At 45.9% G+C, this 288,358-nt stretch overlaps 2 protein-coding genes across 2 annotated transcripts; one reads left to right on the top strand and one right to left on the bottom strand.

The window, feature by feature from the left end:
* The first annotated feature begins 98,780 nt into the window (after positions 1–98,780).
* Positions 98,781–251,623, top strand: BMP6 (bone morphogenetic protein 6). The gene is made up of 7 exons (XM_055321841.1): positions 98,781–99,590; positions 221,839–222,031; positions 235,554–235,702; positions 236,393–236,590; positions 248,133–248,209; positions 249,008–249,118; positions 249,213–251,623. Exons 1-7 carry the CDS (start codon positions 98,903–98,905, stop codon positions 249,360–249,362), a joined length of 1,566 nt encoding a protein of 521 aa, XP_055177816.1. The 5' UTR covers positions 98,781–98,902; the 3' UTR covers positions 249,363–251,623.
* Positions 251,624–251,903: 280 nt separating this feature from the next.
* Positions 251,904–276,759, bottom strand: TXNDC5 (thioredoxin domain containing 5). Its single transcript, XM_055321842.1, has 10 exons — positions 276,450–276,759; positions 272,368–272,517; positions 267,286–267,391; positions 263,348–263,444; positions 260,978–261,093; positions 258,742–258,828; positions 258,105–258,245; positions 255,168–255,250; positions 253,411–253,540; positions 251,904–252,126 (listed from the first exon to the last, which is right to left on the bottom strand). Exons 1-10 carry the CDS (start codon positions 276,731–276,733, stop codon positions 252,004–252,006), a joined length of 1,317 nt encoding a protein of 438 aa, XP_055177817.1. The 5' UTR covers positions 276,734–276,759; the 3' UTR covers positions 251,904–252,003.
* Between the last annotated feature and the right edge of the window lie 11,599 nt (positions 276,760–288,358).

Here is a 288,358-nt window from a genome sequence, read left to right as displayed (position 1 = left end):
AAGCACGATTCTCGGTCACCACCATGATGGTGGAATTGGATGATCGGCCTTACGCAGTACGCTGAGCATCCCCATCACGCGTATCATGCGTGCACCACACCTTTCTCTTCCGAAATTCTCTCGGTGTCTCCAGGAAGTCTAGCTTCTACCCTCTGTTGTATGAAAAAGCCGAAAATCTGAGATGAAAAAGACATGTGTCTGGTGGGGAGAGAAGCCCCAAAGCCCAGTGCAGTCTGCTGTCACTGCCAGAGATGACCCACTCCCACCGCCGCTCCTAGGAGTGGCTTCCTTTGGTCTTCAGGTCCTCCTCTCAGCTTCAACCAGGTCTGTGAGCCTGAGAGCTTTGTCTCCCTTGAGTCAAGGATGCTTGCTGGTTCCGGGTGAAGGTCACTCATGGAGCTAGAGGGTCTCCTGAAAGATCTTCATCTCTGCCAGGCAAAATGTGAGCTGACGAGTAATCCTTTTCATCCCTCGGTGCCAAAATTTCTAGTAATTTTGTGTTCATTTCATCACGTTTTAACCACAAGAATTATTATTAATGTGTCACAAACATTACTCTGTTGGCAGGATAATTTTGTAGCATTGATTTATGTTTTCCTTCCTGTGTATTTTTCTTTCTCTTCTCCCATTCAAGTAGCTAACAAGTTCCTTGGGTGGAAAGTAGGAGCTATTTCCAAGACTTTTTTTCCCCCTGATTTTTATTTATAAGCCTTTTTTGGACACTGTGTCCTGCCCTTTGAGGTGGCAACCCCTCAAGGAGAAATGGGTTGTGGATCCCTAGCCTTGTCAAATATTCCTGTGCCTTGGGGTGCCTGAGTGGTTCAATCAGCTGAGCATCTGATTTTGGCTCAGGTCATGATCTCAGGGTGGTGGGATCAAGTGCTCAGTGGGGAGGCAGCCTGTCCCTCTCCCTCTGTTCCTCCCCCTCAGGTGCACACACATTCTCTCTCTCTAATAAATATATAAATCTTCAAGAAATATTCCTGTGCCCCAAGAATCTCACGGGCATATCTGCGGTGCTTGACATTTAGAGCTACTTAGACCTACAGAGGCCTCCTGTCATCAATCCTCCAAGATAGACAGAAATATCTTAATGTCTCTCTAGCATGGCCAAGTGACCTGAGGACTGGTCAGTCGGTGTCCCAGAGCTGATGACTGACACTGCAGGACCCATCCCTTGACCTTGGTCTAGGTAAGTCCTTGGTACCTTTTCCCTGGAGATAGGGAAAGAGCCCTAAGAGTGATTGAGGTTGAGTTTTCCACCAGCTCGGGGAATGTGGGCACCACCTCAAAACTAATTTGATCTAGAAAAAAAAGATTAATGGATTTTTCCTGGCGTATTTGAACCTGAGGTCCGAGAATGGTCATACCGGTCTCACATTACGCTAACTTGAAGTCAAAGTACAACCAGCTCTTGATTTTGTGGCCCATGGAAAAGAGGTGCACACAGAAATGGAACCCACTGTTAATTCCAAACTGCTTTTCCTCATTTAAAGCCTTATATTGTTGATTTTTCACTAAACGACAGCAAGATTATTTTTCCTCCGCTCTCCCTTTCCTCTCGTTGTCAATTAAAAATCACACACAGCCACTTTGAAAAAGGGTTTGGCAGTTTCTTATAAAATTAAACATACACTTACCACATGATCTGGCAATCCCACTCCTAGGTATTTATCCCAAAGAAATGAAAACATATGTCTACACAAAGGGCTGTACATGAATGTTCACAGCAACTTTATTCATGATACACAAAAACTGGAAAGGATCCGAATGTCCAGCTGGTAAGTGGAACCCAAATTTGGTGTCTCCATATAATGAAACACTACTCAGCAAATTGAATGAATGAATGATTGACACATGCAACCATATGGAGGAAGCTCAAAAGCGAAAGCAGCTAAACATGGAAGAGTGCACGCCACATGATTCCACCTATACGGAATTCTCTACAAAACAAAACTACGGGGAAAGAAGCAGAGTGGTTGGGTGGGTGGGGTGGGGGTGGGGTTGTTGAGGAGAGGGGATTGACTGCAAAGGGGCACGAGGGAGCTTTGGGGAGTGCTGGAAATGTTCCAGACCCTGACTGTGGTGACTGGTACCATGATTATGCACATTTGTCACGACCTATCAAATTGTAACTTTAAAAATTGGTGAATTTCATTATATGTCAGAAAAAGCTCCAAAAAGCTGACAAAGGGGGCTTCCTTCTAAGGAAGGAGTAGAGATGAAAGTAATGAATGAAGGTGGTGATTGCTGGATACCTGAGAGACCTGTGTAAAGGACCCCCGGCTTGCTCATGCCAGTTTTTTTTTTTTTTTAATGCTTTGGCATTACTCACTGTCTCCACCCACCCAGACTCCAACGCTCCAGGTCACAAGAGGAACCTCTACCTTCTCCAACACCCCTTCTTTCACTTTGAGAAGCCATTCTGCCTTGGTTCAACGCTACTAACTGGTATCTGGCTCCCAGTAAAACAGGAGCCAACCTGAGCCCTTCCCCTCATATCTTCCTCTGTAGTAGGCAGAGAGGGGCAAGCTCAGCCTTCCCCTCTTTCCTAGCTTTTGCTCCACCATTTTATTGCTGACTGCGGGCAATATTTATCCCACGTGTATTTGGGTTCTCCAGAGAAACAGACCAACAAGGATCTCTGTATTGTCTATCTCTCTGTCTATCCATCCATCCATCTATCATCTGTCCGTGTATCTAACTACCTCTCTAGAGAGAAACAGAGAGAGAATGAGAGACTCTTATTTGATGGAGTTGGCTCCTGTAATTGTTGGGACTAGCAAGTCTGGAATTTACAGGGCAGGCCAGCAGGCTGGAATTTAGGTGAAGAGCTGATACAATCTTGAGTCCAAAGGCTGGAAACTCAGGCGGAATTTCTATGTGGTGGTCTAGAAGTAGAGTCCCTTCTTCTCTGAGGGTTCGGAGTCTTTGCTGTTAAGGCCTTCAACTGATTGGATGAGGCCCACCCACATTATGGAAAGCGATCTACTTTACCCAAAGTCTAATTTAAATATTAATTACTTTGGGCCACCTGGGTGGCTCAATTGGTTAAGTATCTGACTCTTGGTTTTGGCTCAGGTCATGATCTCAGGGTCATGAGATCAAGCCCTGGGTAGGTTGTGTGCTGGGCATGGGGACTGCTGGGAATTCTCTCTCTCTCTCTCTCTCTGTCTGTCCATCAACCCCTCTACTCTCCCTCTCTCTTAAAAAAAAACCTTTTTTTTAATTCTTAAAAAAAAGTAAATGTTAATCGCATCTAAAAAATACTTTTATAGTAACATCTCAACTGGTGTTTGATCAAATAATTGGTTACCTTAGCTTAGCCAAATTGACACATAAAATTAACCATCACACATTTTCATTAGCCTCTTGCCTCCCATTTATAGCCATTTAGAGTCTGGGTTTGCACTTCTGCTCTGCCATTGGCTAGCTGTGTTACCTTGGGATAGTGACTTGTCTTTCTGGGCCTCCATTTCTCCAGTAGAAATCCAGGGCAATAATAGGATTGTTATACAGGAATTAAATGAATGAATATGAGAGTCAATATGTTCAAAGAGCCTATAGAAGAGTACCCAGCACTGTAAACTACTTACTACGTGCCAGACACTAGTCTATATTTTACATATATTAACTAATTTATGAAAAAAATTCTATTCATCTTAAAATTACATTCATGAGTCGAGAAACTTCCCAGTCATGGCCAATGAATGACTTGAATCAAAGATCAGGGAGGCGAACCATATGTTTGAAGTAAATTGGACAGAATAAAGAAAGATTTCAAACACAAGTGTTAAAAAATAAAAAGCCCCAGAACCTTCCCCTACTCACTTCCTTAGTGACATTTAATCAAGGCCTAGCATTTAAGATAACTCTCAAAAGCTTTTTGCTCGATGATATTCTTGTTTTGCTGTTTTTTTAAAAAACATTTTTTAAAGATTTTATTTATTCATGACACAAACACACACACACACACACACACACACACACACACACACGCACGCAGAGGCAGAGGGAGAAGCAGGCTCCATGCAGGGAGCCTGATGTGGGACTTGATCCCAGGTCTCCAGGATCACGTCCTGGGCTGAAGGCGGCGCTAAACTGCTGAGCCACCCGGGCTGCCCTTGTTTTGCTGCTTTATTTAATCACTAGTATGGCAAAAGCCTTAGATTTTTCTATTTTTGGTAGTATATAAAAAGCATTTCTCATACATTGTGTTTGAAACAGTCCACTTGTGGTCTCGTGGGGGCCTCCATCACCAAAGATCGCATTTCTATGGGAAAATGTATTCTGAGATCCAAGCAAATGACTTACAAATGAACTTTTAGTAAATTCCCATCTCTAATTTGCTGTCTACTTTAAAAACAGACAGCGTAACTAAGTGGGTAAGGACGAGAGCTTTGAAGCTTTCAGACAGCTGTGAGGGTGACTCCCAGCCTGGCCACCTGCAGCCATGTCACCCCGGGCAAATTGCTTAAACCCCAGAAGATTCAGTTCCTCAACTTGTTGTGAAGATTAATGAATTTTTCTAGCACACAAGAGTGCTCAGTAAGGGAAATTATTCTGTTTTGGATAATCTCATGATATTCACAACATTTCAATTATTTGGTACCAAGTATCCTAATACCTCGCTTTTCAAATGAGAAAAGTGAACAGAGACATTTTAGCTCCTCTTATAAACACTCCATGCATATGCATCTATCCGCATTTCTCCAAAGAGTATTTCTTCCCACTCAGGAACCTCCTGTAATGAATGCCCTGCTGTCCTGTGTCAGCAAGCACCAACTGAGATTGATGATTTCTGCATTGCCAAATCCAAAGGGCAGTTTGCATTTTTAAATTTTTTTAAAAAGAGAGAGCATGTGAGCCGGGGTGGGTGGGGAGGGGGAGAGGTAGAGGGAGAGGGAGAGAATCTCAAGCAGACTCAATGCCCAGCATGGAGCCCGACAGGGGACTTGATCCCACAACCCTGAGATCATGACCTGAGCCGAAATCAAGAGTTGGATGCTTAAGCAACTGAGCCACCCAGGCGTCCCTGCATCTTAAAATTACTGGGCCTTTGTGCTATGTTTAACTATCAAACCCCTGTTATGGGCTAAATTTGCCCCCCACCCTTGATTCTTGTGTTGACATACTAACCCCTAGCACATCAGAATGTGACTCTTTATCTGGAGGAAGGACTTTGAGAAGGTGATTAAGTTAAAATGAGACCATTAGGGTGCTCCCTAATCCAACACGATGGGTGTCTTTCTAAGGAAGGCTACGAGGACACGACACGTGTGGAAGAAAGACAGTGTGAGGACGTAGGGCAAAGACTGCCATCCACAAGTCTGGGAGACGGGTCTTATAGGAAACCGACCCTGACAACACCTTGATCTTGAACTTCCAGCCTCCAGAACTTCGAGAAAACAAATTTCTATTGTTTGAGGGCCCTGTCTGTGGCACTTGGCTACGGCAGGCCCCGCGGACTTACAGAGCCTCATTTTGGAAACTTGCTACTACTCCTGCCTGGGTTCTCACAGCTCCAACTGTTTTTCCAACTGTTCTTTCTGGATAAACTTCTTGTCCTTTGCCCATTCTTAAATATTGGTGATTCTCAGGGTAAACAACCTTTCTCCTTTTATATGCTCTGCCCAGCAGATGTCACCCACTCTTGTGTTTCAACTACTGACGGTAACCAATCCGATGATTCCAGCCTAGTTGCTCTCTTGCTAGCACCATGTTTAGGTGTAAAACTGCACACCTTCCCCAAATGCTGTCCACATCCTTCAGACTCCACAGTGTGGAACCAAGGTCATCACCTTCCCCACAAACTGGCTGTGCTTCCTGCATCTTCCCTCGTGTTCGGCTCATGTCACCATCTACGTCCTCATACTGTCTTCCATACGTGTAGTGTCCTCGTAGCCTTCCTTAGAAAGACACCCATTGTGTTGGATTAGGGAACACCCTAATGGTCTCATTTTAACTTAATCACCTTCTCAAAGTCCTTCCTCCAGATAAAGAGTCACATTCTGATGTGCTAGGGGTTAGTATGTCAACACGAGAATCAAGGGTGGGGGGCAAATTTAGCCCATAACAGGGGTTTGATAGTTAAACATAGCACAAAGGCCCAGTAATTTTAAGATGCAGGGACGCCTGGGTGGCTCAGTTGCTTAAGCGTCCAACTCTTGATTTCGGCTCAGGTCATGATCTCAGGGTTGTGGGATCAAGTCCCCTGTCGGGCTCCATGCTGGGGGTTGAGTCTGCTTGAGATTCTCTCCCTGTTCACCCAGTGGCTAGAGAGCAGAGAAGCAGTCTGGATTCTTCCCTCTTCTTGACGGATGTAGAGGATCTCCTAAATACGTGTTTGCACCACCCTGCTCAAGTCCAGGCCGTGGGCCTCTACGGCTCAGACTGCTGCAAGCTCCTTCTGGTTGCTCTTTGCGCTGTGGCATCATTCTCAAATCAGTCCTGGCTGTGGCTACCTGGGAAACGGCCTGGACACCCCTTCACCCCCCACCCATGCTCTGCCTGGGGTTGGACCACACATCCTTTAGCAGTTTGATCGGGTTATCACCTCCTCCAGGAACTTACAGATCTACCTAGGAAGGTTGGACAGGGAGGGACCCACTGAAGATACTATTTAAGACGAGGCTGGAAGGACCAGGAGGCACCAGTGTAGTCCTGAACAACCACTGTTAAAAAAAAAAAAATTCAAAATCGACTTAAGCTCTTGCCATTTTCCCAAAGGCGGTCTTTAAAGATTGTTGGCTTTATGTGAAGCCATCTACTGCCACCTTATGGAAAAAAGTTGAAAAGAAAGCCCCATGCAAAAAGTTCTGCTAACTTCTAGAAGCTTGATCCTCGCTCCTGTGACATGGATGAATTATTGGGTGCTCTAAGAACACCACCTGTTCTCGTGCACTGGACCCCGTCCTCTCTCCTCCAGAGACGGTGTTCCTAGTATCTCCCTCTGTCGTGCATCGTCAATTTTCCTCTTTCTGTTGACATCTCCCCTCGGGACTCAAAGCTCCTGCTACTCATCATCTTAAACCAACACAAATACCTGCCCTTCACCGCCCTCTCCTCTCCAGTGACCACCCCATTTCTCTGCTCTCCTTTAGGGCAGATCTCTTCAAGACTTTCCTAAATGTGCTGCCTCACTTTATCTTTCCCCTTCCTCCTCTTGTCTTGTCCTCTCTTCAGTCTACTCCCGGGGGTTTCTGCCTCGATCACTACCTACCAGCTGAATCAAGGCCAAACATGACTTCCACGTTGCCATATCCAGTGATGGAGTCTCGCTCCTCATCTTGACCTAACTGTAGGTGATGTCATTGCTGAGTCCCTTCTTGAAACCCTTTCCTCATCCCCCCCCCCCCCAGACTCCACTTTCCCCTGGCTCTCCCTCCCAGGTCCCAGGCCGTTCCTTCTCAGCACCCATGGCTGGTTCCCCTTTTATCGCCAAGACTTAAATACTGGAATGCCCACCGCTCAACCTTCTGGCCTCTTCCCTGCATACGTCAGTGCTCCCCAGGCCCTCCCACCCGGTCCCTCTACTCTCAGTAGCACTCAGACACTGACTGCTCCAAACTACTCCCGCCTTTTCCCCTGAATTTCAGACTGGACATTGTCACCGCATGCCCAGTGCATGTCCTCAGATCGAGCATATTTCAGATTGACCTCTTGATTTCTTCCAAACCTCCATCCTGCCAGCCTTTTGCCAGTTTCCCTCCTCTCAGCAAATTGCTTCCATCCCTCACTCTTTCTCTGATGCCCACACCTGACCCCTTGGGAAATCCCATTGACTGGATCAAGCATTCTACTGTTTTCCTTTATCACCACTATCAGCAGCCTCGTTGGAGCCCATGTCACCCTCAGATGGTTAGATCTTACTAGATCTCCCTGCGTTTGCCTTATCCTTCTCACGGCCTGTCTCTCCACCGGGAGCCAGGGACCAGCATGGTCCTTTTCACCTGGAAGTAAGGCCATGTCACTCCTCTGCTCAAAATCACCCAATGGCTCCCCATGTCACACAGAGCAAAATACAAGGTTCTCACTGAGATCTTCAAGGCCCTCCCTGGTCTGTGCCCACTCCCAAGCTTCGGGTCTCACGTCCTATCAGTGTCTCCCTGTACTCACCCTGCCCTAGCCTCCTCCCATCCATTGCCTTCCCCTTTCCTTCTGCCCGGAAAGCTTGGTTCTTACATCTGCAGTCCTCTGCTGAAAAGTTCACATAGTAGGCATACAGTACCTGTTTGTTGGGTGAATGGATGAGCGTCACGGTCCTAGGTGATCCAGTTTTCAAAGAAGGAATGTATGTATTCTCTAATCCATCTACTTCTGCTAAAATGAAGCAACAGCAGCCCTATCTTCGACCAATTGTTTGTTCACTTAAAAATCTCTTTAAGACTTTATTTAGAGCACTTTTCGGTTCACAGCCAGATACCCAAGGATACAGCAATTTCCCATATACCTTCTGCTCCACTAGATGCACGTTTTCCCCCATTTCGACATTTCCCACTGGAGTAGAACATTGTTTACTATTGATGAACCTGCACTGACACATCGTCATCCCCCAAAGCCCATAACTTACGTTACGGTTCACTCCTGGTGTTGCACACTCTAGGGATTTGGGCAAATGTATAATGAACTGTATCCATCATTATGGTATTATACAGAGTATTTGCACCGCCCTAAAAATCCTCTGCGCCCTCCCTGTTCATCCCTCCCCCACAACCCCTGACAACCATAACCCTTAACCATCTCCATAGTTTTGAATTCCCTAGAATGTCATATAGTTGAAAGCGTACAGTATGTAGCATTTTCAGATTGGCTTCTTTCACTTAGTAAAAGTGAAAGCCTTATTATGCCTTTAAGGTTCTTTGATGTATTTTTATGGCTTGATGTCTCGTTTCTTTTTAGCACTAAATAATATTCCATTGTCTGGATATACCAGTTTATTTATCCATTCACCTTCTGAAGGACATCTTGGTTGCTTCCAAGATTTGGCAACTATAAATAAAGCTGCTAATAACATCTGTGCGTAGGTTTTTGTGTAGACATACGTTTTTAACTCCTTTGGGTAAATATCAAGGAGCACAGTTGCCAGATCATATGGTAAAACTATGTTTAGCTTTGTAAGAAACCACCAATCTGTCTTCCAAAGTGGCTGTACCATTTTGCATTCCCACCAGGAATGAACGAGAGTTCCTATGGGTTCACATCCTCACCAGCATTTGGTATTGTCGGTGTTCTGGATTTTGCCCTTTCTAATGGGGCATGTAGTGGTATCTCATTGTTGCTTTAATTTGCATTTCCCTGATGACCTATGCTGTGGATCACCTTTTCATACCCTTGTTTGCTATCGCTATATCTTCTTTGGTGACCTGTCTGTTTATTGTTGAGTTTTCATCTTTGACCCCCCCCCCTTTTTTTCATGGAGAGAAGCTGCCATTGCTAGTTGTTTTTCTGTTGAGATGCAGACAGCAAGTCAGATTTTCTCTGTTCCAGCAAGGGTTAAGTGAACTCTTTCGTTTGTGGAAATAAGCAGCAAGTCTTGTCCTGTGGGGCTGGGGCAGGGCCCTTTAGATGGCTCGATTGAGGCTACCCACCCCTCTGGTCACCAAAGCGTAGAAGGAAAAGAAACTCCCTGTGGGGAAAGAAATGGAAACTCCAATCTTTTCCCTTTTGAGGCTGAAAGCTATTTGGATCCCTACAGATTGAGAGGGTTTCAGGCTGAGACAGTTCTACTGAGAGAAGGGACCTCCGGGTCCTTCCTTAGGCCACTGGCCACGAGGGAAGGGAAGTCTGGGAGGGGGAGTCTGGCCTGGTGACCTGGGCTCAAAAGGATGGCTTGGTTGTAATGAGGGAAAGACTGTTCTGAAGTAGTGTTGGGTGGGAGCACCTATCTGCCCAATGCGGGGTGCATGCCTGTAGGAGGGGGGTCCTTGGGAGCCCGAGCTGGTTTGGGTGTGTAGCTTCTTGTGCGGAAATACCCTTGGAAAGTGGGATTTTGCTGCCTTGAAGAAATGCTATGTCTTGAAACCCACAGTAGCACCAATGATTTCTTTGAATCAGACAAGATGAGTACTTAATTGTAGCTCTTGTGATCCTCACTGCCTGGCCGGGCAGCTAAATCTGGAGCAGCTGAGTTCTGGGGGTGGTGTGGTTTCCTTCAGACCCAAGGGCATTTGTCTCAGTTTTGCTTCATGCGACCAGAGGACACTGGCTTTGGAGCACTGATAAGCACGTGGAGGGTGGGGGGCGTTTGGACAATGCTAAGACGTTGGCCAGAAGCCACAAGTTGGAGACGTGGAACTTCCTGCTAATCTTGCACGTTGCAGCCTGAGCCGAATTCAATTTGAAAAATAAAAGGGATACTGCCTTCCTTGTGATCTCAGCCGGTGGGGTGGCTCCGTCTGGTTATGTAAGAGTCTGGTGTCCTCTACAGTAACACGCAGGGCACAGCGTTCCTGCTTCTGTCTGTCCCCAGGCCCCCTGCCAGCCTACATCATTCTGCTGGCCTTCCATCACCCCAGGTGAAACCCGGCCTGGACTACCCCGCGTCTTTCTCCCCGTTCCTACCCTGTGCCCTGGAGGACACCACGAGGCCCAGCCCGGTGCTGCTAGAGGTGTATGGACCCCCATCCCTACTACACTCCATCCTTTTAACTTCTCTCTTCGTGGGTTGCTTGCTTTCCTCAAAACGACAGCTTGACCACTTCCCCCTTCACTCTGCAAATGGAAACCAACTGACAGAAACTTCTTTCACTTCCCCCGACCAAAGCTATTCCCTTAGCAACGTCTGGAATGATAATAGCTGAGCGAGCTTACAATGACCCAGCCTTGCCCTAAATGCTTCACCGGCCGACTCACTTCATCTACCATTTGGCCTTTTCCACTTTAACCAACAAACAGCAGGCACAGAGAGATTAAGTGACTGGACTGGACTAGTCATGGGCAGAACTGGGATACGATCTCGGGCAGACTGAATTCAGAGGGCCCAGCACCTGTTACGGTGCCTAGAACAGGTAAGCACAAGGGTGCTGCATAAAGATGTGCTCAATGAGTATGGGCTGATGAATAAATGAATCTGTGAAAACAAAGAGGTTCAACTCCGGTTCTAGACTGGAATGCCAATCTCAGTATCGAATACCAATATCAGTATGAAAAGTCAGTATCAGACACACGGAGAAGATAGCAATGATTTTTGGGAGGTGGAGCTGGTGACACACAGTAAATTTGTATTTTTTCTTTTTCTTTTTTTTAAAGATTTTATTTATTTATTCATGATACAGAGAGAGAGAGAGAGATAGAGAGAGAGAGAGGCAGAGACACAGTAGGAGGGAGAAGCAGGCTCCATGCTGGGAGCCCGATTTGGGACTCAATCCCGGGACTCCAGGATCGTGCTCTGGGCCAAAGGCAGGTGCTAAACCACTGAGCCACCCAGGGATCCCCTATTTTTTATTTTTCAAATGCAAAAATAACAATATCCCTAACTGAAGATTGCAGGAAAGAATCACAAAAGTATTAAGAAGAGAAAACAAAGCCTACTTGGAGCATCAGTGATATTTGTTCTCTTCTGAAATTCCGGTATTTTTGGAAAAAATAGTACACTAGGCTTCTGTCACTTATATAACTTTGTGTGAATGAATTTGAGATCCTTTTTGAAACCAATTGGGATAAATGCGTAAGGTTAAGGGTGCCGACTGCTCATCTTTCTCTTTTCTTTAATCAACAGAGAACAGATGCAAGGAGCCCCAGTAGGGATTGAGGTATTGATTTTATTCCTGACAACAGTGCAAGTGCCCATGGACCCTTGAAGTGCCTGGCCCTGCAATGCCAGATTACAGAATGTACCTGGACCTTCTGAATCCTCCAAACCAGACCTGTATGAGTGGACAGGAAGGCCTGGCCTGATTTACAGTATCTGTCAAGGTTCTCCAGACCAACAGAGTCAATCGGATGTGTACATATTTATATAGAGAGATTTCTTATAAGGAGTTGGCTCATTCTATTATGGAAGCTGGCAAGTCCAAGATCTGTAGGGTGGGCTGGCAGCCTGGAGACCTAGGGAAGAGCCAATGCTGCAATTCAAGTCTAAAGGCCATCTGCTGACAGAGTTCCTTCTGCTTGGGATGGTCAGTCTTTTTGTTCTAGTCAGGCTTTCCACTGATTAGATGAGGCCCACCTGTATTATGGCGGATAATCTGTTTTACTCATGGTCTCCTAATTTAAATGTTAATCTCATCCAATAGCACCCTCACAAACATTCAGAATGATGTTTGACCAAATATCTGGGGATGGTGGCCCAGCCAAGTTGGCACAGAATCATACTCACCTAGGCTCAGGTATCAAAACTGGGGAATGATCCCCTTTCTCTGGCCAGAGGTCTAGGTGGCAGAGAAGACCCATGACATGTTGGCTGGAGGTAGAGAGCTCATTCTCTTTGTTTTTTTTTTTTTTTTAAAGTTTTTATTTATTTATTCATGAGAGACACAGACAGAGGAGAAGCAGGCTCCATGCAGGGAGCCTGATGTGGGACTCAATCCCGGGACTCGAGGATCATGCCCTGGGCCAAAGCAGGTACCAAACCACTGAGCCACCTGGGGATCCCCTGAGCTCATTCTCTTTGAACTTTGACATCATCAAAGGCTCAGACACAGTTGCTGAACACAGTGTACTTGGGAACTTGGTCTAACATGAGGCTGTCTCTGGCCCAGGAGGGTGAGACACTGAACTGTAGAATGCTGGCGCTGGAACAGGGCAGGAGTTTGTCTTCTCCCCAGGTTGACCCTCATCTGCTTATTTTTCGGGTGAGAGAATGAGGCCCATACGTTAATTATGTAATGCACTTCCCAACTCTCCTCTTGTCCCGATGAGGATTTTTCTTTCTCACGGGAATTGAGTTTGATTTGTCCCTAATGTTTTTGGAAATAACCTTTCAGGGTTTTCATAGGAATGATTAGGAGGAAGTAGGCTGGCGGTGTTGGTCTATGTGGGTGAGTGTGAGGGGGATGTAGGGTGGGGTTGGGGGTAGGTTGTTAAGTGGGTACTGTTCTGTCAATAGAAGAAGAAATACACACCACAGGTGAGGCAGTACGGCTGTCAGATGTGCTGCCGTGGTTGTTTGTCTGTGTCTGTCTGCCTGGCCACAGCATGCTCAGTTACCTGGTTAAATAAGATTTCTGGGTATGACTGTGAGGATGTTTCTGGAAGCGATCAGCACTGGAATCAGGGGCCTGAGAAAAGGAGACCACCCGCCCCATCCAGTGTGTGACCACCCCAAGAGAACAAAAAGGTGGAGAAAAGGAGGATTCAATCTGCTTGAGTATTTGAGTTAGGACATCCATCTTCCTCTTCCCTTGGCCTGGGGCTTATCCCACTGGCCTTCCTCGTTCTATAGCTTGCAGACAGTAGTAAAATGTAGGGCTTCACAGCCTTCATAATCACAGGAGCTGATTCCTTAAATATGTGTGTGTCTATCTACGTCTCTTTCCATGTACGTATGTATCTCTCTATCCATGTGTGTATGCATGTATCTATCTATTGTGTATCTGTCTATGTAATAATCTGTATTTATTCTATAAACATCTATATTTATTTCTCCATACAACCCTGACTGCTACAGTGCCTTATTTGTTGTGCCTAGAATAATGCTCAGTATACATCCCCAGGATCGGGTCGCTTAAATGGAACGGCAGGCTCCAGGAGTCCTTGTTATTCCAGTGCTCATTATCTGACTTTCTGAAGTTATAGAGTTACACGAAAAAGCAAAAATAGACACATCGTGAAAATATTAAGTAATGGATTGGCCACATGTAAAAATCTTCCTCGGCTCAAACATCTGTCCCGGGGACCAAATATCTCTGATTGGAGTCTGGTGCTGTAAACACTCCGCGATATTGTGCCAAAGCAAGAGGGCTGCGCAGTGACGGTGCAAACCTGGCAAGAGGTAGGGCTTTTCAGGCAGCTGATGAAAATGATGGTGGATCCCTGCTCAGATCCATCAGCAGAGGAGGCTCTGGCAGCAGGAGACCAGTTAAGGAATGAAGAAGAGAACGTTTATAAGCAAATCAGGATAGATTCTTCGAAGGGGGATGATTTAAACAGCCACGGATTGAGAGGATCCCTTGAGAGAACTGATGTTGTCTGCAGATATTTTTGTAAAATCTTATTTCTTCTGATGGAAGCCTGTAATTGCTATATTACACAATTGCAGATTTAAATCAGAAAAATGATCCCCCTCTGTAAAAGCCTGAGTTCTTTCTCATTCATTTTGAAAAGTACTTTATGGTTCAAATTATAATGGAAATGTTGTTAGATATTAAATAAGAAACACTTATTTAATTTTATTGTTCCAGATAATATTTCAACCCAGACTTTTTTTCCCCCCATTGTTTCCATGATCCTTGGATAATGAGGACTGTTTTCCATATGCCGGGGTGGGAAAAGCCTCCCTAAGCGAGGCACAAAATGACAAAGGAAAAGACTCATAACTGACCACTAAAAATTTGATAATTTTGCATGGCAGTCTGATAAAAAGCACCCAACTCACTGGGTGCAAATCTGGGTAGCATTTATAATTGCTAAAGGTCAGTAACTATGACATATAGAAGCACATTCAAATCGTGAAGAAAAAGAAAAGTAACTCAGTGGCAAAATTGGTAAAATTTGTGGCTGGTGAATTCACAGAAGAAAAAGGGGGAACAAGGGTGGAAGAGTGGTTCACAAGCCTGTGACAAGGCACTGACACTTAATCTGAGGAATGCAAAATAGAACTTCAAAACACCATTTCAACCCACAGACTGCCAGAGACTGGAGATAACAACGTCCAGTACCAGTTCAGATACAAGTAAATGCACACTCGAGCACACATTTTCTCTCTCTCGGAGATACGGCTCAGCACGGCGTAGCCAAGTGAAAATGTGTGTGTCTTTGAACACAGCAATTCCACGTCCAGGGAAAGAAACCTGCCCCACGGAAGTGTTCACACATGCTCACACAGAACCGCCTGCAAGTAGTTTGCTGAAGGATTGTCGTAGAAAAATTGGAAATATTGCCATTACTGCGAATAACAGCTAATCCTTACAGAAAGCCTTCTCTGGGTCGGAACTTGCCTAAGCACTTTACATAAATGAACTCACTCAATCCCCCGTGACAACCCTGTAAGTGCTTTTATTAGCCTCACTGCGCAGAGAAGGACACGAAACGGGGAAGAAGCGGTTTATTCCTGGCCTCGAGCTCGCGGGATGCAGAATTGCTGTGTGATGTGACCCCGGGCGGTCTGGCAAGGAGCCTGTGCTCCGCATCGCTTGCTGTACCGCCTGCATCCAGTATAGGAGAGCTTAAATAAATCGTAGAAAATCCTTACAAGCCATACCAAGATGTGTGTGTGTGTGTGTGTGTGTGTGTGTGTGTGTGTGTGTGTAAATGCACGGATGCGGGCAAACTGGAAGAAACACGCAGACTGTTATTAGCAGTTGCATCCACGAAGGGACATGTGGCTGGGGGTGGGGATGAGGGGTGCTCGTAAAAGGAGACTTTTCATTTCTAATCTATAAATCTTTGAATTGTGGCTTTTCGAGGATAGTATATTTATTACATGCATAACTTTAAAATGTCAAAGCCAAACACTAAGGGGCTGCAGGTACTTCTGACCTGGCCTATGAATAGTTTGAGATTTAGGCTGGTGATTGTTGGTAAGTTGTACCAGGGGGTAAATAGCAGCTCGTGGGCAGAGGGACCTTAGTGGTTGAGGGAAGAGGCCCAGGGAGCAGGAGCCAGGGGCTGGCGGCTCTCCCCCACAAGCAGTGCTCCTTCTCTGGGCTCCCCCCAGCCCAGGGCATGGGGATCAGCGGGCAAAGAGGGATTTCTCACCTGTTACCATTTATGAGAGGCCCGCCTATTCCTGATTGTAATAACTCCCCCAGTCAGCCATGCCATGGCGCTCATTCTCGTGACTGCAGGATTTATGAGTTGAATAAGGATATATTGGGGGCGGGAGAGACATGGGCGGTATATTGACACTAGTACCCTCAACATGGCAGTGACATGCTTTATTATATTAATGATGTCATTTTGAATCAGCAAACCCAGAGTCTCTAACAATCCCACTTAAAAAAAAAGCAAACAAACAAACAAAAAAAAAACAATCCCACTTGCCCTCCTCAACTGTAGAATTCGAAAACTAAAAATACTCACTTTTCCAGACTTCCCTGCAGCTGGAGGGTGACCTTGCGACCCAGTCCTGTTGCGTGAGATGTTCGTGGGTATCACTGACTGCACTTCCAGTAAAGCTTCCTAAAGGCACAGTCTAGACTAGAATGACCCATCAGACTTTTGCTCTCCCCCTTTTTTCCCCCTGACCAGACCACAGATGTCTAGAAATGTAGCTGCTATCCCGTAACTATGAAGATGGAAGTCCCGTGCTGTTAATATCCGAGGGTCACCATAACAAAATACCACAGACTGGCCTAAGACAACAGAAACTTATCCTCTCCCAGTTCTGGGGGTTAGAAGTTCAAAATAATTGAGGTGTTAGCAGGGCCGTGCTCCCTCTGAAGTCTCTAGGGGAGGATCCTTCCTCGCCTCTTTTTGTCTTCCGGTGTTGCTGGTGATCCTTGTAGAAGCATCACTCCAGTGTCTGCCTTTGTTGTCACATGGCCTTCTCCCTGGGTCGCTCTCTCTTCTTTTCTTAGAAGGCAACCAGTTGTATTGGATTTAGGGCCCACCCTACCTACTCCAGTGTGACCTCATCGTAACACTATTACATCTACAAAGACCCTGTTTCCAAATAAGATCACATTCACAGGTACCAGGGGTCAAGACATGGATACATTTTTGGGGGAGAGGGGCCATAAAACACACTTAAGATAGTCAATAGGAAGATTGAAGCCCTGACAGCTCTGTGGGACTACCACCATTGGACAGCCTGCCCGTGCCTTCTTGTGTGAGTCAAACACGTTCCTTATTTATTTAAGCCACGTTTAGGTTTTATTTTTGCTCTAGCTGAACACATTCCTAATTGCAATACCCATTCACCTACATAACCACCTAGTCAGTCAATTTGGGGGAGGAACCCACAGTATTCCAGACAGGGAGCAAGGCAATGTCTTACTCAGAGTTGAGCCTGACACAGAGAGATACTCATTATTTATTTGTTAAGAACATGCTCGGGCCCTACGACCCAGCAATTGCACTGTTAGGGATTTACCCCAAAGATTCAGATGCAATGAAACGCCGGGACACCTGCACCCCGATGTTTCTAGCAGCAATGTCCACAATAGCCAAACTGTGGAAGGAGCCTCGGTGTCCATCGAAAGATGAATGGATAAAGAAGATGTGGTTTATGTATACAATGGAATATTACTCAGCCATTAGAAATGACAAATACCCACCATTTGCTTCAACGTGGATGGAACTGGAGGGTATTATGCTGAGTGAAGTAAGTCAATCGGAGAAGGACAAACAGTGTATGTTCTCACTCATTTGGGGAATATGAATAATAGTGAAGGGGAATATAAGGGAAGGGAGAAGAAATGTGTGGGAAATATCAGAAAGGGACACAGAACATAAAGACTTCTAACTCTGGGAAAAGAACTAGGGGTGGTGGAGGGGGAGGAGGGCGGGGGGTGGGGGTGAATGGGTGACGGGCACTGAGGGGGACACTTGACGGGATGAGCACTGGGTGTTATTCTGTATGTTGGTAAATTGAACACCAATAAAAATTAATTTATTAAAAAAAAAGAACACGCTCGGAAGACAAATTCCTTGCTTTCATGGAACTTGGAGTTTAGAGGTTATACAAAAAGATAGACAACTAAAATGTAGGAATAGACAATGTGTGGGGCTTGTACTTAACTCTGACTTGGGGCTTCAGGGAGGCTTCGTGATGATTAAGGGTGGGGGGAGTATGCACAGAAGCTGAAGAGATGCATCTAAAAAACTAAGAAAAAGTTTACTGACCCATGGAGGGTAGGAAAAGGGGGAGGGATGAGGAATGGGAAGAGAAAGAGAGAGAGAGAGATTGTGTGTGCGTGTGTGTGCATGCGTGTGAAGAGCAAGCTGGAGAGAGGGCTAGAGTCACAAGCATGAATACTTGGGATCATTTGTAAATATTTGAACCTGTGTCTACTTACATGGTGACTGTGGGGGAAGGACTACTCTGTATACTTTTGCATTTGGGGAGCAGAGGGTCTGTTGGTGAGATGTTTTCACTCTTCAAGTGCCTGGCTGATGTGACAAAATGTACAGTGCAGAGAAAAAGCCCCTTTCGATGCAAGCATCCCTCTTTTGTATTGCTTGAGCCTGCTCTCGTAAACTCTTGATCCTTGGGTCAATAGTCTGAAGCTCAAGTTTTCTATTTTATGTAACATGTGTTAACACTTAGGGATGTTTCCAGTAGGCCTTGCTTTCGCACATCATCCTTATGCAGCTGTGTTTTCTGGATGAGACCCGTGGAGAGCTGGTTTATGCCAAGTGCTCACTTCTGACACTCACATTCTTGCCTCCCATCTTGCTTGCCAAGGGAACAGGCATGGACAGCTTTCACTTGCGTGGACTTCTTTCCCCATATCGCTAAAATGAACCCTCTAAAACATTCATTAAAAAAACAAAATAAGATGAATGATACCTTGCACACAGAAAACGCTAAAAACGGGTTGAATAAGTGTATACAAATTACAATAATCTATAGTCCCATATCCTGGAAAAAAAAATCACTGTTATCATTTTGAGAGGTAATCAGAAGGAGGTTGATTTTTTTGTTTAAGATTTTATTTTTGAGTAATCTGCACTCCCAACATGGGCCTCAAACTCACAACCCTGAGATCGAGAGTAACAGGCTCCACTGACAGAGCCAGCTAGGCACCCCAGAAGTAAGTAGGTTGATTCTTGTGTTCCTTGGTCCCTAGTGGTAGGCTGGTAGTGACTCTGCCCTTAATGAACCCTCAGGCAGGATTCATGTTTCTTCTATCTTGACTGGTACTAACCTAGAGATCTAGCACTGGCATGTTCTAAATTGGGCAGATATTTAAAGCTGACCATTTATCTGGAAATTTCTCTTGTGGGTTCATCAACTAGGATTTCTCATCTTCTTTCTCTTGACACGGATGAATAGATCTCTGTAACTTCTGGTTCTCTGTGAGCCCTTCACAAGTCCTTAGGCATCTGGAGGTACCTTTCTGGATTCCTTCTATTAGGGGTCCCATAGCTCAGTCTACACAGGAGGTGAAGGGTGATTCCTTTAAATATGGGTTTCCTGGCACTTCGCCCAGAGGAACTAGCATTGGTGATACCTAGGACAGTCTCTGGAAGAACTCAGAGCCCCAGGACCATGGAGTTTGTCTGACCACAGGGTGAATGAAAGTCATTGCTCAACAAATTTTTCCCTTCTGGGTCCCATTGTGTCCCTGTGGAGCCTGGTCCCTACACTGCCTTCCCTGGTGGGTGGAGAGGAAGGTGGAGAGGGTTACTGTTTCCTGAAAAGGAGGGAAGTGATATTCAGGTTTGCCCTTAGGAAGGCTGAGAAAGGAAGAGGCCCTTCCTTTTCCACTGAACTTCATCTTGTAAAACTGAGTCTCAGAAACAGCCAAGATTTCACCTGGCTATGACACAAAAAATCTGGGAGGAGCTGGTGACTCACACAGTCTCCATTTTTAAGTTTTCTGGATATACCGGGGTTCCCTAACTGGGCCAGAGTTGAGGGTTAGGCAACACTGCCCCCTAGAGGGTCTCTGGTGCTCTTGATCACGTCCTCTCACCCACACAATCTTGGGTATCATCTTAAGGATCACAATGTATTCCATTACCTGTAGACACTCAACTACCTCCCTTGATTTGTGGTGACTCAGAGGTTCAAAGGAAATAAGTTGAGTCTTAGCCACAGGTGAGCTTCAAGCATATACTGACCTGTTCAAGGGACATGGGCCAGGACCCGGACAAGAGAGTTAAACGAAGGCCCACAACTATATGTTCACATATTTCACAGTTATACATTAACCTAATAAACTATCAAATACAATATATTCTTCTTCAACTTTGACAAATGTACTTTCCTGATAACCTGGATGGCTAAGATCAGATTCAGAATTCTTACGACTTTTTGGATTTCCACTTCTAAACATCACAGTGTGGGAGAGCCAGTGTGGGCTGTGTGCCGCCCATCTTCTGTTTGCACATGCGGCTCCATCTGTCACTGCAAGAAGATTCAAATGCACATATGCAGACACCCTAGACCCTATTTCCAGGCTTCTGTCCACAGTATCCCTCAAACAGTTGTCCCTCATCCACCTCCCAGGTCTAGGTTGCATGTACTAGAGGCACAGACAGGTAAGAAGGTATGCATGGGGCCACTTGGGCAGAGATTCTGGGATCCAGGGTACTTGGAGCATGGAAGACCATGGTCTCTGAGTGCACACGATCCCTTGGTCCCATTGACTCCTCATTATCCGAGGTGGAACATGTTTAGAAAGCTGAAGCGGAGCCCTCTAAAACATGGGGCTCAGGATGAAGATCTCTTTACTTGAGTCTAATGGCCCTTATTGACTGGGGAGCCTCTAAAGGAAGCCATATTTCTAGGAAGGACATGTTGGCTGCCAAGGAAAAAAATAACCAGCAATGGATGAGAAAGAAAGCAGGAAGAGTTGACAGGATGAATAGCACAGCTCAGTTGACCAAGGCACAGATGGTTCCAGGTATAGGATGAGGCTATTCTCAACCCATCCTCAACCTAGAGGCTCCCCTTTCAGCAGCCCTCACCCCAACTTCTAGTGCCCATGCATGCTAGGAAAAGGAGGGCTTCCATATAAAGAAAACAACCAACTCCAACTTAGGAACTCAACAATTCTGATGTGGGAAGTCTCTTTGCAAGAGTTGGTCTCAATCAGGAAGCATTTCCCATAGGTCAGAGGAGGAGATTCCCAGAGGATGAATGTGTGGAAGACTTGTGGATAGTGGGAGGTGAAGGGGTTTCAAACTCAGTGATAGGGTGGGAGAGGCAACATGAAGGAGGCAGAGAAGAGTCCAAAGGGCAGAAGGATGGAAAGGGCTATTGACCCAGGAACAGAGGGTCTGGAGAGCTGCAGGTGACAGTCTTATTATAAATAAGCTCCCTTGGGACAGATAGAAGGAAAGCCTAAGAAAAAATCTGGTTACATGTATCATTTCCATGGGGACTTTAGAGACTATTGGAAAAGGTGATCCTGGGAAAAGACAGGCTTTCCTGTGGTTCGAGGCAATGAGTATCAAGTAGATGAAGAGTCAGAGTGTCTAGATATGGAGTCAATAGAACATGATTAATTTGAATGCATAAGTCAGTAAGGCCTGGGGTTACTTGGTTCCAGATGCTTTTTTTGGGAAAATGGAAATTAAAAAAAATTAACTTATGTTTCATATAGAGGAGTCTGAGTGCATTATACACTAGTAGTATGTTCTCAATTATAGTTTAGGAAATAATGAGGCGCGCGCGCGCACACACACACACACACACACACACACACACAAAACACACTCCAACATCCAGGAGGTAGGGACACCCATCTTCAGCAGAAGGCAATTGAAATGGGCTGTGCCATCTCACGCTCAGCTATAATCTTTTTCCAGTTAATTCTCAGGAAGACAGATGTTTCCAATTTAGCCCTGAAAAGTACACAGTAATAAAATAATCTTCAAATTAGCATGTTGGTAGGGCCTAGTGTTTACAATCCATTCTGAATAAAAAGCTTTGCCTTTGCCTGTTTGCATTTCCATGAGGAAGATGGGGTTGCCAAGCAAGCATTATCTTGTTATCTTTTGAACTTTTATGTTCAGATTCTGATTTAGACATAACATTCTTTCTTTGAAACGCTCTGCAGAAGCTGACCAAATATTTACATATATTTTCAAACATGCAGTTCATCCTCCTCCTCTTCCTCCTCCTCCTTCTTTTTTTGGTGTGGCGAAAAAATCTGCTTTTCCGAAGATATCTCATTAAACCTTGTTTGAATATTTGTGAGGCTTTTTAGAAGACACTGGAGACCTGTTCTACTTAGTTAAGCCTCTATGGGGATGGAAGATTCCAGGAGAACCTTATGATCTGTTTAACTCAGAAAGGGTTCAGATGAGCAGCGGAGAGTGATGGAAACAGCACTAGGATAAGAGGCTGGCTCATCATGTAGGGTGTTCCAGTGAGGTACGAAGAACATGACTTCTAAAGTATGGGCTCCGGCTGAGGCCAACCACCCCAGATCCTAAGGAAGAAGATCTCAGTTCGATCCATTAATGTTGCCCTTGAGCTAGGATTCTCTGGTACCTCAGTTCTCATTCAGGTTGCTTGCGGGCAGAGGGAGGGTATTACAATGGCTGCCATTCCCTTGGGGTTTGTCCTATTGAGAGTTAGAGTCTGCTCCCCCTTCTTTTGATTCTGGGCTGGCCTATGTCTGCTGCAACAACCGAGTGTGATAGGAGCAATGCCATAGCAGGTTCCAAACTTAGGCTGAGGGGGGCTTGCAGCGTCCACTCTGGTGTCTTGGAGTTCTGAGCCACCAGATAACAAGTCCAACTCTTCTATTGGAAGGACCACATGGAAAGATCCTGGGACTCCATGGAGAAGGAGGGGGATCCCTCTGAGCCCAGTATTCCAGACATTTCTATCAAGACACCAAGCATGTAAGCGAAGTCTTCTTAGACCCTCTAGACCCAGAGTGAACAGCATCTAGTGACCCCAGGCAACAGCACAGGAGCAGGAGAATTGTCCAACTGAATCCTGCCCAGGTTCCTGACACAAAATTGTGAGTGATACTTGCGGTTTTAAGTCTTTACATTTTGGGCAGTTTGTTTGTATGGTAGCAAAAAACTCGGGCGAGCATAGTGGCCACCCAGGAAGTAAAGGAGTTCTGCAGACATCATCCTGGTGCACCTTGATGGAGCCCATTCCTGGGGGTTGCACTGTAAGAAAACAAACTCAGAAAGAGGGATTCTTTTATACATTTCCCCCTCTCTACAGAAGAGAGTCACAGGTACACCTCAGAGACCCAGATTTGACTTGGGCCCGAGTTCACATGTCTACCCAAGACTCTGTGCTCTTTGCTACATCTCAGCCCTCCTGTAAATAGACTTCCCATGGACAGTCTCTACAGTCCATCACACGGTGTAAGCCTGAATCTTTCTGATCATGGAGCTTGGGGTCAAGCCAGAGTCTGCCGTCAACACAGTATCTTACTTGTACCCTAGGTCAGCGTTTCTGATCTGTCAGAAATGTCCTTGGATCAAATGACTCCTTCCCCTTTACCGTGTTGACAAAAGAGTGATGGTTGAGGTTGGTCTTCCATCAAATGTAAACGGAATCTATATAGCAATGATCTTTAACTGGACATTTTCACCATGCAAATTCTGATAGCAAGAGGGAAAGAAAAGAACTCCGTGGAATGCAGCTTTGCAGATAAGAGTAAAAAATATCTCAACAAGTTACAAAATTTACCAGCTGTTCAAGCCTCAGTATATATCACACAGACAATGAAATAAACAGAATCAATGTTATTTACTCAGTGTGAATAATTCCTGGCTCTAGCACCATGGACATGTAATTAAACTTGAGCTGCCTTTAGCTGTGTCATGCTTGTCAGGTGGTCCTCTGAATGTAATGGCTTATTAGGAAACTGTGTGAAAAAATCTGAAGGACTGGCATCACTTCTGAGGCAGGATCTCTCAATAAGGGAAATGGTGTTAAACTGATCAACATAATGAACTATATTTTAGGATTTTAATAACACCTTTTCCATTAGGAAAGGTAGCGTGTTAGGAAATGTAGCGTGAAACTAAATTTTCTCTCAATCAATTTTTTTGAAGTTCCTTTTTTCGAGACTTTTTCCTGTAAGGAATGGCGACATTTTGATTTCAAGGATTTCTGGAAGCAAGGCAAAAAACTCAACTGGTTTAATTTCCCTAGAAAAGATTTCAAATCACATTTGTTACGCTCCTTCATTCAGTAGGAATGTCCTGGATGTAATGAATTGATATTTTGGTTTCTGCTAGGATTGTGTGTGTGTTCTAGGAGACTCCTGAGTTCTTGGTAAAGATTGGTTATTTTCTGTTTTAATGTCTATGACATTAGAAGAAAATGAATATTAGCATATTCTGAATCATCTAAATGACTACACTGTAGCCAAGTACTACCACATACTTTTGGTGCCTCTGTGTGCTTGAATTTAATTCATAAATTCGTTTTAAATTTGTAGTTGCATGAGAACTATACCTCTCACTTTAGTCCTAGCTTTATGTGTGCATATGTATCACTTTATTAAGCTCATTTCTTGGTGCCAGGCACTGATCTCAAAAGTTTACGTGTATTATTACCTTTGCTTCCTACAACAACTCAATGAAGGAGATAGTAGTATTATCCTCATCTTAAATATGAGGGTATTGAGGCATAGAGAAATAAAGCATAAGGAAACAGAAGACTCAATTCAAAAGTTTTTAAATAGTGATAGAGATTGGTCAATTCACACAATCGACAAGTCCAGAGGTAGAGTGAGCCTCAGATATACTTTGGCCAGGGATCTGGCTCAGTTTCTCTGTGATTACTTTGGCTCAACTCCTATTATGTGTCAGCTTCATTTTCTGGTTGGCTTCTGTGAGGATCACAAGATGGCTGGCTTCGTCTGCCAGGACCACATGTTTCCTCATTCATACCTAGGGAGAAAGTCACTTCCATACCTCTTAATGGCTGTGATTGTTTTGCTTCAAACTAGTTTCTGTAGCGTAGAGAATATTCTGGCACTGATTGGTTTAGGCTTGAGATAATCCCTGTGCCAGTGGGGGTGAGATGATCCTGATTGGCTCCATAGGCCCATGGAAGTCTACCCATGGAGTAGACCCAAGGAGACTGAATCCCACAAAATTGCATGGCTGCCACACAATGAGGGCCTGCTGAAATGGAGTTGAGGGTAGAAGTAATCACATTTTTCAACTAGTTAGTAAGTTACCCAAGGTCATGTGATTAATAAGTGGTAGCTAGGATCCAGTCCAGCAGACCGACTCCAGAGTCAGCCCTCTTAACCCCTAAATACATAGCTAATTATCTTTATAATAAAAATTACTTGAGTAAACATAAAGTCCATTCCCTATTCATTTTTTTAAAAGATTTTATTTATTTATTTTTGATAGATGGAGTGCAAGAGAGAGCATGAGCTGGGGGAGATGCAGATGTAGAGGGAGAAGCAGACTCCCATGAGCAGGAGGCCTGATGTGGGGCTCAATCCCAGGACCCCAGGATCATGACCTGAGTGGAAGGCAAGACACTCAACTGGCTGAGCCACCCAGGTGCTCCCCCTATTCAATTTAAGATAGATTATGTGAGACAATATTATTTAAGAGGAAAGAGAAAAGGTAAGTAATTCTGTATTAGTTATCTCTTGCTCTGTAACAAATTAGCCCCAAATGTCATGGTTTATCTTTTGGGATTTCTGTGGGTCGGGAATTGGCTGGGTGGTTCTGGCTCAAGTCTCTCATGGGGTTTCAGTCAGACAGTGGCTGGAGCTGGGATAGTTGTGGTTAGTTGGACATCTCTCTTCATTTAGTCTCAGATACTCTCCTTGTGGTCTCCCCCCCCCCCATGGGCTAGTTTGGGCTTCCCCCCAGAGTGGTAGCTTCAGAGCAGATAGATTATTGACATGGTAACTCAGGTCTCCAGAAGCAAGCGTCCCAAGAGAATCAGGGGGAAAGCTTTATCACCTTTTTCAACCTAGTCTCTAAAGTCATACATCCTATTCACCAGAGTTATGAACCTCCTCAAATTTATGGGCTGGGAACATAGACTCCACATCTCTGTGGGAGGATTATCAAAGTCAATTGCAAATAAATGGTGTGGGATATGAGATACCATTGCAGCCATCTTTGGAAAATACAGTCTGCCACAATTTCTAAACTTCTGTTACTGATGTGCTCTTGAGATCTTTAAAACAGTACTAATGGGGGCAGCCCCGGTAGCTCAGTGGTTTAGCGTCACCTTCGGCCCGGAGGCTGATCCTGGAGACCTGGGATCGAGTCCCGCATTGAGCTCCCTGCATGGAGCCTGCTTGTCCCTCTGCCTGTGTCTCTGCCTCTCTCTTTCTCTCTCTGTGTCTCTCATGAATAAATAAAAAAAATATTAAAAAAAATAGGACTAAAAAAAAAAATAGGACTAATGCCTAATTGAGTAGCATATGCAATTGCTCATGGACACCCATGGCTGTTGCTTTGCTTTCAAATTTCTTTTTTTTTTTTTTGCTTTCAAATTTCAACTAACCCCCTCAAAACGTGGTTTCAGGAGAGGGGCCCCTGGGTGGCCCAGCTGGTTGAGCATCTGACTCTTGATTTTGGCTCACATCTTGATCTCATGGTCATGAGAGCAAGGCCCACATTGGGCTCCACACTGAGCATGGAGCCTAAGATCCCCCCGCCACTCCCTCCATGCATGCTTTCTCTCTTTCTCTCTAAAAAACAAAACATAATCATGGTTTCAGAAGACAGTAGTAATTCCTTCCCAGTACAGTTGCATCACGCAGGGGTTTACTTCTGCGTACCATCGTGTCAACTGCAGGAACTTTGTTTCTCACGTGTGTGCGTTAGAAAAGGATAAAATCAGGAGGTTGGGAATAGAAGGGGATATACAGTGAGTGGAAGATCAGGAAGAGAGTTTTTTCCACTCAAACTTGGGAGAAAGGAAGGAAGATGAGAAAAATCTAATCTGGGACTTGGAACAGTTTCTCCTGTCTGTAGGAGGGAGGGAGCTGAAACATTAATCAGAGCTGCTGACAGCTCCTGATTTGCCTCGAAAGGATGCTGGGCAAGTCAAGCTCTGTAACTCTGGGCAGTGGGAAGGGGCTGAAGAAGAAATAGCTACGTGCACAGGGCTACACCCAGCCTCTCAAACACACACGTTGCTCTGTGTCTCTAGAATCACAGCAAGAAGGAAACATTTCATGTCAGAACATCGGTTACCAAAAAAATGCAAAAAAAATTTACATGCTCATTATCTGAGATAAAGAAAAAAAAGCATTTCACTAAAACCAGGAAAAGGAAAATTATGAAAGTCTTCTAGCTATTAGAACACGGTGAATAGAGCTTAATCTTAGAAAACCATTACCGCAGATTTATATACATCTTATTGGGAAATCGAAAATGGAACTACCAGATGATCCAGTAATTACACTTCTGGGTATTTCTCCCAAAGAACTGAAATCAGGATCCGGAAGAGCTGTTTTGATTCCCATGGTTATCGCAGCATTAGTCACAATAGCCAAGAGGTGGCTCCAACGTAAACGTCCATGGACATATGAATGGATGAAGAAAACATAGTCTGCGCATACAATGGAATATTATTCAGCCTTGAAGAAGAAGGAAATTCTGACACAGGCCACAACACGGATGACCCTTGGGGACATTATGGTAGGCGAAATAAGCCGGTTACCAAAGGACAAATACTGTATGATTTCTCTTACATGAAGTGCCTGGAGTCATCGAATTCATAGAGACAGAAAGTGGAATGGTGGTTTTTAGGGGCTACGGGGAGAGAGAAATGGGGAGTTGCTGTTCAATAAGTATATAGACTTTTGGGATCCCTGGGTGGCGCAGCGGTTTGGCGCCTGCCTTTGGCCCAGGGCGCGTTCCTGGAGACCCGGGATCGAATCCCATATCGGGCGCCCGGTGCATGGAGCCTGCTTCTCCTTCTGCCTATGTCTCTGCCTCTCTCTCTCTCTCTCTATCATAAATAAATAAATAAAAATTAAAAAAAAAATAAGTATATAGACTTTCAAATTTGCAAGATGAAAAGGTTCTAGAGATCCGCTATACATCATTTTGCTCATAGTCAGCAACACTGAAGAATTTGCTAAGAGGGGAGATCTTAGGTTACGTGTTTTTTGCCACAATAAAAAAAAAGTCATTGGCAATTTAATTACTCCCCGTGTTGTCTTTATGCTTGATTTTTGTGCGTGTCAAGTGGTATTATAATGGCATTCACTTGTTCCCTTGCAAAGTCTCCCTTCCACTTTATTTTTGCCTTAACGTTTCTCCAAATTAAGCCATACCCTGGGGCTCCCAGCAAACCACTCTCCTGGTTAGGGGCGGCCGCCCCACGGATACTAGCTTCTTAGGGTAACTGTATGTGGTTATAATTTTCCTAAATTAAGATTTAGCTAATAGTGCATCTGAGTCTATAATGTGAGCAATTTTCTGAAAGTATTTTTTACCGGAGAAAACATGCAACTAAGTGGGAACTCTTTTAATTAATTACTTTCACGGTTGGTTACCCCTTCATTGCTTGTGTTTACAACCAATTTTCCGAAGCAATTTTTGCACTTCAAAATGAGCACATGAGGTCAGGGGAATGATTCAAAAGCATAAGCTTGCAAGAGCGGACTATCCATACCATTTTGATTATTTCAGGGCATACAAAAAGATGTTTGACTAAAGTGGCTTACTTATTTTTTAGAACTTGGGCTTTTTTTTGTTTTCTTCAAATCTACCTTTTGATTCTCCACAAGAGACTAAAAGTATACTTTTGATCTTAGGTCGTATTCTGACAGTTTCCAAATAGACCAGTGGCCAGGGACTTTCTGAATCTTTTTTTTTTTAAGACTTATTTATTTATTCATTTGAGACACAGAGGAAGAGAGAGAGGCAGAGACAGAGGCAGAGGGAGAAGCAGGCTCCATGCAGGGAGCCCGATGCGGGGCTCAATCCTGAGACTCCAGGATCATGCCCTGGGCCAAAGGAAGATGCTCAACCACTGACCCACCCAGGCATCCCAGGACTTTCTGAATCTAAGGTGACTCTAATTTCATAGTTTTGTTTCCTTCTTGTGAAAATGGATCTTATCTATAGCCATGTTTCATATTTAAAAAATATCTAATTGCTCAAGTAATTCTTTAGGTCAAGAATTGCTATTAGTGGGGTGCCTGGGTGGCTCAGTCAGTTAAGCATCCGACTCTTGATTTCGGCTCAGGTTATGGCCTCAGGGTTGTGAGATCGAGCCCCATGTCAGGCTCTGAGCTGGGCATAGAGTCTGCTTGGGAGTCTCTCTCTCCCTCTCCTTCTGCTCCTCCCCCCATCTAAAAAAAGAAAAAAATAATCATTATTAATAAGAAGCCACTGTGGGTGGCTAGGATGAGTTTCAGGGTTCTATAAAATCTTCATAGTTTGCTACCCCCAGACCCTCAGGAACAATTCATTCCTATCTCTTCTCTTTTTCAAACAAAGAAAAGGGGGCGAGTAGTCTGGTGCCTTATCTGACTGTGACGAAACACTGGAGCACCACGCTGGGAACCAGGAAGCCTGGGAGGTTGCAGTATCTGTGGCCTTGGCCTCATATTAGTTTGCCAATAACTAAGTAGCCTCGACTGGTTGGCTTAAACAACAGAAACTTATTTCTCCCAGTTCCAGAGGCTGGAAGTCCAAGATCAAAGTGCCAGCCGATTTGGCTCCTGGTGAGAATTCTCTTCCTGGCTTGGAGAAAGCTGTTTCCCTGGTGTGTCCTCACGTGGTAGAGGTGCGTGGACGTGGTGTGTGGGAGGGTTCTCTTCCTTTTTTATTTTTTTATTTTTTTTTCAATTTATTTATTTATGATAGTCACAGAGAGAGAGAGAGAGAGAGAGGCAGAGACACAGGCAGAGGGAGAAGCAGGCTCCATGCACCGGGAGCCCGACGTGGGATTCAATCCCAGGTCTCCAGGATCACACCCTGGGCCAAAGGCAGGCGCCAAACCACTGCACCACCCAGGGATCCCGGGAGGGTTCTCTTCTTACAAGGGCACTAATTCCGTTATGAAGGCCCACTCTCATGACCTCATTCTAACCTTAATTATTTCCCAAAGGCCCCATCTCCAAAGACCTTCTCCTTAACACTGGGGGCTAGGCCTTCAACATATAAATCTGGGGGGCAACCCATTTCATATCAACCTGCCTTAATTACCTTTCTTCTGGAATAGGCTAGGAGCTCTGATTTTCTGGGACATATTCAGGAAGAGAAGTCTTCTTAGTATCTTGGTTTTAATATCTGAAAAGTGATTCTTACCAGCAACTGCTCCAAAATGTCAGTGTGTTTAGATCACAACTACATATTATGGGACACCAAATCTACTCGGAGGCCTAAGATGTAAAAGTTACTCCAAAATATATTTTAAATGATTGTTACCACTTTTTTTTTTTTGAGAAATTATTGCTATGTGTCTATTCTTAGTACCATTCAAAATGCCTTTTCACTTGTGGGGCCCTCTGGGTGTAGTAACATGAGAGTTGGTCTAGGTGGCTTCAAGCTTGGGTTCCAGCTCTCGCTCTAGGGCTTGCAAATCTAAGCTGTGATTTCTCCGATCTTTAAAACGTTTCTTCGGGATCCCTGGGTGGCGCAGTGGTTTGGCGCCTGCCTTTGGCCCAGGGCGCGATCCTGGAGACCCGGGATCGAATCCCACGTCGGGCTCCCGGTGCATGGAGCCTGCTTCTCCCTCTGCCTGTGTCTCTGCCCCCCTCTCTCTCTCTCTGTATGACTATTGTAAATAAATAAATAAAAATTAAAAAAAAATAAATAAAACGTTTCTTCTCTCTGTATTATTTGGGAAAGAGGCATGAATGTCTGCCAGCAGCTCGCAAGTTGTTGATGTGACTTCTCAGAGCTCTGTGTCCGCTTTTTTAACCGTAGACTCCACCTACTTCACCGTGGGTCTCAGTCTGGAATCTGCTGACTGCAGCGTGCACCGGGTCCACATGTGGTATAAAGGACACTAGTTGAACAGAAGCTTTCTTTTCAAGTGATAATTATCCAATACCAAGCAGCTTAGAGAAAGGGGGGAATGTATTGACTCAGATAAGTAAATGGTAGAAAGAACAGGGCTCTCTCTTTCACTGCTTTCTTTTTCACATGCCAACATTTTCCTGAAGTATTGTTTTCCTTAGGGTTAGACTCATGGGTCCTGATAGCCCTGGGCACGCATCTTCCCAGCGTTTCCCTCTGGGAGGAAAGGGCTTCTTCTGGCAAAGCTGGGGTAGGGTTCTGATTGGCCTGGCTTGCATCCTGGGCCAGCTGGAAGAGCCAAGCTGGGCCTGAGAGCTTCAGTTGGGCTCTTGTGGCATGGGGTGGCATCCTGAAGCACACAGGTGGACCACGTGTTAAGCGTAAAGCAATTTCCTCAAAGAAAGAAACTGCCAAGGCAAGATCCCCATGGGAATTGTAAGCTGGGCAGCCACCTCATTTCGCAGACTGTTTCTACTACAGTGAGACGGGCTTCACACCCCTCTTGGTAGCTCTGTGGAGCTTCTCTTTAGAGCCTTCCACATGTAGCTATATGGATGGATCCGATTTTGTTGAGGGACAGGGGAAAACAAAAAGGAATGACAACCTACAGCAGGAAGAATTGCAAACGATATGCTGGCATTGTCTGGGAGCTAAGGACAAGCATGCAGATTGGTCAGCCTCTCACAGGGGACTCTGTCCTGATACACCCAGTTTCTGTATGTGGGTCCCCAACCCCTCCACCATGTATATCTTCCTTTTAGCTTCACCTTGGTTCTCCCCCTTCCATTAGGGGAATTAGGGAAACCCTATGGAGGGCACTGCTATGCCCAGGATACACCTTTTTCTACTTAGCAGTACTTTCTCAGAGTGTTAGGTAGTCAGTCCAGAAATAGCATCCCGGGGACTCTGGGACAAGGATGGGCTGTGTTGGTCTCGGCCACTTCAAGTCCCCCTGAACAACTCTGGCAGGATAGGGGTTCGGTGGGCTTTGGTGCCAGTGCTTCAGAGTATCCTATGTTGGACTCTGCTCGGACACTGTCCTGGTGGACTTCCCAAGGTTGTTCTTTATGCTCTGCTCCCCAGTATGAGTTGGGGAAGTGCATATTTATTTTCCTGATTGCCTAGCAGAAAGAAGAGATTCCTCATGGTTCTGTATTGCAAAGCCTACTTGCATACTGTTCTGTTCACTTTGGATTTCAAGTGGTTTCTCAGGAGGTCTGTTGGGGATAGGGAACAGGCACATTACTCAGCCATATTCCATGGCGGCTTCCCTGGCTCCTAAAAAGACCTTGCCAATACACTGAATTTTCTGCTTAGAAAGGCTGGATTAACTTCTTAGATAAGGATCATGCTTCTTAATCTCTGTCTGGGGAAAAAGGTTGTTTTTTTTCTCTCCATTATGCAAGTGATTTTACCTTTGATATCCCCAGCAGGCTTGAAAATTTCTTTGAAGTTTATGGTTTCTCATAAAATTAATGTAAATTTTGCATTCTGCTCCATTATATATGTTTATAAGTACTGTTTTAAATTACTTCTTATTAAGCTAAATATATTTTCTGAAAAGATGTGTCATATTCATCTTGTTACCCTGTTATTCTCGAGCTTTGAGTAATTCTTGGCAATCACTTGAGAAGCCTGGTAATATGTCATTACAGCCTTACTACTCCCTCCCCTCCAATCTCTAATCTTCTGAAGCAACTTGGAGTAGCCCAGGGCTTTATAAAACTGTATCTTTGGGGCACATAACCTCACCCACATCTTAGAGGGTGATGAAGGGGAACAAATTTTCCAGACAAGCTCAGGACAGCCTTTGGCATATACAACACCCATACTTTCTTTCAATAACTTTCTAACTTGGGACTTAAACTTCATGTACTCACTGGCAGTTATGAATCATTGATTCAGATAGTTCTCTGCTGAATGTAGCACCACCAACTCCTGGTCAACTCCTGGAGATCCTGGACTGGGTGTGTGTGTGTGTGTGTGTGAGTCAGGACATCCACACTCCTCTGGATCTGGTGGATGCATTTTGCTGCCCAGTATCCATTCACTTGTCTCTGATAACCACACCCCAATATCACTCTGGGGAACCACCCCTAATCCACTTTCCTTCCATCTACTTTTGGTTGTTTTGGCTCCTTCGAGATGCAGAACATATGACTCAGGTCCGGCCAATCAGCATGTCTCAGTTCCCTGGCTGGGGACCCAAAATGACTCAATCAGAGTGAATAAAATGAAATCCTATTGGGCTTAAAGCCTGGAAGATATACAATCTAGATTTCAGTAGACGTCTTATGATCAGGAAGAGAGAGACTGTCTGAGAATAAAGCCAAAACACAGAATAGATCATAGCCAGTAGACCATGTGAGAAGACAAACTGGGTCCTGGCAACATCGTTTGGCATTTACACAAAGCTATGCTTGAAGCCAATACTGCCCCTGAACTTTTTCAGTTATCTTAGTTAATAAATTACATTTTGGCTTAATCCTATAAGGTTGGATTTTCATGTGTGTGTATCTTTTGGAAATGAATGAATTCTAACTATATGTTCCATGTACGTGGGATCTTGCCTGCCTAATTTACCACTGTATCCATAGAACTGGGAACAATGGTTGACACATAATAGGCACTCAAGAAATATTTGTTGAATAAATGAATGATCAATGAATTAGAACCAGGAGTAAGAGTTAGCACGTAGTAGATTCTGGAATAGGGAACTGGCTGGGTTAGCATTGGGTGGAAGTCAGAGGAACTCCCTACCCTAGGTTGTGAAGTTGACAATACTAATTAAGCAGTATTAAAACTGCTGGTCAAATTTTCACCTGCTGTGTGTTGGCACTCACACCAGGGACTACTAAAGGTAACACCAGGAGACTTGGTAGGAAGAATTCCAGGTGTTAGAGTATGCTGGTTACTTTATGTGGTTTCAATGAGGGCTTACAATAAAAATACAAGCTTCAGCCAAGTACAATTTGTGATTGCTTGATTTTGAAGACACTCTTCAGCCTCAATTCATGTCAAGAAATGAGTTGATAGAGTATAGCTTTTAAGCAAGGCATTACCTCTTAAGATGCTCTCAGATATGACTACAGAGGATAATGGACAAGGAGATCTTCCAAGAGAGAGAAACCATGAGCCATGGGAGAAAACAGTTGAGGGAGAACTTCCCAGGATTGTCCAGATTGGCTAACCAAGAATCAAGGTCCAATGCCAGGAAGTAAGCCTTCTTATTCTCATCCAGGGGAACATGATATTTGCTTTGGATTAGTGAACACTGAGTAATTTCCAATTCTTGCTTTTCCCAAATGGTTTTATGGCAATTATCTTGTTCTTGTCCTACTATTGTATACTGAGCGTCAGGGGCTGCTAAAATGATCATTTAGGGGCTCCTGGTTGGCTCAGTTGGTTATAGGAGCACCTAGATGCTCAGTTGGTTAAGTGTTTGCTTTTGGCTCAGGTCATGATCTCAGGGTCCTGGGGTCCTCAGGGTTTCCCTCTCCCTCTGCCCCTCTCCCCAGTCATGTTTTTTTTCTCTCTCTCTCAAATATATAAAACAAAATCTCTTAAAAATAAAATGATCATTTAGCTATAAGATTATGAGCCATAATATTTTGCCTTGACTGACAAGATTGCATATCTTCCAGAGATCCTAGGTTTGGTGCTGGATTAGAATTGGGTTATCTCCTTTTGGAGAAGTGGTGAATGTATTTTAAGTAAATGCAGCAACTTTGCAAGATATGGGAGGAAGCATGCATTCGTGTGTGTGTGTGTGTGTGTGTGTGTGTGTTCTGAGAAGCAGAAGAGTGGACTGTAATGAACTTTAGTTCTTGAACTTTAGTTGCATTTTGCCACCCAGCAACCATTTACCTTTATTCTGACAACCATATGTGGTTTCCCTCTGGTAGATCACCCCTTACCCATTCTATTCATTACATATCCACATGTAGATTTAGATCATCCAATTCCCTACCTGCATCTGCATTCCCTACCCAGACAAAGTCAAATAAACAGGATGAGCCTACTGGAATTTCTGGGAAAGATATTCTTGCTGTTTCTAGTGGCAATTGAAGATTAAAGAAGAGAAGACATGGAAATTCTATCATCACCTTATGACCACAGAGGGAGATCTTATTTGAGGATAAAGCCAACATATGGAGGAGAATAGAACCATGCCAAAAGATAGCAATGCTGGATCTTTTTCTCTTTTTTTAAGATTTTATTTACTTATTGTTGAGAGACACAGAGAGAGGCAGAGACAGGAGAAGCAGGCTCCATGCAAGGAGCCCAATAGGGCACTCAATCCTGGGACTCCAGGATCACACCCTGAGCCAAAGGCAGATGCTCAACCACTGAGCCACCCAGGTGTCCCAGCAGTGCTGGGTCTTGATGTTAGGTTTGAAATCCCCACATTGCAGTCTGTGCCTGAAGTCAATTCTGTCCTTAGATTTTCAGGTCAATGAGTCAATACATTCTCATTTATCAAAATATATGTCCTGTTGGATTTCCTGCCATTTTCAATTGGAGAGGTTTTGATTGATCCACCAGACAAATATCCCCACCCTTGGAGATGCCTTGAAGGTGATGCTTTGAAAGGAGAACCTGAGACAAGGACTTGCTCAGGTGTACATAGTTTACTTGGGAGGTGATTCCAGGCGTAGAAATGGGAAAGTAGGGAGAGGGAGACAGGAAGGGCCAACACACTGGAGATTTTCTGAGGACTGTGTGGAATGCACCTCAAAAGTGTCCCACCTGGAGACAGGGGGTCTGTGGCATTTATACACTGGCCCCTGTCCCAGTTATTTGAGGGATGATCCCAGGAGTCTTAATTCAGTGTGTATATGGATTGCAAATTGCTGAAGCTCAGCAGAGTTCCATAGTTTTAGTCAAGTCTCAAAGTCAGCAAAGCAGAGTGACCCTGAAAAAGGCTCCTGATGTGGGATGCCAGCGGTATGCATAGAACTGTCCATCACAGATGCCCTGAAACCAGATGGGCCAGAGGACTGTGGTATTGGTGTGCCAAAAGCCATCAGCTACAAGATCTATTTCCCATTTTTCTTTCCAAGTTTCTCTCTTAATAGACCTCTTTAAATCAATTATGGGAATTGAAGAACCTACTCACACCTACCTTGGGCCCAGCCTATTCCAATATAATTCTCCCACATAATCAAATTGATGTCTTCAATACCATGGTGGTGGAACAACCCTTCATAAGAGGACTCTGGAACAAGTTACTTCTGCCCCTACATCTGCTTCTCAAAGAATCTGGTTTGACCAAGATAAATATACCGGTGGGATATAAGACATTTCTAAAAATCAAAAACATTTAAGCAGTGAAGACCCAAACTTGGTGGATCTAGAACTCAAGAAACATGGAATCTGACTATTGTCTTATGAGGAAGCTGACATAAACCAGGACAGCTAAAGCTCATAGTTGATGAAGTGAATCCAAACCTTGACATACTTGAATTCCAAATCTAACCTGTGCTAATATGGGCTGGAAACCGGGTCAAGAGGTTATTACATTACAATGTGGGGAGACATCCTGAAGACTCTTGCCTTAGGCTTCTTTTTCCCCTGGAAAAATATCATGTAGCAGAGGGCTCTTCCTCAGGGCCTATGGATAACTGTGTAGGCCTATGTGTAGGAATTAATCAGGAAATTTAAAAATTATGTTGGGAGCTAACTGGGCTGACAGCTGGCTTGCCAACCAGATATATCTGTTCTTGTTTTGTCCTTCAGATAAGTCTGAAAGGGGAATGGGATGATGGGATCATTACTTCAGCTGGTGTAGGCCTCTGAACAGCAATTTCTTTATCCCTTCTAAAGAAAGAGGGGGCAGAGGCCTCTTCAACCCAAGAGATCCGTCACCACCCCTCTCCAGTTTTAAGCATTTAACCGCACCATTTCAATTCCTGAAAATACTCTTCTGTATCTCCCAAAGGATCCGACTTTCAGGAAGGACGTGTTCTGCCAAATAACCAGTTGGATAGGAGAGCCGAGACCTCAGTGTTGCATTTTGGCTATGACCCTACTCTGTGAAATATTGATCATGGTCTGCAGAAATTTTTGGAAATCTTGTATATAGGATGGTGCCCTTTGTTGTAAAAGCTATGACATTTTTACCCAGGCCAATAGAAGTCCCAGAGAGTTAGCTTCATTCCTGATTCCTGAACTCTGTTGGCAACATCCACCTGGATTTCATGCTACTTCCTGGACCAATAAGAATATTTAGTAATGTCAGATACTTCCAAAGATGGCCTATATTATGCCCTGTGCTGGTTCTCCTTCCATTCCAGCTATAGCCACATATAAACAGATACAAGATTCTTCCTTGCAGACAATCCCAGCCATCTTATTATGGCCTACAGTTCATATCCTGATTCTGGAAAGTATTATCCAAATTCCCCCATGTCCTTGAATATATCCTGGAAGAATATTTCAGTATCTATATTTATAGTAGACACAGAATCAGACAGAGATTCTCTGTAACACAGAATCTTGTAGGTCAACCAAGAAGACGTGAAGCAAATGCTTGAGGGCCCCCAAGAAGCTATTCAAAGCACAGGCTCCAGATGCAGGAGAGATCATTCTAACAGGAGATGCTGCTGGCTTTCCTATGGACAAACCTCCACAACCTGTCTTTACTGAAAACCGGAAGATGGTTTCCAAGGATGACTTGCATTGTGGAGGCAATCAGCCCCACAGCATCCTACATAATCCATTTTCTCCTATTTCCTGTAGTCCCCACCCCTTCACTGTTTATCCTTTTGTTCAGCTCTGTGGAATCAGAATGCGGAATGGTGGTAGGGCTGGGGGGGGTTGGGACTCGGGTTCTATTGGCAAGATGACAGAGGTATATAGTAGGGATCGATAAATATTTGATTAATACATGAAGATATGTTTGTTTACATGTTTTTGGCAGATATTTATAATATTCCTAGACATCTAGTACTTTAATCAAAATGAACCTCACTTCATTATATTTGGAGCACTGCCTTAAAACTCAGAATTTATCTGGGTTTCTAGAGTATATTTTCCACCTAAAGGCTACCCTGAGTATGTTACTCATCATTTGTGCCTGAGCCAGGAGAAAACAATGTAGGATTCCATTAGAGGCATGTCTCTCAAGCACTAAATCTCAAAACTTCCACTTTGGGTTTGTATCTTCTTGAGAGCAATTCTATTTGATTTTATAGGTGCCCATTTTTGTTTTTTAGGTACAAGAAATACAAACCTAGAGGATCAAGCACATCTGCCTCATAAGCAGAACAATTTAGTAACTATCAGCATGTAAGAGAATTTAGACTGGCTTCTTCATTTCAGAAATCTCTTTCACGTCAGTAGTCATTGTATTCAATCATTTAATTCATCTGATAATTTCCCTGGCTGTCTCCATTACATTTGCCTAGTATTGGACTTGCTTCTGGTTTAATTTTCTTTTTGTTGGCATAGTTCTGCTGAAGCTGATTTCTAGATTGTCCTATCACCATCCTCACATTCAGACTATGGGCTGAGTGGAAGGTGGAGTTAATTCACTGTTACATTCCCTAAATATCTCTAAACTGTGGCTTCAGCTAATGACAGATACAGATGAGTATGTCCCCTACTAATGGGTGGTCCTGTACTTGGTGGAGAGACTTATTATTGTCTCCTTTTTCCAGATACGTTTGGCTGTTCCGTTCAATAATGTAATGTGTAGATGATCAGAGACCTGCCTACAATAGAGGAGCCAAATAAGCAGTATGGGTCTTAATTTATAACTTGGTAATTAAATAACTTAATTATTAAGCTCAGAGGAGGTACTACTGGTATTTAGGCAAGAAAGTTCTTTGGTGTGAGGGATTATCCTACTCATTGTTGGACGTATAGCCTTTCTGGGTTCTTCCCAGTTAAAGTGATGACCCAAACTGTTCCTTCACCTCTCAAATCCCTCACCTGGTTGAGGAGCACTAAAGGAATGAGGACTTGCTTTCTAGAGAGTGTCTGGGAGTTACATGGCGAATCTCTACTTCCTTTTATGAGGAATCCTAAAGGATAGGCAACAGATAAATAATGCCCTCATTCTCCACTAGAAGTAGCTCATCCTGCATGATATGACTTAGACTTTAGATTGGCCAAGCTCTTGATTCAAGTCCAGATGTTACAGAAAATTCTCCAAAGAGATGGTAGTTGCCCACTCTCATTTCAAGGCTTGACTTTGGCTCTAGAGTTTATCCTAAGCTATTATGCTTCTGGAGACTGAAAATAGATTCAGGGCATGGGACACTATTTTCCATAATTTACTCTCTGTCCCTCTTCAGGCATTCTGGAATAAGACTGCTGTTGACCAGATGGGCTGTGTTATATGGAGGGGAAAAGATCCTGTCTTTGTTAGGGTAAAAAATGTCCAAAACTAATGAAAACTTAAGGAACCCAATGCTTATTATATGTGATTATCACAGTGAAGCATTGTTTTAGAATGTTGTTGACACAGGTCTTGGGACTGTGTGTTCATAAACATAGTGCTCTCATGGGTGGAAGAAAATTCCAATCTAGGTTATTTTTAGAGAAAATTGTAGTTCTTTGTTTCTCCTAAAATAGAAAGGATCATATTTTCAATGCCTTTGTGACTGTATCATGTTAATGAAGATAGGAAAAATACGCGATCCTAACTGGTTAGATACAGGACCCATACGAGAGGCAGGTGGCAAGCACACTCATGTTCCTTCCCAAAATATTTAACACTTATTTGTTGATTATGTATTATGTCTAACCCACTGCTAAGTGTGGAAGGAATACAAAAAATTATGCTATATAAGATACACAATTCTTTCTTTCCCACCAGGAGTTCCAATGAGCCACATATACATAAGGGACAGTAAAGAATCAAAGGCAGTTTGGGATATGTGCCACCAAGGCAGTCACTGTGGCATTGTTCAGAAAACCTTCTGTTGGCCATATCACAGTAGCTTTATCTCCCAAGCCACATGATCATACCTCCCACATTCATATTGTCTACATTTGGATTTCAACTCTGCATCTGTAGGAGTCTTTCCAACCTACACGTCTAATGAGATTTAATGTTTTGGGATAAAAGCTTCTGCAATAGAGTGATTTTTTTTTTCCAAATAAATGCCAACTTGAGCTTTCTGAGCACCTCTGGAAATATGTCATTCTCAACAGTCAAATTTTTTAGATAGCTATGGATCCAGTCCTCTGAGGGGATGGGGTGGACACTCTGTCCACTTTGTTATCTTGAAAATGATTGACCATTTCTGATTCAGGCTACCTAATTTCAATCCCATTTCAAATCAGCAAGCACTTATTGAATGGCAGTTCTCCGTAACAGAGCTATGGGGGATACAAGAACTACTTAGTGAGGCTCTATCCTTCCAGGATCATAGATTAGTGATGTCAGGATCATCTGGCAAGCTTCAAAAATACTCAGACCTGCTTAATATGACTCTCTGAGAATAGGGCCCAGACATCATTTTAATTTATTCAGTTAATTAATTTTTTACTGTATGATGTCAATTATATTTGGAATCTAAAAACACTGAATTCTTAGAACTGAGAGAACAAATTGGCAGTTGCCAGAGGTAGGGTATATGGGCAGGGAAAATGTGAAGGTGGCTAAAATGTACAAACGTCCTTATAGGATAAGTAAGTTCTGGGGATGTAATTTACAACATGGTGAATATAATTAATACTGTATTGTATATTTGAAAGCTGCTAAAAGAATAGATCTTCAAAATTCTTTTTTTAAAATTTTATTTATGATAGTCATACAGAGAGAGAGAGAGAGAGAGAGAGGCAGAGACACAGGCAGAAGGAGAAGCAGGCTCCATGCACCGAGAGCCCGACGTGGGATTCGATCCCGGGTCTCCAAGATCACGCCCTGGGCCAAAGGCAGGTGCCAAACCACTGCGCCACCCAGGGATCCCCCCCCCCTTTTTTTTGATCTTCAAAATTCTTATGACAAGAAAAAAAAAAACTATAGCTATGTGCAGTGATGGGTGTTAGTCAAACTTATTTTGGCAATCATTTTGTAATTTATACATTTATCAAATCATTATGTCATGTATCTAATGATGGTATACAATATTATGTATCAATGATATCTAAAATTTTTTTTTATTTTTCATCATTATTTTGTTAACAAGCAACTTTTTAGATGATTCTAATCGACATATGGGGTATAGATCTAGATAACCAGACCCAAACCACAACAACAGTTTGATAAATACTGTAATAGAGGTATAAATAAAATTTAAGGAATGGCTGGAAAAGGAGATTAATTTCAAATGGGAATACTGAAGATCTCTTCTTGGAGAATCCAAGTGTGGAGTGGGGCCAGATGGCTGAAATTTTGGAGTTCATATGTCTGCCCTTCATCATTTGTTTCTAGTTCTCTCTCCTATTAATCAGCTATTAACTGTCCCCCTTAGAGCTGGGGGAGTGTGTCTATTGCAGCCCATTTCTAATGTAAACTTGCTAAGCATCTGGGGCTAGGAAATTTAATTTCCAAGTTTGTTGGAATTGAATGTAAATTAAGAGTAAATAGGTTCCATTTCCCACTAAAGGAACTAGGACTCCTTAAAGATATGGCTGACTCCAGATCAGGAAATGTGGTCAATCTAGGCTATCTTCTTATGCCAGCAAGCAAGGAAGCAAGCAAGGAAGCTATTAAGACTAATGGGGTTTTGGGGATCCCTGGGTGGCTCAGCTGTTTAGCACTTGCCTTCGGCCCAGGGTGTGATCCTGGAGACCCAGGATCGAGTCCCATGTTGGGCTCCCTTCATGGAGTCTGCTTCTCCCTCTGCCTCTCTCTCTCTCTGCCTCTGTGTGTGTGTGTGTGTGTGTGTCTCATGAATAAATAAATGAAGTCTTAAAAAAAAAAAGACTAATGGGGTTCTGGCACAAGAACACAGATCAACTTGAGCCTCCCCTGGGCCAAAGAGGGGGCTATTTGAGTATCCATAAGGATAATAACTGCCATAGGTTGAAATAAGTTAAGTATATGAATATCCAAGGGCTCGTAATGATGCTAAAACACAAAAACAATAAAAGCAAAAGACTCCTCCCCCCAAACCCCCCTCCAAAAAAATCCTCCAAATCCTATTGGCAAATTGGAATTACCAGGCACTATGAAAATTCAAAAGTAACATCAAATGTTTGTCTTCCCTTTCTTACATTTACCCCTTCAGGGTAAACAAATAGTTGTTATGGGAAGTTGTGCTTTTTTCTTTTTTTTAAAGCAGATTTCCAGCTAATCCATGAGGAAGAAATGAGAAAAAAAACACATTTTGAAACCCATAATGAGTCCAGGTAATGGCCATCAATGGATTGATATATATATCTGCCTACCTACCGTCTATCTATCATGTATTTTAGTTGTCTGTTGATGCATAACAAACCACCATCATGTGGGTCCACTGGGGGTCACTACCGAGGCTACATTCTTTGGGGGGCTCAGATAGGGCTGTGGTGTCTAAGATGGCCCCACTCACATTGTAGACCTTGGTGCTGTCACCAGGAAACCTTGGTTCTCTTCAGAAGACCTCTCATCATTCAGTCTATCCTGAACTTCTTCACATAGCAGTCAGCTTCCATGAGGGTGGACGGGGAGGTCAAAGCTGACTGGTCTCTTAAGGACTAAACCCTGCCACCTTCTGTTGGTTGAAGCAAATCACTGAGTTGGTTCAGATTCAGAGGAAGGGGAAATGAACTCCAGCTCTGATGGGAGGGATGGGCATCTCAGAATCCACTTATCAGTATCTGTGCCCTAGCCACAATAGTTCATATCCCTTCCACATGCAAAATACATTTAACTCTCCCTCAAGTGTCTCCACCATTTTGGCATCTGTTGAAAGTCCAGGGTCTTGTTAGCCAAATCAGGCCCTCAGGTGTAGCTCCTGTTGATCTGAGACCAAGGGAGACAAGTTATCCCCCCCTCCACACATGAGGCCATACGATAGGGAGGCTGCAATAGGGCACAGCTGGTCAAAAGAGGGAAGAATGGGAAACACATGGCAGTTACGTTTCCATAGCAATTCTGAATCCAAGCACACCTCACCATTTCCCACAATTCTGGGGCCAGACAGAAAAGGAGTTGCTGCTGTTGGTTTTTGGAAAGAACAATATCACAGATTTTAAAATCTTTAGGTGAAAAGTTTATGGAGAACTTCACACTACAGAGATGGGACTGACACTGTGTAAACCTCATAACCAGTCTCAGCAGACCTCAAAGTAGGACAAGCAGAATGATGAGCCTCATGCTGTGGCGGGATAGGACGTGCATGGCATCACCCTGCAACTCTTCTTGTCCCAACATTGATCCTGGTGACTAATTTACAGGAAACACAAGAGCTAGAGGAGCAAGTTAAGCGACACTAAGAAGTAATTGGGCAAATTCAAAATACTCAACATTCTACAGTATAAATGACTTTGTCTCTCTAGCAAATCAACGGTAAGAAAAACAGGGAGGGGCTGTTAAAGAGTAAAAGAGAAAAGGCATCTTGATGAAGTCCCAATAATTCATTTTTGCTTTTGGTTCTCCTGTCTTTGTAGTTGCGTCTAGCAACAAGTTGCTATGGCTGAGGTCAAAGAGGTTGCTGTCAAAGGATAAGCACAGTGATTTGATGGGGCATATGCACCCCAGTGTTTATTATTTTTTTAATTTTTAAAATTAAAAAAAAGATTTTATTTTTTCAGATAGAGTGAAAGTCAGAGTGAGAGAGACAGAGAACAGGTGACAGGGAGGGGCAGAGGGAGAAGCACACTCCCCGCTGTGCATGAGCCCATGTGAGGCTCAATCCAAGACCCTGAGATCATGACCTGAGCTGAAGGCAGACACTTAACTGATTGAGCCACCCAGGTGCCTCCACCCCAGTGTTTATAGTAGGAATGTTCACAGTAGCCAAAATATGGAAAGAGCCCAGATATCCATTGACAGATAAATGAATAAAGAAGATATGATAGGGATCCCTGGGTGGTGCAGCGGTTTGGCGCCTGCCTTTGGCCCAGGGCGTGATCCTGGAGACCCGGGATCGAATCCCACATCAGGCTCCCAGTGCATGGAGCCTGCTTCTCCCTCTGCCTGTGTCTCTGCCTCTCTCTCTCTCTCTCTCTCTCTCTCTCTGTGACTATCATAAATAAATAAAAAAATTAAAAAAAAGAAGATATGATATACATAAACACACACACACAGGAGTGTGCATGCACACACAAATGGAATATTACTCAGCCACCAAAAAGAATGAAATTTTACCATCTGCAACAACGTCGATTGAACTAGAGGATATTATGCTAAGCAAAATAAATCAGAGAAAGCCAAATATCATATGATTTCACTCATATGTGGAATTCAAGAAATGAAACAGATGAACATAGGGGAAGGGAAGGAAAAATTAAATAAGATGAAAATTGAGAGGAAGGCAAACCATAAGAGACTCTTTAACTCAAGGAAACAAACTGAGGGTTGCTGAAGGGGAGGTGGGAGGAGGGGGTTACTGGGTGATGGGCATTAAGGAGGGCACTTAATGTATTGTGCACTGGGTGTTGTATGCAGCTGATGAATCACCAAATTCTACTTCTCAAACTAATAAAAAAAGAGAAAAGAGAGATAGAAGACATAGCAATCAAATGCAACGTGTGGACCTTATTTGAATCCTGATTCAAACAAAAGGTCCTGTCAGCTGGTGCTGTAAATCAAACTATTTATGGGTAAAATACCATAATGTCTGGGATTTGCTTTAAAAAATGCCAAACAAAAGAAATTGGGTAGTTTGGAGGTGGGGTGTGGTGGGGTGGGGCAAATAAAATAAATGGGTAAAATGTTGGTAATTGTTGAAGGTAGGAAGTGGGTAAATGCAGGTTCTTTCCACCTTTGTGCATGTTTGAACATTAGCATAATAAAAGTTAAAGAGAGCATCCTTTCTGAATGAAGGGATTTTCCTGAGTAAATAAATGAAGGGCCAGCACATGGGGCAGCATCCTTGGTTGTTCCAGGAGTGACTCAGGGTGGGACTTTGGCTGCTTTCCTAGTTCTCCCCTGGGTGAGGTGGGTGGGGACCATGGTTGAAGCTGGAAGGCACAGGCTCTGAGTTTGCCTGATAACAAGGATCCACTCCTTACTCCTGGCACTTTTTATCAAGAAGGAAACAATCCATTGGTTATATTAGACAAACTAGTCAATCAATCAATCATCATTTATGGGGCTCCCTTACTTTAAAAAAGTTAATATTTATTACTGCAAAGTAACACCTGCTACTTTATTCAAAATTTTAAATTCTAGGTAGTTAACAGACAGTGCAATATTGGTTTCAGGAGTAGTATTTAGTGATTCATCACAAGTGCCCTCCGTAATGCCCATTCCCCCATGCAGCCCATCCCCCACCACTTTCAAACATATTACACACAGTTGTAAGAAGTCAAGTAGTTTGACACAATTTACAATAAAAAAGGGCAAGTTGCTCTTTGCTTAACTCTTTCCCCGCTTGGATTTTCTCTTGCCAGAGCTGCAACTTCTAGCTCTTGTAATTCTTTCTCATGATTATTTATTTCCATAGGTCAGAATCTGTTTACCCTCTTTCTCTCTTATTTTCCAATTTTAGATGTAAACCTATGGCCTCCCACTGGAGAAAGTGAGGATTTAGCTCTTACATCACCCTCCACGCATACAAATTTACCTCTCCTCCTATTTTCCCAATCGCTTTTTTGGTTGAATCAATATTCAGTGTTTGTGCTGTGAGAACCAGGTAAATAGTGGTCACAGCACAGCCAAGTGGTGAGCTCAGAGTCTATTTTCTTTCTTGTGAAATGTTTTGGTCTTTCAGATGTTAATAACGGCCTCATGTGGTCATCTCATTTGCTTCAACCTTTCATCTCATGGGCTCCAAACCTTTCCTGAGGCTGTGGAAGTCCAGTATGTTCTAAGCATACTCAGACACCCTCAGGTGTTTGATTCCTTTGCGTTCTTCTTTCCCCGCTGAAGTCCCTCCTGAATATCTCTATATTCCAGTTCCAGAATGAACAGACCACTTCACAGATGTGCCCCGGAGCTTCCTTTTACCTCCTTGCTTTGCTAAATCCCTGGTTTCTTGGATCCCAGGCCTTTTTCCTGGTTTGCTCCCATATTTTGGCAGAGCACTTACCCATGGTTTCTTGAGAGAGGGGAGTGTCCTGGGGAGTAATGAATCTTTTTTTTTTAATGTTTATATATTTATTCATGATAGACATAGAGAGAGAGAGGCAGAGGGAGAAGCAGGCTCCATGCCAGGAGCCCAACGCGGGACTCGATCCTGGGACTCTAGGATCGCGACCTGGGCCAAAGGCAGGCAGGCACTAAACCGCTGAGCCACCCAGGGATCCCGGGAGTAATGAATCTTAATCTTACTCTTACGTGTAAGAGAACACGAAGAGCTGGGTGTGTCTTCTCACAGGCTAGGTTCCCTGTGACGTAGGTTCTGAGAAGGTTAAGGAGCTGAAGGCTCACTAGAGATGCTCTTGGGCATCAGTACATTGGAAGAGAAGGAGCCAGGATTGGGCCAAGGGAGTAGCTGAGCTGCTGTGCAGTCTCAGTGGGGCCCCAACAGCACTACAGTTGTTCTGGAACTGAGTGAAGTCTGTAGCGTTGTCCCAAGTTGGGATGACGGTGCGTGGCCTTCATATGCCCACAACAATTAGATATCAGATTCCAGCCCCTCTAGGAAGTGGCTGTGGTCTTGAGTGAGGACCTCTCTTCAGCCAAGAAGAGCTCCACAGGGAGCTGGGAGGAGGTCTGGGCAGCACATCACAGCACCCACCACACTCCATGCCTGAGCTACTTGAATCCATTATCTTATGTCAGGTCTGAGAGCAGTTTCTCTGGGATTCCAATGGGCCTCTTTTCCAGGGAAGCTCAGAAGATGGAAATTAGTGGGATAACTTGCAGCTCTTACTATTGAAGCTGGTCTCACTACCAGGAGAGCTCTGACCCCACCGGCCAACAAACGGGTGGAAGAGATTACTAAACACCAATAACACATTCTGAGCCTGGGGAAATGACTCCTGGGCGGGTCTGTAGAACCAGCAGACCTACAGTGAGCTGGGCCATGGCCAGGACTGCTGGTCCCCATATCCGTCCCACTGTCACAGGGGATGGGTCATGATACCACCTGGGGTCATTGGGTAGAAATATCAACCTGGACCCTGTAACTGCTACTCTTGAAATGTTTGAGTGTTTCCTTTCTCAAGTGACCAGTCACCTGTATTAATGACTATAGGTTTTTCTAAAAAAGAGCTAAGAGACTCATTACTGTACACACTTACTGCGGTATATCAGGCTCTTCTTCCTGGGGCTCGGCTTCTCCTTTAATAAATGGGTTCTGGGTCTATAAATTGCCATAGGTCTAGAAACAGAGAAGGTAAAATGACTACCGGGGCCACCATTCTCAGCCTCTAGCTCATCCATCCTTGATTTTATAACTGTACAGATCCAATCATATCCCTCCTGCCTGCCCATCTATTCTGTTTTTTGGAGCCCTATATTCTGTTAACTATTTCCCGAGCTTCCCATGGGGCAGGCCCTCTGGCTGCCCCTCTGATCTGGGCACTCATGTGATAATTGCCTCCATTTGGCTCCTGATGGAGATTGCCATCACCTGGCCTTCGATTTTTGAGGGGATTTGGTGAGCCCCGTTCTGTGGCGGAGCCATCACTGAACCTCTGAGGGATGCTGGAGCTCTCACCTGTGCCTTCCTTAGTGCTTTAGGGAGCAGGGTATCCTCTAGGCTTTCTCTGTCACACTGTCCATTCCAGTGTGCCTGCTTCTCGTTCACCATTTGCTGTGACAGTTCAGGCATTTCTACTTCACTTGGTGTGGGTCATTGCTTTTTCCATACTTTAAGGGCTGTTTGCACCATCTCCTGGGGCCTTGACAGGGTATTAAACCTTGCATCCCAGGAGGGTGCTCCCAAAGCAACAAACCCTTATAAACCCTTTCTTACCCAATCTTCTATCCTGGCTCCTTTGATGAAGCACCAGCATAACCAGTGCTACATGTGTCCTCCCAGCTCCTGGTAGGAAACAAAGGCCAGTGCTGCAGATCCTCCTACTTTTACCACGTAGCTGGACCAGCATATCCCAGCTGTGCGATGACGTACCTAACCCTGGTTATCGGCCTCATGGTAAGGTGGGGAGGTGGGGGGCAAGGCAGATTCTGAGTGGGGGGGAAAGTATGTGATTTTGTGGGAACAGGCCTTGGTTGTCCTGAAACAAGGGAGGAGTGCTAGCCCTTCATAGGGAGGAGTGGGCCACTTCTGTGGGCTCAGAAGGTTTAGGGAAATCTGGGAATTCAAAATTTTTGCTTGCATTCACTCAGATGTCCTCATCCCATGTGTTAAGAGTCCTGTTGTTTCTCAAAAAAGGACCAGGTCTTGGTAAAGACGATTAGGACTTAAATCTACTCTTAAGATTTAAAATCTTGAGTCTGTCCTCTGCCTTCTCTGCCCTCTTACTGCAAGACATTAGGATCTCTGTATGCTACCCAGAGGACCCTCTGGCTTCCACACTTAGCTTCCCCCTCACCCTTTTAACAGCAGCATCTACATTTTCTTAAAAGATTTTATTTATTTATTTATTTATTTATTTATTTATTTATTTATTTATTTATTTATGAGAGAGGCAGAGAGAGAAGCAGGCTCCCTGCAGGGAGCCCTATGTGGTATTGGATCCCGGGACCCCAAGATCACACCCTGAGCTAAAGGCAGATACTCAACCACTGAGTCACCCAGGTATCCCTAACATTTAAATTTTTAACGTATAAAATGTACATGTTTAAAGTATATCCACAGGGTTGTATTACTGTCATGACAATCTAATTTTAGAATATTTTCATTACCCCCTCTAAAAGAAATCTCAAATCCACTAGCAGTCACTCCCCATTTACCCTTCCCCTGCTCCTGACAGCCTCTAACTACTTTCCACTCTGTAGATGTGCCTTTTCTGGACGTTTTGTGTAAATGGAATCGTATAGTATGTGGCCCTTTGGGACTGGCTTCTTTAACTTAGCACAATGTTCTCAGGGTTCATCCATGTTGGGGCGTGGGTCAATACTTCATTTCCCTTTCCTGTCAAATTCCATTGCATAAATTTGCCACCTTTCGTTTATCCCTTCATCAGTGGAGGGAAACCCCACTATTTTAAGAAGGCCGAGGATGGGGGAGTAGGGGTGGGTCTTTATTTTTAATTCCATATGCTTTTGTAGATTGTAGAATTTTCACAGAAAGCAAGTATTCCTTCTGTTAGAAGAAATCAGAGAGTGAAGTCGGGGGTGATGATGACGTCAAATATCAGCCATTACACAAAGACCATCATTGGAGACGCATTTAGAAGTGGCCTAGAGCTGCTGTTGGGGACGTTTGTGTGCAGTGGGAGGGTGAGGCCAGGTGATTGAGGATGAAGTGCGGCTTGGGGAGAGAGGAAGTAGAGACTCAGAGGAGGAGTGAGGAAAATAGGAATATATTAGGAATTGTGGTTGTAAAAGCTTCTCAAATGCTACCCCCTTTCGTCATTTTAAAAATCCCGAAGAAAGACTTTTCTCAATTTGCTTACTTTGAGGAAATTCTGAAAATATACAAAGTTTGCCAGCAATTCTGGAATATTTTGATGTTGCAAATGCTAGTCACTACTTGCATTCATGGGCTAGGGCTGCCGCTCTTTCTGGAACAAAATACCAGACTGGGGAGCCTAAGCAACAGAAACTTACTTCCTGGTTCTAGAGGCTGGAAGTCAGAGATCAAGGTGTCAGCAGGGCTGGTTCCTTCGGAAGCTTCTCTCCTTGGCTTGTGCACTCTATCCATCTTCTCCCTGTGTCCTCACGTGGTCTTCCCTCTGTTTGTGTCTGGGTCCTGATCTCTTTTTATAAGGACACTTGTCAAATTAGGCTCCCATCCTAATGACCTTGTTTTAACTTAATTACCTCTTGAGAGGTCTTACCTCCAAATACAGTCCTCTTCTAAAATACTGGGGGTTAGAACTTCAACATATAAATTTTTGGAGCAGGGGGACACAATTTAGGCCACAACCCTGGTGGTCATTTCAGGATGCAGAGCCAGGTGGTTCCCTACAACCAACATGGCCTGCCTGCCCTGCAAGAGCAGTCAAGGCAGCCACCACTGCCCACCTAGCTCCCCTCCCTCCTCCCTCCTCAGTCCCTTACGTCATCTCCCACAGTGACACACACATTACACTCCTGAATCCTAAATGTGAATTGACTGCTCCTCATTTATCCTGGGTGTACCCAACTTATTTGAATCATCTTAGGGCCACTCCTATTCCTTTCCTTGCTCATTGGTCACTTGAGCTTAAAGAGGTTAAGCAAACTGTGAGTTCAAAGCCACAATATATATACTGATGTTTGGGGTTTGGGACGTAGACAGGGAACCTCCCTAAAGTATCACAATCTTCCTGGTCCTTCGGGGGGAACCGAGGCATGCCCAGGGAAAGAAAATGTGGCCCAGAGGAAACCATCCCCAGAGAGAAGTGTGCTCCTAGAGAGATATCCTGTTTACTCTGAGTCATTTCTGAGACTGTGGCAGCTCATGTTTTTTGGTAATTTGCTAATGACATGGTATCTATTAAATATGTATATAGAAAGGTAAAAATAGGTTGAGCATTTTCTAAATAGCTCTGGCTCAAAGCAAAGCGGTGAAGGAGCCGCTAGTTCTTTTTAAGGCAAAATAAAGCTGCTCTTCATCACCCCAACCACCCTTGTACTGCATCCCAGGACAAACAAGAAATGCCCCAACCAAAGAAAATGAGAATGCTGTTCTTGACTGGATTGCTTCAGAAATACGCCTGGACCCGAGGGTTCCAACTTTTCCGGGATTCATTCTTACAGAGTCTAACCCTTGTGGTTTTTTGGTAGGAGGTAATTTCTGTGCTGGTTATGATTTGAAGGAGCTGGCCCACAGCTCAACCTTGCTTAAATTGGAACAAGATGTCACCAGTGATCTTGCTCCCATAGTAGGCACTTGAAAATAGATTCTTGTAGGACTGACGGCTTCCAGGCCATTCTGCGGGACTCCTGTTAGTTTCCATGACTAGAAATGACACCACCATCCTGTCACTGCTTTTCAAGTCCCTTGTACCATGTAGGAAGTGTGAGTGTTGTGGGTGGTTTTTCTTTTTTTTTTTTTTTTTTCAAGCAATGAAGGCAATGGCAAAGAATTTTTCATAAAAACAAGTGACAAATTTCACTCAAGTTACTGACACATAAAAGGAAAAAATTAGTTTTTGCTTTGAAGCTAACCAGAAACAAATGGCTCTGTTTCTCCAAAGGAAAAGTTGGAGTTTAGTTATGATACATCCCCTCCCAGAAATCTAGGAAATTATACATACTGTACCCTCTGTTTATAAGAATATGAATAACATGATTGTGTGCACAGGGTCAATCGCAGTTCAGATGAGAATTTACTGCTGTTAACCAGCAACTGCATAAAGGGAGAAAGAGCTGCTGTTAACTCCTTATTCACATGGTCCAAGTGCCTTCCTTGGAAGAAACAGAAAGCTCCTCGAAGCTGGGAACTACGTCTTTGGTGTCCTTAGGTATCTCCGCACATGCAGGGCAGACGCTGTGGTGGACACGCAGTGGGGTTCACTGAAGGCATGAATTCCATCCAACCAAAGAGACAAGCAGAGTTTGACTTTTGCATTGAGAAATGGGAGTGGTTTTATTTTAGCTGCACTGTTGAGGGCCTTGAGGGCTGAGCCATTGAGAGCTACGGGACCCTTGAACTCACTCTCAGGAGGGGCTTTGCACACCTGCCAAATCAGGTCGTGCTCTTAGCAGCTGCCACAGTATCGCCAGGAGGACAAGTGCTGTGTGCGGCCTTGGTGTTAAGTGTGTCCCATGCCTCCGTCCCGCTTACCCTCCCAACCACCCAACAACAGTGGGCACTGTCTCCAGTTTGGAGATGAAAGAGGGTGAGCAGCCCGCGACCCCGTAGTGGGTGGCATGACTGGGACCCACACCGAGGCCTGTCTGAGTGCCAAGGCCGCCTATCCTGGCTCCCCTCCATGATTTTTGAAAAGGGATCATGTTTTGTTCCTGAAGCCCAGTAGTCTGTAGGACTGTATGGCCCCAGGGGAGGAGCTTGGGACTAGAGCTTAACCAGTGGTGGGGTATTTGGGATGGCAGGTACAGCCCAGCCTATGAGGCACTCCCTCACTCCGCTGGAAGGCCCTCTTGAACACAGGAATACCCAGGCAGGCTTCAAGCAGCAGAACCACCAGGGACACCAGCCTTAGGAAGAGCCATGGGAGCCAGAAGATGCTAAAGGAGAGGGGATGCCCTACCAACCCAGATGTGGAGGACCAGGGAGTGGGATGGGGAGGGGAAATGGTGGTGATTTGGGCCTCAGCCCTGCCACCAAGCCTCCAGGCCTCTGAGGGAGGATGGTGGAGCCCCTACAGGATTGTTCATAAGCACCTTAGTCCTTTTCCCCACCAGCTGATGGCGCCACTTCCCTCTTCTAGTGTGGGGCCCTCTGAGTCACAGTGCCATCCCAGCCACCTGCAGTCCCCAAACTGGGGCAGGGGAGGAAATGCAGGGCAGCAGGATGAGTGTGTGTAGTTTGGAGTCAGACGAATCCAGCGGTGGTTTGGGGCAGCTGTGGGCAGCTCCCTTAGTGGCCCTGAGTCCCCCATGGGGCTCATAGTACCCACCTTCCATGACCCTGGGGAGAACAGAAATAGGAGTCTGAGCACATGAAGTTCTGCCTGGCACCCTAGAAATGGCCCATGGCTGTTTTCTTTCTACATTCAACCAACCTCAGCCCCCCTACCGAGGGAGATTATTCCGCACTGTCACGCACTTGAGTCAGCTCGAGGTGGGGTACAAATACATTTGGGTTTGAACACGGAGAGAAGGGGAACTTTTCCTGCCTTTCTTTTCCCTGCATTTTCTAAATCAGTCAGAAAAGTGGTCATAATACACCGAGAAGCTCTGATGAGCATAATCTGGAAGCTGGAGGTAACTCCCCAAGGAAGGTGTTGCCTTCCCTGAGTCTTATTTTTATTTTTATTTTTAATTTTTTAAATTTTTATTTATTTATGATAGTCACACACAGAGAGAGAGAGAGGCAGAGACACAGGCAGAGGGAGAAGCAGGCTCCATGCACCGGGAGCCTGACGTGGGATTCGATCCCGGGTCTCCAGGATCGCGCCCCGGGCCAAAGGCAGGCGCCAAACTGCTGCGCCACCCAGGGATCCCTTCCCTGAGTCTTAAAAGAAGAGCCAGTTAGGCAGTGTGGTGAGCTTGTGCTTGTCAACTTGACTAGGATGAAATGACCTTGCCCAGAATTCCCTTCCCTGTATGGATCCGGGTTAGGATTACTCACTAGAGAAATGTGCATGAGGTCTAGGAGGTAAAGGACAAGCAGCAGCCATATTTATGCCCAGAATGTCAACGTAGCACCAGACGTCATGGTTGCTCACACTTGTGGTTACAGATCTGTTGACCTGCCCAGTTGAGGTGAGGCAAGCAACCAGGCCTGCACCTCCATCCTCTCCCACCGGACTTCCTCCATCAACTTCTCTGACTCCTAGGCCATGTGTGTGTTTAGCTCTGTGATGAGGGATGCCAGCTTCCCCCATAGCATCACTGAAGCTTGAGGCAAGAGAGGCCAGCACGAGCTCCATTCATGCTTCTGGGCTCCCAGTTTATCCATGTGGGTTCTGGTTTGTCCCTGACTCTCCCCATTTCACATTCATCTTTCCTTCCCAGACTCAAACACAGTCCTGCTCACTTCAGGCTCAGCACCAGATGCAGACACAAGAGCTGCGCATAAGCCGTTTGACCAGCACCCACAGTTGTGTAGGGTCAATTCCCTGCAATAAACCCCTTGTTCTAGATCATTCCAGTGGTAACACCTCTTTGGTCAACCTTGGTGGGTAGACCAGTTACAGATGGCTGGGGGAGAAAAAATGGTCCAGGCAGGAGGAACAGAATGAGCAGATTCACAAAATGTTGGAGTCTATACAGGGAACCACAGGTAGCTCGGTGTTTCCGGAAGCCACACGAGAAGCAGGGAGAGGAAGATGGGACCAGAAAGGGTGGAAATGCCTGGGCGGTGCAGGGAATCAAATGCCACGCTAGACATTTGGGCCAAATGAGAAACAGCTGAATGAAGGAAGCTTCTAAATGTGTGGGAAAGCCGCGAACAGTTTATGTGATCTGTTATGCTATTTGTTGTTCTCTGAATAATGTTCCACATGACAAGTCTTCTTTAGAATATACTATTTGCTTTAAAAAATGGTGTTTTCCGCTGTCAGATGACAAGAATTGGATAACATTCTACTGGGATAAGATGGGCTATGCTGTCTAATAAATAAACCACAGATTTCAGCGGCTGACTACCACCAAGGGTTTTTCTCGCTCCTGTCACGCTGGTAGGATGGCTTTCTTCGGTGGCTCTTTATCAAGCAGTGTCTGGGGATTTCAGGATCCTTTTATCTCAAGACCCTGCAATCTTCAAAGTGTGGTCTGTAAGATTGGCAGGAGAGGAGAGCTTGTGGACAATGCTGCCGGCGGGGCAGGGTGGGTCACTGGGGGCCAAGAAAGTGCTTGCCTAACTTCCCAGAGCAGCACCTAGTCTTGCCTCTGCAACTACTGGAAAATGTGGGTGGGTAGGAGAGAAATAAAATGGGATCTGGTAAATGCTTAAGACTATATTTCTTACCCTTCTCTGTTCGGGAGCTTTTATTTACAGCTCAATGGTAGCGACAGCATAACCATGTTAGCACAGAGTTGGGCTTCTTTTTCCATGACATGAGTTAGAGTTGCTATTCTTGTTTCCATGCTTTTTATATATTCAAAGACAAAAAAAAATTAACTGCAATTTTTCACATCACAATTGAAGGCTGTTATTCTAACACTTAAAATGACTCCTCTACTTTTATCTAGATGAGCTGGCCTTTGCCTAATAAATAACCTTTATATGGAAAGAGTTTTAGTAGGAAGTGTCTCTCTCCAGAACATATTTCCTTTGTTTCCTGTGATAAACCCCTGGGTACCAGGGATGGTTTGGGTCAGAGAATATCAGCTAACAAAAAGATAGAGTGATCGCTGGTCATGATTATGAAAATGCACAGAGGAGAGAAGTGACCGGCAGCCAGGAGCACATCTATCTTTCCATTTCTGTTCGTCTTGTATCCACGGTCATCCCTAATTTGTGGGAAGCTGGCACAGGTGGGATAACAGGTTTGAATATATTTCCGCACAGACACAGTCTTACAAATAAATGGTGATTAGGCGTACCTGCAAGAGGACCACCAGTCTCGCGCTTTTCTGGCATATGATGGATTAAGTAGGTGAAGTTGAACCATTTATTACATCAGTTGTTGCAATTGCTATATTATAAGTGCCAGATAAAGGACTTAAACTTTTGAAAAAGGGCCTATTCTTTCCGATTTTCAAGGGGTCCCAATTATAAAATTTTCGTGTCATTATGTCTTTAAGGGGGAGGTGATAAAGTGCTTTGAAAACTATAAGATGTTGCATAAAATAGCATAATGTTTTAATTTCTCATAGAGAATGTCAGATTGAGCACATGGCAGCATGATGGTTAATTTTATGTGTCAACTTGGCTGGGTCATGGTGCCCAGATAATTGGTCAGACACCAGTGCAGATGTCACTGTGAAGGTATCTTTAGATCAAAGTAACATGTAAATCAGTAGACTTTGAGTAAAGCAGATTGTCCTCCAAATTGTGGGTGGGCCACATCTAATCACTTGAAGGCACTAAGAGGAAAAGACTGTGGCCCCCTGAGGAAGAAGAAATCCTGCCTCCAGACTCACAGCTGCCACATCCGTTCTTCCTTCGGTCTCTAGTCTGTTGACCTGCCTTACAAATATCAGATTTGCCAGCGCTCACCATTATATGACCCAATCCTTCAAATTTCTCCCTCTCTCTGGTTCTCTGCGTGTGCATGTGTGTATGTGTTTGTATACATATCCTACTGGTTCTGTTTCTCTGGAGGATACTAACTAATAGAGATATTATTTGAACAAAGGAAATAGACAATATTTACTAATTTGCATCTGAAATATTTGGAATTATACACCTATAAAATATGCTTTGAGATATACTGACCCAATTGATTAAGGAATCTACTGTTTCTTTTCTCTTTCTCTCTTTCTTTTAGAGAGAGAGAGCAGGGAGACAGGGAGAGAGAGAATTCTAAGCAGGCTCCATGCCCAGGGCAGAGCCTGATTCAGGACTCGATGCCGGGCTCAATTTCACAGCCCTGAGACCATGACCTGAGCCAAAATCAAGAGTTGGATGCTTAACCAGCTCAGTCACTGAGGCACCCCAGGAATCTGCTGTTTCTTATGGACTTATCTTTAGCCATCTTCAGGATTCTCCTATATTCTAGAAACCCGTTATGATGTGTCCCACTTCCGCGTGCTGTGCTTGAAGGCAGAGAAGCCAAAACACTCTTAGGTAAGAGAACCCATAATCCAGTGATGAACCCCAAACTGTTCATTCTTAAATCTATGGAGAGGATTGTGCATACTTCTTGTAAACTCTTATTTCTACTCTGATAAGGAATTAACTTCGCGTTAGGTACACCTTCAATACATTCCCAGAAACAAAGGACATTGGCACTAACTGCTATTCAATAGCATTTAGGACTCAAGCCAATGGAAGAAATGAAAACTTACAATATGCCTGACTTAGACTCCTGTGACTTAGCTCTCTGCACCCAGGCTTGGATGGAGTTCTGACCCTGTGTGATGTGCCGGGTTTGCAAGACGGTTGGATATTTGAACAAGAAGGGCCACACAAAGAACCCAGTGTCAGCTTTAGGAGGGTGATTTGTACGCATGAGGTATTATTACCTCCTCCTACATGATGCAGGAAGAAGGAACCACATCCCATAAGGAAGCCATGCAGTGTCATAGCCGCTGCCTATGCCGTGGTCCTCGGGGCACATCACAGAGCACTCGTGTCTGCTGAAGGAATTAAAATGAAACAACACGAGAAGCCGTGGAGAATCACATAGAAGAGAGGACAATTTACAGATGTCTAATCTAGGCTACATTTTAAGAAGCGTCCCATTCTTTTCCACATTACGTAAGAAGATGGTGAGTTTGGAAAGATTACAAAGGAAGGAGAGAATTAAAAAGAAAAAGAGAGAAAACAAGGGAAGGGCCAGGTTAGGAGTGAAGATCATTTAAAATTGTTCTTTTGTGCTCCCTTTTCCTTTCCCTCTTCTGGAAGTCGGGGAGGTAGTGTGTATCTCCTAGAGTAAAATGACCCATCGTAAACCTCATAATGTCAAAAATCTGAGTCTTATTTATCATCCACATTAAAGACAAAAGCCACGCAGCTGTAGCTAGGAGTGATCTGAGAGGAGCCAAAAATGAAAGCAGACAGCAATACAGGCGTGGATTTAAAACTATGGCTTTTATTACAGAAGGCACAGATGAGAGCAGATGGGGGAGCAGAGAGAACTTTCACGCGTACGGAGGAGGATGGTTGGGTGAAGAGAAGCACCAAGGTAGAGAATGAGGAGCTGTTTGGTTCCACGTAACCTTCCCATGTGGGCTCTTGGTGGAATGACAGTCGTCTTTCCGCCTTTCTCAAGACAGTAACAACAGCAGGGCGGTGGGCCCCTGCCCTGAACATTTAGCACGGTGCCTGGGCCCCAGCAGGGTTCCCCATATGGCCGAAAAATCAGACAATTTCCTCAGGAGATACTCTCAAATTAACCTATCGTGTTTGGCCTTACTATGCTAAGGGATCCTCAATTAAGTCCTGGCAACTTGCTCTCCATCTTGGACTTCTGTTTCTGAGCGCATGTCCTTGGGCAAGTCAATCATCTCCTCGGGCCTCTGCTTCCTCATCGGGATGGTCTTTAGATTCTCTCTGGCATCAAAATTCTGATTCTGTGAAACTAGCTCCAGGTACCCAAAGCTCAGACCCCATACATCTTATTTTACAACTCAATCCAGTTCAATCACAAATATCCAAACGATATTTATAAGTACCTAGAATGCGCAAGACACCGCATTCGCTGCTTGAGGTATGTGAATTTGTGAGTGTGATAGGCCTGCTCTCGACGTCAAGGAGCAGATCCTCAGGAAGGGTGGAAAGCATGACAGGAGGTAACTGCCAGAAAGTTCCAGAAGCCCTCAGGGGAAGTATTGTCTCCTTCCTACCCGGATAGTGACATTTTAGAACTAAGGAAGGGGTGGTGTGCTGAAAGAAGGAGAGGAACATGGAGGGCTCACCGGGTAGGGAGTTCATTTTTCTCTAAAGATGGAGGAGAGCTTCATGAGGGGAGAAACTGAGTGTGTTCAAGAAAGAGCAAGTGTTCCTCTTGAGCAGGATTACGGTGTATGTCCAGAGGGATGGGGGAAGGAAGGAGGAGGGCTCCATGTGCCCAGACACTGAACCCAACTGGCTCTGAATATTTCTGTGGAAGGACAAGAGAGGATAGAGAGGATGTACGTGACAGAGAAGTCAGCAGAGGGGAGAGGTGGAGGGACAAAGGTGTCCAGGAAGACCGTGGCAATGGCCAGTGGTTGGACAGCTTCCTCACGCTACACCTGGGCAGTTCATAGAACACGCTGTAACATGGCATGTGGTAAACGAATGTGGTTGTGAGAAGTCTCTGGTACTGAGACTCTGTGCTTCTGAGGCTGCTTGCTTGTTTTTCAAGTGTCCCCTGGAAGAAGCTTTCAAAGCCTGCCCTAGCTCATGGGCGGGGGGGGGGGGTGGTTAGCTTCTCCTCTTGGCTGGTCTGTTGCCTTTCTTTTCTCTTTTTTTTTCTCCTTCTTTCTTTTTTTTTTTTGGCTGTTCAGCAGTGGTTTGGTACATATCTGGGTGAAATGGCTCCAAAGGGAGTGACTGTAGATGATCCTTCCACCCCCACTTTCACCCCCCAATCCCATAAGGACATATACCACTTCATGAGACAGGGTTGGAAATGGGAGAATCATGAGTCCCAGCCAGCTTTAATTGTTGACTTTATTGCCTTTTTTTTTTTGATTAACGTAGAGAGCAAAACAAATGAGTAAAATATATATTCTTAGCTATTCATAATAATAATGATAATAATAATAATAATAAGTGACCATTGCTATTATACCAGGAAGATAATGCAATAAGACTTTCCACCTCTTGTTTCCATTGCTTACTTTTAACCCACTCGCTCATTTCTGTTTGTTTGTTTGATTTGTTTGTTTGTTTAAGCAACTCCTGGCGTTTTTTAAGCCTCCTTGAAGTGGCAGTCTCAGAAACTTCACACAACAGGTAATGATTCTGGATCCAAGGGCATTGCGTCTCCCAGGGTATTTACCTAGGAATGGCTGGGTGAGGAAGCCGAGCGGAGCCTGGGAGGCTGAAATCCTCCCATCACCCCGTGTGCATCCCTCCCTCCCAACTGGTCAGCTTAACTGACCCCTCCTTTCTATTTTTGTTTTAGGCAGTTGAGCCTCTCAGTGGGCTTTCCTCATTCTGCTGCTTTCTTTGTCAAGATTTTTGTCTATCTTTGTCAATTTTCTGGCACAGTTTTTGTGTATATGAGTGAGTTTCTATCAAACGGTTTCTACCAGAAACTTTCTTTTTTTTTTTTTTGTACCTTTTTTCCTATTGTGTTTTCATTTACACAATCTTGCCCTTTTGCAGGTGAAACAATGGATCATTCATATTTCAGTTTTAGATGTTTGGTTGTGTTGACACACATGGAATAACAGATGTTTCATGCAAATGGGGCTCTCAGAGTTAATTCAGCTTTGTTTGCAACCACTCATTTTGTGAAATTTGGATTTTTTTCAGCTCCTACTCTTTCCCACTTTTCCCTTTTACTTATTTGGAAATATATTTGTCACATAGTTGAATCCTATGTTATCCCTTTGTGGTGCCTCTAAAGCCACCTTTCTAAATTTTCAGCATGTTCGACTGTGATGCCTCTATGGTGGTCAGAAAAGTCCAGCTTGTGATAGTTACTTTTAAACAGCTGTTCTAGAAATGATGCACCCAAAGTTTTTGGTAAGGTTCGAGCATTGCTTTATCTGGTGGGCAACACACACACCCCACAATACAAACCTTATAGTTGACAAAGAAAAAATTATGGTGCCCAAGGGAAAAAAAAAACAACAAAAAACAAAGATAAAAGGCAGGGCAAAAACCTCCTCAAAGTTGGGCATTTGTTTAAAGTTGCTAAATTACACATTTTGAACCCGAAAAATGTTTGTGAAAAGTGCTCTGAAATTATTAGACCACAATACTTCTTTTGAGTCTGAAAACCATTTAGAGGTTCTGTGACGTGGAGCTCGGCTGGCCAGGGAGGCAGTGCCATCGAGAGCACTGTGACAGGCTGGGAGACCAGAGAGTGGCTGAGCACTGAAGGTCTGTCGCTGCATGTTTCAAGACTGGCTGTGGTGGAAGCAAGGGCATGACAGAGTTAACAACATGGGAGCTTTCATCGGAGAAAGGAGATGTTGGCCATCTAATGCTTCAGGGGAATCCCAAGGCTCTGTGTATGCCTGGGTAGTGAAGGAAGTAGGGGTGAAGTTCCTGGAGCTGAGGTGCTCAGGGATCAGTGAGGTGGGCAAGCTACCAAGTGGTCTTCACGGATGCTAATGTCCCTCAGAAGCTCGCAACTCAGGGGAGCCAGAGCTGTGAGCCAGAGCAGGATATGCCTCTTCTTATCACTCTCTGTAACTAAATGTCAATCCATCATTCAGGCAACACTCATTTAAAAAATAAACGTGCCTTGAGTACCAATCATATGGCAGCCACTGCTACTGGAGTTCCAGAAGTACCTTGGGCATGGTTCTTTGCTTGGGGAGCTGACTGCCTGACTGGGGAGGGGGACACATGGAGTAGTTATCTTAAGCAGAGCTTGAAGACTCACAGGACTTTGGGGGGCAGGCTGGCCATGTAAATGGTGGCGTCAGCAGGTGTAGTAAGTAGAGAATATGTGGCAACTGCAGTGAACCAAGGCGCTCATAGCTTCCCTAAGGGAAGCAGCCACTACTCCCTGTTAGCAAATCTTCTAATTTTCTTTTTAAAGTCAGAAATGCAGACATATGGGGGTGTAATTTCCCAACTTTAAGATTTGAGCAGGTGATTAAAAAAGTTAAAAGCACAGTATGGGCCAATGATTTGTGAACTCTGAGTTAAATAACTGGAGCTGCAGGCAATCTTGGGTTCTGACTCTGTTTCTGGCTCTAATCCACTGGTTATCTTAAACAAATCACGTGACTTCTCTGGACCCCAGTGATCTCATCTATAAAATGGAGCAGTAAGCTGCAGAGTTTTTCCTAGTTCTATGAGTCTATGATTTCAATGTCTATATAGACCTCTAATTAATTTTTGTCTGCAAGGAAGGTGGGAAACACAAGGACCATATCTTTTATGTTCTTCCTCTGAAATGTGTAGTGTCAACAGGAGGCTGCCACCCTGGGGGGAATTCATTATGGTGCCCAATGCTGGCTTCCCAATGCTGTTCTAAGAAGAGGCCAGGTTTGGAAGCTACCGTGATGAACTTTGTATCTCTTGCTCTCTCCCATGCTATAGTCAACAAGGGTGGCAGGATGGTGTAATGGAATTGTCCAAATGGGCACATGCTGGAATCTCAGACTTGTTTCTTAATGATCTCTGTGATTGGGAAAATCATTTCCCCTCTGTCCCAGATGTCACCAGCTGTAGAGGTGGAAAAAAAGAATGTCCTCCCATAAACATTGTATGCTTCTCTCTGTCAGAAGAGAAACACATCATCTCTTGTATGTGTGTCTATTTGTTTTTCTGTTTTGCCTTGAATGCTACAAAGCTTACCAGAATGCAAAATACCTGGGTCAAGTTAGCTTAATTGGCCAAAGTATTGCTTTGACTAAATCAGAAGTTAATTAATTATTTTTTTAAAAAAAATTATCTTCAAAATTGCCATTAAAGGCATTATTCAAAAGTTGCTCAGTGTTTCTTATGTGGGAAGATAAAGGGACATCTTTTGTGAAGTAGGCTGCAAGCGGTACTCTCAATGGCCAATTGACTTCCCACTGAGCTTGCGCTTTGCTGAGTGAGGTATGGTGGAAGGGCATGAGCGGAATTGCTGCAACCAATACAGAGGATTTTTAGAGGAGTGGGTGAGAGGATGGGGAATAGCAGGAGAGAACGGAAAGAAAACTTAGCGGAAGGGGAAGTGGAGAGGAGGCCTTGGGATGGACAAGAACGGAGATCATGGCTAATACAAGTTGGAGGTTATGTCTTTTGTGTGACATAGTCTTTTTTTTTTTTTTTTCATCTTGCAAAACCCTTGAGAAAATCTTGCTAATGATTTTTGCTGCTTTTTTGATGTGATGAGTGATGGGCCAGCCTCAGGTGTGCAGGGTGAACAGAGACCACACAAATGGCCCAGCCACCCATGGGTTACACTGATACAAGGTTCTCCATGATATTTTCTTGCCAAATGTTATTGCCAGGAAACAGTAGGTCTTGCCAAATAAAACTGTATGCTTCCTTCTGCCTAATGAGAACTATATATGATTCATCAGATGCTTTATTTGTTTAGCTTTGGCTAAACAAGGTTAGAACAAGATTTAGTGCTCCATTGTATAAGATCACTGGTTCCTAGTGCATTGCTTTTTCTCTCTGTTATATAATTTCTGATCTCTCTTTCCTATATTTATTTTAATTGTAGATCTTATATATTTTAAAGACATCTCAAATTACTGTGTTTTAAGACACTCCAAATCATTTGTGGGGGCCAAGGAGGGTCTAAACAGCACATCCAATGTAATGTTGTACAATGACAGAAATGTTCTATATCTGTGCTGAACACCGGTGATCGCCATTAGCCACATGTGGCTCTGGAGCATTTGAAATGTGGCTAGTGCAACTGAGGAACTGAATTTCTCATTTTATGTAATTTTAATTAACTTAAGTCGAAGTGTAAGTAGCCACTTGTGGTGAGTAGCTGCCATATTGGATAGTGCAGGCCTAACCATTTATAAATAAATGCTTCTGAACATCTGAAAAGGGGCCTTTCTCAAGTGTAAATGTTGTTTTCTTACAGGATTTATTAGCTTGGAAAAATCTTTTTGTAAAATAAGGAAAGATTATTGCATTGCATTTGTATAGTATGAAATGATAAGGCAGCTTAAACTCCATTTATTTATAAAAATAACAAAATTAACCAAGTGTTTTCTATTTCTTAGAGCTTTGATAGTTCCACTATCAATTTATTTTTTATTTTTATTTTACTTTTTAAAGATTTTATTTATTTATGAGACACACACACACACACACACACAGAGGCAGAGACACAGGCAGAGGGAGAAGCAGGCTACCTGTGGGTACCCCGATTGCAGGACTTGATCCCAGGACCCCGAGATCACAACCTGAGCCAAAGGCAGATGGTTAACCACTGAGCCACCCAGGTGCCCCCCACTATCAATTTATATTCCAATTTTTATTAAATGAGTGTGATTTCCTAATCATCAAAACTAACTGATAATTCTTATTTTAATAGGATGTTTGTGAGAGACAACTTAAAATAATAAATTTTATTTCCATTTCTTGACCTGGGTGGTGTTCACCCAGGGATTCCCTTTATGAGTGTTTAAATGTCCTTACATATTTTATGCACTTTTCTATATCAATGTTAATTTTCACAATAAAATACAAAAAAAATAGTCTCTTTCATGTTTAAAGGCATAATGTGATGAAACTGTACAAATATCGATTTCATAGACTACTTAAGGAAAAATCATGGAGAATCTAGAAGTAGACCCAACAACAAATGGGAATTTATTATATAAGAAAAGTAGCATTTTAAGTCAGTGGAGAGGAACTATGAATTGCTTAACAAATGGTGATGGGACAGTTCTCATGTATTGAGGATAAACTATGCATTTGAGTTTGCATTTACTATTGCCGTTGGAATTCACATTTTTCCCAGTGGGGTTTTTATAATGAGTAGTGTTGCATCTACTGTTTAGCTACTCAAGATCAAATTGTGTCATTTAAATTTGCATTTATATCCCAAATATTTAAGAACAGACCTCCATACCACATTTCCCCAAGAGGTCCCTGTTACATTCAGTTTTAAATATAGCTGAAGAACATAAAAAATCTTAAAAGGTTATAAAGCCAGAATGTGGTAGCAAATGAAAGTGACTAAAAAACAAAACAAAACAAAAAAACCTCGACATTTAAAAAATTATTTTGGGAAAGAAGTTCATTAACCTCAAGAAAATTTTCCCTACCTTTTACCTGCAGATTGCAATTTCTTTTCTTAATTTTAATCTCAGTAGGTTGAGAACTTTCCCTTAGTTGTTCCCCTCAAGATTCATTCTAGGTAGATCAGTGTTTACACAGAAGAAAATGAAACAAACAAACAAACAAAAGAATAGAAAACATCGGTGAGAAGGGTTTTTTGTTAGAAGTCCTGAGTGAAAAAGGGCTTTCTAATTATAACACCAACATCAGGAACCATAGAGAAAAGTAGTCATACATTTGACTATAATGGCAATCAACAGTTTGATTTCCATAAGACACAAAGAGCTTGTTTGTTTATTTGTTTACTTATTTATGAAAGAGAACGAGAGAAAAAGAGAAGGAGAGAGAGCATGCACATGCATGTGGCTGCTCAAGGCAAGGAAGGGTAGAGGAAGAGAGAGAATCAGGCAGACTCCCCACTGAGTGTGGAGCCTGATGAGGGCTCTATCTCAGGACTCTGAGATCATGACCTGAGATTATGACCCGAGATACAACCTGAGCCAAAATCAAGAGTCAACGGCTTAACCAACTGAGCCACCCAGGTGCCCCACAAAGAGCTCCTTCAAGTTTCTTTTAAAAATACAAATAGAAAAGGAGCAAAGTATCTAAACAGGCAATTCACATAGTAAGGGACCAATGAATGGTCCAAATGGCCAATGAATGTAAGGTATTCAACATCAGTTATTAAAGAGATTGAGATTGAAAAGAAAGTTCATAATTTTAAAGGAAGTGGAATCCTTTTGATCAGCCTACAGAACTATATTAATGTATATATTTCTTCCTTAATTTTAAACCTACTTTTTGTGTACCGTTAGCAGAATCTTGGACAAATGTTCTCTACGAACGTGACCTCTTCACCAGTTAGAATGGCTTTTTAAGAAAGAGACAATATTAAGTGCTTACAAGGATGCAGGGCAATTGGAATTCTCAGCCATTGCTGAGGGGAATGAAATGTACAGCCACTCTGGAAAAAAACGTTGGCAGTTTTGTTTTGTCTTTTTATAAAGTTAAACATATACCAAACGTATAATCCAGCAACCCCACTCCTAGGTTTTTACCCAAGAGGACTGGAAACTTTTGTTCACAAAAAAACTTGTACATGAATGCCAAAAGCTGGAATCAATGCAAATGTCTTGCAACTGGTGGATGGATAAACAAATCATGGCACATCCAAAACAGGGATACTCTTCAGGATGGAATAAAAGGGAACAAATTACTGGTTCGTGTAACAACATGGATGAATCTCAAATGCTTGTGCAAAGTGAAAGAAGCCAGACTCAAAAGACTACATTTTGTATGATTCTAATTATATGACATTCTGGAAAATGCAAAATTATAGGAACAGATCAGTGGTTGCTAAGGGTGAATGTGGGGGAGGGGTCAGCTGCAAAGGGGCAGCCCAAGAAAATCTTTGGGGTTGAAAGCGCTGTTCTGGAACTTCATAACGGTGGCCTGATTGCATTCATTTGTTCAACTCCTAGAAGACACCAAAAAACAGTGAATTTGACTGTATGTTAATTTAAAAGGTGGATAAAAAGCTAATGGGTTTCTAAGTTAAATGTTGGATTGAGAACAAAATGACATCTATTTTTTTTTTTACTTAGATTTGGTTATCTATGCTCTTCTTGGGGGGAAGTAAACTTCTATATTGATGTATAACATATATATATATATATATAAGTGTACAGATTATAAATGTGCAGCTTGATTATAAATATCACAAATATCATGCACCAAACTAACCATCATGTGGATCAAGAGATAGAACTTCACCAGAGACCCCTCCTGTCTATCCTTCCTCCTTTTATTTTTTTAGAGGTTTTATTTCTTTATTCATGAGAGACAGAGAGAGAGGCAGAGACACAGGCAGAGTGAGAAGCTCCCCGTGGGGAGCCCAATGCAGGACTCAAACACAGGACCCTGGGGTCACGACTTGAGCCAAAGGCAGACAATCAACCACTGAGCCACCCAGGTGCCCCTCTCTCCTTCCTCCTTTCCAGAAGGAGCCAATATTCTGCTTTCTAACACCACAGACTAGTTTTACCCATTTTTGGATTTCATGTAAATAAAATTATATTAAATGTATGCACTCTTACTAGGCTTAGTTATATTTCAAACTAGTTTTCTATATAACTAAGTAGAGATATGCCAAGTAACACCGATGAGACTGGACTGGGTAATCACTATGATTTCTTCTAGTTCTCAAATTTGGAGTCTGTGAGTCGAGAAAATTATGAAATATTTTTTGTTTGAAATACGTTTTTGGCCAACCAAACCAACCATCATTTTTTTTTTAAAGCTAATCTAAAGGCATTTGGAAAATGCATACCATACTGTTTCTTTACAATCTCCAGAATTGTATTTTTCTCCAGTATTATATTTCTAGCATGGATAGACATCAGTCTTAAAATTGGCCTGATATACTGATCCTGTCATGTGATACATCCTTGGTACTTCACCAAATGATGATCTATGAACATTTCCTGCTTTGTTCTTTTGAGATCATGCTTGACTTCTGCGCAGCTTATTTAAAGCTGTGGGGAGAAGAGACTTCTTGAAAACATGGTACTGAAGTCTGCTCTAAACTTGAATATTTGGAAACTTCCAGTGAAAATAAATCCATATGGCAAGTCTAGTCCCAGCTTGATTCCTGTATGATTGGGTCCAATATCCTCTATGAATGGGGTGTGTATATATATATGTGTGTGTGCGTGCGCACGCACAATCTTGTAGGTGCCCTTTGTGGTGTAAGGCAATTACGCTGGTCTTTGTTTTTGTTATTCTTTCCAGTGAGAGAACCTGGAGTATCAGTTCTGAGTTTCTGGGTTGGGACAGGTTTTATTTTCTTAACAGTAACCAAGCCACCAGAGGGAAAAACAAAACAATCTCTGACAATTAAAAAATGTCTTAAAAATAATATCAATAACAAATACTAACTTTTAAGGGGCCAATGTATTCTCTAACTAACTCAAAGCCTAAGTTAAATATTACACTTAGATCCTTTTTCACAAAGCCTGATGGACCAGCTCTTCTTTCCATTGTTGGAGTCAACCACAACCACACAGCTCAAGTGAAGGGTGTCCCCTGGCTGGGTGTGACCAGCGGGGCCACCAAAACCATAGATTCCTTGATCATTATAACTCACAAATGCTCCAAGGACTGGCTTTTGTGAACAGTGCTCAGCCAGGCGACTCTTCAATTGCGTTCCCTCCTTTCCCCTCTCCACCTTACTGCGCTAGAATTCTAACCCTGGGTCTCTTGCCTGACAGAGTTTTAATGCAGATAAAATGTTTTGTTGTTGTTGTTGTTAGTTTCTGAGTTCGAGAACATGGCATAGTACAGATACTTAATGATAAACTACCCCATAGGACTCAATAAAAGTTGGAGCTGATGGTCTATAATTAAGATTAGTGAATGTTGGTGTTGGAAGCCTACTTTTCATTCAGCATATACACTACTGGGCAGGTTCACAGCTTCCTGAAGGTCCCATGGCTAGTTAGTGGCAGAGGAAGGCTAGTACCTGGGAAGTCTTCAAGTACCTTTTCCTGTCTTACTCTTTTTTTCTCCCAGAATCCACTGAGGTGGGTTAGGATTACTGCTACAGAGATGTGTACATTGGGGTAGTGTCTTGGAACTTTTGTTAAGACATTTAAAGGAATTTTTTGGACCACATAACTGGATAGTCTGGAGGAGGATGGACTTTAGAAATGGTTTCATCTCACAGCTCAATGATGTCTTCCAAGATGAGACATTTTCCCCCATTTTTTCTTTTTTCCCATGTAGTTTTCCATGGTGTCATCTCTTTATGGTTATAAGACAGTTGCCACCAGCTCCCTGGTGTGCATGCCTCTTCATCAGGATCCAAGCCGTGAGCAAGGGGGTCATTCTGGAAGACCCCAAGAGATCTTCTCGTCAGACTGTTCCTCACATCTCGTTGGCTTCAGTGGCTGATGGGTCATTTGTAACCTGCAGCTGTGGTTGGGTGATCAGGTTACGCCGACTAACTTAACCTCAAGTCATAGGTATTGTTTTGAAATCACACTCCTCTGAAACAGGCGTAGGACACTGGTGGAAATGTGGACAATAAATTGAGGTGGGTGCCAAAAAGGGTAAATGTGGACAAGGGGCAGCCCCAGTGCTTACTAAGGGGGTAAATATCAGAAGTCACAGGGACACAGATGTGTTTCATGGAACCCGAGGGCGGGGAAGAGTGTGGTTGGGGGAAGGGTCAGGAGTCAAGAACCTGAGAGCCATCAGACACCAAGAAGTCACTTCTTCCTTTCTCTCCTTCCTTCTCTCCTCCGCTCCCTACCTGTTCCACCTTTCTCTCTCTTTGGCTTTATTTCATCATGGGAAGGTTTTTTTTTTTAAGATTTTATTTATTTATTTGAGAAAGAGAGAACAAGTGGTGAGGAGGGGCAGAGGGATAGAGAGAGAGAAGGAGAAGCAGACTCCCCAGTGAGCAGGGAGCCCAACCCAGGGCTCGATCCCAGGACCCCGAAATCCTGACCCGAGCTGAAGGCAGAAGCTTCACCGACTGAGCCCCCCAGGAGCCCCTCATCACGGGAGCCTTACTGTTTACCTGCAGGCCATCGGATCCTGCACCTCAGTGTGGGAGACAGCCACCTCTCATCTCCTGAAAATTTGTGGCCCTCCACCTCCAGTCACATAAACACATGGACTGAGTAGCGGGCTCTGATTTCCAGTTCCTCCCTCCTGGCCGGACATTCTGGGCAAGCTCAAGCCATCTACCTGCCCTGATGGCAGGACATATGGGGCCAGATGAGGCTGCCAGGGCCCACCTGCACTAGGTGGGACAAGATGGGGCGACCCAGCGGGGCCGGTGGCCCTTTAGAGAAGCCAGGCCGGGAGGGCACCCGGGAAGGCCATGGGCAGAGGGATTTTAGGCCCGGGGTGATGCTTGTCCTCCGAGGGGCTCCTGGGCCCAGGCAGGGTGGGTGGGCCAGTGCCTGCACAAGGGAGGCTTCCTTTGCCAGATGCACCAGCTCTCCCTGGGGGAAGCACTCAGATCTGGGGTACAGGGAGGGATGATGGGGGCCCGGGGGGGGGACACCCAGATGACCTGGGTGAGAAAGAATAAATAATTTCAGAAACTGGAGGAAATCCTACTTTGCAACCATAAAACCAAGATGAGGTCTCTGCTGAACTGCAGGCCAACTGTTCTGGCGTTTGGACTAAGACCTGGACACGTGGAGGGCAAGGGGCCGCCGCGACCTCCTCCAGACCCAACCGTCCACACTGCTGATCCCGGTGGGAGCCTGGTCCTGGGGGGGGGGGGGCATTCCCAGGCTTCTCAGGCTTAGGTGCCCAGCTCTGTTTACCGTGGGCAGCCGCACCCTTCCTCCGGGAGGGTGAGTCACCGGCTGGGTGGCAGTGCCTGCAGTCGCATCAGAGTCCCATGTGCCCCTTTGGGGGGCTTAACGTTGTCCCTTGCAGGAGGGGGTCGCTTTGACCTTCCTGTGGAGGATAAAGCTATCAGCAGGGGCTTTTTTGTTTTTTGTTTTTTTTTCTTCTGTTTTACTGTTTTACAACTTCCTCCTAAGCCTAGAACAATAGCCTTATAAACGGGCAGGAAACCTCATGGGTCTGTGCATTGCAGGGAAGGGGAAGAGGGCAGCCCGTGGTGCCTGGAGGTTACCCCGACGGTGCGGCCCGGGCCGCTCAGCCAGAGCAGCCAGAGGGCCTGAGGCCTTCACCCGGGCCCGAGCTCCCCAGAGGAGCGAGTGATTCCAGGGGACCTCAGGCTGCCAGGGGGCCCGTGGGGGCAAGCGGCTCGGGTTGGCCAACGTCTGGGGGCTAGGAACACAAAGGAGCTGCAAGGTAGAGCTCTAAGGAAGGAATGCTAAAGGCCGAGGGGGCGGACAGCAGAGGAGGAGATAGACAGATAGACGGGAGCCCTGGATCGGGACAGATCACGCTGCCAACCTTCTTCTTCTTCTTCTTCTTCTTCTTCTTCTTCTTCTTCTTCTTCTTCTTCTTCTTCTTCTTCTTCTTTTTTAGAGATTTTATTCATTTATTCATGAGAGCCACAGACAGAGAGAGAGGCAGAGACACAGGCAGAGGGAGGAGCAGGCTCCATGCAGGGAGCCCGACATGGGACTCGATCCTGGGTCCCCAGGATCAGGCCCTGGGCCAAAGGCAGGCGCTAAACCTCCAAGCCACCCGGGCTGCCCTGCCTCCTTTACCCTCAGCCGTGAACTGATTGCTTTGGATACTTGTGATCCATGACACGAGTTGGGCAGTGATTTTTTTTCCATAGCACCTTGGACTTTACAAAGCTCTTTTGCCACACTCACCGCATCCTTTCAGCCCGAAGCTGCATTCGGAGGTAGGCATTGTCCCCATCTGGTGAGTGAACAAAGTGAGGCTCAGAAGTGTCCTGCCAGCAGGCACTGGAGCCGGGACACAGACTCAGGTTCTCCATCGCCTTACACCGCCTGTCTTGGTGTCCTCTCTCCCTCCACACAGGCAAGAGGGTCTTCGTTGTCCCCCTGCCTTCTCACCATGGCCCGGTAACACGGAGAGCTTTGCTCCTCTTACGTGGATGAAGAGGTTCAAGAGAACTGACAATAATACTTGACAGGTGCTGACAGCTCTGTGCTAAGTTCCCCATGCTATTATCCTCCTTGACATTTACCCCAATTCCAAGAGCCTTCATTTTATTTTATTTTATTTTTTAAAAAGATTTTATGTATTTATTCATGAGAGACACAGGCAGAGGGAGAAGCAGGCTCCCTGCAGGGAAGCCTGATACAGGACTCGATCCCAGAACCCCGGGATCACAACCTGAGCTGAAGGCAGATGCTCAACCACTGAGTCACCCAGGTGTCCCCAGGATTCTTCATTTTAAGGCTGGAGAAACCGAGGCGTGGGGAGGCCAGCTGGGAGGCGCTGCAGGCCGAGCTCCCCCGCGGGCAGGCCCACTCTGACCCTGCCTCCCAGCCGTCTGCCGAGGGTGTTGACACAGGGTCATCGCTGAGCCTCAGATGCAGGCCTCCCGGCCCTCCGAGCCCAGTGAGTACAGCTGCGTGATCGTCACCACGCCCAAACCTCGGTCAACGTACTCACTTACTCATTTCACAAACATTTAGGAAGTCCCTATGAAGTGCCAGGCACGTTCTTCCTAAGTTTCCTCCTTATGAAGAAAACTTGCACAAAATACGCTTCTGTGCTCCCAGAGCTCACAGACCAATGGGGATGAGGGACAGTGATTTTCACAGTACGACCAGGGCTGTGAGAGTGTGGACACAGGACCACCTGCGCACCCGAGCTCGAGAAGCCTTAATGTGTATAAAGGTCATTCTTGCCCAGCCAGTGGGCACAGTGGGCTCCGTGCTGGGAGCCCACAATACTTACCAATTTGTGAAAATGTCTGAATATTTTTTTTAACCATACTACCAATTTTATTTTTTGTTGTTTATTTATTTTTTATTGGTATTCAATATTTTTTTAAGTCAAAAGAAAAAAAAATAACTTTCACGTTGAAGATTTCGCCTTAATCTATATATAATATCTGTCTTTACACCCGTGAAGTATATAGACATGTAATATAGAATATAAATAATGATTGTATATAATATACATTATATAGAGAATGGAGAAGGGACCAGAAAAGCAGAAATCCCTGGGGCCCACGGGAGTGATAATGAGTCCCTGCTTAGACCAATCTGTTGTAAGGCGAAGCCCTTGCCGGGTCTTCCACTGGGTTCTGCTATAAGCTTTGTGACATGTGACATGTGACACGTGCTCCTTCAGTCCAACTTCCAGGTCTACTGAGAACATCCTACTCATTACCCATCCAGGGCCTGCTCAGGTTTGTGTGGTTAGCTAACTTCCTCAGCTGCACTGGGGCCACTCTGCAGGGACCGGCTGACTGGTGTCAGGGGCCTGGGGAGGGAGGCCTTGCTTATACATTATCATCCTATCCTCCTCGTTCTGGAAAATATGCCTAAAAATCGTAAAAAACCACTTTTCCCTTGTAAGAACTTTGCTTACAGTTTGTTCTCTTGATGCAGGATGTCTTAAGGGTGTGAACCTGGGTAGGCCTTCACTAGTCAGAAGTAGGCATGAGAGAGAGGAAGGCTCTGGAAGCTGACTTCCAAGGTGTAGGATGTGCAGTGGGGTGCTTGTGGGAGTCCGTGAGGAAGCCTGCTTGGGAAGGTAGACTTCAGAGGTAAACCACAGCAGGATTGCTCTTTAATTTTATAAAGTCTGAGGCTCTCTTTCACTCCAAGAAAACCAGAATGTAAAAATACCTTCTGGAAGGATGGCACCAGCTAATGCTCTAGCATCCTGATAAGCAGTCTCAGTGGGGCTCTTGAGAGTCACCCGTTACCTTACACAAGTGTTCTGTTTGGAGATACCCAGGGACTGAGGCTCCTTGGATTCACTGGCTTAGTGAGGGCATTGGACCTGTCTTGCCAGAGCTCCTCCCCGTGTTTTGGAAACAGGTAAGTTGGGTTGGCCAAAACCGACATGACTAATGGCAAAGGTTACCAGGATTGGGTCAAATCATGGTCTTCTATGACCTTGAAGAGAAGAATCATTGTCTGTCCTCGCTAGGAAACTCGTGTGTGTGCCAAGTTTATCCTTAATACGTGTTGCTAGGGGTATTCCTAACAATAATTAATAATTAAGACAATAATTCATTTTTGGATCTCCCAGAGTTTTGTTTTTTCTTTTGCTCAATCATTAGTTGTATGACAAGAAATCTGAAATCTGACAAAGTCGCCCACTACTTACTCATTACTACACCTTAATGGCTTCCTGCTCTTCTGGGGAGAAAGACTAAATGTTTATTTAGTGGCTACTAGTCCGTGCACAGTCTCCGAGCCTCCCAGCTCACCAGCCTCCTCCCTGACCCCCAAGTCCTTCTCGGGCTCTGCTGTGCCCTCGGGCTACCCAGACCTGCCTCTAGTTCTCCTGATGCAGGGGATTTGCACCAGGAAGCAACAGTTCACCTGGATTGCTCTTCCTTCCCTCTTTACTCAAAGTGGACTTTGTCTTACCCCTTCACTCTCTGCTCAGCTACTACTTACTTAATTTAAAGAGAGAGAGAGAGAGAGTGCAAACGAGGTGAGGGGCAGAGGGAGAAGGAGAGAGAGAATCTTAGGCAGACTCCCCACTGAGCAGAGACTGACATGGGGCTCGATCTCATGACCCCCAGATCATGACCTGAGCTGAAATCCAGAGTCGGCTGCCTACCCAGGTGCCCCATTACTTGGAGATGGCTTTCTTGACCTCCCTGATGAGCTTCAACCCTCCCAGCATCATGCTCTACCAAATGTGATGTTTTTCTGAGGAGTCCTTATTACCATAGCTTTGCCAAACTTATTTGGTGAGTCACGTCAGTCTTTCCTACTAGATTCCCTGCCACAGGGCTGATGCTGCTCACCTTCGTGTCTCGATGCCTGAAGTACAATAGGTATTTAATGCATCTATGTTGAATAAATGACAAAAATGAATAAAAAAGAGATCAGGGCAAAACAAACCCTTGGTGAGAGATTACAAAACCAAGTATTACTTAAATACACAAATCATTTTTTTTTAATTTTTTAATTTTTATTTATTTATGATAGTCACACACACACAGAGAGAGAGGCAGAGACATAGGCAGAGGGAGAAGCAGGCTCCATGCACCGGAAGCCCGATGTGGGATTCGATCCCGGGTCTCCAGGACCGCGCCCCGGGCCAAAGGCAGGCACCAAACCGCTGCGCCACCCAGGGATCCCCACAAATCATTTTTTTAAAGGAGAATAGGCTTAGTACTACGATACTTACATTATTCTTACAACACATAGGTTTTGTTTTGGTGTTTGGGGTTGTTTTTTTTTTTTTTTTTGAAAATCCCATAACTAAACCCCACATACAAAATGATAGATGGCTATTATGTATTTTTTCCTTCTCTGTATTTTTCTTAATGGAAGCAAATGGAACTTTCCAAATATCACTGTATGATTGGAAAAAGTGAAGCAGTCTGTAGTGCCATGTTGGGGGGAGTAAGCAAAGGAAGAGGAAAAGCTTCTGAACAGGGCTTATGTTTTCTAATCAAAGTCAGATGTAGAGCTGATTTCATGTTGCTTGAGTAACAAGCTTCATTTTCTCCATTAGTGGTCTGGTCCAGCATAGGATGTTCAGAGGAAGTGCCCTGAAGATAAGCGTGTTCTTTTAATGCTGTGTATTTTATCCTCTGAGCAGTCGGCTCACTCTGGCTCTCAGCAGAGAGCCAGACCCAAGACAACTTTGAATAAGAACCTGCTTGAGAAAGATTTCCCTTACAAGCTAAATGTTACATTTCCACTCAACAGAAAGGTACTGCTGTGTGGCCATAAAAAGCTGGCCCAAACCCCGTAACCTTTGCAGCTAGCCATGTTATTTTTGGTTCGTGCCAACATGGATCACAGCTGTGACTCAACAGAGCCACTGAAGCAAGAATTCAAAGAGTTTAAGGAACAGCAAACTGAAAAATGACTTTTTTTTTCTTATGGTGTCATTATGCAACATTTCTAGTAGTTTACCTTTTCAAATTTACCAACTCCGTACAGATGAGCTCAGTTGTTATTTGGCAAGTGAAATCCTGAGTTGCGTCAGCACGCTTCCCCAAATCCCACTGCAGGCTGGGGATGATGAAGCTTTCCTTTCTGGGGTGTTTGTTTTACGTAAGCAGTGACTTACTTTTCAGAGGTAAAAGAAAAAAAAAACTGTGTTGATGTATTTCTGCCTCAAATAAACCAAAAATAGGATTGGGGTTTGATTTAAATGTTTGTGATTCCCTATTTGAAGAGGACAGAAAGCCCCTATCAACGGGTTCTGGCTTGGGTTTTTCCTCAATCTTTATGAACTAAATGGAGCCATGAGCTCATGGCTAACCAGCTGGAAAGCAGGCATGAACTTCAGTAGACAATGTATTAGTCTATTTATCATACGCCCTCTCCAGTTTGGGCTCCATTTTATTAGTTACTCCTTAAATTTGAAGAATATCCCATTTCCCCCTCTTTGAGGGCACATAGGAAGGAGGACGCAGAAGCAGCAATGGAACGTGTCTCTTATCTACTAACTGCAATTTTTTAGCTGTGGGCTTAGGCTTAAGAATTGTAAGGACTGAAGGAAGTCCTGAAGTGTTATTTTTGTTGTTATCTGCTAGATTAGCTCATTAATCTAAATTCATAGAGCCAAGGAAAAAGAGCACCTCTGATCACTGTTCTCTTCGGGAAAAATGGATCCAGGTTCTGTGTGGTACGGCTAGGTTCGTTGCTTAGGCTTGCTGCTTAGAAAATGCTGTTTGCAGCAAATGCTGCCACTGAGGCCAGATGTGGGTTTTCCTTTGGGTAGTTAAATGGAAGCTTAAAATGTGGAAACACAATTTTGGAGCTTTCCTTCCAATAGCAGGGGTGTTTGTCTGAAAGAAATTACATTTCTGTGCTACTCTTTGGATGTGGGAGGGAGCCACCTCTTTAAGCAAGTAGATAAACCCATCAGGCACTGTCTCCAGGGCCCTTCTGGGTGCTTCTCTACTGAGTGAATGTCTCATCTTGGATTGGTCCAGGGCCAGCTCAGTACATGGCAACAGGTAGTCCTCTTTAACCTGATGGAGCTCCTGCTTCTTCTGGTGCTGCTCTCTTGTTTGTAGCAAATTCTTCCCTATACTTGAAGATTCGACTGGTTTAGGAAGTAGTACTTATTTCTAACAAAGACTGATAGGATTTGGCTCTAGGAGAGACTGCCCAAATCATGTAGGCTTACCATCTTCTTTTTTTTTTTTTAATTTTTTTATTTATTTATGATAGTCACAGAGAGAGAGAGAGAGGCAGAGACACAGGCAGAGGGAGAAGCAGGCTCCATGCACCGGGAGCCCGATGTGGGATTTGTTCCCGGGTCTCCAGGATCGCGCCCTGGGCCAAAGGCAAGCGCCAAACCGCTGCGCCACCGAGGGATCCCCGGCTTACCATCTTCTTAATAGAATATAGAAAGTAGCTCAGAGAGGTTGAGAAACTTGCCTGAGGTGACACAGCTAATATGTGGCAAAATTGGGGATTTGCAGCCCTAGTTCTGTGTCCTCAAGCAGCCACACCACCTGCTGTAGAGAAAAAAATCTGTCCAAAGAACTGACTGCTTCAAAGAATTTGGATTTATAAATCTTACGACAAAATAAATTACTTGTATCACAAATGTCATGAGCAAAAACACTGATTGTTGAGTAAACATTGAGACTGCTAATATCAATGGAAATTGGGACTATTTAAAGAAAAATAGTGTTGCCTGTGTCCTTATGTATATAATTATTTTAAAATTATTTTTCAGTTGAATTCAGTTTGGCAAAGCAATCAACCTTGAAAGATGTGTTAGTAAACTAAAGTTTTATTTATGACCTTCTATAAACAAGCGAGCCCTGAAACGTTATCGCTAGGAATGAGGATTCATTTGTTCCCGGCAGACATTAGGAGGCTGACAAATATTTATTGAATGATCGGATAAGAACTACCATGTTGTGGACGTTAGCATTTGACTATAAACAGATTAACGAAGTACATAGAACACAATGTTGAACACAACAAACCAGACACAAATCAGCATACTGTCTGATTCCATTTATATGAAATATAAAAACAGGCAAAATTACTTAGACTGTTGGAAGTCAGGATGGTGATTCTCCTCGGGAAGAGTAGTTGCTGGAAGGGGGTCCGAGAGGCTGGTCATGTTTCTTTGATCTTGGTGCTGGTTATATGCATGTGAGCAGTTGGAAAACATTCACCAAATAGTGTGTTACAACGTGAGCACTTTTCCACATGTACCTTTTCTGATTGCAATGTATGTAGAGAGGAATGTACCTTCGATAAAAAGTTTAAAAATATGTGTAGCATCTCATCTTAGAAATAGAGCAGGTTAGTAAATGCTTAGTGCTTGGGAGAAATCCCCAAAGCATGAGTTAAACAACCAAACAGAAGTTGGGGTGAGGGTTTTACTTTCCATAATGCTGTAAAATTTCCAGCTTTTACACTGTCACAGAGTAAATAAAACCTTGACTTTGCTTTCAGAATTTAGGCAGCTGCCTCCATGCACTTTTGACAGTTTTATCACATACTGGGTAGTTACAAAGCATGTTTTAGACATCAGGATGATGTCCAAACTTGCAGATACTTGTAATGCTTGCAGATATTGGTAGGGCTTATATATCCATGGTCTTGTAAAACTGAAGAAATTTGCAGCAAGCATAAACCACTCTGCCTGTTTACTGAATTATTTTGCCAGCTTTATGAGAAAGCACTTTTAACATGATTGACTCAATGCTGAGTCAATGATCTTTCTAAATCATTAAATCAGTTTTTGAAACATCCCATTTCAATGAATACCACTTTAAGAAAGAATGTGTTAGACATATTAATGTATATCAAATGGAATTTTAATTTTTATTTATTCACTTAAAAATATTTTATTTATTTATTCATGAGAGACACACAGAGAGAGGCAGAGACACAGGCAGAGGGAGAAGCAGGCTCCCTGATGGGAACCTGATGTAGGACTCGATCCCAGGACCCTGGGATCATGACCTGAGTCAAAGGCAGATGCTCAACCACTGAGCCACCCGGGTGCCCTGCAAATGGAATGTTTAAAAGAAACAGTTGATCCCCCTCAAAGTTGACATGAGAGTAGAAATCATAGTTCTGAGCTTCCAAATGTCCCCCTTTGGTTGGAGCTGGAATGTCTTGTGTGTCACTGAAAGGAGAGGATGCCAGGGATCATGGGTGAAAGATGCACATAACCCTCTCATGGGAAACTTTCTTGGGGTTGTCAGTGGCTGTACTAAAAAAAAAAACACACTTGTTTAGGGTTTTCACCCACTCTTTTCCAAGAAAGGCTGATGTATATTTATGTAGCCATCATTTAGAATTAAAGAAGTATACAATTTTAAGACTCCTGCAAGGACACAGCCCTCCCTCTTTCCCCAATATACTGTGCTTTGAGCTAGATGGCCTTTCAGCTTGGCCATAACAGAGGAATCCTTTTGCTTAAGACATTTGCTCCTTCAACTTTTTATGGCCCAGGTCCTTTCATATGTCAACATACATTCCTTGTAGGTGACTTCCCATTCCAACATGTCGGTCTCAGTAAATTAATCCAATTGATGCATCCCAAAATACAGCTTTTTAAAGAATACAGGCTTTCTCTATGTGTCTCTCATGAATAAATAAAATATTTTAAAAAGGTAGAGGCTTTCCACGATTTCTCCTCAACAGCAGGTGCAGGGTATATTTCTAGGTGAATCAAAAAATAGGTGTGAACTAGAGCCAGGTGACAGGTCTATATTTTTGCAATACTTAAACAACCAATTGGCCTATTTCTTTGTAAGGAAAACGAATAAGGAAATAAGCCTCCTCAACAGAATTAAATCTGACGGCAGGGTCATGTTAATAACTATGTTTATTTAGCACATTGCAGTTTACAAAGCACTTTTCCTATTTTTTTTTCTTTATTCAATCCTCACGATAATTCTATTAATTCTAGTTAGGTATGATTGTTACCCCTATTTTACAAAGAGAAAGCTGCGACTCAGGGTAGAGCCAGAGCCGTCTCCCTGTGTCCCCAGATGGGTTACAACCTTTCCACAACACCATACCATCTTGTGACCAGAGAGGAGAGGAATTGTTTTCTAATTTTTTTTTGCAGATGATATAATTAGGATACTGAGAATATAATGCTCAAATTGTACAAAGTTATTTCAACATAGTGATTTATTTTATTCAATAGATATTCGTTGAGCACCTCTTGGGAGCCACAACAATGCTGGCTCCTGGGAGGAAAATAAACACAGACCCTGACTTCTTGGAGGTGACAGGGTTGTCGGCAAGATGTGCGTTAAGCACAAATAGATAAAGAGCAAAAACTATGATAAATATTACAAAGAAAATCTAAAGAGGGCTGCAAGAACTAATTATAGACTGAGAAGGTGTCTTTCAGGAAGTGGCATTTAAGCATTAAAGTAGGTTTCACCTAGGTGAGGAGTCAGGGTGAGGGAAAAAGAGTATTCTAGACAGAGGGTACAAAATGAGCCAAGACCCTGAGGCAGGAGATATAGCCACCTTCTCAGAAATGGAAGGAATCTAGGGTGACAGGAGGGCAGTGAGCATTGGAGAGAGGGGCATGATTTTGAGGCTGTAGAGCTTGGCAGGATTTATTGAGGCCTTTGGAAGATTTGAGTGGGGTTATGGTTTACATTTAAGACCGTCATGGCTGTAGGAGAAGGGACTGGAGAAAGGGAAAAGACAAAGCCAAGAGAGGAGGGTTTCATAAAAGCCAAGCGCGGAAAGTATTTCAGGAATAAGCTAGAGACCAAGTTAATGGCTTTGAGACATTTCCAAAGATGCTCCTGCATTTGACAATGTGGAGGCAGGTAGTGACCGACCCCGCATCGTGGGGGTGGAAGCCAGATTGGGGTGGTTGAAGTGGAGGCAGCATAAGCAGACCCCACTTTAGAGGAACTTAGCCATCTAGGGAAGGGGAAAGATGGGGAGGGCCCCAGAGGGGGTGCATGTTGGGTGGGGATTGAAGGTAAGGTCTTGAACATGGAACATACTAAAGCATTTGGTCACAATAACCAAAGTCATCCACCACAGAAGGGTGAGATTGCTGGTGAGGATGGAGTACGGATGAGGGAGAGGATGTCAGACACATGCTGGCGGCTAATCAAAGGAGCAACGTGTTTGAGAAATGACAAGAGGATGTGACCAAGCGCACGGGGTGCATTCTGCTCTATTTTAAACCGCCCCTGGGATCAGAGGAGAGTCCCCTCCTTCATTGTGACAATGAAGGAAGAAGTAGAAAATGAGTTTAAAGAGTTGACGTGGGAAGGCGACCGCATTTTTTCCCAATAGGTTCGCCTCTATAAGGTGTGAAACAAGGTCATAGGGAAGAGCAGAAGGGGAGCTGGATCCACAGCAGGTTGAGGAGGTATGACCCTGACATTGCACAGAGATGGAGGGAAGGCTCCACAGGCAACGTCTGGGGGAAACCACGGAGCATGAACCCGATGACCAGTCTCCACATGGGGTATTTTTCTTGAGCAGCATTTGGGGATCATCTAGATTTGGAAGAATGGTGGAAGAGTTATTGGTTGATTCAGATGACTGCTAATTTAGTTAGGCATGCTTTCAAAGACGCTCATGGTTTCTATCAAAATGCTAGATGTGAATATTTCTCTGCAAGTGAAGTGGATCCACAGGTCTTCAGAGACACTGTTACAGTGTTCCTGGTTTCTATATTCCTTTTGTTGGGAGGAAAAGTAGAGATTTAAGCAAATAATTGAAGCTTGCTTGTTTATTTATTTATTTATTATTTATTTATTTATTTTCACCTATTTCGTCCATCTCCCCTACCCGCCTCCCCTCTGGTAACCGTCAGTTTGTTCTCTAGAGTTAAGAGTCTGGGTTTTTTGTTTGTTTGTTTGTTTCTCTTTTTCCTTTTGTGCATTTGCTTTGTTTCTTAGATTCCACATATGACTGAAATCATATGGTATTTGTCTTTCTCTATCTGACTTATTTCCCTTAGCATTATACTCTCTAGTTCCATCCATGTCATTGCAAATGGCAAGGTCTTATTTTATTTTTTTTTTGGCTGAGTAATATTCTTGATGGACACCTGGGCTGCTTCCATAATTTGGCTAATGTAAAGAATTGAAAGTTAGATGTTGGAAATCTCTGGCTACCAAATTCTACTGAAGTATGACAGACTTCATGATAGTGGTAAGTAAGCTTTAGCAAGTCCCAGGCTAACATAAATACGCATCTCTAAAATTCCTGGTCATCTCAGCATGTGGAAGGGTAGGAAGCCCTCAACATCAGCTTCCTACCCCTTCTCTGAATTAAAGTGGAACCCCCCAGCACGCCCTCTTGCCCACACATACCATCCTCTCTTGACCTGGAGTCCCCTCCAGCTTTTATGGTCTCTTTCTCTTCTTTCCTTCCCAGTAGCCTTCTCCTTCTGCCCTCTCTACTTCACCTTCCATTAACTCTCCAGCGCCTTCTAGATATGATATTCTGGTGTTACATCCAGTGGAAACTCTTCAAATGCCTTCTTACCTGACCTCTCCTATGGGAGTTTCTGTGGCACTATTCTCTCTCTCAGTTCCCACCTACCTCAGGGGTAAATTCTTAGTGGTGTGTGTGTGTGTGTGTGTGTGTGTGTGTGTGTGGTTTCCTCCTCTTCTTCCCACTCCTAAAATGTCAGTGGTCCCTAGAACTCTATCCCAAGTTCTCTTATCACTCTATATTTACCCCACTCCCACTCATGGCTCCAACATCCAAATCAACATCTCCAGCCAGGCTGACGCTGGGAGATGTTCCTGGGTGTCCAACCAGACAGCTTCATGTGAATGTCCCATAAAGATCTCAAACCTATTATGTCCAAAGCAGAGCTTCCTGTCTTCTTCTGCTGAGCTCTCTGTCTTTGCAAATATCATCCACCAGCTTCCTCAATTCAGAACCCAATGGACCATTGTAAATTTCCCTTCCTCCCTCTTGCCCTGCACCTAATTACTCACAAAGACCTGTCTGGTCTATCCTAAATGCCTTTCACCTCCACTCATGTAGCACATCACAGCCACTAATGCTCTAGAGCAAGCCCTTCTCCACTCTCACTTGAGACAGATTGTCCTCTTTCTAGATGCAGCCCCATAATCTCCCTGACACACTGCCACAGAGCCCCCTTCCTAAGCCCCCAATGCAAATTGGGTCTTGTCAACTCTTTTACAAAAAATTTTTCAGTAGACTCTGTATCACTTTGAATACATATTTTTTACTCTTTGGAAAGGCGGATAGGTCTTGTCACATTTGGCTTTCTTTTTGTGTCTTCAGCCTCATCTTTTGACTCAGGTCCTTGCAAATCAAGCATATGGATCTACTTATCTGTAACCGTGGTCTTTTGATGCTATTGAAAGGCCTCTTGGCTTTGGCATATGCTATTCTCTTTCCCCGGAATATCCTCCAATGATTGTCTGCCACACAAAGTGAGACATTTACTATTTTCCTGGCTCAGGAGCTGGGGTTCCAAAGTAGAGGTTAGAGAAGCAGTGAGTGCCAGCAACTGCCCACATTTAGAGCCAGACACTCCGTCATGGATTATTAAAGAGGCTACAGAAGCTTCCCTACAATCCTCAGCCATGATTCCTATCCTGCCCCCATATTCCTAAGTAGGGCAGAGAGGGGGAATCTATGTAGTCAGGAGTCATTGGCCTTGTGGGGGGAATGCCTGCCTTTTCTATTTTCTCTCCATGGAGCCACGGGGCTGTTTCCCACAAAGTCGAGTGTGTGCAGGGAGCATCCAGAGAGTCACTTGCAGAGGTAAATGAATTGCAAGAAGAGGAGGCTGGTGTCTCACTCCTTGGCTTCATGGTTCCAAAGTGGAAACCTGTTGTTCTATTCTGATGCCTTCCATAGAACCAGAGGGGAACATGATAAAGGGATCTGTGGGAGAACTTGACATGTGTCCCCTGGCGTTTAGGAGCATATATGTCTATAGAAACAATGTCTCCTCTGCCTGACATTTCTAAGGTGAGAGGCCTTCTAACCCTTGCCAGCAGGGTGAGTAAGGCCCATGATTTAACCTGCTTTGTATGAAGAACATGGATGTTGGGGAACCTCAGTGTAGTTCCTTTGGCCTTCAGGGAATGTGGGAAAGGGCTTTAGTGGCTTCCATGGCTCAACATAAGGGAGTCCAGAACTTAGATGAGAGGCTGGAAGGAGGACTCTCCAGGAAGCCTCTGGACCAGCAGGGGATGTCCAGCTTGGGGAAGTGATTGAGGGTGTAGACCACTGTCAGGGACAAAGAGACACATGGTGCTCCTCTCTGAAGGGAACCTCAGTCTTGGAGAAGATAGGGGTGAACCTGACACCAACCCTCAAACCACATACACTGGGTATATATTATAAGCCACCATATTAGCAGAGGGTACCAGCATCAGATGAGACAAAATGGACCAAAGATGCTCCCCATCACCACCACCAGGAAGACATCAGTTGCTCAGGATAACCTCTGCTCTCTTGTTTGTGTCTCCAAGTCCTCATCCCCAGAAGAGATAGACTCAGAGAGAGGGGAAAGATAGGTTGCAGAATTAGATCACATCCTTATGTCCAATTCAAGGTGCTGGCATGGGAGGAGGTTGGGAGAAAAGAATAGTTCTGAATTGCACACACACACACACACACACACACACACAGGTTTAGTAGTCAAGAAAATATATTTGGAAATAAAAATAATTCCAGTGCTCGAGCACTCTTATAGGTCAGCCTATCCCAGGTTTTCTTAGGCACTGAATACATTTAAATGATAAAATTGATACGATGCTAACAGGAGCACATGAGATATTTTGCCAACTTGGACTAAAGTAGTGAACAAGTACTGTCTCACTGATAAATTAATCCTTCCAAAAATCCTTCCAAATGCATTCATATCAGCTAAAACATTAGAAATATTAAGGAAAAAAACCAAGTATCAAAGACATGGAGTGCTAAACAAGATACCTAATACATATCAATGGTCATCAAATCAAATCAAGACATACATGAGGCAATAATAAATTTAAGAACATCAGCAGACAGAAGAAAGCCACGCAGTCACACACAAAGGTTCTCAGCATGTACTGCTTATTATTTATTTTTTGGGGGGGACACACCATTTTTAAAGGCAGGTTTTATCAAGAATGAAGAAACACAACTCTATAATGTACTCAGACATTTTACTTTTTAAAAAAAATTTTTTTAATTTATTTATGATAGTCACACACACAGAGAGAGAGAGAGAGAGGCAGAGACACAGGCAGAGGGAGAAGCAGGCTCCATGCACCAGGAGCCCGACGTGGGATTCGATCCCGGGTCTCCAGGATCGTGCCCTGGGCCAAAGGCAGGCGCCAAACCGCTGCGCCACCCAGGGATCCCAGACATTTTTCTTATAGTTGTTCTTATAGTTTAAATGAATTCTAGAGAAAATAGAAAGTAGCATATCCTTTTGGTTTTGTTTTGGCAGAATTATAAAGAATATGCTAAGGAGCCATAGTATTCTGTGGGATACCCTTGGTGACACGTTATTATAACGGTTTAGAGCACTGGTTATCCAACCTGTAAACCACACAGATGGTTTTGGGGTACTCCTTCAAAATCTTAGACATTTTAATTAAGGGATTGGCATGATAAATCATATGGGCTTTTAAACTGAAAGTGAGTGGCGAGTTATGATTTGTCCCCCAGCTACATGAAGGAATGGGCAATGAGGATTGCAAGAGCAAAACTGAATGCATAGATTGGAAAAAAATATAAAATATTTTATATTTTGACCCCATGGAATTGGGATTTCTTTTTTATCCAAGATTTTATTTTTAAGTACTCTTTATTCCCAAACTGGGTTTGGACTCATAATCCTTAGATCAAGAATCGCACACTCTACTGTTTGAGCCAGGTAGGCAACCTCCTAAGTTGAGACGAGTTTTTCTTTCTTTCTTTCTTTCTTTCTTTCTTTCTTTCTTTCTTTCTTTCTTTCTTTCTTTCTTCTTCTTCTTTCTTTCCTCTCTTCCTCTTCCTTCCTTCTTTCTTTTCTTTCTTTCCTCTTTTCCTCTTCCTCCTCCTTCTTTGATTTCTATTTTATTTTTTAGAAAGAGAGCAAGAGCAAGGGAGTGACAGAGGGAGAGGAGAGACAATCCCAAACAATCTCCATACATAGCATGGAGCCCGAGGTGGGGCTTGATCTCATGACCCTAAGATCATGACCTAAGCCAAAGTCAGGAGTCAGATGCCTAACCAACTGGGCCACCCAGGTGCCCCCTTGAGTTGAGACTTCTTAATAACTGGGTTATTTAATGCTGTCAGTCCTTACCATAATTCTCTAGTGAACTAAATTTCTCATTTTTCAAGATTCCTGTTCCTTATTTTCTTCTCTGTATTAGTTTTTTTTAATTGCTATATAACAAATCACCCCAAAATCTAGCACCTTAAAACAACAACCCTTTGTCATCTCACAGTTTCTGTGGGTTGGGAATTTGGGTGTAGCCTACCTGGGAGTCTCAGACATGAGGGTCTCTTATGCATTTGTGGGCTAACTGCCAACCCAGGCTGCAGTCTCATCTGAAGGATCAAGTGAAGGAGGAGCCCTTCCAAGCTCGGTCATGGAGTTGTTTGCAGGATTCAGATCCTCATGGGCTTATTGGACTGAGCGCCACAGTTCCATGCCCTCTGTTCCTTGACAGGTGGGCCTCCCCACGGGACAGCTCACAATATGGCGGTTGACTTCCTTCAGAAAGAGTGAGTGAGAGAGAGTATCCAAGAGGGAACCAATTCATGTCATAACCTAATCTTAGAAGGAATGTTCTGAGATTCCATCCCACAAGGAACACAAGGAATGTTCACTTTCCATCCCATCACTGCCATTTTTTATTTATTAAAGGTTAGTAAGTCCAGGAGAACCTGGGTGGCTCAGTTGGTCAAGCGTCTGCCTTTGGTTGAGGTCATGATCCCAGGGTCTTGGGACCAAGCCCCACATTGGGCTCCCTGCTCAGTGGGGAGCCTGCTTCTCCCTTTCCCTCTGCCCCTTCCCACCCTTGCTTGTGCTCTCTCTCTCAAATAAATGAATAAAATCTTAAGAAAAAAAAGGCTAGCAAGTCTAGTTCACACTCAAGGGGAGGAGATTACACAAGTTCATGACAAGCAGGAGGTTAGGCTTATTGGGAGCCATATTAGTGGCTTCCTACTAAATTCTCTTACCTCACACCACAAGGTCTCTACTCTCTGCCTTTGATAACTTCCACTCTGACATGATGACTTGACCTCTGAAACTTTAAGAAAATTGACAATAAGCCATCTTTTATCTTCTTGCAACCAAGTCTCACCCTTTCATTTTTGGTCATTTTATCCATCTTTCCTCTTGTCATCACTGACAAACTATCCTTCTTCTTGCCCAACTCCCTTGTCACAAATTTTTAAAAAAATGACCCTAGTCTTCTTGTCCTCCTCAAGCTATCATCTTACTGCTCTACTTCCCTTTACAAAAAACTTTTTGAATAAGTTGCCTTTACATGGTCCCTCTACACCTCAATTCCCATTCACTCCCTGACCCTAATCCACCATGTTTCTGTCCCATTAATTCACTGAAATTATTTTCATCAAAGCCACCAGTGATTTCCATATTGCTACATACAAGGAGCTCTTCCTTATTTTTTATTGCATTCAACATGTTTAACCATTCCTTCCTCCTCCTTTCTGGATTTCCATGACACTACATTCCATCGTGACATATTTTTTTTGAATCATTCTGGTTCCTTTTTGATCTCTTTTGTTGGTTTCTCTTATACCCGCACCCTGAATGATAGTGTTTCCCAGGGCTCGGTTCTGTGTCTTACTTCTCTCCCTCTTTCCATAAGTGATCTCACCCACTCCTGGGGTTTTAAATATTACTTATGTGTAGATGAACCTGAAATGAATTTGTGCAGCCAATGCTTCCTCTGAACTTTGGAATGGTTTCTCTAACTGCTTACTTGGTAATTCCACTTGGAAATCTCAAGGGGCCTCAAACGTAATGTCTATAACAGATCTTCTGTTTTCCAACTTCTGTCTCCTTAACTTATTTCTCTCCTGAGTTCCCCACCTCAATAAATGGAGCCACTAGCCATTCTGTTTGCTTGAGTGTAAATCCTTAATTATTCTTTTTCTTCAGTCCCTCATTCCAATCTATCACCAAGTCCTATACTTTGTCTACTTCCAAATATATGACCACTCCAGCTGTTTCTCCTCGACTACTATCTTTACCCTAATCTAAGACACCATCTTGTCACCTAGTTTACTATAGTCGTCCCCTACTGGCTTTTCTGCTTTGCAAAGCAGCCAACTAAATAGTTTAGAAATACTATCTCAGACTGTGTTTCTCTTAGATAAAACTCTCTGGTGTTGTCCCCTTATCCTTTGTAAAGTCTAAATTTCTCAAAATTTTTTATGATATGTCTTTTGTTTGTCTTTTCAACCTCAGATTATTGCATTCACCCTGCACTTACTATTTGTCAGCTGCATTGGCTCTCATCAATTCTTTTTTTTTAAGATATTATTTATTTGAGACAGAGAGGGGAAGGGGGAGAGAGAGAGAGAGAGAGAGAGAACAAGGGTGGGGAGAGGCAGAGGGAGAAGGAGAAGCAGACTAGTAGACTCCCCGCTGAGCAGGAGCCCAATGTAGAGCTCAGTCCCAGGACACGGAGATTATGACCTGAGCCCAAGGCAGCCGTTTAACCCACTGAGCCACCCAGGTACCCCTCTCATTTCTTAAGCACACTGAGTTCTCAGTTTCCAGGTCTTTGCACATGCTGTTCCTTCAGCTTGTAATACCCTCCTTCACTCCCCCACAGTGGGCTCATACATTTGTCAAAACTAGTAATTACAGATTTAGCCATTTCTTTATTTATTACCTATTTTGTAAGCCCCATATGGACAAAGCCCATATTTGCTTTGTTCACACTCACATACCCACCACTAAACACTTTGTAAATACTTAGTAAGTATGTGTACACATGAATAATCTCCCCCTTGTGCTCCAAGTCTGAACTGAAAAACTATCTTCTTAATAACTTTCCCAGGTCATGGAACCTTCCTGCATTCCTTCAGGCTAACCCAGGAACTCCTCTGCTATATTATTTATAAACATTACATATCTCCACTGGTAGCTGTTGCCATGACATGTTGACAATTCCTTGCATGTCCATCTCCATGAGAGACCATAAGCTCCTCAGGGGCAGGAACTTTTTCTTTTCATTATGAAAACCCAACACCCTCTTTACAGTGCCTGGTGTATACCCAGCAGTCTGCTTTTCCCTCTCCCTCTGACCCACCCCCCTGCTCGAACACTCTCTCCCTCTCTCTCAAATAAATAAAAATCTGAAAAAAAGTAAAAAATAAAAAATCAGCTTTAGTGAGGGTGAAATTGATGCACAATATGCTGCACATATTTGATATACACAATTCAGTGGGTTTGGACCTATGTGTACACTCATGGAACTATCACTACAATCAAGGTACTAGACATATCTATTCCCTCCAAAAAGTTCCTTATGTTCCCCCCCCCACCTTTTTTTTTTGTAAAAATAGTTAATAGGAGATCTACCTTCAGCAGATTTTTAAGTGCACAATAGAATATATTTACCCATAGGCATATTGTATAGCACGTCTCTAGAACTTACTCATCTTGCATAACTAGAACACAACAGTCTTAAAGAAAATGTTTGAGTTGTTCTGCTAAAAAACAAGAGAAAATGACGTAGAGCAAAGCTTATTATGGCAAAATGCTTTATATGGCACACACACTTCTGTAAACTTGGTAAGTGATAATAACACAATTTTCTTAATTTAGTAAGTAGCATTTTTATTTCCCTTCAGCTCACTTCTAATGACAGGGATGGATCCCATTCTTTCCTTGGCAAAGTGCTTGGATGACAGGAGCCCCATCCCACTGATGTCATCTGGAAGAGCTTCCTTTTACTGATTCTGGGGAGTCTGAATTTGAAACAGGTGGATGTATGCATTTGAAAGAATCTATTCCAGATGCCAGAAGATTCAGTTCTGTTGAGAGACGTGAAGGAAAGTTGTGAGAACAAGTGTCCTATTCACATGCTAGGAAAATAAATGTTTTACTAATCCTTAAATAACATTTTACTCTGAGGTGTATTGGCAAATTTTAGTTTTATTTCTGTATGAAAGTCTCATTTTTATGGGTGTGATTTAAGTAGTAGAGGTGACTGCTAAAATTAGTTTCTGTTATCCCATGCTAATGTCTGTGTAGGAAGAGAATAATATACATACTCTTGAAGCCCTAACATTTTAGTTGTATTTCGTGAATATTTTAACACTTATTATCATTGGCTACAATTTAGTTTAAGGGTTATAAATGCACATACTTTTTCTATGTTACGGGGTCTTCTCAGGGTAGAGAAAGTATGTACCAGGAAGGGGTCCTATGTGTTTTCCTTCCTGAAGGCCAAGTCTTTAACCATTAAAATTCTATCATTAAACTCATGTTTAGGGGCAGCCCAGGTGGCTCAGCAGTTTAGCGCCGCCTTCAGCTCAGGGATGATCCTGGGGACCTGGGATCGAGTCCCATGTCAGGCTCCCTGCATGGAGCCTGCTTCTCCCTCTGCCTGTCTCTGTGTGTGTGTGTGTGTGTGTCTCATGAATAAATAAATAAAATCTTAAAAAAAAAACCTCATGCTTATTTAGCACTTTACTATGTGCCAGGTACTGTGCTAAGTGCTGAGATACAACAGAGCTTACTTTCTATGTGAAAGTGAGGTGTAGTGGATTCTCACTATCAGACTAGATATTTGGAAACTGACATAAGTTAGCTGCCTGCCACCTGTTCTGTCCACCATCCCGGGTCACTCAATGAATTCACTAACCTCCAAAGGAAATTTGGGGAAATAATATCAGAATAAAATCCAAACAGCAGTTTCTACTTATTTCTAGAATATACCACAGGAGCCATCCTAGAGGAGATCTGGCTTATCTCCAGGTAAGAGGAAAAACGAACATATATTCACCAACAGAGAGAAGGAGTGAACACATTACACAGTCGTTGGAGGAAGAGGTCCTGGAACCAACATTGTGTGGGTAATCAATATGTGGGTGTTTAAGAGTTGACTTCAAGATATCCTCTTCATATATATATTTTTTAAGATTTTATTTATTTATTCATGAGAGGCACATACAGAGAAGGGCAGAGACACAGGCAGAGGGAGAAGCAGGCTCCTCACAGGGAGCCTGATGCGGGACTTGATCCCAGGACCTGGGGTCATGTCCTGACCGAAGGCAGATGCTCAACCACTGAGCCACCCAGGTGTCCTGATAAGGACTTTAAATAACCCGCCTCCATCAGCACCCATGCTACAAAAGCCAATCCGAATAAACAGTGTGTACCCATGAACAGTTTCAAGACAAGTCCCCTAATAGCTTTGCAGCAAGATTCCCTATGTAGCATATAACAGCTCAACCTCTGAATATAAAATTTCTTCTAAGATAAGAAGTTTGGCCACTAACACTAATATTATAAGGACTCCTAAAAATATTGTATCCTGGGTGGAATCCTGAAGCACAAAAAAGGATATTAGGTAAAAGCTAATGGAATCTGAATAAAATACAGAGCTTAGTTAATCGTAATATATCAATATTGGTTCATTAGTTGTGACAAATGCACCATGATAATGTAAGATGTTAACCGGAAGTACTGGGTGTGGAATTTATAGGAACTCCCTGTACCAACTTGGCAACTGTTCTGTAAATTTTAAATTACCACTTTAAGAAAGACTATGTTAGACATATTAATGTATATCAAATGGAATTTTAATTTTTATTTATTTATTTAAAAAATATTTTATTTATTTATTCATGAGAGACACACACACACAGAGAGGCAGAGACACAGGCAGAGGGAGAAGCAGGCTCCCTGCAGGGAGCCTGATGTAGGACTTGATCCCAGGACCCTGGGATCACGACCTGAGCCAAAGGCAGAAGCTCAACCATTGAGCCACCCGGGAGCCCCATCCTCCTCATCTTGAAGGCCTCCCCTTCGCCACCAGGAGACACCTGATAGTCTGGTCTGGGGAAGGCTCTTCCGTCCGTTCAGGCAGTACTGGCAAGGAGAGTACAGCTCCAGATAGACCATGCAGATAAAAATAACATCACAAACCTAACAATTAAATTGCCATTGAAACCATGGGGCTACAAAAGTAGTCCAGGACCTACATGCTGAACCTAAACAGGGCAACTGTCTGATAAAATAAAAGATTTAAATGGGACCCAAGACTCCTAATGTAATAGAACAAATGTCCAGGATACAATTATTTTTAAATTTTTATTTAAATTCAATTAGCTAACGTATCATCATTAGTTTCAGATGTAGAATTTAGTGACTCATTAGTTGCATATAACACCCAGTGCTCATTCCATCAGGGGCCCCCTTAATGCCCATCACCTGGTTACCCATCCCCCTATCCACCTCCCCTCCAGTAACCCTCAGTGTGTTTCCTAGAGTTAAAAGTCTTTCATGGTTTGTCTCCCTCTCTGACTTCTTCCCATTCAGTTTTTTTTTTTTAATCACCCGTCTTACGAAGAAGAAAATCCTGACTTTAATGAGAAAGGACAATCAGCTGACCCCTCCATCAAGATCAATCAGATGTTGGATTATCCCACATTATCCAAATCATCAAGGACTTAAAAGCAGCTGTCATAAAAAATGCTCAACAATCAATTACAAGTTCTCTGGAAACAAATGAAAAAGTAGAAAGCCTTAGAAAAGAAACAGAAGTTATTAAAAAAAAAAGAACCAAGTGGAAGTTTTAGAACTGAAAGAATATACTTACAGATATAAAACGCTCACTGGATTGGAATAAAGACATACCTTTCTTTCTGGAGCAAAGGACGTGGCCAAGCCTTAATTATTGCATCGTAAGATTAAAACTACAGGAATAATTTTTAAAATAAACCTTTTATTTTAGTATAATTTAAAATTTACTGAACAGTTGCCAAGTTGGTACAGGGAGTTCCTATAAATTCCACACCCAGTACTTCCGGTTAACATCTTACATTATCAAGGTGCATTTGTCACAACTAATGAACCAATATTGATATATTACGATTAACTAAGCTCTGTATTTTATTCATATTCCATTAGCTTTTATCTAATATCATTTTTTGTGCTCCAGGATTCCACCCAGGATACAATATTTTTAGGAGACCTTATAATATTAGTGTTAGTGGCCAAACTTCTTATCTTAGAAGAAATTTTATATTCAGAGGTTGAGCTGTTATATTGCTACATAAGGAATCTTGCTGCAAAGCTATTAGGGGACTTGTCTTGAAACTGTTCGTGGGTACACACTGTTTATTCGGATTGGCTTTTGTAGCATGGGTGCTGATGGAGGCGGGTTATTTAAAGTCCTTATCAGGACACCTGGGGGGCTCAGCGGTTGGGCGTCTGCCTTCAGCCCAGGGGTCGAGTCCCACATCAGCTCCTTCCATGGAGCCTGCTTCTCCCTCTGCCTGTGTCTCTGCCTCTCTCTGTGTCTCTCATGAATAAGTAATTTAAAAAAAAAATGAAGTCCTTATCAATCCGTGTATTAACCCACAGTCACCAGAACATGAATGCTTTTCTCCTCCACCCACAGCAACTTCCCACTGCTACCCCAGGCCAGGTGGAATGGGGGGAGCCACGCTTTGCTGGCCCAATGCAGGGGAAGAAGTTGTTGACATGACTTGTTTTTACATGCAGTTAGCCTATCCTCTTGGCATTGGCGTCTGCCTTCAAAATACGTCCAGAATCCAACCACTCTTCTCTTCCCACTGCTTCTACCTGAGGCCCCCTACAAGCTACTGTTATCTCCCACCTGAACATTATGAGAATTTCTTCACTGCTCCCACTGATTCTTCCCTGGTCACTCCATAGTATATTCTCTGAGAGGCTCTGTTAAATTTTAAGTCAGCGCATGTCACGCTGCACAAAACTGTTCAATGACCCTCCCTTCTTGTGCTTGTCCTTGATGGTAACCCTTGTTTTTTAGTCCAACTTTTATCATGATGTAACAAAATACAGAAAAGTGTACAAATCATATGTATGCCACTCAGTGAACTGTTAAAATTGACCACTCCCTTGTAACCACTATCCGGGTAAAGAAATAGGCCAACTCTTGGGAACCCCCCCTTTGGTTTCATTCAATTATTATTCCTACTCTTTCTCCTCAAGGGTAATGAGTAACCTACTTCTAGATTAGTCAGGATAGTCTGTATCTGAATTCTATATAAATAGAGTTACACTGTATATTTTTTGGTGTATGGCATCTTCTCAACATTATGTCTGTGAGATTTGTCCACCTTATGCTTCTTAAAATCTGAAGACTTTACAAGGATACGCAGGACCCTGTGCCACGTTGGCCTCCAATTCCAACCCTCCTTGGCATTCTAAGTTCCTATAATTATTCCCTCTCATTTCCTCTGCCCTAGCCTTACTGGCTCCTTTCTCTTCCTCAGATTCACCTTGTGCTGCCCCTGCCTCAGGGCCTTTGCCCTCACTGTTTTCACTGCTGGGGAAGCTCTTTCTCCAGATATGATCCTGTCTGGTTCTCTTTACTGTGACACACCTTTACTCTAGTGTTGTCGTCTCAGTGAAGACTTGTCAGGAGACCACCCACATGCTCCCTACTCCCTCTCCCTGGCTGGTTCTTTTCCACAGCGCTTTCCAACATACTATATACACATTTGTTTCCTCTTGTTGGGAAACAAAAACACCACAAACACAGTGGTTTAAAACAATCAAATGTATCATCCCATAGTTGTGTAGGTTGGAAGTCTATTAGGTACCCGCATCTATCACTTTAAAGTCTATTAGGCTTTCTCTGCCCTGGGTCCCACCAGGCTAAAATCAAGGTGTTAGCTGTTTGGGGCTCTTGTGCCAGAGTCTCTGGATGAGAATCCACTTGCAGGCTTGTTCAGGTTGTTGACAGAATTCAGAGGTGAGATTGAAGTCACTCTTTTCTAGCCATCTGTTGGTCAAGGCTTGCGCTCTGCTTCTGGAGGACACCTACACTCCCCTTCGCCCTCAAAGCCAGCACAGGCAGGTTGAGTCCCTCTCAGGCTACCACATCTCTTCTGCCTTTCTTTTCTACTTTTAAGGATCCTTGTGATTACATTGGGCCCACTCAGATAATCCAGGAGAGTCTTCCCAATGTAACATCACCTGTTTTCCCATCTTAATTCCATCTGCAAAGTCCCCTTTGCACCAGAAGGTCACATATTCACAGGTGTAACACTATAGGCAGGAATCATGGGGACAACATCCTGCCTCCCATATTTTCTTAGTTGTCCCATTGATTGTTCATGTCCGCCCTTCTAGAATCTGTGAGGGCAGGGATCTTTGTCTGCCTGACACACACTAGGCATTCAAATATTTGTTGAATGAATGCAGTCTGGGAGATTAGTGTAAACAGCTGCCTTTCCCAATGGCACACATCTTTTTAGACTTTCTCTTCTTCTTTTAGAGATGGTCCTGACTTTTATTTTGATCTGATTTTACCCCATCAGTGTGGTTTTCCCCGGCCCCCACACATCATTGCTTACAGCACGGTTAGTTAAGGGAATTGGCAGCACGGTAATGTCATATTTTCACGGAGACTCCTAGTTGCCACAAGAGACACACTGAGGACATGGGGTACAGAGGGGACCACAGAACGGAGGGAAGCTCAGAGGCCAGCACAGGCTGTGGAGCCTCAGGCACTCCCCCGTGGAGCCAAGTGTCCAATGATTTCTTGGAACAGAACTCTTCGGGGATAGTAGAACTAGTCATGGAAATGTCTTAAGCATTGTTTTGCTCAGTAAAAAAAAGTTTAAGACTTAGTCTGCACATGTACATTATCCAATGAAACATTTAAAAACCATTTAATCATTTGGATGTTTTTAAAGACCTGTTGCTTAATATTATGTAGACAGCCTAAATCCTAGGACGATAAAGATCTGAGCTTGGCCAAAAAGTTTGAAGCACACACAAGTAACAGATTTGCCATTTGGGTTACAGTGTGGAAAAAAAAAATCTCTGGAAACAGATTTATGTATTAGTTTTTCACTTTGCCACCAGATGTCCTTCATGAGTAGGAAAATATGATGGCTCGAATGATATTTTGAAGTGTGAATGCCCAGCATTTTTGAATAGTTGACAGAGAAAGGAAAGTGTGAGTGGATGTAACTGCTAGCACAGACTTTTGGATGAGACATGTATTTTGAAGGCTGCTTTACAGGTGTAGCTTTCAAAAGCAGTATTTAACTCTCAAAGTTTCATCTCTCACCCTCTGCAAACATTTACTCACCATATTTCCTTTCCACTCAACTCCAAATTGATGTTTTTAAAATCAGAGCATATAAGAAATAATCACATCTTTACACGAACATGAGAGATGAAAATTTAGTATTTTAAGTGGAATTTCCCAAGGATTCAAGGTAATGGAACCTCAGGCTCCTTGACACAAGAGCAACATAAGATATGACACTTAACTTCATTCTAGAAGGAGCCTCCGTGCAACTGCAAGACCATTCAAAGAGGACGATGCGTGATTTAGGATAAAATCAAATTGGCAATTGCGGTTTGTTGCTAATGATATAACTCAAAGGGAAGTGTAGAGTGTGAGATATTTAAATTAATAAACAGCGTCTTTTAAAAATAGAAATCATTTGGCCGTGTGTATTTTAAATGCGTAACAGAAATCCTCCTAAAAGAACGGCTGTCCTAAGGAGTTTGTTGTGTGAATTACCCGGTGCATCAATAACACCCAGGTATGGGATTCTCACCCTCTCTGCAGCATCACTGAAGTCAGGGGATAAACCTGTGTTTTATGGTGAGGGTTCCTCATTCCTTCATTAGATGGGCGGGAGTGGGACAGGCAACCTATTTCCAGAAAACTAAAGGCCATCTGCATGAGATGTCAGCCAAGCAACCAGATGTTTGATGTGGATTGGCTCCCACATCCGGCTTCTTGACCGAATTCCTCCTCTTTCCACCCAGATGTTTTGGAGACACATACAGAGAACTTAATGAAGGTTGTTCTGGCACCGAGGAAGGGGAGGTAATCTTTTAGTGTCCTGCAGGGGGCGAAGTTACCTCTGATTTTTCTCTATTCAGTTCACACATTTCCAGCAGACTCCCAACCACACTAGCTCCTTCTCCCTTGACTCCATCCTTCCGGAATCACATCTGGACTTTTTCCAGCTCTTTAACCTGAGACTTCTCAGGGGGAGCTGGGGAGGGATCAGAGAAGCGGGACTGGGTGAGGTGATGGGTTAGAGATCCAGCGGTCTTGGAAAATTTCGAGGTTATGAAAATGTTAGAGCTGCATCTCTTTATCCCCCCTCTGCCCCACTATCCACTCCAAGGGTGTTTTCTAGTGTTTTCCTGCAAACACGTGCACCTGTTGGGAATGGTGGGGACATGAAGAGAGCACACCCTCTTCTGTGGCCTTCAGCTGAATGTCACTGCCCTCAGGGTCATTGTCATGTTTCATTTCACATATTTTCCCTCTGGCTCTTACAAGACTTGTGTGCTCCTGTGTTCATCATCTGGGGGCACCTCCTTTTCCAGAACTATTCAACAGGAACTGAGAGGTCGTCTTGATGGGGATGGGAGGCTCATGGCAGACTCAATTCAGGATTCTTGCTCAGATGTTTGATACATTCAGTGCCATTTCAACCCGGGTCACAAGGTCCATCTACTTCTAACCAAATATTTAGGATAAAGGGAAGATTGTATGTGTGTACACCTATATAGTGCTCTCCACAAGATCATATGTGCATATACAATTATATGTGCACATATAATAGATGGGTCACAACCTATCTTTGTGTTTTAAATGGCACAGCCCTCCCTAGGTGCCCTTGTCTATGCTCAGGGGTTTTACAGCTTTCCAGTACTTTCCCCACTGCCTCATAGGTTGGAACTGCTTTTTACTCTGCTTGTGTCTCACTAGATGTCTTAAGACGAAGGTGTGACTATGTTTGAGAAAGGAGAAGGGTCTTGGCAGGAAGCCTACATACACTTGCTGAGATTTCAGATCTTTTGATCAGAGCTCTTGGCTGCTGTGATTTTATGCACTGCAATGATTTTATGCCCAAACAAGTCCCAAAGAGGAGAAAGAAGTGATGGAAGCTTTTAAATTCTAAGGATCCTGGCATCCCAGACCAAGTAGTGATATATTTTCTTTTCACATGAAAAGAATCCCTGCTGAAGATCAGCCTTCAGTGTTGTTGAAGTTGTGTTGCCTGAGGTCAATGGCTATGGACCTTTGTAGAACTAAAGACTTCACTCTTAGAATTAAATTTGAATTAAGAAATTAAATTTGTAGAATTAAAGACTAAACGATCACTGCGTCTGGGCCCAGAGGGGAGAAAGAGCAGTTCAGTGGGTGGGGGAAGGTGAACACCCTTGCCCATGAAAAAATAGATTCTTTGAAATCAGAGGCGCTTATCGGATGTCAATCAGCAGAAACCCCATGATCTTTGGAGTCCATGAATCCCACAGCTTATGTCTATTTGGACCGGCTCAGAAATGCCTTGGACTGTGTGAACTAAGCCTATCAGCGAAGTTTTCCTTTTCTGATTCATGTACTTTTCGCCAAGTAAAAGATCCTAGTGTTCTAAGTGAATTTGTTTCTAGATCTATAGATCTCATAGTGTGAGAGCAAGAGGATTTGCATCCTGAATGGCAGATGGTGGTGCTGATGCTTGGGCCCTCTCCATGACTGGGAAGTATACCTGAAGAAGTCATGCAAGCGCAACATGTGTCCTCTCCGCTTGATCTTGCCTAGTGCTGCCGGCAACGCTCAGCACCTGTGTCTATCACCCTGAATGGGAACACGCCAAGCCCCTACCTGCGCTGGAATTATCTATAATAATTCACGAAAGGCTCTATTGTATCTCGATGCATTAAAATGAAAAGTTAACAGAAAAACTGGAGAAGCCCTGAAACATTACCAAAAGCAGAGGGTGGCTTTTCTGTTATATTTGCCTAATTACACCCCCCCCCCCTTCCTTTAAGATCCTAGCCTAAGAAGCCAAGGCAGGGCCAAAATCAAGAGATCCATCAGGGTATCCGGCCCCCAAGCTCCCAGGACCCTGGCTCTGGCTTCCACTTTGGCCCCCCCCCCCTCCGAGGGTGTGTCCCAGCTTCCCGCTGACTTCCCTTCAGCAGTCACGTGTCCGCTGAACACCCATAAAAAGACACTAAGTGATAGGAACTCTTGCTGTTGTTCCTCTGTTCATACAGGTGGCAGTGACTTGGCAGCTGATTTTGCTTTCATGTACCGAGAGCATCCAGTGAGGCCTCTTAGGCGATGGCAAACGACGGCGGGTTTACCTTAGGGCGCGGACCCCGTCGACCTACTTTGGGCGCCTCCGGGAGAATTCCCGGGACTCGCAACCTACGCGCGGCCCGGGCGACGCCTCCCCGGAGAGGGAGGGTGAAAGAAGGGGGCGGGCCTATTCAAATGCGGGCGAGGCGCGCCCCGCCATTGGCTGCCGGCCTGTCCGTCACCGCGGGGGGCGGGGCCTCCCGGGGCTGGAGTGCGGTACCTGAGCGAGACGCGCACCAGAGAGCCCACGTTGGCCGCTGCGGGGAGCGCGGCGCCGGGAGGCGGGAGGCTGCGAGGTCGCGCGCGGGGGCGGCGGGCGCTGCTCGCTCCCGGCCGGTCGGCGCGCGGCGTTCGCGGGGCAGCCCCGGGAGCCCTGCGCCGAGAGCCGCGCCGCCTCCGCCCGCGGGGCCGAGCGGCGCTGCCCGAGAGTCGAGGGGCGCGGAGTCTGCGAGCGGGGAAGTTGAGCGCGGCGGAGGAGGCTGGCCCCTCGGGGCGCCGCGGCGGACGGGCGGGGGCCCCCGGCGGCGGAGCGGGCCCCGCAGAGGCGCGCGCGGGGATGCTGCCGGCCGCCCGCCCCGGCTGCTGAGCCGCCCGGAGGGCGCGGGACGGCGCACGTGCGCGGGCCGCGAGGCCCGACGGTGACCGCGCCGTGACCCGCCCGCGGGCGGGAGCGAGGGCGCCGGCTGCAGCGCGGCCCGGCTCGGACGCACCTGGCCCGGACCTTGCGCCGCCGAGGGGCCCGCGCCCGCGCCCAAGCCCGCGCCCGCGCCCAAGCCCGCGCGTGGGGCTGCCCCTCGCCGAGCGGCTCCGCGGGCGAGCGCCCCCGCCGCCTCCCCTGCAGCCCGGGCACTCGGGGGCGCCCCCGGGACGATGAGAGATCAGGACTGAGGGCCAGGAAGGGGAAGCGAGCCCGCCGAGAGGTGGCGGGGGCTGCTCACGCCGAGGGCCACAGCGGCCGCGCTCCGGCCGCGCTCCGCCGCTGCGCGCCCCGCGGGGCCAGCCCGGCCGGGCGGGGATGCTGGGGCCGCGGGCGCCGTGGCTGTGCTGCTGGTGGTGGGGGCTGCTGTGCAGCTGCTGCGGGCCCCCGCCTCTGCCCGCCGCCGCCGCCGCCGGGGGGGCGCTGCTGGGGGACGGCGGGAGCCGGGGCCACGCGGAGCCCACGCCGCCGCCGCCGCCGTCCTCCTCCTCCTCCTCCACCTCCTCCTCCTCCACCACCTCCTCCTCCTCCACCACCTCCTCCTCCTCCGGCTTCCTCTACCGGCGGCTCAAGACGCACGAGAAGCGCGAGATGCAGAAGGAGATCCTGTCGGTGCTGGGGCTCCCGCACCGGCCCCGGCCCCTGCACGGCCTCCCGCCGCCGCAGCCCGCGGCGTTCCCGCAGCAGCAGCCTCGCGGGGAGCCCCCCCCGGGGCGGCTGAAGTCCGCGCCCCTCTTCATGCTGGATCTGTACAACGCCCTGGCCGCCGCCGACGACGAGGGCTGGGAGGCGGACGAGCAGAGGCGGCCGCGCGGGCCCCGCGGAGGGGCCGGCTCGTCCCCGCCCCGGCGGCCGCCCCCCGGCGCGGCGCCCCCGGGCGGCAGCAGGAGCCTCGTGGCCGCGGGACCCGGCGGCGGCGGCGGCGGCGGCGCGTCCGCACTGACCAGCGCGCAGGACAGCGCCTTCCTCAACGACGCGGACATGGTCATGAGCTTCGTGAACCTGGGTAAGGATCCGGGGTAGCGGGGCCCGGGCCCGTCGGGTGGAGGGGCGCCCCCCCCCCCCAGGTGCGCGGGGATGCGAGGGCGGGCGGGCTGCGCTCCCGACACCTGCGCGGCGGCGGCTGCACGTGCGCTGCGCGGGGCTGCGGGGCGCGGGGGGCGCGGGCTCTCGGGCTGCGGCGTTGCTGCAAGCCCGGGCCCGGGACCAGGTTAGCTGGGCTGGAGCACGGAAGGCCCGCCCGGGTGTAGCCCGCTGGGAAGCCCAAGGCTCTCAACACCCGCCCCCCCTTCTCCTTCCTTTCGCACCCTCAAAGCTCCGAGTGCAAGTTTCCCCACCGGGACCTTGTAGGGCATCTGGTAGCCGCAGCCGAGCACTTTGGGAACTTGGCGTGAGCGCGTTCAGTGGTATCGGCGGATCCGGGGTGGGGAGGGAGGGGGAGGGAGGGGTTGCAGGAGAAGGTGCGGGCAGGCCCCGGGAAGGCGCGCCGGCCGGGGTTCGCGCGGGTTTGGGAGCGGATCCCACCCAGGCCCTTAGCTCACGTGCCGTTGGCCGGCGCCCCTAAAGCCTCAACTTTTTTCTGATCGCTGCTCCCCGAGCCGCACGGGCAGAGAAAGGGTGCGGGTTAGGGGCCGGGGCTGGGCGCTGAGCTGGTCTGAACCGGTTGCCAGGCAACAGAATGGAAATTCAAGGGCGGCTAAATCGGGCTCCGCCACAAATGTTCTGTGGCAAACCCGGACGGAGTCACATAGCCTTTTTTTTTTTTTTTTTTTTTTTTCCCCTCGAGTTTTCTCATCTAAGTGAGAGCAAGGAAAACTTTTTTTTTTTCTTTTTTTTTCTCCTCCTCCTCCAGGATCAGTGCGTCTGATCTGTGCTACTCCTCATTCATAAAGTGACTCAGCGTAGATCAGGGATGTAGGGGATGCGTTCTGGGCAGGGAGATGTGGGGGCGCAGTGGTCACCTCCGGGGGGGGGGCGGTGGTGTCCGCGCACTTCCCCTCCCGTGTGAGACGCGTGGCCCTGCCCAGGCCCCAGAGTGGGTTACCAGCCACTTGCCAGAGCCATGTCAAAGACGTCTGTCCTTTGACATTATTTACTTGAACCATCACTGTGTCTATGAGATGGTTCTCAGCTCTGCTGGGCTTTGGGGGAAGAAAGGAATGGGGGCCCAAGGGGGAGGTCCCGTTGGCACCCAACCGGTGCAGAAATCCTCCTGGGAAATTCATGAAACAGAATCTCACAGGGAGTGGAGGCTCAAGGCCTGCCAATCTGGCTACTTGCAGTGCCAGGAGTACTGATTGGGTAGGATTTTTCACAATTTATTGGAATCAAATCCAAGGCTGAGGCACCTCCAGGAAGCCTTCTAAGGACTGACTGCAGTCAGTAAAGTTTGCAGGGAGGGACGGTGTGGAGGGCCAGCGCTCTTCTTATTCTGCTTCCTTCCAGGCTTCTTCGGCTCAGTGAATTCCACCTCTTGCCATCCCCCTCCCTGGTGTCCTGACAGCGTTGGGGGAGGATGTTTTATTACCTCTCGGGGTAGTCCCAACCTGGGCAAAGTGGAAGAATGGTACTTCTGGCTCTTTGATGGAGACTCATTTACAGTCTCCGGAGAACAGTTCCTGAGCTTATTAGACCAGAGCGCTAACCTTAGCTGTCCTTTAGCATTACCTGGGGCACCTAAGGGATGCTGGGGCTGCTCCCAGAGCAACTAAGTCAGAGTCTTTGGGGGTGGGCTCTGGTAATTTTTTTTTTTTTTTAAAGAAACTTTGGTATTTCTAATGTGCCATCATGGACACAGGAGATCCTGATGTCTGATGGAGATTAAGGTTATACGAGTCAAATATTAAAAGCAGTGCTTCCTTATGTTAGTGCTGCACATTAGAATCACCTGGGGGGTCTTAAAAGTCAACATGCTCAGGGGGTGCCTCATATCGATTAAACCAGTGTCTGGGGTGGAAGCCGGGTATCCCGTAGTTTTAAAGATTCCTCATGTGAATCCAGTATTGGGGAACCACTGCCAAGGTGCTATTTGCAATTGTTAGGGTTGGCTTGAGGCAAAGTTTGTAAAGGATGGTGACATTTACTGTGTTTAAAGTCCTCTAAATTCTCCTCGTTCCTTGCTTGTCTGACCTTTCCTGGTCTACAGGTACACATTGGTTCTGAGTCACACTGCTTGGAGCTGGTTTTCAACTAAGCCTGCGAAGGTGATGGCTTAACTTATATTTCTCATAAGGGAAACTTCAAGGTTCCAAAAAAACAACATGGAGAAACTCCAAGAGAATTCCACAGAAGTGTCATTTCAGGCCTGGGACTGGCTAATGTGGTACTGGCAGAGATTCCTGGGTAGGAAACTCTGCCCCAAGCTCCTCCTGTCATAGCAGTGGGCTTTCCGTCTACAAGTTGTCACTATCTGTAGGTCCAGCCGTGGAGTCCACATGGGCGGGGGTGGAATGAGGATGGGGGGGAGACCTTTTCCAGGTAAGTAGAATCCAAGTCACAAGCCATGCCACCTGCCGGTCCAGCAGTTCTGTTTAATCTTAATCCATTTAGCTGTAGGAAAGAGGATTTCAGAATGAGAGGCTAAAATGTGATAAAATCTGATTCTCATAACTCTGAGCATGAGGACAGTTCATTTGAAGAAAGTAATTGCTTAGCAATATGGATTCTTTGAATCAGGATGTTGGGAGAATTCTGCAGATTTCCATGTCCGGGGCATGGTAGCTGCTGCATCACAAGACTCATTTAAGAACCTACAGAAAGTTACAGGTTTTAAAGTACTTTTACCCTGAGTGAGTCAGGTAAATAAACTGAAAGTATGAGAAAGTGACACATAGTTGTAAACATCTTTTTTCCCTGAGAAGAGAGAACAATTTACTCATGAAACACATTTAAAACATCCTGAGCCTTCTCAGCCAGAGTGGCCATCAGGAAGTATGAATCAACAATTAAGTCGCTCCCACAGATCCCAAATGCTGGTCCCTCGACCAGGTCACTGTTGTTGAAGTTGACTGTCTTAAATGCCCTGGGTGAATAGGCTGGAGGTGTGTAACCTCGGTAGCACCAACTGGCTGGTGTGCAGGGTGCCTGGACGGGTGGGTGCATTCATTCAGGGCCACAGATGCCATTTTCTGCTTGTTTTCCAATGCTAAAAATGTCTTGGCAGTCCCATAAGCAGGCCTGCCAGTTTGGTGACCTTGGAGAAGTATCCTGAAATATCCTTTAGGACTTAAAATTCACCTTCTTAGAAAAGCCTTCTCTAACCCCTCTATAGAAAACCGTGCTGTCTTCACCCCCCCCCCCCCACCTACTTCTTTTCAGTCACAGAACTCTGCTTATTCTCTTTGCTCGGGCTAATCACGAGTATTTTTTTTTTTTTTTTTCGCCTTTTAAAATTTGCTTACTCGTCACTCCTCTGGGTGGCAGCCTCAAAAGGCAGTCAGGCTTTATCCACCATTGAAACCTAAGTCTTACTATCATGCGGAGCACATAGAAGATGCTTAATAAAGACTGAATTAATGAAAAGAAAGACCTATCCTTCATTTAAAATTCCTATTTCAGTAATCTGGAGGGTCTGATTATTTGGAAATCATATACCTGGTTTCTGTTAAGTCAAAGACATTTGAAGTAAAGGCATTTATTTAGGACGTGGAAGTTAATGGCATCTGGTGTGTATCTTAATGCTTTATTAATACACCTTTTTTTTTGGTTAGTTACCCATATGTGTATTTCTGATGTGCATCACATTTAAGAGTGGTGCAGAGGTTTCCTTAAATCTCTGCATTTCAGACTTCATTTATTTTGAATTAATGAGGTGTTGATCTCTAGATGCTAGGGTAAAAATGAAATAAAAAACTCAAATTATGCTCAGAAAAGGGAATCAGTATGTATTAGTACAAGTAACAAGAAACTTATTGTACTAAAAATACTGGCAATCTTCTGAACAAAATTACCCTTGGGAAACATAAATTAGAAGAAAAATGGAATACTCCCTACTTGTATTTGTAACCAGATACACTGTACTGTCTTTTTCTCATAAACATAGGATCAGTGGTACTATTTTTCATGGAGGCTGCCTGTACTTATGAAGATTTTTGTTAGCAGAAAATAAATCCCTGCCTGCAAGCTACTCACAGCGAATGTAATTTGGAGAATTTGGTTGCCAGAGTGTGGTTCAAAGGAGCAGGAGATGTCCTAAAGAAATTTCAAATAGTGGTATTTCAACAACAACAAAAAAAAGTTGTACAAAGTGTTCTTAAACTCAGATCAAAGGGCAAGCAGATATCATTGTTTCGACCTCAGATGGTGTTTCCTCTGGTTGTCCTTCTAAGAATGGGTATAAGTCCTTTTTTAAATGTGCTGAATCATGCTTAGTTCCTCTCCTGAAGAGCCCACCTCTGATTAGCTTGGAGGAAGGATTCCTACTGATAGAAAAATCCGTGTGTCGGGGGAGGGGAGCAGGAATGACATTCAACACTTTATTCAGAAAGTGCCCTCACAGTTTTCAGAGTTGAGTGACTTTATATGTTGGATTTCAAAGTAATATTTTACTTAAACACGAGGGTGGGTGGGTGCATGTGGGTGTCAACGGTGGTTGGTTAGCAGACTCCCGAAGATGACAGCCCTGACATCCTGCCTCACCGTCAGTTGCAAGAGCTGAATTAGAAAAGGAACACAAAGGGGCACCTGGGTGGCTCAGTGTTTGAGCATCTGCCTTTGGCTCAGGTCTTGATGCCAGGGGTCCTGGGATCCTGTCCCCCATGGGGCTCCCCCCTGTGGGGAGCCCACTTCTCCCTCTGCCAGTGTCTCTGCCTCTGTCTCTGAACAAATAAAATCTTAAAAACAAAACAAAAACAAAAACGAAGAGGGCAACATTTCTTGGATGATTCACCAGCGTTCTTTGATTTTTTTTTTTTTCCCCACAAGTCTGTCCTTCACTCTCTGCCCTCCCTTCCTGTATTTGAAAATTAGTGCATGGAATGCTTATTTTTTTCTTAATATAAAGCCAGGACAGCTTTCTCTTAATTTTTCTATACTGAGCCTCATCCTGCTTTTTCTATCTTTCCTCTTGCATGAGTTTTAGTCACCTCATATTCTTTGGCCCTTCCAAAGAATAGGGAAGGAAAGCAGGCAATAGGGATTTTCATCAGACGATTGTGTTCCTGGCTAGAAGCTTCCATAAATACCTAAGTGAAAGGAGTAGAAATCAGTATAGAAACTCTGAGAGATGAACAATTGACAGAGTCCTCCTGGATGTAAACAGCTGTCACACATTAACCTTTCTGTGCCCACCCTCATGGCGGTGGCCATGGCCAAGCCCAACGAAGCAGCAGGCAACGGCCCTGTCCCCCAGGGCCTGGTGTGGGGCGCAGCTGCCCACTTCTCTTGTATTCTTCACAGAAAGCTGACGCCTTTTTCTCTGTTTTCATCGTGACAGCTTGCTGCTTTTATTCAAGCCCCTTCTCTCCTCTAATAACACCCCCACTGCCTCTAACCCCCTGGCCGTGCTGTCTTTCAACCCTTGCCCTCTGGAAACTGGGAAGCTGGAGATTGGCTCCAGTCTTACCTGGAATATAGGAAAGTGGTGACAGTTAAATCAAGGAGAAGGAAAACCATTCTTTTTAATGCAAGCAGGACTCACTCAAGGAGCAGGGCCATCACCCTTCTGAAGTTTTTGAGAGCGTCAGAAATTCTCAGAACTTAGACTTGTAGCTGCTCATCTTCCGCTTGGAAGCATTAGAAAATAATTGTAGTTCACTGAAGTTGATGGGATTTTTTTGTTCTCTATCATTTTTTTTTTCCACTGTAAATATAGTATTTCAGTCCCCTATGTATAAAATTAGATTCTGGAGCTGGCTGGGGACATGGCTCCCTTCCATAACATTGTTTTATCTGGGGAAACATGCCCAAGCAACAGACCCCTCCCCCCATTTTATTTTTTATTTATTTTTTAAAAAATCTTCATGAGAGACACAGAAAGGCAGAGACCTACAGAGGGAGAAGCAGGCTTCCTGCAGGGAGCCTAATGTGGGACTCTATCCCAGGACCCCGGGATCATGACCAAACCAAAGGCTTGATGAGTGTCTACTCATCCACTGAGCCACCCAGGTGCCCAAGCAACAGACCTCCTTTTTTTTTTTTTTTTTAAGGATTTTATTTATTTATCCATGAGAGACAGGCAGAGGCAGAGACATAGGCAGAGGGAGAAGCAGGCTCCATGCAGGGAGCCCGATGTGGAACTCTGTCCTGGGACTCCAGGATCACACCCTGGGCTGAAGGCAGGCGCTCAACTGCTGAGCCACTCAGGCGTCCCCAGACCCCCCATTTTAAAGCAAGGTTTTCACTATCCTAAATAGGAAGTTTGCGATTTTTGGTAAATCTATTACCCATAGATCATAGGATTTAGAGCTTTAAAGGCTTTTGCATATCATCTAATCACTTCTCTGCAGTTAAATTTGTTTGATTTAGTCAGGACCCTTTCTTCTTCACTGCTGTTATATCTTAAGGCTGAGGGACAACCACAGAGATCCTAATACATCAGAGGAATAGGGCCATAGAGCCACTGGTCAGGCAGGAGTGGATAATTAAGGAGAAATTACAAAAGCATGCAAGAGCACTGCCCTGGGCCAGAGGTGGGGAAGCTCAGATCTGGAATTTTGTGGGTTTTCTCTTCGTGTGTAGCATTCTCTCCTAGAACTCAGCTTTTGGAAAAGAAAAAGCAGGGCATGTCTATAAATATCCCCTTGTTTGGCATGCCGAAGCACCGAGGACCCCAAAGAATTGTTCTCTGCTCTGAAAGTGAGTCGAAAACCAGGTTGCTATGAGTGGCATTGTTCAGCTGATATCTCCAGGCACTGATTCTCTTCCTGCCCTTCCCGAGTCCATTCTTAAAACGATTGGGTTTATAATAGCAGTGGTATCTAAATGACATCAGGTAATTCCTTGATGGGTCCCCACGGTCTTGTTATCTCTAGCCCAGTCCCAGATGACTGGATAGAAGACTCCCCTTTAGACATTTTTGCAGAATGAGGTTCTGGTTCCGAGCGGGGCTGCCTTCCTGACTTTCAGGTTCACGGGCACACGCCCTTGATTACTGATCCTGCTGGATAGGCTGGGCCTCAGACGTCCTTGCTTCGTTTTGCTGATTTTTTTTTTTTTTTTTTTTTTTTTTTTTGGCTCAGATTGTTTTCTCATCAACCGAGAGCTCGGTGGGGGTGGGTGGGTGGGGTGGGGTGAGTGCGAGGCTCTGCCGCAGGCAGAAAACAGTGTCTCCCGAGCCGGGAGCCGGGCCCTGAGCCCTCTACACACTGAACTTTGATATCCGCCTCCATCCTTATTATGACTCTCCTGCCACTTACCCTTTTCACCTTGTCCCGAATGTGACTTCCAGCCTCAGACATCTGTGTGTGTTGATTGTTGTTCCTGTGTTTACAGTCTTGTTGGCTTCCTGTCCATGAACACAGGCTGGCAAAAAAAATTCTGATTCGTACATCAGCAGAGCGTGAGCTAATAACCCTGTGGTTGGTGTGAGCGAGTTTAGGTGCTGATTAGGTTGGGAGATTTGGTGTAATTGGCCTTGCTTCAATCTCTGACACCAGTTCTTTCCTCTCCCCTCGTTCACATCTATGAATTATGTTGAAATACTCTAAAGACAGAGCTTTGTAAACTACAAAATCGGGTGCTAGTAGTTTTACTTTGTTTTTTTTTTTTTTTTTCCCCAGGTTTTATTTGAACACTCCCATGTCAGAGTAAGTTAACGGAGAAGCTGTGCATTTGAAAACATAAATATGGACTTTATATTTTTTAGAGCAGTTTGAGGTCTATAGCATGATTGAGTGGAAGGTCCGGAGATTTCCCATGTACTCCTCGCCCCTATAACCATTGCCTGGGTTGCTGTCAACATTATACTTGAGGAACCGACCTTGATCATCATTAGCACCCCAATTTCATTGATCCACCTTAGGGTTCACTTTTGATTTCAAACATTCCCTGGGTTCGGACTGATGGAGGACCTATATCTCTCATTATGGTATCACCCAGAGTCGTTTCACTGCCTTTAAGCTCCTCCGTGGAGAAGCTGTACATGTAACCAGAAAAACAAACCAACGGGAATATGAAAATTCAAAATCGGCAGTTTTGTGGGGGGGAAAAAAACAAAATGCCTTTGTTGAATAATGTTTTGTTTCTGTGGTCTTACCACATTGGTGTATAAATAAGGATTTCGATGGACTCCGTAGACCTTATTTTGTGCTTCTGTGTGTGTTGACCCCAAATCCATTAGAAATCCCTCCTCCCACCTTTTTTTTTTTTAAAGTCTGGGAGTTTAAAAATCTTTTTTCCTCCACATACTTTCATTGAGGTGTCTGTCACCATAGTACCTAGACAATCCCTTAGGCAGAGATATGAGCGATTAAATTTCTCCCTGGCTTGTGCCCTGTTTGATCCATGCTCTGCAGGATTTGGGGGAGTCAAGCCTGAAGAATGGACAAGAATTATAGGAATTCTGTGCTTGTAAATTATTGAAATTTGGGGGGTGGGTTCGGGGAGAGATGAAATATTTTTCCTTCCTTTCTGAAACCATATTAGAACTTAGAATGCCTTTGGATTGAGAAACTCACAAAAATATGTTTTACTGGCCCTAAAGGCAGGATCAGGGGACCTTAAAAGATTTCCTCAGGAGAGACTGTTTTGATTAGATTAACACTAAATTAATGGAGACCCCATAAATCCAGATGTCTTTGTAACTGATATATAGATTAAGCTTATTTTCTTTGACCTGTTTTCTGTGAGATAGGGCAACACAGATAAATGGTAAATAAGAAAATAACATAACTCTAAAAGGTTGCTGTTGAACAAACAGCAATTTGAGATGTTTTGGGAACTTGTGGGTATTTTGTTTTAAATATATATAAGCATTGTACAGGTGAGACACTTCGTGAGTTCTCAATTCTCATGCAACCCTCCATTTTATACCAAATTCTAGCTCAATCCCCCTGCCTCCCCACTCCCTCCCCCACTCACAATGAAACCTCTCAAAAAGGGGGGAGATCTTGGGGCCATGGCGGTATCAACGCGCTTGAGAAGTTTAGCTTGGGTCCGTAACGTCTGACTTAGGATGTGCTGTGGTTTAAGTACAGCCCTCTGGTAGGATAGAAGCTTGACGGAGCCCTAAGTGAAAGGACACCACAGGGCAGGACTAAGAATAGCGAGGAGGACCTAAGTGCCTCAGCCAAAGACCTTTGGAGAGTTGCACTTCTCCCAGGGGGCCACGGAATAGGCCTTTGCATTTTTATGGGGATCTGTGTTCAGTGGAATCCCTTAACACCAGCTTTGGGAACTGCTCCCACAAATCCCGGCACCTTGGTTATTTCATTTGCTTAGTTGAGGGCATTTGACGCCTATTGTTAGGCACGCACATTTGTTATCCTCATTACAAGATGTGGAATCCAACATGGCTTCAGGGATGTAGGTAGGTCCCCAGTGGAGGATAGCTTCCTTCTTTCTTCTGCTTTTCCCTTTTCTTCCTATTAGTAAATTTAGCAACTCCGTTGCATTAATTTCCTCTTTCCTCTCTGTTCTTTCCTCATAGTGTTGATGCCTTTGGTTGGTCATTGACCTAACACAGCAGATTCATATGCGTGCCCATGAGTCTGGTGATGTTATACAAGCAAAATGACCCATCAGCCCCTAGAACGGTTAAGTTGCTGGTTTTCTTAATGGTGCTGAAAAGTACTTATGGCCAGTTCAATGTAGACTTGGGGAAAGAGTACGTGATTAAGATTTAGGATGCTTGAATTTATGCTCTAGTCTCTGTGCTGTCCCTTTTTATCCTATCTTGTTCAAGCCACTTAGGGAATTTCTTGGTCTTCTTCCTTGTAAAATAGTTTTCCTCGTTTGTAAAATGGGAGAGCGTTGGCTAGACCAGCATTTTCCAAATAGTGTTTTGTGGAACACTACTTTTCCAAAATGTCCTGCAGAAGATGATCATGGAGAAATCTCATTTATATCTCTTTCCCCTCTGAGAGTTACAAGTCTTCCGGTGCATTAAAGCTCTGACCAGCCCAGCAGTGAAGAAGTCTGCCTATTTGCTTTAATAGGGTTTTCTCTGAATTCACTTTTGCTCTGTAAGTGCTTTCTGTGTCAGACTCAGGCCTCTACGCCCCCAGATCCACTCCTGAACTTTCCCCCTGGTCATCTTTGTGGAGTGGGGGTGGGGGACCCCAGGCTAGCTGCTCCTTGCTCTTCTGGGACTCCAGCTGTTTCTGGAAGGGGCTGCCTTATTCCACCTCCTGCAGGCGCCCCCCCCCCCCCAGGGGGCACTCTCTTTCCTGAGGGTGGATGTGGCCTCCTGCTTCTGCCAAGCCACGGGTTTGTGTCTCGCCATAACCTGTTTGGCTGCTTGACTCTGTCACAGCTTTCCACACCACCTGCTCCCCACATTAAATCCCCTCCGTTGTAAACACTTGCAGGGATTTTGCTTTCCCTGGTTGGATTCTTGGTGGCCGTGACCTCTTAACTCAGTGGAACACAGAGAAGCTCCAAGGAGAGAGTGTCAGAACTCAACACTGGGAATCTGCCCTGTTGCGTTTCTCTGAATGATGCTTTTATTTTTTAAATCCGCTTTCTTGATAGACTAAGCTGCTTATTTCAAGCGTACGCCTTGGTGAGTGTTGACACAGACACGTACCTGTGAAACCACCACCACAGTCAAGATAATGAACGTATCCTGAGCTATTCTTTTCAACACTTGCCTATGCCGGGGAATGAAATAATCCTGACTCACGGGAACTTCAGTGAAAATCCCCGTTTTTCATGGATGACGTTGCTCTTCCATGCTCTTGTGCATTCATCTCACAAGCTTTGAACATCCTGAAGAAAGGAATTTGCTGAAGATGTTTGTGAATGGTTATCTTGGAACAGAGAACTGTGGGGGTCAAGCCTTCCTGGGGTCAAGCTTGCTCTCTGCAGCTGTGATTGGCTTTTATCCTATAGCTCACCTCCCATATTTATTTTAGGAAATAATAGCAAAAATAGGCAAATAATCTTTTCTAATTTCAAGATCAAGCATACAGGGGTACTTTTGGGTTGTTAGCGATCCTGTTGACATCTTGTTTCTAAATACTCAAGTTTAAAAGATTTGATCCTTCTGGAAAACATCACAAAGATGCTTTCCTGTGTTTCTGTTTTAAATTCTGGCAATTTAGGTAGGGCACAAGTCCAAGAAATTTATGAAAGTAGACTCCAATTTACCCCTAACTTTTCTCCTTATGCTCATCCTTCTCCAAATGTTCTGTAAGTTTAAGTGGAAACTACATTTTTTTTTTTTTGCAAGAAAACATAAGTATTGTATTTCTTTATGGTCTTTGCCTGGAAGAATGACTGATGTCACTTATTATCCTATTATCTCAACAAGGCAAAAACGGAGACTTTTATAGCTGCAAACTCATACTGAATATTAATAGATAGTAAGATAGGGGAGAATTTGGAGACAGTTACTTGGAGTTGTATTAATGTTCCTAATAGCTCAGGTCTCATAATGGAATAGCTTCATGAAGTTACCTGGCCATGTCCTAATTCTGGACCAAGGGAAGCTGCTTTTGCCTTTCTACCCACTTTCTCCTTTCCCCTTGACTTCTGTCCCCATCACTCTGCTGTCCCAGGTCGTTGTCTTGCTTTCCACAAGACTTTGTCACTTTGAGACCTTTTTACCACCCCCTCCTCTGAAAGGACTGTAAGCTAGCTGTAAGGCAAAAAAAAATTTCTCCTTAGCTTCTGTAATGCTACTTGCTCCCTCTTGGTTCTTTGTCTGTCCTATAGACTCCTGCTGTATTTTGGGACATTTCCTGAAAAGCAGCAAAAGATTGAGAAGGGTTGGCATGTGGCATTAGACCTACCCATGGGGCTGAGATAGCCATGGGGTCGGGGGTTGGGGGAGCACACCCAGGTACGGGACTCAGAAGATGAGATGTGGCCACAGGGCATGATGTCAGGCAGGTGCCAGGCTTTCAGTGCCCCGTCACAGAGGTGGTATGGCCTGGTGGTCGAGTGTGGGCCAGGGGGATGGGGAGTCCAGCAGTTGGGGTAGTCAGAGGGCCAGAGTGAGCCAGGGGAGGTCTGTCCGTGCTGAGCACCTGTGGATGTGTTCCTTTCTCTTTCTCTGCCCTTTGTATTCAGAGTGTGGTCCAGGCGTGATGTGGCTCCAGAACCCTTTGGCACTGTGCTTTTCAAGCTATCTTTGCACAAGAACCAGTTTTTTTGGTTTTATTTATTTATTATTTATTTATTATTTTTATTTTTTAATGTTTTTATTTATGGTAGTCACAGAGAGAGAGAGAGAGAGGCAGAGACACAAGCAGAGGGAGAAGCAGGCTCCATGCACCGGGAGCCCGATGTGGGACTCGATCCCGGGTCTACAGGATCACGCCCTGGGCCAAAGGCAGGCGCCAAACCGCTGCGCCACCCAGGGATCCCTGGTTTTATTTTTAATTTCTGTGGACCTATGCTTTTGTTAAGATCCACCAAAAATGAGTTATTAGAAAAGTGAAATGGAAAAAAAAACCCCAAATCCATATAAAATCAACCCTCAATCTTGCATTATTGGATTCCATTGTTATGAAATTACCGAATTACTGTCAAACTGAACGGCCTCCACTTTTGTACTTGTTGTGGGCTGGTGACAATTGGTGGGTCAGCACAGATCTCGAGTATTTATAAGGATCAGATTCTTGGACCTGGCAGGCTCTGGGGCATTTGGTGTGGGAATCTACCAGAGTCTGGGAACCAGGGAGCTGGGCACCAGGATGAGGCCTCAATCTCTGCCCTCCTCCCACATCCAGCCAATGGCTAGGCTTGCTGTTTCTGCTTCTGAGATCTTTCCCTTCCACCGGTTTTCTCCATTTTTCCCCCACGTTCCCTGCATGAGGTCTCAGTGATGTTGGCCTAGACTTCTGTGTGCTCTCTCCTCCCTGGCTAACCCACTCATGTATCTCTGCTGGCTCATCTTTCTGCCCTCCCAGCCCTCCCTTCCCTGGATCCTCATGGTGTCCTGAATAAAGCCCCAATGGCCCTCTGAGTCCCACCCCTTTGAGCTTTCCCTCCTGCACCCATCTTTGTGTGTGTTCTCCTTCTGTTAACCAGTCTCCCCGTGATTGCCTCCTCTTGGCCTTCATTTCTCCCGAGTTTTAACGATGGTATTGCACAACTGCCCATTTCCACATTCTCCATTCTACCCTTCAGCCCCGGGTTCGAATCCATCTCATCCTGGTAGCCTTTCTGACAGGGGCTCACCCACATGCCATGACCCTTTGGAAGAATGTTCAGAGCCTTCCTTAGTGTGCAGAATGCCACAGAGCAGCTTGGTAACTTCAGATGTGCCTTTGCACATGAGCTCTGTGTGGCTCACAGGAAGGGTGTGGGAACCTTGAATTGCAGGATTGGCCCGGATTTGGGCAGATCACCTTCAGCCACAACTTCTCAGATTCATTATTGTGTAATATTTTATTCATCTTGACACCTCCCACCCCCAAGTACCTAACCTGGTACCTTGACCTTTTTGATCCTGAATAAGCGCTCACAAAGGTCTGTTTGTCCAAAAATAAAACTGGGTGTATGCGTGTCTTCTTTGTCTCTTCACCAATAACTTCAAACATTTGAGTGAGAGAATTATAGACTGTGAAACACCTTGCAGATAAGAGAAATGCTCTTTAACTTCTTTCTGTTTGCAACAGCAGTTCTAAAAAAGGGACCTTGCCTTCTCCCTTTAGGCTTTATGTTCTGTGACTTTCCAGATGGTTTAGGGGAAACAAAAAAGCCCTCAGGAAGAAGAAATATTATTTTCCCTCTGTCTGATGTCATTATAACTTTAATAAGTATTAATAGGAGTCAGAAAGAATTGCTGCTGAGTCTGAATTTAAATTTCCTGGTTGTGCCGTGCAGAAAGCTTGCATGCGAGGAGGCATGACGCCTGCAGGTGCCGACACAAAATACTTATCTTGTCAGCCTCTACTTCAGGCTCGATGGCTTGGCTTACATCGCGAAGGTGTTAGACACTCTGTTTACGTAAGGGCTGAGGGGGTGACATAATGTCTATTGAAGCAAACTCACTTAGCTCCCCACTAGGCAACAGGGAGCATTTAAAACCCAAAGACAGATCAAAGCCATGGGCAGGGTTGAGATACCCCTACCCAGGAGCAGAGAGGTCTGGCCAGGGGGAGGGTGGTCTCTTGGTTGGTTGCCCGAACAGACGTGCGTTATTGCCTCACTGTATTTCCAGAACGTTGGTGAAACAAATTAGAATTCATCTCTGAGCGGCCGATCCAGGGAGACTGCCTAAGTAGGCACAAGCATGTCCAAATAGGTCGGAAAAAATGTCAAATTGTAGTAAGCACATGCAAGATGTGATGTTTCTCTTTTTTTATGGACTGTTATAAAAGTTGTTTAAAATTAAACAGCTCTTCAGTACTTAAATTATGTGTGATGAGACAGGTAGGTCCTGGAACAGAAAACACCCCCCCCTTCTCCCACTTAAACTTTGCTCTCTCTACCAGAGTATGCAAGACATAACCACTTTCATTTCCATGATAGATAGTAGCCTTAGGATGAGAGGAGTTGTCCGAGGGACAGAGACACAGCTGACACTTGTCCGAGGGAGAGAGACAGAGCTGATACCGGCCATCAAAGGAGCAGATCCAGTTCTCCACGTTTTGTCCGATGAACTGTAAGAGTCTGGCCAAGAGGGATATGAGATGACTTCAGATTCCTATTTGTCAGTGATGACCTTGCATATTTTATAATTTTAAGATATGTATAAATGTAGAGGGAGGTATTATTATATAGTATATATTCCCTTTACCGGACTCCCACCCAATTCGGCAGGGTTTTTTTTTCCCCCTCAACTTTATTGAAGTATTAGTGACAAATAGAGATTGTATATATTGAAGGTGTGCATGATGATGATTTGACACAAGTGATTGTGAAACGATCACCACAATCAAGCTAATGAAAGTATCCATCATGTTTTATAGTGGTCATTTTCTCTGTGTGTATGTGGTAAGAACACCTGAGATCTACCCTTCCAGCACATTTCAGGTATACAGCACAGTATTAACTGTATAGTCACCATGCTATCCGTTAGATCTCTAGAATTCAACACGTGTAACAAAGTTCATACCCTGTGACCAAGGTCGTCCTATTTCCATGTACGCCTGCCCCAGCCCCTGCAACCACCACTCTACTCTTGGCTTGAGTTTGTTTCATTAGATTCCATATATAAGTGGTATCATGTAGTGTTTGTCTCTCTGTGTCTGACTTATTTCACTTAGCGTAATGTCCACCAGGTTCATCTATGGTGTATCAGGGTTTCCTTTTTTAAGACCGAATAATACTCTACTGCATGTATCACAATCCTTTTACCATTCATCTGTCCATGGATACTTAGATTGTTTCCATATCTTGACTGTTTTTTTTTTTTTTGGCTGTGTTTAGGAATAAGTAATAGTGTATAATGTTGCATTGTTCAGGATTTCTAAAGTTAAGGTATCTTGGCTGTTGTAATCTCTGTCCTCTCACTTTTTTTTTCCCACTTGGCCAGCCCTTGTTAGAGTCACAATTTATCTTGTGTCTGTGGTCCATCGTCTAACTTCTGTTGTCTCAGTGTGGGATGATAGTAGACACTCTTTCCTAAAGCAAATGGGTCATCGCTTAGACTTTTTTTCACCAGGGTTTTCAGGACAGTAGAGATGCCTGCTCTTTCTCATGCACTTGATCTGTCTCATTGGGTGTTACATTTTCATGGCACTTCTGGTGCTCGGGGCCTGGCTCATAGGAACCTGAACTCAGAGTCGAAACTTCTCCTGAAGTACCACCTTGCATCACTAAAACCACAGAGACAACCGGGGTAGCCCTGTTAACGCTACAAAAATAAAATATGTCACTAGAACATTTCGCTGGAATGAGAGATTTATTTCCATGATTCTCTAAGGTCAACTACAGTACATACTTTTTCCTACTGGGCAGCAAACATGTTTTACCAAACTCTTACCTAAGTGCTTTTCATTTACAGTTCCACAATGAATTCTTGGCTTCCTCCATGTTGATTTCCGCAAATATTTTGATTTACTTCTACACCTTTCTTGAGGAAGCAAATTCCAAGTTGCAGTTCATCTTTTAATTTTTGCCAACATTTTATTGTGAAAAACTCCCAACAAACAGAAAAGTGGAAAGATTTTACAGTGACCACATACCACCGCCCCCCCCCAAAGAACGCAAAAGGAAAAAGAAATCTGTTTATTAAAAAGTTCCCATATAGCACATGAAGACAAAAGTATATAGGTTCTATTGTCACATCCTTTTAAATTCTGGAAGATACAGTGACAGTGTGCCTTGGATGGAATGGGATCTGAGGCACTGGGTGACATACCCTGACAAAAAAGTTCCTTAAGCCCAGGGAGTGTCATCAGTGTAGAAATGACAGATTTAATTTGGTTGTCCCATATGTGTACGGAGCTCCCTCAGGGCACCAGGCTAAGCATAGACTCTAGTAGGGAGGGAGAGATGCACTTGCTGCCTCCAGAGAAGGAGGCAGATGTATGGGCACCCAACCCTGACCCCAAACAGAATATGGTGGTGTCTGTGATAAAGCTAACAGGATATTATGGGAGCACCAAGGAGAAGGTGATTAATTTATGGGGAGACATGACATTCAGGCTGAGTGTAGAAAGAAGAGTTGGCTTTCTGCTGGTGGATGTGGGAGGCACAGGCATTCCTGCCTGATGAAACCATGAGGGGAATGGCAGTAGGGCGTTGGGTATAGTGAGGTCTGAGGTGCTGGAGCTGAGGCAAGTGGACCTGGAGGTGATATGGACTCGGTGGGTGAGGAGGTCGAAAAGGTAGGCTTAGGCCTTCAATATTCCTTAGGGGGAGGAATATTGAAACAATTCTGAGGAGTTTGGAGTTGATTTTGTAGGCAGTGAGTTGCTACTTAAAACTTTTCAGGAAGGCTGTGGAATGGCTGATGTGTGCTTAGGAGGATATTTCTGGTAGCAGTGTGGAAGAGGCTGGAGATGGGGAGGCCAGCCAGGACATTTTTGCAGTTGTCTGGGTAAGCACGCCCGGCCCCTATAATGTGTATCTGCGGCATCGAGGGGCTTTTTGAAATTTTAAAAGTATTTTGAATTTTTTTTCTTTCCTTCAGTTAAGTTTAGAATGTTTAATAAAGAAGGGAAATTAGGTGACAAATTCACGAATAGCACCTAAGAGATTATAACTCGTGGAAAAAGTGCTACTTCCAGTAACTAAAATCTGAAATGCGGTGATTTAAATAGACATTTAAATAGACTTAACCTGGTCTTCCTGGAACTCCTTCCCTCATTTCTCCTTACAATTAAAAGCAGCGGTTTGAGCTTAGAATCGTGGTCAAGCTGCAGAGAATGTTTCCATTTTTGAAACTAATTGGCTCAAGAGGAGACTTGAGAGTAGTGAACTAAAGCCTTGTTCACAGGCCGCTCAGCCCAAGGACTGACCAGATTGAAATTCAGCTGGACTTCCCACCTGGTTTGTCTCCATTCTGCTGGCCAGCCCACACCTGTGACAGGTCACGTGAAAAAGAGGTGTCCTCTTCTGGGGCTGGGAATTAGCTGGTGTCAATTCAAGCAGGTGACACGCTCTTCTCCTTTCAGATGCTTCCCTAACTCATCATATAAGGACCTGCTCCTAAGCATTTTTTTTTTCCCTAAGCATTTTTATTCACAGTGCACAGTTCACAAAACCCAGGACAACTGTGTGGTTGGGAGATGGGTTAGACATGTGACCATGGTCAGTGCTGGTATTGGAGTGCTTGGAGCCTGGCCTCCATGGCATATGCCCCCTGGTGTTAGCCTAGGGTTCTGTTGTCACCTTCCTTGGCAGAAGGGAATGAATGAAGATTCCTCAACAGCCATCTTCAAACGAGGAAGATGGTCCTGGAGGATTAGCCACAGGGGCCCTTAAAGACAACAGAAGAGGCAGAGAGACGTAGTGGAAGAGGAGGCAGGTCCAGGTGCGGGAGGGACTCGTCCCACTGTTGCTGGCTTGGAAGATGGAGGAAGGAGCCTCAGGCCAAGGGCTGTGGTGGCCTGGGCCCTCAGCCGACAGCCAGCAAGGAAATGGGGACACCAGTTCTACGACCGCGAGGAACTAAATTCTGCCAAACTTGCATGAGCAAAGAAACAGACTCTCCCCTACAGCTTCCAGAAAGGAAAGCACTTCTGCTGACACCTTGCTTTGAACCTGGTGAGACCCATGTTGGACTTCTGACCTACGGAACTGTGGTGGTTTTAAGCTGCTAAGTTTGTGGTAATTTGTTAGGGCAGCAATAAAAAAGGAGTATGATGTTATTTACATAGAGGGCTTTGATAGCATTCTTGTTCCCTTGGAAATCCCTCCAGTTGGTGATTGGATGGTAGCCTTCTGGAGGGGTTATACCAATAGTTGCCGGAGGCCTGCGTTTGTATTTGGTCTTCATCCCTTAGTGGGTGGCATTAGGTCAGTGTGGTATTGTCACCTGTAAAAACAGCACATAATAATTGCATTTAGTTCTTGGGGTGGTTGTGAGGCTTCGTTGAGACGCTACACATAACAAGCTTAGCACAGTGCTTGGTACATTTTACGTACGTATGTGCAAAGCTACCAGCTGTTGGACTTGTTTGTAGTAAGGGGCCAATACAAAGAATTTTTACGTTCTTTGCGTGTCATGCAACTTAACACATCCTCTTATGTTAAGGATAGGAAACCATTAAAAAAAAAAAAAACAACTGGGAAACTTCAGGCAGTAAATATTCTTCTGGAAGAACTTAGACATTATGTACTCTCTGGAACTTGAAGTAATGCTTGAGAGAAATTTAAAAAGCTAAAGCACTATACCAGCGTAAGGTAAAATAAAGCAAGGCATTTGGGAGCTGTACCGATTATGGGAACCAGAGATACTCGATGGGTCAGCTTGTGCCTACGGTCAGCTTCTGAGTGGGTGGAGATGTTTGCCACTATTAAGCTTACCCAGGCTGAATGATTAAGTTCCCCTGTCAATGTCCAAATAATCACGTGCCGAGGAACATTCCAATTCCATAGGCCTATCATTTTGAAATTCCACAGTCCCATAATTTCCATAGTCTTACAGTTTTCTTGCACCCATTGATGGTCCCAGTCCCTAGAAATGCAAGTGTGCTACTGTGTTAGGGTGATGTCCTAATGCTGGTATCTGGAGGATGCGCCTACTGATGTAAAGATTTCCATTTTTTCATTTAGCCAAATCAGGTATCCTAGTAAAAGAGGAAAAATCTCTAGTACCACCACTTTGAATTCCCACATCGATGCCACTGGTTCTCTGTTCTTCAGTGTAACAAGAGCTTATAACTTTCCTGTAGATACCCATGACCTACTGTGTATTTCACCTACCAAAGGCAACCACGGATGAGCCACTGCACCTCCCCGGGCAGTAGTGGTCATAGGTGTTTCATGTTATTGATATGCTTTTCTTTTTTTTTTAATTTTTATTTATTTATGATAGTCACACACACACAGAGAGAGAGAGAGGCAGAGACATAGGCAGAGGGAGAAGCAGGCTCCATGCACCGGGAGCCCCACGTGGGATTCGATCCCGGGTCTCCAGGATCGCGCCCTGGGCCAAAGGCAGGCGCTAAACCGCTGCGCCACCCAGGGATCCCCTGATATGCTTTTCGAATCTATGCTTGAGTCAGACTGCGAATATCAGGGAAATTCAGGGGCTTCCCCTTCGCCCCCTCACCGCGACTTGTGTTTTATGAATGCTGAAGTATTATAAATGATCGTGTTTTCATATTCTTTGGTCACTAGGAAACTCAGAACTACTTCTCTTTATCGTATGGTATTTATTTTCCTCTATTAACCTTGTTGTCTTGCCCTTTCCACCTTTTATTCCTATTTCCATATCCGCGTAATGTTCCGTAAAATTGTACCTCTGCAAATTGTCTCAGGTCTGATTTTAGAATTAAGGAGAAACAAATTACTGCTCAAGATCAATAATAAATTGTCAAAGAAACCGTTGCCTGTTGTCATGGGAGCCAGTAGGTCCCATACCTATTCTATGGCCGTGCCTTTGGGACTCTTCTCTAAAGAAATGGCCTACACGTTGTGATGTCACCATGAGTGTAGGGCTGGAGTCTTCTGCCAAGGGGTTATGTGTCACACACAGTGCTCAGGGTGGATGGGACAATGTGACATTGACTGGTCGATTAGCTTTGAAGGTAGGTTTGACTTGACATTCGCCTTTCAGTGTGGCCAGTGGATAGTGGGCATCAGGATCATTTGAGGAAATTATTTAACATGCACAGTCCTGGGCTTCCCTCCTAGAAGTCTTGATTTATTATGTCTGGGACCAAGGGATCTGCCTGTGAAGAGGCACCCTAAATCTTTTTTGACAAAATGGCTCATGGACCAGACTCTGGGTAGCAGTACCTTACAGGGTGGGGGTCAGTAGGTTTTAAAGAGATAAGGGGCGGTGGACCTCAGATGACAGAACTAGTGGAAGGAAAGGCATAGCTCGTGGTAATGGGCATGGGTGGGTGACACAGGGAGGCCAAAGTGTGGATTCTATGCATGCTGAGGACATTTTTCCTACTGTCAGTGCCACCTATACATCTATTCACACTGGAGTCCCTATCGTGTGCTGGCTGCTTTGCCAAGCACCAAGAATACTAAAATATAGAGGCCACGTTCTTCTAGCTGCAGGTTGTTGAGCAGGGAGAGGCTGATGTGCAGATGCCCAGGACTTCTGGAGCGTAGCTGGCATTACAACAGAAACCTATTCGGAGTGTATCAGTTAGGGAATGATAAGAGAGCGGGATGAGGAAGCAGAGGGATCCTGAAACAAAGTTGTGCAGATATTGGTCTTTAAAGTTTCTAAAATTGTACAGTGCAGTGATTTAGTTGGAGATTCCCCCACAATGACTTTTGCAGTAGCATTTTAATTTTTATGGGGTGGTTTGCTTGTGTTCTATCTGCCTTTTTGCTGCTTAACTAAGTGAACTGTATAGAGGGACCTCAGTGTATCTTGAGATTTTTCCAGGTGGTTCTGGAATTTGAAATTAAAAAAAAAAAAACTCTTTAATTTTTAAAATTCTCTATTTATATATTATTTGTTATTTACTTTTTATTTGTCCTCTCTCTATTTATTTTAGAGAGAGAAAGAGAGCACACATGCCAAGAGCATGAGCTGGAGAAGGTGCAGGGAAAGGGAGAGAATCTGAAGCAGATTTCCCACTGAGCAGGAATCCTGACACAGGGCTTGATTCACAACCATGAGGTCATGACCTGAGCTGAAACCAAGAGTCTGGCACTTAACTGACCCGAGCCACCCAGGCACCCTCAATTTTTTTAAAGTGGGGTCCACACTGCGCCACGTGGAGCTCAAAGTGAGGCTTGAACTCACCACCCTGAGATCAAGACTGAGCTGAGATCAAGAGTTGGACACTTAACCGACTGACCCACCCAGGCGCCCCTATCCTCTATTCTTCAAAAACAAAGTGAACATTCTTTATTGGAAAGAGAAAATAAATAGCTTTTTAATAACCTGGCTGCTATTTATTTCCTTTTAAGTCTGGTTTCCGTGGTCATCAAACACATTGATGTTGAATGTCAGATAACCTCCTCACTCAACTCCTCCCCTGGTTCTGCAGTGTTCTTTCCACCTTGCAGGTCTTCTCGAACTGTGCCAAGTATGATGGTGGATGGATCCATCTCAGGATGCTACTTAATTTGCTCTTAACTTAGAGCCAGAGCTAAAATGCTCAACCTGCTTGTCCTTGCCTACAACCCAAAGCCTTGAATATTGTTGGATTGCTCTGAACTCAGCCACATTAAGCTCCATCCCTTGATGTAGCTTAAAGGCAGACTTGACCAAGTGGTATTGCCTCCCGCTGATATTTAGGTGAAAGCCAACACCATAAAAATGAACGTTTTGCTGAGAGTGCTCGCTCGCTCTACTACCTGCAAACCCAGCCAATCACGCTGCCAAACTGGTCAAAGAATTGGCTTGAGAATTGCAAAGTGTGTTCCTCTGGCAGAGGAACGGAGCCCAGATCTACCTCATGGGGCTCCCTAACTAAAATGTAGTAGACAAGTCAAACTCGTTAATTTGGAAACTTAAAAAAACCCTCCTAATTTGCTTTATTACGAAAGCAATTTGGTTAAGAAATGAAAAACAATGATGAATCTTTGACTCTTCCAGCCTTACCTTCTTTCTCCATTAGCCCACACACCTGGATTTCTAGGAAACAATGCTCACTGTTGTTCTAAGAGATCCTAACAGTGCAGCAGATATTTCAAAGTATATAATTTTGTTGACATATACATTCTCTGCCCAAGAGTAAGATTGCGGAAAGATTTGGCAATCTGGATTACACAAAGACATCATTAAATTATATTTACAAATCTCTCTGGAGCAATCACAGCATGTTAAGAGGTATAATAGCCACAGAATTAGACATGGCTTCTGTCCAGTAGTCACTTCTGTGGGCCTATTACAGACAAACTGGCCACCAGAAGATACCCAGGGCTCTCCTTTTCAAGATGTATGTTTTCTTTAGATTCTCTTAGGTATAATGTAAGATGTTTTTCTTTGTGAGACAAGTGAGACTATTTTTCAAGAAGTCTAATGTGGACTTCTGTGCAATGATAGCATAAAATGATGCGGAATCTCAGAAGTGATTAAGAAACCATTTGAATCATGCAGGTATCCCCTTTTTTGAGATGACGAGTATCATCAAGGAGTAGCTTGAATGCTTCCGGTTACAGGAAACTCACTACTTTACAAAGACACTTGATTTAAATTTTGTGCCGTAAGAGTTGATAGCTGTCTGCTCGGTGTAATAGTTCTACATCCTTAAAAATTCTTTTTTTAAATTTTTATTTATTTATGATAGTCACACACAGAGAGAGAGAGAGGCAGAGACATAGGCAGAGGGAGAAGCAGACTCCATGCACTGGGAGCCCGACGTGGGATTCGATCCCGGGTCTCCAGGATTGCGCCCTGGGCCAAAGGCAGGCTCCAAACCCCTGTGCCACCCAGGGATCCCCTTAAAAATTCTTGATCCTTGCTAATTTTTGTAGATCAGGGGTTGGAATAATCCAGATAGCAAGTGTTTTTGGTTTTGCAGGCATGGTCTTTGTCACCCCTGCTCCACTCTGCTGCAATAGTAATCCAGCAAGTGAGAGTGGCTGTATTCCAATTAAACTGTATTTACCACACGAGGTGCGTGGCTCATGGGCCATTGTTTTCTGGCTTCTGTTCTAGAGCTATGTTAGAATCTAGGTGAATTACTACTACGGATGTGAATTACTTAAACTTTAAGGTCCAGGCTGGTTTCCACCTGTTCTGCTCGATGAATTATTGGAATGTCCATCTAAAGTCCTTATGTCCAAGAAATGAATGTGTAAGTAGAATTACGTTCTAAGTGTGCATGGTATTATGAGGGACTTTAAGATAGTTTTCTCTTTTTCTAAAAGAGGTGATTTTAATGCTACATAATTTTTCATGTCGGGAGGCAGTAACTTCAAGAAAGTGCTTTGAGCATTTGATCACTGAGCTTTTCCAGTTGAGGGTTGGTAATGTGGAGATGAGGAAGATGCAGGTGGAAAAAAAATCTCTGCCCCCAAAGTGCAGAATGTTTTTATGGCTCTGAATACAACCGTCCTTCAAGAGCTTTGGATTATAGTTTAGGTGGATTCACAGGATAGCTATGTGAAGCCTTGCTCCCATGGCTTTCCCCCTTTCCTCTTGCTCTTTGGGTTTTCTTCTTTACTGATTAGCATTCTTTGTAGGGCCCTGGTAGTGCCAGAGTATTGTCTGCTGGGCATAATAAACACCTACAGCCCAGAGGATCAAGAAACAGGGTTGGCCAGGAGTCAGAGTCTATCACACTGCAAAAGCAGCAGACACTATGAAGCACAGAACTTGCTTCATTTTTAAGATCTTGCATTATATATGGTAAGAGCATTGCTGTTGTTAAAAAAAAAATACTGGTCTGAGTCCAAAGTAATTAAATGAAAGATTTCAGAACATTTCAAGTAATGGTTATTAAAACCAGTCTTGACCTCAATCATGCACCTGCTACTTAGCTGATCAAACAGTCACTGGCAAGCCCTGTCTCATCCATATTAAGTGATTTTGCCCTAATCACCCACTGACCTTTTCTTGGCATTTTTTTTTCCAAAGAGGAAGAGTACACAACCAAAGGCGAAAATTCAGATTTATTAGGAGAAATAGTTCGTGATTAAAACGAGCTGATGTATTTTGGGGGAGATGGTTCTTGTCGCCTGTTACTGAAATTGTGGTTTGCCTCACTAAGGAGCTTGTTAGAAATGCATCATCTCCAGCCCAACCCTGTATCTTTTGATTCAGAATCTCCTTTCTCATAAGACCCCTCGGTGATTTGGAGGCCCATTAAAGTTTGAGAGCCACTGATTTTGTTTACAGCCACCTTTGTAGAGGCGACACAGCAAGGTTATCTTTGTTTCAGAAAGGTCCCTATTTGTTTTTAGGGAGATAAGGTGGAGGAAAGAAGTCATACTTCCCATGGCACTGAGACTTTGCCCAGAAATCTACAAAATGCGATTATTCTGAGTGCCAAAGTTACAAGTACTCTCATCACTCTGGTATGTGGACCTTTCTTCTTTTCTAAATAAGCATTAAATGGTATAGATTTCCCTCTGACCACCGGCTTTTGTTATGTTGTGTTTTCATTTGCATGCATTTCAAAATATTTTTTAAAATTTCCCATGTGAATTCTTCTTTGACTTGTTGATTACTTACAAGTACGCTGTTTGATTTTGAAATATTTGGGGATTTACTGATTTCCAGTTTAATTCCACTGTAATCAGAGAACGCTCTGTATGATTTCAGTAATTTTGAATTTGAATATTGTCTGGAGACCATAATATGGTCTGTCTTGGTGAATGTTTCCTGCGCATTTAAGAAGAATAGACAGCCTGCTCTTGTTGGGTGGAGCAGTCAGTAAATGGCAATTAGGTCAAGTTGGTTGATGGTGTCGTTCAGGCCTCCTGTACCTTTACCAACTTTCTGATTATTTGCTCTGCTGATTACTGGATGTTGAACTCTAGAGCAATAATTATGGATTTATCCACTTCTCTCTTCAGTTCTGTAATTTTTTTTGTATTATTTGAGAATATACATTTAGGATTGTTATGCGTCTTAATTAACTGGACTCCTTAGCATTTTTGAAATGTTCTTTTTTTTACCCTGGTCATATTCCTTGTTGTGAGGCCATCTTGTACCTGAAATTTAAAAGGCCAGTCCAGGGATGCCTGGGTGGCTCAACAGTTGAGCGTTTGCCTTCAGCTCAGGGGGTCCTGGGGTTGGGTCCCGCTTCAGGCTCCCTGCAGGGAGCCTGCTCTTCTCCCTCTGTCTGTGTCTCTGCCTCTCTCTCTCTGTGTCCCTCATGAATAAATAAATAAAATCTTTAAAAAATGGCCAGCCCAGCTTTCTTTTGATTAATATATGCATGGCATAACTTTCCAAACTTTAAACAGTTCTGTGTCTTTAGTATTTATATATGAATTGGGTTTCTTGTAAATAGCATAGAATTAGATCTTGTGTGTGTGTGTGTTTTAATGATCTGATAATCTCTGCCTTTTAACTGGCATGTTTAGACCATTTGCATTTAATATGACTTATGGACTTGCTTGAGTTTAAATCTACCATCCTGCTATTTGTTTTCTAATTTGTCCTATCTGTTCTTTGTTCTTTTCCTCCCTATTTCTTTGCTGCCTTTGGATTGTGTATATTTTATGATTTTATTTTATCTCCATTACTGGTTTATACATTTATTATTTTTTTCAGTAATTCCTGTAGGATTTGCAGTGTACAAATTACACTGATCACATTCTATTTTTAAGTAATGTTTTACCATTTCATGTGTAGTGTAAGAACTTTATAAAGTATACAATTTCTCCTTCTGTCCTTTGTACTATTGTTGTCATTCATATTACATCGATATATGTTCTAAATTGTTTAATATCCTATTTTTAAATTTTAAGCAGGTAATTATTTTATTTTATTTTATTTTTTTAAAGATTTATTTATTTATTTATTTATTCATGAATGATAGACATAGAGAGAGTGAGAGGCAGAGACAGAGAGAGGCAGAGACACAGGCAGAGGGAGAAGCAGGCCCCATGCTGGGAGCCCAACACAGGACTTGATCCTGGGACTCCAGGATCGTGCCCTGGGCCAAAGGCAGGTGCCAAACCACTGAGCAACCCAGGGATCCCCTATTTTATTTTTTAAAGATCTTATTTATTCATGAGAGACACACAGAGAGAGGCAGAGACATAGGCAGAGGGAGAAGCAGACTCCTCACAGGGAGCCTGATGCAGAACTCAATACCAGGACTCTGGGATCATGACCTGAGCCAAAGGCAGACGCTCAACCAGTGACCCACCCAGGCATCTGAGTTAATTTGTTTTAAAGAAATTTTAAAAGAAGTTTTGTATTTATCTACATAGTCTTTCTCATGCTCTTTATTTGTGTAGGTCTAAATTTCTATTGGAATTATTTTCCTTTCTGTTTGAACTTTTTTTTAACAGTTTGTGTAATATAGGTGTACTGGTAATAAATTTTCTCAGCTTCTATTTGTCAGAAAAAGTATCTCCATTTTTTTCAAAAAATTTCACTTTCAAAATCTAATTCTATTTGACAGCATTTTTTCCCCTACACTTTAGAGTTAGTCTGTTGACTTCTACCCTGAATGGCTTGATGAGAAGTCTATCATTTTAATCTTTGTTCCTCTGTATATAATGTCTTCTTTTATCTGGCAGGTTTTTATGGTTTTCACCTTATCACTGTTTTTTAGCAATTATATTGTCATGTGTTTTGATGTTTTGGCAAAAATGGCAGAAATGCTAGACTGCTCTGTTATGTTACAGTTCACTGAACCCTGTCCATTTATTTTCAGTCTTTTATTCTCCCAGGCTATGTCATGTGGCATAATTTCCATTGCTATGTCTTCAACTTGACTAATATTTTCTTCTTCAGTGTCTAAACTGCTGTTACTCTTATCCAGTGTATTTTTCATTTGATTTCTAGAAATTTCATTTGAATATTTTGTATCTTCTATTTATTTCCTCATATTGATATTTTTCTTTGTACCCTTGAGCATGTTTTTTAAGATAACAGTGTTTAAGGTCCTTGCCTACTGACTCTATTATCTCTTTCATTTTTGAGTCTGTTTCTATTGATTAATTTTTTTTCTTTTGGTTAGGAGTTATACTTTTCTGTGTATGCCTGCTAATTTTTGATTTGGTTCTGTGTGCTAGATTTTGTTATATTCTTTAAAGGAAAGTTAGATCTAATTCTGGTGTGCAGTTAAGTACCTTGTGGATCTGTTTGAGGATCCTTTTGAGGTTTGCTTTTAAGCTTTGTTATGGTGGATCTAGATCAGCCTCTATTTTGGGAATAGCGTATCCCACTAATAAGGCACATTTTTTTTTTTTTGAGGTTTCTACCCAATTTCCCATAAGAGGTCTCTACACAAAATTTCCCCAGCCATGTGTGGGCTCTTGTAATTTTTTTTTCTTTTGCCTGTTGCTTTTCCACATTTCTTTTCCTGCCTTGGAAGTCTTACTAATATGTGAGCAGTTTGGAACTGCTAAAGGCTAAGAAGGACCCCTTTGAAAATCTTTGGAGCAGTCTCTCTATATAGCTCTCTTTTCTGGTATTCAGCCCTGCAAATTTAGCTACCTTGGCTTCCCCAAACTCCAGTCTCTGTCTGCAGAACTCAGTGAGATTATTGGGTTCTATTTGGTCCCTCATTCCTGAACTCTCTCTCCTGGTTGTGATCTGGGGCAGTTGTGGGCTCACATCATTTGTTTCATAACTGTCAGTTTTCTGATTGTTTTATGGTGAGAAGGCAATTCTATAGCAGTTAATCCTTCATGGGTAGAAGGGGAAAGTCCTATAATATTAATTTCCTAGAGTGTAGTGATTTCCTAGAGCTTTCATCACAAAGTACCACTCTCTCTGAAGGTAACAGGAAAGAATCTGTTTCATGCCTTTTTCTTAGCTTCTGGCAGTTCTTGGCATTCCTTGGCTTGTAAAGCATCACCCAGTCTCTGCCTCTGTCATCATGTGGCCTTTTGTTTTGTGTCTCTTCACATCTTCTTACAGGGATGTTAGTTATATTGGATTAACAGCCAACCCAACTCCAGTCTGACCTTGTCTTAACTAATTATAACTGCAAGGATCCTATTTCCAAGTAAGATCACATTCTGCTGTTCTGGGAAGGACATGAATTTTGGGGGAAAACTATCCAACCCAATACATTTGGCAACTGTGAGTCCCCAGAGACCCTTTGATCCCTCGAAGTTATTAAATAGCTCAGGGGAAAAGGAACTCACATCAGGTATTACTCTTGATAAGGAAATTCTTTATGCTGAAACAAGACCAGTTTCAACGTTACCACTTGCTTCATTTCCAGACTTCTCCTTTATCTGGGAGCCACCTACCCAGCAATCTGCTGGTGTTCTTTTATACACAGTGCACCCAAAGCACCATCTCCATAGCTGTTTCCACTGCACTCATTCCCTTAAAGGCTCGCTGCACTGTGAAGCAGGGAGGAAATCTCATCTAGCATTTCTCTCCATTCTTTTCACAACCTTGGTCATAACTGCTGGTCACTACTCCCTATTCTGCTAAAATGGCCATTCTCTGAAGGCTCACATATTTTAGAATCCTGCCTGCAATTATCTTTGCAAGTTTCCTTTGCGGCGTATTTTCCTTGGAAGTGGCTCCTTTTCCAGATCAGAGTTCTGCAGCTGAGAAACAGAATCCTGGCAAATGACTGTCTGGTTAGAGAAGAATGCTCGTGCATGGAGAAGACACCAACCAAATACATAACATTTTTTTTCACAAACATTTCACATAATGCCTTACAGAGTTACATAGGGCTCAGCTTCTTTTTTCGAAAGATGATAATCTGTGCAGGTTCCAGCATCTTTGTGAATTCAAATCAAGAACACGAAGGCAGGTAGAGTGGCTCCCACACTTACATGAGTACTGTCCCTCCTGTCATGCAGAGAGCTGAATAAGGGTACAGTGATTTTCACTGAAGGCTAGAAATTATTGGCAGAATCAGGAATAGATTTAGGGAATCTTGGCTGTACACTCACCACCAGGCATTTTTGTAAAGGCCAAGAAATTCAACTGAGTTTCTATGAGGTCCTTGCAGGACCTTGCTAGATCTGCAATTTGGAAGATGGCCATACCGACAACTAGGGTTTGCAACCAAACCTATTTAAAACAAGATCAACAAGACCCCTGTCTTCCCTCCTCTGCCTTGTGGTCTTTGTATGTTAATTTTGACTTCTTTTGAATAGCTGTGGTGGTAGTGGCTAAAAGGTGAGGCTTTAGGATACTTTAGAGGGATTGGTCACAGGAGGCCAGTTGCCAAACCTGACATATTAGAAAAATGTAGCCTTCGAGTCAGGCTGTGACTAGCAGTTTTGTTATCCAGTCTCGTCTTTGTCCTAACCACAAACTCCCCCGTCACCCTTTCTGCACCCACCTCCCACGTGCTCATGTGCGCGGCAGGAGGTAGAGCCCGTAGAGCCTGCATTCCCTTTTGTTTGCTCACCTTGTCCACAGGTGCATCGGTGGTTTGAGGAGAGGCCACGCGGCAGTGGTGGAGTAGAGGTGTCTCATGTCAGACCAACACGAGTCATCTGTTTACTTATCAGTGCTTCCCACTAGACCAAGAGCTTTTAAGAGCAGAAACTGTCCTTCCTGTGTCTCTTTAAGCACATAGCCTGGCACATAATAGCAGTCGAACTCTCTTCCAAATGGTTACTCTCCTTCTCCCTGCTGGCTTTGGGACTCATTCAGTGACTCCAGAGGCATCCCCTGAAGTAGCATGTCTTGAGTCCCTCATGACCATGTAAGTATCCTCAACACTAGCAGGACCTTCAATCCTACCAGGAACCTGTGTCCCTAGGAGGGTCATACATTGTCACATTATTCCAGTATCTAGAATAATTCCACAAGATGAGTTTTGCCAGATGGTTCCTTGAGCCGCCGGAAGTAGAGGAGATCTGTCTGAGGATGAAGGGAAGACATGCAGGCTGTGTGCTGTAGACAGTTCATATTCAGCCACTGCTCAGCATACTGAAATCCGGAACACTTGGCTTCTAGTTTTGTTTCTGCCACTAACTAGCTGGTGACCTTGGACTTGACCTTCCTCAGTCCCAATTGCCTCGTCAATAAAACACATGCTCCTCAAGGTTCTTCTCACTATGAACTCTTGGCTCAAATTTGCTTTGGAATTTAAATGAAAGACACATTAGATGGGAGGAAACAAATCAGATTTTAACTCTTTGAAGTAAAAGAACAAAGAAGTCCATTATAGATACCTGATTCTTGTTTTTAAGAAACCAGAATTTCAAAATTTTTATGCTGGCATGATTAAACTGAGCCTAGTGAAAGTGGCACAGAAAAATGCAGAATTATAATTTATTTGGCCCTTTTCCTGAGGATCTTTGTCAGCCTGCATAAAAGGAATCTGAGTCAAGGGAGGAGCACCGTTTTCCTACCTTGACTTTAGTGCTGGGCAGCCTTGGGCAAGTCCCTTGACTCTCCTGGGTCATAGTGTTTTCACACATGGAAATAGGATGCCCAGTGAATAAAATTTACAAACCAGAGTAAAAGTCTGGAATGGATCAAAAAGTTTCCTGTGAAATGAGCATTATCTTAACAGTGCCTCCCAAATGTGTTTTCTTTGCCTAGTGCTGTAATTAGTGGGTAGAAAATGTCCGGTAAATTTTGTAAAATTTGTATTTACATGTATATTCTTTCTCCTCAGATCAGTAATGCCAACAGATCTGAACGGCAACGGTACATTTTGTTTGCGTGGTCAATTTGACCTTTGCCATTGAACGCTAAGGTTACGATGTAAAACAATGTCCTCTTCAAGATTCAAACAGAAATTTCTCCTCTTATTTAAGGCCTTTCTCTGTAACATTTCTCAAGGACCATCTTTGGATTACTTATACACACAGCTGTTTTATGAGACTACGTTGGAGCTTATGACTCAGATTACTGTTACCAAAATGTTTGTGAAATCACTCCTTAAGTCATATATTTGCATCATGTACAACCTGTCTGACAATCAAAACATTATGCCCTTCAGCACTTGGCCGGTCATTATAGTAAGTTTTCCAGTAGAGTGTTCCAACCTAATATAATTGGGCAGTAGACAGAAGGAGCACATTATATTATTTTAACATAGAATTCCCAGTGCATTTCCCTCTTTGTAAGATTAAGAAGGACATATGATATTCTGTAGCAGCCTCAGTGTGATCAATTAATAGCATAGAAAATTCCAGTACAGCTGAGGGAATCACCAAGCCCAGCCACGGTTGCTGCTTAATGCAGTCAACGGGTGGAGGGATGGATGGGGCCAGGGCGCAGATATAGCCAGTGAAGTGCTGGGCCCCAGGCATGGCCTCTCTCCGTCTTAGGCCCCTACTGTCTCTGGTTCTCCTTTGTTTGCTCTTGGACCACCTTCAAGGCCAGTGTCAAATTGTACTCCTTTCATTAAGTCTTTATGGGGCTCTTCTGAGTGGGCTCAAACTCCATTTCCTTGAAGTCTTTTTTTTTTTTTTAAGATATTATTCACTTATTTGACAGAGGGAGAGACGAGCACAGAAGCAGGGGGAGAGGCAGAGGGAGAAGCAGACTCCCCGCTGAGCAGGGAGCCCAATGCAGAGCTCCATCCCAGGACCCCGGGATCATGACCTGAGTTGAAGGCAGACGCTTAACCGACTGAGCCACCCAGACGCCCCTCCTTGCAGTCTTCATAGCATTTTCTAATTGCTCTGCTGTCATTCGTTCTTTACTGCCGCTGCTTGTCTGTAACCTCCTTGAGAGGAAGAGCAGTGTCTCCCTCACCTTGGATTTGTTACAGGAAAGAGGATGTCCTTCATTAGGATGTGAGCAGCCATGTCTTTTTTTTTTTTTAAAGATTTTATTTATTTATTCATGAGAGACACAGAGAGAGAGGCAGAGACACACAGAGAGAGGCAGAGACACAGGCAGAGGGAGAAGCAGGCTCCGTGCAGGGAGCCCGACGTGGAACTCGATCCAGGGACTCCAGGATCAGGCCCTGGGCCAAAGGCGGCGCTAAACTGCTGAGCCACCTGGGCTGCCCTGAATAGCCATGTCTTAATGAAATGTTTTTCAAAGGACATGTCTGGGCCTAGCCAGTGACTTCCTGGGTTGAAAGTTTTATTCAAAGTCCCAGGTTTGTTTTAATAATGAGTTGTCTCTCCCAGTGTTACTGGGCATCTCTTGCTAAGGTGCCGTGTGTGGGATTCAAACCATTATGCAACAGTCCTTACCCCTCAGAGTTTACAACATGTCAGGGAAGATAAGATAAATATACAATATAAGTCAGGACTTAACTATGTTCTAAATGCTAGCTGAGTGAAGCAGTCAGTAGAGACCGTAGAAATGGCCATTTAAGTGGTGGTGTACTGAGTGTTCTTTCTAGCTCTGAGCATTATAGCGTCTGTGACCATTCTGATGCAATCAAAACATAGAGCTCAGTGTGCCTGCCTTAGTGTGTGTCCATCTGTTATAAATGTTTCTCCAGTGTCCATGACGTCCTAGCAAAACATTGACTGTACGTCCTTATTCCCACGGTTTCCCCTTGGGGGGTACGCTGTGAGATGACAGAGGGACTCTTGGTAGTTGGCGTGACGGTGAAGCTGCCTGGTGACCCAGTTGCTCAGCTTTTGTGCAGTCATGGCATCCTGGGAGCCTTTGAATGACTGAGATTCACCCACAGCCCATAAAATGTGACCAAGTGCGACAGGCCCTGCTTCCTGCCTGACCCCACAAAATCCCGTGTGTGTTTGCACCCCGCGCTCTGCTTTGCAAATATTCTGAAAGCGTCGGATAAATAGGTTGGCTTTCAGAAACCCGTGTTTTGAAGTACAAAGCGTGTATCTCAGAAGCAAATTTAGAACTTGGAAAAAGTTCGCCGATATTTTCAGCTTCCACTCTCTGCAGCCAACCCCAGGGGGAGGAATAATATAAAAGAATCTCAAAGAAATGAAAGCACAAGATACCCCTTTACTTTGAAACAAGAGGACCATAAGTATTCATTTAGAAAAGTAATGATAAAAGTTCCATATTTTTTACAGACAATAATGGTTCTCTTCTAGATGATTTTATTTCTAAAAAGTTGCAGAAGGGGAAGGGCACTCTTAGGGGAATAAAAAAAGAAACGTCTTAAAAAAAAAAACAAAAAAAACCCTAACCAAAACCAAAAAGTTTTCTGAACAGAAGTTTCAGGAAAACATCCACATTTTTTTCTGTGTTCCAGACTAACCCTCTTGCTTTTAAAACAGCCTGCAAAATGAAGGCTAATGGGTTTTCACGCGAAAAGCCATTTGCTACGGGGGACACTTTGCCAGATAAGAAAGTGTGGTTTGTAGTCTGTGACTAGCAAGTTGGCTCACTCCTGCACAACCTCTGATGGACTCAGAGGAGTATTTACCAGGCCCTTGTGTCTGAACAGTGGGGACTGTGTCCCTCCATTGTAAGGAAATGGCAGGTTCAGATGGACGTGCAGGTGTGGCCTCCTGGCCCTGCTTAAAGGAAAAATCTGTCTGTCCTAGAGAATGTAGGGCAAATAATACCAGGCTCCCCCGCACGGTGACTTTCTCTCTGCCCACCCTCTTGGCTCTCACCGATGGCAAATCACAACTGGACGACAAGGCTGGCTATACTGTGTAGTCTGCAGGGGGAGATGCCAAAAGAAAGACTGTTGGGTCAAGCGTGTGTGTCCTGTGCTCAGTCCTCGTCCTGTAAACAAACACAGCTGTTGAGTGAAGGATCTGTCCTCAGAAATGGTGAAAAAAAGAGAAAGGAAAAAAAAAAAACAACAACAACCCCGTGCTGCCCTGCCAGAGAGTCCACGGCAGGCGAGAGACACTGTGCCCTGGGTCCTTGGCGGGGCCGCGATGGGTGGCGGGGGTGCCGCGTGTTCCAGGGTAAGCTGGGTGTGAGGAGGGACAGTGTTGTGTTTTCAACGGAGGCCAGTAAAGCGTTTAGAATGGTTAGTGTGGGAAGGCTTTGGGGGAAAAGGGAATTCTGAAATTTCATCTGCTTTTCTCAGATTTAACCTCTGTTTAGTAGACAAGCCCCCGGCTGTCCTCCTCTGGAGGCCATGGGAGGGAAGTTTTATCTTTCTCCACTTATTCTTGTTTTAGAATAATCTGCGACTCTGAGAGAAAGATGTTAGAAATTCATGGGCCCGGCAGCCTGCATTTATAAGTTATTCCCACCAAGAATAAGTCTTGCACCATGGTGCTGTTTCTTTACTGCCAAAATGTGGGCTCATGGTACGCTCTCCAGAAGGTGAGAGCATGCGGTTGTGATGTGTGTCGACTGTGTGCTCTGATGACCCTTTGCAGAGGTCAGATGGCTGCACGGGGGTGAACTTAGGTGTCTGGTCACTGCACATGGTCCTACTAGAGCCACAGGGAAGAGTGAAGCCAGGGAGGGATTCATTTTGTGCGTTGGAGCTCTTGTCACTTCGGCCCTGGACAGCTCGAGAAGCTCTACTGAGGCCTCCACTTATTTAATAGACGCGTATTCAGTACTCAACTGTGTGCAGGTAATTGGTTGACTTCAAGACCGAGTCTTCTCTCAGTATCTCGAGGGCTGGTGAGAAGTTTGAATTTTGTCTCCTTCCCCATCGGTCTTCCCCTCCTCTTCCAACCTGCAGTATCGTTTTCAATGAGTCACTGCCCTCAACTCTTGGGTTTCCTCTTCTCAAAAAAATTTTTTCTTTAAATATTTTATTATTTATTTGAGAGAAAGAGTGAGAGAGCGAGAGGGAGAAGCAGGCTCCCCACTGAGCAGGGAGCCCAATGCGGGGCTTGATCCCAGGACCCCGGGATCACAGCCTGAGCCAAAGACAGATGCTTAACCGACCGAGCCCCCCAGGTGCCCCATCAGTTCTTGGTTTTAAAGAGGGGTCGTAGGCTGAACTTGGAAAATGTTTGACGTGAATAACCTGAGTCCCCTCCAGTGTGCAAATCCAGTCTTATTCCTTAATGGTTCCCTGGAATTGTTAAGACTGATCCCTTGACGTTTCATGACTGGTTCGTGGAGGCCAGCATGGCGCCCACACCGCCTGGTGAGTGGGGCCAAAGGGGAAAGGCTGTGCTTTGGAGCTATGGCGACGCTCTCATCCCGGGCTCCACCTTCATAATAGTTTGGTTGAACACACAGACACAATACATGCCCTGTTTCACTCTCACGCATGTGTAGCTCATTCCCTTTCATTATAAATCTGTCCTCTTAACAAATAGTGACTGATAAAATGTTCCCGAATGGGCCAGTCCTGAGACCTGAAAGCCTCAGATTTCCCCATGACTGTTTTCTGCACCCCCACCCCCCCGCCACCCCCAACGACTGGTTCAGTTAGTTGGTTGGCACAGAGATTCCCTGGGGATTGGGGCTTTATTTCTCAGAAAAGGCCATGCTAGTTCACCACAGTGGGGAACCACCATTATATTCAGCCATATTTACTGCTTTATCTCTTCTCAGGATTGTAGGAAGGACAGGGCACGATTGCATCAACTCTCACCATTACAGTTTAAGAGGGGAAAAGAAAAATCCCTCTCCGCCAAAAACAGCCACCTTGGCTGGTCGATCCTTGCTTGGTTCCGTTGGGTAAATTCTATCCCATGATCCCACCGAATGGTAACAATTATGTATGTATAAGCCTGTCAGAAGCACACGTTAACCGAGGTACATGCCTCACCTCATGAGCATCAGCACCTCCCAAGGTGACAGGTCCCGATTCCTGTTCTCTCATTAAGTTACTGACCCTCGTTCCACATACACTGGCAGGTGGCAAGGGTGCTTCGTGTGGCTGCTGTAACAAAGTTCTGCAGGCTTGTTCTCTTAGAGTTCTGTAGTAGACCAGAGGTTTGATCTGGGTCTCCCTGGATTTCCAGGCAGGGTTTCTCCAGGAGGCTCTCGGGGAAAATACATTTCCTTGCCATTTCCAGCTTCTAGAAGCCTCCTTCATTCCTTGGCTCACGGTCCCTTCCTCCATGTTACACTACATCCAGCAGGGTAGGTTCTATGTCACATCTCCCACCTCTCTTTCCCTTATAAGGGCACTTGAGGTTACTGTGGATCCATTTGGATAATCCAAGATTATCTCCTCATCTCAAAACTCTTAGCTTAATCACACACTTGAAATCCCTTTGGCCATATAAACGTAACACATTCCTTGGTCCCAGACCTTAGGAAGTGAGCACTGGGGGTGGGGCGGGCACTATTCTGTCTGCTGCAGTAAGTGTGATGCCTTTATGATGACTTACATTTTTTTTTCAAGTGGGAGATTCTATTTGCGTGTAGTATGTGCTTCTGGATGTTTTTTCAAGCAGAAGGAAGGAGGATCCTATGGAGAGTTTTGAGGAGTACATCCCATTTGCAGGTTTTGAGTGGTTTTTCAATCTACTTTAATGACCTGAATAAAGTAGATTATCAGAAATCATTAATCAGAAGACATGTAATGACAGATTATTTCCTTGTACCTAGATGTAGGCTTGCTGTTTTTAGAATAATGTACACAAGTAAAAACCAGTATGTATTTTGATGTTACATCATTTATGTAGGAGACTTTGCAGGGTGACGTGTGTAAAGATATTTTAGATATCATCCCTATCCTATTAGTGAGCCTGCTGCTTCATTTTGAGGACTTCTTAAAGTCAAATAAGAGCAAAAATGAATCCGATACCTTCAGACAATTAGAGATGCCCCAGTAAAGAACAAACCAAAAAGGTACGAAACTAGCATAGTATGGTGGACTGTTGGTGAGCAATGGGGGAATTAGGGGTGCCAATCCCTTTGTGCAGCCAAAAATCCACATACAACTTTTGACTCCTCCAAAACTTAACTACAATCAACTGGTTTAATTGGAAACTTTACCAATCACATAAACAGTTGATAAATGCCCATTTTTTATGCTGTATGTATTATATACTATATTCTTACAATAAAGTAAGAGAAAAGACAATGTTCAGAAAATCCTAAGGAAGAGAAAATACATTTATGGTACTGTATTTTTTGATAGAAATCCATGTGGAAGTGGACCCATACAATTCAAACCAGTGTTGTTCAAGGGTCAACTATTTTTGGAAGATGTTTTTATGCTTACTATGCTTGTTAGAGAAGATAACAGTAACTTTTGGGCCTCTCTTGAAACAGAGCATTTATTTGTAAACTGCTTGTTCATCAGGCTGCCCGGGGGCTTTGTAAAGTGTAGAGGTCTGAGTCCCACCCTGGAGATTCAGCTTCAGCAGGTGCAGGATGGGAATGGGTACTCAGAAAACTCAGTTCTCAGCTGTTTTTCTCCCAGATATAAAGCTAATTACAAAATAATATTTTTTACCTGTTAGGTGAGAATGTAACAGTTAGTGTAGGGCAAATGTTTTGTACCTGACAGTCATAGTTATTTTAATTTCCTGATCTAATTCCAACATCCCAGCTCTATCTGAGTCATCCTAATACTTGCTCTCTTTAAACTGTTTTTTGTTTTGACTTTTTAGTATGCCTTGTAACTTTTTGTTGAAAAAAAATTGAGGTGCTGGATAAAAGGAACTTCAGTAAACAAATCTTCAGTAATGTGATAAGGTGTTGGAGCAGAGACACCATATCCACATTCTATGGTCCTATGACCAGGTTTCAGTCTTTTTCTTTTGTTGTTGTTGATTTAAATCCAAGTAGTTTAAATTCAATTAATTAATATATAATATATGATTAGTTTCAGAGGTAGAGGTCAGTGATTCATCAGCATTATATAACACCCAGTGCTCACTACATCAAGTGCCCTCCTTAAATCCCATCACCCAGTTACCCCATGCCACCATCCCCTCTCCTCCAGCAAGCCTCAGTTTGTTTCCTATGATTTAGAGTTTCTTATGGTTTGTCTCCCTCTCTGATTTTGTCATTTTACTTTTTCCTCTCTTCCCCTCTGATCCTCTGTTTTGTCTTAAATTCCAGTCTTTTTTTTTTTTTTTAATTCCACAGTCTTTATTGTCCCTGGGCCCTGGGCCCTGAACTTCACCAGTGCTTCTCAGTTTTTTCTCTGCTTAGGTAGGATATGATGGCCAGAGGGGCTGGAGTCAGTATTTCCTCCTCCCCCAGGTTAGTTGGGCTCTCCTGTTAAAATTTCTCATGAGTGCAGGTCTTTAGAAGAGAGTGCTCCAGGGATGCCTGGGTGGCTCAGTTGGTTGAGCATCAGACTCTTGGTTTCAGCTCAGGTTATGATCCCAGGGTCATGAAATTGAGCCCTGAATCAGGTTCCATGCTCAGTGGGGAGTCTGCTTAGATTACCTCTCCCACTCCTCTGCCTCTGTCCCTCCTGCTTGTGCAATCTCTCTCTCTCAAATCTTAAAAAAAAAAAAAAAAAGGCGAGAGCTCTAGTGTATTTTAAAATGAGTACTTTCCCTTCCTCCTGTTGGAAGCAGAGGGGATCTTCACTGTGAGAACCTGGTCAGGTTCAGAAAGAAGCTAAAACTCAAAAAAGTATGGGGTTCCCCTGGACCAGTGAATTCTCAGACTTGTCCACATGGAGCCTCCAGCAATGGCTCAGCTACAGTTCAGGTTTTCCTCCCTGGGTCCTGGCTCCCCTGGAGGTTTCTGCTCTGGTAAACTGCGATTCTCTATATATGCCTGTCCATGTCTCCAGTTTCTGGAGCAGTGGCTCATCCTGTGACCTCACCTCTCGAATGGACCTGTGAAGAGCAGTTAATTTTCAGTTTGCTCAACTTTTTACCTGTTAGGATGGCCTGGTGACTTCCAAGATCCTTACCTGCCAAACTGGAAACAGAAGTGAGAATTATTCATTTCACTTGCATTCAGTGCCCTGCCTTCATCATAGCTTGGGTTCTTCACATCTGCTTCCCTAGGCTGTCTTCTGCTCTGTCCACCTGCTCTGAACCTAGGTTTTTGAGCCTCTAAGAGGCCTTACTTGGGTGTCCTTGTCACAAGTGCTCACCATTCCCATTTTTTCCTCCCATTCTTGCTGATTGTCATGGCTCCTCTGGAAAGGTGTCACCCCAACCCCTCTGGCATCACCTTGTCACATCTCTCCTTCCTGCTCAAGGGCCTGACAGTTTCTTCTTTCTTTCTCTTTTTAATAAAAAATTATTTAAATTCAATTAGCCAACATAAAGTACATACTTAGTTTCAGATATAGTGTGTAATTTATCAATTGTGTATGCACGCAGTGCTCATCACATCACATGCCCTCCTTAATGCTCTCACCCAGTTACCCCATCTCCCCACCCACCTTCCTTTCAGTGACCCTCAGTTTGTTTCCTAGAGTCTCTCATGGTCTTTCTCCCTCTCTGATGACTTCTCATTCAGTTTTCCCTCCCTTCCCCTATAATCTTCTGTGCTGTTTCTTATATTCCACATATGAGTGAAATCTTATGATAATCATCTTTCTCTGATTGACTTATTTCACTCAGCATAATACCCTCCATTTCCACCCACAGTGATGTAAATGGTATTTGTCCTTTCTGATGGCTAAGTAATATTCCAGTATGTGTGTGTGTGTGTGTGTGTGTGTGTGTGTGTGTGTGTGTATGCAGTTTCCTTTTTCATGGTTCCACAACCCCTGCCTCAGGCTTGGCTACTTTTTTCCATCTCAACATTTTGCAGTGCAAAAGAATATTTCTCCCTTGAACTCCTGGTACACTTCATTTGTTCCTCTCGTGTTGAACTCACCACAGCTTGTTATGCTTTGTCACGTGTTACAGTTATCTGTGTCCTTTTCTGCACATTGTACACTGTGCACATCAAGGGGGCCTGAGATTGGGTCTCCTTCATCCCTGTTACTCCCCCAGCACCTGCATGGCAGGCAGTCAGTAAATCTGATATAAATTTTATTGTACTGGCTAGATAAAACAGTTCTACAGGGATACACATGTCCTCCCCAAACCAAACATCCTCAGTAAGTGAGTAATGAGTTAGTACAGTAATGCAGATTGAAAAAAAATAAAAACCGAAGGCAAACAGAATACTCACATGTCCCAGATCATTTCTGATTTAGAAGAGAGAGTGGTTAAAAGTAAGAGAACAGAGCTCACTGTTGGAAAGGCAAAGTGGAATTATGCTGACCAACTCTTCATAGCCTACATTTGTCAAAAAGCTGAGCACGCTGAAGATTGCTTGAGCCATTGGTTCTTGACTATGTCGTACGTTAGAACCACTTGGAGAGCTTAAAAAAACTTGATACCCAGGTCATACATCCTAATGTAGTCTTGGTGTCTGGGGGGTCAGGCTCCTTTAGAGATTCTCCTAGCAGGTTCCAATGTGCAGCAGAGTGGGAGAGCCATGGGCTCTTGCATGAAGTGTGTTGTGTTGGGGTCAAGTTCAGCACACAGGGGTATGATCTTCACATCCCTACTGCCCTGACCTCTGCAGGGTTTTTGTTTTTCTACATTTTCTGATCTTTGAATTTTTAAAAAAGATTTTATTTATTTATTCATGAGAGAGACACACAAAGAGGCAGAGATACAGTTAGAGGGAGAAGCAGGATCCCTGCAAGGAACCCGATGTGAGACTCGATCCTGGATCCTGGGATCACACCCTGAGCCGAAGGCAGACGCTCAATCACTGAGTCACTCAGGTGTTTCCATGGCCTTTGAATTTTAAAACCTTATCTGATAGGGTCACAGAGATCAAACATGTGAAAATACCTATGGTAGTTGCCATAAGAGTTTTGGAATGTCAGGAAAAAAGCAAATTTGTTAAAGTATAATTTTGAAACTGTAACTTACAAGTATTTAAATCAAAGAAGAAAAACAATGCAAGGTGGTTGATTTTTCTAGGATTTTTGAGGTAGCCCACCATCCCATTTGCAAATAAAGAATTTTGTATTTTTCTTTCCAATATTGATAATTGTCTTTTCCTTGTCTTTCAGTGTCTGGGACTTCTGAGAGATCCTAAACATGTTTTATTACAAAATATATAAAAATAGCAACCATGGGCTCCTTCAAAGTAGGGATTTATGCAGATTTTCTACTGCTGAATCCTTCTTGCATCCCGGAATAATCCTTTATAATATAATTATTCTAATAAACTACTATTTTAGGATCTTTGGATATAGTCGAATGAGATTGCTATGTATTTCCACTTTTTCTCTGTTGTTGCCCAGTTTTGGTATCTGGATTTTATAGCCACTCATAGTGTGAACCTAAAGAATGAAGTTGGAAACCTTCTGCCTTTTTTTAAAAAAACGCATGGAACAGTTGAAATAATACAGTATAAAACATTTAAAATGAGAAAAGAAGCCACATCCTGTTTTTAAGTGGTTGAACATACTTTCAAGTGAATTGATATCTAAGCGCATGTTCAGTGATGTGTGTCTAGCTTACATCATTGTTAAATGCTAGGTCCTGGTGATTTGGTTCAAATAGTAGTGAAGAGAAATGATCCCTTAAGGGAAGACAGAAAACCACATGTAACAATTGGTTCTCTTCTCTCTGGGCCCATGGCCCACTAAGCATTGGGTATCTGCAGAACTGGGTTGTTTTTTGTTTTTGTTTTTTTTCCCACATTTTGTCTATCATCTGAGTCCTGGACATAGACTGGGATTGGCACAAAACCTCAGAGAGACTGGATTTATGGATATAAATAGGTATACTTAGAGTCATTCTTCACTCCCCTGTTGATTCTCCACACCCTTTCTGGAAAGTTGCACCTTGTTTTCTGAACCTTCTTGATTATGTACGTCACCCAGGGTGCTTGTAAACATGCAGATTCCTGGGCCCCATCCCCGATTTACTGACTCGGAAATCCTAGGGAGGGGACCCAGGCGATCTGTCCCCTAACCAGTTGTCCCAGGTGATCTCTATTGTTAGGAAAGCTTGATAAACAACTTGTGTGGAAATAGATTAAAATTCATCAGACCAGTGGTTCTCAGGCTTGACTGCACATTAGAATCAAGTGGGGGGGGGGAAGAATCAAGTGGGGGGCTTTAAAGATTCTGATGCCCAGGCCTCTCTCACCAGGCGACTGCATCTCTGGAGATGGGGCCTGGGCAGCAGTATTTCTTAAATGTTCAGTGTCAGCACCGGGAGTCCTTGACCTTCAGCATTCTTGAGAACTGAGTGGAATTCTGGGAGATCATTGTTGATTCCTTGTCTATTTGGAAAATCAAGATGATATACCTGAGTGGATTCTGTGTCTTTGCATAACAGGAAGGAGATGGAGATCCCCTTTCTGCTCCAGTTCTTTTTCTTCTTTCTTGTTCTCCTCCTCCTCCTCCTCCTTCTCCTTCTTCTTCTCCTATTTCTTTCTTTTCAGTGTAATTCTTTTTGAAAACCATCCTGGTCAACCAGGTTAAAGCTCTGCAGAAAAACAGATGTGTCCCCGACACACAGCAAATGTTTGATAAATGGTATAATCCAGATGTCGGCAGGACTCATCCCACTCCTTGTGCTCCGGACCTGACTGCACCCAGTCCCCACTCGGCCATTTTCAAACCTGCTGCTTCCTCGGTGTCGGTGTGGTTCTGTCGGCAGCAGCCCCTGGGTGTTAGCTTCTGTGCCTAGAAGCATCCTGTACTCAGTTGACCCATCTGTGAAATCATCCCTCCCTCCTAAGTACGATATGCATGTGGCATGGTTATGTAAGGTGTCTACTATCATTATCCCCATTTTTCAGATGAGGAAGCTGAGGCAGAGAGCTTACATGACTTATTCCAAGATTGTGCAGTAGGTAGGTGGTGGAGCGAGACATTGAGCCCAGGCATCCTAGCCCCAGAGACTGTCTGTGTTTTGATGCTTTTTTATGGTCCTGCATTGCCTCGCAGTAGATTTTATGGAAGCCTTTGGGCAGGGGGGTGAGGGGAGGGGGGGTGTCGCAGGGAATGATGGCACAGCAGGTCATATGGTGGAAATCTGAAACTGTGTGTCAGTCAGTGCTTCCTTAGAAGTCTGTTCAGCTGTCACTAAAAGGGGCTTGTCATTTGGTCTGCATCGCTTGCGTTGCCAGCCTTATTAACCCCCACTCCGATCTTCCCACTTCAGGATCTCCCTGGGAACTCCATAGTCATCTTCCTCTATTTGCTAGAGCACTTCCACTTTCCACTTGCCCGAGCAAACGCATCCAGGTCCTAAGCCAACAGAGAGGCCTCCGGTTAACAGACACTAAAGGTGTGTTCCCATGTGTCCTTTCTCTTGCTGCAGAATCACACCCATCAGGGATTCTTTTCCTTGGTCAAGATCGAGCCTGTCCCATCGTTGTAGAGGCTCACAGCCCATTCTGCCAAGAACGAACTTAGGACCAGCTTATAATCACTGGCAGGGCCAGACAAATGTAGCCAGAGAGCAGAGCGTTGTTTCCCTGTCAGTGGGAGCCGGAGCAAGCCAAACTTCAAACATGCTGCCAGTTTATTGATTTGCAGTGAGACCAAGTGTCAGCAGGACTAAGCACTGTGTCCTCGAGAACATGTTCTCCAGCTCTCTCCTGCAGGGCTGATGCCACAAGCGTCAACTTAGAACCAGGAGATGGTTAGGCAAAAACCAGGAAATGGTTAGGAACGCGAATGCAAGAGTTAACTAGACTTCTAAAACTGGGATTCTTCTCCAAATTCCCGGGGGCAGGGCTCCCCTAACTTTGGGCTGTGAGTGCTTGGGTAGAACCTGTGTGTCTTAATCTCTGGATGCCCTCATTTTCTAAGATCCAGTGACCAACAGGTGACAGGCACCCCCTCTGCCCACTGCTGATTAGCACATTCTTACATTCTTTCTTTAGGTATTTTATAGAACATTTGATCTGATTACCCTCATGCCTTGCAAGCCTGGGAACCAATCTTTCTCTTTCTGGTGCCTTAATTGGATTCATTATGGGTTCTTTTTTAAAAATTCCATTTTCCAAGGGCAGTTTTCTCTTTTTCTCAGATGCCTGGAGGGGATTCCTGGCTGGGGCCCCTATATGCTGTTCACAGTTAGGAAAATGACAGAAGAAAGATACTTAGAAGAACCTAGATTCTGTGTTTATAGACTTTCCCCTAACTAATGCCTGATACTCTTTCAGTGGTTTCTGCTTGCACACACTCTCAAGGGGGTACACATATAAACCTCCCTCTGTCCTTCATCTCCATTTATGCACATGTATACAATCCAATAGGCCCCGTTTTACTGTTGCTTATGGCATTTTTGGTGAAGCCAGATGACTTCCCGTATTCCAAAGGGAATTAGAGAAGGAACGATGGAGCAGAGAACATCAGCTATCAATCGTGTTCATTCATTACAGAGCATTTTCCTGGTGAATGTGGTTGGGCAGGGTCCTAGGGAAGAACAGGAAAGCAGAGATCACTGTGGCGAGTATCCTACAGACCAGATCGGGAACAGAGAAAGGACGGGTAAGCCGGACTTTGTTACAGGCCTGCATGATGCATGAACACAGGCTCACGGTGAGTATGCAGATTATACACGTGTGTTTAGGAGGTGCACCGTAAATCTGTTCCATGAATACATACGTGCATCTGTAGACGTTCAGAAGAGCATCCTAAAGCCAAAGGTTTAAAAAGGAAGAGGGATGGATGAAGAGAAATGTGAACAAAGGGTTAAACTAAGCATATGCAGGTGACTTTTTCTGAAGCAGCCGAGGAGATCATGTGGAATGTCCAATGTTCACCATCCTACCTTGGTCTTCACGTTTGGCCTAGAGTTAGTGGGACAGATTCTCCCCCCTTCCCTTTCATTCTCCTGGGAGAAACCCTTTTCTTGAGCCCACTTGGAATTCTAGGGTAAATGACCTCTTAAATCCGCTTGTAGTGGTTTCTTGGGAATGTATGAAAGGGCCAGGTGCCATGAGTGCCTTTAACCGTACCCCCTGTGTATTTCCAGAGGGGCCTACATCATCCCAGCCTTGCCTGGCCCCAGGGAGGGCTAGTTTTGAGCCAAGCCGATGTGTGGACATGAATTTGTGGTGGAACCTGGATTTTGCCCAAAGGGTCTCACACATGGTGCACAGTCCACACCCCAAGGTTTGGGTGGCTCTCTCTCGGGTCTATGGCCGGGATGAGTCTCAGTGTGCCGGCTTCCATTCAAGTAGGTGAGTGAGACTGGGGATAGCCTCGACTCATCTGATTTATGAAATATGTGAATCTTTTGCAGACTCCAGTGTTTTATTACATCTGGTTATGACTCACTGTGGTTGAAAAACCACCAGGCTCAAAAGGGGCCCGGGAAGGGGCTGCAGACTGGGATGCTGCTTGGCAGCAGACAAGCAGAGGAGGAAGTCCAGAGAGGTGGGCAGTTGATGGCAGGTGTGCACGTGTGGGCAGGAAAGGTGAGGAGAAAGCGATGGGCATGAGCACAGTGCGGTCCGGGAAAGAGGGATAATTCAAGTACTTCACAGACCTGGTTCACCAGGCGCCTTTGGACATCTTGTCTCTAGTACTGCTTGTCGGGCTCTTCTGGTCAGAAAGTGGCTAAGGTGGAGGCAGATGGCTGTTCCAGGATTTGGATCCCCAGCTGGCTCCAGTGAGGTTACTGTGTGCCCATTGGGGTTTTGTTTGTTCAGTCACCTGGTAGTGCACAGCCCCAGGATATATGTCTCATAACTTGAAGTTTATACCTTTAGGTCCCCTTCACCCTCTCTCTACCCTCCACCCCTTCCTGCCTCTGGCAACCACCAGTTTGTTCTCTGCATCTGTGAACTCAATTTTGGCTTTTAGCTTCCACATGTAAATGAGATCATACAGTATTTGTCTTTTTTCTGATCATGTCACTTAGCACGATGCCTTCCGGGTCCATCCATGTTGTCGCAAAAGGCAGGATTGCCTTCTTTTTGTGGCCAAGTAATATTCCACTGTGTGTCTGTGCATATATATAATTTTCTTTATCCATTCATTCATTGATAGGTTGTTTCCATCCATTCATTCGTTGATAGGCACTTAGGTTCTTTCCATGTCTTGACCATCGTAAGTAATGTGCAATGAATGTGGGGGTGCGATTATTTTTTTGAGTTACTGTTTTTGTTTCCTGCGAATTAACACTCAGAAGTGGGATTGCTGGATCCTCTGGTAGCTCTGCTTTTAACTTGGTTTGGAATCTCCACACTGGTTCCCACAGTGGCTGCCCCAATTTACGTTCCCATGAACAGTGCACGAGCGTTCCCTTTCCTCCACCTCCTCGCCAACACTCGGTGTTTCTTGTCTTTTTGGATACTAGTCATTTTAACAGGTGTCAGGTGGTTTGGTGGTTTTGCGTTTCCCTGGAGGTGAGTGATGGAGGTGTGAGTGATGGAGGTGAGTGATGGAGGTGAGTGATGCTGAGCACCTTACCATGCATTTTGTTGGCCAACTTGTCTTCTTTGGAATTTGTCATTGGGGCATATTGTTTTTGCGGCGGTTTGGCTAACCCGGAAGAAGGCTCATGCTTGAGCTTGGGGTCTTCTAGAAAGAGACCATTCAGAGTGAAGATTCAACTCACCTCCACCTGCCGTCAGCCTGCTGGGGCATTTGCTCCATGGAAGGGGGGCTTTCTCTGGTCGGTGGATGTGGGATGTACCGCTCCACCCTCCTCCTGGTGTGCCTTGCTGTGCTGCCGAGCCTGGGAGACCCCGTGCAGCCAGTTGTTCTACACGCGACTTCATTCCCCATGTCAGATGTGCTGTGGGGGAACTGAAGCTGGAACCAGCTTGAGGGAGGAGGGGCAGGTGCCTGAGGCACCCATTTGCTGGCTAGTGCGTGTCTTGCATGCCTGGTGTGTTCCTGGAGCAGCTTCCTGTTTGCCTGGGGGTGGCTGAGTGGGGTAGAGTCTTGGGGCCAGCCTGGAGCACTGGCTTTCTGACTGTGCTGCTGACAGCTCCCCTGGCAGCCCCGTTCTGGGGTGTCGTTCCAGGCCCCCTTCTCAGAGGCCCAGCCCCAGGGCCTGTGTCTCTGGCTCTCCCACAACTTTCAAAGCACCTGCTTGCCTGACTTAAGATCCTTTCTGTTTCAAGTTGCTCAGTTGGTTTGTGTTACATGCGACTGCACCCTGACCGTGTGGACGGGTCACTGCACCGTGGGACGCAGATGCTTTGCCTGCTTGGATTGCAGAGCAAGCAGGGTCTCGCGCTCACGTGCCGATTCCCACCTTCCCTCCTCTTCCTCCTCCCCCTCCTCCCTTCTCCTTGCCATCTTTTGTTCTTTTTTTTATTTTTTAACTTTTTTACTTTGAAATAAGCTTAGACTTTCACAAAAGTGTGAAGTCATGTCTGTTCAATGATGTGAACTAATTGGATGAAAGAATTTGTAGCATTATGCATGTTTTGCAACAGTAAAACCTGAAGCTTGGGCAGCCTGGGTGGCTCAGTGGTTTAGCGCCGCCTTCAACCCAGGGCGTGATCCTGGAGTCCTGGGATCGAGTCCCACGTTGGGCTCCCTGCAAGGAGCCTGCTTCTCCCTCTGCCTGTGTCTCTGCCTCTCTCTCTCTCTCTCTCTCTCTCTCTCATGAATAAATAAATAAAATCTTAAAAAAAAAAAACCTGAAGCCTGTATCTTTCTTTCCCATCTCTCCAACCAAAAGAAAAACACTTCCAAAGTATCAGGAAAAGAAATAAAATCCATCTAAGGAACTTGGGTTTGGCATCTTGCTTAGTTTTATGCATAATGTGTGTGATGAGCACATAGAAGCAGCAAGGACAGCCCCCTTGGTTATGTTCCTGCTACTCTGCCTCCCCAAGACCCCATTAAGTGACACCGTTCTTAGTAACAACATATGTTTGTGATAATTTTATATGCAGCCATGGATGAGCTAGGTGCTGCTGTTACCATTTAGCAATAGTGGCTCTGATGTCCTGATGGAGATGAGTAATTGCAACAGGACATGAAAAACCCTTCACCTTGTGTGTTGTGGTTGGGTGGATTGCACATGGGTTCTGCTGCTGTTCTGTTCTGGATCCTCCAACAACTCGAAAGAATGTAAGCAGATGTTTCCAAGAATTTCTTAAAACAATTTCAAAACATTTGTGTTAAAAGCTTTAGCGACAGGTTTAAGGCTTGAGCAAGGCCCAAGCAGGGTGGTGTTGTAGGAAACATACTGGACTGGGAACCAGAAGAGTTGGATTTAAGTTCTGGCTCTGAAATCTGAAACGTTCAGTGAGTTATTTAACAACTCCTGGCCTTGGTTTTCTCGTTTGTAGAACGATAGGGATTGAATGGATAATTCTGGAGTCCTGGCTTCCAGTGCTTCAATCTGTAATTTATTACTGGCCCTTGTGGCTGCCACCCTAATGGTGTCAGTTGCCTGGTTGATTTTGTGGACAGCTGAGGGGCAGATCCATTGCCCATGATAGGTGGGATATGCCCCTGTACCCACTGAGTTCAGATTGTTCTGATGCCCCCATTCCCGACTCTGGTGAGAAGAGGAGTCCTCACTGGGAGGTGTTTAAATTGGCCTGAATCCACTGTGTTGGCCTCACAGGATACTGCACAGCGTGCCTTTCTGTGTTCCCCAGATCCCAGGAGGCCATTAATCCTTATTGTCATGAACCCGAGTCAGAGCTACATTCATACTGTGGAGGAAATCTCCAGTATTTCAAGTGCTCTTTGCACTTTTACTCATTCATTCACATATTCTACAGGTATTTAGTAGGTTCTTAAAGATAAATAAATAAATATATATATCTGTTGCTAATGTCTCCTCCCATTTGCTACTTGGCCAATATTTTAAATTTTTACTTATTTTTAAAACTCTGGTATACTTTACAGCGTTGTATTAGTTTCAGAGGAACAATGTAGTGGTTTAACAATTCTGTACATCTGTGCTCATCAAGGTAAATGTCCTCTTAATCCCCTTCACGTACTTCACCCATCTCTCCACCCACCTCCCCTCTGGTAACCACCACTTTGTTCCCTAGAGTTGAGTCTGGTTTTTTGTTTTTGTTTTTTGGTCTCTTTTTTCCTTTGTTCATTTTGCTGCTTAAATTCCACATATGAGTGAAATCATATGTGCTTTTTATGTGCTTAGGGACTATGCTGAGGACAAAGCCCCATCAAGACAGAGGATAAATACCACCTCCGACCAACAGATATATCCTAATGGGCTGTATGGGTCAAGGATAAATTATTCTGAATCCTATAGGTGAGTTTAGATTCAGTTGAAAACTAAGAGCAGCTGGAGAGAATTGAAGTCAGGAGGAGTAAGTAAAGCATTGTTGCTGCTTTAGTACCAAAGAGAGATGCCAGGGATAATTCCCTGCCAAGTTCATACCAGTTTTCTTAGAGTTGAGCCATGTACTTCCTTTTTATGGCCACCTAGGTGAATCACAACAGAGTTACCTGGTGGCTGCATTACCAGGATGGCAGGTAGGGAGAGAGATGCTGATATACGGGGCCTGAATAGTTATTCCAATTTGCTGTTTTTAAAGATGTGTGCTGAAGAGCTATTGTACTAACAGACATATTTTCTTTTTTTTTTTAAGATTTATTTATTTTAGAGTGAGCAAGTAGCAGGGAGGGGCAGAGGGACAGTGAAAATCTCAAGCAAGCTCCATGCCCAGCATGGAGCCCAATGCAGGGCTCGATCTCATGACCCTGAGATCCTGACCTGAGCCAAAACCAAGAGTCAGATGCTCAACTGACTGCACCACCCAGGTACTTCTATATTTTCTTTTTTAGAAAGGGATTCCAAACAGTCTAAAGGACTTATTTACTACAAACTTAGTCTTTTCACATTAAACTGTATTATGAAATTCTAAAACATGTAATATTTTTCTTTAAAAAAAAATTTAAGTCCTCCCCCCCACCCTTCCTACCCCTGCCTCCCTGGCCTCCCCAGGGACACTGGCTCTAGGACTATAAAAACTAGAAGAAGGAAAGAGCCAAGTGTGTCCAATTACTCTTAGAATTTGGGTGGGGGAAAGAGGCAGTGAGAAACATTGAATGTGTAATTCCAATTATAATATTTTGGAATGGTGGAGATTTAGAGTTTGTATTAGTCAAGGTTGTCCAGGGGTGTGTATGTGTGTGTGTGTGTGTGTGTATAGAAAGGGATTTATTATAAGGAGTTGGCTCATGCAGTTATGGAGGCTGGCAAGTCCAACATTTGTGGAGCCAAAGTCCCAATTTAAATCCAAAGGCTGGAAGCTGCTGTAGAACCAGGAAGAGCCAGTATTGATCAGGCAGGAAGAGTTCATGTTCCATTTTTAAAAAAGATTTTATTAGAGAGAGGGAGAGAGAGAGCGCATGAGAGTGAGCAAGCAGAAGAGGGAAGCAGATTCCCCACTGAGCAAGGAGCCAGGCATGGGGATGGCTCAGGGTCGATCTCAGGACCCCAGATTCATAACCTGAGTCAAGGGCAGATGCTTAATAGACTGAGCCGCACAGGTACCCCTGATGTTCTGTTTTGATGGCATCAGGCAGGAACATTCTCCCTTAATCCAGGGAGGAAGGGTCAGCCTTTTTTCTACTCAGCCTTCAGCTGGTTAGGTGAGGTCCATCCATGTTAGGGAGGGCAATCTGCTTTACTCAGTCTACCAATTTAAATGTAAACCCCATCCCAAAATTCTCTTGCAGAAACACCTGGGATGATGTTGACCAGCTATCTGGGCACCCCATGGCCCAATTAAGTAGACACATCAAATTAACCATCATGGAGCACAGATAGTCCAAAGAGATAGTGACTGACCTAAGGTCCCACAGCTGGCTAGTGTCAGGAACTGGAAAAGTACCCACCTGTTCCACTCCAGGGTTCTTTCTACCTACTTCTTCTACAGTAGGAGAACATATCCTGGAGGTTTCCTAAGATATAAGGGATCAAAACAGCATGTTTTCCCCAGACCCTCAGTGATAAAGACCTTAAGACATTATTTCTTTATCAGAATAAACATGGATATATTGTGGAGCATATTGGAAATTCATGCAAATGTTTAAGATAAGCAATGAAGTGTTAAACTGTGGGCTTAGCTAAGCTAGAGATATCTACATTATTAAACTTGTCTCTCCACTGCTTTAAGCATGAAATCAGTAGGAAATTTTGATAATAGTGGGTCTGCTACAGCAGCTTTCATGACCAAATTTGTATTCTAGACAGATCTGGAGCATCCACAGTCACCACCAAGAGCCTGTGATATTTTTCGAATTTCTTACATTCTCAAAAAATTGTGCAAGTTTTGTTTTCTGTCCATAATATATCTAGTTTGTTTTTAACATAAAATTATATTTTAAATTATATCCTGATGAGTGAAATTGACTCCCCAAGAAGATGAGCCCTTTAGCCTATGAAACTACTCACTTGTTGCTAGAGAGCCAAGGGACCTGGGGCTTGTATCCCCAATTGGAGGAATGAGTCAAGGTCAGCTCTCAGATTCTATCACCTTCCCCCTTTGCCTGCCAATCAAGATGACTTTCACTGCTTGGGATTCCAGGTCAGATTAGCATTTTTTTTTTAATTTTGGGAGCTAAGTTTGCTAATGTTCTTCATCAATTTCAGTGACTTAGTTCGGTACTGATAATCTCTCTTCCACGATTCTAAAACTAAGCATTTGGGGTAGCAAAGAAGGTATCATTCTCCATTAACTCTTAAGAAATTATATATATATATATATATATATATATATATATATATATATATTTGTAACTTAGTCTCCACTCTTTTCCATCACTTTAGGATGAACTAGCACTTGAAACTTTCTATATTTTTCTTTAGTTCTAAAAATATTAAAGCATTAATCAGTGCCCCTAATTTTTTATGTAACCAGAACAGGAATAATTTTGAGGAGTGGGTTTCCCAACTTGATTAAACAAATTTCAGAGCTGAATTTAGCCATTGAGATAGTTGCCTAAGTTATACGTGAAGGCATTGACAACTTCTCACACTGCTCCACTTTTTTTTTTTCACTTTGGCCCAAGAGCCTTAACTATCTGGAACTCGACAGAACATCTAAATGAGACTTTTATAGAAACTTTGATATAATAAAAGAGAAATTCATAGATAAAGTAACGTAAAGCTTAGTTTTCTGCTTTGTTTGTATAATCTGCTTTCATGATCCAGGAAAAATGATGGTTCCAAGGAGCCTCTTCTTTTTAGTCAGCCCTGCCCAGTCCCAAACTTTTAGGAGGAAGAACCTCAGTATCAAACATTTAGTCATGGGCAGCCCAGGTGGCTCAGTGGTTTAGTGCTGCCTTCAGCCCAGGGCATGATCCTGAAGACCTGGGCTTGAGTCCCACCTCGGGCTACCTGCATGGAGCCTGCTTCTCCCTCTGCCTGTGTCTCTGCACCTCTCTCTCTCTCTCTGTCTCTCATGAATAAATAAATAAACTCTTAAAAAATAAGTTAAAAATAAAAATTAAATAAAACAATTAGGTTAGCAAGCATCATCAACAACAAAAAACATTTAGTCACTAGGGTTGTTTACTAGGATTAGTCTGTTCCCCAAAATTTGTTCTTATTTTTCATTCCTCAACTTTCCTATTGGTTTGTTGTCAGAATAAAAGAGTGGAAGTACAATATAGTTACTGTGGTTTACATTGTCATTTTTATTGATACGGGAAGCCTCAGGACTACATCCTAGTTTATGGTGGTAGGAGTGAAGAGGAAGGAGAAGATAAGACCTATGGTAAGGTGATAACTGAGTCCTCAGGGTTTTAATCTGGTCACAACTTGATATGTAGTCTCAGAGTTCTTCTAAAAGACCCGACACACCCATGTTACCACAGTAGGGGGTGGTCATAACCAGAAACTGTTTATGCTATGGAGCTAGGAATGGCTCCTTAGCTTTCTAAATGACAGACTCATCTGAGGGTTCCAGCAGGGATGTGGAGCCTTCCCTATGCCCCTGATCAAGGAAAGTATCTTATACCTGAGAAGGCTGTCCTCTGGATGGGCAGGCACCTTTTGGGTCAGGGTACCTGGTAATATGAAGGAGGACAGGGGTGCTGGCTGAGTTGGCCAGATCAGCCCTGAGTGCTGGCAGGTGGCCCCTGGGTGCACTTCAACTTCAGACCATTAACACCCTACATGTGCATTGCGCAGGGACACACATCCATGTGTGGATACTTCAAATAGGCAGCCATCAAGTTGGGAGAGAGTAGACTGGACACATTTTTACACATTGTGGTTTTGAAAAAGTTATACAAGTAATGCATGAATCCTTGCTTTATAAGAGCGTGTTCTCCAAAGCATGTTAAAGCTCCCCTCGAGTAACTCTGTCAACTGGAATGCCCTCTCTCTTTCTCCAGTGCATGTACTAGAAAATGGAAGATACAGAGTCAATCACGCTCTCCTGAGGCCAGTTGCACAAATAGGAATTGCCTTGTTTCTTAGAAGACTTATGGCATTTGCAGGTTTGGGAAGGGTTAGGCAGGAGAGAGAAGCCGGGAAGAGAGGGAGGAACTTCAGGCCAATATTAAAACAAACACAGAAACCTAATGAAGACTGTATCTTTCTGGAATCATTTAAAAAAAAAAAAAAACGGGAGAAAAAGCTGAAAGTAAAGCATAAAACCCTAGTAAACACATGAGAACTACCAAATTAGTACTGTGTGCAAACATACCTTTATATTTAGAGCTGGAGCCACGCGGGGAGTGACCCTTCTCGGAGGTTGCTTGCTTGCACAGCAGTGACTTCCAGCCTACCAGCCCTCCTCCGGGCCCCCGCCTGAGACACGGCTGTATACATTAGTGTTTTCTTTGGCCCACAGAACGTTAGTGATAGCATTGCTTTCTGTTTTTCCTCCCCAAAATGAGCACTAATAACTTTTATATAAGGAACATTACCTGTTAGTTCAGAAGTCTGGTTACATGCTTCTATTCAGAGGAGCATCTCCTCGGAGCAAGCAACTGTGCCATTTGGAAATTATTTTAAATAACGGTTTACTATCGGCAGGCCTTGAGAGCACAAGGGAGAGGTGTTACAGCAGTGACAGCTTTGAGGTAGCCTCATCTCAAGGTGGTGGGGTTACATAGGACAAATGCACACTATAGGGAAATGTAACACAAACATTATTAACAGCCAGCATATATGGAGTACGACACACCAAATGTTGCACACTGTTATTTAAATATTCCATCTGGCTTGATTTCCACAACAACCCTTGACATAGTTGATGTCATCCCCATTTTAGAGATAAGGAGACTGAGGCTCTCAAGAAGCTCAGCACCTGGCTTGGGGTTGCGTTGCCAGCAACAGCCGAGTTCAATCAGCAGTCAGGTGCATCTGACTCCAAACCCCATCCCTTGGCCACTAGAAAGTTTCTGCCTCCCTTGAAGTGAGCAGAATAGAGCTGCTTCCTAGACTCCATTTCTGGGACTGTGCTTTGGTAAGTTTCTGAAAATGAGTGATGGGGAAAACAAAAGAAGTAGAGAAACTGGAACTGCTGTTTATAGTCTTAGGTTTTTCAAGCTAGGAAAGAGTTTGAGATGGTTTAAAATTTAATGCCCCCCCCACCCCACCCCACCATTTAACTGGAGTCTGGTTCTCTGAAGCAACTTCCCAGATTCACAGAGACAGGAGCAGAGCTTGTTTTTGAGTCTGGGATGCCAGACTCTCCCGCCTTATGCCACTCGGCCTCAATCCTGTCCCCTCCAGGAGGGCACTCTCTTATTTCTGGTAACTCCAGCGTGGGGTTGGTCTTCAGTCATCCTGCCTCCTGACTCATCTTGTTTCTCCAACAAGATGAGAAACGTTCCGAGGGCAGGTACCATCTGTTTTGTTTTCCCCCAAGCTCGTAGGCCAGTGCCTCAAACCTGTAGGCATTCAAATATTTCTGATTTTCACGTACACGTTAGGAATGCCATACAGCTCTGCTTCTTGCAGAATGGTAATTCCTGACTTGGGGCTGCTGGGTGGATTATTTTGGCAAGTTCTGGATCCTGTGGATCCTATAAAGCCAGGCCAAAGGACTCAAGTGCTTGCCCTAGGACCCTGGTTACAGCCCTGCAAGGTGTTCTCCCAAGTAAGCTGACCCTGTGCTCCAGGGTGGTGGCCACATTGCCAAGTTACCACAATGCCCTCTGCGGGGGTGGGGTGCTCAGGTTATGCCTCCACGCCTCACCTGGGGGGATTTAATCTCTAACAGGCTTTTAATTTGCAAACCGTGTACTTATAACAGTGAAAACAAGCGTTACTACTCTTGCATAGATAGTTCTGTGTCCTCCACAGGGCTCCCAGCTGCAGTATTTCCCTTCAACCGGGTGTGTTCTCCGGAGGCCATTGTCCCCATTTTAGAGATGGGGACACCAAAGTGGGAAAGGACACGTAAATAGCAAAGACATGCCATCTGAGGTCAAGAAGGGATTGATGAGAAAACAGCCTTTTCTGGTAGCTCCTTGGCGCTCGCTGTGTCTTTTTGTGGTGTCTGGTGAGAGTGTTTGGGTGCGTATGGTCTTTCCGCCCTGAAACCACAGGCTGCCTTTGGGAAACCAATTTGCTGCTCTGGTTCACCTCATTCTACCTTACTTCATAGGCTGTGTGTGGCTGAGTGTGTGTTTGAATTAAGTAGAATCTAGATAGTGCACACACCCAGTAATTTATTTCTGTGCCACTTCTACTTAACTGTAGTACTAATTTGTCATGACTTTTCTGGGGGAATCAAGATGTTCTCATCCTTGAGTGTCTGTGACCGATTTAACTTCACGTGTCCTGGTGTGTGTTGCCGGGACCAGACTGCTCGCCTACCACAATCGCGTTTTTAATTCCTTTTAAAAAGTAAGACCCTTCAAACTCAATCGTTTCCCTTAATCCTTGAATTAATCTAAATCCTTCTTTTATATCCCAAACCGCTTCTACTTAGTAAGTGATCAATGGATATTTGTTAAATTTGAGACTATGTTTGTTAACCTGTACCTCTTAGGAACTTTCTAATCCAAACGGTATAATGCACTATGTGACTCTCTTTATTTGCCCTAACATGATCATTAAAGCTGCTTCCACTGCTGCTTCTGGCCCCTTCTCCTTGAATGCCTTGCATTCAGTTGTCAAGAGACTGTTTGCATTCTATTTAATCCTCACCAAAGTCCTGTATTAGTTACTCTTATTCCTACTTTACAGATGAGAAAACCAGGGCACAGAAAGATTAATGTGCTGAAGTTCACATAGCCAGTGAGTGCACAAACCTGCGTTCCTTCATACCTGTCATATTGCTATCTCTGCCAACTTCAAGGCATGCCTTTGGTGATGTGGACCAAGACTCTGGGACTTAGCCCATTTTTACTGTATTTGTATGGATTCAGGCTCAACAAACATACACACAAGTGGAAAGAGATGACCATTAGCATTTGGTAGGCCTGCCTCTGAATCAGACTTCTGTCACGTGCTGAATTAGCACATTATTTCAATGAGTCTCATTCATTCATTCGTTTGTCCATCAAACAGTAGTGTATCAAGCTCTAGGAACTGTGTGTGGGCATGCAATTAAATAAAAAAAGACATAAATAGGGCAACCCCGGTGGCACAGCGGTTTAGCGCCGCCTGCAGCCCAGGGCGTGATCCTGGAGACCCTGGATCGATTCCCCCGTGAGGCTCTCTGTATGATGCCTGCTTCTCCCTCTGCCTGTGTCTCTGCCTCTCTCTCTGTCTCTATAAATAAATAAAATCTTTAAAAAAAGACATAAATATCAACTAACTAATTTTAGTACTGAGTATAATGGTAAGCTGTGGTTAAGTTCTCAGAAGGAGTAAAAGCTATTAGGCAAGACGATGAGTTCTGGGATGTTATCATGGAATAAATAGTGCTTGGCCAAAGGCTGTGTCAGCAGGGGGTGTGGGTCTTTGGAAGAACTGAAAGGTGGGGTGGTAAGTGCAAGGTCTTACAGGCTGCAACTGGGACTTTAACCTTTATCCTAAGAGCAATGGAAAGGTTTTGGTTGGGGGCTGACTTGGTCAACTATGCATTTGAGGAAAGATCACTGTGGTTTGGTGCAGAGAAGAGACAGAATGGAGGGGTTGGAGTGGATGGGAAGCCCACTGAGGAAGCAGTTTTAGTAGCTGGGTTGAGAAATAGTGGCTTGAATGGCAGAGGAGATGGAGAGAAGTGGGGGTAAACTTTGAGAGACTTTGAGAGTAAACAGACAGGACCTAGCGATAGATAAGGCATGAAGGATTGAGCAGGAGGGAGGCATGGAGGGTGATGCACAGGTTTCTAGCTTGCAGACGTGGATGGAGGGAATGTCACTCATGGAGATAGGGAGATTTGGAACACTACGTTAGTGGTGGATAGATTATATCTGGGTCATGATCATCATGTTGAGTTTTGAGAGATCTTTGAGTCACCCAGGAGAAATTGTTAAGTACTCATTGGTTTTTAGAGATCTGAAGTCTGAAGGGGAGACATTAGGTGGAGATAGAACTTGTGCCCTGAGAGATGCAAGGTAACTGAAGCAATGGGCATAGATGCACTCGCCCAGGGAAAAGGTACAGAGTGAGAGAGAAGAGGGCCCAGGATAGAACGTGCAAAAGAAGCTGTGTAGGAGCAGCCAGGGAGGTAGGAGAGAAACCCAGGAGCATTGAGAAGAGGGAGTATTGAGGAGGAGGGATTGATGAACAGTTTCAAATGCTGCTGTGAGAAATCTGTATGAGAACTTAAAATTGTCCATTGAACTTTGCAACATGGAAGTTACTGACTACTGAGATTCACTTGTTGCAGAGATCAAGGCAAAAGTCAATTTGGGATGGACAAGGCTAAGAATAAGAGGTTAGGAAATGTTCACCTAGAGTTGAGACAACATTCATGTACTCTGGCTTGTGAAGGGGAGGAGAGAGAATAGGTATGCACTGGAGAGGATGGGAGTGTGTGTAGCTATGCTGGGGAGAGATTTGATCTGTTTTAATTGTCCCTGGGAAGGAGCTGGTTGAGAGGGAGTGGTTGACACTCCAAGAGAGAGAACAGATGATTGGGCATCGGAATTGAAAATATCTTTCTCATAAGATTATTGTGAAAATTAAATGAGATAACACATGAAGTTCTCAAAACAGTTGATGTTCCCATCCTTTATGCTGTTGTATATTTTTATTGGATTCTTTTTAAGGCTCCATCTTTCTGGTCCGGTCCAATTTCATTTGATTTCTCTTTGCTGTTTATTTCTTTTACATGGAGAAATGGTTCCTTTGAATTTTCATTCTTTTCGAAAATTCAGTATTTTTTATTATTTGGTAAGTGGATATGAACATTCCTTAGCAGTTTGGGTCACTTTTTATACTTAAAAATTAAAGGTGCCATCGTTTCTAGCCGTAACATTCTGTATTGCACGTAGAAAACTAGAGTGTTCTTTCCTTCTTCAGTTTGCTTTTGTGACTATTGACATTTTTGCATTTCATCGTTAAATGTGTGACTCATCCTCTTGCACCTCCCCCTGCTTAGTATCTAAATTCATCTTATTTTTAAAGAAATGTGAAAGTTAGTAATCTTTGGTGACAGTTTCTTTTCAATCAGTTGGCTGTCTTCAAGTATAACTCGCTGGGTCTATATCTGTCTGAGGCTATGTTCAAATCATGTGATAATAAAGTGTTCAGGGTGTTATCACAGGTGTTACAAAATAAAGCTTTTCTGTGTCAGGATAAATTTTTTTTTACATTCATGCCTCAATGCAAATATTTTTCCCATGGTTTCTGTTTCTTTTTTTTTATTATTAACACATTTGGCAAAATTCACTTTTTCTTACCAAATCCTTTGAACTTTAGATGATAGTATTTGACACAAGCATGGGGAAGATCAAACATAAAAGAGAAGGAAGTGTAGGAAGTTGATCTTGGAAGAAGTGTAAGAAATCCTCTTACTTCTTTCTCAGTAGGGATGCTAACCCTGAGCTTATAGAAGCAGCTGAGGGAAGGAGGGACCAGTTGTCTCCACAGAGATGGGCTGCCTCCTATCCTGAGTTGCCAGTTCCACAGTCCTTTTTCTCCTTCCCAGAGCTCTGGAGTGTACTGAGGAAGTGAAAGGAGGGTTTGTGTTTCTTATAGTCTGACTTTTCAGTCCTGGAAGGGGAAGTCTCTAGAACCATCTGCCACCTGCTTAGCAAGGGATAGCTAATACTTTACTGGTGAAGCAAGAAGAGTAGTCATGGAGACTAGAAAGTTGAGATGAATTCCAGAGAGAAGAGATTTCCTCCGTAGACACCTGTTTTAGGCGGTTAGAGGAAGACTGGAGGTTTAAGAGTGTGATGGTATACCAGATAGCCTTCCATGACGGTCCGCTTCCAGTATTTACAAAAACAGTGCTTGTCTCCTGCCACCAGTGCTGGATTTACTGAGTTTGGCACTCTTCAAATACTTGATGTCTAAAAAAATGCAAGGAATTATTGCTGTGATTAAAAAATATATAGCTTAAAGGATGGTTCATTTACTTGTTTCTCTTCATTTCTTTTCCTGCGTCACAACTTTGACTCCCTGTTACTAGTTTCCCTAGTAAATGAGAAAAGGGTCCGTTCCTGTTTGAAATTCAGAATTGTCAAACACTTAGTAAAATTGGCATTTCCTATGATCTTACGTCAAGATTGCCTTTTGAGCGATGATGAGCCTGGAAGGGCCTCCCTAGCTGATACAGGAGAAGGAGCATCTTTTGTTTTCAGTGCAGTTCATCTTAAACTATTAAAGGAATAAACGGTGGCATGCAACATGACGATCGTCTTAAACTCTTGCTGTGTCTGCTGCTGGACGAAGCATGAAGAGCAGCCTAGTATTTTGTTGTGTCTCGCAGACTTCTTTTGCCTGAAAAAAAAAATCTGTTTATGGAGGGGGAGGACGTGGCTGAAAAAACACTTGTACATAAAACAGCTGTTAAGCGAATCTCCACACACTGAGATCAAGAGAACGTGAAGAAATATGTCCTTCCAAGGGCCCTTTTGCCAACTTGGAGCCTCCTTCAGAAAATAAATACAGCCACGCTACAAGTTTCTGGTAACTTAGTTACTGAAAAATAAATTGAGCTACTTAGACCCTTGAACCTTGATTTAAAAAAAAAAAAAAATCTCTGAATTCTATTGCAGTGATGCAAATAAAGCCAAAGAAGCTGTGCAGAAAGTTTGTTTGCTCTTTTGTTAACTAACGTACCCCAAAGAATCCTGAAGGCTCATGAAGCAGAAGTGCTGGCTTCCCAGTAGAGGGAGAGCAGGTCCATGTGTGTTGGGTTTTTTAAACTCCATCCGCGATGAAACAGTGCTGCCCCCATAGCTAAGTTTTCTCTGAGTTGTTCCTTCTGTGTGGCCTGATGCAGCAAAAGACAGCTATGCTCAGTGGCTGCCAGGAAAAGTGGACTTTGCCCCATCATAGCACATCTGGGTACACCTTTTTTTTCCTTCCTGCCAGGTGCCCTTCAAAGGATTGGTTGCCTTGGGTGTATGCTGTGCCCTTGGGGTGGTGTTTCTGAAAGATGAGGTCCCTTTAAAAGCTCATGCTCATACTTAGAGAATTCTGGTCGTGTGCTACAGATGTTTTACAGTTTATTTCCAAACAGCTGCTTCTCCCTCCTTTAGTCTGTTTTTCTTTTTCTTTCTTTCTTTCTATTTTTTTTTTTTTTTAATAAAATCCCTCCGGAAACCTTTCAGCTCACATCCTTGGCAATGCTTCCCTAGTAAAGCCCCTCACGTTCCGTGCCATGCCATTCTCCTGCCCAGCACCTGTTACCATAGGCAGGTCATTGATTTAGCAGGTTGCTGGTCCATGTGTTAGAAGGGATTTTGTGAGTGTGTACCAAAACTGTAGATTCAATCAGTCTCAGACAGACGGCCCCCAGTGACGAGCCTGCCGTACCTCGCATTTCACGAGACAACCCAGAAAGCAGAGAGGAAAGCAGTGATTTGTAGTTTATAACCCTCACTCAGAGCATTAGGTAGAAACCCCATGCAGGTGACCCAGGTCGGGGGCAAAGGGAAGATTTCCTTGAGGGTCCACCAATCGGACATCCGTCCCGCATGGAACCTCACCAGCTGCCAGCTGTTAATCATCCCTGACCTTTCCAAGTAGGAAGAACAGGCATAATTAAGATCTACAAATAATCCCCAAATCTTGATAATGGTTTTCACATCCTGCTCCCAGGAGCCTTTTCCCCAGAGCTACCATATGGAGCTGAATTGACTCAATTGCGTTCAGTTTCCATTCCACTGCTACCCCGATAAAGATATTAGGGAGAAGCAAAAGTCCAGTGGAAGAGGGGCAGCATCGGAAAGGGAACTGGAATAAGGAGTTCGGGAAATCAGTCTTTGAATAGCTAAGTGTAGATCAGTGCTTAGTAGAAGGAAAATGTGTTTATTTGTCCTCTTGCCAGTCGTACATATGCAAATGCACCATCTGTGTTGAGAAATGTGCATGGATTTCTCTGGAAGAGCCTAAGTGAGTCAGTGTCTGAAATGGAGTTACACCTCTAAAACAGTTATCAAGTATTTAGGGATGAGGTGCTACAAAGCCAAGAGAGTGAAAACAATCCATAAAGGCGTGTTTGGCCAGCTCTCAAAAATCTTAGACACTTGCAACACAGTCCTTGGCTCAGATGCTGGATTTTTCCCATTCATGCACTTTTTTGACAGATGAATTGTTGCAGGCTGCAAAAAAGCTCTAAGAGGAATCCGATAGACTCCTTACTCAGAGCAGGGATCTATTTGCTTGCATCCCTGTTAGCAAACCAAGGGGCCGTGTGCTTTGTGTGGTGTGCCACTTGGCGACTTTTTCTCAGCCAAGGCTGCTCTGTCTAAAAGGGTCAAGGCCACTTTCGACTCCAGCATATTTGTGTGTTAGGTTGGAATGAAGACTCTCGATTTAGTTAATATTAGAACTTCTCTGGAATTCATATTTCCTAACTCCTATGGAATGTTTATCACTTTGATTATGGAAATAACCAGATTTCTTACCCAGAATCATTTGATCTTGGCATTCCCCTTCTAGGGCTCTCCTTTCTTTTTACTGATTGGTGGGTTCACATTTACATTTGGCACGATTTAACCACCTTCTGGAATCCTGAATATGGTAGACTGACTTTTTTTTTTTTTTAACCAAAAGTCATTTTGGTGCAATTGTATGAGGCTGGGGTGCCTGTTCCAAGTATAGCTTCACACCACATGCAATAACTGTGACCTATTAGAAATTGTAGAGAGTGATGATCAACGTTTAGTTAGAGGAGTGGCTCAGTCCCTCATGTGTGGGTGGTCCTTGTACACGTCTGGAGTGTATTTCTTGAATCAGCAGAATAAGATGGAGTCCTTGGAAGTGTTTGAATTTATTAGACCTCTCACTATGCCTGGCCAGAGGCTTAGCCACCATCAGTGGAGGGCACTCGACAAAGAAGGGTCATTGTTTGCATCCAATATGGAAAGAACTCCCCAGTTCACACATTTGCCTTTCCAGCTCGCCTGTATGTAAATTATGAGTAAGAAGAAACACAAGTGTGTACTACTATGTATACTGGCATAAAATGGGGAAATGATTAGTCACGTGCTCTAAATACCGTCTGCCATATATATGCTAAGCAGCTGCAGACCCCTTCACACATTTTTTGGGCCAACAGTTAAAAGATTTTTTATGAATTTGAATAGCTTTAAAGTGACAGTGTTCTACGACTCATACCATTGTGTATATGCTTTAGATATATTTTCATCAAAATGTTTAACTTACGGGGGCACCTGAGGGGCTCAGTCTGTTAGGTATGCAACTCGTGACTTCAGCTCAGGTCTTGATCTTAAGGTTGTGAGTTCAAGCCCACACCCAGCGTGGAGCCTACTTAAAAACAATGTTGAAGTCACGAATTTTCGTATTTGGAATACATCTAGCATTATAAAAACAAATGGTGGCAGGACCGATCCTTGTAATTAAGCTAATTGAGCAAATCAGAAGTGGTCACTTTGGTTTTCTTTTCTTTCTTTTTTTTTTTTCACTTTGGTTTTCAATGTAAAAAAACATGTTAAGAAGTCTTCAAACAACCATCTAACTTCTGGATTTGTCACCTGGAAGAAATAAAACACACTCCCTCCCCCCTTATTATATCTCTGTTTATTATAAAGAAAAGTTTTCTGTGCTTTACTCCTCAGGGCTCTCCCTTGGGAATGCATTCTCAAATTACTCCTTTTATTTGGCACCCCCAGAGGCTTTTAAACTCCTGTCAGTGTGCTTTTGAGATTCAGGAGGTGAGGGACGCCTGGGTGGCCCAGCGGTTGATCATCTGCCTTTGGCCCAGGGCGTGATCCCGGGGTCCTGGGATCGAGTCTCACATTGGGCTCCTTGCAGGGAGCCTGCTTCTCCCTCTGCCTATGTCTCTGCCTCTCTCTGTGTCTCTCATGAATAAATAAACAAAATCTTAAAAAAACAAAAAGAAGAAGAAGATGCAGGAGGTGAGAGTAGGAAGGAAAGGTAGGAAAGGAGAAACCAGCACAATCCCAGGCTTATCAGTCTTAGGAAAGAACTCGTATCGAAAAAGGTTCTGGAAATGTAATCTACTTTTAGAAATCCTCCATGCTGCTACCTCCCCCAGAAAAATCTTTGTCCTTCCCCAGGGGTTTATGGACCCCATTTGGGAGATTACTGACTTAGAGCACATGACTCTTAGCGGGCATATATGTAGAGAGAAAGGTCAAGGGAAAGCATCTCCGAAGACACTGTGAAAAATTAACCGAACAGTAGACAGAAATTTAAAAATAGGTAGAAGAATGCAAAGAAGAATGAGACCCACGAGTCTCATGTAGTTCACATGGATCCTCGAACTGCAAAAGTGTAGATAAAGTTAGAGACGGAGACAGACAGGCAGACAGGCTGGCAAACGCTGCACGAGTCTCACGGAGAGCGGGCAACGTGCTCCTAAGTGGCCAGTTCCAGAATGTCTTGACAACTTCCTTTCTGGAAGGACTCTGGGCCGGTAATCACTCCCCAGCTTGGAGGATTTCTTCAGAGACTCTCCTTGGCTGGCCTTAAAAAAAAAAAAAAAAAAAAAAAATTACCCTTCTATTTAAGATTCAGAAGATGCTAGAAGCGGCCTGATGAGCACGGCCAGGCCACAGCGCGCCTCACTGGACCTGGAGGCCACGGCACTTCGCACCCTGGTGGCCCAGGAGCGGGGGCCGCTGGGCTGGCGGGGGTCCCTGCCAGCTCAGGCTTTGTCAGGTTCCCTCTCTCGGTTCTGAGCAATACCCTGTGTTCCAGAAACCTCTTGTGTTTTACCGATCGCCACAGCCAGGTTTCTGAACCTGTGCCACTTGTTTTGATGCTGGCTCGAGATCCCGCACACACAGCTGTTCTTACTGGGCTCTGTGTGTGTGTGTGTGTGTGTGTGTGTGTTTATTCAAGTTTGTTTTCAAGTATTTCCCTCACATGGTCCCCTTCCTCCTGCCCCGTCCACTTTGGAATTTTTCTAGCATCTGGCAGAGAAGATAAGGCAACGGGGCTGGTCGAGTTTGTCGCTGTCCCTCGTGGTCCTGCGGCCTTGGCACTGAAAACGACACAGGACAGAACCCAAACCACCAGGTTCCTTTCTCAGGGCCCGGCCAGTGTCCCTGCACCGGGCCCTGTTGTGTGTCCGAGCGTCCAAACGCTGCTTCCCCAAGGTTTCCCCACCTCCACCCTTCTGGCTTTGCTGCAGGAACGTCTTTGCCTCCCCTGCTCTTGGCCACACGGGAAGGCTGTAACTCCTGCCACCCCCACGTCCACTTATCTTACTTCTCCCACACAGGTTCATGTCCCCCATCCTGCAGCTCCTTCCTGTGAGCATTGTTTAAAAAAATATTTTATTTATTCACGAGAGACACACACACACACAGAGGCAGAGACACAGGCAGAGGGAGAAGCAGGCTCCACGCAGGGAGCCCGACGTGGGACTCGATCCCAGGACCCCAGGATCACAGCCTGAGCTGAAGGCAGACGCCAACCACTGGGCCACCAGGTGCCCCCCAGCAGGCATTTCATCATGCTCCTGTGGCCCCGTCTCCCACGGGAGCCCTTCATGGCCTCCCCTCCTCAGGCACATGCCTCCTTGTTCCTCCCCTGTCTGGACAGAATTCCTGAGAGTGGTTGTCTGCATTCTTCCTGCCGTCCCTCCCCCAGCTGGCTGCCCCCCCAGCCCGTCAGCAGGCAGAGGGGGGCATGGTCACCTACGGGAGAAGATGGCAAAGCTTTCTCTTCTGTTAAAATGCTGAGATTTGTACCATAGCCGGGCACACTCCTGAAGTGTTTCCGGGCGACGCATGACCTGCCCCTGGTGGCTTCCCTCATTCCCGGCCCTTCGAGGAGCCTGCTCCGTCTCTTCCCCTCTGGGGAGCGTCATCATCTTCGGACTTCTGTGCGGCCCCACTCTTGGTTTTCCCTCTGCTCTCTCTGACTCCTGCTTTGCCCTGTCATCTTTACAAACCACTGGAATGTTGGGAGATTTGGGGGCCCTGCCCTTGGCCCTCATCCCTTCTCGCTCTCTGTGGCAAGCCATCTTCTCTCAGGGCTTCGATTTGTCATTGAGCTGATGTCTGTGAATCTGTCTAATCCTTCCCTCCTCCCCCGCCCCTGCCAGACCCTTCAAAACTGCCCTCTGAACACTGGAGCTGGCAAGTCCCAGGGGCCCCTCACATGCAGCATGTAGGAAATGCATTTCTCATGGCCCCAATCCTGCCACTCTTTCTGTGTTCCCTGTCCAGCAAACGGCAGCCACATGCGCAGCTTCCTAAGCCAGCAGCAAAGGTGTCTCTTAGATTCCTCTTCCCTGCCTCCTGCCACCCCCCACCTACCCACTTCAACTGCCAGATAATAATCAGTTCTGCCTCCTTAATATATTTCACATCTGGGGACGCCTGGGTGGCTCAGTGGTTGAGCATCTGCCTTCGGCTCCACCTGGGGTCCTGGGATCGAGTCCCACATCGGGCTCCCCACAGGGGGCCTGCTTCTCCCTCTGCCTACGTCTCTGCCTGTCTCTGTGTGTCTCTCATAAATAAATACAATCTTTAAAATATATATATTTGACATCTGTCTACTTGTTTTTATCCTTCTCCACACTTTATCTCTTACTTAAGTGTCATTATCTTGGAAGACTTTCTCATCCTCACAAAAACAGGTAGGATTTTTGCATGGGTCAGAGAAGCAGAACCAGTAGGATGATGGATGGATTGATAGATGGATGAACGAACAGACGGATGGATGGATGGATGGACAGATGCGTGGGTGGATGGATGATGGACGGACAGGTACGTGAATGGATGGATGATGGACGGATGAATGGATCGATGGATGGATTGGTGGATGGGTGTATAGGAATTTATTTTAAGGAATTGTGTCATGCAGTTGTGAGTGTTGACAATCCCAAACTGTAGAGCAAGCTGGCAGGCTGCAAACTCGGGCAGGGATGGATGTTGCAGTCTTGAAGCAGAATTTCTTTTTTTTTTTTATTTTTATTTATTATAGTCACACACAGAGAGAGAGAGAGAGAGAGAGAGAGAGAGAGAGGCAGAGACACAGGCAGAGGGAGAAGCAGGCTCCAGGCACCAGGAGCCCGACGTGGGATTCGATCCCGGGTCTCCAGGATCGCGCCCTGGGCCAAAGGCAGGTGCCAAACCGCTGCGCCACCCAGGGATCCCCAGAATTTCTTCTTACCCGGGGAAATGTCTGTTTTTCCTCTGAAGGCCTTCAGCTGATAAAGCCCTACTCATGTTTTCAAGGCAAATCTCCTTTACGTAAACTTAACTGATTGTAGATTAGCCACATCTACAAAACACCTTTACTGCAACACCTAGACTTGTGTTTGGTTAATAACTGGATGCTATTAACTAGCTGAGTTGACACATAAAACTAACCATTATAGTTCTCCTGGGTGGATGTTCCCATAGAACACATCTTCTAACCTATATTTCACTACATTGAAATGGGCTGTGTACTCATCTGTGTCTCCACTGGACTGTGGGTAGAGATTGTGTGTTGTCTACTTAATGCCTGCATGAAATAGGAATGCACAGACAGGCATACAGTCATACACACACACACTTATACATATGTAGGAGCAAGGTGAATGTATGAATATTTTCTTAGTTGTGTTTTCATGGATCATCTGTAGGAAGCAAACAATGGTCCCAATGATGTAGGACTAGTGACAAATAACTTTTTTTTTTTTTTAAGAAAGAGACTGCACATGTGGAGGGAGGGGCAGAGGGAAAGGGAGAGTGAGAATCTTAAGCAGGATCCATGCCCAGTGCAGAGCTCACCACCCTGATATCATCACCTGAGCTGAAATCAAGAGTCAGATGCTTAACTGAGCCACTCAGGTGCCCCGATAAATGATATTTGATGGCAGTGGACAGTTGTCAGGTCATGGACAACATTTCATTCAGTATGCTGTACTACCAACATTTCAGCGTTTACCATAGCCTGGGCCTGGGTCCAGTGGTAACAGATAAACTACAAGAGAAAGAAAAACATGGGTCACCTTGTAGCTAAATATTTCATACTTAAGGGACTAGTAGCAACAACTACTAGTTATCTGTACCATATGAAGTACTCGAAAATGGTCACATGATATTTCATTATGTATCGATTATACGTTTCTAGGTCACTCATTTTGGAGTTCAAGAATTATATCTTTAGTTTTCTGTAAATGAGTTTGCCTCTCATCCTCACATGTGCCTGATGGCAGAAACTTAATACAGTGCCAGGAACACTTAGTTAATTCAAAGTTTTCTCAGTGAAATGTTAGTAGTGGGGTTGCATCTCATTTGTGGGGATTCACATAACTTCAAAGAGGTAAGGGAGGGCATCTGTCATCAGTTTCCATCTTTCCAGGAATATCCGCTGGGATGTAGGTATCCTCATCTTGTCCCCTGGCGCTGTCCTCTGTCTACCTTGGTGACTGCTGATGGGTCTGTGATTGTACCTGAATCCTAGCCAGCCAGCCCAGGCCAGCATCTGCTGCTCTCACACTGCAAAGCCTTCTCAGAGCTGCCACCTACATCTCTGCTAATTCCATTCTCAAGCACGTGTGTGTGAGGGGATATCATTCTCCCATTCCCTCTGGGATCTCTAGGGAATTCTCTGTGACTCTTCCATCCAGCTATGCAGCCACTTCTAGTCTGCTCTTTCTGTCCCCTGATGCTCTATATCTCCTAGGGCTTCAGATGGAAACAAAAGTCTGGATCCCCAGACCCGTCTGGAAGTTCTGTTATTCTCATCCCTGAGCTCTGCCTATGGGTAAGCCCTGTCCTCAGAGACCCACATTAGTGCCTATCCTTTTGGTATACCTTCTTATTCCTTGCTTTCCTATGCCCTGGAAATTTCCTTTCAGGTGTCTGGGAAAGAATGGAGGGAGATACACCTGGTTTAGCATGTGTTCTGTCCAAACCTATTTATGGAAGGATCTTGACTTTCGAAACAGAAAAGACAAAAGTTGGATTGCTTTCTGCCACACTTACAGCAACCCCAGGAGATAGCACTCTCACCCCCAGATTAAAGATGAGGAAGTGCAGAGAGTTTGAGGAGCTATGACTTGCCCACATTCTTAAGTGGTAGGGCAGGGGTTCGGACCCAGGTTGGTCTTGCTTCATGCACCGTGCTGTTTGTAAGGAGATAGACCAAGGAGGAATCATTTTCCAAGAGATACCGGACACAGTGTGAAAAGAACTGTGAGAGTCAGCTATCTCCATATTCCTAGGGGAAAGTTTCTAGATTTCAGAATCCCAGTACTGTGTAGGAAACAGACATTTAAACAATTATGTTTCCTGAGTTTTTATTAAACTGCAAAATAACAGAACTGCTGCCTAGTTAACGAAAAAATAAGCACACTTTGTTAGATAGTAGGGTGCTTGCTTTTGTGGTCACAGGGGGAATGAAGCATAGTCTCCGTGTCTAGAACCTTTCACAGGGGAAGAAAAACACCGAGGCAGGATATTTCCATTTACACACAATCTGGGATTTTGAAAGAAACTTGCACAAGGGGCACAGCAGCCCCAGAGAAGCACCCTGGCTCAGTGTGAAGGGGCTGGTTCCCCAAGGATGGAGTCAAGTCCCAAGGAAAGAAGAGTCAAGTCCCAGGAAGATGATCTTGGAGGGTGTGATTGGGCCAGAGGGTGGGTAGTGGTCCCAGGCTGAGAAAAGGGAAGCAGTTTATGGAGTTGTAAACAGCTCTGTTAGTTCAGGGATTTTCAGCACAGAGCATTATGGTTGGACAGGGAAGCAAGGTCCTGGTCACAGGGCCTGGTTTGTCATGAAGCTACTTAGACTCAACTATGTAAGTGATGACAAGCCATTGAAGGGGATTAATCAGGAGTGATGTGATCAGAGTTGTGTTTTTAGGTGCACTGCTGAGTGGCTGGCTGTGAGGAGGGTAGATGGGACAGAACTTGAAGATGAGGAGCTATCATATTGTCCAGCAGAGAGATGAAGGCCTGGGCTGAGGCAGTGACAGTGCAGATGGGAAGCAGGAGCCAAAGGGCACTGGGGACGTCCAATTGGTGGGACTTAGCACTGATTGGAAAGGGGAAAGGATGGTGGGGAGTGAGGTGTTAGAGATGACTCCCAGACACCTATCTTAGGTGCATGGCTGGAGGGTGGTACCTCTAAATGAGTTAGAGGATGAGGGATATGTTATGGTTCTCCAGAGAAACAGAACCAGTAGGAGATACAGATATTTGTATATCATAAAATATATTTACATATATACATTTATATATAAAATACATATTTATACATGTGTATATATAACATAAATTTATAATATATGCTTATATATTTTAATATATTTAAGTTTATAACATATATTCATATATAATATACACGAATGTATAAATTGCTAGTTTTATATCTTTATAAGATATATCCTGGGTTTATCTATTTATATAAATTTGTATATTATGTATTTATATATTAAAACAATCAATCATAACTATACTAAATGTATATTATAGGCTTACATTATATAGATGGAAAAGGAGATTTATTATGAGGAATTGGCTCATGCAATTATGGAGATGAAAAAAAATCCCAAGCTGGAGACCCTAGAAAGCTGGTGGAGTAATTCAGACAGAGTCTAAAGGCCTGAGAGCCAATGATATAATGCCAGTCTGAGGTCAGGAGAAGATGAGATGTCCAGCTCAAGCAATGAGAGAGAAAAAAAGGGGTGAATTCCTCTACCTTCCACCTTTCGTTCTACTCAGACCCCGACAGACTGGATGAGCACCATCCCCACCCCCCACCCCCCACCACCACTGTGGAGGGGATCTGCTTTCCTCCTTCTGTCCATTCAAACAAATGTCCCCTTTGGAAACGCCCTCCCAGACCCGATGTTTGCTCTGGGCACCGGTGGCCAACTTGATCCATAAAATCATGAGGAATTACAACAGTAGGTTTGGGGGAAAGATTGAGTTCAGTTTGAAATATGTTGAGTTTGAGATACTCTCGGAAAATACCAAGTAGGCAGTTGGAATCCAGTCTGTAATTTGTAATAAAGGTCAAAAGTAGAGGTTTGGATTTTGCGGTCTACATCATGGAGTGAAAGTTGTTGACACTGTAAAATGGATGTGACTGCCCCGGGAGAGTCCGTAGGGTGAAGGTAAAATAGCTCTGGGGGTAGACTAAGATCGAAGTGGAAGAGGATCCTGGGAAGGAGTCTGAACAAAATCAGAAATGCACTGGATCTGAAAAGCAAGAGGCAGCAAGCATTCAAGAAGGGTCACGTCATCTCCGGCAGAGAGATCTTGAAAGAAAAAGAAGAGTGCCATCTTTGTTGCCACTGGGGAGCTCATTGGTGAGTAGAGGGAGAAATGCTTTGGCAGACATGGAGGATGAAGCCCAACTTAGCCTTCGTGGTCATGAGAGTCTTGGTTCTGTTGCAGGAAAGTCCTTTCAGGGTTGGTGGAAAAAATGTTATTTTCACCCCATTCTCCACATTGTTGCATTAAGGCATTTTAATAGTATTTCTCCCTTGTGTGTAGGAGTATTCACTCTGGACTTTGTCTTGATGCCAGAATATCTTAGCTAATTTTTCCCAAATTCTTGTCAGTTATATTATGCACATTCTGTTTAGAGAAGAAAAATTGTATGTGTTGAATGTTTTAACTTTCATGGGGCCTAGAATTCATGGTGAAGTAGTTTTCTATTTTACCAGAAAATACAATACTTACAAAATAATGTTTCCTCATTTATTACTTAACTCCTAGTATAATCAATACATACTGGAATTTTATTTTTTTAATTTATTTATTTATTTATGATAGTCACACACACACAGAGAGAGAGAGGCAGAGACACAGGCAGAGGGAGAAGCAGGCTCCATGCACCGGGAGCCTGACGTGGGATTCGATCCCGGGTCTCCAGGATCGCGCCCTGGGCCAAAGGCAGGCGCTAAACCGCTGCGCCACCCAGGGATCCCCATACTGGAATTTTAGTTTCATTTCATTTAATATTTTCTCTGTAAGCAAGTTAGTAGCAGACTTCTTTTTGATAAGAGAAGGCTGCTGGATTCACAATTAAATCTTTAGATTTTTGTAAATTACTGAAATAATTCCCTGAAATAATCTTGTTATTCTCAATTCACAGCTGTCCACATCTTTCTGGATGATTGCTTCTGTTTTCCAGATATCAGCCCAGTCTTGGGCTCCCAAAAGAAAAATCCAAGTAGATTCATTATTGGGTTGGGTTGCGGCTTATTTTTATTTTTCATCAATTTAAGTCCTAAAACCCTGGACCTGTAAAGTATCTTCCCTAAAGAATACTTTATGAAGTCCTCCATATTCATAATAAGCTTCAATGCAGACTCACAAATCCAATAATGAGGTTTGGTAAAGCAATAGGAAACTTTGCAGTAAGTACAACAAATATACATCATCATACTCTTTGTGGAGATGACACACTGGAAATTTCAGGTGGTGCTTATTTTTAAATGTATGCTCTATTTAATGTGTCCTTAAGTTCACAGACTCCAAAATAAATCCTCCAGCACAAGCAGCACCCCCTCTTTCATCCACTACACAAAACATGGGCTGTCACCAATCCCAAGCAGTGAAGTGTGTAGTTGCCTCAACTTTCTCTTGGCATATAAAGCTACGGAACTAATATTCTAAGAGGTGATGTATTTTAATTCTAATAAGCACCTAAGAATTCATTGAGTGAAAAGCTAAGGATAGCAATCAACCTTGGCAAATTGATGCTTATAAATTATTTCAATGTGAAATTGTGTTTTAGATGAGAAACAAGAGTGGGTGTTGAGAGGGAGTAATAAACCATCAAACTTCAAATGGCGACATGTCATCACACCACTGTTCTTATTGGACATCATTCACAAGTGTACCTTTGATTTATTTTTCTCACTGGGTCTGTAAATCTCTCTTGGAGTACAAGTTGCATGAGTAGTAAGTTCCATGTGCCAGGAGATTGCTTGGTTCATCTCTTAGACTTCAACTTTATTAATAACAGCAACAAAAAAGTGGATTGACGCAAGCTTTAGAGAACCCCCAAAGTGAAAAAATTATTTTAGACTTTATTTTTTTGATTTATGTGTATTTTTTTACTAAGTGAACTCCTCTGCGATCATTTGTTCCATCATGATGCTTTGAGAAATGTAGAAACTAGCAATTGAAAAGGTCAGACATGTTGGTCGGTCCATCCTCTCCTGGGATAGAGTGACTTCTGCTTGCCGTTATGTTGTGGACCCAGTGCTTCTCTAATATTATTTCCCTTAAGTCAAATTTGCCTCTAGAAACGGTCTACCAGTTTAATCTTGGTTTCTTTATTAGTTGACTTGTTTGGTTGAGCGAAGTACTAAGGAGAATGTCTTAGATTAAATATAAAACTCATATTTCACACATGCATGTAAGTGTACCAGGTGCATTCATCTCTGTAGAGTCCATTAACCTAACATTTTAAGACTGTAAGCTACACTCTTAGGCCAAATCAGTCAATTCCTTGTCATGGGTCATGGGGTAGAACTGAGCAAGACCATGGGAGCTGGGCCCAGCAGGAATCACAGAGATTTCCTTGGTCTGTTAGGGTGGTTATGACAGAAAGCCATAGACTGGGTGGCTTATAAACAACAGACATTTATTTTTCACCATTCTGGAGGCTGGGAAGTCCAAGGTCAAGGCTCCAGCAGATTTGGTGTCTGGTGAGAGTTCACTTCCTAACCAGGCTTAGCCAGCCATCCTCTCGCTGTGTCCTCACCTGGTGAGGGGGTTAGGGAGCTCTCGGGGGTCTTTCATAAGTGTAGTGCTTCCATTCAAGAGGGTTCTTCCTTCCTGACCCTAAGCATCTCCCAAAGGCCCACCTCCTAATGCTATCACATTGGGTGGGGATTCAGGATTTCAACATAGGAATTTTGAGGACACATTCAGTCTCTAGCAGAGATGATCTGGGTCATTTTCTTCACATTACAGATGGAGACCCGAGGCCCAAGGATGTCAAGTTCATGTTCACAATCACACGGTCTCTCAGAGCTGCTACCGGATGACCACTTCCCATCTAGTTCTCCTCTGGTATAGGGTACACAGATATCTCAGCAAATATCCCATATTATTGTTGGAAGCAAGCAAAAATACACCTGTTTCATGTGTTCCTGTGTTCCCAACAGTCCGTCTTCCTGTTCCCAAAGACAGTGACATTTTGCCATTCCCATACATCCGTGGGAGTAAGGACTCCCACATTCCTTCCATAGTCCAGCACTGAAGACTGCTGTGTGCCACACACTGGGCCAAGGATGGGAGTTCAAGGGCAAATCAGACACCTGTCAATATGAAGTATTTCTAAATAGTCCTTAATCCCCACACCACACATAGCTTGAGGAAGATGATCTCTAAAGTAATTCCCTTAGATTCAGACTTTACGAGAACTGGCCTCAGCTCGGGAACCAGAGAAACCCCTGCTAGGATTAGAGGTGGCTTCATTTCACAGATTCTCTGACTACATGCCAGAGTGATACAGGGAAACCAGGACCGTGGTCACCATGGGCCCTCTGGCAGGCCTAGGGAGATTGGATCATCTCATTACATCATGTTTAATTATTACCTCTTGACCTCACTCACTCACTTTCTCTCACCACATCATGTACTGATTTTAATTGGTCAGTAGCCGAAGAGTAACAAGCTTACTCGAACTTTCCAACATAGAGCATGAAAACTTCGGCTACTGCGAATTCCAGGGTTTTGGATGGGAAGAATCTGGCAAGGACTCCAAAGGAGGCAGAGAGGAGAGAACAGCTTATTCAACAGAATAACCTCATTTTCAGGCCAGAGTGCCAAGCTAATTTGTTAAAATTACTGTACTCGCTTCTCAATTATCCATTTCAAGGATTATTTACATTGTGGATTTTCAATGATCACCGAGTCTCAGCCAATCAAAGCAGGGGGTCAGGGATCCGTAATTGTGTGTAAGATAGAATTTAGAAAACTGCCAGTAACTTGGATTAATTCAGGGAAGGCCTGATGAAATTATTGAAGAAATTAAAGATTTCTTTTTTTTCCCAAGAAAGGCTATTTAATTCTAGCTGAATATCATTGTACAAGTTACTTAACTCTTCTGGGCCTTGGATTTTACCCATAAATAAGGAGAACGAACAAATGAATGAACAAACGAAAAAATCCCCTGACCATCCCATCATTGATTCACCAAAATGAATATTCAGGTGTCTTCCAGTGTCAGTGCCTTATAAGCATAGGACTGGTACTTAAAAAAACCTGCAGGAACTGGTAGAGTCAGTCAAGCATCCCAGCCAGTTAGCTTACTTTAGTAAATTGTCATTTATAGTTGACAGCAGCACCCGCTAAACCTACTGAATTAGAGTGTTTGTGAAAAACAATAAGGTCCCTAGGGAGGACCTAAAAGGATGTAATATTAGAATCTTTAAAACTTGAAAGGTGCTTGATTTTAGTCCACAGCCTCATTTAACAGTTGGGTTTCATCTTCATCCCTTCATATGTGTTATTTCCATTTACTTACTTAAAGGGACCATTGTTGATTTGTCAGTTCATATGGTGATGGGTCAGGTGCCATCTAGAAAGCAGACAACCCAGGGGTGCCTGGGTGGCTCAGTCAGTTTAAGCGGCTGCCTTTGGCTCAGGTCGTGATCCGGGGTCCTGGGATTGAGCCCCATGTCAGGCTCTCTGCTCAGAGGGGAGTCTGCTTCTCCCTCTGCCCCTCCCACCTGCTCCTGCTCTGTCTCATAAATAAATAAAATCTGAAAGAAAGCAGACCTTGCAAATTAATGAAGTCTTGACTTGATGAGATTCTAGTACATGATGGTTTTTGAGTTTTTCTATTGCTTATATTATCTTTATGTATGTTATAAACAATGAAGGGGTGTGTTTGTGTGTGTGTGTGTTTTATTTAAGAATAGCCACCTTGCCACATGGTTTCCTCACTCCTCACATGACCACCTCCAAAACATCACACTGATTGCTGTTCTTTATCTTCAATAAAGACATAAAAGGGGATAATCCTTCTCTTTCCTACTTCAGAGTAAGTAGTAGAGACAAAGGAGGTAATAAATATGAACATTCTTTGAACTCTTGAGTAAGATTTTATTATTATTTTTTTTTAATTTTTATTTATTTATGATAGTCATATATATATAGAGAGAGAGGCAGAGACACAGGCAGAGGGAGAAGCAGGCTCCATGCACCGGGAGCCCGACGTGGGATTCGATCCCGGGTCTCCAGGATCGCGCCCTGGGCCAAAGGCAGGCGCCAAACCGCTGCGCCACCCAGAGATCCCTTGAGTAAGATTTTAAATACACATTTAAAAAATTACCTCATTAAATCCAAGTAATGCCAGAGGAAGACTTTGTTAGGTAATCAATATCCATAAAATACTGCATTCAGTCTCCTTTCCACCCCCCATACTGGTCTCTGCTTCCATAGCCCAAATGTGTCACAAACTGTGTTAATACTTATATCCTGAAGAAACTCTTCTCTGCTTCCCTCCTTTGCCCTACAGTTCTGGGAAGCTAGGTCTTAAACCATATCTGGATGGAGGGATCTCTTGCATCTGTTCTTACTAAGCTTAGGGACTCCGTGGCAGCTCTCCCTATTGAGCAAAGACGTTTTTCTTTCCTTTTGGGGCTTGAGGGTGAGTTTACGTAGATACGTTATTTAGTTATTCTGAAGTTCCTTTTATTCCATTTTATCCCCACGTTCAGGAGCATAGTGGCAGTATTTATTGGAGCAGCTTTATTTTACAAACTAACTGATGAAATCGATTCAATAGAACTTCATTGGTCTAAAAAATTCAGCCCATATTTTCTAGTGCCCATGATTCTTTACCTGCACTGATTTTTTTTTTTTAATCTAAACTGGACAGAGTTGTGGCCATAAAATGAAGCACATCAAAAGTGGGCCACGAATCCCTGACCTTGAGTCCAGTCACTTGAGCTGGGGCATTGCTAGCCATGTCTGTTTCAGTTTCAGGGCAAAGGGTCAGCTTGCCTCGGGTTGGGGGAAGCTTACATAATAATCTTTTCAGAAATTGAGATTGTTCTCCCTTGGCCACTTAATTTGGAAGAAGAAATGTGTCTCTGTTTGGGGGATGTAGCAATGAAGGCTAAGATGATGAAGCAAAATATTTCTACATTGATGACCCCCCCCCATGCAAATGAATAGCGTTCCTTCATTCTGGTAGCTTGGCATTAACTTTTTCGCAGCGCACTTACCAACCCAAACTGTGCCCTTTGAGAAGCTTTCTTGCAGAATGTTCGAGCTGCTTTGTTTATTGCTTTCTTGAAGACCAGTCCTCTTATTTTTGGCATTGCCTGATACGACTGGACTTAAAGCCAGCTCTTCATCGTTGGGCAGTGACGCACCGAGAAACTCGAGTGAGAAGCACCTGCAGGGCCTGACGCTCGGGCTGGGCCCTGCCAGACTGAATCTGAATACGTTCTTAAGAGCAAACCCAGGTGAACAGGAAATCATTTCCTTCTGGTCAACAGTGAGCTCTGAGATCCACAGTGATCAAATGCTGGGGCCCAGGACAATTGGATGTTGCCAAGTCATGCTTCGCCCACAGGCTTGGCATCCCCCGTGATCTCAGGTGGTTTCTTGAAATAGTTCAGGGCCTGGAAAGGTCTATCCAGATAATAGAGTAGTGTCAGAGGAAATATTTTCCCTCTGCGTTTCCCTCTCAGCTTGGGAGATGTGTGCCAAACTGGGGTGGGTGGGAAGCTCAGATGGTTGACAGGATGCCACGTGAATACAGATCCCTTCTATATCTCCATGAGGTTTATGGAACTTAGACATGAGGTTGCCTCTCGTGCCTTCGTGGGGCCTGGAGCCACGAGACATAATGATGTGGTTCTGGTTGGCAGAAGCAGCAGCCACCCTGACATCTAGCGAGGTGGAGTGCAGATGGTTCTGCAGTAGAATTCACGAATAAGGTCAGCTTGATCTAGGTCAGGGAGGCGTGTGTACAGCCCAGAAATCTGTAGAAAGCCCTTTCTATCAGGGAGATAGGGAGTACCTTTAACTCTATCTAGAGGTCCAGGGGTGGATTCCTAATTTGCTTCCTGAACACAAGAGAACCTGCTAACAGACCATTGAGAAGACCTTGGGAGGAATGCTCAAGAGATCTTCAGCTTGAAGAAGAGCCGTATGTCAGACGGTTAATTTACCACCTAATTCAGCTCATCTCTTACTAATATCCATTCTTGGAGGGGGGGGAGTCTATTGTTTATAGATATTTTAGATTTCAAAGAAAGTTGTCATTAAGCCCAATGGGAAGAATGTCTTATTGGAAGATTTCATTCACCTCATCAGTAAGTATTAGATGAGTGCCTCTTTGTTCTTGGTACTAGCTCTACGTGGTGAATTAAACAGATATGTCCCTGTCCTCTTGGAATTTGTTGATTCGTATGATGGAGCATCATTCAGAGACTAAGGACAGCTTTCACAGCTCATCTTTCTTGAACCCTTGTTTTTAGAGGTTTGTAATATTTATTAGTAAGGGGCTTTTCCAATTGTTGTCAGAATTAATGGCAAAGGTACAGTCTTCAGCAGAGCCTGGGTTTGTGGCATGGCTGAGTTAGAAGAGGACCATTCAGTAAGCTTGAGTTAGACCTCAGAGAGAGAGGGAAGGACAGGGAGTCCCTTGACCAGCAGAGAAACTGCATCCATTGATGTGTGCTTCTTCCGAACAGGTTGCTAAAAAGAAGGGGAGTTGGCAGTGCCCTTGCATGCCCTGAGAGCCCTCCTTTGGACTGTCATCTGACCATGCAGCATCTTCATGGTTTCTTTATTCCAGGGAGATAGTCTTAGGCAATGCCTTCTTTCCAGTGGTGAGACTAGATAGACCTGGGCCCATCTGGCACTCTGGCTTAGAGTGTGTATGTGCTAGGGGATGAGCGTGGTAGATATTTGTGTATCCACTCCATGAGTGCTCACTGAGCACTTGCTCCATGCCAGACATGGCTAGTGCTGGGATAGCAGACGATAAGGGAGACCTGGTCCCTGGAATGATGAACCTTTCATTCTAAGGAGGGAAGCTAACTGAACAAATGAATATGATAAAGAAACCACCTCAAAGTGTGATTGGGTGCTAGGAAAGAAGCACACAAAAAGATGAATAGGAAAATAACAGGCGTTGGGTGGGGTTGGCCAGGGAAGTTCCCCCCATTTGAGAAGGTGAGTAGGAAACCGAAGGATGTGAAGGACCTACTCGGTGTGGACCCAAGGAAGAGCCTCCCAGGCAAAGGGAGCAGCAGGCACAAATGCCCCCCAGGCAGGCAACCCTGGCTGATTCAAGTGTGTCTGGATCCGTGGTTGAGGGGGAGAGGTAGGTGGAACTGCAGAGAGACGCGGTGGCCAGATCATTCAGGGCTTTGGATTTCTTGAAAAAGAGTTTGGATGTGTCTTAACTAGAATCCATTGAAGTGTTTGAATACAGTTGTGATGTAATCCTAGATACTGCTACCAGATTAACGGTCTCTGTGGGTTACTACACTACACAAAAATCACCCAGGACGCCCCACCAACTTCCAAGTGGCATTCAGTGTCCTTCGGCTTGTCCTGTCTTTCATTTCTTGCCTGCAGGCAAACTAACTTCCAGCTTAATACCAACCTCTGCATCCTGTGCTCTTCCCACCTCAAGCCTTGGTCCGAACCATTATCTCCGTGTCCAGAAAACTCCCCACCTTCAAGGACCAGCTCACACGGCTTCCCCATCACAATGCCCTCTTTCATAGTCTTCTCAGCCCAGATGTGCTCTCCCTCCTCCACGAGCCTTTTGTAATTCATGAGTACCGCTATTATTTCAGGAATTTCAAGGTGCGTGTTTTTTTCCACACTCAACTTCTGAAGTTAGGTTGTGCCAAACAGTTGATGCCAACAAAGCTTAGCTGGAAGTGCTTTTTAACTTCAAGGTTGTGTAAATGAAGTCTGCGTTTTACACAGTGGCACCTTAGATCAGAATAAACATGGTAACCAGTCTGCCATATGCTATTGTCATCTGTAGGATTGCATTTTCCCTTTCTGGGATAAGGGCTCTGAGTTCAGGGACCACATGGTAACTGCCCCTTTTTATATCCCAAGGGAGGCACACTTTCTGACATGCAAAGCTGGTGCTCCACAATGAGAAATGATGAGAGAAAAGTGTGCAGGAACCAAAAGGAATTTACTCCAGCTAGATCTGAGGGACTGAATTGGAGCATTATAAGAGATGGAATTGTCTAGAATGGGGTGGGTGACCCATTAGTAGAGAACCCAAATGCCAGGCCAAAGAATTCTCATCTCCTCTTGAGGAATCTCAGACAAGTTAGATGCAAAGTCACTGTTGTCAACCAAGTGCTGTGTCCCCACAAAATTCTTATGTTGAAACCCTAATGTGGTGATATAAGGATGGGGGTCTTTGGGAGGTAACTAGGATTAAGATGAGGTCATCTGGGTGGAGCCCTCAAAGAATGAAATTAACGCTCTTCCAGAAGTCCCAAGAGTGTTTGCTTCTTCCTTCCACATGTGACCTAGGATGCGGGCTCTCACCAAATCTGCTGGCATCTTGACCTTGGACTTCCCAGTCTCCAGAACTGGGAGAAATAAATGTCTATTGTCCATAAGCCCCCCAGATGATGGTATTTTTATTAAAGCAGCCTGAACTAAGACAGCTGCGGAGATAGGATGTTAAAGCAGAGGTTTAAGTAAGAAGTAAAAAACTCAAGAGGGTTATTATTAACCTCCTCTCTTCTGGTTTTAACCCTCACTTCTGATCATTCTTTTTTTTTTTTTTTTTCATGATTCTCCCTACTTAAAACATCGTAGATATATTTTTTTTTAATTTGCCTCCCTTTGCCACCAGCCATCTTGCCATGTAAACTGGATTTCCAACATTTCCTTTTCTTCTTTTGCCTTTGCTTTTTTTTCTTCATTATTCAGTAGAGGCCCTAGTCTTGTGTGTAGTGAACGTCAAGGCAGAGTTTTCAGGCAGTTCTATGACTGTCAGGACCAATTATCCAAGTCCTTTATTTAAATTACTAATTTCACAGTCAACCTGAACTTCAGTGGGAATAAACATTTTAGAACCCAGAGATGCGTGAAAAATTCTGGAAGTCTTTTCTTCCCCTGTCATTGGAAAATTCAGTCATTCAGCAAACATCTGGTGTTTTCTGAACTCTGGTTGCTATGCTGGGTTCAGAAAATAGACAAATGAAGATATGCTTCCTTCCTTCAAGCAGCTTCTATTCTAAACACAAGGAGAGTTGGTTAATAGGTCATTTATTCAATATCAGGGAGGGAAAGGCTATGCTCAGGACTGTTAGTAAACATGTCCTGACAACCTCTGTCCTGTTGGGTTTAAATTAGGTTATTTCCCCCACCAGACTGGGTGATTTTTTTATTTTTTTCAGACTGGGTGATTTAAAAATATTTTCCATCTTTTTCTATGGCCACATTTTAGTGTTTAAAAAACAGCCATTGCCCACAGATAGTGTCCCCTCTTCTTCACGAATTTGATGCTTGTAAACTCCCAGGTCACACTGAAGTGATGCAGTGTTTCATAGAAATCAAGTTATTATTCAAAATGTGACCTATTTACGTAGTACTGATGCTGATCTGCTGTAAACCTTCTTTGCCAGTTTCCATTTTTCTTTTTTTAAAAGATTTATTTATTTATTTATTTATTTATTTATTTATTTATTTATTTATTTATGATAGACATAGAGAGAATGAGAGAGAGAGAGGCAGAGACACAGGAGAAGGGAGAAGCAGGCTCCATGCCGGGAGCTCGACGTGGGACTCGATCCTGGGACTCCAGGATCGCGCCCTGGGCCAAAGGCAGGTGCTACACCACCGAGCCACCCAGAGATCCCCAACCCAGTTTCCATTTCTAATCCCTGGCCTAGAGATCCAGTAGACAAAGAGCCATGCAGAGGAATTCACGTAGGTCTTCCCCACGTAAAACAGCTTTGTTGGCCGTGCCGTCTGTCACCCTTCCAGCAGAGCCAGAATAATCCTGAGCTGGTTGTCAGTACATCAGTGTTATCTTTTGGATTACAGAGCTACAACTGACATACAGGTATGTCATATTCAACACCTACAAGATGGTTATCTTGGCTGCAGTCATCTTAAAAAGTTAGAATGAAATTTGTGTCTTTTTAATGTGAAACACTGAGATGCTACTATTCTTTGTGGTTCTCTGCTAGGGTCATTTAAACAATCAAGCCTGTCCTGCTGTCTTCTTTTAATGCTTTAGGATAGATGGAATTTTAATTGTATAGCTGCATCAGATACTCTGGAAGGAAACCAGATCCATCTATTAGAGTTTTGTAGAGGTGTCAAGTAACAGGAATGAATGTGAACCAGTGGGCACATATTTCATCGTGACGGGGAAAACCGTGTCGATATTTGGATCAAGAGCTCGTCAGTTTTAGAGGAGAGCTCGTAGGACCATGTAAGGCAAAATAAAACCCCACAAAGAGCATTTTGAGGGTCACTAGAGATCATAAAATATTCTAGCACAGAAGTCAAAAGGCCATTAAAATCCTAACTGTTCCACAATGTGAAAAATGTCCCAGTGAGGCTTCCCACACTAAGCGAGGTCACCATGGAAGGCACATTTGAGTCTGTTTATCTCCAGTTGGAATGACACATGACTGCAGTCACATTTAGTCTCATTACTGCTGAAGTGTGAAGTGTCCACTTGGAAAGAATGCATGCAGTCTTCCACACATAAGGATTGCCGCATTCTGAGATGTGGGGTCAGCAATGTGGTTGGATGCTTTTTTAGGAGATTAACATCGAACACATTTCTAAAAGCCTGCTCAACACATCAAGTTAACCACTTGGTGCCAGCCTTCAGAGGCCCAGGGAACATGAGACAAGTGCTGCTCTCTGGATTTCCAGGACCCTGAAGACTTTTTCCTCTCCTCCTCACTTGGAGGGGGCTGATGGGGGGGAGCAGGATCTTCAAATGGAATTGGATATATATGTTGTTATCCAACCCAGCTTGGTGAAACCGGTTTCTATTATAGTGGTCACTTCTTAGCATAAATAGCGTGTAAGTTACAATTTCTATGACCCATTTCTAGGACTACTAACTATTTAATTTCCTCTTGTGCAAACATCTTTATAATCCTTCACATTCTCATTGTGAAAATGTTTGCAGCTTTTCTCATGTGTAAATCGTAACTTCTTTCCTTCTCCTCTCCAGATTTTTGACTCACAACTGTATGGCTTTTGTGGTTTGTGTAAATGAATTTCTTGGCTCTTGTTTATTTTCTCTGATTCTAAGGAACACATACTTCTGGTCCTGACAAGTAAGGAAGAAAGAGATTTAAATAAAGGGAGCATATCAAAGTAGTCTAGAGAACTTTTAGTACGGCCTTTCCTTAGGTACCTTGTTCTTTGGGTTGGACATCTCTAAAGACTTTACATCCTAACAAAATTAATATTTTCCATTTAGGAGTCTATCTTCTTAAACTGTGATTGGATTACTCAATTTTTAGAAGAGAAATGTGGCTTAGAATAAAAGCTTCATGCTTTATCAAGAGACTGATTAATCTCGGAAAGTTAGGTGGGTAGGAAAGGAAAAACTTCACCTATCGCAGGACGGGAATGGATGGGTTAATGCCCTCGTCTTCAGTTTAAATCCGACCTTTGAATTAAGGGTCAGCCCTAGTCTTAATAACTTCCTGACAAGAGGGTTCCACGATCCCTCTGTTATCCATGGCAAAGCTCAACAACTCTCTGAACAGCCAATCCCGACATATTTTGCTTCTGTGTGTCAGTTGGCCATTTACCCTTATAAGCAGGGAATAGTGGGTCACCCTAGGTAATGCTCTCCTTATGATTGTAGTTGAGGGAGTTACAGTGTCCTGCAAGAATCTTGCATCTCCTGTCTCATCTCCACCTTTTGGACACACACGTAGCAGTGGCTTTCTAACTGTGAGCCACAGATCAGCTGCATTAGCAGCTTCTGCGAACTTGTTAGACATGCATATTTTGGGCACCTGGCCCTCCCCTCAGATCTACTAAATCAGAAATTCCAGGGATGGGCTCAGCAATGGGCGTTTTAATTGACCTTCAAGATAGTTCTGATGCATGCAAGGTTTGAGAACCCTGGCTATATAAAAGGTTGGGGGAAAGCAGTCATAAAGGAGAGAGGACAACTCAAACCGCCCTGGGAAGAGCAGACCCTCTGCATTTTCCATCGCACTTCTGGAAGCCAACCACAGGATGCAGCCATACTCTATCTTATTCCTCTGAACAATCCCAGTTCTTTTATGTGTTCCTAACCTAAAGTCTTGAAATGTTAAAGTAGAAAAAAATAAATATTCATATAAAGTCAAATCATACTTTTGGTTGGGAGATGACAAACTGCTACAAAATCTGAACATGTACTGATGGATGGAGAAGCTTTTCTCAAATAGACCTTTAACCATGTGCATTTCATTGACCAAAAACTGATCAGTGCCTCTTGGAGTGGGGGGAGCGCATTGCAATCCTACCAAAACCTGGGATGTCTGTGCTGCAGCTTACTTTTATTTTTTTAAGATTTTATTTATTCATGAGAGAGGCACAGAGAGAGGCAGAGACACAGACAGAGGGCGAAGCAGGTTCCCTATGGGGAGCCTGATGTGGGACTTGATCCCAGGACCCCGGGGTCACTCCCTGAGCCGAAGGCAGATGCTCAACCACTGAACCACCCGGGTGTCCCTGCAGCTCACTTTTTAAGACTACAAGTTCCAAATTGTTGGTTTTATTTATTTTTTAAGATATTTTATTTATTTATTTATTTGAGAGAGAGCACAGGTGAGCATGAACAGGAGGGAGTGGGAGAAGCAGGCTCCCCACTGAGCAAGGAGCCAGACACAGGGCTCGATTCCAGGACCCTGATCATGACCTAGCCTGAACACAGATACGTAACCGACTGAGCCACCCAAGTGCCCCTGAATTACCAGTTTTAAGTTTTGCATTTGTTCTTAGGATATGGTAGGTCTAAAGAAGATTCAGATGGTCCCTGAAACAGTTCCCTCTTCCTTTCCAAAAGACACCAAACATGTCAGATTTTATTTACCTTGAGAAGAGCAAGCCAGGCAAATGTGCAACTACTGTGATCAGGAGTGCTAATGGCATCCACTTGCCATTAGCACTCCTTGGGCCTTGAGACTCCTGAGAACTTGTGGTCATAAAGAAAATCTAGAGTGAGTTCTTTAAAAATTTTTTTTAAATTTAAGTTGGTTCACATATAGTGTAATATTAGTTTCAGAGGTAGAGTTTAGTGATTCATCAGTTGCCTATAACACCGGGGACTGGGCAGCCCGGGTGGCTCAGTGGTTTAGCGCCACCTTCAGCCCAGGGCCTGATCCTGGAGTCCTGGGATCGAGCCCCACGTCGGACTCCCTGCATGGAGCCTGCTTCTCCCTCTGTGTCTCTGCTTCTCTCTCTCTCTCTCTCTCTCTCTGTGTCTCTCATGAATAAATAAATAAAATCTTAAAAAAAAAAACCAACCCAGTGCTCATTACATCAAGTGCCCTCTTAAATTCCCATCACCTAATTATCCCATAGAACTAGTTCTTAAAATAAAAGGCTTTGGCAGGGGTCCTGTTTCTTCTAATGGGTGTACAGTATAGAAATATATTCTCTTTAGAATGTCTGTGTTGATAAAGATTTAAAAAACTACAGCTTGAACATTCATCCTTAAATCCTGTAAAATTTGGCTTGAGTTTATTTAAATGGAACTCTCTGGTAGCTTTTTGCAACCTGTAATAAACTCATTGGAATGAGTGGGAAATAGATATCATATGTTTCCTGAACCTTTCCTGGGTCAGTGGCCAGGAAAGAGCTGTTGTGCAAGGGGTTAATGGTGTCCAAACCTTATTTATGTTTGTGTGATTAGGGATGTGCAAGATGTGCCTCTTGCACTCAATCCAGGTTTGTGGAAGATTAGCTGTTCTAAACAGAAATGGAAGAACAGCCCAGAAGAATTGGAAAAAGAATGCGTAGCATGAGCAACAGGGTTTTGTTGTTTTTTTTTTTTTTTTCCTGTGTGTGGCTGTGTAGAGGCGGAAAGGGGATGAAATGCGGTTTAAAAATTAAATGCAGACTAACTGCTCTCCTCTGAGAAATGCCAGAAAACATTTAATCCAGGAGATACTCCTGACCATTGACCACATTCCACCCACCACCATTCAGTGGAAATCTTCAGACTCTGTGAGATAGGCTGACATGGTTATTATTGCAAATGCTATTTGTTGTTTTTTAGGGCTTATAGCCCAGTGGGTGAACAGTGTGTGATTGTGTTTGCATTTATACTACACTCAGCTTGAGAAAAAGACTGTATGCAAACTGGCCTAATTGGGTTTGAATGCTCAGGAAGTTTCTAGGGCATAAAACATTATCAAAGACAGCAAAATTAAAGGAAACTGAATCTGCACATGAAAATATGTTGCATTCTCCAAAATCTCTTACACTGTGAGATCACTTTTATTTATATATTTTTTGGCTACTTATTATGTACAAAGCTGGATACTGTTTGCCCAACGTTTTAAAGCCACTTAAGGGATCCCTGGGTGGCGCAGCAGTTTAGCGCCTGCCTTTGGCCCAGGGCGCGATCCTGGAGACCCGGGATCGTATCCCACGTCAGGCTCCCAGTTCATGGAGCCTGCTTCTCCCTCTGCCTATGTCTCTGCCTCTCTCTCTCTCTCTCACTGTGTGCCTATCATAAATAAATAAAATAAAAATAAAAAAATAAATAAATAAAGCCACTTAAAAATGTATGTATATAAATATGTTTACCCTTCCTGCTCTACAAATTCCCAAAGTTGAGTCTAACTTTCCTGGTTAATCGTTTGTATTGATAGAAAAAAAACCCAAAAATTCACATTTATTTGGTTCACTGAAGAATACAGATTAAACATTTGCTCTGTGCCAAGTTGTTCATCGTATCCATAAAGAGCAAGATGGATCCATTCAAGTTGTGTGACTCTCAAAATTTAAGGAAGCAGCTACATATAGCATCATGGACTCTTAAAGCTCCAAGGGATATTCGAGAACATCCAGTTCATTATCCTAAATTTACAGATGAACACACTGAGCTTAGGCCGAGCGGCTGTCCCAAGACTACAGAGGCAGCCGGTGGAGCAGCTAGCCGAGCACAGGGGCCGTGTTGCTTCCCTCAGGGTAGATGCTCTATAATCCCCAAACTCCTATGGAGGTTCTGACTTGGCCTCAGCCCCTGAGCCAGATTCAGTGACTAAAAAAAAATCAGAAGTCTTTGTTCTTGAGCTCACACACAGCCTTTATTTGCCTTGGATCTCTCTTCCTCAAATGTTACAAAGTAGAAGCTCACAAAGTGGGAAAATTAACCCGACGATCTGTTAAGATTATTTTCTGAAGGATTATACTTAGTAGTTGCATTTGGTATTATACCAGGAGTGTTTAGAAGGCGCTAAAATGCATTCGTTCTTGAGAGGAGGGAACTCTCAAAGTCTATGGGAGATGCTTCTCTGCTACCTAAAGCAGCTCTGAATCTCGGGGGCAGGGGGTTCGAGATGAGCTGTGCTTCCCCTGAGTTCCCATGAGGACGGCAGCAGTATGGAGCCGGGCTTGGGCCTGGAATTCTCACCCAGCCACAGTCATACTTTGAAACCTGGCATCCGATGGAGACCCCCTGAGGCCACTTTTCCCTGGATTGAAAAATGCCACATCGAGGGCCCAAAAAAGTATGTGGTTTCCTCGGTACCGCTCACACTTTGGGACTAGAGCCCTATTTAGTAAATTCTGAAGCTCATGCTAGATGCTGTCAAAGGTCTGTTCTTGAGAAGGCACCCGCCTGTCCCTGTGTCACAGGCTCTTGACTTGTTCTCAGGCCTCAGTTACTATAGTGATTCCTGAGTGAACAGATACACCCCCCCACCCTGCTGGACCCTGTCCCCAGAACCCCAGGACTCCCCCTCCTAGGTGCTCAGCATCCCTGGCACTTCTGTGGCATGTGTGGGGCAGTCTCAAGGGCCCAGTTCCAGGAGCAAGAGTCAAACAGGCGTGGGGGTCTTGGGGGGCAAAAATTTAGGGCATCTAGTGGGTTATGGAGTGGGAAACGCTTGCTTGAGGGATGAAATGATGGGAGGAGGAAATCAGTGGTGGAAGAGGAAACATTTAGGAAGCAGGTCTGGTTTGCAGGTATAAGGGTTGGCCTGGTAACTAGTCGCCATAGGGATGGACCCCCTGTTAGGACCGGTGTATATCCCCTAGAGGAAAGCTCTTCCAGCTGGCAGTTTCTGACCCGCTCTGACTGAAAAGGCTTGATTAAGGAGACTTTATTTATAAAGCACTCTGTATTCCGAAATAGGGTCTAAGTTCAAGGTAGTATTCTTTTCTGCTCTTGCATGTGATTGTAGCAGGAGGAGTTTTGCACATGTAATACAGGGTATAATTTGACTTGATTGATTCCAGGCCTCCTCATTGTTACCCTAACATCTGTCCACACCTTCCTGCACATGGGTTCCCTACGCCCTTGGTTAAGCCCATCCCTGTTAAACTCTGGCAGTGGTGAGAACTCACTACAGGTAACTTCTGTAGTGAAAGCACCTAATTTTCTCTTAGGGCAGTCAAAGCTCTGGCGATGACAATCCTTAATGTTTTTGTTTTCCGAGTTGGGCTCCTTAAACTCAATGGGGGAAAAATATGTATGATGACTGCTCTGCAGATGGTCCTGAGAGAACAGGGTAGTGCCTCTGCTCAGAGCTCTGTGTCGACATAGGCAGGTGTTCAAGTGGAGAAAACAGGGTGGGGGTTGCAAGCCAGGACTGACATTCCAAATTCAACATTGATTTAGTTGTGTTGGGTTAGGGTTGAGCTAGGTCAGGGCTTGGCACACTCTATATACTTTGATAGAACTGTGTTATAATTGGATTGAGGAAATGGAAGGATTTTAGGGAAAGGAAATAACTCCTGCTTGTTCTCAGGACTGATAGTGAATCCATTCCAGATAAGAAGTATCTATTTTAAACTTTCAGTCTTAGGGGAAAAAAAAAAAAAAAACTCCTTTTATTTGCTTAAAGAACACTATCCATTCCAGTTCTGACGAACACTGGCCTGAGCCTCAGGTATGTTTTGAAATTCAGTTACTCTTTAGGTGACATATCTCCAAAATTAAACCATTAGAGCCTGGAAGGAAATAAAAGTGACTATATTACTTTTATTTTATTTTATTTTTTTAGGGATGGGGAGGGAGAGGGAGTGAGAATCTTAAGCCATGCTCAGCATGGAGCCTGACGCAAGGCTCTTGATCTCAGGGTCGTGAGATCTCACAACCCTGAGATCATGACCTGAGCTGAAATCAAGTCAGATGCTTAACTGACTGAGCCACCCAGGCGCCCTTCTACTGTTCCCTTTCTTCCCCCCACCCTCAGGGGTGGCTGGCATCTGAGCCAGCCCAAGGTGACTATTTAACTTGTCTCTAGATGGAGAAATGCCTTCTAGCTGTAAAGTAGTATGAGATTGTATAATGTATTTGTACATATATACATATTCCCTATAAATATGTCAGCGAATATATGCCTGTACGTTAGACTAGATAAGCTTTTAAAATCCCACTTATGTCCAAATATAAACAAATACATTCATGATATGAACCCTTTGGTATATTTGTTGTACATTCGATAGACAACAAACGGGACGAAAGCTATTCTTGTGTAACAAACCCATACAGATCATGAAGAAAAATACTAAAATTGATTTTTAAATATGCAAAAGGCACAAAAAGAGATTGAGAAAGAGCTGTGACTATCCCTGGTGTATTTCCAAGCACTCTTTCACAATATGGTGTGCTGTCCCACTTCTAAGGACCCACAGGAGGACCCCCACACACACCTCCCACTAGCAGAAAAGCTGCTCAGGTATTTTTCTGAGCAGCGTCTCTCCATGATTTGGGTCCCTGGCCATGGCTCCTTGTTTTCAGTAATTGCCGGGAAGGTCAAACACCATCCTTAGCATGGGTAAAAGATCCTAATGGCGCATAGTTTGCACACATCTGGCTTTCTTTTCTCCTTCCCTGTTATTTAACTTATTAAGTTTTAACTTGATGTGGAGTTTTATTTTGTAAACCACCTCAAATACTTTAAAAAATGATACAGGTTTAAGTAAATCATGACATAAAATGTCTTTTAACACATGTATTCTATAGCATCTCTATTCTCTCTGTGGAATTCCCATGTTCTGTACATCTGGGTTGTAAAAAGTCCTGTGTGTAAATAGTTAGCTGGGTGATGACCCCCCCACACCCTACTGCTGTTGCTGCCCCACACTCCCACTCCGGTCCACCCAGGGGTTCAGGAGTGGAAACCCAGCTGTTCTTGTTTAGTGGCACCACCTGGTGGCCAGTTTCTGGGGAGAAATCCAGCTATTTGGATTCTTCCTCACAGGTAACAACAGGTGTTAGCTTCTAGGTGCCGGGACCAGCCCAGCTAATTAAGTCATCCCACCAACTTTCTGAGCTGTGTATAGTTATCTCCATTTAAAGATGGGGAAGCATAGAGATTGAGTAACTTGACCAAACAAATTATGAAAAGATCTAAGGTTTGAATCCAAGCCAGTCAGTGTATCCGTTTTCTTCTGCCATTTAACAAATTATCACAGGCTTAAAGGCTCAAGACAACATCCATTTGTTAGTTCACTGTCCTGTAGGTCAGAAGTCTGGGAGTCATGGCTGGGTACTCTGCTTAGGGTCTCTCAAGGCTGACGATACGATACTGGCCCAACTGGCCTCTGATCCGAAAGCTCCAGAGAAAAATCTACCTCGAAGTTTATACCAGGTTTTGAAAGAATTCAGTTCCTTGTGGTTGTAGGACTGAGGTCCCCATTTTCTTGCTAGTTGCCAGGCAGGACTGCCCTTAGATTCTAGAACCATTCCCCATTCCTCAACACGAGGATCCCTCCATCTTCAGAGCCAGTGGCGGCACATCATGCCTGGAATCTCTCCGATTCCCACCTCTGCCACCAGCTGGAGAAAGCTCTGCCTTTAGAGGGCTCCCGGAATTACCTTAGGCCCTTAAAGATCATCTCCCCCTTGGTTAACTCCATGTTAACTGATCAGTTACCTTCATTCCATCTGCAGAATCCCTTTTGTCATGAGAATCAGGACATGATCTCTCATCACATTACAGTCCTGGGGATTAGGGCAGGAAGTTCCAGGAATCCATTTTAGGAAACTGCCTGCCACAGCCAAGTGCCAAAAACGCTTTTAACTTTTCTTGATCCTTAAGATGGTATTTATTGTAGTCTCCACTTCCGTCTTTCTGTTGTGCACTAGCTTCTGCTGTTCTTCAGTTTCATTGCGGGATTTTTTGTTCTGTGTAAAGTACTTGCTCAATCCTTTCACGCCATCTCCTGAATTGTTTACTAACGACCACAGGGAGTCTCTCTCTCCACCTTTGTCTTTCTTGCTTTGTCTCTGTCTCTTTGTTCAGGCGGCTGGGTGGAGAAATGAAGTGGTCTGGGAGACCCTTGTCCCTAAGGCAAGTATATGGCTTCATCTCTTACTGCCTTAGATTTCTCAGCTGGCAGTAACCAGTGTGCCTCTGTTAACCTGTTTGAGGTATCAAATGAACTCATTTAAGTGTTTTTTTTTTTAAATATTCAAATTAATGTCACTTATGGGATGCCAGGCTCCAAGGCACCTACTGTGAGATCCTTCTTCCCTTTCTTTCCCTTCCCTTGTCTCATGGTAAGCATGAGACCTCCTAGGATATAATCAAGGGATCAGCCTCCCCAAGCAATTAGAGCCTTTACTCAGGGTGCTTCCTGGAAGCCACACATTTCAGACCTCCACCGAGAGCTGGAGAACCAAAACACTGATGAACTGACAAGCATGGAAGTAATTTTGGACGTGTGGCAACTACCTCTATGCATGCAGAATAGCAGCGTGGTTTAACACCACCAACTTCACCATAGAAATCTCTGGCCTGCATCCTGGCTCTCGATGCTGATAAGCTTTAGGAATTAGGGCGAATTTCTCATCAGGAGTTGCAGAAAACAGATTAGATGTCTGTAGAGAGCCTGTCACTGCCTGGTACATAATAAGGGTTCAGTAAATAGGAGCTACTGTTATTTTGCTAAGAATCAGTGGTGGCAATAAAAATGCCATAGTCTTGGTTGAAGTTACATTATTATTACTATTTTTTTTTAATCCACGCAAGACACAGAGAAAGAGGCAGAGACACAGGCAGAGGGAGAAGCAGGCTCCCTGTAGGGAGCCCAAAGCGGGACTCGACCCCAGGACCCCCTGAGCCGAGGGCAAACGCTCAGTCACTGAGCCATCTAGGAGCCCCTGAAATTACATTATTAATGAAACATTTTATTTATTTTTATTTTATTTTATTTTTTTATTTTTTTGAAACATTTTAAAGGTTAAAATGACTATAGACCATATCATTGAATGATAAGTTAATATTAAATTTTTTAAATGCAGAATAGACACTATAATAAGGTCTTTGCAGAATGGAAGAAAATGGCTTAGTTCATTCCACTTATAATAGTAAGCATTTAACAGCAAAGATGTGCTTTGTATTAACATTTTCCTTTGTCTCCAGGAGCTGGACTTCCTAATAACAGCCCATTTATCCAAAAATAGGACCAGAGGAAATAGAACATAGCATAGAAATAGTAGTTCTGGCTGGAAACCAAATGGTTGGCAGGGAAATTTTACTAATCGCTTGTGTATTGATATGGCCTAAGCCATGCTTGCTGGCAAAATGGTCACAGTCTGACTTCGTGACATTTCTGGGTGGGGTTGTGCTTTTATGTTAGGACATTTCCGACAGGCCCTGAGGAAGTCCTGCCCTCTGGGGTTGCACAGCCATCCATTAGTAAGATGGAAAACTGCCTAGAGAGACTTGTGTGTATGTTTTCCTGACAAATCTATTAGAGAAGGAAGAATGGGAAGAGAGGAAGTAGAGGAGGTGGGGACAGACCAACCTTGGCGTTGACATTTGCTTAAAACCCGGTTCTTTGTTCTTTTTACCTTTGATCCTCTGGACAAGCCACAGAATGATGCTCTCCCCGTTTTAAAGGTAAGCAAGCAGCTCAGAGGTCAAAGAGCTATTAAAGGTCACAGGAATTGATGAGTGAGAGAGCTGAATTAAACATAGATCTGTCTGACCACAAAACCTACGCATTTTCCACTGTTCCAGCTTTAGATTCTGGCCCAACGTGAAATTCATAACGAAGAAGGTGCCAAAATATTTCACCATGGTAATTCTGGAGGGGAGGATGAAATTGAAAACGTATATGAGGCAATCCCTTCCATTAGAATGTCTCTCAAAGTCTTATCCATAATTACATGTCCTGTCCTTGCTGACCTTTATTTTAGACGGACTAAGGAAACTGTGAGGACCAGTGCAACCCGGATGCAGTGCATTAGCGCATCGGGGTGTACAGTTTGTTTTGATTGTGGTGGGTTTTGGTTTTACTTTTTTCTGTTAATGTCAGGTTTCCCTAGAGGGGTTCTATATTAGGTAAAAAAAAAAAAAAAGAAAAAAGAAAAGAAAAGAAAACCCACTATGGCATTAGGGAAAAATACTACAGAATGCTATAGAAGCAAGGAATTATTGCTGGCCTGTGCCTGATTCCAGTTATTAGCTGATTGGTCTTTCTGTTATGGTGATTACTTCAGTTACTATGATCAGATCCTTCAGCTCACCAGGCCTGTTTCTGGAGCTGTACTTAGAGAAGACGGACACACACTCGAAAACAAAGGCAAGTCAAAATGTAGGCTCCCTCCCAAGCCTACCACCATTTTGACTTGACGAAACCAACTTTTAGGCAGATCCTTGGCCAACCAAGTATTCCGTCAAGTTTTAAAATAATATCTAAAAAAAATATAAATAAAAAAAATAAAAATAATATCTTGGGACACCTGGATGACTCAGTGGTTGAGCATCTGCCTTTGGCTCAGGTCATGATCCTGGGGTCCTGGGATCGAGTCCTGCATCAGGCTCCCTGCATGGAGCCTGCTTCTCCCTCTGCCTATGTCTCTGCCTCTCTCTGTGTGTCTCTCATGAATAAATAAATACAATCTTTAAGAAAATTCTTTTTCATTTATCAAGTTCCCTTCAGCTGAATATTAGCTGAGTCTAATGTGGATTATTAGATGATCCCAAACACTTCCTGTAGTGATAGAAATGTAGGGTTGGAATGAATGGGCTTTGGGAATCATCTTGCACCACCTCACCTAGCAAAGTCAGGAAACGGAGGTCCTGAATGCCAGGCCATTTGCCCGGTGTTGCTCAGCCAGCTGGTCCCATCTGTCTCGGGTAATCGCTTTATGGATCCAACAGGTGAATAAATTTAGATCATGTCTCCATGCCCACTCACTGTTTTTTTAGCACATTTGTAATTGGACTGTTTCCTCGAAAAAATGTTTTAAAAGGCATAAAATAGACTAAATCCATGGCTTAGACTGTTTTGTTCTGCTAATTTTTCTCAGAATTTACAAAATACCAAGAATCACAGTAGATCAAAAATAAGCAAATATGAACAAATCAGAGCCAGGACAGCTTTCCACATTTTCTAATCTCCCTGCCACAGAAGTATTAAAGGAAAAAAAAAGTTCCTAAACATTTCGTTTTTTATATAAGACAAGAGTGGCAACATTGTGTTCGCTGTATGCTTTTGGGGCATTTTATATTCTGCTGAACGGGGCTTGGGGAAAAAATAGAAGGGATTTTGGAATCTTCAATACTCCCTGTAGAATCATATTATTTAACTTACTACCACCACTTGTGGAAGATTTCAACACTTCTAATTCTGATTTGGGGAGTTTTTCCCCAAACTTGCTAGCAGCTGTAGGCAATAACGAACATCTTTATATGACTTGTGGTTTGTCAACGTACCCAACAGCGGAGGTCCTTTATTGTGGCCTGGTGCTTTCAGAGGTTCCTTTTTTATGTAGACAAGCGCTGTCTGCCATTAAACAGTAATCACAAAGCAGCCAGGAAAGGGCAATGCTTCTAGCTGGCTTGGTCACAGAGTCAGAGCACTGACTGTCTTCTCAAATAAGGATGCACCTTTCTGGGCTTGGGCTTCTGGAGCCTCGCTCCATGTCCTGTGTTGTCTGATGTGAACAGCGGCTGCTGGTCCTTACGATCTTCAGGACCATGTCGCATCTGACTGCCAGGGTCACAGGTCCTGCAACCTGGGTCAGAGTTCATTTGTAGACATGCTGATATCATCAAAACAGGAAAAGGCCATCCCTCTCTGGGGAGAGGAGAGCCCTTTAATGAGCTGATGATTGCATTGTATAAAAACATAAACACACGAAATTGGCAAGATGCTCTTTTCAGATTTCAGAGAGGGATATCCCCTGCCCAACCAGAGAAAGTTGTGAGAACGTGAGTGCTCAGAGGGAGAAAGTTCACTCCTGATGACAAGGTGAATTGTAAGAATCAGCCGGAAAAGAGAATGAGGGGAAGAAAGGGACCAGCTGTGACCAGGCACACGTGTGGCTGCATGTGAGTACATGTGACCATGTGTGAGTCTGTGTGTGTGCGTGTCCTTGTGTGCACATGTGATCTCCAATCTGGGAACCTTCTAGAATCTGAGGTTTTATTGAAGTAGCTATCCTAAGGCCTCGGGTGACCAACATCCTAGTTGGCCTGGGACTGTCCTGGTTTTAGCACTCAAAGGCCTGTGTCCTGGGAAATCCCTCCGTCTTGGGCAAACCAGCATGGATGGTCTCCATACCTCTTATTTATTAATGCATCCTTAAGCTCTAGCTGGTGAGGATGGTCCAGAAGAAATGCAGACATTTGGTCCAGTTGCATCCCTCTTGCATCTTATGCCCCACTGCTCACAGATCACTGGCTGGAGTTCATCCAGGCCGGTTTCTGTGCTAAGGTTTTAGGAATGGCATGCCTGACTATAGTCTTTGTACTGTCAGGCCTGGAGATCTAGCAGTTGTTTAAACTTGAACCTGGCAAACTTTAAATAGGCAGAAAAGTGAAAAAGAGAAAAAGTTGGATGAGAGAAAGGAAGCAAGAGAAGGACTGGAGGGTGAGGTGCAGGCCCCTGGACGGTGTGGCATAGGTCACAGCAGTGTCCGCAGACCAAAGTGAAGCCAACCACGGGAACCAAGGCTCTGTTCTGGAAGTCACGTTTAGTTGTACTTATTTTTTTTTTCCTCCATTATTCTATCCTTCCAAAACTCAGAATGTAAATGAACATGGTCTTTCAATCCTAAATGTTTTTCCATTGTCCAGCTGGAGTTGAGGTAATACTGTGATTTTCCCCAAGAAACAGAAGCTACATTTTCTTTCCCTCCCTCCCTTCCTTCCTTGCTTCCTTCCTTCCTCTTTCTTTTCTTTCTTTTCTTCTTTCTTTCTTTCTTTCTTTCTTTTTCTTTCTTTCTTTCTTTCTTTCTTACCAGAGTTAACATAAATTGGACTACAGTGAATAATCTTTTTATCAGATGGAAAGAGGCATTCCAACTATGTTTCTAGTCATCTGAGAGTATTTAACTTTGAGAAATAATGTGAAAAGTTGGTGAAATTGGGGGCAGTTGTGGTCCGCTTAATGTTTTTGCTTTACATAATGTATTTTTATTATAAATCGACTGTATTTTTTGTGAACAATATCTAAAATAGAAGCAACAAAAAATAAGGAAATAGGAACTATCCATAATCCCATCTTCCTGGCTAACCAGCTTGTTATATACCCTGTTAATCTTTTAAAAAGTGTGTGTATGTGTGTACATTTTTGTATTATGTGCACGCATACAAATGGTATCATATGTATATAGTTTTATAAATACTTTCCAAGGTCTGTTCTGTTAAAAAAAAAAAACATTTCTTTGAGATGTAATTAACTTACATTAGTTTCAGGTGTACATCGTAAGGGTTCAGATGTGTCTGTATTACAGAATGATCACTGTAAGAAGTCTCGTTTACATCCACCAGCACACACAGTCATAATTTTTTTTTTCCTTGGGATGAGAACTTTCAAGATCTATTTTCTTTGCAACTTCCACATGTACAATACAGGTTTGTCCTTTTTTGTTACGAAGATTGCTCTGAGTCTGACAGGGCTCACTGACCCTGGACTAAAGCTCTCACCTGTAGATGATGAAGTCAGACCCAGGTGGGTTTGCAGAGGGTTAGGAAGTTCAGGAGCTCCGTGGGTCTCAGAACTTGGTGATGATTAGATGCTCTTTGCTTCATGTGGCCCTTCTTTCCCTGCACAAGGAAGGTTGCGTCTGGGAGCTTTACTAGCCCTGTGGTGGTTTTGTGGCCAGGGCACCATACGCGTGCGTAGTACCCGTGTTCCCAAAGTGAGTCAGGTGGAGGAGAGGCAGCCAGGACCTGACCTGTCTGCTCATTCCTTAAGACAGATGAGCTTGTCCAAGGGGAGAAGGTCCATTCACTAGTCATTAAATTACTCCTTCATCTTTTAGTTTTCCCCAGGAATCTGTGACCCACAGAAAGTAATACTGCCTGGTGTGGGCTGTTTCCCCACGTGATCCTTTCTTCCGGGGGCCCCAGGCTTCTTGGCACTCTCTGCCTCACTCTTTCATCCAGGTCTGGCTGTTGGAGCCAAGATTTGTGAGGTTTGGGGTCCTGGGCTCAGACTTACCTGTCCCCACCTGAGGGCCAGCTTCTCCTGGTCCAAGTGGGAGAACTCGGAGGTGCTCCTAGAGTTTCTGCATTGTGCCCGTCGAGACTGCCAAGCCTGGGATCACCTCTCGGGCCACCTGTGTTCTCAGAATCTCTCCTGTAGCTACTTGGAGGTGCTGGGTGGGGCACGATGAGGATGCCTGGGTTTGGGGTCAGGTCCCCGGGGTGCCCTTATCTATCCTGTGACAGATTTCTTCCCTCTTTTGAGAGTCTGCTTCCCCAAACGTGCAGTGGGTGTGGGGTGCTGGGGACTACTGCATGCGGGCATTAGGAAGAGCCCTCACTTTGCAGGTTAGCTGGCACGTGGTCAGTTATTCCATGTATTCTTTTTTTAAAAAATATTTGATTCATTTATTCATGAGAGACACAGGCAGAGAGTGAGAGAGAGAACCCGGCTCCATCCCGGGAGCCCGATGTGGGACTCGATCCCGGGTCTCCAGGATCACACACTGGGCTGAAGGCCGTGCTAAACCGCTGAGCCACCCAGGCGTCCCTATTCCATGCATTCTTATTGAAGCAAAACGCTGTCTACTTTCTAGGAATATTTGACACCGGGTGCACTACAAAGGGGTCAGTGAAGGGACTGTTTGGACTCTGAGGGCATGAGTTGCCAGGGTTGACATGGAACCTCGCGTCGGCCTGGGGTTGTGACTTTCCCTCCTCCCTGTGCAAGCGGGGGCTGCCTGCCGGTCACGGGTCACTGCGGGCCCCAGAAGGGACTTTCTAAGGGGACCGTGGTTCTCGGAAGGGAGACAGGCTGCCGAGACAGGCGGTGCCTTCTTTCCTCTGCCCCCTTGGGCGTGTTCCTGAAGCTGCCCTGCTGCGGGCCCCACTGCCTGCCACCTGCAGCCCCGACCTGCCGCCCCAGCCGCCGAGGCTCCCAGGCCCTGCTTCATCCCCCCTTTCATCTGGGAGCCTGTTTGCTCTTTTCCTCCCCACTAATTGGTCCCACTCCCCCGGGAGCCGCGGTACAGAGTGAAGCAAAATGGGACAGATGACCGAAGGAGCGGCGTGGCTTTCAACAGCCCGAGTTCCAGAAGTCACTCGTGCCAGCATTCAGGAGGCTTTTGATGTGCTGGCATCTCAAGCCCTAGCAACTAGCCCGTCCGGGCCCTTTAGTTGTGGAAACCGCAGCGGGCCCTCGGCGCTGCCCCAGGATGGGGCTGCTTCACCTGTTCCAGTGAACGCTCTTCCTCCTTTTCCTCTGGCGCGGATTCACTTGTCAAGTTCTGGAGTCTGGGATTTGCAGATTATAGCAAGGCCTGCTCCACACTGTCCATGACAAACAGCACCCCCAGATCTCCCGGTCTCACGTTCACCCTGATTTCCTTTCCGCCTGGCAAAAGTTCTAAGTCGAGGGGCTGCAGTGACCAGGACATGAGGAGCCACCACGCATGTCACTTGCAGAAAGTGATGCTGGTGGAGTTACGGACTCTGCCTCGTTCCAAGGCAGGTGGGCAAGAAGGGAAGAGCGCTTTTCACTTAGGGTACTGCATCCCATACTTTGCAAGGTGCTTCCACACATTTATCTCACTTAAGCATTCAGCAGCCCTCGGAGGCAGATGAATTATTTTCCTCCTTTTAGCCAATGAAGAAAATAAAATCAAGACAGTTACTCATTCGCTCAAAAGAACACTGACCATCATCCACGTGCCATGCACAGTTCTAGGTGCACAGTGTACAAATGCACAGCACAAAGCTTTTGTGTGCCTGGGACATGCCTTCTAGGCAAGGAGACAGGCAATAAGTTCAATATCATACCAGGTTGGTGACAAATGCAGCAGAGGTCAGTAAAACAGGCATTTTAAGGGGACAGAGTAACTGGACGTGCTGTTACTGGTGGTCGGGAAAGGCCTGTGCAAGGATGTAAGCAGACAGACACGAGCAGTGAGAGAGTGAGCCATATGGCTATCGGAGTCACAGCATCCCTGCTGAGGATGTATCAGGTGCAAAGGTCCTGTGGCAGGGGTGTGCTGGGTGTCTTCGTGGAATTGGCCTATTGAAAAGCTTCTTCAGTAGTATGAAATGAGGTCAGAGAGCAAGCCAGGGACTAATTCAGGACTTGGTATGCCACCCTGAGGATTTTGAATTCTATTCTGAAGGGGTTTTTGTTCTGAGAGAGGAAGGTACTAGAGACTTATGTGCTGGCGACCCATCCAATTTGTATTCTGAAGGAATCCCTGTGGCTGCTGCGTAGAGAAAAGGCTATAGGGCAAAGTGGAGCCAGGCAGTCAGGTGGCTGCCACAATCATTTTAGGTAACAGATGGTGGCTGTGGAGATGGTGCGCAGATTGGATTCTGAGAGATTTTGGAGACAGAGTGGGCAGGTTGTTCTGGTATCTTCCAGCAGGTGTGAGACAAAGAGGGGAGCCCAGGGGGCTCTGAGCTCAGAGGAAGCATTCAAGAAATGATATAATAATGATGTTGTTTGGCTGAAGGCAGGTCCAGACCCCTCCTGATGAACCCGGATGTCCCTGTGCTTTTTCCAGAACACTCTGAGCAAGGGTCATTGAATAGTGGGGTCTTCCTCTGGTTTGGCCCCTTTCCCTGTGGCCATTGTGAGCCTTCTAAGAATGGATGCAGCTGCGACCTTTCTTCCTCGGTCAGACCCACTTTGGACCACAGACATTTATCGACCCTTCCTGATTGGTACACAATAGAGGGAGGACACTAGCAAGTTATTACTGTGTAATCTTTTAATTTATTTCAAGGTCTTGGTTGGGGAGGATGGCCCTAACTGAATATCCAATTAAATAGCAGCATACCGTTTAGTGTATTTGTCGCATCTTTAAAAGCCCACTGATGACCTTAACGATTACCTCATGTGCAGGTGTGAGCCATATAGAGGATGATCCAATAATCCCAAAGGTTTAGCCGCATGCCTCGAACATAGATGTTCAGTAATATCTGTTGAATTTAGTGATTTTTGAAGTTGAAAATGGAGTTTTGGCTTTTTTTCTGAAACATGTCTATTTCCATCCCCTAATATTAGCAATTAGCGCCACACCTCCCTTTCAGGTGGGATTAGTGGTTGGTGTTTCTAGCACTTTGCCAGTGAGGGCCTGAGATGGGAGAAAGTGGGAAATGGGAGGAACTGGTCTGGATGATGCCATTAGCTCCTCATCACTGGGGTGGGGAACGTGCAGGAGAATCTCCCAGCTGAACCCCAGGCATCTGCTCTGGGGACCCACACACTTACTGCTCGTTGAAAACGTGCAGACTTCAACCCCTGCTCACTTTCTAAGGATCTTCTTTGGCTGGACTGGACTTGGTTGACATTGTCAGGTCACAATAAAATCTGCTCATTTCTGGTAGCCTCTGGTAGAAATTGTAGTGATTTTAAGGGACAAAGTGTTTTCCCAAGGTTTAATTTGAAGTGCACATTGCTTCTTCAACCGTGTGGCTAACAAAGATTCCCATCAGCTATAATCCAGGGGGCAGCCTGTTGGAGAATGTTCCCCAGTCAACTTATTCTTTCCCATCAGTGTTTTGGGTGAGGCAGGGCCACAGAAAAGGCAGGTCATCCCCAGCTCTCCTATAGTTACCCCATGCTACAGTTTGGCTTCCCCTTTCCTGTCTGGGCTCTATCTGGTCACACTCCAGGCAGGAGTGAGACTGGAAGGATCCCAGAGGCGGAGGGGACTTTGGATGTCCTGTGAGTTGAGACCACATCACAGGGGCTGTGGATCCTTCCAGACTACTCAGGGAGGCTTGGGGCTGGTTGGTAGTGTCTGTGCTGTGTTACACGACGTTCTCTCTCTGTTTCTGAGCCCTGTTGGGTAGACTTCCTTCTTGAATCCTACGGGCTATAAGGCAGTGGCTTCCTTTTTGTTACTCAAGAGGTCACTTACAACGAAGTCAGGCTCTTTCTGTTGAAGGTTTTGCCTTCTTTTTTCTCTTATTCTTACTCTCTCCTACGTCGTGTATTTATCTCCCAGAACGTCCAGGGGGCCGGCCTGGTCCCAACCCTGGGAAGGCCCTATGGAAAAGCCCTTTGTCAGCCTGGGTTTGAACTGCCTGAGAACTACTTATTTTTGTTCATGGTTAATTTTGCACTCGGCTCCTTACTGCCAACTCCTGGAATCCGAAAGCTGTGAGAAGAGGGAGATTAGAATTCAGACCATCAGTTGCCCTGATGACTAATTGCTTTGGTGGAAGGTTTCGTGGGGAAGGCACTACTGAACAAAGATGGTTTGAATAATTACCCTGACTTTTTCTTCTTCCTGTGCTCCTCTTAATTTGGCTTGCGTGGTTATTGCCGATACCAGGTGGGAAGAAAAGAGGCCAGCAAGAACCCAATGTGGGTGAACCAAAGACACGGCCCGAGACAGTACTGCAGATGCATGAGCCCCACGGCCACATGTGTCGAGCATGTGCTAGGAGTCAGGGCCATGGCCCACGATATGAGACCACACTGGTCTTCCCAGGGCTGCATGGACGATTTCTTGATTAACGTGCCTCCTGACTTTGCGGGGTGCTCCTTGGTACCCTAGTCTACCGCCATCCACTCATTTCCTCTCATGTGTGTGTGTGTGTGTGTGTCCTATGAACCACACCAACTTTTGATCATTTCGGTCTACCCCAAGGAGGCTGGAAAATTGGTCCAAGGAAACCACAGCCCCGTGTCAGTCTGAGAACCAGCAGCCAATGTCCTTCGTCATTTTTCTATCATCATCATAGCCCTCCTCGGTTCCTTCTCAAGCCCAGTTGTGCCAGGCCTGTGTGCCGGTCTCATCCATCTGTGATCTGAGCCTCTGAAAGTATCGAGACCTTGTGACTTGGCGGCAGGAGCCACCCGCCATGTGGACCTGCTGTGCTTCAGGGAAAACAAAATGTTAAGTGAGCAGTTTAGCTTGGACTTAATCTGGAGGCAAATCAGTAACTTTACACTGGGAGACTCTCTCCATTGTGTTCTCAGGAAAATGAAGTGAATCACCGGAGCAAAGAATGTGCTCTCTGGTGCCGCACCAATAATAAAGTATAATGTTTTGAATTAGAAGGGGAGAGCGGGTAACTGAGAAACCTTTGGCTGCTTACTTTGTTGCTCCTTTTGCACCCCCCCCCCTTCCTTCCCGCAGATAGATGCTTGGATAAGAATGTTCTTCTGCAGCCTGGTTTTTCCTAAACTCAATCCTGCAGTTGAAATGATGAGGCTACGTTAGGCATGGAAATTATCACAGAGCAGCAAGTCCCAGATGATCGTTTCACCGAAGGTTCCAGAAAGCAGTGATGCGGAGCTGTTAAAGCGGGCGCTTCCAGCTCGGCCCGAATGCAGTTCTCTTGCTCCGTTTGTTAATGAGCAAATCAGAACCAAATGAAAAACACAACTAGGAGCATACCGCACATCTGTCACCCTTGACTGTTTCCCCGCTTAGTCCTGTCTCGCTGACCCCATATCATCTGCTGCTGTCCTCATGGGGGAGTAAAAGCACCCGGGGGGACCTGGGCAGATAGGACTCCTCTTGAGTCCCCTAAATAAATCTTGCCTAAGCAATGACATTGTTGAGGTGAGGCTTCTGTGGCTCGCTGGGAGGAACAGGAAGGCAGGAGCCATAGACTTAACTTTTCCCCCACACCCTTAAGGCCTCTCGTGTGTAGAGTTGGCTTTTGTGTTTTGTTCTGTTTCTTTGTTTTTGTTGCTGTTTGTTTTTCTCCAAGTGCTTAATCTTGCTGAGCTCTCTTTGGCGGTTGTTTTTTGACTAAGGAAGCATCGCCTGTAAGCACAGGGCATCCCATAGGGCTAAACAGACCAGCCCAGCTATTGCTCCAAAGGAAGCAGGAGGGCGCTTATTGTCCCAGAAAAGGAAAGAGATTCTCTGAGAACAGTTCTGGGAGATGCATTGGTTGTGTTTTTGCAAGGATGTGGGGATCCAAGTCTTGTCTATTAAAGGAAAGGAATGGCCCTTTTCTGTGTTTGTGTGTTCACATCACACGGCTGTGCTGCAGAGTCAGTCTGGCCCCCCACGGTGGTTATTTTTCCATTCTCTTATTTAGAACCCCTGGGCCTGATGGGCTCACATCCCCCACACAGCCCGGGGGCTGTGGTCACATCTCAGTTTGGAACCGCTGGTCTTCGTTTGACCAGGAGAGGGTCAAGGGTCTGTCCCAGGCCAGGCCGCCCGGTGCTTGAGAAGTACAGCTCCACTGGCTCTAGATGAGTCCAGTCCACTCGGTCAACACACACGTCCGGACCACCTGCCCTGGGCACCCTGGGCACCCGGGACACATAGGGCTGCAGCATACGTTGGAGGCGAGTTCTAGGCCTCAGCAGTAACACACCTGCATTTTCTTTCTCCATAGCCACCGGATTGGGGGTTGTTAAGGTGACGGGGTGGGGGGGGTGTGCAGTTGCCTCCAAGTAGGGCCACACACTGGCCCCGACTGCCCGGGGTCAGGCCATCCTGGACCAATCGTGGGGAGGAGAGGTCGAATGGGATCATGAGAAAGGACTCTCCCCACGTCCCCGTGTTTGGCACGCTTGATGCTGGGCCTCGAATAATAACAGGTCATCTGATGCAGTGTAACTTGATAGGAATATGAAACCCTGGTAACCCTGGGAACCGAAGCAAGGATTTGGCCTGTCAGTTACTTTTAACTTTTAGAACTTGAACGTTTCATTAAACCAAATAGCTCCATTGTCATGGTCAAAAGTCCACTGTGGAGAAAGACAGGGTTTCATGTTTACGTAAGCTGCCACTAAATGAGAGAAACTGTGGCCCCACACAGTTCATGTCTCGATACTTTAAGGACGGATTTTTCATTTTGTGGATTTTTCACGTGCTTGTTGGCATGCATTCTTTCTCCGCAAAAGTTTTGATGGAAGTGGTACAGCTTTATTGGCCAGGGGAAGGGGTTGAAGAAGAAGAAAAATCCTGATGGCAGTGATCTTGATAAAAAGGATGCATCGTCTAGCACCTTATTGCCCTGTTGGGTAGAACACTTGGGCGCGTAGGCTCTCATTTGGCTCTCGTGCTCCCTTGTGGATGGATGTTCCTACCGCACACATAGAGGGCATCACCAGATCTGGGAGCACGGGCAAATCCATCATAAATGAAGTATTAATATTACATTGTCATCCATGATAATAGTTCCTTTGTTTCCAGATTTTATGGCCACTGTGTAGATACGGCAAGAGCTGAAACGGTTAAGTAACTTGACGCAGAGACACTGCCGCATCTTGCCCTCACCTCAAGGCTGAGGTGTTCTGACTGCACGCTAGACTCCTGGTTTTCAGAAATGTAAGCAAGCCCTTTGCTTAGGGCTCCTCTCTTTTTCAGCATTCCCAGGGTTTACTTCTGGCAGGATGCTTTCTCGCCAGCATGATCATTAGCCTCTCTCTCATCTCCCCTTCCTCTGTGTTGACCTCTGACTTTTGTTCTTTTGACTGTCGATTTCCAACATCTACTTCTTCTTCTCTTCATCTCTTCCGTAACTCGTCTGGAGTGACCTTGTTTATATTCAGACTCAGCAAATGTTTACTGTGAACCTGCTGCGTGCCAGAGAGCGTGCTGGGCATGTTCACCCAACCACCCATTGGTTCCCTGGCCTCTTCTTAGATGGCCTACCTAGCTTGGCCCCTGGGGAAGAGGGTGCCTAGCTACCTGACCGTGTGTTTGGAACAGGCTCTGATTTCAGTCTGGTGGATAATCATCAACTCACCCAACATTAATTCTGAGGAATCAGGGGGCTACGAAGGGAGACTGAAGAGGAAAAGCAAAAAAGAAACAGAATTGACAACAGGCACTCAAATACCTGTGCATGCATGTTCACAGGGGCATTGTTCACAATCGCCAAGAGGTGGAAATGGCCCAAATGTCCATCAGTGTATGAACAGATAAAATGTATGTGCATACAAGGGAATATTATATGGCCATAAAAAGGAATGGATTACTGATATATGGTAACATTATTGATGATCCTTGAAAATATGCTAAGTGAGAGAAAACCAGCCACAAAGGATTATATGATTCCATTCATATGAAATATCCATACTATGCAAATTCATAGAGGTACGTAGGTTGGTGGCTGCCAGTGGCTAGAATGGGGAGATGCTGCTTAATGGGTAAGAGGCTTGCTTTTGGGATGGTTAAAATGTTTTGGAGGGGCACCTGGGTGGCTCAGTGGTTGAGCGTCTGCCTTTGGCTCAGGTCATGGTCCTGAGGTCCTGGGATCAAGTCCTGCATCAGGCTCCCCCTGGGGAGCCTGCTTCTCCCTCTGCCTATGCCTCTGCCTCTCTCTGTGTCTCATGAATAAATAAAATCTTAAAAAAAAAGATTTTGGAACCAGGCAGAGGTGGTGATTGCACAACACCGTGGATGTATTAAATGCCACCGAATTGTTCACGTTAAAACGATTAACTTCATCTTCTGTAAATTTCAGTTTCTTTCTTTTTCTTTTTAAACAATGAAAGGGAGTGTGTGTGTGTGTGTGTGTGTGTGTGTGTGTGTGTGTGTGGCAAGGGTCTGTTTCTCTGAATCGAGGATGTGATTTTAAAATTCATCCTGTCTTTCTCATGCATGATGACCTTGTGATATGGCTTGAGTATAATTGAAGTAATTTGAGCAGATTAATTTCTTTCCTTAGCTTTTTAAGATTTAGCATGTTTGGACTCTGCATCCCAAGCTCAGAGTGCAAAGCAATATGCTAATTGGTATTTAGGGCTTATGGTGCTGCTGCTTCAAAAAACAAACCCAGACAGATGTGTTGAGTTGGTCCCTTAGTTTAGCTGTTTGTGTTCTGGAGAATGCCCTTGGGTCTTGAAGAAAGATTGTTGGGGCTGGAGTCCAAAGCCTGAGTTCTGTTCTGGCTCCTTTTACCCACTGGGAATACTCCGGTGCCCAGGAAAGAACATGGAGCAGACCTCGGTCCTGGCTTCTGCATTCACTCAACAAACATTCTTGAACCCTGTATTGGAGGTTTTAAGTGAATGTGACACTTCAGTGCCTCTATTAATACCCTACCTTTGAGGGGCTTGCAGTCCAGCGGGTGAGGTAGGCACACGACCAGTGATCACCTTAATATAAGGTGAGGCGTAATGCTGAAAATTTGCATGGGACATTCTAGAAACCTAAAGTCAAGGTACCCAAACCAACTGGGGGTATAGAGGATATAGAGAAAGGCAGTTAAGGAGGACCTCCTGGACCTCCTGGAATTCATTCTTAAGGTAAGACTAAAAATACTGCTGCATTACCCATTAAGTATGACAAGTAATGGTGAGGGTTTTAGCAAAAGAGGAACATTTGACACTGAGCGGAGACATACACTTTATTTTTTAATTTTTTAAAGATTTTATTTATTTATTCACGAGAGAGGCAGAGACACAGGCAGAGGGAGAAGCAAGTTCCCCGCAGGGAGACAGATGCGGGACTCGATCCAAGGGCCCCAGGATCAAATGCCCTGAGCTGAAGGCAGACGTTCAACCACTGAGCCACCCAGGCGTCCCGGAGACCTACATTTTAAAAAGTTTCATTTTGGCATTTTTCACCAAAGCACTCATCATTATGGGGGAAACAAGAAGTGTAATTGTAGATGTGGCTTTAATGAATTGTTTTTCTTTAGAATTACATAGGAGCATCAAACCATCTTCAAAACTCAGAACCTGTAAAAGCCTATATATCCTGGAGGGGAGGGAGGGAAAGGTCTTTGAAAGGACAAAGAGATTGTATAAGTAAGGGAAAGGCACAATCCTGGGGGGGATAGAACGGTGTAATATGTCCCAGAGTAAAGTTTGAGACAGGGAAAGGTGGGGGGTGAGGCTGGAACCAGGGGAATAGATTGAAGGCTCTAAGCAGGTAGTTTACAATTTGAGTCTCTGACTGTGGTACTAGCCACGGGGTGGGGAGGGGGTGGGCAAGGGGCACAACTTGAGGCAGTCGGACGGCTCTGAGCAAGGGCAGTGGTGTCACGGAAGGAGCAGGACAGGTGGGTTAGAGAAACTTCCAGAACGGTGCCATCCAATAGAGCTTTCTGCGATGATGGAAATGTTCTACGATGTGCCTGGCGATACAGTGTCCACCAGCCACGTGTGGGCATTGAACCCTGTCCATGTGGCTAGTGTGACTGTGGAACTGAATCTTAAATTATAATTCATTTACATTTAAGTAGCAGCGTGTGGCTATTATATTAGACAATGAGGTTCCAGAAGGTAAAATCAGTAGGAGTTGGTGATTAATTGGCCAGTTTGCAGTGCTGGTGTACAGAGGTAAAGCTACAGGAGCACATTAATGGGCAAGGATATGGGTTTCGTCTTGCGCATGTTGGCTTCACATGCATAAGGGGCGTCGGGATGAAGGGTACCAGGTAGGAAAATAAACATGTTCCTTAAGGCAGAGCAGTGAGCTGTAGATGAAAATGTGGGAGGCATTAGCATAAAGTAATAATTGAAATCATAAAAGTGAGTGCCATGGGGAGGCCCCTTAACTGCCTTTGGCCGCACATTCGTATTGCCATGATGGTGATAGTATTTGCTCTGCCTACCTTCTGGGACTGTTCTGAGAAACAGATGAGCTGATACGTATGAAAATGCTTGTAAACTCTTCAAACATTAGGCGTGTTTTATGATATCGTTAGGAGTTGAGAGGGATGTGTCCCAAATGTTGTTTTCCAAACATAACAGACAAAATAAAGACGTCAAATTCTGGAAATATTGCAGACTAGATAATGTGTAAGGCCCTCCTGCTAAAATATGACGAGATCCAGGAAAAACAAAAGCAAATATGTCTACAGCATGAATGTCAGGGACTCAGGGACATCTTTGAGGACTCCCCTGAGTGTGTTACTGTGAGCAAACAAACATAAAAGCTGGGCTTATGTGAATGCAAATACCAACACTCCTGCAGATCATGAGATCAGCTCAGGGTCCAGGCCAAAGCGGGAGAGCTGTCCCGGGGATTCCCATGGTAAGCCCTTAAAGGGGAGAGAACTGGGTCCGGTCAGTAATATTCCTCACAAATGCAAAAGTACGTGTCTTTCTTTTATTTTTTCTGGAGAAAATAAAACAATTCAAACATTGAGGATGAATGTCAATCAAAAATTACCTAAAAAATCTCCAAGCACACAGGACACAAACCACCAAAATGAAAGTCATCAGAGGGTGGGACAGCAGTGCAGATTTAAGTTCACCAAGGATTTCACAGAAAACAGACACCAAGTGAGAAATTATAATCAGCTATATAGGAAATACACAAAGAATAAAGAATGTGGGATCCCTGGGTGGCGCAGCGGTTTGGCGCTTGCCTTTGGCCCAGGGCGCGATCCTGGAGACCTGGGATCGAATCCCACGTCAGGCTCCCGGTGCATGGAACCTGCTTCTCCCTCTGCCTATGTCTCTGCCTCTCTCTCTCTATCTCTCTGTGACTATCATAAATAAATAAAAATTAAAAAAAAGAATAAAGAATGTATTGTAATACATAATAGTGACATAGAACAATTGACAATTAAAAATGACATGGGGATCCCTGGGTGGCTTAGCAGTTTGGCACCTGCCTTCGGCCCAGGGCGTAATCCTGGAGTCCTGGGATCGAGTCCTGCATTGGGCTCCCTGCATGGAGCCCGCTTCTCCCTCTGCCTGTGTCTCTGCCTCTCTCTCTCTGTGTCTCTCATGAATAAATAAATAAAATCTTAAAAAAAAAAAAAGGAAAGAAAATGACACACCCCAAAGCAATGATGACAACAGATGGAATCAGTAGCAAATTTTAAAACTCATTAAAATGACAAACTAATAGATGGTTTAAACTATACAGTAAACACAAGTGAAGAGAGAATTGGTGAACTTGATAAATCTGAAATTTCCCCACCAAGAGACAAGGAGGTAAATGACTTAAGGAAAAAAAAAAAGCAGTGGAAATTAGGATGAAAATCTTCTACACCTCTAATTATCATTCTTGAAAAAGACACTAAAGAGAATGGAGGGGAGCCCTAATCAATGAGCTAAAGGCTAAGAATTTTCCAGAACTAATGGAAGATAGGAAACCACAGATACATGAAGTACAATGTAATCTGAGTGGAATAAATAAAAAGAAACAGAGCTAGGCATGTTGTAATGAAGCCGCGGCATACCAGGAGCAGTGACATTATGAAAGCAACAAGAGAAACCAGGTCAACTAAAGAAGGGTTAATCTGGGATCCCTGGGTGGCTCGGTGGTTTAGCGCCCGCCTTCAGCCCAGGGCGTGATCCTGGAGTCCCGGGATCGAGTCCCGCATTGGGCTCCCTGCATAGAGCCTAATTCCCCCTCTGCCTGTGTCTCTGCCTCTCTCTCTCTCTCTCTCTCTCTCTCTCTTTCTCTCTTTCTCTCTCTGTGTCTCTCATGAATAAATAAATAAAATCTTTTTTTAAAAAAAGGGTTAATCTGATAGAGTGAATTACAGATGTAAATTTCTTCTCAGTTACAGTGAAGACACTCTTCCCATTAGTGCTCTGCAGTTGAATGGGAAGTGTGAATCTTCAGGAATATCCCTGAAGAATGCAGATGCAAAAATCCTCAACAGAATATTAGCAAACTGAATTCAACAACACATTAAAAGGATCATAAACCAATGTAAATTGGTGCAATCGCTGTAGAAAACTATATGAAAGGTCCTCAAAAAATTAAAAATAGAAATACTATATGATCTAGTAATTCCACTACTGGGTTTTTACCCAAAGAAAATAAAAATACTAACTTGAAAAGATATATGCACCTTTATGTTTATTACAGCATTATTTACAATAGCAAAGATAGGGAAACAACCTAGTTATCAACTAGTAATATTCTGTTGTGTATATATATATCGATCAAAACACACAGAATATTACTTGGCTGTAAAAAAGAATGAGATCTTGCCATTTGTGACAGGGTAAATGAACCCAGAGGGTATTATGCTAAACAAAATAAGCCAAACAGAGAAAGATAAATACTATATGATTTTACTTATAAGTGAAATTTAAAAAACAAATGAACAAAAACAGACAAAATCATAAATACAAAGAACAAACTGGTAGTTGCCAGAGGGGACGGGGTTAAAGGATGGGTGAAATAGGTGAAGAGGGTAAGACGTGCAAAAAATATATATATATATCCTACATCATGATCAAATGAGATTCATTGCAGGGATGCAAGGATGATTCAATACCTGCAAATCGGTCAATGTGATTAACAAAGGATAAAAATTACATGATTATCTAGGGCACTTGGGTGGCTCAGTAGTTAAGTGGCAGGCTCTTGATTTAGGCTTAGGGTCTTGAGATCAAGCCACATTGGATGTGGAGCCTACTTAAGATTCTCTCTCTCCCTCTCCTACCTCTCCCCTGCTCACATGTGCTCGCTTTCTCTCTCTCTCTTTCTCTCTCTCATCTTTGAAAAAAATCATACAATCGTCTCAATAGATGCAGAAAAAGCATTTGGCAAAATCCAACATCTATTTATGATAAATTCTCAACAAAGCAGATATAGAGGGAATCTACCTCAGCATAATAAAGGTCTTAAATACAAGCCCACAGCTAACACCATATTCAATGCTGAAAAGCTGAAAGCTTTTTCTCTAAGACTAGGATTAAGATGAGAATCTCCACTTCTATTCAACATAGTATTGGAAATCCTGGACAGATCAATTAGGCAAGAAAAAAAGACATTCACAAGGAAGAAGTAAAACTGTTACTATTGGCAAAAGACATGATGTTATATGTAAAAACAAAAACTAAAGACTATCAAAAACCTTTAGAATAAACAAATATAGTTGCAATATACAAAATCAATACACAAAAATCTGTTGCATTTCTTCACACTAATGAATTATCAGATTGAGAACAGTCCCATTTACGATTACATTAAAAAGAATAAAATCTCATAGAGTAACACATAAATCAGTATTGCCATGAATTCCTGTGTTGTACACCTGAAACTAATGTGACATTGTGTGTCAACTATACTAAAAAAGAAAACACATTAATTTTGGTAAAAAGAGAAAGTATAACTAGGAATAAATTTAATCAAGAGCTCAGAGACCTATATATTGCAAATTATCAGACATTAAAGAAATTGAAGAAAACACAAATGCAAAGATATTCCCATGCTCGCGGACTAGAAGAATTCTTAAAATGTCTATACTATCCAAAGCAATATAAAGATTCGGTACAATCCCTATGAAAATTCCAGTGGTATTTTCCACAGAAATAGAAAAAATAATCCTAGAATTTATATAAAAATACAAAAGACCCAAATAGCCAAAGCAATCTTGAGAAAGAAGACCACAGCGATATTATGTTCCATGATTTCAAAATACATCACATAGCTATAGTAATAAAAAGAGTATGGTATTGCCATAAAAACAGACACATATATCAATGGAACAGGATAGAAAGACTAGAAATAAACTCACACATAAATAGTTTATGACAACAGAGCTAAAATACACAACAGGGAAGGGACAGTCTCTTCCATAAATGGTAAAACTGGACCACTGTCTTACTCTGTACACAAAAAATAACTCAGAATGGATTAAAGACTTAAATATGAGACCTGAAACCGTAAAACTCCTAGAGGACAACATAGGCAATAAGCTCCTTGACCTAGGACTTGGCGATTTTTGGAATCTTGACACCAAAAACAAGAGATGCAAAAATAAGTGGAACTACATCAAACTAAAAACTTTTGGCACAGCAAAGGAAACCATCAACAAAATGAAAGGCAACCTACTTGAATGGGAGTATATTTGCAAATCATATACCTGATAAGGAGCTAATATCCAAAATATATAAAAGAACTCCTACAACTCAATAGCAAAAAAAAAAAAAAATCAAAAAATGGGTAGAAGATCTGAATAGACATATTTTTCAGCAACTACAGATAGCCATCAGGCACATGAGAAGATGTTCAACATTACTAATCATCAGGGAAATGCAAATCAGAACCGCAATGAGGTACTACCTCACACCTTTTAGAATGGCTAACATCAAAAAGACAAGGAATAGGGATCCCTGGGTGGCGCAGCGGTTTGGCGCCTGCCTTTGGCCCAGGGCGCGATCCTGGAGACCTGGGATCGAATCCCACATCAGGCTCCCGGTGCATGGAGCCTGCTTCTCCCTCTGCCTATGTCTCTGCCTCTCTCTCTCTCTCTGCGACTATCATAAAAAAAAAAAAAAAAAGACAAGGAATAACAAGTGCTGGCGAGGATGTGGAGAAAAGGGAACCCTTGTGAACCATTGGTGGGAATGTAAGGTGTGGCCACGGTGGATAACCATATGAAGGCTTCCCAGAAAATTAAAAATAGAATTACCCTATGATCCAGCATTTCCACTTCTGGGTACCCAAGGAAATGAAACAGTAAATGAAAGAAGTATATACACCCTCCCATGTTCACTGCAGCTTTATTTATTTATTTATTTATTTATTTATTTATTTATTTATTTATTTAAATAAATTTATTTTTTATTGGTGTCAATTTACCAACATACAGAATAACACCCAGTGCTCATCCCGTCAAGTGCCCCCCTCAGTGCCCGTCACCCATTCACCCCCACTCCCCGCCCTCCTCCCCCTCCACCACCCCTAGTTCGTTTCCCAGAGTTAGGAGTCTTTATGTTCTGTGTCCCTTTCTGATATTTCCCACATATTTCTTCTCCCTTCCCTTATATTCCCTTTCACTATATATTCCCCAAATGAATGAGAACATACAATGTTTGTCCTTCTCCGATTGACTTACTTCACTCAGCATAATACCCTCCAGTTCCATCCACGTTGAAGCAAATGGTGGATATTTGTCGTTTCTAATGGCTGAGGAATATTCCATTGTATACATAAACCACATCTTCTGTATAAGAGCCAAAGCAATGGAAACAATCTAAATGTCAATCAATGGATAAAGAAATTGTAATATCTATATCTATCTATGTATCTATCTGTCTATCCATCTATCTCTTCTATGTGGAATCTAAAACAAAACAAAAAACCTGAAGCTCATAGATACAGAGAACAGATTGGTGGTTGCAAGAGGCAAGGGCAGAGGGTGGGAGAAACGGGTGAACTGTCTTTTTTTCTTTTTTTAAATTGAATACAATTTTTTTTTCTAAATCAGAGGTATGGGAGACCATTCTTTTTAGGCTGTCCCAGTTCTGTGTTTTGACTAAAGATGTTTAGTTTTTCTTGGTAGTGAAAAAAATGCGTACCATATATATTGATACTAAATGTCTGATTGCTACTTTATAGTAGTCCTTATAAGTGGGCAAAAATGTGGTTATTTCATATTAATGGAACTCTATCAAGGCTGCAATCATTCAGTTTAAGTGTTTCCTCATGACACATGTTTATTGACTTAAGTGCCTGAGTGTATTCCTACCACGTTAGCTGGAGTCTGCAACTTTTCCACTGTGAGACACATATAGTTGTGTCTGTGAAACACGTGTGAGACACATATAGTTGCATAGTTGAGACATGTGTAGACGCTACTGAGCGCCTTCCCAACCTAGAGCGATGGTAACATCTGCATTTGGGTATGAAAAGGATTCTAAAGTGTTTTTTAAAATAAAAAATGACTTGTCTAACCCTTACTGCTAACAACGATATGAAGGTACTTAGCATTGGTCCTAAAGCTCTTATAATATATGTGCCAGGTCTAGTCCTAAAATGTCCTTTGAACTGAAAGCCTAGCTCAAAGGACTTCCTTTGCAGGGACATAATAGTTCTGTGTCTGGATTGTGGTGTTGGTTATAGGAATCTATACATGTATACATGTGATAAAATGTCACAGAATTATGTATGCATGTATATACACACACGCACACACGTATATACACACACCAGATAATGCATGTGAAAATTGGTGAAATCAGAGTACGGACCTGTAGTCCACTTAAGATATTATATCAACATCAGTTTCCTGGTTTTGTTATTGTTATTCAATTATGTAAGATGTTACATGGGATCTCTTTAGTGTTTTTTTAATCCTTTCTTCTATTTTTGCAACTACCTGTGAGTCTGTAAGTATTTAAAAAATGAAAGTTTAGGAAAAAAATGGCAGCCAGGAAAATAGATTCTTCTTGATATTTCTGATTCTAATAGAACATTAATAGAAACAAATATTTAGAAATATTTGGTGCACCCCAGAGGGTAAAGTCTGTTGTCTCATTGTGGTTAACAAGTGAGCTGGAGAGTCCAGCTTATTGTCTCTATCGCTATTTCAGGTTGAATGCTTGCAACAGAAAAGTAAGAAGGCCACTGTTGTTACAAACCTTGAAAGACCAGCTGGAACCGTCCTTGTTGCCTAAAATTAAATACACTTGTGCCATAGCATAAAAAATTGTTTATCGTCGTCAGTGGAATGGTAGGGTTTTGTTTTGTTTTTGTTTTTTAAAGAGTTTCAAGTTTTTCAAGTTTGCTGTAGGACTATAAGTGGAAGCATGAGACATTTGGAAAATGTAGAATTTACTGTCGATGAATGTAATTTTGCCTTAAATAAGCCATGCCGAATTAACCAGTTAATGAGTCCAGATAATGAGAAATTAATGAGTATGTGGCTTTTCTTAAACATAGGAAGATTGTGATTGTTCTATTCTTTTACCATCCACTCTGCCCTCTTTCTTTTCTCTTTTATATTTTCACTTGAAACAGATTGTATCTTTATTTTTTTTGTAGACAACTTTATTTTTTTTGAAGAGTTTATTTATTTATTTGATAGAGGGAGAGGGAGAAGCAGGCTCCCTACTGAGCAAGGAGCCAGATGCAAGATTTGATCCCGGGACCTTGAGATCATGACCTGAGCTGAAGGCAGACACTTACCCAACTGAGCCACCCAGGTGCTGCTTCTCTAGACAACTTGAAATCATTCAGAGTTAGCAGGATGCTATTCAGAAAATATGTTAAAATATCAATTATTACAGACAGTGCCTTGAGAATTATCTCCCTGTCTCCTTGTTTTGTAACAAGTAATAAAAAGTTCTTTGCTCTCAACATTTCAAAAAGGAAAAATATGACAATCAAATTAAGCAATAGTGAGGAAAAAGCTGACCTCCAGTAAGACAAATCCAAAAAAGGGGAATTCACAAATAATATTAGAATGAAAAAGCTGTAGTTAGAGCAGAGATTAAATAAGAGAAGACTGAAAATTTTTAAGGTAATAAATTGGATAAATTCTTCCCCTCCTAACAAACCTCTAGAAAATGCATAATGACTTAAAAAGTAGATACTTTTTAATAGTAGATACCTCTACATTTAAAGGAAAATGAATGGGTAATTAAAAAGTTTCCCCAAAGGAGAACACAGAATCAGATGATTTTACAGATAAGCTTTCGAGACTTTGAAGGAAGAGATCATTTCCTGAGAAGAAAGAGGGAGCATTCCCCAACTTATTCCAAGAGCAAGTATAACTTGAAACGGAACAACACTGTATGAGGTGAGCCCATCACGTGTGTCGCCTATAAACACAAATACAAAAATTCCAAGCCACAAATTCAAAAGGTAACAGGGCAAGTAATGTGAAACCTTTAAGGTCCGTGTTACAGACTGTGTGTGTGTGTCTCAAACTCCTGTGAACAAAACCCTAATTCCTAATGAGATAGTTTTAGGAGGTAGGGCCTTGGGAAGTAATCTGGTCTGGATGAGGTCATGAGGGTGGAGACCCCATCATGGGATTAGTGTCCTACAGGAAGAGGAAGAGACTAGAGCTCACACCCTCTCTCTGCATGCACGTACCAAGGAAGCCGAAGTGAAGACCTAACCAGGAAGGCAGCCCTTAGCAAGAACCCAGCCATGCTGGCACCCTGAGCTCAGACTTCTAGCCACCAAAATTGTGAGAGGTCCGTGTTGGTTGTTTCAGCACCCCCAGTCTGTAGTATTTTCGTTATAGCAGCCCAAACTCACTGAGACCGTCAAGGAAGCAATCTGCTACATTTTCTTATCAGGTTCAACAGTTTGGACTCAATTTCTTTCCTTTACTATCGTTTAATCTTAGCAATACTGAACTGGACTTCAAGATGGAAAATGAGCATCTTTGCCTTCTTCCTGATTTTTAAAGGACATGCTTTGAGGGTGTCACCATTAAGAATGTTGTTAGCAAAAAAAAAAAAAAAAAAAAAAAGAATGTTGTTAGCTGTAGGTTTTTAGATGGACTCCTGATCAGATTAGTGGAGTTCTTTCTGTTCCTGGTTTGCTCGTTTGGAAGAGACTTAGGAGACAGAACAACCAAGTGTAATGAGTGAATCCTATTTGGCTCCTGCCTCCAATAAGCCAAAAGCAGACTTTTTTGAGCTGTGGAAGGGAATTTGATTATGGTTTGGGTATTAGAGAAAAACAGCAAATTATTTTAACATAGGTATGGTCATGCATTGTGATTGTGTAAGAAAATGTCTGATTTGGCGGGGGGTTTGGTGGTAAAATATGCATCATATAAAATTTAGCACTTTAGCCAATTTTAAATGTACAAGTTGTGTGCGACCATCGCCACCATCCATCTCCAGAATGTTTTTCACCTTCCCATGCTGAAACACTGTCCCCACTGAACACTAACTCCCTGTCCCTACCACCTCAGCTCCTGGAAGCCACCCTTGCACATTCTGCCTCTATGAAGTTGACCACTCCAGGCACTGCATATAAGGGCATACAATATTTGTCCTTTTCTGACCGGCTTAAACTTCATTTTGCATAATGTCCTCAAGGTTTACCCATGTTGTAGCCTGCGTCAGAATTTCCTTCCTCTTAAAAGCTGAATTGTCTTTGCCACATTGTTTATCCATTCATCCATTGATGGACCCTTGGGTGGCTTCTTTTTGGCTACTGGGAGTGCTGCTAGGAATATGGGTGTACCAATATCTGTTCAAGTCTGTTTTCCATTCTTTCAGATACCTATATATACACTTAAAAGTGGGATTGCCGGCCATGTGGTAATTCTGTGCATGTCTGAGGAATTGCCAGACTGTTTTCTACAGCAGCTGCACCATTTCACGTTCCCACCAGCAAGGCACAAGGGCTCTACTTTCTCCACATCCTTGCCAACGCTTGTTAAGAAAATGTCTGTTTTTAATGGATTTATATGAGGTAGAGTTGAAGAAGAATTATTAGTCACCCATTGCCTACAGAGCAGTCATGCCCCACCCATGGGACTTCAGGTCCCCACCAGCTGACAGGCAGTACGGCCATCTGCTTGGGCTGCTTTCACTCTTAGTTGTGACCATGCCTATATTTGCCATGTGTGCCTATAAAATTTCCATTATGCTCTGAAGGACTTGAAGAGAAAAAAGGAAAACACTCTGATTTAGTGATATGTACATATATATAGTAAAACTATCAGTTTTTAAAAGGCAAGAAAATGCTAGACATTATTCATGATTCTAGGTACCTTTCGGGCAAGAGTTGGGGATAGCACCAGAGAGGAATACCATGGTATTGGTCATGTTCTGGTTTTTAAGTTGGGTGCTGGTTTCCTTAGGTCCTTATTATGATGCTTCATTACCTCTATAAATTGCATATATCCTTTTTCATATTTAGTATTACATAACTTACATTTTTTAATCCTCAACCAGTAACTCTTATTATTTAGAGCTCTGGCTCTTACATGTTGGTCAAAGATCTGGTGCTCGTCTGAATTTCAGCTGGCATAGTATAAGGCAGAAAGAGACAATAGAGTGAGTTTTATAAAGCTAAGTTTATTCGATTTCAAGGATTGTATTTTTCAATTAATGTCCTCTTTAATTTGGTATTAAAAGAACCTTCAGAAATGATCATAGAGTTAAAAGGATGCAGTTTGTTGTGTTGTTTTTTTTTATTGTCTTTACAAATGGCAAACAAAAAAAGTAGATGACCTTGTATAAGGTCATTACCATTGAAAAATGTTATGGTCCTTGAAATAAAAAATTCTAGGAATTATTGCCTCAGAGAACAGAAACGGCATTCATTAGCCAAACAGCAAGGCTGATGATACTCAAGGTAGTGATTTTACTTACCACTTTTGACACAGAATGCAGCTCTTCAACTTAATAAGGTGATTTAGAGGAACCGCTGATCGGCCCTACCTAAAGACTCCTGAATAAATTTGAATTAACTCAGCAGAGACCTACTCCAAGTCAGTAGAGCTAGCGTCTCAAACATCAGCTGATGATGATCAAAACTAACATTTGAGTACTTTCTCTACCACTATTTTGTAGAAATTGTCCCACTTAAAGCTCAGAAATGGCATTATTGCCATTTCCCTGATAATTGGAACCTTGGCTAATGTCTTGCTCGGCATCACGTAAGTCAGAGAAAGGGGAGCTAAAAATTCAGAACCGGTTTGGCAGCACGACCCTTCATCAACACGCATAGCTACTACTCAATTGAATAGCACATGTGACACCCCCAGTGCAAAGCTGAAATGCTAAGGGCTACAAAACAAGTCCTGAGAGCTGAATTCATAACTTGGCCCGGTCCCTTGCAGTACCTCCCATATTTTGGATTGTCTGACATTTGTAGAGTCCAGAATCACAGAGCTTGAAGGCAGGGAATGCAGAGTTCGCTAGAAACATTACAGTTTTACCACTGAGGTCTTCAAATGCACATGGAGGCAGGGATCTAACTGCATTTATGTCTTGTCTCCCTCCCAGACACTCATGAACACACTATATAAATTCACTATAGAAATCGAAGACTGGGGGAAAGGAGTTCCAGGCGAACTCCCATGGCTGACAGCTGAAGTATCGTGGGGAGTGGGAAGAAGGTGGTCCAGCTTCTTCCAAGCAGAGGCCTCAAGAGAGGTTTGGAAGACAGTGGAGTGAAGTTTTTGAGTGAGAGCGCTTATAACGAGATAGGGGAGTGGAGGCTCAGATTCCTGAATCTTCTCAGAGAAGGATAAAAGAAAGGCAAAAGACAGTTCAGACTGCTTCCAGATAATGTTATCTCAGTAGAGAAATGGGAAAATGCTCACATAAGGCCATGCGTTCTAATTCGTATTGTAGTAAAGTGAAGGCTTTGAACGATGTTCCTATTTTCTCTTTTAGGTTCTTTATCTTTCACATTTGTCAGTGGACGCCTGCCAGGGCTCCTCCTCAGTCATACATACTGCCTCCCAGCATCTCAACATCCTTAAGAGATGCATGCGGTTTCTCCCCATCCTAGCAAGTTCAGACTTCCCCTTCTTTCTCTTGTCCTCTCCTGTCCTCCCTTTCCTTCTTGTGTCAGTCAGTTGCCTGTGACTGTGTAACACATCACCCAAATGAGAGTGGCGTAAAGCAATGTGCTGTTGTCTCCCACAGTCTTGGGAAATGACCAGGTTCTAGAGGGTGATTCTTGCGCTTGGTGCCTCATGCAGTTGCAATCAGAGGCTGGCTGGGGTTGGAGTCCTCCAACGTCTCCCCTGGTTTGGGCACCTGAGATGGCATCTCGGTAGAACAGCTGTGGTGCCTCAGGTGAAGTAGTGGGAGGCTGACTGTATGCTTCCCTCTCTTCCTCCATCTGTCCCTTCATGTACTGTACAGCCTCTCTGCATGGTTAGCTTGGGCTTCCTCACAGCATGGAGGTTCGGAGTAGTGGGAGGTCTCCTATGGTAATGATTTTTCCCCTAGATAAGCAGTCCAAAAAACCGAAGCAGAAGGAGGTTCAAAGCTTGGGAGTCACTCAGCACCGCTGTTGCTGCATTTTATTGGTCCAGAGAAAGTCAGAACAAAACCCACTCTAGGGGAGAGGGACCCTATACGAATACAGGGAGGTATGGTTTATGGGGATGATGTACTTCTGCAAACCTGGCTACCACATTTCTGATTTATTGAAATTTGACTCCTTATGACTGAAATATCTTAGTTACTGTCTCATATCTTGTGTCACATCCATGATTTATGATTTCTTCTTTCTTTTATTTATTTTAATTTTTTAATTTCTTCTTCCTAATTGTTGTATACTACTAGCAATTGAAAGGCTTCTTTGAGGAATTCTTATGCATTCTTTCAAATGAATCTTAACAATATATTTTTATTTACTGATATTAAAATTTAAGCACCCAGAGGGCCCTATAGAAAAGCTACATGACTGTTTTTTAGAAAGTCTCTTTGGGAAATCAGATTTGATTCACTTTTTAACCACTGATGATAACATATCACACTTAAAAGGCAGATCAGTTTTAGGGAAAAGCGATACACCCTCATGTATGGGTGTCCTTCAGTGAACTCACCCACAAGATTGCTTTTCATGCTTAGCCACTAATTTGAAAACCTGTTCTCTTGTTGGGACTGAACCATGCTTTATTTTCTGGCTAGACATTTTATTTTATTTTATTTTATTTTATTTTATTTTATTTTATTTTATTTTATTTTATTTTATTTATTTTAATTTATATCAAGCTCTTACACAATCCAAAGCTTTTTTTTTTTTTTAACCACCCCATCCCCCCCTGGAAAGAAAGAGATAACTTGACTCTAAAAGATTTTAGCTTAGTCCTATGGCAGTTTCAGAAATTCTTTATTTAAAACCTCCTACCTATAGATGGCTTAAAGTTCCTTAGCTTCTGCAAATGCCATTGAGGCCTTAGGTTCTTATAAAGAGTCATTGAGGGCAGCCCCGGTGGTGCAGCGGTTTAGCGCCGCCTGCAGCCCAGGGCGTGATCCTGGAGACCCTGGATCGAGTCCCATGTCGGGCTCTCTGGATGGAGCCTGCTTGTGTCTCTGCCTCTCTCTCTCTCTCTCTCTCTCTCTCTGCATCTCTATGAATAAATAAAATAAAGTCATTGACATTTTTTTCTCTTCTTTCTTTCTTTCTTTCTTTCTCCTTTCTTTTTGTTAAAGAAGCTAAATCTCTGAAGTTTTTCTCTGGTGATCATGGAGAATAACACATGTGGGAGAAAATGGGCAGTTGGAGGTGGCAAATAATTTGATTTTTTCCCCCCTTACCCACAACTCTGGGGAGAACTCTGCCATAAAGGAGTAATTTGCTCATGCGATTTCACTGCAGTTGCCATAAAAAAAAAAAAAAAAAAAAAACACCTAACAGGAACAGTAGGCCAGAAGTGTTTCCAATCCCTGGAGAAAAGAGTCAAGGATTTACGGTGGGAAGCAGAGCAGTCCTTTTTTCTCTTTTACAGTGATTAGGAGTGAAGTATCTGAGGTCGATACCACTTCTCTCACACAGGACTTTATATAGATTCAGTGGAAGCTGACTGAAGAATGATCATCAGTGGTTGAAGTTTTCCATAGATTGTCTTCATGCAGGGGATAGATTTCGTTAAAAAAAAAAAAGATTCCAGACTCCATTCTTTCCCAGTTTTTAGAAAAGCATTAGAGGGGCACCTGGGTGGCTCAGTGGGTTGAGCGCCTGCCTTTGGCTCAGGTCATGATCCCGGGGTCCTGGGATCAAGTCCCGCATCGGGTTCCCTGTGAGGAGCCTGCTTCTCCCTCTGCCTGTATCTCTGCCTCTCTCTCTGTCTCCCATGAATAAATAAATAAAAATCTTAAAAAAAAAAAAAAAAAGCATTAGAGAAAATAGCAAGGTATGCTGTTGGTAATTTGCTTCCACACCCGAGTCCTCACACCTGGGTTCTATGTGCAGCTTGAGTGGAGGGGCCCTAGCCTCAGAGCCCTGCAGCTCCCCCTCTGCTCCGGGAGAAGGGGGGGCAGTGCTCTTGAGTTCTAGTTGGATTTTTTCTGAAGCTTTACCCTAACCGCCCCCCCCGCCCGCCTCCTCCCCAGTGAAACTTTCCGCTGAGCTTCAGGTTGAGGCCAAAGGCGCTGCTCACTCCCCTACCACCCTAGGACCCCTCTTCCCAAAGGTCAGCTCACACCTACCCTCAGTGGTGCCAACTGTTGATGGCAGGAGGTGACCCAACCTGAGGGGGCCAGGCAGCAGGAAAGAAAGGGGGCTGGGAGGGGGTGACCGGGACCAGGATCACCAGGGACGTTTTTGTTCACCACTCTCTTCATTCTCACAACTTCCTCGGGAAGCCCAGTTCACTCTTGCCTTCGTAGGTGAGGAAACCCGAAGGCAAGAGTTTAAATAACTTGCTTTCCTACAACGTACTTCAACCAAGTATGTAAAGTATTGAAACCAAATAAAATCTAAGAATTTTACTTACTCCTTGGGTAAGATGAGGGATTTGAATCTCAGCCTGACAGCCCAGCCACTGTTGGTTCATGGGACCCCTCACCCACCCACACATCCCGCTCCCAAGCCATTGCTAACTGGTAATCCACTTCTGAATGAAAACGGGGCAGCTTTCTTGAGGTGAGCCTGTGGCACCTAGTCAAGTAACAATAGTTGTCACTCTCTCTTGTTTAATCTTATAGTGGAGTACGAGAAGGAGTTCTCCCCTGGCCAGCGACACCACAAAGAGTTCAAGTTCAACTTATCCCAGATTCCTGAGGGTGAGGCGGTGACGGCTGCAGAATTCCGAATCTACAAGGACTGTGTTGTGGGGAGTTTTAAAAACCAAACTTTTCTTATCAGCATTTATCAAGTCTTGCAGGAGCATCAGCACAGGTATGAAGGCTCAAGGCACCCATACGGGTGGGGCTGGCCCCCATTTCTCACCCTGCCATCATCTAACCCCGAGTATGTCTGTGGAAGGTGATTCGGAGTTCAGGGGCAGCACACGAGCATGATGAGGAATGCATTCTGAATGGTAGTGTTTAGCCAGCAAGAAGATTTTTTTGGTTATTAAAATGAAGATTTTTTTTTCCCAAATAGTTGTCTTTTCCTAAGCAAGCCAATGGATGGTATTTGCTAAGCATCCTTTGTGATCAGAGAACATATGCCTTATTGGGGTTAAAACTTTGCCCACCGTGGTTCGACCGGTGAGGGTGGCTAAAATCAATTCATACATGAAAGTCATGTAAGGATGCTTATAAATGATACTTAAGTTAGTGGGAAGCTGTGTGTTTGCATCTAATACATATATGTGAGCTATGTTTGAGTGTGTGTATGGGTGTGTATCTCGAATGTATCTCTTCTCATTTGGATACAAAGGAACAGTAGACTATTTGCCCCCTCCCACCCCATGTCTATAATATTCTTGTTTTTTGAAATGAGGCTAGACCATTTTTATGAAAGAATTTCAACAGCTTATATTCTTGGGGCTGCCTACCAATAAAGAAAAACTAACATGGAGTGATTTCTGGAGGATTAGAAGGGCCAAGGGAAGAAATATTACAGCAGCTGGTCCAATCCTGTAGCACATAGAAAGCAAGCCAGTGATCTTGACTTGTGCTTAGTATTTGGGGGTCAGTCAGTTATTTCTTGAGAATTGGTGGGCCTGATGCAAAGGTCAGCACCACTGCATACGTAGTGCCCGGGATGGAGAACACAGTATATGATGGGACAGCCTGGCAATTATAACGATAAATAGGCAGACAACAAAGGGAGAGAGTACAGAGATGGAGGGACCCCACATTTACAATCTCTGTAGGGGATTTGCCAGCTTTGGTTTCACACACCAAGTCAAGATTCTTGCTTTTGGGCTTGGAAATCTGTTGACTTCCCAAGAATGTCCAAAGGTTTAGGAATGACTTCGGTTTCTCCTGGATTTACAGATCTATGTGTGGCTCTGCCACAAATATGCACGCTAAAATAATAATGAATGTAAACTGGCCCCATAAAAGGTTTATTTTTAAAGCACTACCAACATGTGGCCCTTGTGCATACTCGAGTGTGTCATGAGGGAAACAGGAAAGGGAAAACACGTGCCAGGCTTTGGGGGCACATTGTGGTTGAATATACGCACTGAGCGTTGTATGTGAGTTCTTTGTCGGGAGAGTTATAAGTAAAATACAGCCACATTGGTATCTATTAACAGACTAGAATTTCAGAATGAAGGGAAGGTTTTCTGATGTCTGATTTTCACCCCTAAATAAAAGTATCATCAGTGACTTAACTGTCAAGGGCCTCTTTTGAAATAACAAATTATTTGTTGGTAGATTTTTGTCTTTTGATATTTCAGAAAGAATTGATACTCACTGGTGATTCTTTGAGCCTGCTTTAAGCCATTGATTGTCAGTCTGCCTGATTATATGTCCACTCCATTTATCTGGCAGAAATAACCTACCAGTACCTTTCTGGCTCAGACATTTGTTTGGAATCCATGGTTTTCTCTGTTCCGCAGGAAAGGTTTTATAGTGAAAACACTAGATTGGGATTTTTGTGTAACTATGGGATTTTTCAAAATTATTATTATTTAAAAAATAGAGCTAGCAGACCATTTGTAAGGTTTATATTGAACTCCAGCCAAAAACGAACAGCTGCCTTGTGCTTAAGATGGTGGTGTCATACTTTCTCCGGGCCAGCAGTGAGTTTGGAAAACAAAATCCCAAACAGTCCCAACCTTTGATGACTCTGTCAAAGCAGAGTTGTAATTTCTCTGCCTTCTAGGATGGGAGTATTTGGCGATTGGATGTGTTTAACTTTTGTGCATAGGAAAGGGGATATATGGGAGAATTGGGAAATTCTCATGCTTTTGAAAGGCTTCAGGTTGACCAACAGGAGATTTTCTTTTCTTATCGGTGGGCTAGGAGCCCAGGTCTCCTGCTGTCTCCTGATGTTCTTCCAGAGGCCTCCAGATTTAACTGCAGGGCTCCTTCTGGGGAAGGTTTGATCTCCCCATCTGTACCGTCTTGGGGTTTCCTGGCTAAAAATGATCCGCCAAGCTTGTGAAGAAACTTATTTGTCTAATCTGTGTGTAAGTGAAATTTGTAGTATTTGATGGATTCACTTAATTTAACAAATGTTTGTTTTGCAAAATAGTTGGCCTCCTTGAAAAAGAAAACTACAAAAAAGGCAGGTTTTTCAGTGCTGAATTGTACCTCCAGCTAAGGCAAAAGAAGTTATGTGTTGGACCTCTTGATATAAAAGGCAGCTAAGAAGCCTAACCCAGGGGAGGGTCAGAAAAGATTCTTGGAAGATAGGCCATTGCTAAGAATTGTGCAGAAACATATTCCTCTTACTGATAAGAAATCACTGGAACAGGTAAGTTCAAAAAAGTGACTACTTGAATAGATGGTGCTTTGAGTAAGAACAGGGAAACATTTGATACTTTATTCAAAACCTGAGAATAAGCTTTGAGATAGAATCTAAGTCCTGAAAAGATCTGGAGCAACCCATAGAGCAGAATTGGATCAGCAACCCAACAGCATGTACAGTAAAATCAGAGCAGCAAGGGGTGTTAATATCTGGTGTTATAAATCATTATGTTTTTATGATGACGCTGGTAAAAATTGGCATTTGCATAGCACTTAGAGTTTGGAAAGAGCCTTTTCACATATTCCCTCACTAGGATTTAACCACTGACCCCCATCAGATAAGCAGGGCAGGCATGTTACCTTTTAGAGAATGAAACGTGGCACATAAGAATTTTGCCAAGTCCAAATTAGGCCTGCATTGTTGTCTGCTCTTTCCCAAGTCACCCTGATGACAAAGGGACAGTCCCAAGATAAAGGTGAAGTGCCAGAAAGAGGTAAGCAATCCCCTTGGGGCATGCCCTTCGTCTCCATCTGGTTAGCTTTGATGCAAACATCCTAAAGATGTTTCTGTGTGGGTGTTCAATGAGATGGCTCTGTTGGGGGTGCAGATGTGTCTGCTAGAGTTCAGGCCCTGGTTCTCTGACTTTCCAGGCTTTTCTTCAGAAATGTTTGTTGACCTACTGAGAAACCATAAAACTGTTAGCAGCTTTTTTTCTAGGGGAAAGGTATGGAGAAGAAAAAAGACTAGAATAATTCTATACAAAAGTATTTGAACTTATTCCGAGTGTTACCTATTTGTCCATTGACTTTACCTCGTTCTCCCACATCTCGTACACACTAAGCTGTCTTCATGCTTGTAGTGTAAAGGCTGCTCTGAATACCTTTGACCTTCTATATTTGTGGTTGTAGTCTGTTGCTTTTCAGAAAGTGTACTCATGATCTTTAATTATATTTTTTAAAAAATATTTATTTGAGAGAGAGCATGAACAAGGGAGACGGGCAGAGGCAGAGGGAGAAGCAGACTCCCCACAGGGCAGAGAGCGTGACCCTGGGATCATAACCTGAGCTGAAGGCAGATGCTTAAAATGATCAAGCCACCTAGGCACTGGATCGTTAATTTTATAGCACCTTTAGATTAATAGTGCAGTTTTGGGGCCTTTCAAAAATATCATTTTCATCTACATTTATTTGGTTAAAGACATTCTTTTACGGTTCTTAATTGAATTTCATATAATTAGAAGTTAAAGTCAAATAGCATCTCTTGAAAGCCAGCCAGAAATGTTTTCAGTGTCTGAAAGATGGCCCTATTTTGTTTTTGTTTGTTTTGTTTTGTTTTTATGATGGCCTATTTTGTACTTGAATTTGCCCACTTGTTTTTGCTAGCTTTGAAATCCCATATACTACTATGTTTTAGAAATTACATTGCTGGAAGTGATAGTCTGTCTTCTGTGCATATAACTTTTCTGTGTTCTATCATGGTGCAGTCTTTGGAAGACATGTAGAGGAAGAATTAATTCCAAAATTTAAAATTCAGTGTGTCCTGGTGTAAGCAATATCACAACCTACTCCTGTTTCCAAACAGGCAAAGTTTTTTTCTTTCTTCTTTGTATTTTTTTTTCTTTTAGTTCATGTTTCATCCTAACTTCATTAGGCTTAGGGTGTGAAAAATGAATGTTTGAATCAAGAGAACTGAGCATTAGAAATGGGTTTTGAAACTGAGAAAGATTTCCCTAGGCCACCCAGAAGCTGTGCTAGTACAGTCCCTGGGAATAATCCCAGACAGAATTATTGCCTAAACTAAATTTTTCACCAAGTTCACCATTTACATATTTTACAGATAGAATGTAATTGTTTCAAGAGAGAAAATCACTGTTAGAGGGCAAAAACACATTTTTCCAGAATTTTTAGTTGGATAATGCTCCTCTGAACCATTCACAGAGATAGAGAACACAGGAATAAGTGAGGGAAGGGCAATGAGGATGAGTTCAGGTTGGGACATGTTTGAGACATGAGTGGATGCCCAAGAGGCAGTGAAATATGAAAGTCTTTAGCTCAGCAGAATGAGCTAGCTGGAGTAGTAGATATTTGAGATTCTAAATGAACTAGTAAAGTAGATTAGATAGCCTAGTTGTGTAAGAATAGAAATAAATAATTGCCCTAGTATCATTTATTGGAAATACTATTCTTTTTCCATGCACTTCAGTAGCATCTTTTTATAAATCAGGTGACCGTGTATGTGTGGGTCTGGTTCTAAGACCTTTATTCTGTTCCATTGGTTGTCTTTTTCTTGCACCAATCTATACTCTTCGTTTTCTTAGTTTCATAAGAAGGCTTGATAACTGTATATAAATTCTTTAAATTTTGAGACTCTGTTAGCTAGTTATGGCCTTTTGCATTCCTACATAAATTGTAAAATCAGCATTTTAATTTATATAAAGAAACTTTCTGGCCTTCTAATTGGAATTCCATTAAATCTAGAGATCAATTTTGGAAGAATTGACTCTTACTAATATTGAATGTTCCAATCTAAGAATGTGGTATTTGCCTAGGCTTTCTTTCACTTTTCTTAGTAATATTTTATGATTTTTTTGTGTCTTAAATATTCTTATTAGATGATTCTGATTTATAGATCATTAGAATATTCCCGGTTTTGACGATTTTTATGCTATTGTAAATATTATTAGCTTTTAAAAACTTCAGTGTCTAATTGTTTCTGCTCACAAAGAAATACAATTGATTTTTGTATATTGATCTTATATCCAGCGACCTTGCAAATTCACAGTCATTCTAATAATTTTTTGTGCAAAATTTTGGAATTTCTATAAATATAATCATGTCATCTATAAATATCAGTTTTATTTCTTCTTTTGTAATTCTTACATTTTTTCTCCATTTTTCTTGTTTTATTGTACTGACTGGAATGCAGTACAATTTTGAATTTGAGTCAGATTTCTGTCTCAGATTAGAAATCCTTGAATGAATTTGCATGTAATATATATATACAATATTTTTATAGGCATTCTTTATTAGAATAAAGAAGTTCTCTATTTCTAGTTAAGTTTTTTAATATTAGAAATTGGTGTGGAATTTTATTTTAGAAAATTTCTGATCTTTTCCCCTAAGTGTTAATGTGATATACTACATTAAACTATTTCCAAATGTTAAACCAACCTCGCATTCATGGAACAAGCCCAACTTGTGATTTATTATCCTTTTTACATAAAGCTAGATTCAGAGATCATATCTGATAACTCTATTATTCAGGATCACCTGTGGGTCTGTTCCCATTATCTATTTGTTCCCTTGATTTTTCCTCATTTGACTTTATTTCTTGGCATGACTGATCATTTTTTTAATTCAGTTCTGGCCATTATCTATGGAAAATATTTATAAATGCTGTTATCTCTTTCTAGAGTAGATTTCATTGTCTTCTGGGAGGCAAACAAAATACAGGGTGATCTCTCATTCTTTTCAGGTATTTAAGGGTATTTAAGGATGTGTTAAGAATGATCTGTTTCTGGTTTTTTCCTTTCTCCTAGAGTTTAGCCCTCTAGGGGTCTCAGCTGAAGGTTTAGGATGTTTACCAGAGCTCCTCTTCCTTGGTGGGCTCTGCACTCTAATTATTAACTTCCAGCATTGAGAAACTGCCAAAAACTCTGCTTAGCTTTTTGTCCTTTAAGCAGTTTCTTTCTGCTTGTTTTCTCAGCTTCCTACTCCACGCATTCACAGCCTCATATTTGGCAAATCTCTCAAATGGAAATGTTGGAGTTGAAGGCAGCCAGGACTTGAAGAGCCAAAGTTCTATAGGAGGTGAAACCAAACTTGTATGAGCTCACTTTTATGCAGCCCCTTTCCCCTGGGACCTTAGCCCTCCAGGTCCAAACTTCCCGAAGCTCCAGTTTTTGTCCCTGCCAGTGATGTTGCTCCAAGCTGTAGGCTTCTGCTCCTTTCTGTTTGATACCCATGCATCATGCCAGGAATGATCAAATCTACTGAAATGAAAAGGCAACACAAAAACAATACAAATGTAGGGCTCACCTCCATGTATTTTTCTTCTCCCTGTGATCTTGACCCATCAAGTGTTGACTGTCTTAGTTGCTTTAAGATGACTACAAACAAGTTTATTTTTTCCCTTGTCCTCAGTGGGAGTGTTAGTTTGATACATCATAACCAGAAGCATATGTCTCTGAAACGTAATATTTTTATTATTTTTATTTTGAAATCTTTATAATGAATCCCCACAAATGTTGATATGTGTGATTCATTAACCAAATAGTGTAGTTTGGGAAACAAGACCTGAACCGGGCAGTCAGTCCAGTTCCAAGATCTGGGAGAGTAATTTCCTTAGAAGAGCATTTCTTACAGATCGATTGTTCTAGAGTGCTACTGGATTTTCAGTGCTGCTGGCTAAAGTGAAGTGACATGAACCTTTATCTTCAACTGAGGTATAAGTGAGATACCTGAGACTTTTTTTTTCTTTAAGAGAAGGGCAAATTTGAGAAAGCCAGGATGGGAGAACCTTATTGTGGTTGGGGCAGAGCGAAATCAAAGCCTTTTATCGCTGTGCCCAGCCACACCTGTTTCTCTTTCTGTGTCTGGCTTTCACAAGTGTGATCCTCAGGGACTCCTGAAATCTTACTTGCTTATTTGATAATCTCTGGCACACTCAGTGTGGGCCTCAGCAAGCAATGAGCTTTTCAGTATTTGTTGCTTTGCCCCCGAAAAGGGGATAATACAACACCTCAGGTTATGTAACTAGTTTTGTCTTTTTAGTCAAGTCCTATTATACCTAGAGTGATCCACCTGAAATCAAAACAAAAAATTCAACCAAACCTTATTCCTTAGCCTAAAAGGAGTTATTCCTTAGCCAAAGAAGTTCTGTTCTTTGCAGAGCCATGATGTAGAAGAGCATATTACAGGGAGGAATTAAGGTTATCATAAAGAGGTACGTACACTCAAAAGAATGCTCCATTTGAGGGAAAGGGAGAATCGGGTGCAGTGGGCAAGAGAAGCAGTTGTTTGGGGACTGTTTACCTAACACTTGGTAAACATGGAAGAGAAGAAAAGAAAAGATCAGTCTTTGTTTCTGGAAACTATGCCTTCTGTAGTGTTCATCCCCAGAAACAGATTGCCCCAGAAGGAAGACATGCGTCTTCTTTCCAGGATGTCCAGCCTTGTGGGAGGCCGGCTATGGTGGAGGCTAAGATTATCTTTTGAGACATCTTTTTTTTTTTTTTTAATCCCAAATGAACACCTTTTTTCTTGTTTTGTTTCCCTGTGTCGTACAGGATATGGAAATGTAGGATTGGTGATGAAAACATAACATTTGCACGTAACATGTTTAAAAGGTAGCAGGACGTCTCATTCAATGTGTGCTTGATCACTAGGGCGTGTTGGAGCATATATCCCTGTGAAGGAGGACATTGTTTTGTTTCTGTGGCCAAGGAGGTCAGGTTAGGTTGCCATGAATTCGTAAAAAATAATCTGCTTTCCACCCTCCACCCTCCCTCTCTGAGAAGCAGGATTTCTAATAATACTGCTACTTTGGACTTGATCTTATTTGTGATTCTGATTATTAGTCTAACTTGATAACTCCCTGAGGGTAGGGCCAATGCATAAGACAAACATTTACTTGCGGAGTGTTCTACGTTTGTTTGCTTTGTACTGTTTTAGGAAGATGAGCAAGAAATCTTGAGAGCAGTTAGCAGTGAACCTTAAGTCTAAAAACCAGATGAGGATGATACTAGTCATATTTAAAGGAGCAGAACTCTGCTGTAGGTCAGACTCTCACAGTGTGGTGCCCAGGCCAGCAGCAGCAGCATCACCTGGGTACCTTAGAAATGCAAATTCTCAGGCCCCACCCCAGAAGCTCTTTGTGCTAACAAGCCTTCCAGGAGACTCCAACACAGGCTGAACTTGAGAACAACTGCTGTGATGATTAAAGGGTGTGCAACACTGGAGCCAAGTTACCTGGATTCAAATCCCCACTCTGTACTTACTGGCTCTGTGACTAGGAGCAAGCTAACCCCCTTGTGCCTCAGGTTCCCTGTCTGTAAGCCTGTGATGGCATTAATAGTATTTACCTCTTATGGTGGTTGTGAGGACTTAGCATATGGAAAAGCATCCAGGTAGTAAACACCAAGTAAGGGCTCGCTAGGTTAATACTGTGTCAGCAAACGGATTTGTATCCGTTTGTTGAAGATGAAATCTGTCATTACAGAGTTAAGGTGTTTTTGATATTTAAACCATCTCTTTATACCCTGCTAGTCCTTGAGGTGAATATTGGTTAATACTGAGAGGCATAACATCAGTGAGAGCTTAATTATATAATAATAATGTGCATTCACTCTTATTACTCAAATCCATGAGTGTGTAGCAGTTTACCGTGATTTGTAGTGCTCTGTTTTCAAATATCCTATTCTTTCCTCCTTTTAGTGGTAAAAGTTTAAACTTATAATCCTCTGTATATGATATATTACATAAGAAGAAAGTAAAACCGCTTGCTTTATTTACTATCTAATTTTCTAAAATGGTTGGCTTTTGGCTTCCGTTCTTTTTGAAATTTAAGTTTGCCTCATTGCATAAAGCAGGTCCATCACTTGATGGGAGTTGTTTCATATCTTAGTTTACTGTGAAGTCCAGCCGTACTGCAAAGGGATGTTGTAAAGACATAAAGGAAGAAGACAACAGGCTCACCTTATCAAACATCTCATAAATCTGTTTGCTTCAAGCATATAAATTTCACTTGATCAAGAACATTTCTTTCTAATAAAACAGTAGTAAGCAGAGTGGCACTTTGTCTAGGGCAGTGTGACCTTAATGGGTGCCATTTGTCAGGAAAGACTAAAGCCAGCCACTAGGAGCTCGGATACCTCCTGCTCTTCTTCGAGGGTGAAAAGAAAAAGGACCCACTGTGTTTGCCATGCTGCTTTCTACCTCTCAGCCTGATGCAGTATCGCCTGCAAGGGCGGGGGCTTTGGGAGCTTGTATTAGGAGAGACCAGGTGGGGTGACCTTGACCACAAAACACTAGTTCTACAAGTCTTACTATGAGTGACTTGCTGGTCAGTCAATTCTAGCCTCAGGGTGACTTCGTAAAATTTTCTAGAAATTTCTAGATTTTCCAGACATCCCTTGTTAGGCTTATTAATTGTTAAGAACTTAATTTTCCCAGGAAGATCTAATGACCTCAAGTGGGCTAACACCGAAAATAAAATTGTTGTATCCTCGAAGATAGAATGCATATTCATCATGAAACATGGGGTTCTGTGAGTTGGTAGAGAACAAAACAGTCAGTAAATTGTTTCAGAATTCTCTGTCTTGTTTCAGAATTTTCTTTCATGGTATATGAACTTGAGCATGTCAGTCATCCCAAGAGAAAGAGCCAAGTAATCCAGTCATGGTGGTCACTTTGGCCAAACCCTAGGATTCTTTATCCATTGGTAACACATGTTTTAGAAAGAACAACAGGCCTTGAGTCTGCTGAAGTCAGATTTAGAAGGGAATCCCTGTGTTTTTCACCTGGCAGAATCAGATGCATCCTGTTGGAGGCTGTACTTGCACAGGAGACTGGGCAGGCTGCAGGTCATTGATGCCAAGTAAATAGGTATCAGTTGGTCCCACTCCATTTCAGTGACTTGCCATAAATAGTATTTCCTAAATACCTGTGTTATTGGGAGCGTTGAGGCTGAGCCAAAGAGGCTGCTCCTTAAAGAAGTAATTTTTTTTGTTTTAAGTTCTTCACCCTGGCTGTGAATGCATGTCGGTAGTGTTCTCAGTCTAGATGGGGAGATCTTCTGCATGAGAGGAGGAGTAGAGCAAGACTGGGAAGGTCACTGGAGTTCCAACAGCAGGTCACAGCCATCTTTGGTCCCTTCCTGCATGTATCTTTCGCCCCTTCCTACCCTGGCCCGGATAGGAGAACCTGCTCGTGATTTCTGATCTTGTGCCAGCTCTGAGTATCTTTTTTTTTTTTTAAGATTTTATTTATTTATTCATGAGAGACACAGGCAGAGGGAGAAGCAGGCTCCATGCAGGGAGCCCGATGCGGGACTCGATCCCAGGTCTCCAGGATCACGCCCTGGGCCGAAGGCGACCCTAAACCACTGAGCCACCGGGGCTGCCCCAAGCTCTGAGTATCTTAACATGGTTCTGTATCCAGCTGATGTTGGCATCTATGTGCAGTAGATTTGATCGCTTACCTCCTTCTGAGCCCTCATTAAGTATTTTCAACCTGTTCCCTGGGCCTTTCTGGACTCTGCTTTTTAGATATGTGGTGGCTAAGAGCGTAGGCTCTGACTTTACGTTCTGGTCACATACCTAAGCTCTGTGGGCTCCATGCCCTCAGCTGTAGAAGAGAGACGGGGAGAGGATCTGGCTCTCTGTGGACCCCAAGGAATAAAGGCGAGGCTCTTGGGGCATCCCGCATGTTGGAAGTAACACAGTAACTCTTGTTGCTTCTCTTCCATTTAGTCCATTTATTTTAAGTGCATGTTCTGCCTCTCCTTCCGTCCATGGACCCGAGCCTCCTAGATGATGTAATGAGCATCAAAATTTGAGGCTGCCTCACTGCTGGTGAGCCAGTTTTTTCGTCTTTCCGGGCTCAGCTATCTGATTGCCTGTGTGTTTCCCCCTGGTCCCCTGAGCAGTGAGGACCAGCATGCTCGCCATTGCCCAGCCAGGGACGGAGGTGGAGAAGCAGCACAGGTGCCCAGGGACCCAGCGTGACTCAGGAGCAGGCAGGACAGTAAGCCAGGCCGCTCGCATCTACGCGTCCCCACTCGCCTTGTGGCTTGCATCCCTTCCACCTCCCGATTGCTAATCCTCCTCCCCTCAGAGCCTTCCGCCTTTATCCCAAGATTAACTTGGGGTTTGTCTTTTCCCCTTTGATCCATGCCCTTTTCTCCTTCTCTCTGCTTTCTCTCCTTTGTGGGACAATGGACTTCCACCCTGCCCCACACTGTCTCCTGTAATGACTCCCATTTCCTTCTTCATAGACCCTACTTTTTCCAAATAAAAGTTCATTCTAGCTCTTTGTACCAGCTCCGCCGCCCTCCTATCTCAGACTGTAGTTTTCTGCATCCTCGTGCCAAGTCTTTAAGAATTGTCTGCCAGGTGCACAGGTGTGTCACCTAAGCTCTGTAAACAGCGACGAGTGACCCCCTTCACTCAGGGGCAGCTTGGCGCCCTGGACTCTCATTCTAGAGAGTGCCAGAAGGACGTGCCTGCCCTGCCGGGGGACCAGGGCTCCTTTTCCCACAGTGCTGTTCGTCATGTCTGTGTTTTTCCTGGATGAGGGTCTTCTCCAACCTTCCAGAAGAGAATTTATGTCTTTTTATATCTTCACTTCAAAGCTCTGGACTTGCAGTCCGCTCTTGCTGTTTTCTATGAACACCCCCTGTCTCCCTGCTCACAGTTACCTAGGGCCTGGGGGGTAATTTTTCAACAGGAGGTATGACACATGCACGTCGGGGAGTGCTTTAAAGATGGCAGGCCCGCATGTGGCCCCCCGCAGACTCTGGTCGGCAGCTGAGTAAACTCCTTTTAGCTGTACCTACTGTTTTAAGCTTGGAAAAGATGACGGTAGAGTTTCCTTCTAACTCTAAGCCACGTAAACAGGAAAAATTGTTTCCCCTCAGAAATCTAAGACTTTTGACTCCCAACATCTCACTGGCCTCACGAAGATTTGATGGGGCAGAGAGAAATTGTACTCCCTTGCCACGGGTTGTCCTTTCTTAACAATCTCGAACAGCAGGGGCACAGTACGGAAAACTGGACATGCTTGCTGCTTTTAACTAGCTAGCTCTTTCATTTACCAGCTTTTGATCTTAGTTGCACGGCTACAACCTCAAGGATGAGTCCGATTCCCCAGCCGTCCCGTGGGGATCGTGATCCTCAACCATCTCTCAGGATCGTTGATAGGAGAACGAAGTGCACAAGAGCGCTTTATAACCAATTTCAACATACGGTGTTTGCATTGCAGTGCTCATCCTAATGATGCAGGGTTCTAGTAATTTTTCTATCCTGTAAAAGATGGTACCCGAGGATTTCAATCTTTCCATGGCCAAAATGGTGCCCTTCCCTGTCCTGGGAGTGCCTGGCCATTTCATGCCCATGACCCTGGGATGTCAGCTCAGATTCAGAGTGTCCTTGAAACACACGAAGGGGACTGTCCCCTAACACTGCTCTATCATGAAGTGTTGCATGAGTGGGAAGAAACCTTCATCCATCTTCCCACAACTCCCAGGGTTATGTTAGTTGAAAACTGTAAGAAATACATACATACGTAAAACTACTCCTTTTGGAGCCCAGTGGAAAGAATGGATTCCAGGTTTTCCTACAAGAAGCCCAGCCATGGCTCATAGCTGCACCGGGATGAACTTTAAAATCACTCAACATCCACCCACAGCTACACCGTCCACACAAGAAAGGAGCCCACACTCAGCATGGACTGCTCAAAGGCCGTAATTAAAAGCAAGGAACTGATGATTACTCACAGATTTGATGTGGCCTCTTGATTCTCCTTATTTCACAGGAACTAACATATGAAGATTGTCGGGTCCTCATTTTACAAAAGAAAAAAATGAACAAAGCACACCCCTTTTTTTTTTTTTTGCTCATATGAATCCTGATTTTAATATTTTCCCAATCCTTTCCCTCACACCCCTCCTTGCTCTTTTTTTAGAGTTAGTTTACCATAAAGTAAACAACAATATGACTTACTTTCTTCCTCCTGCCCTCCCTTCCTTATTTCCAAGAAAGACTTGGCGTGAACAGCCATAGCAAAACCTTTGATGAAGTTGAGAGATCTATGTATTTTGGGGAGAAAACTCATTTCTGTGAAGCTCCCTAGCATGTATTCCTCTCCAGATCATGCCATGCATGTGTCCGGTGTGTCATGCGAGCCAGAGCTGCAGTAGGGCACTGTGCGTGGCTCCTCCTGTGTGCACGTAACCCAACGTTGGTGTTTTCATCCTAACGCCAAGGCAGGACAGAGAGGGTGGGCCGGGAGGGCAGCACGCGACTCACCACACCATCTTTTCTTTCTTTCAGAGACTCTGACCTATTTTTGTTGGACACCCGCATGGTGTGGGCCTCAGAAGAAGGCTGGCTGGAATTTGACATCACAGCCACTAGCAATCTGTGGGTCGTGACCCCACAGCACAACATGGGGCTACAGCTGAGCGTGGTGACTCGGGATGGTAAGTTTGCCAAAATCAGCCAACAGTTTTCTTCCATTTCCTCTCCAACAGTTAGGATAGAGCCATGGTTTCCGGTGGAGACCACAGCTCTGGGGTGACCTCACTGACTGTTCCCTCATAACTGCTACTGAAAAGCAAAATCTTTCCTGGAGGTCTCCAGGAAGGACTGGAGATAAGTAGATGGTCTGAGTTCCAGTAACAATGGGAAGACCGCTCACAGAGGCAGGGGAGGCCAGGCTACATTCTGACTGTTGGCTGGGGTGGGGAGCCGGGGAGGGGGGGTTTGCACAGAAACCCTTCCAGCACCCCCTACTCCCCCAGCACCAAAGCTCAACAGCTCAGACTCCCCACACAGGTCCTCAGACGGGGCACACACTGCCTGTGAAGTCAGTCACCTCCCTGTTTGGGAGGCATATGATCAGAAAAGAACGGTTGCATCAGGAAGCCTTTCAGGAATGGGAGGGCCTGGGAGTTCACACCAGTCCTTGCTTTGGTTTCATGGAGCTTTGGAAGGAGTGTTTTGATTTTGCCCATCCAAAGGGAGGCAGCAGGGCTCTGAGAAGGCCTAGTGCTCTTCCCTCACGCTCCTTCTTTGTGGCTGACACCTGGGCAGTGAGGGAGGCTCAGCTATGCAGCTTATAGGAACAAGTTTCCATGGACTGAAGACCAGTTTTGTGGTTTGCATTCAAGGACTCCCCATCAACCCCCGAGCCGCAGGCCTGGTGGGCAGAGATGGGCCTTACGACAAGCAGCCCTTCATGGTGGCCTTCTTCAAAGTGAGTGAGGTCCACGTGCGCACCACAAGGTCGGCCCCCGGTCGGCGCCGCCAGCAGAGCCGCAATCGCTCTACCCAGTCCCAGGATGTGTCACGGGTCTCCAGCGCCTCAGGTAGGTTTGGGTGGAGCCGCCCCCCCCCCTTTTTTTTTCCAGAAAGGAAGCCTGGTTAGCACTCAGGTCTCAATGAGAACAAGGATGTGCTGATGGTGTCAGCTGTTACCTGGCTTCTGCCCAGAACTACAAAGGCCTACAGGCGCCTCATCACAGCCACCAATTACCTAGAAGGGTTCCTAGAGCCATCAGAAGGGGATGTTTGTTCTCCGGGGACTGAGTTTGCAGGCCAGACACCTGAGCATCTGGTTTTCTAGAAGAGCGTCCTTCTGTTTGATGAGATTTCTCCAACTCCTCTTTCATTCACACAAAGGTCCTGAGAACACCTAGATTTTCTTCTAGCTGTGTCACTCCTGGGAGGCTGTGGCATACAAACAAACGTGGTGTATTTGTGTGAGATGGACTCGTACTTGTCCATGCTCTTGGCTGAAAGTGATGGAAACTCAGCTCCGATGACCATCTCCGACCGGTTTTCATTGGTGCGTTGAACTGGAAGTTGTGGATTCTATCTTAGGCCTGGCTAGATTCATGGGCTCACACAGTGTGACCTACCTTGCCTTCTCTTCTTCTGTTTTCCCTTATTGGTGGCATTCTCAGAAAGACCATCATCTCTGTGTGGTGGAGGCAACCGGTAGTCCCAGGATTTTATCCCACTTGGTAACCTCAGCTTCAGAAGAGAACATCTCTTTCGTGGTAGTAGCTTCTGTAGAAAACCAGGCTGAGGCCAGGTGCTCACCTCTGAGCTAGGGAATGGGGTCAGCCTCATCCTGCCCCAAACAGGCAGGTTCCAAGGACTAGAGAGAGGAAGAAATCCTACTGCTTGAATGTCAATTCAGTAGTCCTTCAGAGGTGTTCCCCCTCCCCCCATGCTGTGTCTTACTAGAAAGGGATATGGAAGTCCACTCATCAAAACATGAAGTGGAGGGAGCAGGTGTTGCTTCCTGATATCAGCTCACATCGCTAGTAGGCACCAAATTCAGAGAGATGCATCTTGCTCTAAAGCCAAGGCTTACAAGTCCTGGGTCATCTTGAGTGTTGAGTTGGCCCAGGATTCAAGCGTGAAGTTGAAGATTTGCGGTGGGATTTGCAGTCAGAGATGTTGCTTCCCTTGTTACTATTCCGTGACGTTGGGCAAACCTATTTTAGCTTCCGGGTTACTTGTCTTTTAAGTGGGGATGACGCACACTCAGTCGGTTTGCTGGGGTTAAATAAGTATTTGATCTGGTCCCTCATAATGCCCAGAGTAGTTGCATCCAGTTGTAGGAAGCAGGTGCCCAGGGCATATGTTAGGACCCGAGAAAGGATGTCAGATGCTTCTGGAAGATGCACCAGTTCTACCAGGTGACTATTTAAGAGTGTCCTCGTCAGCGGCCAGAAAGACTTCACGCAGCTTTCCAGAGTGCTCCATTTCTCTTTGGGAAGAGGCACCTCCGTTTTAGGTTCTGACCTACTAAGCCATCCCTCTTACGAGTAACTGAGCTGTAGAGCTAGAGGATCCACCACCCAGTGTGAGTGACATTTCGCTGCTTTTGTCATCCTCGTGTTTCTTGGAAGCGTCGTGCAACGTGGGTGTTCCCGTGTTTACCACTAAAAACAGAAGAAAGAAGAAGAAGAAATGATTGCTTTCCTTTGTTCGCCTCTGAGGAAGCCTGCTAAAGAGAGGCCTTCATGTCCGCGTTCCCCTTCAGGGCGCGATGAAGGAGGCTGCCCGTGGCGGGCGTCGATTCATTAATGAACTGCGGTCGCTTTGGCGCTGGGGCCCCAGACACGAAGGCAGCTCTTGAAATGTTGATTGCTTTTTTAAAATTGAAATTTCACTTGATTTATTCAACACCCCCTCCCCCAAGTACACACAACAGATTTTGTAATTGGAAAAACATGTCTCTGATTTGGGTTTTACCAGGATCATCCAACTATTCTTTTTCCATGTCTCTTTCAGCTTTTTTTTTTAAAATTAGCATTTGACAAGTTTATTAAATAGGAATATGAAAGTTAATCGAACGTGTATTAAGAGGCCAGCGTATCTGCTCTTTCTTGGTCCTCCCACCCCCGCCTCCCAGCCTGGTCCTTGCCCATATGCTTTGCTCCTTCCCGCGGTACTAGGACAAGAGAGTTCATAACGGGAACCTCTGGCCTCATTCCTTCAAAGGCCCAGACCCCCGAAGAGAGTGTTACTAGGAAGGACCCTCCTTCCCTCTTAGTGTCTTCAAAGACCCTCTGAAGCTGGTCGAGAAATTGCTCAGGTCGGGCCCACGGAAGTGCTACTTTAGATATTTGGCATTTTCTTCCTTATTCATCCTTGCCATTAATGGGAGCAGACGTACAAGGGGAGAGGTTGCTCCTGGAGAAAGGATTTCTAGAAAGACAGCCTGCTACGCAGAGAAATGGGTTGTCTGGTTTGTGCCAAGCCGCCGTGGGACCAGATGTTGCCCACCTTCGTGAAGCGGGGAGCCGCAGCTGAGACAGAAAGTTGTCCTCTCTGGTGTGACCCGAGGCAGGACTTTCCCTTTGGAAATCTTCTGGAAGTTTGAAGGAAGAGATTACTTTGCCTCTGCTGCCCCCCTTCTTCCACAGAGTGCTCCCAGGGAATTAATATTTCTCCGCTGAGACAACCACCACCGGAAGCCCATCAGAGACCATCCTGCATCTGGGCAGAGAAGTGAACATAATCCATCAAATTGCCTGTCATCGGGGTGAAACATGGCAGGGAAATGTGCGGCTATTTTTGGAACCGAGCTGCAGATGCCTGGGCCGACAGGGCAAGTCCGCAGCGAGGGAAAGGCCAAGAGCCCCGTCGGCCTCCTCCCCACCGCCCACCAGAATCTGCTCGAACGTCTGCATTGGCCTTCAAGGCGGACTTTGCAAACACATGCACCGAAGTGTGGGTTTGGATCGAAGGCTCCCTGGATGGTTTTCACTTGCCCCTGCTTCTCTGCAGCTGTCTGCTCCCAGTGAATGACGGGTGTTGGCTGTGTCGCATTTCTCCAGCGGCTTGGATCTCATCTGGACAGTATTGTTGATCACTTTTGCACATGTTTTACGAGTCATGGTCCAAGCCGTGCTGTGCAGCCCGTTGGGGATTCCAGTGAATCTGGCAGTTCTTTCTCAGCCTCCAGTTCCACCACCCTACTGCCCTGCGCCAGCCTGCCCTCGGGTTTGTTAGCTCCCATCTTTCTAGTGGCTTCCATTCACCGTCTTTTATGGTAACTTTCTCTTGCGGTTCATTGCTTCATCTTCTGGGGGCCTGTGATACCACCTGGCCAGTTCACTACCAGGACTGTGCACAAACGTCCTTGAGGGAAGGTTCCATGTGGAAGCTCTAGACACCAGTCGAGCTAATTTCCCAGGATCTTTCCGGACCTTACTGCAGAGGGAGTTGTTAACACGATGTGAGTCTGAGGTTCTCAGCCATGCCATGTCAATCCCCTGGCTGCCAACGCTGTGACTTGGAATTGCTCTTGGTTTTGGCAGATGAGGGTTTGGGAACTTTTCTGCCACTTTTAACAATTCGTGTAAAATTCGGTGATCTTCAGGCCTCTTTCATCCTTGATGTTTTTGTTGCCACCACGCACCGCTGCCAACCGTCTGCGAACCAGCGAGCCTTCAAGACCCTGTCTGTCCTTTGGAAGGAGTCCTTTGCTGCTTCCAGTGCTACTTGTTAGCATTTCAGAGTCCTTCCTCCTTCCACGTCTTTCCAACCCAGCAAAACATGTGTCTTTAAGGGTCCTGGGTGGGTGTGGGAGGGGAGTATGGCTCTAGTACATATAGATATGCCAGTGACTTTACTGATAGTTCCAGTTCTGATCTTGTATCTCTTGAACTTCCCGATTAGGACCATTCAGTGTGATCTTCAGCATAAGAAAGGCAACCGGGACTTCACCACTTACAAAATAGTGGCTTGGGTCCTTTGTTGTGACTGTGAAATCTTGCTGTAGATTTTAGGGAACTCCAGGCAGTGGGCTGGGGGCCTCATCCTGACCGGTCAGTGTGTATTTGGCCTATGAGTTCCTGGCAAGTGTCCCCACTAGGTCGTCATGTGCTTGCATAGGTTGGCATGCCAACGCTGAGTGAGCTGACCCCCACCCCCACCCCCATGGACATCCAGAGCTGGAGAAGAATGGATGTGGGTCAGGGCTTTGAGTTAGCTCTTTATGGCTCTTCAAAGGAATTGGGAATTGTAATTTGTCATTTTGATCTTAAATTAAAATTTTAGGGCCTGCAGCTTGGCTTCCAGATGTCTTGGTCAAGAGGTAGAGGCTCATTTGGGGCTTTCTAAAAGAAAGCAAATCTTAATTCTCCACAGCTGTGGCGGACAGACAGGACGTTAGTGATTCAACAGAATCATGTCGACTCCCTATTTATAATACCTGACTCTCACTTGCCATTAAGCTCCTTTGGGATAAAAGGTGTCAAGGAGTGATAGGTTCCCCTTTACCCCATCCCTAGGTTGACCCCTTATGAATGTCCTGATGGCAGGTGATGCTGAAAGGCAGTAACAGGCATGACCAGGAGCTGCAGGAGGCCGGAATAGTTCAACCACTACCAGCTCCTGAGAGGGTGCTGGGGGCCGGGAGACTCAGTCTAGGAGGGAACAGGGAGAGCAGAGGTGCTTAAAGTACTGGGAGTCTTAGTGCTCAGTCTTCGAGAGAAGCCTTTGTCTGTTTTCAAGACCCTTAATCTCTGCATTCTTTGGTAATCGAGATAAAGGCCGAGAAGAGACCAAAGTCCACCCAAGGTAACGGAGCAGGAGATCTTGAAATCCTGGCCCCACAAAAAGAACAGGACCTCCCGGTTGCCTCGAACCCAGTCTAACCATCCTGGTTGTAAACAAAATCTAGATTCTGAAAATCAGGCTCCCCGCCCCCGCTTTCTGTGAGATGACCCCCACCTGCAGTTGTCCGCGGCAGCAGGGCTCGAGGACCTGGGCTTCCTCTGGCGTGTGCGCCACGGCCACCCCGTGAGCTCAGGGGGAGCCAGAGCCTCGTCTGGATGAGGTGGGCTGGAAGGGCAGGGGATGTGGACGGAGGGGCCAGGGCAGTGGAGGCGGAGGGGCCCTTCCCACGGCGGGGCTTCTCTTGGCCCCATCCTTCTAGGAGGGAGGGGAAATGAGAGCCGCGAATTGTTTCCTCTAAAATACGAGTTTCCTCTGGGAAGTCCCTGTAGCCTGGGCTCAAACACTGGGGGCCCGTGGGGCGTGTCACTGTGTCCCCAGCTGCTGGCAGGTGTGTGGCCTGCTGCGCAGGAGCCCGGCCTACAGGGTCCAGCCCGCACAGGAGCCCCGGCCTGCTTCCCCCCACCCCAGTTTCGTGGGTTGCCTTGACTTTGTCCTTTCTCTGCCTTGCTCCTCCCCGTGGTGCCCCTGGGGCCAGCCAGCCACGCAGCCTTCCTGCTCGCAGCCTGCCCTGCGGGTCAGGGTCATGGCGGTGCTGTCCCGGCTCATACAGGACTCGTGCCCCCGAGACTCTCCTGGCCCCTGGTGCCCGGGAAGCCTGGGTCCCGTCCCATGTGGCCAGTGGGTGGCAGGAGGAAGCCAGTGGCCGGGCCCAAGGCCTCCCGTCGTGTGGCTCCGGTGGGCTTTGCGGTGTGTGCAGCTTCCGGGGGGCGGCCGCGAGGAGTGGGGCTCCCCTCCGGGGTGGCGGGATGTGTCCTTCGTGCCTGGGCAGGACCCGTGTGCAGTGCCCGTGGCCACTGCCTGGGGACAGGGGTGCCGTGAGCGGGGCTGGGCACGCCACCTGCTTCCAGCGGGGTCAGGAGCACCCTGTCCTCACCGTGCTGAGCCCCAGAAGTGCCCCCCTGCGGGGTCCCGGGGACGGGGGCGGGGGGGAGGTGGCCCAGGGCTCAGCCAGGCCCCGTTAGTCTCATTAGTTCTTGCCCTTGGGGGAAACGCCCCTGGAGCATCGCAGGGAAGCCCGGATGCTGAGGTGGGGGGGAGGGCAGGGACTGTCACCCATGAACCTGAGTGTCAGGGCCACGGCCCTGAGACCAAGGACAAAGGGTCGCCAGGACCCGGCCCAGGGCGCTCAGCCCCGCTCGGCCCGGGGCATCCAGGTGGGCCTGCACCGCTGCTCCACGGCCCAGAAGGCCTGGCGAGGTGCGGGGGGCCTGTGCGGGGAGCGCGCCCTTGCCCGCATCGGCCCCCCCAGAGCCCCTCTGCTCTGCTCTGCAGCATCCGCGGGGACAGAGGCCGGAGGATTTTGCCAGACGCTCCTCCCTTAGGGGGCAAACAGGCAGGGCTGCTTTGGGGGCTTTCGAGGTTCTCCCCTCCCCACCAGCGTGGGGCCGCCCCACAGCTCCCTGTGAGGGAAAGCGTTTCTCTCCTGCTGGAAGCAGCTGTAGAGCTGCCCTTGTCTGATATGGAGGAGATGGGTCCCGGGGGCTCCTGTGCCCCTCCGGTCTTGTCACCTGGTAGCGGGGTTTCTCTGCCCCAACCCACGTGTGGCCAGGCCCTGGCGGCCCCGTCCTCAGCCCAGCCGCCCTGGGCATGGTCTGGCCGCGCCTGACTCCCCGCTGGCCTGCGCCCGGGGCCTGCCCTCCGCGTTAGGCCGAAGAATCCCATGGAACGAGCGGAAGCCAGATTTCACGTCGAAAAGGCCAGATTCCTCGAAAATGTGTCTCAGGTCCCAGACCAGCCTGCACCACATCTGCATCCGGGGACGCCCGGGCAGCCCTGGGGTCTGAAGACGGGCTCTGGGGGTGAGGCGGGCGATGGCGTCGCCGGCGTGCGCACCCCTCCCCTGTGACCCAGGTTCGAGAGTCTGCAGACTCAGCTGGGCAGCGGGGGCCCGGCTCCAAGGACTCTGGCCTGATGGTCGGAGACGGGGCTCGCGCTCCCCGATGCGTCTCACCAGGTGGGCGTGGGGCCGCCCGTGGGTCCCACAGAGGACGGCTGTCCTCAGGGCGTGTGGCCCGGCCTCCCACCTGTGGCTGTGCCCAGCGGCGCGGCTGCTCTTCCTTTGCCTTCCCCGTGCCTGGCAACCCCCGTTTGGGCAAAGCCGGGTTGCCTTCCTCTCCCCACTGCAGCGGGCGTGTCCTGTTGCTGTAGCTCTCCCCGGCCCTCTCCAGACCCTGCATCTCAACAAATAGCGAGCGGCCAGGGTGGGAGAATGTTCTCCCGCAATCCGTCAGCCCTCCTTAAACCCAACGGAACGGTGCGTGGCCGTGTAATTCCACTGTACGACCCAGGGCACCGACCCCGGGGTGGCAGGCACAGGTATTTTGGGGAGCACTGACCTTCCCAAATATTTATACACCCTCTGCCCGCACGCAACATGGAGTCCTAAGGCATCCTAAGTGCAGCCTGAGAGGGTCCGTGGGAGGGAAAACAGTGGAATCCCTCCATTCCTCTCCCTGGCCCCGATCTTAACAACAAAAATGCCAGTGTCTAGCTCTAAAAGAAATAGCTGTTCTTACGGAGAAAGTTCTCTTTGTTGCGCATTGACAGAGTCAGACTCGCAGGAGGCTCACAGACAGCTAGAGCTGTGGAAGGTAGAAGCAAGGTCCTTGGCCGTGACACCTTGGTTGGTCTTCCTGGCGGCCAGCCCCCATCCTAAACCTGTTGGCTGACCCATGAGTTGGAACCGTCGGGCAACCTCATGGCTTTTGTATCTCCCGGGTTATAATATTCCTCGCCATGTCCACTGGCCTGGAAGGAAAGGCACCTCAGAACTCTCTGTCTTTCCCATGGCTCATGATTCCAAGCTGGACTTTGGGGAGATCGTGGTCCCAGCACAGAGAAGGCATTTGTGGGGAATGTTTACTTTGTGGGGACACAAGCCAACTGGCCTGATCAGGCAGGAAAATTCTAGATTGAGAATGGGTGACGGGCACTGAGGGGGACACTTGACGGGATGAGCACTGGTGTTATTCTGTATGTTGGTAAATTGAACACCAATAAAAAATTAATTTATTAAAAAAAATTAAAACAGCACAAAAAGCAAAAAAAAAAATTCTAGATTGAGACTATAAGTTGGGGAGTCATATCACTTATCATCTAACCCAGGACGACTTCAAGAATGCAAGGAACTGGGGCCTTGGAGTCTTCAGACTTGCAGCTGGCAGGAGAAGACGTGCAGGGGCAGAGGGCTGTGGTCGAGTTCAGAAGGGCCAGGCCTGGGAGCACACGCCTCCCTTCTCCCTGCCTCCCCACTGCGTGGGCAGGGTCGAGGCACATGGCCACGCCTAACTGCAGTGGGAAGCATCCAGTGGCTGTGCGCCCAGTGGGTAGACAGGGGATGGGGTCTTTCATGAACATAGAGCGGACTTCACCGGGCTGTTCTACAGCAGGCCACCCCAGGGCCTTCACATCTGCTGTTCCCACCGTGCAGACTCCCCTTGCCCCAGACAGCCTCCCGCCTTGCTCCCAACATTCCTGCGGGTCTCTGCTTAGAAGACACCTTAACAATAATAATAATAATAATAAATAAATAAATAAAATAAAATAAATAAAATACGACACCTTAACAGAGAGCCATAATAATAATAATAATAATAATAATAATAATAAATAAATAAAATAAAATAAAATAAAATAAAATACGACACCTTAACAGAGAGCCAGGCCCACCAACCCCGATGAGAGAGTGACCCCTCGCTTGGGCCCTGCTCTCCCCATCTCCCAACTACTGAATAATCATTTAGCGGGTCAAGGCCCTTCTTGACTACATGAAAAAGAAGCAGACTCTAACGGAAAATAAGAGTAGCAGGCACTCATCCAGCCAACAAGAAGGCTGGAGAACCACACATAGGGAATTAAGTGATCAAGCTCCGACCCGGTTACAAGGAGAATGTGCTCTGGATGCTATCACCCTGGACACTCACTGCCATGCCACCCGTTCTTGGTTTCCCCTTGGAGTCACGCTGTCAAAGGTGGGGGCATCTGCATGACTTCTCGTCAAAAGCTGATACTCAGTCACCAGGGGACAAAAGCAGGAGCTACCTCATGGGAGATGGGGCCTTGATTCCCACCTGTCTGGGTGAGAGGGGAGAGGTGTTACTGGAACCCAGGTAGCCCATGCAGGAAACATCTGCCATAGCCAGGTTTGGAATTCTGGGTTGATGGCATCGTTCTCAGGGTATTAAACAGCTTATGGTGTGTATTTTTGTTGCAAAGCAGTTGGCTGCCCATCTGCTTGGTGTTCCTCTGTGGCTCATTTTCTTTTTATCTTCTGGTAAAGATAAGAAGAATTACCAGAATTCTCTTAAGAATTCCTCTGCATTTAATATATACTCCAGTGTCACCATGTGCGGCCAGGTAGGAATTTATTTACTCTGCTCAGGACTCACTGAGCCTTTTCAATATGAAAACCCTGGCCTTCCTTCACTTTTAGAAAATTCCCACGCATTCCTGTATTCAAATATAACTCCCCAATATTCTCTTCAGAAGCTCCTATTGGAAATGCATTGGACTTTTCATTCTGTCTTTCATTATCTCTTCACAGAGAGAGAGAGAGAGAGTTCTATTTTCAAGCCATGGTACTCCAAGCTGTATTTGGGGGCATTTCTTCAAATTCGTTGTTCACTTCTTTAATCCTCTCTTCATTGGTGTCTAATCTCCTATCTAACCCATCCATTTCATTTGTCTCTCCAGCAGAATTTTATAAAGTTCTATTTTCTTGTCTTTCACATCCACGTGTTCTTTTGGCCCGTTGTTTATCCAAAATGTCCTTGCTTTAGGGTTTCTGTTTCTTATTTTATCCCTTCCATTAGATATTCGTTTTGTGACCCCACTCAGGGATGACCCTTGCCTGCGGTCCCTGTATTTTCTCTTCTATCCTAACTCTCCTTTTGGGACAGTTCCTTTGTGTGCCTGCTGTTTTCTTGAGGGATTATTTTCAGCAGGAGGTTCCTGTCTTGCTTTGTAGATGGTGGGTAGTGGGTGGTTTCTTGTTTTTTTGTTTTTTCGTTTTTTACAGAGAGTCTTCATCGTGAAAATCTCCCTCCGGGGTGGCTTTGCATTCAACTTCTGGGTACTTGAAATTACAGCTTGGGTTGCCCTGCAAGCTGAAAAGACAGGAAGGGAGCATGAATAAAGTTAGAATGAGCAAATCACCTTCAAAAGGTGGCCGGTCTCTCCTCCCCGGAGAGCTGACAGCTGTGTCCGTGCCCTTTGATTCTCTGCCTTCCAAACTCGTGAGATCTGCACGCCCCATCTTACTTCAGGGCCTAGGCGTCCAGGTAGCAGGGAACCTAGGTCAAGTAGGCTTTCAACAATTAGGTGATTTACTGGCTCGTGTGATTAAAAAGGGCAGAGGTGGCGGGCAAGGGACCTCCTGCTCTTGTATCCATCGAAGTCCGTTGTAGATCAAGAAGCTTTCTCTGGAGTCTTGGGGCGCTTGGGTAGCTCAGTCTGTTCAGACCCTTTCTCTGGAGGCTACTTCTGATGTCTCTGGACACCAGCACAGGATGGATCCTTTGGCCTCATGGTTCACTATGACAGTAGTTCCTAAAGCCAGTCGCAGGCCCCTCTGGCTCAAACGCCTTCACAGGCCTACTTTAATGCCTCTGGTAGAAAGTCCAGTTGATGCTGGTTGCCATTCCAGGTCACTCATTTCCCCGGCTTTATCTCGCCTGACTCATCGCCCCATGTCCTTACAACTCATTCCACCAGAACCAGTCACTTTTTCTCTTGCTCCCACCCTTAACCGTGACCCTTCTCTGAACTCCCCGTGGGACTCCCCAGACACCTACCCGTAGCATCCACATTGTTTTGGGTGAGTTCATGGTCTCACGCCACTCCTTGAGGCCTCTGAGTTCCTGGAGGGAGCCAGCCTCCTGTTCCCCGTGGCGCCCAGCACAGGACGCCTCCTAGGAGAGCTGCTCCCGCTGGCCTGAATGGTCCAGGTGCTCCCACACTCCTCTAGGTGAGGCCAGGCTCGCAGCGGCTGCCCCGCGCAGGCCAGGTGTGCACATCCCGCGTAGTTCCACCAGGCTCCACTGTCCCAGGAGCCTGTGGTTCGGTGCAGGTCAGCGGCCTCAACGCTGGAAGTGAGACTGGGGACGTGATCTCGACCGCGGGGTGTCCCTCCCTGGCAGGCTCCCGGGCCTCTCGGTTAGGCCCTGCTGCATTGCCCTCCCTTCAGGCTGCTCTCCTGTGAGGGCCCAGCTCTCCCACAGCCCCGGTGTGGCCTCGAGGCTGTCCCTGTGGGAATCACAGCACATCCTACCTAGGGTAGTTGTCTGGTGAACACGAGGTCTCCCAAGTCAGGAGCCCGAGGAGGGCTTCAGGGCATCCCGGGTGCCCCCTCTGCAGGCCTTGCATACAGCAGAGGCTCACAGCGGACATCCACTCAAGTCCGTGATCATGTACCGGGTGCCAAGTGGCCCAGCACTTGCACCTGCATGGACAAGGTGGCCTGAGTGAGGCCACTGAGAGCCTGACAGCTGTTTGGGGACCACACGTGTATCTAGCGGGGGCGTCGTTCCCCGCCGTCATGCGCCTGGTACGGGGCCTGGCCCACAGGCGCCCCTGCCCCCCGCCCCACGTTAGTGGTGAAGTGAAAGAGTGGATGAGCTGATGGGCGCATCTTCTGCTCTCCTCTGACAGATTACAACAGCAGTGAGTTGAAAACGGCCTGCAGGAAGCATGAGCTGTATGTGAGCTTCCAAGACCTGGGATGGCAGGTGAGTTCTCTGGACAGCAAGGGAGACCAAGGCCCTTCCCTCTTGATGGCAGCGGCTGTCCTCGAAGATCTTGAGCTTGAGGGCCCAGGTGATTCCTCATGGGACGGTACCTGCGAGCTCTTCCGGAGGCTGGGCTTCCGGCAGAAGGCGGATGAAGGGCCAGCCTCCTAGTGCCCCAACGACCCCCGCCCCGCCCCCAGCAACCTTCCCAGGTAGCCAGGTTCCCACGTTCTGTGTACGTCAGAATCAATCCCACAGCTCCCGGTGCTCTGCCCCTGGTCTTTCAAAGTCCATGAGGCACGTACGGACTTGGACCTTGTTGGTGTTTTGAGAAAGGGTTGGAGAAACTCCTCTAACGGTCCAATGGCTCTCAATGGACTCCTCCGAATTATCTAGAAGAGCACGGACGATTAGCCCCACACCTGAGAACCACCACTAGTTTCTGAGAAGCGAGTTACAGGTGACGAGTGATAGGAAAGAACGTCCATAAGCAGGTGGCATTATGATGACCGCTCCTGTGGGTCCAGGTGCGTTAAGCACCCACCTGTGTGCTCCCAGGCCTAGCAGGTGGGTAGCGACTGAAGGCTTTGTGGGCCTGCGGAGGGAGAGAAGGCTCTGGAGCCAGATAGGCGAGGCTCACGCCCTAGCTTTTGCCGCCTGAACATGAACTTGGCCTCCCAGGGTTTGTGTGCCCAGCTGTCCCGGGCGAGGGGTATCCGCTCCCAGGATTCCTGAGAGCACAGATGACGTAAGAGGCACATGCTGATCGTAGGTTGTGTCTCTTTGCCTTCAACTAAGGACTGGATCATTGCACCCAAGGGCTATGCCGCCAACTACTGTGATGGAGAATGTTCCTTCCCACTCAACGCGCACATGAACGCGACGAACCACGCCATCGTGCAGACGCTGGTGAGCACCCGGGGGCCCCTTGCACGCAGGGAGGAGGAAGCCACGACCAGGTGTGGCTCCTTAACGGTGCCTCTCCCCTTCTGTTTGGCAACAGGTCCACCTCATGAATCCTGAGTACGTCCCCAAACCGTGCTGCGCGCCAACTAAGCTGAACGCCATCTCCGTTCTTTACTTTGATGACAACTCCAATGTCATCTTGAAAAAATACCGGAATATGGTTGTCAGAGCTTGTGGATGCCACTAACTCCTCAAAACCAGCTGCTGGGGACACACACACAGCCTTGGGTTCCCAGATAACATCTGCCTTAAAAAAACAAAAAACAAAAAAAAACAAAAACAAAAAAAAGGAGGACGGGGACGGGGGAGGCGCGGCCTTGAAGGGGCCCCAGGCCGGTTGGTGCCCCGCTGCCCCAGCGGCTTCCCAGGGCCTCCGAAGAATTTGCTCACACGGTCAAGGGCGCGGGTAGTCGCTGGTGTGCGGGGAGCAGGGTTTGGACGTCGGCGGTAGAGTCTGGTAACGACAGAAGCATCGCTTTGAGGCCCCCCCCCCAAGAGCCCACCCAAACTAGCTTTAGCTTTAGATGAAGCTATTTGTGGTGTGAGTGAACAGGGGAAATGACCCTAAGAGGAGGAAGAGTGATCTTGGCTGAGGCGCCGGCCCGGTCCGGAGTTTGTCACAACTGGAACTGGGTGGGGGGCTGCCCCCCCGAGAAGGGCAGTTCATGCAGGTGTGCGGCCCAGGCCGCCCCCGGGGCCGCGTGGAAGTGCCTTTTCTGTCGCTGCCCTTAGCAGGGTGGAGGCCCGCGGGTGTGGGACACAGATTTCGGTTGAGCAGCTGTGTCACTCCCACACCTCGGCCCGTCCCCCCATTGGTGGCCCCGCACACCGGTGCTGGCCACGGACCGCGCCCCGAGGCCGGCCCTGCCCCTCTCGGGTTCTGGAAAAAGCACATTAGCCCCAGGAAGGCCGGCTCTAGGATTTCACCCATTTCAGGAAAACGGTCCCTTGCCTTTTCCTCGACCGCGTGCCGGGTGGCGGGGTCAGACCCAGCAAAGGAGAGGAAACGAGGAAGGCGACCCCCGCCACCAGGAGGGGTCCAGCGGGCTTGCCCTTATGAACCCGAATCCCAGTTTCTCTTGTAGAAAGGAAGACTCGGAAGAAACCGTAGAATATTTTTAAAGTGTTTTTTCACAATCATGTACTAGGAAGCCAATTTCATACTAAACTGATTAAATAATACATTTATGATCTAAAACTGTTTGCACTTACAGCTTTTTTGTAAATATAAACTATAATTTATTGTCTATTTTATATCTGTTTTGCTGTAACATTTAAGGAGAGACCAGACTTTTTTTTTTTTTAAAAAAAGAGTTTATTTAGAAAGTATCATAGTGTAAACAAATTGTACCACTTGGATTTTAATACAAGACTCATGATGCAAAGCTGAAGCCACTCATGAGGATTGTGCTTCTCTAGAAAGTTGGGGTTTTAAGAGGACATCTGTGAACCATACATAATTAATAAAGATTTCCTTTAAGGCAGAGGCTGGCCGAGATCCTGCTCTGTGGTCTCCTGCCCCAGACAGCAGACGTGGTTCTGTTTCTCAGAGTCCCACCACCAGTTACTGGGTGTCCACGGACCGCACCCACCCCGAGCATGGGAAGTGGGGCAGAGCGTGTGGGAAATGGAGGGTTGTTATGAGAAGGGAGTCGATGGCAAAGGACATACAGGTCCGTATCCTAAGGGAGCCTAGCCCGAAGGGAGCCTATTTTCCAGTGTGAAATGCTCAACCGCCAGGACGGCGTGGCTTACACTGGTTCCGCACGGGTGGCGACGTGGCCTGTGCCGCCCTGGCCCAGCACCCCCACCCCCCACCCCCCACCTCAGTCTTTGGGTCTTGAGGCCAACTTAATCGCGCTCTCCCCATGGCGGAGAGCAGCCCAGTCAGCCTCTCAATGACTTAGAAGCAGAATCTGGAGCCGCTTCCAGCGGGGGCTCCGCAGAGCAGAGCGGGGCTGGAGGGCCTCCCCGGTCCCCGTACCCAGGTGGCAAATCCAACCAGAAACGTTCTGGGAGGTGACAGGACAGTCAGGACAAGCCTCGTGGAACTTCCTTGCCCACATTTTCTGTGGGAGATGTCAAGTCTTAACGTTCACATGGACTCTAGGCTTCATGAGGACCTAACTAAAGACATCTCTCATGAGATTTCCCATGACTGACAGAGGCATCCACACACACGCACACACACGCACACACACGCACGCACGCACACGGTTATGGCACCAACATTCTCTTATTCAGGCACGTGTCAGAAATCCCACTGCTCTCATTACAATGGCTGAGCTCTGCGATGAAAGAAGCGTTGAGAGAGGCAGCAAAGCCGGGGGTGGGCGTGGAGGTATCTTCCAGAGGCCTGGGGTTTCTGTTTTTAGATCTGCTCCAAGCTAGTGACCAAGCACGCGATCAGTCAGTTTTGCCCTTCAGATCAGAGGAACAGCACTACTGCCGCCTTTCCAGAGCTCGTGGGCAGTTCACCAGCGATGCTTTAGAGGATGCTTTCACCAGATCACTCAGGAGCCAAAAATAGCTGGGCAATTTGATTTTCCTCAACTCTATTTTAGTCTCAAAGGAAACCATTTAGATTCATCAAGAGAAGGTTGAAGGGGACGACAGATCGGCCACTGAAAATATTTAGTTTGCGAAGGGACCATGAGTTACACGTTTACTTAGAGAAACTTAGTAAAGAATCTGTAGAGTGTGTTGGCTTAAAAAACACACACACAAAGAGGATACCACAAGTTTAGTACATTCAGCTCTCTGAAAAGCCACCAGGAGAGCCTCCACGGCACCCGTGCGGTTCCGCTCCGACGGCCCGGGCGCGGGTTTTACAGCTCATCTCTGGCCTGTCGTAGGACAAACTGGTGCAGGGAGTCCAGGTCTCTGCTTCCATTGTGCTCGCTGACTTTCTGTCCTCCGCGGAAAAGCAACAATGTGGGGTAGCCTCGTACCTTAAAAAAAAAAAAAAAAAAAAAAAAAAAGATGAAAACCAGTGGTCCAGGTCACATACGGATTGTTTCTTAAATAAAACCAGAAAAGCTCCTATCGTCGTGACCGGGAGAGCTCGTGGCTACATTCTTGAAAGGTATGTACCGTTTAAAAAGTATATTAAAAAAAAAGCAAAGAGCAAAGCCTTGGGGGCTCTTCTCTTTCCCATCCAAAAATACACTCAAGACTAATGTCAAAGAGAGGACGCCACCCAAAAGGGGAGCGTCCGGAGCTTTCGTGCACAGGCTGCCACCCGGAGCCCTGGTGCACAGGCACATTCCGATGCAGGGGGCCAGGTGGGCCTGGGGCTCTGCATTCCCGGCAAGCTCCTGGTGAATCCCCCCACCCTGGGGGCCCCGTGGTGTGGCAGCAACATCCTTGAGGATATGTTTTCCAGGTGCAACGCACTTCTTTTCTAAGACTAAGGTACCAAAAAAAATAAGATCTTCTTCTAAGAAGTTTTTTTTTATTTAAGATTTTACTTACTTGGAGCCTACTCGAGAGCAGGGGAGGAGGAGACAATCCCAAGCAGACTCCCCACTAAGCGGGGCTCGACCTCACGACTCTGAGGTCATGACCTGAGCGGAAACCAAGAGTCTGCCGCTTACCTGACTGCGCCCCCCGGGCGCCCCCACATCTACTCTCAATCTAACGAGGGAGGAAACTCCAGGGCCTCCAAATGTTTTAACAAGACACCATAGAAACAAAAACGTCAATTACAAATCTTCTGGGTGCGCGGATTGTGCTGACGGCTCAGAGAGTGGGCGACAGCCCAGTAAGCAGCCCGGGTGCGGTCTGGCTTGCTGGGACGGCCCTTTCAGGAGGAAGTGCAGCTGCTTCCCTTACTGAGAACATGGGCTTAGGTCTGCAAAGTAATCCACTCGAGGGTGAGACGAAGGCTACCCGTCCGCCGACTGCTCGGCCAGCCAGAGCGGCCGCATAGGGGACACCCCATTCTCAAGCCTGGAGTCCACTGCGCCATCTCCTATGCAAACAGCAAGACCCCAAATCCCCCCATGAGGACAGGTGGAGAGCTCATGGAAAAAAGCCCTTCCTTTGACTCAGCATCTCTTGCTTTTCAAAATGAACACAAAGCGGGAACCTCACAAGGACACAAGCAACACTTCGTTGAGAAGCTGAGGGCAGCGTGGGTCACCCTGGTGACGACCACCTCAGACGATGGCTCCATGTGGGCACCGCCCTCCCCACCAGGGCTCCCGGGGGGCTTTCCACGCACATGTACCCACCGAGTACTTGCTGCAGATGCTCCGTTCAGCAGTACAGTCCACCTCCGCGATCTTGACCTCTGCCAAACCAGGGAATTCCTTTCTAGAGAGTTCCTCCCACGTGGGAGCTAGATTCTTACAATGACCGCACCTGGGAAGAGAAGGACACAGCTTTGTGGGAGCCCTGGGTCAGGCTGGCTCCCCTGCAGCTTGCCGCCAAACGGAGCCTTGTTTCTGCCGTGAGAGGCAGGCAGCCATTGCCTAGAAGTTCGTAAAACATCAAATTCGCCCACGGGAGCACTAACGCTTCCTCCTCCTCCGTCCCAAACATGGAATTCAGTCAATCCGAAGCAGACTTTTGGCTAACCCGGTAGCAGCAAAGCTCGTGTGGAAGCAAGTTTCGATTCTGAGACCCTTTCCAGGACAGTAAGCGGAGCGTACTGGCCCACGCAGGAGCTGGATGCAACATGAGCACAGGCGACACACAGGAAGCCAAACCAACTCAATGCATTTAAAAAAAAAAAAAACAACACTTCATTTTAGGTTTGATTGCTATGGTCCCAAGTTCAAGACCACCTTAAGGCTTCCCTCGCACTTCATCTGCTTGGTGCGAGCACTGAAGCCAATGCCAAGTTCGCACCAGCCTGCCCTCCTACCCATGACAACGCCCCTTCACTGAAAAGGGAGCTCCTGTCCTCAGATTTGACCTATATAGCCTAAACACTTTAAAAAAAAATAGAAAATAGATTTAAAGGTATCATTTACTAGTGATTCTATTGTTAAATGATTATTTTAGAGAGAGCGAGCAGGGGGAGGGGCAGAGGGAGACGGAGAAGCCTCAAGCAAACTCCCCACTGAGCGTGGAGCTCAACGTGGGGGCCGATCTCACTGTCCTGAGCCAAAATCAAGAGCTGGATGCTCAACTGACGGCGCCGCCCAGACGCCCCTTGTGTTTCTATTCACTAGGGACAAACCCTGCACAACTCCCACAAGTCACAGGCTCACTGACTTCTTATCTCTGCCACTGTGGTTTCTCACAAACACCCAGAATGGAACAAACTGCAGAGAAGTGACACGGTGGTGGGCTTACTCGTTCGTGTTTAGAAAGAGCATCTCACACTCTCCTCGAGACTCTGCTTTTCTAAGGGAGTTTGAAGACAAAGCATCCTTCCCCTTTTACAGCTGAGGAAACTGAGCCTCAGAGGATAGGGAGGGCACGCGGACTCTTGGCCCCTGCCACCTGTCCCGCTTCAGGTGGCCCTGGGCACCAACCAGGCGTCCTCCCTCTCTGCCTGGGTCCCGAGGACCATGTGGCAGGAAGGTTCGGCTCACCGGGTAACCCCCGGAACGGCTCCACCAGAGCTCTACTGGATTGCTCTACGACGTCCGAGAGGCCACGGAGTGAAGCTACGTCATGACGCTCGTGGTTTGATGGACTTAACCAAAAAACAATCAATCTATTTGGAAAAGGACAGATACCACAAAACCTAAGCTGTCACGTGGCCTAATTCTCCGTTTTCATGTTTTCCCCCGAATAGACTGAACTTTAAAATAAACTGACCTCCTCCTCTATAGATAACTGCTTGTGGACACCACCAAACCGGCCTCAACCAAGCTGAACGGAGGCGCCCACAGCCACCTCTTACTTCCTACAACAGAACCTGTGTGTATAGGGGGCCCCCGCCAACGCCGAGCAGAGCGCGCTGGCCAACAAGCGGGAGGCGACGATGGGACTCCAGCGCCGGGACAGAGAAGTTTCTAGGTAAACAGCCACTTACCACGGAGCATAAAACTTGATGAAGGTTAATCCTTCTGCAATGGTGTCCTCGAAGTTCTTCTCCGTGAGCGCCAACACCGTGCCCTGCAGGGGGGGGGCGGTTCAAATGCATCCCTTAGGCAGAGCAGGGCCGTGCTTCGGGGTAGCAGGAACACACATCGAGAATCTTTTTAAGATGCTGTCATGCGTGCTCCAGGGCCGCGCGAAAATATGCAACTTGCATTTCACAAGCTACACCAGAAGGGCCAGGGGTTCGTCACAGCTTCCCCAGGTCCTGAGCCCCGGAGGAGGCAGGACGTGGTCCTCAGCCAGCCCGAGTGGGTTCGGGTGCCGCTGCCACTCTCCGGGGCTCTGGGGTGCGGCCCGGTTGGCTCTGCGTGGCCTGGGCTCCGGTCTACACCTCCCAGGCTCGGAGCCCCCAGCCCCCGCAGCAGGGGTCCAACACCCCGACTCCCTGGCCCACCTGACGTGGCGCACATGCCGTCCTCGCCGGCCCTCCGGCCCCCCAGCACACGGAGCTATAAAAGTTCTCTGCGCACTGACCTTACCACGGACAGTCCCGAAACCACAGGCAACGGTGCATGTTTTACGTATCACAGGCTGCTTTCTGGTTTTAAATTCAAAGTAAATGTGCCAACCGCTGATCGTTCTGGCTGGGCAATGTCGGGGGAAGGTGCCACACGGCAGCCTGCTCTAAAGCCATGTTTAGCCTTTGACAGGGCTTTACGGAATTACGTCCGTGGGTTTTTCCAAGAATGGATCTGCGCTTCTCTCATGAGAGCAAGAACGTGATGATTTATCGTGTGATAAGCGTGATAAACATCGTGTGACTAAACGCACAGGGCTGCTCCCCTTGAGTCTGGCATCGAGTAACGCGTGTCAGTGATTCGAGGGCACAGCCCGCCCGGGCGGCTGGAGAGCACCTCCAGCTTTCTCTGTGTCCAGAAAGACAACACCGCGCTCCCGGAGAGGCCTACCTAATGCTGGCAAAGTGAATTATAAACGGAAGCTGTTCGGTATATAACGATACTCAATTTGGGGTGACCTTCATAACCACCGTGACACACACGCTCCCCTAACATACGTGGTCGCGGCTACTACAAAATCTGTTGTTTGCTTCTCAGACCAAAACGTCAACTTGGAACCAACACCCAGGTCGTCCCCAACCTAAGAATCCAAGTCAGGGATGGGCTGTGGGGGTGAGGAGGCCCATCCCTGTCCCCACTCTAGGAGGACGGGGGAGAGAACTCGGTGTTTTCCGATTCCACACGACGACGGTCCAGGGAGCAGTGGTCCCGGCGAGCCAGGATCTGTTACGTAAACGCTGAGGGTTCGAGAGTTGTTGGGGGGGAGGGGGAGGGGGCTGGTGTCTGCACACTCACTGCCCCGGCCCCACGCAACCAGGCCACGCTGCCCCTTCTTTGCCCACCCTGTCCCAGTGTCCCAGCTAAGAACCTGGCGTGCCATGCACGACAGTCGTATGAGCTTGAACATTCTGTTCTGGAAATAGGTTGACAGGCTTTATGGCTCTCAGGTAGGCAGGCAATCAAGCACGGGTTTTCTAGGAGGACAGGATTTTGAGTCTCTGGAGAATGTCCTTTGCGCCCACGGCTTCGGCCTTGGCCTCTACCTAACGCTGCAGATGCAGAAGCCTACAGGTGTCCGCTCCAGGGCCCCGTCTAACTGTCCGCTAGACCCCTCGGCCTGGTCCCCACCACAGCCCTGGAAATCAGCAACTCGATACCTGAACTCCCCCCACCCCCCGCTTCTCTCACACGTGGTGTGCACCGTGGCTCGCCAGGTTCACTAGAGCGCCAGGCGTCCCCCCCAGACACGCCACCTTCCCGACTGTGCTCGGCAGAGCGGGGCTCCTTCCGCCTCCTGCCTTCTCCCCTCTGCCCCCACCACGGCCTTAGCTCGGGGGCTGCTTCATCCTGCGGCCCCAGTGCGCTGGTTTTCCGTCTCTTTCTGCCAAGCATCTAAAATGCAAATCTACTCATACCTTCCCCTGGCTCCCAATACGTACAGGGTGAAGCTCACAGTCCTGGGCCGGCCGACACAGGCCTCTGTGACCCCTCCCCCGACTGCCGGCCGCCCCAGCCCCACGCATGCCCGGCTGCGGCACACCGACGGGCTCCCGCTCTCTCCTCCGTCGGACAAGCCTTGTCTCTCCGCACCCACTACGGCTCTCCGGCAAATACCAGTGCATCTTTCAGTTGGTGACACTCCCCGCCCGCCTGCCCCCAGCTCCCACAACAGCCCTGACCGGCCTGGCACGCACGTGCGGGTCGCAGCCCCAGGGCCTCTCTTTGTGTGTGCCGCCCTCCGTCTGCCCCACCAGGGGGGAAGGCGCTCTTATTTGCTTTTGTTTCCTGGTGGCCCGGGACAGTGCCTGAAATGTGCTCAAAAAATGCACGAGTGAATCCAGAACCCTCTACTCTGAATGAAGGCAGCACGGCAGTGAGTCAGAGACGGCCGGCCTCAGCAAACAGAGTGCGATAGGGCCAGCGGCCTCTCAGGCTTTGCTGCTGCAGATCTTTCAGGGCCTTTCCACAGGGTTCAAATTACTGCAGCAGGTTCTGAAGATGAACAGAGGTGGGGCCCTAACTGGCGGCAGCCGATTTTCCTAGCAAATGCCCTCAAATGTAGCGCTTACCGAATCAAAGGGAGGAGCTTTTCACAGCCTTTGCCACCAGATGCTCCCAGAATTTGTCTCCCAGCGACTTCAGAGAAGCTGGTAGGTTTACCCCTTACCAGCATGTGCGAGCGGCCGAAGAGCACGTTCACGTGGAGACGTCAGCAGCGGGCACCCACCTGGAGACTGTGACCTGCCCCCCGATGCCCCGTCGCCCGTGGTGCTGGAGCAGAGGAGCTGCCGTGGGCCCTCCCGACCGCAGCGACCAGCCGGCTGCACCCAGTGGCACCCAGCAGCACCCACCTGCGCCACGGGCTCAGCAGCTGCCACCGGGGCCTCCGACGGCTGGACGGTCTCTGGGGCCTCGCGCTCGGCGCTCCGCAGCTGTGACTCCACGTACTCTCTCAGGGACTCCAAATCCCGCTTCCCCTTGTACTGGTCGATCTGTCCGAGGAAAGGGCCACCCAAAAAGGCCGTCGGGTTAGCACACCTGGGTGCTCCGCTCAGAGCTCACCCCAGCCGGCCGGCTTCACGAGGCCGTCATGGGGGCGCTGTGTGGAGCCACGCTCCTAAGCGGGGTGGTGGGGACCAGGCCGAGCGGGACTACTCCGCTCTTTGAGAAGCTGGCCGTCGGCCAGGGGCGAGCACCTTCCCGGGAGCCCACCTTGACCCCGCTTGGGGACCGTGACCCGCCCGCAGCTACAGCAGGGCAGCTCATGTGGTGCTACCTTGAGCCAACGGAAACGTTTCCAAACGGGAGGACCACGGACAGGTTTTGTCCACCACCCACACCTTATCAGGTAAGGGAGCAACACCGGTTCCACCATCACCTAAGCCTCAAGCCCGTGCCCAGACGAACCACACTGGCAGGTGTCACGGCCGTGAAGCCACCGAGCAGCAGCCCGCTGCAGGGAGGGCAGCCCCGGCCCCGCGGACGTACCTTCTGTCCGTCTCGGAACCACAGGAGAGCAGGGTAGCCGCGGACCTGGTTCCCCGAACAGAGTTCATAGTGCTGCGTACAGTCAACCTGAACACAAAGTTAAGACCACAGTCACCGTGCGTTTCTTCAGGAATCTTCCTGCCACACCGATTGCCGGGTCCGTGGCACCCCTGCCAGCAAGGTGCAGTTTGGGGACAGACTTCCTAAGAGCCACCCCAGGGTCCACCTGAGCTGAGGGAGCAGGGTGGGGAGATTTAGAGAAACGACTCAGCTCACCTACGCGTGCCAGTGCTGGGTTAACATTTTACCTGGAGCTGGTGAGCAGAACGAAAAGGGGAGCCTAGCCTGACGTCTGGGGACGGGAGGCCTGGCTGTGGGTGACAGAGGCCCAGGCTGATGCTAGCCTGCAGATTTACCCTCACGCTCCAACCTAGGGAACTGTGGAATCAAGGAGGAGCAAGCAGTGAATAGGAATATTTGGGGGCCCTTGGGTGCTCAGTGGGTTCAGTGTCTGCCTCTGGCTCAGGTCATGATCTCAGGTCCTGGGATGGAGCCCCGCGTCGGGCTGCTTGGAGGGGAGCTGCTTCTGCCTCCGCCCGTTCGCACATGCTCGCATGCATGCGTGCGCGCTCTCTCTCTCAAGTAAATAAAATCTTAAAATGTATATAAATAGCAGTACTTGGTATAAAGATAACTGAAAAGACATCAAATTAAGGTTATATTATGTTCTTAGTTCTATGAACTCAATTCACTATCACAACTCTTTAAATTTATTTCATTTAAATCTTTTCAAGATTCTGTTCAACGTTTCCATGAAACATTTTATCCTAAGTCACTTCTTTCTGATTGTCTCCTGGCGTTAAAATCAGCTAGAGGGACACTAAGCTGTTCTTCACTGTGTCAAAAAAGTAGGATGAAAATATCACTTTCACACACAAGACTGAAGTCAGCAGGAAGATTATTAAGGGGAAGCCCAGGAGGCCCAGCCTGAAGTCGGGGGTGGGGGGTGTGGGGGGGTATGACGTGGGTCCAGGCTAACCCGGCGACCTGGCCGCCTGCGGGTCCAGAGATGAAGAGCCCCAGCCTGGAGGGACAGACTGTGCCGCTCATGCCTGACTCTACCAGAAACCTCTACTAACACAAACTGGAAGTTCTGTCCCATAAAAACTCATAAAGTAATTTAAGGATGCAAGGAATTGGGAAGATAAAAGACAAGAAAATTCTGACCACTTCCATGAAATGTTTACTAACCACAAAAGCATAACATGTATAACTAGAATATGTAATCGAAAGTATTTCAATCCACTGAACTCACAACAACTCTTACAGTTCACCAGGCATGTGCCTCATGCCACGCGTCCCACGAAGCATCTGACTTTCACCCGCACCACCCGCCACATGTCAGGTCTCCTCGCGCTTTTGCCCAGTGGGGAGACCGAGGTGTGGAGTGGTGGCCGAGGGCTGGCCGAGGGCTGGCCGGCCAGGTCTACCCGGCTCCTAAGCTCACACTTCGGACCGTCTCCCTGTACTGGGCGGAGCATCTCATTAACTGCAGTTCCTGGACACGCAGCATTACTTCTGTAAACAAATCAGCCCGCTGGCAAAGCGAAAAATGGGATTTTCATAAAAGGAAACCCGTGCCTGGATGTCTGGTGGGTGCTAAAGGCTGGGTGAGACTGAAAGTGTTTGACGGTCCAGGAGCTGCTCTGGATATTTCCAGAAAATCCACTTACACAGAAGTTGTTAGACACCATTTCTGGCTTCTCTCCGCAAAGTGGGGGAAGCTGGAAAGACTCCCAGGCAGCAGGGAGAGCGGGGCTCACCGGAGGGGGCCCTTGTGCAGGCCTCTGTGAGCACGGAGCTCAGGCTCCTCTCGGTGACAGCTCTTGGGTGAGGTCAAATGTGGATGGCCTCCAAGTCCGGCCAGCGAGCACTCACGAAGGCTGTGCCCCGTATCTTTGCAGGAAGGGCTCTGGGGCTGCCAATTCAGAATTGGCCATTGCTTCAAAATAAACAAAGGAGCCAAAGCCATAATTTATCTGTAGGCTGTGGAAAAGCCAGCACATTTGAAACCAGCCTGCCATCTGTGAAGGCGAAATGAATTATCAAGTGGCACACTAAATGGAATTAATAAATCACGTTTGCGACTTTGCACACAGAATGAATAATGGGCTACTCTGCTAATTAATCCAGCCAAAGGCGGTCTATTTCCAGGGTAATAAGGGCTTTCACTTACCTTGCCAATCTTGACAGTTTCAGAATGTTCAAGGCCCAGAGCCAGCTGCTCCCAGGCTGGAGCCAGAGCTTTGCAGTGACCACACCACGGAGCGAAGAACTTGATAAAGTGGTCGCCTTCGGTGGGGAGCCAGGGCAGAGAAGGGAGAAGGAGGGTTACTCACGTCACACCTTACTAGAGACTGGAGGGAGGCATCGTGGTCCTCCTGCTACGCTAACGTCAGTGTGAACCCTTTTGCTGGTCACAAGTGACTCCGCCGACAAAGTCTGTGAGTCCACGAGGAGCCTCAAAACAAATTCTAGTTTGTTATCTTTGGGGGACAACACTGGCAATAAAGGGGAAGAATCGGGCAATTCTCCTGCCTGTCTTACATGAGCTGTACCGCCGGATGACCGTGTGACGAAGGAGGGCAAGTTTCTCTCCATCAAACAATGAAAAAAAGGACGTTTTCATTAGAATATCAGCCATCTGGCAACCCTAATAAATTAACGGACTTAGGGAAACACGTCGAACCGCACCACGGGGACAGGACTGGCGAAGTCCGGGCTGGAGAATTCTGTAGGTCTCATGACCTCTGTGCTCAGCAACCAGAGCGCAAGGAAGAAAATGAGATGTTGGGGGAGCACGTAGATTGAGACTCGAGTGAGACGTATGTGAAAGAAAGAATGAACTAAACATTAGTTTTAGGAATGTGTATTTGGGCGGACGCCTGGGTGGCTCAGCGGCTGAGCCCTGCTTTCAGCTCAGGGAGTGATCCTGGGGTCCTGGGATCGAGTCTCGCATCGGGCTCCCCACAGGGAGCCTGCTTCTCCCTCTGCCTGTGTCTCTGCCTCTGTCTTTAAAAAAAAAAAAAAAAAAAAGGAATGCATATTTGGGCGGAGAACGATAAAGTAAGGTGTGGTTTCCATAAAAGTCAGGACGCCACCTCCGTGAGGGCAGGAGGACTGGGACGTGGCCAGAGTTAAGAGAGGCTGGCAGTCTTATTTCTTGATCTGGACAGTGGTTACAGAGTGGCTACTCTAGAACAATTCACTAAGCTCCACGTTTGCGTTTTGTGTCTTATTTGACAATAAAAATAAACGGATTTAAAACCGGAGTTAACACCCCCTTGGTCAGGAGGGGAAAAAAAAAACACAACCCAAACCCACACAACCTCATTACTTAGATACTGAAGATTTTTTCTAGGCTGTTCTACGTTGACCAGACTAAAAGATGTTTGGCTGAGACGAGACCCAAATCAGGCCGTGACCAGAGAGAGAACAAACCCCCGGGGACCAACGTGTGCAGGACTCGGCCGCGCCACCTGCCCACACCACGTTATCACCACAGCCGCGACATGTTCCAGGGAAATGGTGAAAAACTTGATTCAACAAATCGGCACCTGATCTGCAAGGCTGCAGCCGCGCCTCCCCAGACAGGGACGGTGCTGGCCTTGTCCGTGAGGCGGGGACGAAACGTCCGGGACGGAGCCCACTGGAGGGTCATTGGCCCCTGCCTGGGGAGGGACCCAGCAGAGCTCGTGGGCACTAACGTGAGCCCCCATCAGGGAAAACACTCCATCCCCGCCCGGACAAACGGCCACCTTTCACCCCAGGGAGAACAGCTCAAGGTGTCGCAGGAAGTCTCTTGGGCCTCAGGTGGGGTGGGGTTGAGACTCGGCAGCCGTGGAGTGACAAGGCCGGGCAGGATTTTCAGCCCTTTTCACCACCTTTCCAACCCAGTCTTCTGGGAGGACTTCTCTCCGTGGCTGCCTCTGAGCACGGAGATGGACGAGGGGGCCACATGTGCTTTTGAGCCACCTGTTCGGGAACGTGCGAATCGGGGACTTACGTGCCATTGACCTTAGAGACTGTACACAGGTCATTCTGTATTCGGGAGACCATTTTCAAAAAAAAGGGGATGTGATACAGAAAAGTATTTTAAGCAAAAAGAACACCCATTCTGTTTTGCACACGACGGTCCCACTAAATTCTGGTGTAAATACATAAGACACTTCTATTTCTGCCTCAGGTCAATAAGCACGATTCACGTTAATATAAATAAACCCTTTCTCAGCCAAGGATGCACCGTCCAGCTGGTGTACAAATTACGTGTGCCCGTTTGTGATTTGTGAGCTTAAGGCTTCGGCCAGCCTTAAAACTGGCATCTCTCTAAGGACAGGGACCAGAGGAATCACTGCCAAGAGGAAGAGCGCGAACAAGGAGGCTAACAGGTCTGGAAGAGGGAAACCAGGCTCAGTGCCACAGACGTTCCTGTGAGCCCTCAAGTGCCAAGAAGGAAATGCCCGGCAGGTCAAGGAGTGGTGGATGCTCAGTGGTTCTGAGAGGGGCGTCTCCCGCCACGGACAGCCACGCCATTCACCCGGCATACCTTGCGCCACGTGCAGCTCAAAGTTGCTCGCTGAGAGCTCGTACAGGCCCTGCTTGCGCTCAGGGGCTCTGGGCGGTTCTGCTGCTGGCTCTGGTGTCTAATGGGGAGAAACAAGACAACGGTCACTGGGTTTCCATGCAGAGACGTAGTGAGACCTGCTGAGGAGGAGACTCGTGTCTGTCTAGAACCTTCCACAGGCCTCCTCCCTGACCTGGCTACATCAGACTCCGTGGGATGCTGCTGTGTGGAGGGAACCCGAGGCGGGAATCCACGCTCCAGCAGGAAGCCCCTTGGCGGCATCCCCACGGGGACACAGCGGGCAGACACAGGGGCCAGGCCCACCCCAAGGGACACACCGCCCGCTCCCTGGCGCAGGGCCTCCGATCCCCGGGGAGTTCGAGGTGAACTCCCCGAGCGCTGGCCCCGAAGAGCGGTGAGGGGCCTTCTGGGGGACACGTCTGCCGGCACCAGAGCAGGAGCCGTCCTGTCACCGCAGCACCACACAGCGGGGGCCTCAACCCAAGCACCTGAGGCGACAGGGAGCCCCGCACGGGGGGCGGGTGCCACTCAGGTCCTACCTGGCCACGCCTATTTCTCCGAAGGACAACATCCAGGTGAAGCCATGAGGAGTGCTGATGGCGCACGGCCGGAGGCTGCAGGAGGCCTGCGGTCCCACCTGCTCCCGGGCCGCGCCGCAGCCCCTGACGGCAGCCTGCCCTACTCACCTGCGAGTGGCCTGGCTTGGTTGGCCTTGCAATTTTGTCTGGTGACAGGTTTTTAAAAACCTCACGCTGGGGGATCCCCGGGTGGCACAGCAGTTGAGCGCCTGCCTTCGACCCAGGGCGTGATCCCGGGGTTCCGGGATCGAGTCCCACATCAGGATCCCTGCTGGATCCCGCTTCTCCCTCTGCCTGTGTCTCTGCCCCTTTCTCTCTGTCTTACATGAATAAATAAATAAAATCTTTAAATAAATAAAAAAAAAATCTCACTCAAAAGTAGGAAAAGATGTCTTTCACAAAGATTATCACATTCCTTGAGCACTTCTGATGGAAAAATTGTAAATGACCTAAATATCCATTGACAAGAAGGAGCTGAGTTCTGGCAAACCCACATGACAGTATCAAATATGATACATACAGGGGCGCCTGGATGGCTGGGCAGTGGGGCGTCTGCCTCCGGCTCGGGCCAGGGTCCCAGGATCGAGTCCCACATTGGGCCCCCCACATGGAGCCTGCTCCTCCCTCTGCCTGTGTCTCTGCCTCTCTCTGTGTGTCTTTGTGGATAAATACATAAGATCTTTAAAAAATATATGATCAATATAAAGGTAACTGTATAAAAATATCACTTGTGAAAAGACATTTATATGGTTTTAACTATTTAAGAAAAAAATACAGAAGCAAATAGGGAAATTGAAAACTTAAAGTAGCAGGTTTTCTTTCTCTTTCTTTCTTTCTTTCTTTCTTTCTTTCTTTCTTTCTTTCTTTCTTTCTTTCTTTCTTTGAGTTTCTCTACTATTGCCACAACACTGGGTGGGGGCAATCTAAAGCTATCCTATTTCAATACACAAAAAACGTATACATCGAGTTACTGAGGTATAAATACGGATGAAGAACTTTTTAAAACGTTTTCACCTCCAATAAAAAGCAAGTTCCAAATTGAAAAGAATTTTCGGTTTGCAATATAAGTTGGGCGTATCTGAACTTTCCTACAATGAGGCACACCGTTACTGTTCCCAGCGATTGTGGGAGCGAGGGCAAGGGGCGCAGGTGGACCCCAGCAGCCAAGCCCCCCACCGGAGGGGATACCCGCTTGGGCTCAGGACGTCTCCGCCGCCAGCGGGCAGAGGCCCGGCCTCGGTCCTTCCCCGCCTGCGCTGGGGCTGCCACGGCCTGAGAGGGGAGCTCAGTGCACTAGACGAAGTCCCTCTGCCGTCCTCACGTGCCTCCGGGTTTCCTGAGCAAAGCCGTCACAGAAGACTGGCATTTTGGTGCCAGAGAACGATGAGAAAAGAGATCAACGTGTTTGTGAGACTACTGACTTTTGAAAGCTGGTCTCCTCCAATCAGAGAACATTTTCACAGAGGAAACCAACTGAAGTTTAAATCTGTATGAAAGGGATCCCTGGGTGGCACAGCGGTTTGGCGCCTGCCTTTGGCCCAGGGCGCGATCCTGGAGACCCGGGATCGAATCCCACGTTGGGCTACTGGTGCATGGAGCCTGCTTCTCCCTCTGCCTGTGACTCTGCCTCTCTGTCTCTCTCTGTGTGACTATCATGAATAATTAAATAAAATCTTTAAAAAAATAAATAAATAAATCTGTATGAAAGTTCCACCTGCCCATGTAACTCTCTGGCCCTGACGAACATGCAGATGGACTCTGAGGGCTTGTGGCTTTCCCCGTTACCTAAAGTTAGATGAAGTCTCTGCTCAACCCTCCTTCGAGGCCTTGCACCATGCAGTTAGCTGCAGCCTTGGTGAGCACGAGGGGACCCGGCACCAGAGTAGCAGGTGCACTTCCGACAGCCTGTGACATCTATGTACAACGTGGTGACAGCCAGAGGACCACGCAGTCACCCTGGGCAGTGACCCTGACAGCAGCAGAGCCCCCAAAGCCTGCTGGTCCCCCATGTGGGCGCGGACCACCTTCGAGGCAGCGAGCGCCCACCTCCGGCCCTAAAGCCGTCTCACTGAACCATTCTGTTGAAGTTAGACTTCAGGGGCTCTTATTTCGTCAGAATCCTACAGCACGGGACGCTGGCCATCTTTCCAGACCCTCACGACACAGCGCCATGAGCCGTCAAACCCAACCCAGCCTCCGGAGCATCTGCGTTAAAGCAGAACATGCCGCACATGAAGGGACGCTTACTGGATGCTTTATGATCGTACTAATTTGTGATACAAAACTAAGACCCCCAACATCAATTGGAGGGGGAGAACTGTAGAATTTTCTTAGTAACATTCTACAAACAGCTGCATCTTTAGAAATTCTCTCAGAAATCCCTACAGTCTCCACACCGCCCTGATCTCACTACCCTGAGGCCAGGGAGGGCAGACACTGAGAATATTAAAGATATTTATTAAATGACGTTATCGGCCACGCTGGCGAGCACTTCGGTCCTCAGAGTCCAGAGGAAAAGGAGGAGTTCACACAGCAAGAAAAGGCGGGAAGTTGGCCTGGACTGGATATTTGGGCTTAGGCCTGGCCCTGACCCCGAGTCAATCCGTGATGCTAAAGAATTAGCATCACCTGTATACGTGTGAGCGCGGCACAGAGGTTGATGTTAAAAAGTACTAAGTGCACCTCTGTGAGATATGCCCTGGGGTGTCCACAGATGATGCTCTCCGAGGGCTGACTCCGCAGCCAGACAAGGGCACAGCACAAGGTCGGCAAGACGGGGAGAACCGGTAGAGTCGGGGACCATGGTCATCCTCCCCCTCGTTCACGCACTGCTCATTACTCTTCTCTCTACTCGTGTGCGTGTTTGAGTATTTCCATAATAAAAAGCTCTGTCGGTAACAGTTCACCTTTTTCCACTACGCTACTCAGAGCAGTGAGAACAGAGACCAAAAGAAGGGGTTGCAGAGGGGCGGGGGGCGCTGGGGTGGGGAAGGTGAGGGGGGGCTGGTGTTCAGTGGAGACGAGGTTTCGGTTCTGCAAGGTGAAGAGAGGGCTGGGGATGGCTGCGCAACAGGGCCAGCGCGCCGACCACCACCGGATTTGTGTGCTCAGAAATGGCTACGATGGTAAATTTCGTATCATGTATTTTACCACAATAAACAGAAACTGGGAAGGGAAAAAGAGTCCCTTTCTACCTACAAACGTCAATTCATTTCTAAGACTATAAAGGTGCTTCGAAACGGGACCTTACCGGCCTCTTTACTACCCCAAACTGTAGGAAGGGAGAGAGGACGGGAGGCGGGGAGGCCTCCTTGCACTCACCGCAGGCTCCTCATTCAGCGTCTGCAGCATCCAGTTCTCCAGTGCCTGGAAATCCCGAGGCCCCTGGTACTTCACAGCTTCCTGGCCAGGTTTGAAAAACTTCAAGCTGAAAGGTCAAGAGAGGACAAGACAGAGCAGTTTTCAACAGGTGGGAGCGCTCCGAGTGGATGGCACTGTCCCGTTGGGACCCCTCAGTGGGCCGCACGCAGCCAGGCACGGGCCTGCCACCCTCCACTAGACCTCAGAAAGACAGGGAAATGATGTCCCGGGAGAAAACATATCCACCTAATCCCACACTTTTAAGAAGTCCCTTAACTTATTCAAGAAAAATAAGACCGAGCAGAACACATGAAGTCCAAGAGGCTGTGAACGAAACCCCAAACCACTGGGGTTTGGGTGACAGGACTTCCAGGCTTTTCCTTGCTAGGTATTCATCATCCTTCCCAGGCTTTAGTAGTTCTTACAGTCTTACAGTTTTTAAAGAAAACAATTTATTGCCTCTGCTTTTCTGTCTCTCATGAATAAATAAAATCTTAAAAAAAAAAGGGGGGGATCCCTGGGTGGCTCAGCGGTTGAGCGCCTGCCTTCGGCCCAGGGCGTGATCCCGGGATCTGGGGATCAGAGTCCCACGTTGGGCTCCCTGCATGGAGACCGCTCCTCCCTCTCCCTGTGTCTCTACCTCTCTCTCTCTCTCATGAATTAATAAAATCTTTAAACAAAAAATTTAGAACTGTAGTAGACATAGTACTGTTTGGCAATAAATGTATTTCCGGGCTACCCTGTCAGCTCTTCGACTCTTACAAAGCATGAATGTCCAGGTTCTGGGAGAATTTACATTTCCAGCATGAGAACAGCCTTGACATTGCTTGATACGGTCTATCACTTCCCCTATGGAGCAGGAATTTTCTTTTTCCATGTAAATTAGCCTCCGAAGGGGGCTGCAGATAGAATGCACAGCCCTTCCTCTGGTGGCCTGGCAGGAGGCCCTGCCGGGGGCGGGAAGCACACTTCCAGATCCTGTGCCATTCGACCGGTGACGGTGACGGAAAAACAGACTCTAGATAGCGCTTCACAGGAGGCGTCGAGGATGCAGCAGGAATATACAGCTACCACAGAAGGAGGGAAACAGAGGTCAGCAGTTTTGGGCGCCTCTTCCTCCAAATCACTCTGCGCTGTGCGGCACACGTGTGGGCACTGGTGGCAGAGGCCCAGCGGCCAGGGCGCAGCCTCAGAACTCAAGGTACCTGGGCTTCGGCGCCGCAGGGCTGAAGAGCTAACTCCCCAAGGCCTCAGAATGAAGGTTCGAGACCAGCGCGTTAGCTGGAAGAGGCGGTCGGATCCCCGCGGGCTCACGGGCCTTCCCCACCCTGAGATCGTGCAGCTTCGGCGACGTCACCACGGGCCTCCGGGGAGAGTTCGGGCCCTGCCTCCTCGGGAGCTCGGACCTTTATGGCCCTCCCAGCCGGACTCCTGGCAGCCTGGCTACGACCCCGCTACTTCACCAACTTATACGTGGTGAGCAGCTCAAGGATGATCTCACGGTTACAAACGCCAGCACCCACCCCTGGGACCTCCCGAAGCTCTGGAAACCTGCTGTGCCCGCGAGAGCTAGAAGATGCTTAGTGGAGTCCTCCCTCTCCATGCCCACCCCCCCCGTCTCTCTTCCAGGGGGGCCTCCCTCACCAGGGCTCTTCAGAGTGGAAAAGGCCTGGAGCCACCGGCACCATCGGGCCCATTCCAATTCTTTGCTAACATTAAAATGCAGTAAAACCTCACCTGTGATTTTTTTTTTTTTCTGATTTGGTGTGTGCTAAACACACAAATAATTTTTTGAAATCTCTTCTCGTTGGATTAGAAATCTTTGTAGCCTGCCCAAGCCAGAGGCTCTTCCTTAAGTTCACAGAGCCGAGGGATAGAATTAGGGCTTCCTTTACAGACTGTCCGGGGCATCTGGCCCCAGTTCTCGCTGTAGATGGGCTGAGGGAGGCGATGGGGAGACGGCCACAGGGTACGAGCCCAAAGGACAGCCCCAAACGTTTCCCGCTATTTCTAAACTGCCACATGGGTGTTTGCTCTTCCTGGTGATCTGTTTTTCTTTCAAGGAGACGGCAGGGGAGAAAAAGCTCCATTAGTGGGTCACTCTGGAAATCTAGGATCGCAGTCCTAGCGCTACAGAAGAGGTGGTGTTACTGGCTGACTTGGGTTGCCCAAAGCCGACCTGTTGAAGTCCTAGCCGCCTGTCCCTCAGAATGTAGCCTTATTTGGAAATAGGATCCTTACAGAAATAAGTAAGTGACAATGAGGCTACGAGCCCCTAATCCAGCATGTCTGGGGTCCTTATAAAAAGGAGGAAATTGGGACACCTGGGTGGCTCAGCAGTTGAGCATCTGCCTTTGGCTCAGGGCGTGATCCCAGGAACCTGGCCGGATCGAGTCCCACACTGGGCTCCCTGCATGGAGCCTGCTTCTCCCTCTCCCTATGTCTCTGCTTCTCTCTGCGTGTGTCTCTCATGAATGAATAAATAAAATCTTTAAAAAAAAGGGGGGGGGGATTTGGACACAGAGAGAGCCATGTACAGAGGAAGAATGCCGTGAGGATAGAGGTTTGGGTGCAGCCACCACCAGACGCTAGGCAGAGGCAAGAAAGGATTCCCCTCTGGGTTTCAGAGCGCTGTTGGCCTCCCCAACCGTGAGACGATAAATTTCTGTTCTCTTCAGTCACCTGGTTTGCAGTGCTTGTGTCAGCAGCCCTAGCAAACCTCCCCCAGATGATGCGGATTCCTTACCGGCTCAACAGCATGACCTCAAAACACTTTTCTAAGCACCCTGAGAAATCCTAGGAGAATGGGAACCCCAACTCTCTCCCCGTGCAACCCTTTATTTCAGTGGGAGGACCCATGGCTAGAAGGACCCCACACCGTGTGCTCAGGCATTTGCATCCATCATCTGCTGCATCTCCCTGAGATGGGCACCGCGTCGGGGGAAGCAAATCTCACACAGGTCAATACGTGAATGCCTGGCGGGACCAGGGTTAACGCGGTGCACCCTGCCTCCTGCATTCCCCAAAAGAAATCTGTCCTCCAGCACTGGCTCAGGGCTGTGAGGGTCGCAGAGGAATGTCCTTCCCAAACAATGTTCACCGTCGTGCGAGCTCACTTCAGTTCTTTTTAAGGACACAAAACCAGTGCATGGTGTTCTCGGGGAGACCGTATCTCCTAAATCAGGACACGTGATTCAACGGGGCTCTTTAAAATCTGAGAATAATGGGGCACCGGGGCGGCCCAGTTGACTGAGCATCCCACTCTTGATTTTGGCTCAGCTCACCATCTCAGGGTCAGGAGATTGAGCCCCACGTCAGGCTCTGTGCTCAGCTTGGAGACTGTTTGTCCCTCTCCCTCTGCTCCTCCCCCCGCTCCACCTCTCACAAATAAATAAATGAAATATTTAAAACTCTGTGGATAACATCTATGGAGCAAGTGGTGTCGCAGCCAGATAGCTCAGATGACCAGGTCGAGGTAGAACCCTCTGCCGCCCCTTCACACTTGCTCTGCTCAGCCTCACGAGGCCTGCCTCCCTCCCGGTGGTGTGGCTGGTGACACACACGACCACATGGCCACACTCGGCCCACTCCTTAAGAGTGGACACCATAGCCTACCATCTCCGTTGCCTCTGCACCTTGAAAGGAACGGGCTCTCAACAGGTAAGCATCAATCTCCTCACCTGGACCCACCACTCAGACCTGGCTTCCTGGCAACGCTCTCCGTCTATGCGGAGTTTCCTTTAAAGGCAACGCTATGAAGCATGGGACAATGATGCCTCTAGGTAGGTGCACGTGGTAGAAAATTTTCTCTACTGATCTGATCTGAATGATGGCACTTAGATCAGCAGTGGTCACCAAAGACCAAGAATTCTAGCGTCCTTTGTGAAAATGCCCAATTTCCTAATGTTAGGGGGAAACCTTAGACGTTTACTATGTGTGTTCAGATCAGTGTCTGCAAACATGTTATTTCATCTAACAGTGTTACTGGAGGGGGTGGTATCAACATCCTTCTTCAGACTCCAAGGTTAAATAGTGTGACCTGGGCTGCGTGATAATTAAAGGGTAGGACCAGGATTCTGAAGTGGCTTTTAGGTTCCAGCCCAGAGCTCCCTCCCCTCTTCTGCGCTACACTTTTTCATGCTGGCTCTCGGGTCTGAAGACAGGCCCAGGTTTTACAAGAATTTCCTTCTTTCATCAACACGAACCAATATCTGGGGAGTGCAGTGGCCAGCACCCCGCCATACATATGGAAATAGCACCTTCACTCTACCACCTGCATGTGGTCTGGGGGGGGGCTGCTGCCTAAGATACCCTGCCCCTTTGGCCACAAGGACTGCACAGAACATTCCATTGAAGCTGGGCAATCGGTGGTGAGCCCAAGCCCACCGTGACTGCGAGGGATGCAGGGCTGGAAGGGTTAGTCACTTACGGGACTAAACGGGGCCCTAAACCCTTGGAGGAGCTGAGCCTCAGAGCTTCTTCCACCGCCTTCCATTTCATCCCCTTTTGCTTACTGGGCCAGTTTCAATTTCTGTCTCTTAAGACCCCACCCCCCACCCCCCAAAATTTATTTTAACAGTCAAGGCCATAAGGAACGCCGCTTGTTAGAACGACTAGATTCCTCTGTCCCCTTTCCTTCCAACAGAAGCAGCCCTGCGCGCGTCGCTTGGGAACTTACTCCAGGAAGGATGCTCGACAACAACAGAAGTGACCAAAGACTCAAAGTAAAACGGATGACAAAGCTTGCTCGTGGGGTCAAGGTACTTGTGAGCATCACGGCTGACAGGACGCCGCGGAGGCCACCGTTTCTGCTTCTTACACTTACACACACACACACACACACACACACACACACACACTCTTAGAAACAGGAAAACCCCACACGGATTAATGAAAGGCGTTTTCCAAAGCCCAAGAAGGCATTTCTTCTTGCGTGAGGGACAGCCCTCTGGGCTTAGCTTCAGCGCCGCCCCCCCCTCGGACCACAGAGTGGGCTACCAGAAGCCTAGCGTGGGGCGCGCAGGGGACCAGGCCCCGACTTACGTGGGGTATCCTCGCACGCCCTGCTCGGAGCACACGTCTGAGTCAGCCGTGCAGTCCACCTTGGCCACGTAGACCTTGGCGTCCTCCATGCTGTTGTACTTGTCTCCCAGCTCGTTCCAGGTAGGCTGCAGCCGCTGGCAGTGTCCACACCTGGAAGCGGGTGAGGGGACGCTGAGTCCCGGGCCGGAGGACGCCAGACCCACCTCTGTGGGTGTCACTGCAGCACCCTGCCCTGCCGCCACCCCCAGGGAGCCCCTGCGGGGTTCCCAGCCCCAAAGGGACACCCAGCAAGGCACTGGGCCTGCCACCCACCATGCTCGAGGCCTGCGGACCTCCCCTGCTGCTCGCCTGCCCGTGCCATCTGTCCCGGAGCCAAATGCTACTACCCACGCTTTCCGAAAGGGCCCTGCTTTGGCCTGCCCCCCAGGAAGCGGTACCAGGCTCCCTCGGACACCGCCTCTCTAGGCCCACCTGGGCAGACAGGAATTTGCCCTTCAGGTTTAGTTTGGGTGTCACTTCCTCCAAGAAGTCAGCTCTGACTTCCCAGGCTGCTTGGTGCCCTTCTCTTGTTCTGGAAAGCTCCCTGGCTCCCCGCTCTCCTGCAGCAACTTTGCACTGCTCACCTTAATCGCTCCTTTTTAGCTGAGACTCTCCTAAATAAGTATCTGCAAATGCAGATAGAACTGACCATCTTTACTTATCAGCTGCCTGCAATGCCTTATCTAAAGTCTGCATGAGCCGGGACTGGAAACTTGGGTCTCTGAGCCTCAAGGACAGTCACACAGAATTACAGCCTGGGGGGGGGGGGGGTCATTCACCTAGTGTGTATTCACAATGTCTACAAAGGAACAAAGTTGCCCTATTGCTTTTCAAAGTGATCTTTAAAATGTGTGCTTATATGAACGCCCCGACATTGAAAATGGTCCATCTGTCCTCAAAGTAACTTCTTTGAAAATCAGTGTTAAATTACGTCTCTCTCTCTCTCTCTTTTTTTTTCCTCTGCCTCTTTTCTTTTCTGACAGTTGACCTCCATAACAAGCACCGAAAGGTAGCCCTGGACAAGTCGGCTTCAAGCTAATGTGGCTTCCCTGTGCAAGCACTTTCCTGGCCAGCAAAGAGAACCCCTGCTTTACAAGAATCTCAAATACAGTATGATTCCTTCTTTCCTGGACGGTAATTGTGAGGGAAAACCAGTGTTACATGTAAGTTATACTGTTATGTATTAAGTTACATAATTTATATGGTGCAAGTGCCATGTAGACAAGCACTGTTCTTTTTACAGCTGTACTCCCAGCACTCAGCACATGCTTGGCAGGTACTAAGCTCGGCAATTTCTTAGTGATGGATCGATCCGTAGGTGCCATGTGGTCGGCACCTCTGGTTGGGCCCCTTGTGGCTCTAGCATGAACCTCTGAGACAGTAGCTACATTCAGAAGGCAGTCTGTGGCCATGTAACGGAGCAAAGCCACCTGGTGCCCCCCCAGGAGGTGGCCCCAGCCTTGACCTCATTGTCCACCAGATTCAAGGTGACCCACAACTGGCCATACAGAAGCTGTGGCCTGATGTTAATGCAAAATCTACAGCAGAGGGACGTCCTTACATCCACCAAGTTCAGAGCAAAAATATGCAGAGCAATATTTTTGTTACATGCCACCCCTGCCCCCAGATCACATGTGGGCTTCTAACATTCCAGAGACGGAAACTGGAAAGAGATGGGGGGGAAGGGGTAGCCCACAGCACGTTCTACGTGAGCTCCAATGTGTTCTTAAAGTCAGGCTTTTAAATGCCATCAGAGAAACCACGCGTCTCTATTTAAGTATATTGTAGTAGACTCTTAAGAAGAGGGAAAAAACCTTCAAAAGTTAATTTTTCTGGGAGCGTCCACCTAGAAAAGGAATTTCCTTAATAGCAAATGCCCAGATTTGCCAGTCTTGTGCCTCACTGCGTCTAGGACTAGCTGTAGGTATTACTGAGACTCCAAAATTAAAACTCCATCAGCACTGTATGGACTTTATATGTCTATGGGTCAGTTTTTTAAAACAATAAAGAAAAACAACCCATGGGCTTATCCCACTGAAAAAGGCTCCCATTATGTAGCTTATTAACTGGAGTAGTTACTCTGAAAATACTCCTTCACAGAAGAACTATGAATAATGAACGATTATTTGTTGCTACAAAGTATCTTCTAGGCCACGGGCAGCTCTAAAACCTCACCTCCGGCCGGTTCTTGGGCAGTTGAAACACAATGAACCCGAGATACTTTGTTAATAAGTGACAGCTCTGACCCAGACCTGCCTCCCCCCCACCCCCGCCCCAGAAGCTGATTTATCTCCAAAGAACTGAAATGCACGAACAGCCTGATTATGGAAAGAAAAAGAAAAAAAAAAGTTTCCTCCAACTTCCGCCCGCACATTTTCGGAACAAGCCGGTTTTTCTTGGGCATCTTCTCCCGGTTCCTTCCTACATCCCTTCCCCACGTCTCCGCGAGCCTCTCTCCCGCTCCGGGGAAGCATGCCCGATGCTGCCGGGAGCCTGCGAACCGCCTGGGCCCTGGAGCCGGCTCCGGGCTCCTCGCCGGGCATCTGGGCTCCCGTGCGTCGGGAGGCCCCGGAGGCCGGGTCCCGGGGGGGGGGGGGGGGGGGGGGGGTCGCCGCGACCGGCCCAGCGGAGAGCCCGGGCAGGAGGAGCCGGCTGCGGAGCTCGCACTTTGCAGAGGACCGGGCCCCACGAGAGCAGCGGGGTGGAGGTGCGGGGGGGGGGGGGCTGCAGGGGGGCGGGAGCAGAGGACCGGGCCCCACGAGAGCAGCGGGGGGGGGGCTGCAGGGGGGCGGGAGCAGAGGACCGGGCCCCACGAGAGCAGCGGGGTGGAGGTGCGGGGGGGGGGCTGCAGGGGGGCGGGAGCAGAGGACCGGGCCCCACGAGAGCAGCGGGGGGGGGGGCTGCAGGGGGGCGGGAGCAGAGGACCGGGCCCCACGAGAGCAGCGGGGTGGAGGTGCGGGGGGGGGGGGCTGCAGGGGGGCGGGAGCAGAGGACCGGGCCCCACGAGAGCAGCGGGGTGGAGGTGCGGGGGGGGGCTGCAGGGGGGCGGGAGCAGAGGACCGGGCCCCACGAGAGCAGCGGGGGGGGGGCTGCAGGGGGGCGGGAGCAGAGGACCGGGCCCCACGAGAGCAGCGGGTGGAGGTGCGGGGGGGGGCTGCAGGGGGGCGGGAGCAGAGGACCAGTCCCCACGAGAGCAGCGGGGTGGAGGTGCGGGGGGGGGGCTGCAGGGGGGCGGGAGCAGAGGACCAGTCCCCACGAGAGCAGCGGGTGGAGGTGCGGGGGGGGGCTGCAGGGGGGCGGGAGCAGAGGACCAGTCCCCACGAGAGCAGCGGGTGGAGGTGCGGGGGGGGGGCTGCAGGGGGGCGGGAGCAGAGGACCGGGCCCCACGAGAGCAGCGGGGGGGGGGCTGCAGGGGGGCGGGAGCAGAGGACCGGGCCCCACGAGAGCAGCGGGTGGAGGTGCGGGGGGGGGGGCTGCAGGGGGGCGGGAGCAGAGGACCGGGCCCCACGAGAGCAGCGGGGTGGAGGTGCGGGGGGGGGCTGCAGGGGGGTGCCGGGAGCCCCGGGCACAGCTCCCCATCCACTCTGAGCTGCGAGGGGGTCCCCGGCCAGAGCTGCCCCTTCCCACCTCCGCCCCGGGCACGAGGTGAGCCGTGACGTCTCTGCGAGTTTCTGTGTTTTCCAAGTAACCCCCGGGGCAGGGACGGGCCTGCGGGGAGCGCACCCAGACCCCGCCGCACGTGGCCCCGGGCCCCCGCCCCCGCAGGCCGCCGCGCAGGAAGTTCGGGGGTGGGGTGGGGGCGGGGCGTGGGGGCGGGGCGGGGCCTCGGGGCGGGGCGGGGCCTCGGGGCGGGCGGCCTCCTCCCGGCGGTGGCCCGGGGCCCGCCCTCCTGCACCGCCGGCCGCCCTGCGCCACGTCAGCCGCGAGCGCCCCCCCGCCCCCGCCCCGGCCTGCCCCCCCGCGCCCCCCGCCCCCGCCCCCCTGCGTCCCCTGCCCTCCCCCGCCCCCCGCCCCCGCGGGCCCCGAGGAGCGCGGCCACTCACCAGGGCGCGAAGAACATGACGAAGTGCGCGGCGCTCCGGATCCCGTGCGTGAACATGTCGGCCGTGTACAGGTGCCTGGCGTGCGGGTCCTGGCCGCCCCCGCCCCCGCCCGCGCCCGCGTCCGCCTCCGCGCGGCGCCCGTCCTCCCCCCCCGCCGCCGCCGCCGCCGCGCCCTGGGCCCAGGCGCCCCCGGGCCCGCGCCCGCCGCCATCGCCCAGCAGCAGGAGCAGCGGCAGCGCGGCCAGGGCCAGCGGCGGGAGGACGCGTCCGGGGCGCGCGGGCATCACGGCGGGGCTGGCGCGCTCTCGCCGCCGCGGCCGGTCCCCTCCGCGCCCGCCGCCGCCCGCCCCGCCCCCGCCCCGCCCCCGCCCCGCCCCCCGCAGGCCGCGCCCCGGCCGCGCCCCGCCCCGCGCCCGCAGAGGCGGAGGCCCAGTCCGCGCGGAGTGGAGGGGGGGGAGGGGGATGGGGGAGGAGGGAGGAGAGAGGGGAAGGATGGGAGGGGAAAGGAGGGGGAGGGGAGGGGAGGAGAAAGGGGGAGGGGAGGGGTAAGGAGGGAGGGGTGAGGGAGGGGGAGGAGAAAGGGGGATGGGAGGGGAGGATGGAGGGGAGGGGTAAGGAGGGAGGGGTGGGGGAGGGGGAGGAGAAAGGGGGATGGGAGGGGAGGATGGAGGGGAGGGGTAAGGAGGGAGGGGTGGGGGAGGGGGAGGAGAAAGGGGGATGGGAGGGGAGGAGGAGGAGGGAGGGGAGGGCAGGAGTGGGGGAGGGGAGGGTGGGGGAAGGGGAGGGGGGAGGAGAAAGGGGGAGGGGGCAGGGGAGGGGAAAGGAGGGCGGAGAGGGGAGGAGAGGGCCTGCTCAGTCGAGGAGACCCCAGGATTTCGGGGCCAGAGGAAGAAAGCGCAGGGGCGGGGGGGGGGGGGGTGTTGGGCAGGAGCGGAGGAGAGGAGCGGGCGCGGCTTGCACCCGAGGAGCCCGGGGCTCGGTACTCGGTCGGACCCGGCTCACCCCGGGCCTGGGTCCCCGCCGTCCGGGTTGTCATCCACGCCCCGCCTGGGTTCCCTGGGTCGGAAAGCGTCCGCCCGCCCGCGGCCTCGCAGGACCGGGCACCGCCGGCTGCGGCCCGCACCCCTGCCCTGGAACGGGGGGGGGGGGGGGGTCGGGCCCTGCGCCCCCCGCCCGGTTCGGGCCGCGCCTCCCCGCAGGCGGGAGTCGGAGTCTCGCGGCCGAGCCGGGCACCTGAAGCTACATTTGGGGGAACCCCTGCCTGCGCCCGGGGGTCCCTTGGGGCCCTGGATCATCCCCGACCGCGCCATCTCCGGGCAGGTACCCTCGGCCCAACTCGGCCGGCCACCCGGAGGCCACCTTGAACCGCAGTTTGCCAGGTGCCCAACCATCAGTTTCCCCTCGAAAGCTCTTCTCCCGACCACTGCCACGCGCGAGGGGCACGCGCACCCTTCCCCACCGCGCACAGAAACACGGAGCTCTCCCACGTGTCAGCCCCTGCCCCTCACGCGTGAGCCCTCCGAGCCAGGGAGTGAAGCAGGTGCTTCCTCGCTCCCAGTGGCGCCTCCCAACCACCTCTCCCCTTCCTCCTGCAAAGGCCCCACCGCCCCTCGAGTTCTGCTGATGGGTGTGACGTCTGCTGCTCTTGCGGGCCTTGTCACCCACCCCCTCTGTCACCTAACTCCTGCCGGGTTCCATCTGACCCCCCACCCCGACCCTTCACTGAAGATTTGGTTCCTGGCTCACGGTATTCCTGGCCACCCCTTTCCTACCTTCATCTCTGGGGTCTTCAGCACCCAGGTGGGTGGCCGGCCTGTCTGTGTCCCTCGGCGACTCCTTCCCAAAGGGAATCCCTAGAACTTGTTATGACCTGAAACTGCACTGTCTCCAAAACCTGCATCACAGGCGTCCCCACTCCGCCCAACACCTCTTGTCCCTACCCATAGGCCGCTGGCTTCATGTGCCCTCCTCATGAGCCCCGAGCTCCTGACCCCACGTGCTCACTGCAGTCCACATTGCTGTGTGCCCCCTTGCCTCTTGACCAGATTGGATCCCGTGAGTTCTCATACTTGGTGCCGTGCCACGTTCCCTTGCAATGACACTGGCAAGGCCCGAGAAAGAGCTGGGTTTTGCTCTCTGCCGTGCTTTCACACCCCTACCAACAAAACCCACCTCCACTCCCCTCTTCACCTTTCTGTGGAACTTGACCTCACACTGCTCTCAGGAAACTGCAGCCCAGAGCACCAACTTTCATGTTTGCACTATCCCCCTTCTAGCCAAGGCCGGGCCTCTCTACAGTGCTCTAGAGCAATCCATGCCCAGCTGAGTAATGCACTACCCGCACCCCCCCCACCCCCCCACCCCCCGCCCCAGCCCCAGACATCCTGGGGGACCTGATAGGACAAATGAGACTTTGTGGATGTAATTAGATTAAGGATCTTGAGGTGGGGAGATTATTCTGGAACATCTACATAAAATGTAATCACAAGTGTTTTTAGAAGGGAAAAACGGAGGGAAATTTGACTGCAGGAGGCAGGCAGAGCACAGAAAGATCCGAAGATGCTCCGTGGCTGGCTTTGAAGTGGAGGGAGTGGCAATGAGCCGAGGAATGCAGCTCTGAAGACCGCAAAGCAGAGACATGGCCTCTCCCCTCGGGCTCAAAGGAGGGATCTTTGGCCCTACTGACAATGTGACTTTGGTCCAGTGAAGCTAATCTTGGACTTCTGAACCCCAGAAATGTAAGAGAGTAAGTGTGTGTTATTTAAGCCCCCAGATTCATTGCAGTTACTCAGAGCAGCCAGAGGAAACTGATACCATCTCAGCTCGCCTTTCCACGGGCTTTGCTCCTGCTAGTATCTTCTCTCTCTCTCTCTCTCTCTCTCTCTCTCTGGCAGGATTATGAACTGCTCTGTCTCTCCTAGACATTTCCACGCATGCACAACATACTTTAGGTCGCCTAACTAAAAGATAAAAAACATCCCTTAACCTCACAATCTCCCAGCTACCATCCCATTTCCTTACTTTTCTTTCACAGCAAGATCTTTCCAGAATTATCTGCATTTGGGGTGCCTGTCCGTTAAGTGCCTGACTTCGGCTTGGGTCATGATCTCAGGGTCCTAGGAGGGAGCCGGTGTCAGGCTCCCTGCTCAGTGGGGAGTCTGTTTGTCCTCCCTCTGCCCCTCCCCTGCTTGTGCACGCTCTCCCTCTCTCTCTGCCTCTCAAATCATTAATAAATTTTTTTTAAAGAAAAAAGAATTACCTGCATTTCACATCCCACTCATTCTTGAGTCCATGCCACTGTGGCTCCCACACCCCCCAGACCCCAGGTTCACCAGAGGGGTCCATACTGGCTCACCAGAGGAGCATTCTGCTCTCTTCGCCTCCATGGGCCTACAATCAACGTGGGCTGCATCTGGATCCACTCATGATGGGGACTGGTGGCAACTTCTCTGATTCGCCTCCCGCCTTACTCCCCACTCCTCAAGCCCCTCATCTCAACCCCTAACATGTTAGTTTCTGGGGGCTTAGCCTCCGACACACTTTTCTCTTGCTACACTCACGGGCCCAGGCGAGGTCCCTCAGAGCCATGGCTGTGGCTGTGGTCACCATGGGACCCACGCTGGTGACTCTGCGGTGCATATACCAGCAGAGACCTTCCTCCGAGCTCTCACTGTCGTCTCATTACCACCACTCGTTTATCTTCCCCGCGTGGCCCTAACCGAGCTCAGGACTCCCCATAGCCATCTGCTCCTCCTTCAGCTTCTCCACCTTGGTAAGTGCTGCTTCCCGGGGATTTGCTCACAGGCTGTGCACCTTCCATCCCATTTTCTTTATTGCTATGTCTCAGGCCGTACCCCGGCCATCAGCTCACACCAGCAGGCTCAGTCACTTCCATTTTTTTTAAAAAAAGATTTTATTTATTTATTCATGAGACACAGAGAGAGAGAGGCAGAGACACAGGCAGAGGGAGCAGCAGGCTCCGTGCAGGGAACCCGCTGTGGGACTCGATCCCAGGACCCTGGGATCACACGCTGAGCCGAAGGCAGATGCTCAACCGCTGAGTCCCCCAGGCGTCCCAGTCTCTTCCATTTCCGAAACCCTCCTCCAACAACTTGCTCCCACTACCGCCATATCACTTCTCATCGGGGCAGCGACGAGAGCCTCCTGATGTGACTCACGCATGGGTCCCTCCAGTCTGGTTTCATACAGAAGCTACAACTGACTCATAACAGGGTCACTTAACCCTTTTCTCTTAGACTGCCGTCCCAACTCCTTGCCTTGGCTTCCAAGGGCCTTCAGAAAAGGTGAGGTCTCATCCCATACCACTGTGCTCCTTGTTCCCCTAGATTCCAGCCCTTCTGGGTGATTCTTTTTTTTTTTTTCATTTACTTATTCATAAGAGACACAGAGAGGCAGAGACACAGGCAGAGAGAGAAGCAGGCTCCATGGAGGAAGCCGATGTGGGACTCGATCCCAGGACCCCAGTGAGCCAAAGGTAAACACTCAACCACTGAGGCACTCAGGTGCCCCCCTTCTGGATGCTTCTTAACACCCTCCACGTACAGTGCCCCAGGCTTGTTTCCTCTCTCTTCCTGTGACTGGCCTCGTTGCCCCATCAGCTCTCTCACCCCCACATCGCCTCCTCAGGGACACCTTCCCCGCATAGCCATCCAGAACAGCCACTCTCTGCTCACCCCATTGTCTCTGTCACTGTGCAGCGTAGTTGCCGCGTGGCCCTTTTCACAATCTGATGTCCTTGTGTTGCAGATGCACGTGCTAAGTTAGTTCACTGGCCTCGCCCAGCAGCCCCGTGAAGGCCAGCCCTCTCCGTCACGCTCACCGCTCTCTCCCTAGAGCCCAAAGGCCTGGCACATGGTAGACGCTCAAGTGCTGGGTGAAGGAGCCCATCTCCCAGCCCATGTCTCTCCCAGGCTCCAGGGAGACTAAACGACTTACCCTTTTGGAACCCCACCTCTGAGCAGCCTGGCTTTCAGCTCAAGAAAGCCTAAGAATGGAGAAATGGAGTTTTTATACCATGAACTGAACACAACTCTCTCAGGGAAGACTTTCCTGACCCCCATCAGGGGTCGGCCCTCACCCCCACGATGCTCTCACAATACCCATCCTTTCTCTTCATACCCCTGAAGAGAACAGTCATTATTTGTTTGTATAACTCTTTGTTTAGTGGCGGGCTTCCCCTGTGGACTCCATGGGGCCAGGGTTGTGAGCAGATGCCTGGTACAGGCACTTCTGCGTGGCTGCTGAATGAATACACGAAGAATTAAACGAACAGTCACAGCTGTTTGCTCTCAGACGAGGGCTTCCTTCACCTGGGGCCCTTAAAATCACAGCCTAGTCCCCAGCAGATAAGGCTATAGGCCTGGAGGCGAGGATCAAGTATCACCCCCGAACAAATAGTGCTGCTACGCTGCCCTTTACTGTAAATCTGTGGCCTTCAGAGAGCTGTGCGCTCATCCCAACAGCAGCCCCAAGGGGTGCGACGCCTCTTGTTCGTAAAGATGTCCTCATCCCAGAGAGTGCAATCAGAGCTGAAGCAGGAGCAGTTGCTATTGAGGTAAAACTGCAGCCTGCGTTGTCCACCTTCTGAGAGTAAAATGTGACCCCGGCAGGTTGTCACTTTGGGAAGAGGACCCCATGGAACATTTTGTTAATACAGAAACTAAAATGCCACCATTGGAACCACTTTAACAGGTGCATCCTGAGTTATTATGGGGCTGAAAATGCTACTTTTAGGCAGGTACTGAGAGCATTCACATCCTGTTGTTCTGTCGGTCAGAACATTCTGGAAGGTGCAGCTGAAGGAGAGAAACCATTTTTCTCAATGAGCTTTTGTGACTGTTCCAATGTGACTGTTGAGGGAGAGGGCCACGCTAGAGGACTGCTCTCGTCGGGGGGCGTCTACAGAGGCAGTCTCAAGACTGAGGCAGCCTCCCAGCCTGGATCACTCAGAGGAGCAGAGCTATTCTCAGTGTTTGAAAAAGGCCCACAGAGATGTGACAGTGACTTGCTGGCCTGCTGACATCCTTGGGCAACACGGCCCACCTCCTGCTGAACAATTATTCAGCACGGGGAGAGACACTGGGACATAGCAGATTCAGCTCAAAACCCATATTGGGAGGGCGGGGGAGCTGGGGGACCCAGTGGCTGAGCGCCTGCCTTGGGCTCAGGTCATGATCGCGGGGTCCCGGGATCGAGTCCTGCATCGGGCTCCCTGCAGGGAGCCTGCTTCTCCTTCCGCCTGTGTCTCTGCCTCTCTGCGTCTCTCATGAATAAATAAATAAATAAATAAATAAAATCTTTAAAAGAAAAAAAAAACCCACGTGGGATCCATGCCAGGGGGAGCATTTTAAAAATTGTTCTCGAACAGATTGAGACCATTAAGCGGAAACAACGAGGCTGTCTCCCAAGGCCCAGGGGTTGTGGCTCTAGCTCTCCGCCACGGCCCGCTGCAGTCCTTGCACAGCTGACCCTCCTGCTCCTCAGCACCTGGGTCCTGCTCCCAGCCCCACATCTACTGGACGTGTTTGTGGCAGCCCTCCTGCCACCGTCCCACACGCTCCCTGGGCGCAGTAGACGGGCTGGTGCGGAGCCTTGCCCGTCAGCACCCGGGCCTCGCCCCAAGGAGGAAGCCCACTCACCAGGCAGCTCCACTCCCCCCATGGCTGGGTCAGCTGGTGGCTGCCTTGGCCGTGGCCTGGGACATCTCGCTCGGGCCCGGGGGGCATCCTATGCTCCTGGTGCTGAGAAATGGCTCTAAAAGGCTGCCCAGAATGCTATTCCAACTTCAGAATCCAGGAAAAGAGTTCACCTCAACTAGTGGTTCTCAACACTGGCTGCATACTAGGATCAGCTGGGTCCCCTGGCCCGGCCCCCAGAGTTGGGGGGCATGGAGGTTAGGTAATGCACAGTCGGGCTCTCTGCCCCTGGTGGCCCTGGAAGGGCGTGCTGCAGGGCCCTGCGGATACAGACGTGGGACAGACCAGCAGAGGAATGCTGATATTCCCTGGTTAATAGGGGTTGAGAAAAGGGGTCTAGGGGGCACCTGGGTGGCTCAGTGGGTTAAGCATCCGACTCCTGACTTTGGCTCAAGTCATGATCTCAGGGTCGTGGGATCGAGCCCTGTGCTGGGCTCCATACTCAGCGTGGGGTGTGCTTGTCCCTCTCCCTCTACTCCTCCCCTGTTCTCGTGTTCTCTTTTTTTTTTCTCAAATAAATAAATAAAATCAAGAAAGAAAGAAAGAAAGAAAGAAAGAAAGAAAGAAAGAAAGAAAGAAAGAAAGAAAGAAAAGAAAAATAAAGAAAAAGAAGAAAGAAGAAAGAAAGAAAGAAAAGAAAGAAAGAAGGAAGGAAAGAAAGGAAAGAAAGAAAGAAGAAAGAAAGAAAGAAAGAAAGAAAGAAAGAAAGAAAGAAAGAAAGAAAGAAAGAAAAGGGTTCTGACCCCAACATGTTTGCAGAACACTGGGTTTCAACAGGGACAAACAGCCAGAGGCAATTTCCAGGTCACACCACAGTACTGCTCAGGTGCAGTCACCTTCACTACCACCTCTGGGCACAAGCTCTGCTTGTCCCACCTCGGGTCCAGGACGCTGGACTCAGCCTCCGCACCCACCGCCCTGCCCCAACCCTGGCAGGAATGGCTTCTGCGTGACACCTGCTTCTTCACCACACTGGTTTCCACCAGAAGTCCCGCCGCATCAGGGCCCAGCGCCCTGCACTCTAGTTCAAAGTCGGGAATGTGACCTTAGAAGCCCCACAAACACCGGGAAGGTGAGCCAAGAAGCTGGGAAGACTGAGAGAGTGGCCAGATGACGTGGGGATGGGGAAGAAATAAGATACAGGCTCACCTGCCAAAGGAGTTCTCAGGAATTTGAATATGTAGACACATCCCGTGAATCCCCAACAGTATCATATGCAGTGTCTCCCCAACTTATTTGATCACAGACTGCTTTTATTTGTGGTAGATCTCAGGCCATTAATGCTTTGCAGAACGCTTCGTGAACAGCTCGATTAAGGTACTATTTCAGAGTCAAAGATGAATGTCTGGCTTCCTGGGCTTGCTGTAAGTGCAGCATGTCCTCCACCGTTCTGGGCACCTAACTGCAGGGAAATTCACTCACACATGTACTGGGGTCCAGTTTGTGTGAGGCACACCTCTGGGTGCTGGGGAGTCAGCAATGACTGAAGCAGGGGAAAAAAAACTGTCCTGTCTTTAAAAAAATTTTTTTTTAAGATTTTATTTATTTATTCATGAGAGACACAGAGAGAGAGGCAGAGGGAGAAGCAGGCTCCATGCAGGGAGCCCTATGTGGGACTCGATCCCGGGACCCGGGATCCCACCCTGAGCCCAAGGCAGACGCTCAACCGCTGAGGCACCCAGGTGCCCCCAAAACCCTCCTGTTTTACTAGAATTTCAAGATAAGGGAGATCCATCTTCTGTCGGGGGCAAATGCCAAGGAGCAGGCACGAGGCAGGGAAGGGAGATGTGAGGTGTTAGGGTTCCAGTGGCACGTACGTTTTAAGAAGGGCTCGCCGAGAAGGTGGTTTTTGAGCAAAGGTGCAAGGGCGGTGACATAGAGGGATGTCAGTGACCATTGGGAGGAAGAGCATCCTAGCTGAGGACACAGCAACAGCAGAGGACTCAGAGCAGAAGGGACGAAGGGGCAAGTATTAGGTGATCAGAGGGGGGACAGCCACAGGGTAGGGCAGCTCAGAGGGAGAAGGCTGGCTTCTATGAATGGGAAGGGAAGTCACTGCATGCCAGCCGGCGACGCACGCTTTTTGATATAAATGCCAATAGGATTTGCCACTTGAGCAGAGGAGGGTTGTGTGACAAAGACAGGAGTTAGGGAGGACCTTGGGGTTCTTTGCTAGAGGATCAAGACATCATTCCCTTTGATGGGAAACAGGTTTTGGGGGGAAATAGTCACTCAGAACTGAACACATGAAATTGGAGGTGTCTGTAGGTATGTGGGGTAGGCAGCTGGCTATTCGACTTCAGGGCAGAGATGGGGCCAGAGAGGAATTTGAGGGCCATTAGCATGTAGGTGAAATTTAAAGCCATGACACAGGACGAGATCCCTGTGGGAGAGTCTGGACGAGAGAAGAGGTTCGAGGGCTGAGCTCTGGGACCCCTCACGGTCTAGAAGACCAGCAGGTGAGGAGGAGCATAAAAAAGAAAAAGACTCACAGGGAGCAGCGAGCACAATGGGAGGACAATGTGGTAACCGTTGCCCTAAAAGGCAAGAGTAGAAAGTTGGGGTGCCTGGGGGGGCTCAGTGGTTAAGCGTCTGCCTTTGTCTCAGGGCATGATCCTGGGGTCCTGGGATCGAGTCCCACATCGGGCTCCCCGCATGGAGCCCGCTTCTCCCTCTGCCTGTGTCTCTGCCTCTCTCTGTGTGTCTCTCATGAATAAATAAACAAAATTTAAAAAAACAAACAAACAAAAGAGTAGAAATGTTTCAAAGAGGAGGGAGTGTGCAGATGTTGTGAATCTGCTAATATGTCTTCACTTGCCCTGGACAATCCCTGTTTGCACCTGGGGGGCAGGTGTGACATTGTTAGTACCCCATTCCCTCTCAAATGTGTGCCAGCGTGGACGGCACGTTCACAGGTCATCCTACGATCAGTCAGGTGTGATGGGCCAACAGGCTGTGTTGTCCCTTTGGGAAGAGGACTTGGCTTTGAATTTGGCAATATTGAGGTCACGGTGACCTCGATCGTGGTAAGTCTCAGTGGAGAGGTGGCCACAAAAATGTGATTGGAGTGGTTTCCAGGGGGCAGGAAGAGAGGAACCAGAGAAATGCGTATAAAAACACATTTAAGGGATCCCTGGGTGGTGCCTGCCTTTGGCCCGGGCGCGATCCTGGAGACCTGGGATCGAATCCCACGTCGGGCTCCCTGCATGGAGCCTGCTTCTCCCTCTGCCTGGGTCTCTGCCTCTCTGTCTCTCTCTCTGTGTGACTATCATGAATAAATAAATAAAATCTTTAAAAAAAAATAAAACATTTTAGAATTTCTTTTCTATAAAAAAAAAAGGGGGGGGGGATCCCTGGGTGGCGCAGCGGTTTAGCGCCTGCCTTTGGCCCCGGGCGCGATCCTGTAGACCCGGGATCGAATCCCACGTCGGGCTCCCGGTGCATGGAGCCTGCTTCTCCCTCTGCCTGTGTCTCTGCCTCTCTCTCTCTCTCTCTCACTTTGTGCCTATCATAAAAAAAAAAAAATTAAAAAAAATTAAAAAAAAAAAAAAAGGAGAGGAACACAATAGGAAGAGAGAGTGTGGCTAAGAGGGTTTTGTTTCTTCAACGTGGAAGGAAAGCCAGCAGGTTTCTAGGCTGATCCAGAAAAGAAGGAAGCAGTGAGGGTGCACGAGAGAGAAGGGAGGGTTTGTGGGGCACTGTTCATGGGTGAGTGTGGGGGGAGGCCACTAGCTGCATAGGGGGAGAGGTTGGCTGGCCCAAGGAGCGTGGCCAGTCGCATGTATTAAGAGGCGGGCAGACACAGGGGTGAGCAGTGATCCCGACAGGTGGGTAGATGGGAACCTGCGCTGATCCTCTTCTGGCTACTTCTACTGTGTCATGGTGATGGGAAGCAATGTCAGGAGGTGGGACGGAAGATGGGAGAAGAAGCATTGGAGGTTTGGGGAGGGAAGAGAAGTCTGAGGTAGAGGTCCAGAAGAGGATGGGGAAGTGAGGGACCTGGGCAGGCTGGTACGACTGCCTGGGGGTCTTGAGGACCCTTTGAAGTCAATGTGACGTATGGGAACATTCTCCAGGTGCACCTCTCAGCGGATCCGCTGTATAGTCCAGCCGTGGGGCCGCCGAGCTGTTGAGTTTGGCCAGGCTGCTGCTTTAGTCAAGCGAGGGCACAGAGGCAGAGAGAGGCCACGGAGTGAGAGTGGACACAGGGAAGAAATGATACCACTTGACTGTGGGATTGAAGCTGTGTGGATGATCTGAAGAAGTTGTCGTGCTCGGCCGTGTGTCCATGCAGTACGCAGGTTCATTGCAGCTTGGATACGCTGGGAATTTCCAGTAGGTCACCTGTCAGCTTATTGAGAAGTCTCCTTCCACACGTCCTTCTCGAGTTTTGCTACTATTCTTGAGCTCATTTCCTCCCTGGATTCTCTCCCCAGGATCTTGGCTCTTACTACCAGTTCCATGTGCAACCATCTTGGCCATGATAATCTAATTAATGACTAATGACTAATAAGCAATATAAACAGATTAACAGAGATAGTCCAAAATACTCTAAAAAGCAGCTTTGTCATGCCACTGCTTTGCCCCAAAATAAAGAACAGCTCTGTATTTCCTACTACTTGACACCCCACATCATCTGCATGGGGTTCACAGCTCCCTCTGCTTCTGCAAACTCCTTTTTTAAAAAATAAGATTTTATTTATTTACTTGAGAAAGAGACACAGAGCATGAGCATGAGTAGGGAGGAGGAGGCAGAGGGAGAGGGAGAAGCGGGTTCCCCACTGAGCGGAGAGCTCGATGCGGAGCTTGATCTCAGGACCCAGGGATCATGACCTGAGCCAAAAAAAGATGAAGACGCTTAACCAGCTGAGCCACGCAGGTGCCCCTGCAAACTTATTTCTTGCATCATGTAACTCTATCCCAGACAGGCCGGCCTTCCTATTGCCCTTGTCAGATGCTGCTCACGCTAATGCTTTCGGCATGAAATCCTCTCTCTGCTTTTCAAAATCCTGTGTGCTATACATTCTCAACTGTGATAGTGGCTGACACAAGGAGAGGACCGGGATCTGAGGGCTGTGTGTGTGTGTGTGTGTGTGTGTGTGCATGTGCACATATATACGCAGTTAACAATTCATCTGAAATGTTTGCAATAAGCCTGTTTTCATATCACTTTTGTAATTTTGCCGTTGGAAA

The sequence above is a fragment of the Nyctereutes procyonoides genome, unplaced genomic scaffold, assembly GCF_905146905.1.
Source record: "Nyctereutes procyonoides isolate TBG_1078 unplaced genomic scaffold, NYPRO_anot_genome, whole genome shotgun sequence".
NCBI lineage: Eukaryota > Metazoa > Chordata > Mammalia > Carnivora > Canidae > Nyctereutes > Nyctereutes procyonoides.
The sequence above is the reverse complement of the archived record's forward strand: the minus strand, read 5'-3'. Positions and strand labels throughout refer to the sequence as shown.

Bases quoted from the DNA above. Each gene is read 5' to 3' on its own strand.
- BMP6 (XM_055321841.1), top strand. From the start codon at position 98,903: ATGCTGGGGCCGCGGGCGCCGTGGCTGTGCTGCTGGTGGTGGGGGCTG. The intron at 235,703-236,392 runs GTAAGTTTGCCA...TTTGCATTCAAG, and splicing joins GAGCGTGGTGACTCGGGATG to GACTCCCCATCAACCCCCGA. The intron at 236,591-248,132 runs GTAGGTTTGGGT...CTCCTCTGACAG, and splicing joins ACGGGTCTCCAGCGCCTCAG to ATTACAACAGCAGTGAGTTG.
- TXNDC5 (XM_055321842.1), bottom strand. From the start codon at position 276,733: ATGCCCGCGCGCCCCGGACGCGTCCTCCCGCCGCTGGCCCTGGCCGCG. The intron at 267,392-272,367 runs GTAAGTCGGGGC...TTGACCTTTCAG, and splicing joins GGCGTGCGAGGATACCCCAC to CTTGAAGTTTTTCAAACCTG. The intron at 261,094-263,347 runs GTATGCCGGGTG...TCCCCACCGAAG, and splicing joins TGAGCTGCACGTGGCGCAAG to GCGACCACTTTATCAAGTTC.